Source organism: Diadema setosum, chromosome 11 (assembly GCF_964275005.1).
Source record: "Diadema setosum chromosome 11, eeDiaSeto1, whole genome shotgun sequence".
In the NCBI taxonomy this organism is placed as follows: domain Eukaryota; kingdom Metazoa; phylum Echinodermata; class Echinoidea; order Diadematoida; family Diadematidae; genus Diadema; species Diadema setosum.
The window spans coordinates 30,093,274-30,365,849 of record NC_092695.1 but is presented as its reverse complement, the minus strand read 5'-3'; the positions used below and the strand labels follow the sequence as shown (position 1 = coordinate 30,365,849).

General features: G+C 38.5%; 11 protein-coding genes across 11 annotated transcripts; 6 read left to right on the top strand and 5 right to left on the bottom strand.

Annotated features, from left to right (window-relative positions):
• The first annotated feature begins 14,652 nt into the window (after positions 1–14,652).
• Positions 14,653–22,844, top strand: LOC140235512 (uncharacterized). Its single transcript, XM_072315535.1, has 8 exons — positions 14,653–14,863; positions 15,934–16,082; positions 17,095–17,276; positions 18,438–18,793; positions 19,413–19,541; positions 20,264–20,335; positions 21,101–21,140; positions 22,421–22,844. Exons 1-8 carry the CDS (start codon positions 14,656–14,658, stop codon positions 22,842–22,844), a joined length of 1,560 nt encoding a protein of 519 aa, XP_072171636.1. The 5' UTR covers positions 14,653–14,655.
• A 16,905-nt stretch (positions 22,845–39,749) lies between these two features.
• LOC140234752 (uncharacterized) lies at positions 39,750–41,296 on the bottom strand. Its single transcript, XM_072314791.1, has 2 exons — positions 40,717–41,296; positions 39,750–40,345 (listed from the first exon to the last, which is right to left on the bottom strand). The coding sequence occupies exons 1-2, from the start codon at positions 41,294–41,296 to the stop codon at positions 39,750–39,752; spliced, it is 1,176 nt and encodes a 391-aa protein (XP_072170892.1).
• Positions 41,297–46,565: 5,269 nt separating this feature from the next.
• LOC140235416 (uncharacterized) lies at positions 46,566–52,485 on the top strand. The gene is made up of 4 exons (XM_072315441.1): positions 46,566–46,772; positions 48,677–48,865; positions 49,582–51,267; positions 51,904–52,485. Exons 1-4 carry the CDS (start codon positions 46,566–46,568, stop codon positions 52,483–52,485), a joined length of 2,664 nt encoding a protein of 887 aa, XP_072171542.1.
• Positions 52,486–63,702: 11,217 nt separating this feature from the next.
• LOC140234750 (chromosome-associated kinesin KIF4A-like) lies at positions 63,703–85,855 on the bottom strand. The gene is made up of 27 exons (XM_072314788.1): positions 85,618–85,855; positions 84,262–84,446; positions 81,925–82,011; positions 81,225–81,391; positions 80,752–80,846; positions 79,936–80,055; positions 79,352–79,527; positions 78,521–78,591; positions 77,791–77,845; positions 77,378–77,455; positions 76,422–76,664; positions 75,543–75,767; positions 74,716–74,819; positions 73,959–74,103; positions 73,611–73,721; positions 73,105–73,188; positions 72,598–72,705; positions 71,806–71,949; positions 70,990–71,101; positions 70,186–70,268; positions 69,263–69,433; positions 68,325–68,438; positions 67,674–67,751; positions 67,014–67,112; positions 66,144–66,326; positions 64,991–65,155; positions 63,703–64,265 (listed from the first exon to the last, which is right to left on the bottom strand). The coding sequence occupies exons 1-27, from the start codon at positions 85,853–85,855 to the stop codon at positions 63,918–63,920; spliced, it is 3,789 nt and encodes a 1,262-aa protein (XP_072170889.1). The 3' UTR covers positions 63,703–63,917.
• Positions 85,856–91,028: 5,173 nt separating this feature from the next.
• LOC140235415 (sodium- and chloride-dependent glycine transporter 1-like) lies at positions 91,029–118,043 on the bottom strand. Its single transcript, XM_072315440.1, has 13 exons — positions 117,866–118,043; positions 109,518–109,649; positions 108,766–108,979; positions 108,394–108,526; positions 107,649–107,783; positions 106,727–106,830; positions 105,934–106,058; positions 104,360–104,472; positions 95,875–96,009; positions 94,754–94,853; positions 94,258–94,358; positions 92,334–92,504; positions 91,029–91,286 (listed from the first exon to the last, which is right to left on the bottom strand). The coding sequence occupies exons 1-13, from the start codon at positions 118,041–118,043 to the stop codon at positions 91,029–91,031; spliced, it is 1,899 nt and encodes a 632-aa protein (XP_072171541.1).
• Positions 118,044–129,225: 11,182 nt separating this feature from the next.
• Positions 129,226–149,115, bottom strand: LOC140235413 (sodium- and chloride-dependent glycine transporter 1-like; the record flags this gene model as incomplete). The annotated part of the gene is given in 14 exon segments (XM_072315439.1): positions 129,226–129,384; positions 132,332–132,502; positions 134,162–134,262; positions 134,955–135,054; positions 135,667–135,801; positions 136,555–136,667; positions 139,139–139,263; positions 140,497–140,600; positions 141,767–141,901; positions 142,273–142,405; positions 142,896–143,121; positions 143,533–143,664; positions 148,924–149,110; positions 149,113–149,115. Coding segments are annotated over 14 exon segments (1,824 nt in total), but the record flags the coding sequence as incomplete, so codon positions are not given.
• A 9,516-nt stretch (positions 149,116–158,631) lies between these two features.
• Positions 158,632–171,029, bottom strand: LOC140235412 (arylsulfatase-like). The gene is made up of 6 exons (XM_072315438.1): positions 170,684–171,029; positions 163,375–163,527; positions 163,053–163,165; positions 161,692–161,914; positions 160,697–160,861; positions 158,632–159,764 (listed from the first exon to the last, which is right to left on the bottom strand). The coding sequence occupies exons 1-6, from the start codon at positions 171,027–171,029 to the stop codon at positions 159,073–159,075; spliced, it is 1,692 nt and encodes a 563-aa protein (XP_072171539.1). The 3' UTR covers positions 158,632–159,072.
• Positions 171,030–183,214: 12,185 nt separating this feature from the next.
• On the top strand, positions 183,215–191,094 carry LOC140235411 (arylsulfatase-like). The gene is made up of 6 exons (XM_072315437.1): positions 183,215–183,587; positions 184,058–184,207; positions 185,877–185,989; positions 186,639–186,861; positions 188,563–188,727; positions 190,400–191,094. The coding sequence occupies exons 1-6, from the start codon at positions 183,215–183,217 to the stop codon at positions 191,092–191,094; spliced, it is 1,719 nt and encodes a 572-aa protein (XP_072171538.1).
• An 8,217-nt stretch (positions 191,095–199,311) lies between these two features.
• On the top strand, positions 199,312–206,286 carry LOC140235410 (arylsulfatase-like). Its single transcript, XM_072315436.1, has 7 exons — positions 199,312–199,696; positions 201,005–201,154; positions 201,889–202,001; positions 202,706–202,928; positions 203,385–203,549; positions 203,993–204,664; positions 206,186–206,286. The coding sequence occupies exons 1-7, from the start codon at positions 199,312–199,314 to the stop codon at positions 206,284–206,286; spliced, it is 1,809 nt and encodes a 602-aa protein (XP_072171537.1).
• A 2,634-nt stretch (positions 206,287–208,920) lies between these two features.
• Positions 208,921–215,169, top strand: LOC140235409 (arylsulfatase-like). The gene is made up of 6 exons (XM_072315435.1): positions 208,921–209,281; positions 211,673–211,822; positions 212,536–212,648; positions 213,169–213,391; positions 213,836–214,000; positions 214,475–215,169. The coding sequence occupies exons 1-6, from the start codon at positions 208,921–208,923 to the stop codon at positions 215,167–215,169; spliced, it is 1,707 nt and encodes a 568-aa protein (XP_072171536.1).
• Positions 215,170–223,249: 8,080 nt separating this feature from the next.
• Positions 223,250–230,041, top strand: LOC140235408 (arylsulfatase-like). Its single transcript, XM_072315434.1, has 6 exons — positions 223,250–223,610; positions 226,027–226,176; positions 226,892–227,004; positions 227,526–227,748; positions 228,723–228,887; positions 229,347–230,041. Exons 1-6 carry the CDS (start codon positions 223,250–223,252, stop codon positions 230,039–230,041), a joined length of 1,707 nt encoding a protein of 568 aa, XP_072171535.1.
• The last annotated feature ends 42,535 nt before the right edge of the window (positions 230,042–272,576 follow it).

Below are 272,576 nucleotides of genomic sequence, written 5' to 3'. Positions count from 1 at the left end.
TGCCCTAGATCCCGAAATATTGCCCGAGAGATGAATAGAGCGTGCACTGGGCTCACAAACTCTCTTGTGTTAAACTGGCTCTTGAATGGGGTCAGCGAAAGTCAAGTTCTGGGCCCCATTTCATAAATTGCTGACATGCTAGCAACTCTTGCTGGAATGACAGTTGTCATGGTAGCAACAAAAATCCAGCTTCCTGATTGGCTGTTGTTATTGGAAGTTGCCATTCCAGCAAGAGTTGATATCCTAATATATTTTATGAAATGGGCCCTGGTGAGCTCATCAGCCTGGATGGCTATATAGATGTTCATATGTGACCGTGCATCACAAAACGAACAAAAAGTTGCACGCACTGATTTTGTGTGAGAGCTGAAAAAAAGTGAAATAGGTCAACCTAGCCAATCTTCACTTTTCATATTTTTTGAAAACGCAAGTCTTCTTCTACATTATACAAAAGTTTGGGATCATAAAAAGATAAGGAAATTGGGTTTTAAGCAGTTTTTCTGTAACACTTTTTGGTAGAATAGTGTGATTAGGGTTTCTCAAAGAGTCATGTTTCGATCATTTCTTAAAAAACCCTGTCCATGCTCATCACTTTCAACTCCAATATTTTTAAAAGGGATGATGCTACTGCTTTGATAGTTGGCATTGATCATCAACAGAATGTGTTAATAAAGCATGTATAAATTCAGCTTAATCTGATAATCCCTTCATTGTTATTGCTCGGGTGGTTTATCATCCTGTTATTTGTTCCATTCATCGCACAGCTAGCGCGCTTGGTAAAGATTAAGTGCTTGAATAGACCCTGTTCTTCAGAGCCTCTTTTCTCAGTACACACTTATCAAGAGTGTGTACTCTCTTTCCAATATTTAGATAGGTTAGGAGAGTCCATTTGTATTGAGTTATATATCATTGTAAAACTTAGAGTCTGCACTTTCAGAATCTGACTTTAACTAAAACTCCATGTCTGGCAACTTTTTTGTTCGTTTTGTGGTGTAGGGTCACATATGAGTTTCATAGCAAAACAAGCACAATACTTCATTGGAAAAGGTAAATTAGACAAAAATACACACAGTTTTAGCACAGAAAAAAAGAGTGGATATTGATTGAGGAAACTAATCCTTCGATCTGAGTCATTTTTTGTCAAGCCCACCAGGGGTGAGGGAGACTAAGGGATCACCTGCGGTGTCTTTCTGTCCATCGCCCGTCCGTCAGTCGTCTATGTATATATCTATACTCACAACATAAAAACTTAGATAACTGAGATATATGGATTAACGTTTCTCTCTGGTATCAGAATCCCTTCCTGGACAAGCACCTCATTTTGCCACACCTGTGACACCCTCACTGGCCCAATCCCTTAGGACAGGTGGAGGGGTGATTGATGAGAGGGAGGAGCCGCTATTCGCCTGGAATACTGGTCCTCCTGCGCTGGTGAACGGTGGACCAAGCTCGCCAGGGGCAGAGTCGGCCATCTTGAACTTCATCTTCAATTTTGACGATGAGACTTCATCTCAGAGCACTTGCTCAGAGTTCTTGTCTCTCAGGGAAGATCTGTCTTAAACTAGGCTAGATTTTGGCTTCCACTGTCATTTTTGTTGTCTGGATTCTTCTTTTTGTAAGATTTCTTGAGCATCTGGTAAAGATGATACAGCCAATAGTAAAAGGAATAGTAATGATGATGATAATGATAGTAGTACAGCTGTAATAGAAACAGTAATAGTGATAGTGATGAGAATGATCATCATTATCATCATCATCTCCAGCATCATCATCATCATCATTGTTATCATCAATTAAATTATTAGCATTTGTTGCTATCATCATCATCATCATCATTATTGGCATTATATTGTTTTAATCAATTAGTTTTATTGCTAGTTGTGTTGTAGCAGTGTGTAGTTTTCATCATATCTGACTGGCCAGTGCTAATTCTGTCATTATCATAAGCAGCATAGCAGTAAACATCCTCGCCAACCTCAACAACCAAATATAATCCTATGCATCCTCTCCTGTGGGGTCATAGTAGCATAGTGGTGGAGGCTGTGGATTTGTAAATAGGTGGTCTTGGGCCTGAAACCTGGCATGGCACCTCTATCCTTGGACAAGATGTGTTGTTGAACACAATGACTGTCTTGATCAAGGAATGTGTTGGGTAGCTGCATGGCAATGTTTGAGTTCTGATAATGACTGGACCCACTGGGAGAGCTGTGTAGGATGATTACCTATGCTTATTTTTGGTTGTATTCTTATGATTATTGTTATTGGTATTATTATTATTATTATTGTTGTTGTTGTTGTTGTTATCATTATCATTACATTTATTATTAATTTTACGTTATGTTTAAAATGTTAGGCAGCCAGAAATTACACTCGTTAGGGAAGTCATTTGTATATTTATTTATGTGCAAATGATACAGATGATACCTCATTGCAAGTGAAGAAATATATGCCATTTGATACTCATATATGTATGTAAATATATAAAAGATTTTATGTATATTTTAGGATTTTCTTTATTATGTCTTTCATCTGGATATTTTACCAAATAAGCAGAGGTAGCACAATATTTTTAAATATTCACATAAACACATCATATGTTTCAGAACATATTTATCATATACGTATTTCCCTTTTACGATGGCATGAGATGGTATTTTGGAAAATTCCAGAACTTTTATATGTCAGAACATATAGTGAATGATAACGTAAATGTATGTAGATATAGAGTAGAGATGTTTTTATTGTTGGTGCTATTCCAATTTGGTATACACATATATCATGTATATTGACAGACAAGGGTGGTGGAATATGTTTTTGTATAGGGGAACAAGGAATACAAGGCTCTTACATATCTATGTGAATTTAGTTTGTTGAATTGTATTAATATTTTCATTTAGGATTAACAAATTTGTTTGTCAAATAACACATTTGTTTATCAATACATTTTACTTACCATTTTTTCAGTTGTCTTATTTCATGATAGGTACATACACTGTATGTGTTCTTTAGCAAAGAAATCTTAAACCTTAAATGAACAAAGAAATGAATAGACATGTAAAAAGTGTTGTTTTACTCAGTGAAGGGACAAGCAAAAAAATTATACCCAACTCAGAAAAAAAGAAATTGAGAATTATTTTGTTAGTTGGAAATTATGGGTGGGTGCACAAGTGAGCATTGAAATGCCTTGTCTTGCCACAATAATGTGCCCCCTCTTACAATGTATGCATCACATTGTCCCAATATTGAGCAAAAATGAACATGTGATGAAGGAATTAAATGTCCTAATTCTGATCTGATTGATTAAAAATTGCACCATTCATGAAGGCATCTAAGGGTGAGTTCGAGTGCTCTCCTATTCAGCCAACCATACCATACAATACCCGCACCAGAGCGCTCGAACGCTCCTGAAGTGTACCGTACTGTTACTGTACCGAGCCAAAAGTGGACCACTTCTCAGTGTGCTCCAAAAGCATACCAAAAGTTCGCTGTAAAGAATGCACATATCATGCGCATATGTCGCAATGTATCATTCTCTTTGTTCGGGGCAGTTGTAAGTAGTTCAAGCGCCAGGTGAATGACCCTCTTGCTACAAAAACGTGTGACCTTTTCTAAAGATAACTCATGAGGTACGCTTTCTCAACAGAGCTTTCGAACTCTTCGAATCCGGCACAGTTCGGTGCGGTATGCTTTGGTTCACCTAAGAGCACTCGAACGCACCCTAAGGCTATTCTATGACTGGTAGTGGAGTTTCTCAGGCTCCAGCAGCAACTTCATGAATGGAGGCAAAATCTTTGTGTAGCCATTTGTTTTCCTTCATGTGTCCTTCTGGTAAACTTCTCATAAAGATTCGCATATTTTTGTAGCCTTTGTGTTTAATTCATTTGCCACCGTGTTACCTTCTATAGGCATCATACTTGCTTTACCTGTTGATCGGCTTTTTTACCATCAGCTTGTGACCAACTTTGCATGAAATTGAAAATTCTATATTCGTTTGGCCATCTTGTGTCAATGTCGGGACAGTGTTTTTTCCAGCTGTGATGCGCCCCAACAGGACAAAAGAAAACATAATCAATGTATTAAGTGCAAGAACATCTTCTTTTTTGAGGGGGGGGGGGGGGAGGGTGAGGTCATAAAATAGAGGAGTGTGAATTTACTCCTGTGTGGGCATACACACATTCCTGCCCTTCCCACACAACTATCCTTGTCTATTGGTATTCATGTTGTTGATAGTTATAGTAGTATTCATACTAAATTATTCATAAATTGTTGTTAGATACAGCTACTCGCTGATTAACTGTGTGTGAGTGAGATTATAGTTACTTAGATGCTATAATGCCGCATTCGATGTATGTGAATTGTGTATGTGGGAAGCAAATACTTATTTTCATTTTATTACAGTTATTCTATTCTGTTCCTTGAGGCTGTACATACTTGTGTGTGACTAGGGGAATGATATATTTTGTCAATCATAATGTTTTTATCATTCATTTTCAACTCTTTCATTTGCTGGTGTTATTTTTTAATGCGGTCTTTCAAAAACCGGCTGCCACCCTTTTTTATACATTTGTATTTTTTCCACTGGTACCAGTATGTGTGTATACAATTTGAAAGTATTGTAATCCACTTAATAGTATTGAATGATGCTGTAGACTGTGTAAATAATTCATACATGAAGTATGCTCCTAAAGAGATAATTTTGTCAGCCTTATGCCAAAAGACCCTTAACAGTGTACAAAATCTTTGTGTTGGCCTTTTGGCATAAGGCCGACGATTTATTAATCTGATTTCTTTTAATATACTGCTATATTGGTAATTGGATGCCCTGTACACCATGAATAAGTTCACTTATTCTGACATATGTGATGTTGAATTGAGGCATAAACATGACTTTTCCATGACACCACACATTCATGATGTTCTTTATTCAACATAGGGGTGTACACTGTAGGCTGTATACCTGCTTCTATTTTAGAATGATAACATTTGTCCATGAGAAGGAGAAAAAAAAATTGTCCAAACTTTGCTGTAAAATAAACTGATTTTGTGCTGTAAAGACAAGTGGCTATTTGATATCCCTGCATAGTTCTGGAAGCTAGAGAGCTGATGTGCATGCAGTTTAGTTTGCAGGCGCAAACCCTTGTTGGTCGTAAAAGGAGTCTGCGCCAAGACTAATACATGCACCACCCTAGCACTGCAGCCTCTTCCTTGTTGGGAGAATCTACAACACAGCCACACAGTGGGCCTATGGGACAGTGCCAGGGTGGTACATGTAGTAGTCTTGGCGCAGACTCCTTTTGACCAACAAGGGTTTGTGCCTGCAAACTACATGCAACTTTTACACATTAAAGCTGCAAGTTGTTCCCTCCTTTTCTGGATGAGAAAAGCACATGAAAACAATGTACACACTCACAAATTGTTGATGGTCTGACCAGGCAACCAAAACATATCATGTCTTAGATAATGGTGGCCCATCATCTATTTCTGCTAGTGGCCCTGGATCACTGGTCCACGTACCTGTTATGTCATCTTGCATAATGTGTAGGCCTATAGTAAATGGACCATTTTAATTTCATCTTGAGCAAAGAGATTATATTTTCTGTATAAAGTATATTTCTGTGAGGTTAATACCAAAAAAAAAATGAACTGTGGCAAAAAAGCAAAAAAAAAAACCAAAGAAAAACACAAACAAACAAAACAAAAACAAAACAAAAACAATGTCATTGTCTTATCAGGTATTTGTATTATTATGTTATATCAGGCATGTTGGATTTCCCCTCCCAAGTGTGAGTTTTTTGTTGTTGTTGTTTTTTTCCTGGAGATTTATGTGAGAATGTGAAAATGTGTCTCATGCTTCATGCATTAGACTTGGTAGCACTGAAATGCAATCATACAGCTTTTCTGTCAAAGTAGATTTGCTCAAGAACTTCAGTGTTATTATCATCATCCCTGATGATCAGGATTCATAGATTTATGTAAAATCCTGTTCAGTGTTATCTACAAAAGCACACACAAAAAGCATAAGATGTATTATTATTACTAATGCATAATATTGTGTCTGCTGTGAGGTGAAATGGAGATCTAACAGAGGAAAGCACTCTGTATGTATTGTAATTGCACTGTGTCAAATTTCATGCTTGCTTGTATTAAGGCATAATTTATTAAAACTGATTAAATAATAATGTTTCCAAGCCACGAAGAGTGTGTTGTGATTGCATGTTCATTCAATACTTGTTATATGATTTGGCAGTGACGACCCGTCGAGGATTTGATGATAAGTGTTTGTGTTTAGTATGGGTGTCTACAGAATTGTGTGTTGTTGAAAGTGTACAATCATGTACAATGCACATGACATACTGGAGTATACATGATAGTGATTATAAGAGAGAACTTTGTTTTGAAGTGTTGATGATCGACATACTTCCTTTTGATAATCACTGCAATTATCATGCTGCTGCTTATGATGATGAAGATGATAATGGTAATGGTGATGATAATAATATAATTGTAATAATAATATGATTATCATATTCATATTATTATTATTAGTAGTAGTAGTAGTCGTAGTAGTAATATAAAGGACATTACATTGCGCAGCTACTATAATATAATACTCTACTGTGCATTTCAAAGTAATAATCACAACATACATAATTCATATGTAAAATCAAATATAGGAGTAGTAGTAGTAATAATAATAGTTGTACATTGTAGAGGAATAGAAGTACCGTACTAGAGTAGTAGTAGGTTACATGCTTTTGTATGATAATAGTGAGCTTTTATTCAGATTTGTGACATAGATGTTTGTGGCTGAGGTTGCATTAACTGTTCTTTCTTTCAGCGTCATATTGAAAAGTAGCTTTAGATTTCGCCAAAAGTGCAGCTTGTTGGCATACAAAGTGTAGCACCACTGTATGTCATACCTGTTAATGGCATAAGTAGCTATCAAGATGCTATCAATATGAAAGTGAGAATTCAGATGATGCAAGATCAAGTTTGATATGTGGTCTTGTGTATGCGCTGAACAGGATTTTTTTTCCCTTTTAATCAATGTCTGTGTTGCAGATCTATAGCTTCCTATTATTATGTATTGATACTGATTACAATAAACTCGGAAAGGAACTGACGTTCTTGAGAAATGCATCCATCTGTAGGCCTACATGAATCACAGCAAAAAAACAAAAACAAACAAACAAACAAACAATATGAGCATCAATAGATGTAGTAGATCTCCTAAATGCCATGTCTTTAAATTGTATAGTATCACAATCCCAGAACAATAAAATCTGTTTGTAAAATGGCAGAGATGCCAAGTTCAAAAAACTTTTATGCGTGAGATTTTTATGACTCGGCGTCTCGGCGCTCGCGCACATGCGCACGCAAACGAGGAGGGTGTCCCCCTCCCATGATAAGGAGCTTTTTTAAATTATTAGCTCTTAATGATGCGATCGGGTGCATACTTAAGTGACTATTTTTTACTAATTTTGAAAGGCAAAAGGGAAATATACCTTCAATTGCAACTATCACTCTAATCCTTTGAGCTATGCTCCTTATTTTTGGCCCAAATTGCAGACTTCACCAGATGCGTGAGAAAAATGGGTGCCATGCGTGAGATCGTGAGACAGACCCTAAATGCTTCAGTCTCACGCAGAATGCGTGAGACTTGGTAGCTCTGAAATGGGCTTTAGAATCTGTGCAATATCTGATTGGTCATATCATCATGCATTGATTTTTTACTGTGCAGATCCACACTGGGCCATGCGTCCTATAAGATCCTTTCGCATGGTTCAAGCCTACAAAAGTACATTGTATTGTATTTTTGACCAGATGCATGATGGGGAAAATGGTTGAATTTTATGAATTCACGGGCCCATTTTATAAAACAAATGATGCACAGACCTATTTCCTGGATCAGTGCAAAATGGATGCTCTCGTGTAACTTTGGAAAATAACTTTGAGTTTTAACTTTGGAAATTACGTGTGGGTTTTTTTTTTTTTTTTGGGTGCAATTATTACAAAATACATCCTGCTTGTGTATTGTACATAATTTTCTCTGTTCATTTGATGGAAATGAAAATAAATTTGAACTTTGAACTTTGGAAACAATCTGTTCCCTGTCTGCTTTTGTGGGTTAACAGACCTATCGTGTTGGTTGAGATGAGGATTCAGCTTTTAACCTTTCGGGAGATATTCAAAAACCTCTCTATGAAATGTTCAAGACCATACAATTCTAAGAGGGGTTAAAAGTTTGCTTTTTAATGAAAATCGGTTTTGAAATGACTGAGATATCCAAAAATAATGTAAAACAAAGAGATCCTAATAAAAGTCGTGGCTTGTAGCATTTTATAAGGATCGTTTTTCTGGATATCCCAGCCATGTCAATACCGATTTTCGTCAAATGGACTGTGAATTCCTATAAGAATGACATATTTATATAATATTGACTGGCCCTGAGGGAGGTACCAGCAAATATTGCCCAAACTGAAAGCATATTGCCCGAGTCGAAGACGAGGGCAATATGTTTTCAGTGCGGGCAATATTTATCTGGTACCTCCCGAAAGAAAGGCCAGTCAATATCATAATTATTACCTATCCCCCTAGGTAAATTAAGAAAATATGTAAATACGGCTATACACTACAGTATATATGACACAGATCAAGCCACATTTGACTACCTGTAGACCATCAACATGTTGAATAATTGCAAAATTGTTCATCAGTGTATATCATTCAACTCCTACTTCAAAGATACATGTAGTTGTAACAGGCAAACTTCAAACTTCTGAACGTTCTTACACTTTATTTTTACTTCTCTTTTAAAAGTTTGAGAGTTGTAAAACTGATGGTCACTGTGCAATTACTGATCACAAATGGACTAGTCACATTGCCTAGTGCTGCTGTATGTGGTCGACCTTGTATGAGTTGATTTATCAGCGTTCTTCTGCGGTGCGTGTAACTGACACCCTGGACGTCCTGGAATGTTTTCTTTTCGTGGTCGATCGGAATGTTTACGTTTAGAGCAGGGAGGTGGGGAGAGAGATTCCACTCTTTCTCTTCCCACCTCCCCAAACCGGAAGATTGCGCTGTTTGCACAATATGTTACTGTTCCCAGGCAGGGAGGTGAGATTCCTCTCACCTCCCTGCTGTTCCGCAGCGACGTGGCGAAAAGCATATTGCCCGCTGATCTTTTAACCCTGCAAAATATCAACTGCTGACCTTTAACCCTGCAAAATATCAACCGGAATTGCCTCGCAAAACTCCCTCGTATAGGTAATAATCTTTCATATTTCATAGGAAGCTTCTCATCATTTCACGAACGCTCACACCTAAAAGCTGCAAACCTGCAACCCCATCTACATCCATGACCTCACCGATCCACTCTGTCCTTCGTGCATCCACTGCCACAGGGAGCACTAGAGTTCTGTGAGTGCAAACGTAGATGGCGCTGCAGTTATGACGTTTTTTAGGAGCTCGGGGGAAATCCCTTTCGGAATGACGCAACGCACTTCACACTGCAGTCTAGTAATCTGCCAGAGTACCAGACTATACCAGGGCAGTTAGCCAGTACCCCTGGTTTCTTTCCTTGCATCTCAGAGAATCGTCATTTATGTGTTTTCAAGAGCGATGAGGTATGTATGTATTTCCTTTTATTTCTGGAATCAATTCTCGAGCATGAACTCATCTGTCGGAGTAACATATGAAGCAGTTGTGTCGCGCTTTTTTTTTTTTTAACAGGTGCTAGATGATGCAATGCCAATGGGAATCAATGCAATGTACGTACAGTGTAGAGGGGTGCAACTGGGTGAGCACACGCTCACGTACGTACGTAGATGTCTTTGCGATGGTGAATTGTTGTCCACACCCAACTGTAGGGTACAATAGACCCCGCCTGCTCCATTGTTTGTTATGGCGCAGTTACAAAATCCGTTTTGTATTTATTTTACTTTAACAAATGCTTTGATGTTTATCAGCAACAAACAGTAAAATTTAGCTGGCAACACAGATATCAAGATTTTTAAATTCCCTAGGCCTAGGTCTGGGCCTATCATTGTGCGCACAGTTTTGGAAAACATCCTGTTTTTTTGTTTTTGTTTGTTTTTTTCAAATCAAAGTCATCCAATCCATGGATATGGTATACACATGCATGCAGTTAGCAAAGTTGTGGAGAATTATTCTTAGCTTTGCTGTGAAGTAAGTCTTCACTGCAATAAAGCTATGATTATATTTCCTTGCAGATGTCCAGCAGCTAAAAATACATTATTTTCTAGCTAGCCTGGGGGGTGCATAACCACTCTTGTAGACGTGGATGTGAACTATACCGCAAAAGAAAAATTAGAATTTACTCAGAAAACCTTAATGATGGAACACCATTGTAATGCCATATAGCACGTACAAGCTATTAGTGTGAGGCAGAGAATCAGGAGAGAAATTTTCATTGCCCTATGGATGGTAGTTTGCCGATTTATTGATCAGTTTGGGGGGTTTGTGAATTTGAGCAAAATGTGCGAACTTGGCATGCCGTCAACTGAGTCGGGCGTGCGAATGGAATGTGGCATGTGTGAATGTGAGTTATAAGGACTACAGCTATACTAAGGGAGAAAGAGGGCCAGGTACATGTTAACTATACACAGCCCAGTCGCTGTAGGTAGCGACAGGGCTGTACAGTTGGGACCACCAACCACGAAGAGAGTTCAACGATCGCATTGCGATCGCTTTGAATTTTGATACTTTAGATCATTTTTGTCACCTCAAACTCATCTAATGCAATCTTCAATAATGAGACTCTGTATCTATGCTATCAATATTCAAATTCACATTATGCAACTTACCGAAATTGATGATTATATCCAGCATGTCCGAACGGTACATCGTCTTTCACGCCAGGCCAGTTTGAATACGTGATGTGAACAGTACTGGATGTGAATGCCCTTTCAAAAGGTCGCGCTACCGACTGTGCTGCTACACTCAGCACACGCACGCATAAGATCTCTCTGCAGCAGACGACGTTGGGCACAGTGGTTGGGCAGCTCAGTACACCATATGATATAGGTTCTGTAATACGTTCTCAACGCACATGCCGCGCTCGCTTTGGAGCACTTCCGGTCACGCATGCGCATATAATTCGCAGAGGTCAAGGCGCCATTTTGAATTCTGCAACGATGAATCCCGACGGTAAGGAAGTGCGCCAGAAAATGTCATTTTTTTGTTCCACGGACTTATCGCGAGGGCTCTCCATGGACCCGGTGTGGCGAACAATGCTTCTGTAATACAAGCATGCATTTAATGTGAGTAACGTATACCGGTACTGTTTTTAGAAGAAACATATAAATTTTCATAAGTTTTGTAGTTGTGTTGAGGTTCCCCACTTTGAAGCTGCATGCCTCGACTGTCAGACGCTGTATTCGCACAGCGTACTAACAGTGTCTGGTCGAGCTAGGTACATGTATGTACATTAGTACAGTGGGATTCTCAATGACACAAAATAATTGGTATACAAATTTCAACTATTTAAGATAATTGCATTGCAGTCCATTTGCAAAATCCCACTTAATAGCACGATCAGCATCACAATTCAAACCCCAAGAAATCTTGCCAATATTTTGTAAATAAAGTGATAAGAGTGGAGAAATAGCACCAATAACTTGCACCATTGCATGTGTGTGAACCCTGGAGTGAAAAATCTCAAGATTTTTGTCCCGTCATTCAAACATGCACGATTGAACAGAGCACAAACTAAAGGGCAACTGTCACCATTCGGTAGATTTCGGGTGTGCGCAGTTTGGTCAATTAATTATAGGGCCATTATCGCAATCTAAAATTAGCTGCATATTCCTGTCAGTCTGGCACACACACACACACACAAATATATAAAGATTTAGTTCACGATCGTTATCCTACAATTTTGTCTGTGTGAATGCGAATAGTGTATACAGTTTAACTCAAAAGTATTGCTGAAATTAGTAAAAAAAAAATAAAAAAATATGGAAAGACAATAATGGAAGCCAAACCAGTCAGCTTTGGGAGTGCAAATTAGTTTTTATTGTCAGCTGACTTCATGATCCTCTTACTTTTATCTATACTGTAAAACCAGAAATATTGCGGCATAACATTTTCCCAAATAGGAGCCAATGGTGTTTTTTGTGTCATGAAACTTGAATCGTGAATTGTCTGCTTTCAGTGCAGACAAGTGTAGACAATAACTTTCACATGTGTTTTGGTATTTTTGTGAATCTTGGCTCCTTGTGAAATTCGAAAAAAAAAAATCATGCACACAAAACTTTATGTTTTTACAGTATTCTCTTGTACTAAATAATGACCATACCTTCACCAGTCCTTAGTAATCTCGCTGAGTCTTGTGTTTATTATTTTGTAAGAGAGACGTAGAATTCAAGTAACCATGTAATAATTGATTGACGATCTTTACAGGATGGTGATATGGTGGCCTGCAGTCATCCTAGCATCATGATGCCAATGCCAGCAATGTCATCATTGCTACACTTTGCTATTTTAATCCTGCATGCTATGCATGTGATGGCTACTACCACAGGTACTAACTCAACTACCACCAACTCCCCTGGCCAACCTGATGTGCAGGTAGAGTTTTATTGCAAGAAAGCCATTTATATTCATGATCTTTACTAGTCTGTTCAAACTCTAGCTCTTTGTAACCACTGATGTGCTAAGAAGCTTGCAAACATGCTCTGACACATTTAGTTGCTTTTAGGCTGATAATGTTGGTAGATAAACTGTAAAAGTGGATATTTTCGTGTACTTATTTTTCGCACTCAGCCGGGTAAGAAGAGTTTCGCTTGTTTTTAATTTCGCAGAATCAAGACATCAACTACTGAACCATATATGGCAGGCAAAAAATATTTGCATGCTTTTATTTTCGCACTAGCTTGTCATTGTGCAAAATGCGCAAAAAATTCCACTTTTACAGTACATGAACCTGTTCATGATTAATATGAAACCGACTTTATAGTGAAGGATGTAATTATGAGGTTAGTTGGTCCTGAGGAGACAGAATCCATTCCAATAATTTTGTTTTGTTTTTTCTTCTCTGTTTGATAACTTAAGTTAGTTATAAGTTTTTAAACATGCATGTTGTGCAATACTCTAAGTTTTTGGAAGCTTCATGGGACTTCTTTCTATATTTTGTTTGTGTTTTACTTACTCCCAAAAAAAACAAACAACACCCAGATAGTATTTACAGATTGTTATACATATTTTGTATGCCTCGTAAATTTTGTCAATATTGGGTGCTGGAATAAATCACTTACAAAATTGAAAAACAACAGCAACAACTGGATACTTAATTGTTTTCCCTAACTTTCACTTTGTTATTGATACATTTCTATGTTTACCTCATGGAAACTTCAAGCATTCATATTTTCTTATCTGCTTAATATTTATATCCGTGAATTCGGCCTTCACAAAATTCTTCCTAGTTTGCAGTCAGTCCGCAGCACCCGATAATTCGCTCGTATTTATTCAACTCGTATGCAAGCCCTCTTTAGGCTTGCATACATAATGAGCTGCGTAAGGGGATTTTGTCCTTGGGCTTTCAGCTACAAAAATACACCTTATGTTCACAAATTTGGTATCAAATTCAAGGAAAATATGTAAACTATCGTCACATGTTACGCAAATTATTGTAAATGAAAAATATCATAGCGTAATTTGAGCTTGAAAAATGATGAAAAAAGTAATTTGTGCAGTACACTTTCAAGACGTCAAAAAAATACCAAATTCACCTTGCGTCTCAATGAAAATGCTTTATTTGGTAGTCCATCTCCTAATCTTTGTATCCATGTAAATATCTTACCAATTTGTTGCTTAATCCGGTCAGGAACCAGTAAAATATACATCGATGTCAGTGCTGATCAGCTTGAAACCGTGCAATCTCAAGAGTAAGCTCTCTCATTGGACAGCGCCTGCACTCAGCGCTTGCATTACGTCATTGCGCTGCTACATAACGGTTTCATGCCACTTGCGGTTTCTTGGCACGCGTGTAGTTCAAGCGCTGAACGCACGCACTGTCCAATGAGAGAGCTCTTTCGCACCACTGTACACTTTGTGCGGAGCATACTTCTGGCTTAGGAGTGAATTTTCACAGACATTTCAAAACGGAAAAACTAGTATAAATCATGCTTGCGTCTCCTTGACTCCAATATATGATGAGTATCTAAGTTTCCTCTCTACGAAAAAGCCAAAATCAGAAACAACAGTTTCTTAATCCGGTCAGGAACCAAAAAAGAACTTTAGATGACAAAATCTTCCGTGAAAAGCAGGTAAAATTTACGCAAATTCAACTGATTATATAGTCATGATAAGATCCGATGTTATAGGCAAATTTAGTATCAAAATAAAGATCAAAGTCTGGAAAACAATTTACCGTGACTTGTAGCCATGACGAATGTATGTACAAGTCGCTACACTGTGAAAACCATAGCCCTATCAAAGTCTCGCAAAATCTCGCACGACGAGACACCTTTCGAACGCAAAGATCGTCAACGAGAGTGCTGAATAAATCTTGCCGGATCGGCTCATTAGCATACGTGCTGCGGACTGACTGTTTGATCGTTGTCTCGCAACTGTATTTAGAAAAGCCTGCTTTCAGGCTAGCATTTTCTGTCAAGGTTAGGATGATTTTAATCCATGCCATCCTTAGAATATACTTTACATTTCAAGATATCATGTTCCGGAAAAAGCCTGCTTTATATTTCCTTTTCTCTTCACCGTCAGAATGCTTCAAAGGAAGTAGTCAGCTATGACCCTAGGCCTTCCACCCTTTCTGTGAGCGAAAGCAATCCGCTTTTAAGTTTGACTGAGGGCGTGTCAAGAACGAGAAAACAGAGTTCTGGAGGTTTGTATACCACTCAAATATTCATAATGTGAATGAAAATGAGCAAAGAAAAGTGGGATTCCATCATTCCATTAGGGACAATTAGGGAAATGAAGAATTTACCAGAATATCTATTCTTCCCCCATTACATTCTTGATGTACAAAGTGCTTTGCACTTTCAGTTTCAGTTTCAATTTCAGTTTTATAGTTTCATTTTCAGTTTGTTTTATTTGTCCACACGTACAGATTGAAAAATAATGTCATTTGTCACTGCATCCATTGAAAGGGATTCCTCTGTGATAGTGTGTGTCTCTGTGTGTGTGTTAATTTGCACTTACCCATGGTGGAAAGTGAGGACATACACATAAACTTTACATTTAAACTGAGGACACCCCCAACAAACAGAGGATGTCCTCGGTTAGCAGACCATTCCAGATGGTCTGCTTTTGCATTTAGGGGTACATGTTTGTAGGTCCTTGATTAACATTACTGTAATAAGTCCTCGGTTGTATAGTAATATACAAATGAGTCCTCGGTTGACCAGATTCCTACTTACACACAGGTCCTCGGTTTTGTGGTAAAATTCTTGTGGGTAAAACATGTCCGCGATTTCCACCATAGACACGTATGTGTGTGTGTGTGTGATACACACACTGTGTGTATGTGTGTGTGTGTGATACACACACTGTGTGTATGTGTGTGTGTGTCCTGGGTGTGAGTGTTTGTATTGACATGAGTGAATGAGGAAAGTAAACACTTTGCCTGTCAAAACACAGGATACGGTACTGTATTGGGTGTATATGTGGCTGTGTGAGATTTTACTGATGGTAGCTACACATCAAATACCAGTAACCAATGGTAAAATGGTCACGAGTATAAAGGAAAGCTTGTACCGTAACTCCCCATCCCCCACCCCCATCCCCACCTTTCATCTCCTCCTGAGTAATTAACTTATTTTTACTCATTTTATCTGCAATAATAAGTTATGATAATCACCTGTTCAAAATGTTTCATATGACATGGAGTCCTGTATTCATAAATGCTGTCATAGCAACATCTCTGAAGCAGTTTATCTTCTGATACTCAAACAGGAGGGAAACGTGGTTCAAGGAGAAGGAATGGAGGGAAGAAACGGCTCACCAGACATGACTGCATGCCAAATCAGTTCTTGGATAGACAGATGCGTAGCTGTGTCAACTGCACCACGTGCTATCCGGGCACCTACCATGAATCTCACATTGTGAGTGTGTGTGCTATTGGACTTAGCACCCTTCATCAAATTTATGCATTTTGAATGTCCCCTTAAAATCATACCCTTATTGCAATATATTGTGGTTATGAGGACTATTAAAACATCAGCAGCAACAAGTGTTCAGCATATCAATATTCATCAAAGCTGTTTTTTTTTTTTTCCAAAAGTAGGTATCAGTATATCTTTGTTGTGTAAATGACCGTGATCTTAGATGTTCTATTGCACTCAATTCTGATAAAAGGTCTACTGCTAATCATTGAGGTGTACACTGTATATACGTGTATATATATATATATATATATATATACATAAGGCAAGGCTCGACACTAACGGTGGCCCGGTGGCCCGGGGCCACCAAAAACGCAAGTCGGACCACCAAAATTTCAGAAATAATGTGGTGGATTCATCGGGCCACCAAGAAAGGTCAGATGTTTGCCTTTGGGCCACCAAAAATAAAAGTTAGTGTGGAGCCCTGCATAAGGGATATATAGAATTCTGCATATGCCAAGTATTTTGCAAGGTTTTTATTGTGGGAAATTTTGTGAATCCGGTGCTATTTGCAATCATTTAAAAACACACAAAAATGTTGACTCTAATCCCAATTTGAATGTGATGTGAACGCAAACACCTCTCCACTCAGTACTGTACTCCACGATCACAAATTTAGCCACTCGCGAAATCATCGGGAAGTCCCGACTCACAAAAAATCAGACTCGCTTAATATAGGTGGCATTACAGTACTTGCAGCTAAACTCAGTCCAGAAAGTCTACTTCAGAAATCAATGTCTTCACTGCCATGCAGTGATATGAGGCACTTCTGTGATAAGTTGCACATGGTGTTAAGCATTGCATTACTACATATACTGACTAGCTGCCGCTATAAAACAAAGAGAAAAGTTATGCCATTCACCGGTATCATGTCATCATCCTTAATCAGCCACCCCAAACATGAGTGAGAGTCCATGCTCTACATCCTGGTTTCATTCCCTTCTCATTGCAGCTCTGTGGTTATGGATACGGCAGTGCAGACAGCTGTGCAGACTGTCCACCAGGGAGGTACCAGGATGGAGTCGGTCACAACCAGGTGAACTGCAGGGTGTGCGCGCAGTGTGACCGCAATGTGGTCGAACTGTCACCGTGCAACGCCACGCACGAAACCGTCTGCGGTCCCTGCCCTCCAGGGTAAAGTGCATTTAATATCCCTCTCAAGCATGTAAGCTAGTATTCTCCATGGAGTCATAGTCCAGCCAGACATAGCCTTATTTCCAACTCCCTCATGCTGGTGTTGCATCAGTTGGAGAACATTGTGATTATGATTTGATTAATATTCATGAGTATGGAGAAGGCCAAACCTTCTGTTGAATTGACTTCTGTTGAATTGAAGAGTTATTAGAATGGTCACTTCTATTAATGGTCACATTGCTGGATTCAGCCCTAGTAGCAGCTGACCTCATACGAAAGAAGAAGAAATACTAAATGTATTATTTAGGTACTTCTTCAAATGCAGTTTTGCTGATTGGCTGCATTGCGCTACCAAATGCCAGTAGCAAAGTGAAAGAATTGTGACAGAACTCCAATGGCTTCCTGCTCACTTTTACCTGTAATTACTACAGCAAGTGGGTCTTTGACAACATCTAAGCAGAAGCATGATGGAAGATTGGGCCCCTCAAGTTTGCTGCTTCCTTAAGCATTGAAATAATGATTTTCTACATGTCAAAGGTGGAAGAGGAGGTAAACTTTGGTTGAAATTTTAAACCAGATATTCCATGTGTGTTGCTCAATTTGAATAGACACTCCATTTTGAAGATTTTGAAGGTGCTGTGACATGCACCGATGTGTAAATTCAAGTTTGATGGGTACTCGAAAATGGTTTGATATGATAAGTCAAGCATGAATTTATAAGGGATAGTTCTTTCATAATCCAGTAGACACACAGAGATTGTTCATGATTACAGAACTTTGGTTTGTACTTCTGCAGCTCTGTCTGTTTGTCTGTATCTCTTCTTTGGTAGTAGGGCCGTATAGGTCTTTGACCTGTGCATTTATTTTTTATTGGGATGTGGCTCAAATGGTGAAAAATAAACATTTTATTGATTCTGCCGTTGTTGTTGGTAAAGAACAAATTTGAAATGCTGCACTGTAAAAGCAACATGCTACATACTACTAATGAGCATCATAACTTGTCAAAGTATACAAACATCTTTTCTTCTTTAGATATGCTAGTACATGAATTAGTGTATGTTTCTCTAAATACTTTCCTATTTGTAGAAGAATGATTGTAGCCCACTCTAATGCTTGTTGAGTCAGTCTTAATTTAACTTCTTCTTCACTTCTTCTTTGCAGACAGTACTATGCAATCAAAAACATTTGTTTTGATTGTGAGTCAGAGTATGATTCACCCGAATGTGCGACTTGGTTGAAGCCAGATTCAGTGACTCCATTACCGTCCACATCAACAGCAACGAGTAAACTGCCAGTATCATCACAGCCGCCTACATCATCCACGCATCCATCAACAGTACTTCCATCCCTGCCGACATCAGGATCACCTGGATCAGCAATGACGACTGCAGAGACCGTGTCACCTGTGTCTTCCCAGACCAGTCTCAGTATTAAGGAGGTATCAAGCTCTCCGGCACCAAATATTGGACTGCATCCAGCATCGCTTGGTCTCCCACCGCCTGGAAAGGCCACCAATGGTAAGTTATTTTCAAGAATCAAAGTTTTGATCTTGAAGCATAAAAAATAAGCCATGATGTTCAGCATAATAACTGTACACATTCATATACTCGTGTAGTTTCTGTTATTTCCACCAAGCGAGAGTGAGTCAATTTATTTCAAGTCTCACATCTTCACATCTCTGTGGTATGGTCGATTTGTGTCTCCAGAATGGTAAAAGAGTTATTGACTTATGTCCTTCAGAACATAAGGGGAATAATAATACTCTTAGCATATACATGTATGTCAGTAGCAAGTGGGAATGATACCCCTCTTAGCATGTAATGTCAGTAGCAAGTCAAATGAATGCATGCTTGATTTGATTTATTGTTTATTTATTTACTCCTTTTTTTGCTCATTAAGATATCATTGACTGAAGGCATGGCTTTGATATTACTGTGTATGAACAAATGTGAAAGTTGCAAGGTGATTTAGGGTGATACAATTTTCAAAACTTTCTTATATTTTGCCTGATGTTAATGACACTTGTACTTCTTTGTTTTTACTCTTTTTCTCACAGTCAACCTGAATACTTTGAAGACGTGATATATTTGAAGTATCCTGATGAAACCTTTCTTTCTTGCACATCTTCTTTTTCAGAAGAGAAAACCTTCCACATCAACATTGGCATTGCTGGTCCAGTTGCAGGGCTACTCACTGTGTCTATTATTGGCCTTGGTGCATTTCTGGCGTATTATGTGTATGTGATTCAGCCCCAACGAAGACGAGGTCAGTTTATATTTTCAGACGAATTGTCATAAGAGTTCATCAACTCTGTGCCACGCAGTCAACTCAAAGCTGCATTATACAAAGTCTTTGATGGCTCTCATAACTATAAGTAGCACTGTCGGGGAGCAGCGCAACTTTAATTCTTCATTGCCCAAGTTTTGACCATCATCATTAGTGGCCAGTCAATAATTTTGTTCTTGCCTGCTCCGAAAAGTCAATGGCAAAATGCATGTAAAATTAGAGGCAAAAAAGGAAAGCCGACATTTGGGGGAAGTTAGGTGTAGATAGATGCTGTTCGGTAATTAAAACATGATATTTGTGAACTTAGTAAGAGATGGCTAGCTGTAGCTATGCATGCAGAGATAACAAATTGCCCTAATGTCTATGTTTTTCCCTCTTTGAAATACAACTGAAGATGCGATTACTGGTACGTTAATTGTCAATAATTTATTTTCATGTTTGCTGTCGATGTCTGATTTTGTTATTAATGATAATATGGACTGGCTACTATGGGGAGATACAACATTAATTGCCCTCACAAGAATTCTGTTGTCCGGGTCTAGTCTACGACTTGAGCAATATAATTCTAGTTTAGGCCATAAATATTGTGAGTGTACAAAGTTTGTATCTCTTTCAAGGCCAGTCCATATTATACAGATATGGCTGTGGAGTTCATACATTACTAAACTCCATCCCCCCCCCCCCCCTTCTTCTTCATTCAGATTCAGAAAGGAGTAGAAGTTCAGCACAGGCAAATCTGGGGGTGAATGGTTTACTCTTACCACCAGAAAGCGGTATGTTTTCTAACAAACTTCTATTCACAATAGAGTGTTCCTTAAATTATTGAACTATTTAGCAAAAAAGTCAAAGTGAAAAATTTTGTGAGATAATTAGAAACCACTTATGAAATATTAAAGGGCATACAATTCTAAGATGAATTAAGAGTTTATGTGATGAAACTTGGTTTTGAAACGGCTGAGATATCAAAATACAAAGTTAACAAAGTGGTCCTAATAAAAGGTGGGTCTTACCTTTTAATAGGATCTCTTTGTTTTTGGATATCTGAGCCATTTCAAAACCAGATTTCAGCAAATAAACTTTCAATTCCTCTTATAATAGCAATTGTATGCTCTTTCGTATTTCATAAGAGGTTTCTGATTATCTTACAAAAAAGGTGGAAACCCGAAGTCCCATCTCAACCAATACTATACTATCCCTTTATGGTATATGAATTCTCAATCCATCGATTTTCTACGTTGCATGTTGGAACAAATCGGCTCATAACCATTTAGCTCAGCCAGCCACTGTCAAGGTACTAGTCCTTCAGAGCAAGGTTTATTGAAACACTTCAGAGAAAGAACAGTTGTCAGCTTGAGCACAGGTCGTAGTGACTGTGACTGAAAACATGCTGATATAGCTTTTGATAAGATGAGGGGCTGTTGTATTGTGTTGGAATGAACGTATTGCTATGGGATACATCCCATGTTTGTTTGATATCTAGGGTTTTCATATCCATGGGATTTGTCTGTAATATCATTTTGTATATTTATGAATTTCAGCCAGCTCATCAGCTATCCTTTCACCTGGTACTGCAACAGGGTGAGTTCAAGTCGAGTTTTTGTCCTTGTAAAGAAAAAATGATTATTTCTAGTGTTTCAGTTTAGTTCCTATGTTCTGGAGACCCAACAGTGAGATGGAAGAAGTAGGAGAAGGAAATGTATATCAGGTTTAAATATATGCCATTCCCCTTGTCAGCAGTTGTCTTCTTCTTTATATGGCACAGCGTGTCTAGTTGATGCCATTTACTATCTGTTGCTAGTCACCTGTATGGGGTGGACCACAGAGGATCAGCATCCCCTACTTGTTTGCCTGTGTGTACCTGCTGGTAGTGCGAACCACTTCATCAGGTTTGCACTGCGAGAAGTAATCAGGATTTTTGCATGCATATTTGTGACTACTGAGTGGTATGTTTTGATAAACATTCTGATTAGAAGACTGAAAACCATGCATCCATCTTTTTTGGTGATCACATGCATGCAGCACACCAAGATTACCCTAAAAAACCCACAGAACAAACAAACCATAGTACAGCGTAATACCGTATGCACCAGAGTAATGCTGCGGCATCATAGAAATATCATGACTCTTGTTTGGCACTGCTAATGATTACTTGCTTGGTAGTGGTAGCGTACATATACATCTCGTCTGTAATATTTCTCCTTTTTCTTCTTTTTTACCATACAAGAAATGCATTCCATCCTGTGACAATTCTAAAATGATAGTTTTCTTTTCAGCAATTGTTAGGTCAATCTACTGAAAAATATAGAAATAAACAGTGTGCAGATATATCAATACTCTTGTAGATATTTGCCTTCAATGAGCACTGCATCTGATTTACTAGGTCAATATCATATGTCCCTAAAATGAAGACATAATTGCTTAAACTGTCCTCATATACACTGGTGTATTAATTACATGCTTTTGTGAATAGGAATACCTCCCCCCCCCCCCCCCCCTCAACAGGGAGTGCAATTAATGCACAGTATAAAACAAAATTTGTGAACACTGAAAATAGGCTGCGACTACTAAACAGCATCCTATTTTTGTGTTTCCATAGGAGAAGTGCAAAAAACCGAATTCTGAAATGATGGGTACAGTAGTACATCTTGTGTTATCTTGATATTCTAAAGGCTTCAAAAGGCATGTCCTTTTCCACTTCCTGAGTGTTGACAATTTTTAGTCTTAAACAAACTGGCCAGAACTTCAGGGCGCAGTTAATACACCTGTGAATATGGTATATAGCTAATATTTGAAATTCATTGTGTCAGGAAAACATTTGATTTTAACATGTGTTTTTCCTGTCGTACCAATGCTTGCAGTGTCCAGGGACAGAGCCCATCAGCTGGAAGTGTGAAAGTGTCGTACCATGGCAAACAGAAAGCAGGATGCATTCCACCAAATGTAGGTGCTGCCAACTTCGACTTGAGCGTTCAGGTTGCGGGTGGTGACTCGGTGCTGTCACAGCCACGTCCACTGAGCGTGAATGGCGGCGATGTGCGCAATGAAATGGAGCCCCCCTTCAATGCCGTCGACTCTCAAGCTGCTCTGCTAGACAACAGTGATGATGAGGGTGGGGCCCAGGCTCGCGAGGAGGGAGCATGTCATGTGACCAGGAACCAGGAACCAGGCTCGCCTGAATCCGTTAATGTCTTGTTTTATTTTCCCGAAGGTGATGAGGGTGATATGTCAATTCCGCGCTCACTGAGGGGAGTAAGCTACGAGCACCATGATGTGCAGCAGTAGTGTAACTCTAACAAAAAATTGCCAGCCAAGGCCATTTTTTCAATGTACCTCTAACATCAACAGAAGAGATTTTCAGATATCTATTCTACATACGTAAGAATGATATAAAACTTGTCCATATTGAATGTTCCTAACCCACTAAATAAGATAGCAATAATCTAAGCTCTTGCCAATTGGATTTTTTTTTTTCTTTTAGAGAGATAGGAAAAAAACCAAGAATCTCTAGAAAAGTTACTTTTGAGAAAAAGGACTGTGAAGCTATCTGTCTTTTAACCCATTTGTAACTGAAATGCCTGAAACTGCCCGTCTTATTTCTTCGTAAAACGTCCCAAACTGCCCGTCCATCTTTTTTGTTTTTTGATAGTTTTTGCTGTATGACGTTTTGGTTTTCATATAGAATATATGATTATGAATTTTGAAAGAGGTCAAAGGTGAACAACAATATGTCGGAATTACTTCTGTGACACACCGTTTTCTTGGTAAAGTCTTACATCATTAAGAATGTTGTTGAAATAAGTGCAATTGCTGTACCATCCAGGGAACAATAGGCCATTATATCCAGAATATTCAGTTGCTAAAGGGTCAAAGTGCACCGACTCACTTCTTAGTGTGCATGAAAAAGAAGAAAAAGACATTTTTATACCAATGTAAACCTGCTGTACTGGGATTATCAGCTCCTCCCGAAACTTGGCACATTCATTACAGATGTTCTACATGTGACCGTTTCAAAATGGCAGTGTTTATGTATACAGACTGTTAGGCTATGTTTTGTAGGGTTTTCACACCATTTTTATGCCTCTGCAACAAAGTGGCCGGAGGCATTATGTTTTCGGGTCGTCCGTCCGTCCGTCCCGTTTTGTTTTTGTCGATATCTCAAGAACCGTGTGGTGGTTTTACATCAAACTTGGTATGAGGGTATATCCTTGGGGGATAATACTTTGTGTGGATTTTAGGGTCACAGGGTCAAAGGTCAAAGGTCACAGGTTATTTTGTGAAAAAAAATTGAAATTTCATGTTTTTCTCCATATATCGCAAATGGTTCAAGGTATCTTCATGGAACTTAGTATATATGCTTGTACCGATGGGCAGTGATTATCTAGGGAAGTTGGGGTCATGGGTCAAAGGTCAGGGGGTCAAAGGTCAAGGTCAACTCCTCAAAATATCACTACTTTCCTTATATTTATGCAATGCCTGAAGGTTTTTTTTTTTTTTTTTTTTTTTTTTTTTTTTTTTTACTTGATGCATGCATGTATTACCCAATATATATTCTGTGGGAAGTTTCTTGCCCAAAGGTCAAAGGTCAAGTGAAAGTGCTGAATTGCACTTTTTCCTCCATATCTCAAAAGTAACTCAAGGTATCATCATGAAACTTACATATTTATGCATGTTCAACCTAACAGTGATTCTCTTTGGAACTGTGAGGTCAAAGGTCAAAGGCCAGGTTTAGATAATGCTATTTTCCCTTTTGATACTGAAATTATACTTTTTCTCAATACCTTGAAAATTACTCAATGCATAAACTTATAAAAGGGTCAAAAGTCAAGTAAAAATCATCAGTTCCCCAAATACCTGCACTCTGACATTTTAATCATTCATCCAATTGAACCTAGTTCTAGGAAAGTGAACATTCAGCACATTTGTGTCAAACCTGTCATTTTAATATTTTGCCAATTGTGTGAAACTGTCATCACACATTGTCAAAACATTGTACTATAGACCTATTAGGAGAACCATGCATTATGGCGGAGGCATATCAGTCGCCGTAGCGATATATCTAGTTTTTTTCATGCACTGCATGGATTACATGGATGAAATTAAGCATTAAAAAGTAAAGCCAAAATGAATACAGTTCACATAAAGTTTCAGCTTTACATCTACATTTCTTTTTATCCCAATTGAGCTTCCCGAAATGGAAAGAAGAAAGACATCTCTCTCAGAAAATTGAAGAACAGAAGCCTGCCAGTAAACCTTGTTAATCTAAAACACATCACATTGTGCTCTTAATCCCAGCATAGATGGAATTGAGACTTATACTGAAGCAATGCTATATTTTCTGGAAAGGATAATGACTGTCTTTTCTCTGCCATATCCTTCTCTTGTAAGGGAAGGCCCTTTTGCTTAAAAAGAACAAAAAAAAAAGGCACACAACTAACCTTAATCATTCTCTTTTTCTTTTTTCTTTTTCAAGCAATGAGTGGCGTCTAGTTCTTTCATTTTTTTTTTGTCTTTTTTTTTTTGTCACAATGATGCTGGAGACATGCAAAAACTAGAACAAACCAGATGTAAAAATTGATTGCAGTGTGTTTGACGTCATTCTGGACAGTTGTATTGGGGTATTTCCAGAAATGAAATATCTCATGTAAAAAAAAAATAAATAAATAAAATAGATATAATTATACACAAAACAAAAAGTGGTTTTTAACATTTTTTAGTATTATATTCATATTCTTTAAATATGAACCTGGAAACCCCCTTTTACCAGTTTGAATATCTGTGGTATTGCATGAGAAAGTAGGGGAGATTTCTTTTCTTTTTTTTATTGAGGTGATGAGATAATTGAGAAATTACTGATGTTTAATCAATTGATGCGTACTTGCTGAATAATTGAAATCTTTAATTACACTGTATTTTGAAGTACCAGTATGGTTGAATTATCAGACAACAACTGCACATTCATGGTCACAAATGCCTTGAGTATCCTTCTATGTGATACTAATGTGTAATTATTCATCAGTGTTATGACATTTGGCATAACACTGATATAACACTATATAGAATGAAGAACAGGCGTTCATGTTTCAATATCAATGAGAAACTTTTGAACTTTTCGACATTTCAGCTTTCATACCGTAGTTTCTTTATCAGTGGTAAATTTTGATTACATCCATTTGTATATACATGTTATGTGATGAAATGTACTCTTAAGTTTTAGTATGCAGAATTCCCTATCTGCTGTAATTCTACATTTTAAAGTTCATTCGCCATTCATGAGTAAAGAAATTAGTAAATCAACCAGTCTGCACTACTTCTAACAGACCAGTGAATTTTATTAATTCTGTGCAATAGGAAAGACATTGGAACTTTCACAATATAAAGTTGTGAAAATGTTACTGAAATAAGAGAAAAAACGTATCGTCCATGACTAAAGTGTATGATTAAAAAGGTAAAAGGAATCTTCCTAGGCTACATGTGTTGCACAAACAAATTTAGCATATGTAGTATCCTAGCAACTAATTTAGTTACGAAGTGAAGTTCTGTCTTAGAAATGCTGTATTAGGCTTAGCAACAACAAAATGAGATGGCAAGAAAAATGTGAAACTGTTGTAATGTATTGTAGATACATGTAAATACTGTTACGAGTACTTATGTATTGATAAGAGAATGTTACATTTATCCTAAACCTTTCTTCCATCCTTCAGTGAAAAGATGAAGGTACATCATATATATATATATATATATATATATATATATATATATATATATATATATATATATATATATAAAGTACATGTACATGTACTTGTAGTATTTATGTGTGGGAAGGAGATCTTATCCTGTAATATACCTTCCATCCTTCATTGAGAAGATGGGAGGTAGAGTGATATGCTTGTACTGTATTGTAAATAGTATTTTGTGTCAGAAAGAGATGATTGTACATATATTCCAATATCTACCTTCAGTGAGAAGATGAAGGTACAGTTGTAATTATGCTTGTATTATAAAATAGTGTCAGAAAGAGATGATATCTTTTATACATCCTAAAGTCTGCCTTCCATCCTTCAGTGAGAAGATAAAGGTACAGTCATATGCTTGTATGTCACAGTGACAGAGAAGCGGCTATGCACATATGTTTTTCTACTTGCATTTTTAAAAGTACTTAACTTTGTTTGCCATAAGAAGGGCTTGTCTTTGTTTAAGGTATTGATTGTGAATTTGATTGCATATTTTCCCTTGGGATTTACAGTGAGTATAGTTTCAGAATGATGTATACCGGTATGTATATCTTTAGAATGTTTGCTTTTGATAGAATTTGGTGATTAAGTCATTGCATATGAGACAGTAGCTATCTGATTGCATGCCAACTTAAAAATGTAGTATGAAATTATGCTTTACAGTATACAGTAACTATATATATATATATATATATATATATATATATATATATATATATATATATATATATATATATATATATATATTATATATATATATATATATATATATATATATATATATATATATATATATATATATATATATATATATATATATATATATGTACATGACAGATAAATCAGATGTGATTAAGATTTGCTTTACTTTGTGGTGTGTCATTTTTATATAGATGCTTTTCAATGTGGTTGTAAATGTAATGTTTTTGATAATAATTAAACAGCAGCATCAGCAAGCGATCCCTCATCTAAATGTTCATATTTTGTTAGTTCTCACATGCACTTGAGTATGTATATGAGTGAATGTGTAAATGATTTCATTTTTGTTAGGTATCATCAGCATAAATGCGTTAGCATAGGTATTAACTTATATATATATTTTTTTTTATGCCTCCGCCAACGAAGTGGCCGGAGGCATTATGTTTTTGGGTCGTCCGTCCGTCCGTCCCGTTTTGTTTTCTGTCGATATCTCAAGAACCGTGTGGTGGTTTTGCATCAAACTTGGTATGAGGGTATATCCTGGGGGGATGATACTTTGGTTGGATTTTAGGGTCACGGGGTCAAAGGTCAAAGGTCACAGGTTATTTTGTGAAAAAAAGGTTGAAATTTCATGTTTTTCTCCATATCTCGCAAATGGTTCAAGGTATCTTTATGGAACTTAGTATATATGCATGTACCGATGGGCAGTGATTATCTAGGGAAGTTGGGGGTCATGGGTCAGAGGTCACTGGGTCAAAGGTCAAGGTCAACTCCTCAAAATATCACTACTTTCCTTATATTTATGCAATGCCAGAAGGATTTTTTTTTAACTTGATGTATGCATGTATAACCCAATATATATTCTGTTGGAAGTTTCTTGCCAAAAGGTCAAAGGTCAAAAGGTCAAAGGTCAAGTGAAAGTGCTAAATTGCACTTCTTCCTCCATATCTCAAAAGTAACTCAAGGTATTATCATGAAACTTACATATTTATGCATGTTCTACCTAACAGTGATTCTCTTTGGAACTGTGAGGTCAAAGGTCAAAGGCCAGGTTTAGATAATAGTATTTTACCATTTGATACTGAAATTATACTTTTTCTCAATACCTTGGAAATAATTTACTCAATGCATAAACTTATAAAAGGGTCAAAAGTCAAGTAAAAATCATCAGTTCCCCCAAATACCTGCACTCTGACGTTTTAATCATTCGTCCAATTGAACCTAGTTCTACGAAAGTGAACATTCAGCACATTTGTGGCAAACCTGTCACTTTAATATTTTGCCAATTGTGTGAAACTGTCATCACACATTGTCAAGACATTGTACTATAGACCTATTAGGAGAACCATGCATTATGGTGGAGGCATACACCAGTCGCCGTAGCGACATTTCTAGTTCACCCTGGGCTTATCCAGTAAATCTATTGTGTATGTTTTAATAGTTTGATTTTGGTCAGTTGTAGTATAAAACCACTTGTCACAAAATTCAAGATTGGCAGAGTGATCGTCTGATGTACTCATTAGACCCTGCATTTCAGTTTATGATTGGTTATAGGGCTTATAGGGAACATTGTTTTTTGTGCATTTTTGTACGTGAAATTATATACCACAGTTACTGTGACATGCTCTTTTTCCATATCACATACTTCCACCTGCAAAATACATGTAGAAATACAAAAGGTAAGCCATATACATCAGTGGCGGATCCAGGAGGGGGCACACCGGGTTTGCACCCCCCTTTACTTTTTGCTAAACAGAAGAATGAAAAAGAAATAATAGAGGGGACGTGTGTACCCCTTTAATTTTGTAAAGGCGCCCCCCCCCCCTTACGGAATTCCTGGATCCGCCCCTGTACACTGTACATCATGATTTATGATTTCGTAAAATATGTCACCTTATGACACTTGACTGATTCAATCTGAGATCTGATTCCTCACTGTGCATCAATTATGGAGTTAAATGATAAAGTACATGTAAATGAACTGTATTTCCCGAGGGAAGAGGAAATGGTTGTTTGAGAGAGAAGGGAAAAACAAAGTGGAAAGGAAGAAGGATGTTATATATATATATATATATATATATATATATATATATATATATATATATGTCATCATATTCATACATACTCAATGTCATATCAATCCTATTGTCCATATCATGGATATTTGTTTTGTTCATATGCTTTAAAAATATGCAATGCAATGACATAAACAGCATTCAAATGACAAGATATACTGTATTCTGTCGGGAAATGGAAAATTGACAAGATGAAATTTATAGTTGACTATAATGATAGTACATGTAAATCCGATTTTGTAGTTATTATGGCTGATTAAGATTGTCGGAATTAAACACTTTTCTACAGGGCGTGAGCGGGATTTAAAGGGGATTTTTGCAGACAGCGTTAATTCATGAATATTGCTGTTTTTCCCTAAGAAAACCTGAGAAAAGCTTTAATCGGAGTGTCATCGCGGGAAAACAGCTTGACTTGCGATGACATCATGTGCTCATCCACGGACAAGCAAGTAACTCTCCTTGAGAAAATTACAGAATAAATACATTGGGTACAATACTTTCAGATGATAGTTTTTTTGTTTTGTTTGGGTTTTTTTTGTTTTTTTGTATTGTGATATAGGAAAGATAGAATCGTGTTAATTTCGCCTCATGGAAAACCAAGGTGAAAATAGAGCAATTAATATTCAGAAAGAAAAGAGTGATCGGGTCAGAGTGATCTTCCTCTGGTCGACTCGGAGAGACCATGTGATTTTCATTCACTCTAAGTCCGCTGCCAGAGGAAGGAGGACACATTTTGCGTCGGAGGAAAAGTCAAAGTTTTGGACAATCTCGATTTTAGAGAAAATCGGTTTTAAAAGTTGCACGACGTATTTTGAAAAGCGGGAATTCCCGTAACACAACAGAGATTCCTGTGTTGGATTCAGGTTTGCTTGTTTGTTTGTTTTAGGAATGACATAAGAGAAATGCATTAATTGCCAGTTTGTACAAAGTTAATATTTCAACAAAATTCACAATTTTCGGGGGGGGGGGGGGGGGTGGGGGACTCGTCGGGGATGAAAATTCTATGTTGTCTTTACAGTGACGATTAACAATTCACACAAATCATTATTTCTAATTAAAAAAAAAACAACAACACGAAACAAACAAAAGTATATACCATACTACTACTAGCTGGCACAACTGTAAATGTAGATAAACCCACAGGAGATTAATTACGCCTTTCTGTACCAGGGACGTGGTCGTTGGAGATGGGTTGACCATCGGAGGAGGCTACCTCCCCGACCGGCGCTCTCATTTTTTATTGTAACCTTGTAGCCAACGACACGTCTCGCTCGCTGATTCCCCTATGTCCGGTGATCGGGGATCTCCGGGGTGGCCCTGCCCACAGAACTTTCTGAGTACGAGTTCTGTGGCTCTGCCTCTCGTGCCGGAAGCTCTTCTCTCTTCTGCGCCACGGCGGCCGCCGCGCTAGCCTCTGTAGTCTAGCTTCTGGACTCTTTTTACTCGTAGGGGTGATTCAGTGTACGCGACAAGCCGTATGAGGGCGTGACACCCGAGGATTGCGATACGCCGAGAACTGCGAGACCCGAGAAATTTCGTTGGGCGCACAGTCTCCCTATTATCGCAATCAGAAAATTTGCGCCCTCTCTTGGTTTATCGCACCAAGGAAAAGGGGACGGAGCCCAGACTATAGACCGTTTCAATTTCGATGGCCTATTCACCTACCGCCGCTAGCGGCGCTATAACGGCCGCCATAACTGGGGGCCATATCGGTGGGGCTCCCAGCGAGCTAGCTACCCAGCGAGTTGCACTTGCAGCTAGCAGCCGGCCCAGCGTACCCATCGCGCATAGTTAGCCGGGCGCGGCCGCTGGGTCGGCGACCGCCGCGCTAAAATTGTGATTGTTTTACTCACTGTGGAAAAGTCATTCAGCGGCATTTAATGCCTTTCTTTTGGACAAATTGAGTAATTCAGACATATCGATCTAAAATTAATGAAAGCTTCAAAGGATCAGAAAAAAAAACACATATTGTGCAGTTGTTTAGCTGCACAAAATAAAATAACAGGCGAAAAAAACGGAAATGGAAGCTGCATGTCAGTGTGTGAAATTCAGACACTACTGACGCATGATGAATATAATATATGGCCTATGCCTAATAGATTCTCTATTTGATTAGGCTAAATCACTGCATATTCATATTCGTGAAATAAAGTTGTTCATTTTAGAAGACAGGTTCAGATGAAAGATTTTAAGAATTAATTAAATGTATATATATATATATATATATATATATATATATATTTTTTTTTTTTTTTTTAAATGCTTGGTGCAATACTTACAAAAGTTAGAATACACTTCCTGGCTACTAGTATACTACATTGTATATGACAAACATTTTAAAGCCTACACTACAGCCAAATGTATGTTTCAAGATGTGTAAAAAAAAAAATCTTATATTGTAAATTTTTACTTCTGCACTAAGCGTTCAGCATTAAATTGAACATATTCAATTTGGGCCTGGAACTCTGAATTTGAATTAATTTTTGATAAAGTGATACTTATAGATATTAAACTGCCATGAATGGTGGCAAACATCCGCGTTTCATAAGCATAATTCATATTAAGAAAGTTTGATTTGAAAATCACTTTTGTAGATTATAATTTTAGGCGTTAGCGCGATGTTAAATGCAAGGTTACTTAGACCTTAAACAGTAGAATGTTTGGTTGTTGACATCAGGCGACGTAAATTAACTTCTTAAGTTTGTACGGCTTAGAAACGCCTAGATTTGCCTTCAGTTTGGTTTACTTAGACTTGCCGGAAGTTAGTGACAACCGAAAATGATATAGGATGTAGCTAACGTTAGAGGGTTCTAGGTAGAAGTCAATAGGTCTAGACGGGTCTAGATCTAGTCTGGACTGTTGCCTAGAATTCTAGACAAGATCTAAAAAACGTTAGACAGACTTTACCCCACTGGTCCGAGAAAAGGCAAAAACCTAAAAAGGTTTAAGTTAACTGATCTGATAGCGCCATATCTACTATTTAGCTCAAAACTGATTCATTATTTGTATTTATTATATCAGTTAACTGCTCAACAGTCTAGGCTTACTATCTAGACGTCTGTCTGCGCCTAGCCATAGCTCTCCCCAGGTGTTTTTTATCCTCTTACACAAATGTGAATAGATCTAATGTTAAGCTTACACGCGAGTACCCAAGTCATCGCAAAAGAAATAGAGTCTAACGTGTTACAATTCCACTCACGGATCGTACCGATATTTACCTTGAAGTTCAAGTTTTGGCTACAGCCGTATATGCCATGTACCCATTCGCTCATAGCCGGTATAAGTTGTTTAATTTTATTAATTAGCTAACGAAAAAAAAAAGTAGACGTTAGAGTTGTCACAAATCCAGATGCGTCGATCGCTGCCAGCGCCAGAGATAGCTAGCTGGCCGGCTGGCGCCGGGTGGTAAAAGCACTGGCTGCCGCTGGCACCCTTGCCACGCACGCACGGCGCTTGCCGACCCGGCCTGGTTGGCCCCCAGTAATGGCGTCGCCTTAAGAGGGCGCACTTCCATGAACAGTCACTTGAATCGGTCTATAGCCTCTGCTGAGTGTGGGATACGATGCGACCAGTGCTCCGCCACCGCTCACGCACGGTAATGTACTGCGTGTGTCTATCAACAACAAAGGTTCAACATGCAACAACCACAGGATATCAGAGGCGTTAGTGGGTACGTTGATTTAGCTTACTTTTCTATTCATTTTCATCATATTCTTAGGTTCCGGCGTGATTATATGAAGGATGAGTATGAAACATGTAGCATATCCGGGTCCGAAAGCCGAAGGTAGATCCAGTCGACATGGTATAGAAGATAGCGAGTAGCCGCTCATAGTCCCATTGGTTCGTTTCTGCGTTCTTCATGCAACGATCGATGCATGACGACTCTAGAGCCAGACGTCTACCACCAGGGCACCAGTATAATTTGAATTAGAATCATATACGATATCGTGAGTGTATTTTCATACTCTAGGCCGGTAGCCTGGTGGTTCAGTAGCAGTGTGTATAATCAACTGCTCAAGAATAGTCTTCAAAATAGTACATTCTGGTACTCCATTTTGTAGCTAGAGAAGACTCGCTACCCCAGAGTCCCGCCCACCTAACGTTAGTATTAAATGCTTGGATCTGAGACAGAGTTATGAATAACTGCACAAGCGACCCCAACATGTTCATTACAGCACTTCGGGGTTTAATATCCACGAGATCTAGAGGTTGAAAGGAAAACAAAATTTATGAGAGCCTGGATTGAAAAAAAAAAAAGAAAAGCTGACAAGCACAAACAAATATGAAATAGTCTACTGCCATGGCATTGGGTACCTGTATTAAGTTTTAATTTTTCTTAAAGGCACACATGTTCAATCTTGAATTTTGTATCAGATTCATGCTCTCTTTGATTGCTTTTGAGATGTGTATAGATTTCATGCTGCATTGTGAACATTTTACCAGGGCCCCATTTCGTGAAAAGATGTTAGGATAGCAACTCTTGCTGGAGTGGCAATTTCCCATAGCAACAGCCAATGAGGAAGCTGGATTCTTGTCATTACCATGACGATTGCCACTCCAGCAAGAGTTGTTATCATATCAACTCTTTATGAAATGGGGCCCAGATGATGTTTTCACCTAATAGTAGGCCTACAATACATGTTTTTACCCTTCATTATCATTATTATCAAGTCATAGCCCCTCATTTTGGATGAGTATATTAGGATATTTTCTCTGCAAGTTTAATAAAATGTGAATACATGTATCATGCTTTTTACATACATTTTAGTCACCATTGCTGTACAGTATACAGTATGAATGATGAATCTAATGAGAATTTTATACTTCATTTTTCCCTTCCATTTTAGGGGAAACCCTGCACAACCTTCAGCGTTGAGGCAGCTGCTTCTGTATTCCTTCCTGCTCTTCACAATTCCCATATTTCTCTACTTCTTTATGAAGCACGTAGTACTTGAAGGTAATTTTCTTGATATTCTTTTTGTATTTAGGGTTGATAATTGATGACCTAACCTGAAGCTTGAACTTGTTTTGAATGAATACCCAAGTGCAAAAGGGGGGTAAACATCAGGACATGTATTATCTATTTGAATTTTTAATAATACTTTGCCTTCCTTGCTGTTCTTCATTTGTTGACTCAGTTGCATAAAGTCATGCTGTGCATTTGTATGAAATGCACAGTGGATCAAAATTTCAATACCTTGTTTCCTCTTTAGATTAAATCTCTAGGGCTCAAGATATATTGTAGATTACAATATGGGATGTACATATTCCAAACATATACATCTTAATCAGTATACCATGTTACATGACTTTAAAGATCATAAGCAACCATCCAGATTTTTCCCACCTAGAATCAATGTGATCTTACAGTGTTTTGATTCAATTATTGAAAGTGAGATGTATGTACAGTATTATTATAATGCTCTATGAATAATGCTACATTACAATATTGACCTGTTTATAGATCTACCTGGTATAGGTATTTATAAAGATACATGTACGTAAGACCTACGGGTACATATATGACCTACTTTAATAGATAATTTTTCAAAGCAAGCGTAAAAGAAAGATGTCGGCATGATACTGAATCACAGAGCTTCAAACTTGCAACACTTGATATAAAATGTTTTGTCTGTGCTTTTCTCACATTGATATCTCTGCCACAATTCATGTACATTGTATGTATGGTCACATTATTTGCAAAAGGTAGAATAATGAGGGGGAATATGTACTGAATATTCTCTTGCTTCATATTTATATTCACTTTAACTGCTCTACCCCTCCAGATATCTTCAAAGTGTCTGAACACACAGCAACACTCTGTTCAGCGGTTGTAGCAATAGGAGCAGTTCACGTCATACTTGGATTATTTGTGTACTCAGCATATAAGGAAGAGGCGAGACCAAAACCAAGCCCTGTGAAGACTGATTAAACCTAGTTGAGAACACTTGCCTTTTTTTTTCTTCTTCTTCTTTTAGGGATGGGGGATGGAGAGATTTTCCCCAATTTCTTCTTTTTGGATTTTTGGTGTTATACATTCCAACATTAGTGAAAATGTACACATCTTAGTACAGGAAAACAGAAATGAGTTCATGATGATGTTACAAATCCTGTAGTAGACATACTGTCTGATTAATTGTATGGTCAGACATTACTCCAATCAACTGGACCCATCTACTTTGAGGCCAACGGGAGATGGATCGGAGGAGAGTTCTTCCAAAACAATGGGAAAATTGTTCTAATCAAAAAAAAAAAAAAAAAAAAAAAAGGCGAAAGGAATGCAATCAGCTAAGTGATTATTCTGGCAACTAAGATAAAGTTTGAGACTATTTTCAGTGGAATGTAGTGTGAGACAACAAAGTTACAAGGTAACTTTGCTAGTCATGCGAATCCCATGTTTACTTGCATATTACTCCTAATTTTGTGTAACATGTCCTCATGAAATGTCACCAAATTGTAATGTAGTGCATGAGTATGGACTATGTAGAAAACAAATTAATTCAAGTTAATACTGTATATTATGACAAATATTTCACAGTATTTTATTTTGTGACTTGAGTGACAATTGGTCAACTCACAATATTTTTTTTTTCCAATTAATTTTGCAAGTAAACTGATTTTCATAGAATCAACAGCTTATGAAAATAAAGAAATTGTCTCCCATTAAATGGAAGTGCAGTGAATTTTCTTTTACAAACCAGAATTAACTTTTTCCCTTAAAGTGTAGGAATCATACGTATTATGCATTACATTTCTTCGGTTCGCTATTGTGAATTCAGCCACCCACAAACTTGTCTTACAAGTCCAGATTCACAAATGTTATGCTCGTAGTCACAAAGATAGTGTGTGCAGCCTTATGTAGATTAATGAATGGTAACTTGGGCACATGTCAAGACAGACCCTTTAGTCTTGTCAGTGAATATTGTGTAAACAACACATATATTGTGCAATAGACTCGAATGTTGCAAATATTTTAACTTCACAGATACCTGTAAATCAAAGTTTTCTGTGAAATCCTCTGGTGAAGAAACAGAAGAGCAAGAAAATTATTTTCTTGTGTAATGTTTGTACTTTCAAATTGTAAAATATCATTTTCTGTGTGCCCAGAAAATTGATAAAATGCCAAGTATTGTACTGCATGTAGATACAGTTCCATACCTAATGTTTGTGTTTTTGAGTTATGTATTATGTTTTTGACATTTACTGTATTTTGTGAAGTGAGAGAATTATTGGGCAACCTGTTGCATGCATGAAAGATCCTCATCTAAAGCAGAAATTTTGTGAATGAAAGGTTTGGTGCTGTTGTCACCTGCTACAGTCAAATTGCCATCACTGAAGGACTGGGATCATAACATACATGTAAGAAGAGCTGATCAAGGAAAAAGAAATCCTCGCAGTTCTGTCTACTTGATTTCTGAGAGATAGCACACTTTTTGATTGTATTTGTTATGGGTGGCATTTCAAAGAAAATATTTCTGTCAAACACATTCGATTTGATCTTTGTTACATGCATGAATTACTGTATATGCATGTATTTATCTGAGAAAGTGCTAGTTAGTCACTGTGATCTCAGGTGTTTTAAAGGTATTATTTACCATTTGCAGATGAAACAAAAATCCAGCATTAGTGCTTTGAAATAGTTCTAAAATGTGAGTTACGGATAGAAACAACCACTGTAAAAAATTTATCCCGGTAAAATCGATGTTAAGTATTGTTTAATAAACAAAACGTGAACAATAGCTATAATAAAAGTGTTTCCAGACTAAACCGTCTACAGTTACGGTTTATTGAGAAAAATACATATATCTCCTTATATTTTAGGCTTTATCGCGAAAATGTTATATGGTAGGATGTTTTGTGGTGTACAACAGACCTATTCATATATATATATGCATTAGATATCATATTTTGAAATTTTGTAAATCGCTTTTCCCAAAAGTAAACAGGACGTTTAAATAGTATTTCAAAGAAAAAAAAAATCCGTCAAACACATTCGTTTTGAGCTTTGCTGCTTACATGAATTATATGCATGCATTTATCTGGGAAAATGCTTGTTAGTCACTGTGATCTTCAGTGTTTTAAATGGGTTGTCTTATTTCTAGTGATAAAAAAGAACAGTATTGTGTGTTACGTTCTACCATGACTGTGTCTGCATTTTTTATAATTTTACAAGCTATACATTGAATTATTGGCACTATGGGAAAGCGGATGATGACTTGTAAGTACTCTGTTATATTATCAGTACAGTCCACTCCCGTTGTAATAAACGCAATAATAACAAAATTCTTGTTACAACGGAATCGAAATTCAGTTCCCAAAAACTATCATCTGCATGCATATCTTTATATAATATACTGCTCTGCTAGAATGAAATTTCAATATAACAAAAGAAACCGCCAGTCCCAAGGCATTGTTATAATGGGAGCACTAGTGCACTTTCTTTGTGTACTTCATAATTCTGTGTATGATATTGCTGCCATTCAAAGTATTGTAAAGGTATCCATTCTGTGGTACTGTAACTGTATCTACAACATATTAAATTTTGGACAAAAGCCTTCAATTTCCTTGTGTATGGCTTATTCATGGAAGATGTACATACAAATTAGATACATGTACAATGTTTTCCACCCGCTGTAATATGTTATGCATAAAGAATGTTAAGAAACTCGATTGTGTTTCAAGCAAAATACATTGTACTCTAGTACATGAATACTGTATTCCGAAAAAAAAAGCAAAAAAAAAAAAAACAACAACAACAACAAACATCTACTCAGCTTGTAGAGACCGCCCAAAGGAAACACAAGAAGTGGCCTTTACAAACAGGTTGTCTTGATCCACTTGTAAAACTGCTTGTGAAGCATTTAGGAAACATTTTGTTTATGTTAGTGTCTTAAAAGGGAATAATTTAATCGTCCATACTTTGAACTCGATACAACGTATTCATGTACTTGCTACAGCATGTACAATGAACAGCATCTTGTGTATACATCTGTCAGTATTTGACTTGCACATTTTACAATCCAATCACGTAATACAACCAATGCCTTTGGCAGGTGGTTTTAAGTACATGTATAGTGAACACACTATCCTAGTAGTGCAATTACAAAGTGGTATATGTTAAGACTTTGAAATACACAAAGTGATATTACATTCCTCATATTTCATCATTAAGAAGCATGTATTATTAGACGATCATAGTACATGTGGCTACCTATAAAGGAGTGAGTAAAAAAACATAACAGAAGAGAGTGAGGGAGAGTGTGCACATCATGTAGGTTATAAGATATATATATATATATATATATATATATATATATATATATATATATATATATATAATGTAGCGAGGGGGAGACTGAGAGCAGATTGGTGTGTACTAATGCTATAGTGTGTGTGTGTCTGGTGATTTTGTATGATGGAATAAAAATGCTGCTGTGCAAAGAATATCGTGGGCGTCTAAAACAAGAGTTTTTACGGACACCGATTAACATTTCTTACTGAGAGTTATTTCAATATTCAAAATCTGATATGTTATCATATCCACCAATATTTAGCTTTTATACAAATGACAAATGCACAGCACAACTTGGCAAGGATGTCGAGGCACATAAAGTTTGACTTTCTACAAAGTTCTTGTAAGTCACTCGGTATACATCAAATACAGGTATCACCTCAAATTTTACTACAAATCTTTAAATAGCACGGGCAGTGCGCAAAGTCTTTCTTATCCTCAAAGTTTGTTTATATAAATGATGTCTTTGAATAAAAATTTATATTGCAATAGAATGGAATCTTGTGCATTCTCTATAAAGCGAGAAAGGAGAATACAGTACTATTATACAGATCACGATAAAACGCGCTAAGTTTTCCCACGACAATAGTGACAAAAGACAATGTGCAACGACCATTGTTCATAGTCGGTGAAACTGTATTCCGCAAATGCGGTTATGCATGTTTCGTGATAGGCCTTTTCTGCAATTTTGTTCAAATTTTATACACACTTCTATTGTGTGAAAGTTCTATGATTGTTGTAAAAAAAAAAAAAAGAAAAGAAAAGAAAGAAAGAAAGACAGGCGTGGAATCGGTATTCCACAATGTCTGTCAAGCAGGATAGAAGCGTCCATATAGATATTTGATTTTGACACAACATATTATTTGAAACCTGGCTTGTTTGAATGTCATTTTGTAATGTGTGCATGAATTTGACCGTATATAACCACGCAAGACACTCCAATGTTATCTGCTGTTTTTTTTTTTCACGCAGCAGCACTCATTGATTTCCGTTGTTTGCATTGATTTCATTGCAAGATAATGATAGTGCATGCAACTATAGTTAATATTATCACAATAGAAAACAAAGACATGTTATTTGATTAGGCCGCTTACGAATTATGCAGTTGATATAACTATACTCTGTAAGTAGCCTACATGCAGTAACAGTCATCGTCCAAGCCGGAAGAAGCCATAGGACATAATAATATTACAGGGGCTGATCCAAAAATTCTGTAAAGGGGGGGGGGGGGAGGGGGGGGGGGGTGGGGCGCAACTAATATTTTTGGTGCCACTTCCGGGTTTCATTTCATTTGTTCTTTTTATTTCTTTTGTTTTTAACGATAAATAAGGAGGGGGCGTGCGCCTCTTGCGCCCCCTCTGGATCCGCCACTGTATTATCAACAAAGTCACCAGTTTCCTCCTTTCAGAAACTGTGCAAACTGATCGATGTTGAGAGCCGCCGGCTCTGTGAACCTCCTGGTTCGTCGAGCTTCTTTCGAGACCTTCGCTTTGGTCGCTGCGCCGTTTGGGATCTGGGGCAATCTCATCTTCCCGCTCGGCTCGATGAACTTGCTTTGGTCCACTTCCGATGGCAGCAGCGAAAATCTCCTCGAGGCCAAACCCTCGACGCCTGTTCGCCTGTTCTTCAGCATCATCTCTGCCAAGGGATCTTTGACCTTGCCCAGCAATCCCTGGTCGGTCTGTTCATCTTCGACGTCTGAGTCTTCCTCGGAGGACACATCTGGAGAAAGCGCGACGGGAGCCACTTCGGAAACGAAAATTGCCGAAGCCGTTTTTCGGACCACGCGATTTCCCTTCGAGTTGACTTCGTCGACATTTCTGGCCTTGTCCTCCCTCACGTCAGGATCGTTGCATAGGATGTCCTGGCAGCGGAGACAGAGAGAACACTTGTGACACCAGCCCTCCAGACCTATGAGCGCATCATCCGCCAAACACACCGTGTGGCTGCAACGAGAGCAACTGGTCCTGAACAGAGCAGGGTCTTTGAACAGAGAACATGAGAGGATGAATGAGATTATTTCTTTGGTATACATAGAGTGATAATTCCCAGTCTGTTAGATTAACTGCTAGATGGGCATACACAGGATATTTATGATGTCTCAATGAAATAAAGGAGTAACATAATTTACATGCAAATATAAGTGCATTTTTAATGCAGTTTAAATTTAGGGAAATATTTTACACATTCGCATTCACAATTACAAATCCAGTCAGATTTAAGATGATTATACACATCAATTTTGAAAATATATCTTCGTATATTCCTTGATGGTCAAACGTGCGTCTCTGACAACAACAAAGCTATAAGTAGAAATGTATGAATTATTATATAGGTGGAGTAACTTTTCTTACATTTGTCGCGAGGCTTCTCGTAGGCGAACCACCTTCCGACGTCTTGATAACAGACCCCTTTGCCTGGGACGTTGGTGAAGCAGCAAAGCTGTGTGCCCCGAATGAGTCCGTAGACATTGTGGTGGAGGTACCGCTTGTCCATTGCCATTTCCGTGATCGTCACCTGCTCCAACTGTATCGTGCTCGGCGCCGCGCTCCGCTCCACAAAGTACTTCTTGATGGCGTCGAGAAGGGCTTCTGACATCCCGTAAAACTTGTGCTCGTGGATGAGGAAGCTCTCACTGACGTGCTCGGGGACGACCACGATCTTTCCGTACCGTCCATAGTTGAAAAAGACATGGAGAGCCTGTGGATCGCGATCGATACGGTAGACGCCGTCGACGGGCGCGCGGACGTCGTCGCCGCTGGAATCGAGCAGGAGTGAAAAGAAGGATGAGTGGAGTTTGTCAACGGTGGCCCGCGTTGTCTCTAGCATGACGCCGCCAACGTTGAAGCGAAGCCACTGCTCGCCGTCGACGAGGTACTCGGCGGGAAGCTGGAGTGACTCGGCCGGTAGCTCGCCAATGGGAGAGCGAGACATCGCTCACCTGTTCAAAAATTACGTAATATACTGTTCATTGCAAACATTACATACAAAGTCATGCATAGGCCTACATAGATGCGTATCATGCACGCACACACACACACATACCCCACGACACACCACAACAAACATTGTGATGTATCTTATTAATATATATATATATATATATATATATATATATATATATATATATATACATATATATCTTTTTTTAAATATAATTTTTAATATAATTATTACAGACACAATGTTATGTTTGTTTTTAACCATCAGCGACATAACAACCGCAAACAGAAGCGATGTGACACCATGGCCATCATCTATCGATAATGAAGTGAGCGTGAGGAAATTCCAGCGCCTTACAAGGGAACTATTGAATTGAATTGAATTGAATTGAATTGAATTGAATTGAAGTGCCTTACCCTGAATCTACTCTTTAAAATAAAACAACAACAACAACAACAACAACAACAACAACAACAACAACAGCAACAACAACAACAACAACAACAACAACAACACATAAAAGCAACAAAGAAGTGCAAATACGCAAATGGAACACCAGGCCTCAATGACTATTACGTACCGGATCCGATGACGAGCCACTAACATCCCGGTGAATGTTGTTATTATTCTGACCGCGAAAACTCTCAAAGAATCTTACAATTATTATTCACCCTGATCTTACATCCAATGATCCAAGGAATAGCCTTGACAGCTCTTTGGCAACGCTATTGACGAAATCACAGCATGCTTGCATTCAGAGTATATCATAGCTTGAAAATGTAATGATAATGCAAATTTTCTGGTACAATAATATAAATTGTCGTGTGCTGAACAAATCGGTGTGTACACGGTGTACAGAGCCTAGGATCGAGTGCGTGAGTGTTGGGCTGAACTGAGAAGACGGTGTTTACTGATGTCGATGTGCAGTGAAAAAAAAAAGTTATCTAAAATTAGATAAATCAATAACCTATTGTTAAGTCGAACCCCCAAGCTCTTAATGCCCGTCGGTACCCTGCAGGTCCATTGTAAGGGACAATCGTGGGAAGTGCCCGATTGTACATTGCTGTATGCGCGTGTGTGTGAGTCTGTGTATGCATTTGAGTGTACTTTAGCGCAATCAGCGAAGAGTTAAATTGTATCTTTGCCCAAAAAATTATTTTTGATATGTGAAAGAGACACATTTCAGGAGTCCATTGCACCAACTTTCAGAGAAAAGGGGTCATTGATTAGTGAAATAATGCATCCGAAAGTTTCTATACACAATGGGTCTGGGAGACAAGACTACAGCAAACCCAGTTTGCAGTGGGTTACGGAACCACAGCGGTTCCTGAATCTCCCAGACACAGTGTGTTTGGAAACTTTGGGATGCATTATTTCACTACTGATTATTAATGACCCATTTTCTCTGAAAGATGGTGCAATGGATTACTGAAATGTGTCTCTTTCACATATCCAAAATAATTTTTTTTTTTTTGGCCAAAGATACACTTTAAATAGAGAAGATGAACATCAGCGCTGCCAACATTGGAAACTAGTTGAGAGTGAGACTCCCATAGGCCAATAGGAGTCAAAATGAGTGAGATCAATAGAAATGCATGCAAATGAAGTAAAGTTTTAGAGTGAGAAAGGACCAAAGTGAGTGAGTCTCACTCTCAATGAGTGAGAGTTGGCAGACCTGGAACGTGCAGTGTATTAATGATAAACTTAATTGGATTGACCATGTGAATCGTATCGCTACACCGATATCCCGCAATATTGGTATATTATATAAAGTAAAATGTTTTGTTTCTGACAAAGTACTTTTGATGTTATATAACACTCTTATCTTACCTTATATTTCGTATTGTAATATTCTGTGGGCAACGTCAAAGAGTTTGACAGATAATATCCTTTTGCTGCAAAAGAAAGCTGTTCGCATATGTACAGGGTCTGGTTTCCTAGAACATGCAGACCCATTGTTCTTGAAATTAAAATGTTTAAAAGAAGATGATATACATTTCCTACAGACTGCCCTCTTCATGTTTCGTTCTAAACAAGACCTATTACCTGTCTCTTTTTCGACAATATAAGTTTCAACTTAACAGTGCAGTTCACTCGTATCCCACGAGACAAGCATCAGATATACATTTAGTGAACCCTCCGTACTGCACTAGCATATAAATCAATCAGACATAGCGGTCCTGATGTCTGGAATGCGCTACCTCAGCATGTTCGTAATTTACAAAAAATAGTTACTTTAAAAAGGTCGATCAAACATATTCTATCATCAGCTTCACGCTGAACTCCTGGGTACTATTAACTATTAATCTTGCTGTGATCATATATTTCGCCTGAAATCGACATTTGAATGGGATTTATGAGAAATTTAATCTGTATAATTTGCTTATAATGATTTGACACTTTAAACTTTTTTTTTGTTCTCTCTTGTCAATGTCCGACAGGACAAAATCAAATAGGCACCACACATGCATTTCTTCTTCCCCCCCCCCTCATGTTCCTCTCTTTGTAAATACCCCCCCCCCCCCAACTCATCATTTAAACTATTTGCAAGCATATAGATTGTGTGCACGGGGGTTGCAACGATTTTCAAGCTTTAAGCTTATGTTGCAATTCCTTTGCGTGTTCGTTACCTTGAATAATGTAGCTCTCTTAGAGTTGTATACTATTTCTGTAACTGCTTTTTATCAATGTATACTTATCGTATACTAATTCTGTCTTGGCTATATGAGATGTACTTGCATACATTTTGTATGCACTCCTATTTTGTGAACACGCATGAAATCTTGAATAAATAAATAAATAAATATCAAATAAATGAATAAATAAATTAAAATGTATATTATTTTCTTAATCAAACAAAAGAAGATAAAGGAAGCCATTTTCAATAGACTCATGCGTGGTAAAGTAGGCCTCTAAGGTGTGACAAGACTGAGAATGTTACTGCATGTATTTCTGTACTTGCGCATTTTCTAGCTCACTACACGGTATTTTATCACAATGAAATGCAAATTGTGGTCACACAAGCAATGAGCAAGTGATTTTAGGTGGTAATTTATGAGATATGCACGGTCTACGTATAGAGACACAAGTATTTCTGAATGCGGAATCAGGTGTGTATGCGTCACGGCCATGTTTTTGTAAAAGGGCCTATAAAAGGTCGAAAAAAAGTGTCGATTTTCTGTTTCCATGCGGGGGGGGGGGGGGAAGGCTCAAGGTCGACATTTTCATTTAGTCAATTTCATAATTCGTGCGTCGGATCGTGCAGTGAGCTTCTGTTTCCAAGAATCCAAGGTAATAGCAGGGCCTATCTCCTCCTTAAAAAATGTACTCGTGGCTATGGTCTATGGTAATAGGGCCTATCTCCTCCTTAAAAAATGTACTCGTGGCTATGGTCTATCTAGTCTATCTGGTCTATCGAGAGAGACACCTACATTCACATGTAATTACAGCTATAATCTAAAGATATTACCAAAAGGGCCTATCTATACGAGATACGCCTTTCTACCAAAGATTTTAACATAGATTAGGTCCTACGAATAATATTGTTTAGGCAGAGAAGGTCTTAGGCCCTGTATCTACAAGACATGCCCCTCTGCCATATTAAATCACTGACAATCTGCGAGTGGTTGTTTATTATAGGCAGAAAGGTCGATACTCCTCAGTGCCAAAATTGTCGTTGTTGGTCCAGCTTACCTTTGGGAGCAGCCCCTGTGACTTAAAAATTTTTCAAAATATCACATTTGATGCATAATATTGTGTAGGTCTGTTGTATCACAAAACATCCTACCATATTAAACTTCCCTAATAAAGCCTAAAATATAGGGAGATATCACTATTTTCCTCAATAAACCATAACTGTACACAGTTTAGTCTGGAAACATTTTTATTATAACTATTGTTCACATTTTGTGTATAACAATTACTTAACATCGATTATACGAATTCAAATTTTTTACAGAGGTTGTTTCTATCCCTAACTCACATTTTAGAACTCTAATTTTAAAGCACATGCTAGGTTTTTGTTTCATCTGCAAATGGTAAATTATGCCTTTAAGGTTGAAAGACCTCATACGCCTTAATGCTGCCAAATCATTAGTAATTGATTGACAAATAATGTATTACAAGCTATTGTAAAGGCAGAAAGGCCTTTGTGTCAAATCAATAGGCTATTGTATTGGCAATCTACGAGCAGGGATCGAGGTGAATGTTTCGGCAGAAAGACCTATGTACAGTAACTAGAATACCCCTTTCAGTATAGGCCTAAGTTTACTCCGCGTTGTGTGGCATGCGGCAGTACGGGGATCTGAGGGAATAGAGTCATATGGGTGTGACTTTATGTCGTGTTTGTCGGGTGATGGTTACTAACTGTAAAGGGTTAAGTTGGGGGCTATAGGGACGATCGAGGTTAATTGAGTTTATTTTGTGATCCCTCCTTTTTCCCCATTTATCATTCCATTGTATAACATGGATGTTATGCTAGTAGTATGGAGCGACATGTAGCCCCTAACAGAGCGTATAAAAAAAAACAAAAAAAAAAGTTATTAAAAACGGCGGGGGGATCCGGGGAAACCCTGACCCCAGTTACGAGCCTGGAGGTGGATCCTGGATGATCTTGGAGTGATTCCACCTCCCTCCCAGATTTACGCATCCACAACTCAACGAGTATACGGTGTATGTTTCTCTCTCTCCTCGTCCCCGCTACCCTCGTCACATCCATCAGTTAACGTCAGCTGATTCATGAACACCGCACGAGTGGCGCCTGCTGGACTGTAGCTCTGCTACTTTGGAGCAGATTGCTTGCGAACTAGCTACGATATGTGTCTGCATGCTGTGGCTGCCAAGTTTCGGTGACACTTGTCATCTCGACGTGAAATTGTCAGGAATCTACTCTTCAACTTTGTAGGGTTGTTTGTTTGTTTGTTTGTTTCAGAGTCGAGCCCGCGAGTGATTGACACTACTGTTGGTCCCATATGCTCGTATTCGTGCTGCATCCGTTGTTAGACATTCCACATTCATTCATTATCATACGCTATTTACGTAAGCTGGCGTTATCAATGTAGGAATGAGAATAGGATGCCACATGGTTTTTGTATTCTTTCATCGCAGAGGGGTGCATATTATTATTAAGTGCAGAAGAACTACGTAACGTAGGTAAAATTTTACTATGCTACTGTTACATGTAGTAATCTGGTGAAACGGATTCAGGTGCACGTGGAAGCAGCCCAGCTTCTTGTGAATGGAGAAATCTGAGGCAGGCAAGATGGGGCGTATACGGCGGCATTGCTGCTCCCTTCTATTCCTCTTCAAGGTCTGTGTCCTCCTTTTGGCTGCTTCCAGTGTTATGCTTCTGTTCCAGAGCGTATGGAGCAGCAACCTAGAGCACAGTCATGTAGGCAAGGCAGGCCACTTGGCGGGCAACAGGATCAACAGTGCTGCATTCATTGAGAGAGATCTTCTTCCCAAGTTGGTGAGAACGACCACAATCCATTCCTTCTGGTCCCTTTAATTGCAATGTGTCTTCATGTTCTGTGGGTGATTTTGTAAGATGCTACAAGAATATAATCACATGATGTGCTAATTAAGATTTTCATTCAAGAATTTTTGAGTTATGTTTGCTTGAACTTCTACTTGAAGAGTTCTTGAAGGTTGTATTGCAATCATATTATTGTGTTTAAACAAATTTATTTCAAAAATTGTAACATTGAATAAAAAGTCATTTCAGTCCTCCATGACCAATATTTGTCAGCTTTTTGTGGTCTTTTGCTCTATTGAAAAATGGATTTTCTATTCCTTTGTTCTTTGTTGTCACATTCAATTATGTTTTTCCTTCATTTTCATCTGCTCAAGATCCGTAAATTAACACCTACAGTAGAGGAACCTTCCTTTTCATTAGATTACTGCTGGTGTATGTACAGTATGTTTTTGTTTGGGTTTTTTTATCATAAGATCATATCCAACAATATTCCCTTTCTGTGTATAAAGATTGTGTATTTTGTTTAGTCGATTGTTTCAACATTGTAAGTGTAGCTTCACTACATTGGGTGGGATTCATTCTTGTAAACGCACTGTTGCATCACCGGCACACGACCAGTCGTCAAGAAAATAATGAAACACTGTCCAACTCGTTGTTTGCTTGAATCAATAATCCAGGCCTGTCCTGATTTAATGATCGATTCATCAAAACATTCCTTGAAGAATCACAACTGAACATAAAATACACCAATGTGTATCACGACGTGAACTTAAGATTTGAACGTGGGATGAAGTGATGTGATGAAGTATAGTGTCGTAGAGAAGTGTCCTGAAAGTGTCTTGTGGGTGAAGTGGTTTACTGTAACAAAGGAATATATGTATAATACACTTTAATTACACTGTAAATGCCTACTGCAAATGGTACATAAGCGTCGTTATAGCTCACCTTGTGTATACTTGGCTAGTTACTAATAAGCCTTAATTGATTATAGTACAGTAATTAATGAACATAAACATAACACTTGAACTGAATGATATTTACAATGTAATCCGACAAAGTCTTATAACTTCATCATTCTGAAGGGTTCACTTCATAACCTTCTACAAATCATTATATAAACTACCTGTCTAGGTAATGTCAACAGAGTGTTTATAATCATTGCATAATACAGTCATAACAATGCATGGAATTATGTGTGTGTGTGAATCTCCTTCAAATAACTGAGATTTTGACATACAAATTGCTGTATAGCTTTACTACTACAACTGTACAACTGTACACACCTTTAATCATACCAAATTATAATGACAACAAACATTTCTTTTTATATCACTATTGAATTAGCACAACTATTGATATGTGGCTGAAATAACAAGTATTAAACTTCTATCTCAACTTACCAACTGTTTGAGAACCCCAGTCAATTGTTGCCATACAGTCCCATACCGTATTTTGCAGCCTCCACTGCTTCGTTGATTCCGACTGCCTTCTATCACCGATAGTTGCACAGTGAAGAAGTGTCAGAAGTTTTGCCTGTTTAAAACCAATTCTCCCTTTTCTCTATACAAATTATATCAAAAAGGATTTCTAGAAGTGAAACTACTTGAAACAATGCCGACAGTGGTGCTAAGTGCACTGGGTCGGTCAGATTCCCCTTAGTGATCCGTCATCTTGACACGGTTAGTCCTCTTTTGACCTCTGTCATAACCCTTATGACCCGCGTTTCTCTATGAATATATTTGAACTATATACATATCAGATCTCCTCTACTGACATCTCATTATTCTGAATGAGTGTAGGCATTATAAGTCAAATACAGAGGAAAAATCACACTTCTGCCGCTACAGTAAGCATTGGCTTGCATATATCCTTTTTTATCCAACATACACTGCATATAGAATCAGGACAGCAGTTCTTCAGAGTGCAGCGTTCCCAGATTCAAAATCAACTCAACAGCACCTGCAAATGTTGTATGCAGAAGGATCACACCACGGCCTGGGTCATGCCAACTGGCACATGATCTCTACATTGAGCAGAAGGCAGAAACGTGTAGTCACCAGGAGAAGTACAAGCTGTGTCAAATAAAGGTGAAGAATAACAATATTTACGGTCTTTTTAGGGCGTCTCAGCCTAATCAGTGTCATCTGAGTATGCTGTGTGCTCCTCTTGTGGGGCTTTGCTGATATTACTTCTCTGTCAGTTTGGAAATGATATTGCTGAGAGGGAGGGGATTGAATAAGAAAAAAAAAACACAAAGCAAAACACCCCCCCCCCCCCAAAAAAAAAAAAAAAAAAAAAAAAAAACACCTTTTAGCCAAGGATTAAAGCACCAGTCCAAACTTACACAAACAGTGCAGGATACTCTCCATCATAACAACAGTGCAGATAGCGTGAATAAATGCTGGCATGACTTCATGCTCCCGTGAAATTGCTCCCAGTTTTTGTTACAGTTGACTTGAGAACATCCAGATAGAATGAACCATATGACTACAAAAACAACAATAACAACAAATCAAACAAAATAAAAACAAGAAAAAAAATGCACTGCATTGTCTCTGAATCTGAAAATGAATTATTGAAGTCTGGTCTGTATGAACAGTGAACACTGCATATCATTCCGTTCTGGTAACACATGCTTTGCTACATTAAAACAATGAATAAGATGGTTTACACTTTAAATCTGTCCTTCACAAGTGGCTACTCACTACTGGAATAGAGGAAATAGTTTAAGACTTAGTCAAAATCTGTGATTGTGTACAAATGCATCTCACCACATCTGGGCTTTTGGTCTTGCTGTTTCTAGGGTGAGGGGAAAGACGTACAAGTGGACTGTGACCAGAGGGTGTGTCCTGGTCCTGTCTCCCTTGGGACCATCAACCCTGCCCTTGGTATCCTGCACTGGGAAGAGTTTGCTGACATAAAGGAACTTCAAGTGCACCTGCAACACCTCCTCTTGACAGCCAAGCCAGAGGCAGCCTATGGATTCTGCTTCATCAAGTGTCCTGTGAAGCTCCATCAGGCCGAGGAAGGGGCTGAAGAAGGTGATGAAGCAGTGGTGGAGGAGATTGATGATACTGATGGAGCTATGGATATGGATGCAGAGATGGAAGATGATCTTGGTAACAGCTTCCAGAAGTTTGAGCAAGATTACTTTATGGAAGAAAATGATGAAGAGTGGGCCCAACAGTTACTGCTCTTGCCACTTAGTAGACCAGGTTCTCACCCTCCTGCTCAAAACAGGCACTCAGACTTAAACATCAATGTCATTCTTTTGGATTCAGTTTCCCACAGTCACTTTTACCGGTCTCTCCCAAGGACTGTTCAAACTTTACGCAAGATTAGTGAGCAGGAAAAAAACTGTGTGTTCAACTTCAATCTGATGCAGTCCTTAAAGGGACGCACCTACGAAAATTTACAGATGTTGTTCTCCGGGACCATGTATAATCCTGAGAAACCCTTTGGTGTTCAGGAGATGCCTCCTGATGCCTTGAATACTAGGATCATACTTGAGGGGTTCAAACAGCGAGGGTATGAGACCCTGTGGATGGAAGACCTTTGCTGGACTTGGGAGTGGGGCATTGCAAAAAACTTTGTTGTTCATTCCCCAAAAGAAATGCTCAGCTTCCGTTGGCAGAAGTTGAATGATGCTATGAAAACAGCCGGCATTGACCAGATGGGTTTGGCTCTTGCCAATTGTGAGATCTTGCACCACAATGGACACAATGACCCTTTTCATGGTCCTCCTGCCATCTGCTACAACGGGGAATATCAACATGCATACATGCTAGATTACCTCATAGAACTGCAGCTATCCAAGCAGAGAAGGGGAGTCCCATATTTTCATTACACTGAGCTGAATGTGGCCCACGATGATCATGGAGTAAGAGTCCAGAATCTAGACTCCTACCTAGCGGATTACCTTAAGCTCACCCTGACTCAAGAGAACACAATGACCATCATATTAGCAGATCATGGGAACTCCTATGGGTCGTTCATCCAGAAAACAGAGGAAGGCAGAATCGAGATGTTCCATCCCGCACTCTTCGTCATGCTGTCCCATGATGCAGGGAAGTTTTTGTCCCCCTCCCAGCTGAGTGCCCTGCAAGTAAACCAGGACAGACTTGTGAGTATACTGGACATCCACTATATGCTAAGGTACCTATCCTACCCAGGACTTGATGCGAAGGTTGCCCTTGAGCACAGGCACTACGATGCCCATCCCATGGGCCTCCTGAGAGCCATCTCACCAAACAGGACCTGCGACCACATCCCTCGCATCCAACCAAACGTGTGCATATGCGAGAACTACGACTCGCGGGTGCCAAACGACACCAGCAGGGTCATCTTTGCGGAGTTTGCTCTCGGGGAGCTGAACAACGCTATTCAGAACCAGTTTGTGGAGGCTCAGCCACAGGCCAGGACAGGATTTGGCAGGTGTCAGCCGCTCCAGGCTCTCTGGTTTGCCAATGTCAGAGAAAATTACCATGGGGTGAGTTGCTGTGTATTTAGCTCTATGACACTTGAAGTTGACAACAAGAATGCATGTACATGTTTGTGTAAGTACATACATGTAATGTCATAAATGCCTATTAAAGCAAGCCAGATCAATTTGGCATAGTAATATCTTTGCCAATCTAATTGATACCATTGAAAGCTTTAGGGGTAGGAAGCAGAGTCTATTTCATTATAAAGATTCTCATATTGAATATTGTCACCAAAATGCCTTTGAAGTTTTCCTACCCAGAGTTTTCCATATTGAGCTTTATACAACATCTAGGAAAATGCATGGTAGTCAATGTGCTGTCTGTTTCAAATGTGTGCTTTTCATATCGTTAAATATGTCACTTTTTTCTGAAGAGCTAGAGTCAGAAAGCTCATTTCTATTGTTTTATTGTTCTAGTGAAATCAATGTAGGTCAGCTATGTGATATTTTTACCTTTCAAAACAACTCAGATCTTGCCATATGCCCTCATGTGCTTGTGGCATTTGTATCTTAGCATATAATTGAAGTAACAATGAGCCATGATACATCCCCCTTCTTTATTGTCAGTGTCTACAGTTCTCAAGATGATTGACTATGTAAAGGTTTTGTTTTGTGCATGTGTGTGGGATTGTCTTTCAACAGGAGGATGCTGTAATAAAGTTGGACCTGTACACCAAAGCGGGAAGAAACGCCACACAACAGGAAGAGATTTTCTTTGTGACCATGATGATGTCACTATCCAAGTCTTCCAGCACTAGTGGTCTCCGCCTAATGAGCTACGAGCGCCTGACAGCGTACAGTCAGTACGGCAAGTGTGCGGACAGCGGAGTGGCCACAAAGCTCTGTGTGTGCTCATTGGCTACTTCTCATGTTGCACGAGAAAGTGTCGAGTACGGCGCGACTCCCATATGGCACAACATCTCATCCTTCTACGCGACACGCGAGTCTGTGCTGAAGGCTGTCACGAAATGCCTGCATGTCTACGAACGGCGCACGCAAAATGGCGTTGTCCTGGAGGCCTCCTGTGAATGCAGGGACAAGCTGTATCTTGTAGAGGTCAGTGCAAAGTCTGTCAATGTCATTCCCTCCAGGGATCTGCCAGTTAAGGAAGTGCTAAAGCCGGGGATGAGGACGTTCTTAATTGCATTCATGCAGAAAGTATCCAAGAGTCCATGGTCATTAGAATACAGCTTGGCATATAGCGAACATGATGTAGCTTCATGATACCAACTTCCATCCTTGTATCATTTTGGTTATGACTTTTTTAATCTATTACTATCAATATAAGTATCTGTAGCGATGGGACTACAGGTGTACACTTGGAAAGTTCAACTTATGTATGCAGGCTGAATATTTAGCAGATATATACAGTACTAATCAAAAGACGGAATAATAAGCAAGTGGTTTGTGAAAGCCAGTGAGAGTAATTTCGGGATCGAAAGGAGACTGGATAACCATCAGTCTGTTGGAGCTAGATGGCAAGGTGATGAAGTATATGAACATTTGCCAATGCATTTCACTGTCTCTTTGCCAGGATGTTATGTATATATTGTGTACTGTGTACACTGTGCCAACAGTGGATAGAGCACCATGTGATTGTTTCAGTCCATTGAATATATAGACCCTGACATGAAATGCTGCAGCTGGAATGAAGCCAAACCGGTTTCCGTCGTCATGGCATTCCTTTGCTGTTTTGGGGTGTGTAGGTTCAGTGTACACTGAGGTTTGTGGAAGGAGAACTTTAATGCAGCTGAATATGATGTGAATTGAACGTCTTATCTCAAAGCAGCTCACCCTAAACGTTGCAGTGACTGCACAGGTGATATTTTTGAAATGATACAGTGCAATCACGAGGAGTGACAAGGTAAAATTACTGGTAGAATAATTTTGACCTGTTGGTACACTGTTAAAGTCAGGTGCCATGTTGGGGGCCAAAATGAAATACAGTGTAGTCTCATGTTCAACCTCACAATACTTGTCTCAGTATTAAACACCCAGCTAGAGTAAGACTTGCTCAGTTAAAAGGAACTCTTGAATTATGTAATGAAAGATTTTGTTGTTGGTTATAGATGGATGGCTGCTTGATTGAAATGTTTATTTGCACAACCTTTTCTTCATACAAATGATATTTTTCAGTTGCAGTTTAGATTCACAATCATGAGGAAACAAATTGTACCCTTAGGAGTGCATTAAAGGGACTGTACAGTACTGGTTGTCTAGGGGATTCAAGTTTGGAACATTCCTATTAAAGTGAGATGATGAGAAACCTCTTATGAAATATGAAAGAGCATGTAATTTTAAGAAAGATTCAACGTTTATTTGATGAAAATTTGTTTTCAAATGGCTGAGATATCCAAAAAAAGTGATAATGATAAAAGGCGACAGGCCACGCCTTTTATTAGGATCTCTTTGTTTCACCTTGTTTTTGGATATCTCAGCCATTTCAAAACCGATTTTCATCAAATGAACATTTGATACCCCTTAGAATTGCATGCTCTTTGACATCTATTAAAGTGGTTTCTGAATATCTCGCAAAATGTTAAAAGCTAAATCCTCACCTCAACCAGAACTGTACACACCCTTTAACTTCTTCAAAGAGTGTTCTCATTATACTGTACATGTATGGGATAAAAAATGAGTTTTTACAGGCAAAATTGGTGTCCATTTCTGTATAACTGATGTTTCAGAGATGGAGGCTTTTCTCTTTTTTTTTTTCACCCCCCCCCCCTTTCCCACATTTGCTGGATGTAAGACAAACAGTATCCATTTTTATACCCCCGCCAAACGAAGTTTGAAGGGGGTATATAGGAATCAGCGGGCGGTCGGTCGGGCGGTCGGTCGGGCGGTCGGTCGGTCGGGCGGTCGGTCCGTTGCAAATCTTGCGTCGCGAACTACTTCCTCAGTTTTCAACCGATTCCCATAAAACTTGGCACAGATGTGTGCCTTGGGTTGTAGATGTGCAAGACGTATTTTTTGACAGTACCCAAAAGTACGTTGCCATGGTAACGGCATATTATGGGCAAAAATGGGTACAAATCTTGCGTCGCGAACTCCTCCCACAGTTTTTGATCAATTTTTATGAAATTAGGTACAGATGTTCATCTGAATATGTTAGTGTTCAAGACACATATTTCCGCAGTGGCAAAAAGTGCGTTGCCATGGTAACGGCATGTTATTGGTAAAATATAGGGCAAAATGCTTCATGGCAAAACTGCTTCATCAGTGTTCTTCCAATTCTCATGGAATTCATATTGAATGTTTGTCTTAGGATATAGGTCAGCATGACACATTTCTTGACAGTTACAAAACGTATGTTGCCATGGTATCACGCTCACATATTATGAGCCAAAATGATGGAAAATTTTGTGTTGCAAACTACTTCCTCAGTTTTTGGCCAATTTCCATGAAACTTGGTACAGATGTGTGCCTTTGGTTGTAGATGTGCAAGACGCATTTTTCGACAGTACCCGAAAGTACGTTGCCATGGTAACGGCATATTAATGGCAGAAGATCAAGGAAAGATCTTGCGGATTTAACTACTTCCTCAGTTTTTTGACCAAAGCTTATGAAATGTTGTTTTGACCAAAGCTTATGAAATGTTGTTTGGCGGGGGTATAACCAGTCGCTGTAGCGACATTTCTAGTTTAACTAGTGTAACTAGTTTGACAGTGACAAGTAATGAATGTGGCAATGGAAATCCATGCAATATTTTACAAGCAACTCATCAAAGAAAATTGATCAGATTATTATCATTACTTCTTTTTTTTCCCCTTTTTTTTTTGACTGGGAATAATGATGTTGAAGAGAGCTTTGCCATTGTCTAGAAGATGATGTTCTGTCTAAATGTTTGCAAAGCAAAAATGAAATATGCATTTACTGTTTTTGATGTTTAGGAACAAGTTTTAGAAAGACCAGCTGAAATGCACAACCTGCGTGGAAACCTGCTTAGTAGTTGAGCTAAAAATGGGTATTACAATTATTATGGCTATTGGTCTTCTGTGTGCCACATATGCATCCATGCTAATCTTTGTGTGCTTCTCACTTTGCACATTCATGGTGCAAGAAAAGTTCTCATGCTGAATACATTGTCCCATTGGACACCTAGCAATGAGAAAAGGAGCAAAGCATGAGGAAATGTTATAGAATAGGCCTACAATGTATTTTCAAATGTCCATATCACTGTTTAACTTTCTGTATAATTATGCTGAAATTTTCACGACTATTGCTTCTGTTTCACTGAGTGTACAGAAAACAAATCACCTTGATTGATATTCTTACATTTCAAAGTACAACATATATGGTAGTAGTGCTGGAATTTTTCTTATAATATGTATGGCATATCGCTTACTTGTTTTATGTTCACACATACTGATTTATCTGAAATCTACATAGCTTTTCTCCTATATAGTGCTGCTGTGTGCTTGTTTACATCATAAAGGAAAAGTCTTTAAAGTTTAGAGAACAAAAACTGTGATTATTGCAAGATTACATTTTTATACAGCTATGTGTAATATTTCTGTAATTGCAATTCTTCAAGTACTGTGGAAACTTGGCATTATAAAGAAAAATATTGTATTTGAAAGTAAATGTACAAGCATACCGTATGTATCTTTTGGAAAGAGCTTATAGGTCTGAATTCACAAAGGTGGTTTAAACCTAGACCAGGGAGGTGAGAGGAAACACCTCCCTGCCTAGACCATGGCCTATTAAAAATAAGCATGAAATACACTGTAGGCGTACCTTTGACATACGCGTATCAATGCGCGCTTGTTACTTGGCATCTGTTGGCATGTACGCAGTCTGATCTGTCGATTGTATCTAGGCAGAAGTAATTATATTCTGCCTAAACCATGGTTTAAATTTAAACCACCTTCGTGAATTCAGGCCATAGTGTACAGAAGTCAATGGGATTATACAGCAAATTATCACAAATGTGCAAATAAGATACATGGTATGTACATGTACAGTGTATTACTTGACACAGTCATGTACCAGCATTGCCTGTGGTCCTTACAGAGAAACACAAACCTTTCATTATATATTAAAGTCATAATCAGTTCTGTGTGTGAGATTACCAGGTATCTCACAGTGATTTATCATTATTGCACATACAAAGTATGTACTTTGTGATGTACTTGTATAAGGTATGTAATTCTAGATACATATATGCATCAGCATTATATGGGATTTTCTACTTAAATGAGTGACAGTAATTACATGTACTTACATTTATCAAGCTGTACTCAAATTCTGTCCATTAGAATGCTTACAATGAATTTATAATGATTGTGCAAATACTGTATATGTACATTGAAGTACATGCATGTATTTCTCGATACAGCTGTGTGTGAACTTTATCACTAGTCTTCTGCTGAAAGATATTGTATGACATTGTATAGCATACGGATGAAAAGAATTAAATGTACATGTACTATGTACATTGTACTTTAATTTTGTAAGTCATCATCAAACATAGTGACCAGGATAATTTTGTATTTCTTATGAGAATGGAATGTAGCAGCCCTCTTGATGTACTTAAAACATTTTGATCAATTAACAGTAATGACACTAGTGGTACATCGTAGCATAAAGAAACATTTTGTCTGGCCAATCTGGTAAGAAAAGTGCTTCCAGCAGAGTTCTGCGATACAATTACAGTGTACATGTATTTACAGTCTTCAGGCAACCTCACATACACATTCTTTTTTGTAATAGCTCCATATAATTATGAGCCAAAAAGGCTGAGGTGAGCTGCCGCAATCATTTATCGTCAGACGTTCGATGTGCATATTGCATGAACTATTTCTTTGTTTTCCACATCTTCATGAAAACCCCATGACAGGTGTTCACCAAACTTTGCAGGTATTGTACCATCCTCACTGGGCACGGTGATATAGGACCTGTGAATAATTTCTTCAAAAAGTTTTAACTTGCGGTACAATCTTGCATTCCATGGTGTATTTCTGTTGTAGCTTGTGCAATGGAAACTGTTTTGTCGTTTTTTTTTTTGTTTTTTTTTAAGGAATATTCAAAGGCATTTCTCTTTTCCTTGAACATTCCATTGTTTGCAGATACAGTTGTAATGTCCAGGGGTGGTATTCTAAGGTCTTAATTAACTTTGTAATTACATGTATCTTTGCACTAAATTGGTACTTTTAGGACTTAATCAGCGTGTCATTAAAGGACAAATCCACCTTCATATACTGTACATATGCATTGAGTGATGCAACAATATTAGTAGAACACATCAGTGAACGTTTGGGGAAAATCCGACAATCCGTTCCAAAGTTACGAATTTTTAATGTATCTGGGCAGTCACTGCTGGATGATAAGACTACTACAGTGTATGATGTCACATGCATACAACCATATAAGGAAAATAAAAGGAGAATTTCACAAAACTTTACTTTTTTAATAAAATGCAGATTTCTTCGACTTGTTACTGACGTACAGGTGTATGTTAAGGGTAACATTATTCCCCCTGCCTTCTGAAAGAGAACAAGGAAAAGTAGAAATTACGCGGTGCGTAATATATGTCCCCGCCGGAAGTAGCATTTAGTAGCAAAATGTACAATATAGGTAAAAAGATGAAGGTCAAAGGTCAAAGAAGTCAAAGGTCAAAATTCTATGTAGAAGTTTTGAAGCCCTCACCTAGTGCCATCACATAAAGCAAACGGAATCGAAATTGGGTTAGAAATGGCGAAGGAGTAGCATTTTGTAGCCAATGTACAATATAGGTAAAAAAAATCAAGGTCAAAGGTCAAAGAAGTCAAAGGTCAAAATTCTGTGTAGAAGTTTTGAAGCCCTCACCTAGTGCCATCACTTAAAGCAAACGGAATTGAAATCGGGTTACAAATGGCAAAGGAGTAGCATTTTGTAGCAAAATGTACAATATAGGTCAAAAATCAAGGTCAAAGGTCAAAGAAGTCAAAGGTCAAAATTCTGTGTAGAAGTTTTGAAGCCCTCACCTAGTGCCATCATATAAAGCAAACGGAATCAAAATCGGGTTAGAAATGGCGAAGGAGTAGCATTTTGTAGGCAATGTACAATATAGGTCAAAAATCAAGGTCAAAGGTCAAAGAAGTCAAAGGTCAAAGTTCTGTGTAGAAGTTTTGAAGCCCTCACCTAGTGCCATCACTTAAAGCAAACGGAATTGAAATCGGGTTACAAATGGCGAAGGAGTAGCATTTTGAAGCAAAATGTACAATATAGGTCAAAAATCAAGGTCAAAGGTCAAAGAAGTCACAGGTCGAAATTCTGTGTAGAAATTTTGAAGCCCTCACCTAGTGCCATCATATAAAGCAAACGGAATCAAAATCGGGTAAGAAATGGCGAAGGAGTAGCATTTTGAAGCAAAATGTACAATATAGGTCAAAGGTCAAGGTCAAAGGTCACAATTGAAATTCTGTGTAGAAGTTTCAAAGCTCCCATGTAGTGCTATCATATAAAGCAAACAGAATCAAAATCGGGTTAGAAATGGCGAAGGAGTAGCATTTTGAACATTTTGATCACACACGGACGCACACACGGACGGACGCACGGACGGACGCACGGACGGACGCACGGACGGACGCACGGACGGACACACACACGTACGGAGCCCGTTTCATAGTCCCCTGCTCGAACTCGTTCGGCGGGGACAAAAATTGAGTGTTCTTTTGTTATGCAAGAAAAGTGAAAATACACTTTATGTTAAATTTCCTTTATTCTTTCTTTATATCGTTGTACACATATGACATCACAAGCTATGGTAGTCTTCTCATCCAGCCGTCACTGAGCAGAAACTTCACAAATCCATGACTTTTGAACAGATTGTCCGATTTTCCTCAAACTCTCACTGATGTGTTCTAATATTTGCCGCATTCACTCAACCCACATGTCTATGAAGGTGAACTTGTCCTTCAAGTACCCGAAAATGATGTTCCTCCCATCTAATATTCCATCCAATCAAATGTGTTGTTAAATACATTGTACGCCTAGCTAGATGATGACCAAGCATGCAATATGCCCTCAATACATGGTCCTGTCTATACCCACCTACATACAGCTGTACTGTATATATTTAAATTACAGTCAACGAACTCAGTGTGCATTACAATACAGACAGGTTTTTTATTACAATTCTTCACTATGTGAAATTCTCATCCTAAGCAACTCACATACGTGGTAAATTGATTAGATTCCTCGAAGTTCAACCTTGTATTTTTTTTTTTTTGTCCGATTTCTACAGGTTCCATGACAACAAGATTTTTAAATAGTGTACAGTAACCGCTCCTTAGTTTCTAAGTAAAAATTCAGGCCGCAACATTTTCCACTCTATTTATTTTCAGAGGTACACTTACATACGAATTGATATGCGCAAGGTTTTCCCACCAAAATGCTTGTCGTCATGGTTGTTAGTGAACCTCTTACTTAATTGAGCTCCCAGAATATCAATTTGCTAATTACCAGTAAATGCTGATTTTAATAGCACAAATTATTTAAAGCTCTCAGAGTAACGGCCCCTGCATACACATACATGTATTATGCCCCGTCAACCCATTATTTGCCTAGTGTTTGTAGCTTGCACTGGCTTAAACTCTTGATAAAAAGTGTGATGCCTACACACAGCTTACCAATCATAAGCATTGTTTGTAATGTATTCATGTTTTAGGCCCAAATCAAACTTTAACAATAAAGTTACAATAAGGTTATGAAAACTATGAAAAGTCTATTTTTTTGTCCGCTTTGCCTTGTGCTTGATCCATGGTCTGTGAGGTACTCCTTGCTATGTCACAATTATGAGGTCATCACTCCACAAAAATAATTTGATGCACAGGCTATCAATCTTCATTATCTTCCTATCATTATTTCAACTATTTATTTATTTTCTTAAAAAAGAAATTCATTAGTGAATTATGTGCAGGTCAATGTGAGTAGAGAAGTTATGACGTATTCACCTCCTTTACATACAATGTACTTGGTTTCAACTTAAATAAATACAGGTGTATACATGAGTATATTAAAACTGTTTTGTGTACACATCAGTTTTTAGTTTCATAGGGTGATAGATTTCTTTCTTTTTCTTTTTTTTTTTTTGGGGGGGGGGAGGATGGGAAGGGGGTTTCATTTCTGTGAAAGTCTCACCTTTCTGCATGTTTCATTTTTACTTCACTCACCACAACCAACTTGAACTCCATTCTGATATTACATGTACAGTAGTTACGCAGACCCTGTATGTACAAATGGACAGAAACAAATGTGCTGGGTAGGTCAAGGTTCTTAAAAGGCATTGCTCTTTTTTAATGTCAATACATGTAATTCCCATTTCTTCATTCACACCACAATACAGTATTTATTTACAATATGCTAGAACTTCACTAAGATACTCGCGAAGATGTTTCTATGAACAGAGAGGTTAGGATCTTTTGGATGTTATTTTACATGAAAAAAAAAATCAGAACAAAGGGAATCACTCATACAGACCAACAAGAGATGGGGAAAATCAGAAAGGCACCAAATTCAATTGTTTTATTTTTCAAACCCTTCAGCTTCCCAATTTCATCTAGCTTCACTCTTGATACACCCTATACCAAGACATTGACAATTTTCTTAATACTACATATGTACTGGGTGAAGTCACAGCCATGCAAACTGTTACACTACTGCTTTCCACAAGGGTGTGTCATAAAAGGCAACGTAGTGGTGATATTAAACCAACTCGACAGATTGACCACCCAGAACATAATATTTTGGAGATTGCAATTCATTGTTTAAATCTGCAAGAATCATTGAATCTCATGTGAATGCAATGATTCCTCCACAGAATAGTGATGCATAAATTCTTTGCATGATACATTGTACCTACAAATGCAAAGCAGACAGTCTCAGAATAAAATGTATTTACAATGACACAAAGAATTTGCAGTTCATAAACACATAAATACACTACACCTACAATACATCATTTACCAGACTTGACATTTATAGCAATGCACCAGCCATGTCTGAAATTAGACAATTTTAAAACTTTCACTGTAAAGATCGGGCAAGTAGACGCTTGGTTACCCCCGTGGCGATGTGAAAGTCATTTTTGTCTGAATCACGAGTAACAGGATGTGGTTTGTTAACATTATGCTGTTCCGTGGTGTGAGAAGGCGCCAGTACATGTATTGTCTACATTTGTGTGCAACATAATGGAAACTGTCTTTATATACATGAATACAATCAATAATGCCAAATTCGGAGGCAGACTCGTGATACAGCGTACTACAGTATGTGCATACCTAAGAAGGTGCCTCCAAACCTGCTTTCTCGGGTCAACTAGTATTCACTGTTTGGCAAGTAGGATGAATGAACACTAGCCTGTTAAAAAAAGTGGGGGGGGGGGGGCATGCATTGTCACACATTTGGGCAAATTTGAGGAAAATCCTTGCCAAGTGCAAGGTATGTGCTGTAATTTCCCTTCATTGAAAGTGTTAAATTGTAATAACATGAGGCAGTCAAACTCGTGATCAACTATTAAAACAAAGCATTTCAGCTTGACTGTTTGGCACTAAAGATGGGACAGTGATTACTGGTGAGATTATCACTTTGAACATTCTGCACGTAGAAAGCGAAAAAAGTGTGCCAAATGAAACCATTCACACTGCAAGTAAATAATGAAAAGATAATCTATATAATGCTACCCATGAAACAATGACCTTTTGATCAATATTTATATTCAGCGTGACCATATACAGTGCACTCCCGTTATAACGAAATGCTCGGGACCGGCAGTTTTCTTTCGTTATAACGAAATTTCGTTATAACCGAACAATACAATATGTAACGAAAACAAGGAAACCATGCATATATATCATATTCTGTTTGCTGAATCCTTAGCATACACTGGAAAGCTATGTAAAATGTTCCTTGGGATTATTGTATTACTATATTAAAGGCATAGTTTACCATTTGCAGATGAAACAAAAACCCAGCATTTGTGCTTTAAACTAGTTCTAAAATGCGAGTTAGGGATAGAAACAACCACTGTAAAAAACTGAATCCATATAATCGATGTTAAGTATTGTTAAATACACAAAATGTGAACAATAGTTATAATAAGAATATTTCCAGATTAAACCGTCTACAGTTACGGCTTATTGAGAAAAATACTGATATCTCCTTATATTTTAGGCTTTATTGCAAAAATTCTATATGGTAGGTCGTTTTGTGATACAACAGACCTACACATATTCATCAAATGTGATATCTTGAACATTTTTGAAATCACTGCTCCCAAAGGTAAACTGGACCTTTAAACGCTCCCTTCAGAAACTGTGCGTGACACAAGGAGCGAACACGTAGTGATGTGAAGCATTCGCCCATGCAGAGACGCTGTAAATGCTTGTTCCGCTACGTATTTTCGAAAGCAATTCGCATTTCGTTATAACGGAGCACATTTCTCTTGTTTTTCTTTGTCTGTGGCGCTCGGCAAAGACTTCGTTATAACGGAAATTTCGCTATAACCGTGTTCGTTATAAGCGAATTTTGTACCATAGACTTTAATGGTGATAATTTTGGGACCAGAAGTTTTACTTCGTTATAACGAAATTTCGTTATAACCGTGTTCGTTGTAACGGGAGTGCACTGTACATGTACACGTACTCTGATTTTGCTCAATGAGAAATTCAGTTAAATATTTTTTTATTTATTTTTTTTGCTATTCACACATCATTACATTTATTGCAGAAGATGTTTCTTTTCTATTCAGAGCAGTTTTACCTGTGCAGGAATGTATTTTAGCATTTTTATTTTCATTATGTTAAAGTCTATAAAAGAGTACAGAAAGTCTGTTTTTTTTTTTTTGTGCAGATTTCTGCATACACCTACACCTTGATTAACTCCACATAGATACATATTTAGTCATGATCGATTTTATCACTTATATGTACTGTATTTTGGTTTAATAGTCCCACACACATAAAAGTAGAAAGGAGTACTGAACAGTGATACTCTGATGTGCATTTCGTACTTAACTATTCCTGATGAGGGTCATAACGTCTACTGGCGTTTGAAAAAGAAGGTTGTGACAGTGCTTTTACCACTGGCATATTACAAGTACAGTGCACTCGAGTTATAACGAACACAATTATAACAAAATTCTGGTGAAAATGAGGTATAAATTCAGGCCGCAACATCATTCACTCTATGTGTTTTATTGTTTATTTGTTTGGTTATAGTAATGAAATTTTGAGATAAAGAAAGACATGCTGCCGGTCCCAAAGACTTCGTTATAAGGGGAGTCCACTGTATGATCTTCAGTACACTGTAGTAACTCTTTACAACAGAGTTCAAATACATGTACCGCAAGTAACATGCTACATGTACCATGTTTTTGTCAGTGTATTTGTTTGTGTGTGTGTGTGTGTGTGTGTGTGTAAACTCTCACAGGGACAGCAGAAAATGGAAATCTCCAAATATGCAATATACTGTATATAGATAGCAGAACAGTAGCAAAATTTACCCTAGTCTGTGCAGCCTAGGAATTTAGAAACATTCACACGTCATTCAAGTCATGTACATGTACAGTAGCCAATACAATATATACAGTACTAGAGTAAGCATTCGAATGCTGAAGTTAAAAAAAAATGCAGCTCACAACTGCATGACTTTCAAGAGAAGTCGACTAGGTTTCATGCAAGAGGTTTGAAGAAGCTTCCATTGGTGGGATGAAGCTTCCTCTTCCGCTTCATTCCCAGCTCCACCTCTGCCATCAGCCCTCCGATTCCTTCGGCCTCGGACCTCAGGGAGTCCGATGGTCGCTTGCGGGAGGACGCCAGGGCATTCTCTCTCTTCAGTTTGGCTGGGAGAGGATGGGCGCTTTTGGTTGGACCATTGATGGGGGCGAGGATCTTCCGCGACTTGGGCGGGGGAGCAACAAAGTCCCTCGAGTCGGGAGACTCGGTGTCGGTCCTGCTGCTGTCCAGGACAATGGTGGTGTTCATCATGTCACTGTTATTGATGGTAGTGCTGCTAGAATTCTGCAAGAAGAGCAAAAAGAATATCCTTGTCATGATGTGCATCTAATGTGTTAGGAAACTCAACAAAACACATTATTTTACACATGTGGAGATGACAAAAGGAGTCTTTTAGGTGTAGCTGTCAAGAGAAAGTGAGTCATACAAATGATATTCCAGGACCAATGATTTTGTTTGTCCAGTTGGTATAAATATAACACCCTTGCATCAAACATTTGTAGTATAAACACTTATGCAGAATACAATGAGCCCAGCTTTCTGCATAGAAACAATGAATTAAAGAAATATACTGTAGACACAAGAAACTCCTTTACGTGTGATGCATGACATACATGTGATACTTGTTTATACCTCACACCTGACAGAGCACCTCATAATACGGTCATTTGGGTCATTACTGTGCATCAATGAAATAAAAAGCTCATTATATAGAGTGAATTGTGCATTAAAATTGCCTGCTAAATAATCCATACCCCCAGAAATATTGAAATAATACAAATCTCACTGCTCCAATATTTGTAAAAAGTGTACAAAGACGTAAATTCTCATAATTATGTCTTGCTGGATTTGAAATTCTGTGGTAATAGCACTATGCTTGTAAAAACAGAAAATGACTGAAATGCCTGTGTATTAAAGGAAAAACCCAGTTCCCCACTACCAAAGTAACCCATGGGCTGTATTCCAATGTAATTTACACACCAGACATTAGTTCATGCAACATCACTTACCGCTTCAGTGGGCTGAGAATTTTCATCTGGCCCTCCATCTTTCCTGTTCTCGCACTTGGAGGCGTCGCAGCGGCAGTCCTCGCCGCAACCCCGGCCGTTCTTGACGCAGCCGCAGACCCGGGAGCGACAGCTGCTCTTGCAGCCGCAGGACTGATTGCTGCTGTTCTGCTGGGATAATATACATTTTGAAGGTCAATTATTGCTTCCACAAAATCACAGACTGATCGCAGAGAACAACGGCACCAGTGAGTGATGGCTGCCCACATTCATTCATCCAAGTCAGGCAGATTGTAAAAAACAAATCAGGACAATACTTGTGTGTTACAGTATATGCAACTCAATGGGCAAAAATAATACCCAAATTGGGCAGACTTTTGTATTTTCTTATCCAGACAAGAAGAAAATAATACTGCAAGTAGCATTGGCTAGCCTGATATGAATGGTACCGTACATGGTGGCCTAATATGGTTTATGGCACCAAGTTTTACATTCATTGGTTCAGTCAATAATCTTATGAGTTTTTTTGCCTTCATGCTAGGTGGCTGAAATATTCCACCCATTAGGTATCATTAATTATATGTTAAAAATAATAAATTACTTGGACGATCATTTCCTATTGTCTGTTTAATTAGCACATCACTTTCTAGTTCAGGCCACTTCAATCATAACAAAGTTCTTGGGACTGGCTTTTTTTTTTTTGTTATAGCCAACATTATAGTACATAAAGATGTATACAGTGGACTCTGGTTATCATGAAGTCCTCGGGACCGGCAATTTTCTTTCGTTATATCGAAATTTCGCTATAACCAAACAAATAAACAACACAAAAACATAGAGCAGATAATATTGCAGCTTGAATTTTTATTTCGTTGTTACCAGAATTTCGTTATAACTGTGTTCGTTATATCGGGAGTGCACTGTAGATAATAATTTTAGGACCTGAATTTTTATTTTGTCGTGATGAGGATTTTGTCATAATCATGTAATAACAGAAGTGCATTGTATTATGCACAGTGGAGATCGAGGAATAGTTTGAGAAATAACGAGGACTGAATGGGTGTTAAAAAGGATGAAATGTCATCTTCAAACTGCAAAGTGCACAAAAACTCCTGACACAAACTGAGTTGAGATTCAAACCAGTACGTTCTCTCACCTTTGAAGACCTCCTTGCCTGAGCAACAACTCTCCGCGTCCGCTTGACGTGGGGCGTCTCGTGCCAGTCACTGTCCGAGTCATTGGGCTCGTACTCGGTCTCGCTGTCTGTCAGTTCGTTTTCACTGAACCATTCCTCTATTGTGTAACGCTGCTGATTGCCTTTCTTGGCTGCGGTGGATTTCTGTGTGTTGCGACACAAAATGAAAACCATTTCATCCAAATCACAGTAGGCAGTCTTCAAATGACTAGGAAATGATAAATCAATGTCATTTATTTTTCTACACAAAGATTTATGATGTAGGATCTCTGCAGCATGTAATGAAGCAAAAGAAACATCTCTTCGATTGGGTTGAATCTGTTTGCTCGATTAATGATGATAAAAAGACAGGGTAGACGATTTGTGTCCTTCCTTTCTCAGGAAGTGTAGAGATAACTCTGACTATAATACAGATTTAATTATTTAGACACCAATGGTTTCTTGGCAGATCTTTGTACAGTGATGGCAATCACCTGCCTCTTTACTACACAGAATTTAGAATTACTCTGTGAAAAGTTGATTATTACTATAAAAAACAATCAAGCGTTAAAGAAATCAAATAATACAAAACCGTGGGCAGAAAAACAAAAACAAAAAACGATTGCGAAGTTACACAGGAGAGAACCTAGCTGTCATCAACTGTAACTTGCAAGTACTGTAATGATTTTGTATGTTGCTTGAAAGTCTTAAAGAATCAAATGTGGCAGTATTCTTCCAGTAGGTTGATCATCTTAGGCTGGTGGCACTATTGATGCCACGGGTAGTTTGACTACTGATATATCAACCGATGGGAGTGAGAAATGACATCTTGGGAGCCGGGTGTTTGCATACCTTTTTAGGTTTCGGTGGAGGGAGAGGAGAGGCCTCGGGTGAAGTTAGTACTGGCATCAAGGCAGACTTCTTGCCCTGGTACGAAGCCACTGTCAGTTGCTGTGGGAAGAGGGAAGAGAAATATGTCCATAAAAAGCAGGTCAATTCAAAACTACCATTGTGGGAAATTTAGAGAGGAATACATTTGCAACTACTCTAGAGAAATGTGGAGAACTGAAAAGATTTGCTTGTTTGCTTTTTTGTTGTTGTTGGTGGTGGTGTTGCTTTTTTGTGTACCTGCATTTACATCACACTTACATTAGAAAATAAAAATTCACAAGATTCTATTAAGGGGCATCCAATTATAAATAATTATTAAAACCATATGTCCTCTTCAGCTAAAGCTGCTATCGAAAGTTCCTCCAAATTTCAGTCAGTTGATTACATGCAAAATAAAATGAACAAGAGAAAAATTAATTGTGCAATAGATTGTGATTCAAAATGTATCTTTAAAATATGGAAGGGATGGGGGATGTGGTGGAGAATCAACACCCTTCTCTATGATAAGGATAAGGGAGAAAGATCAAAATTTATCCCTGGAAATCTACAACACATACCATGTACAAAGTAACATAATATGGTTCACACCTGCCTAGTCTTTACCACAAGCTGTTCACTCACCTTCTTCAATTCACTGTTTTCTAGCAAGGTGTCCTGGAGCTGATCATGAATAGTCTTCAGTTCCTCGATCTGCTCCTCCTGTGGAAGAAATGGGATGCAGATGAGAGAAGTGTATAATTTGCATCAGGTTTGATCTTTACAAATTTCATGACCATCCTTGTAAGACAGAAATTGATCAACATTCACAAGTGAAAGTGCTGATGCACTGACTGTTCATAACACCGTATTCTTTGGTATCTGTTGCCCGCTCGGCAGAAGGGCCTTATGTTTGTGTGTTAAAAAAAAAAACACACACAAAAAAAAAACACAAAAAATGATGATTACATCAAATGATAAAGAGCTTTTAAAACATTATCGAAATATGTCAAAAACAAAATTCTACTCTGGCTCAAATTTCATACTAGGGCCCTTCTACCAGGAAGACGATGTTACATCCATAAACATTTAAAAAGGGGAAAAAATTGAGCAGTTTGTGATGGAAGGATGTGCTGCAAATCTGGTTGACTGCCCTCTGAACTTTCGATAGAAAGGTTCAAATTCAAAATGATGCCGTTCACATCTGCTGACTAACAGCATTATCTTGGGTCCATTTCACAGCATGCCATTAGTGAAAGCCTTGGGGTAAGACTAATCATGTGACACACCACTTACTTGGAAGTGTAGGCGCTGTTGAAGAGCACTTTCATCGTCCTTTTCCTGCCTGTGAGTGCTGGAGTCCTTAGCCTTCTCTGAGGCTGCAGACAGCTGAGTCAGCAAGTACAGGATCTATGTGGCCAAAGTAAAAGATTGTGGAGGAGATATTTCATAAGGGGATACGTAGATGAGTTACTGTTCATGGCTGACACAGAGTATAGACTCGGTGGAAAAGGAAGAGTGAGCTGAACATGTCAAGGAAAAAGGCATACAAAGTTATGTTTTGCAAAGCAGTTTTTCTTGTCATAATGTACGGCATTCTGTGGCATATCTTAAATTTTGCAGGCTGTATTGAAAGCATGTCAACTTTTACAATGAATCAAAGTATTGCACTATTTGTGTTTGTGTGTGTGTGTTTATAACAATCAAGCATTGATTTCCTTGTCTATCAAATGAGCTCAAGGCTAAAAATACTGAAATGAGTGTATATGAGACAATGATTTCAAGGGAGGTTCCGAAAAGTTGTCAGGGAGATACTTGTATGTCACATTCGGTTCCAAGACATTTGCTCCTGCAACTATTGCTCCCATGAAATATCTGCACACTAAGCCAAACATAAATTCTACCTAAAAACATAACCCTAACCCTAATCCTAATCTTCACACCAAACTAAATCTAAAACCCTACTACAACCTTGACCCTAACCCTAAGTCCTTGGAGAAAATAAGACCACACCATTTGCCGCAGGAGAAAAATATTGTGTCACCAGCACATTCATCCCTGTGAGCCAACATGCTTCCCAAAATCAGGGAGGCTATTTGTATTCCATGGTCATGAGATGGAAAGGTATCGGGTACTTTTCAAGAAGTTTTCAGGTTTTTTGCTCCAGAGATTGAGACTTTAAAGCTCTTCTGTGAGTGATGGATGCTCATGCTCCACCGGTAGACCGGTCTCACCTTGTCCTCATGAGCCCGCTGTATCTGTGTCCTCTCCTGCTCGTGGGCCATCTTCAGCTCACTCATCTCCTGCTCCATCTCCTCCTTCTCGCCCCTCGCGTCGTCGATGGACGACTGGAGTTCGGTCACTTTGCTCTGCAGCTGGCCGACCTCAACGCGAGCCATCACAGCCTGGAGTGGGGGGAGGGGATCAGGAGGGGGAAGGGATCATGGCGGGGTGAGGAAGAGGGATATATGAGAGGGTTAGAGGGTGTGGTATGATGAGGGACCTCAAGCAACACTCACTATGACCCAAGCACACCAGGTAAATAGAGCATTTATTGCTGGGAATAACAGATACACTCCATAAAGTAGAATGGACAATAGAACTCTCTTTTTCTTTCTTTCTTTTTTTTTTCGTTATTTTAACCTGTTGAGGATGAGTCCCGAGTATACTTGGGCTAGTGTCTATGGGAATTGCACGTTGTAGCCAAATCCGCCCGTCGTCAATGTGTTCATGAAGATGGAATGAAGTAGTCATAATTTGAAATGCATTGTGGAAACAAAAGTTGGAGCATATTTGTAGAATAGCTTGAAATGATCACTTCTCATGACATTAATCTGTTGAGTACCAGCAGGAGCTTATAGAGCCACAGACTGTGCATACAAGCATAAGCTTTCTGGTTTTTACCATGGAGCAGCTCCATGTTTTTACCAACATACCTATTCGATTCTCTTTTGAGGATCTATGACTACTGATTTTAGAGTAAGAAATGAATGGAGTTAAACAAAATAAAAGCAATAACAAAGTCCAAAAGAAATGAAATTCGCGTACAATGGCAAAATCACACATCATGGGGATTTTGTTTCATTGGCTTTGCAACATTTGCATTTGCAAAGGAGAGGTAAAACAAAGACTGATCTGAATCAAACGAGGGACTTACGGACTCCATGAGCCACTTGATCCCACACTTAGCCTCCAGCATACTGGTGATGTGCTGCCACTTGTTTGCCTGAGACTTCTCATCTGGCACAGATAGAGAGAAGAAAAAAAAAAGACATGGATCATGAGAGAGGTACTATCATCTATTGTAGGAAAAAAGTAGGAGGAATAAGCACATGCTGTATATTACAAAATGTGACTATACTTTGGCTCTGAGCTGATACCAGATAGAATGAGAAGTGAAGGAAGTACAGAAGCATTCACAATATGTCACCATCCATAATATCTTCTCTAAAAGGATTTGTGTTGTCTCTCGAGAAAGTTTCAGGTCTTGGGATCCATTTCCCAAAGAGGTTTATATTTCTAGTACGTTACAATAATGGCTGGTAGCATGGCAAAAAACTACAACATCTGAGGTTACATAACTGCAATGTGGTAACTCAATTGTTAAGTTACCAGTGGTGAATACTGTTTCATAAGTTGGGGTCCCAGATAACACTGGACAGCTCAATTTGAGCAATAATGCTCAGAATGTCTTTCAACTTTGGAAGATGATAGATAACACATTTGAACTGTAACTGATGCCATCATACGGCACAAACGTTATTATCATCACTCAAGGTATTTTGTTTCGACATATTGTACCACTCCATTACCACAATGAGAAACGTTTACCTGCTTGGTGTACCTTCTGACGTCTTAAACCAAGTGAGCCTATTGGTTAAAGTATTCACTCATCACTCACGCATAAAAAAAAAAGAATAACCATAATCAGCCTAAATCCACTAAGGATACAGGGCCTTACCATGATCGGCGTCCATTATCTTCTGCTGCAGGTCTGAGATCTGGGCGTTGCGAAGCTCGATCTCCGAGTTGAGCTCAGTCAGTCTCACAGTCACTGACTTTCCATTAAGTTTCTATCGCAAAAAAAAAAAAAAAAAAAGGGGGGGGGGGTAAATTACTTTGAGTGGGTCCCCGAGCTCCTATCACAGTGAACCATATACACATTCCATGAACTTATTAGGTTATCATTCATATATGATAACTGACATTCTTAATATTTCTGATAAAGTAGAAAAATTTCCAATCTACCTCTGAAAATGCTGAAATGTTTATTACACATGATTATTTAAGTGAGAAGTGGTGAAACCATTCATGGGAGATTTACAAGTAAATTATTATTTTTTCTCCTGTGACAAATAAAAATGTCAACAATACATTGATATTGTAGATTTGAAAACTGAAAGGAAGGGAGCTTGAATTGCAATCAACCAAAATCAAACCCAAATCCCCCAACCCCCCTCAAAAAAAAAAAAAAGAAAAAAAAAAGAAAGTGTCATTAATTGGAGCAAACTAAAATCAACACAATTTGGGCAGAAATATTACTGGTTGAAATGAAATTATGATTTTATATTGACCAATCATAATATTTGGCAGAATTTCTATATCATATAGATGAGCAAATTAGCCTTTGAATGAGTACCATGTGACAATGCAGTAATTTCAGCAATTGCCACTGAATAAGATTGACTAAAGGTGGAGTCAAAAAGTGACAGAATTAAATCTATAGCCACAATTACAAAAATACAAATAAATAAAACTGTGAAAAAAAAAAGAATACCTTGCAGGCTGGCTGAGTCATATCACCACTCTCCAGCTCTCGGATGTCCTTGGACAGCAGCTTGCGGTCATTCAGGAGTGACCCAAGATGTCTCTTGGCTTCATTCACGCTGACCATTACTTCCAACTCGTGATCGATCCACGACTGAGGGGCAGAAGTTCAAAATTCAGAGTTCAGTACCACTGATTCACAATGGAGGGGTGATGGGGAAAAATGTTGAAAAACTATTATCCTGGGGCCCGTTTCATGAAACTTGTCATCAGTGACAAGTTGTCATAGATGTGACAAGCTACTGAAATCCTTGCATCTGACTGGCTGAGAGCAAGTTTGTCATAGAAATGTGGCAGTTGTCACTGATGACAAGTTTTATGAAACGGGCTCCAGAAGTCTGTTAAATGATGAAAGATGTTGTATCACAGAACACAATGTACCCTGTGTAACTTTTCTGCCAATACTGTGAACTTGAGCCGAATATCACTGCCTCGGAAAAACTTAATCACAGATACCCCAGTCATTTAGAGCACATGTCAATGAATTCTGATGTGTAAAATTAGGTTCTACCCAGTCATTTAGAGCACATATCAATGAATTCTGATGTGTAAAATCAGGTTCTACTTTAGATGAGTGATCTGTGAATTTACTCTCCAACTGGTTTTGAATGATGTTAGCAATCCAGAGGTACGTGTACAGGTACACGACAGTCTCAGAAAACCTGCCAAAGTACAAAAACATATTGGTGAGCATCTCACTGGTGATGTCACATCCTGTGTGGTAGGAATATTACCAGCTTACCTTGACTCTCTTCCCCATGCCTTCCAGTTGGTTTCCTCCATCCTTCTGGTTCCTGGCAGTCTTCTTCTTCTCCAGAGCTTCCCTCAGCCGTTTGTTGGCTGCCGACGCCTGTCATTGACAGCAAATCAGCAAGTTTGAATAGACACTTAATTCCTGTTTGAAGATTTACCTTCCATCTCATTTTTTTGAAGCATGATCTTGCATGATAAAACATAACTGTTTAAGATTTAAAATAAGAATTCTATATGCATATTCTGTGAGTTTGTTTCAGCAAAGAAAGAAAATACACATATCATAACATGAAATATACAATCTAGAACACTGCGGTAAATTTATACCTGTTAATATGAAGATGCAGAATCAATTATTATGCAAAGTGGGTTAATAACTCCCCACAGGAATGTTACATCATCATTCATAATATCAAATTGACTGTACCTTGCTGGAGATTTTGTTGTTAGACAGTAAGGCAATGCAGAGAGAGTACAAGTATTGACATTTTCTCACCTCTTCCATCTTACGTCTGAGGACATTCTGCGTCTTCTCGTGCTGCCGTTCCATCCTCACAAACTCAAACTGACGCTTGCGATCCTTCGATAGGAGAAACCAAACAGTTTGGAGCATATGAATTGCACATTCTTCTATGTAGCTTCTTTGATGAGTTGATACCCATGTGAACTCTAGCTAGACAATAATCTGGCATTCATGTCATAAATACTTTGGTTAACATTTATCAGTCATAACCACACACATGGTGAAATGTCTAATAGCAAATGAGGTGAGCACAACGATGCAGACTGAAAATAATCACACTGGTTTAATATATCAACTGTATGCAAGCATATGGTTTGCAATTAAAACATATAAACATATCAAAAGAGAAAATTAATTTTCTGAAAAATGCCTACTTTTATACCAGCACTCAAGGAGAGTAATTTGATAAGGGAACACTGGTACAATGCAGCTATCATTTTTGCTTGTATATGAAAGTTTTGTGCAGTGCAGTCACTCACTTTTGCCTTCAGTTGTAAGACCTCCTTGTCCTTGGCCTGTTTCCACTGCTGGAACTTGGACGTCTCCTCCTTCATCTGTTTCATCAACCTCACCCTGGCCTGCTTCATGGACTGAGGGAAGCAAAGGTAGACAGTTTGAGTTATAATGACAGATAGTGTTCACATGATAGGTACTTGTCATTATTGAATGACATGTAACCTCATACACAAAGTCATGAGCATCTCTTAACATGGTAAAAGTAGACACTTATTGGCACAATCATATACAATACAGAAAGAAAAGTCAAGAATATTTGCTTCCATGTTTTATGTTTATGAAGGAAGGCAGATTTTGCTGCCATTGCTCACTGTTATATCCGAGTTCAGCTTGTTGATTGTAAGGTCACTCCTCTCTTTCAACTTGATGAGTTTGGACTGCGCTGTAATCTTCTTTTTCAGCTCGCCGATCTGAGCCTCTAGCTCCTGGAGTCTCTTTCGGCGCTGTTCACTCAGTCTTTGGGGTGTGAAAGAGAAAATGATGATAATCAATGCTTTATACAGTGGAACCTCATTATAACAGGGACCCAAGAAACCAGGACAATTACCTTATTATATCACTAGATCAAGGTACAAAAAGAGAAATATAAAGAGTTGGTACCTGCACAATCGCATAGTTATATAAAAGACGGTTTTGTTATATCTAACCTCTTTTTAACAATGTTCCACTGTACTCCATTGAAAAAATTATCCTGACTACTGTATATGTGTTGGTGATTTTATTTTTCATATCTGATATCAAATCCTACTGATACAAAAGTCACCATTTCTCTACTTTTGTATTACCTGTTATTTACATCAAAGGCAGGATATTGAAACTGTATGTCACATTTGATGATTACTTGAAGATCTGATCATTTATACATGACATGCTAGTAAAGCACAAGAAAAGATGAGTTGGTAAAATGATGCACAAATCATGCATCAGCAAAATTGAGCTCAGTGTACAAAAAACTCAACAGGCTTTAACGTTGTGATGCCTTTGCTGTGTTGGTATGAAGTACTGAAGACTATACATTGTGGTTTTGACAATGTTGAGCAATTAATTTGGAGTGTTGAGAGTATTTACTTGTTGCTTGCTGAGTTGGCCTTGGTGGCTGTCAGTTCATGACTCAGAGTATCTCTCTCCCTGAGCAATGTGTTGATTTGGTCCTCCAGTTGTTTCATTGTGGTCTGTAAGTAAAATAAGTATGCTGGTAACTAATTACTTCACAGGCATTTACAAAATTCATGTACCCCAAGTTCACTGTAATTGATCACTTTCTCAGATAATGGGCAGCAAAATTATAGCAAAAACAAAGAAGCCAACACTACAACAACACACTGAATATGAAAGAGCATTAACTTTATTCAATTTTTTCATCGCCAACAATGCTATGAATTTCTTTTAAAAGACTTTTTTCTTTATATTTAAAGTTCTCATTCAATATGGCTCACTGTCATTAATCAATAGCAAAACAGAGCTCAACTGTGTAAAATGTGGTGCAGAGCAATAGCACAGTGGAATTCATGCATAGACAAAAATACTGTCAAGTAAAACCTATTTCTAGTGAAAAGTAATATGAGCACACAGCACTGCCTGCACCCCCTCAGTCAAATCAATGCATGCGATGTATCAGATATAGTTTGGCTCTACTGACTGATGGACTGATACGAAATACAGCATCCATCTCAGGTATTACTGAATGATAACTCAGAAGTTATGATTCATTCCTTTTTTTCTTCAATTCAGTGCCATAATGTCTAAATCTTCTTCAATGGAAAGCCTGGTTCAAGTGAACCACAAGATGTCAGTGCCTTGAAATAATTGCACAATGCTTCTTCTACCTGGAGACTATATAGATTTTTTTTCTCCATCTCCCTCTCTCCATGTTGTTGTGTTTTTCTTTTCCTTACCTCATACTGAATTCTCATGACCGCCATCTTTTCGTCGCTCTGGCCCATCTTCTGGGCCAGTTCCTGCTTCATGGCCAGGGCCTGGTTCAGCTCGTGGAGCTCCCTACTCAAGGCCGCCTGGCGCAGGGTGTGGGTCTTGGTCACGTCCGGCGTGGTCGTCCCCTCGCCCTCGGTCTTGGGCTGGGTCTCCGGGGAAGAGTCACCGTTTGTTGGTGAGGTGGCAGTCTGATGGGAAGATGGGGGTAAGGGATGAAAGCAAACCATTAACGAAATACAAGAACATCACTTCTCTGTGTAGCGTCCATGGATGTTCAAAGCAAGGACATACTCTCTTTCAATCTTGATTTAACAACATGAAACATATTTGTGTGCATAGTTGCCACCAACATCAGCATTTTCTTGCCTTTGTCATTTTTGACAGCACCCAGAAAACTGTGCTGGTACAAATGTTCTGATGAAGTGACAAGTTCAGATTTTCCAACTTAAGCTGCAAATGCACTTTTGGAAAATTTATGATTCCACCCCACTCGAAGCACTTATGAATTTGACTTTAGACGGTGGGTTCACTGTACTTCTGTTCTAATAATGCTGTTTATTCACAGACTGGACATGCTGATGCAGAGAAAGGAAATCTTACTCTGCCACAAAATATTAATATAAACGATAAGCATAGAGTCATTTTGATGATTTTTTCATGAAATATAAATGTAAGGGAAGCATATTGAAATAGGGAAATTTGATTATTTTGGCAACATTCAATAATATTTAAAGTCAAATGGAAAAGCAGTAAATTCTCAATCTTCAATCATTTGCTTGCGAAAATGTGCATAATTGGGTTGATAAAGTACAGCAACAGAAGAGATCTAGACCCCCACTCACCGCTGGTCTAGAGCCTGGGTCTCCATACAATGTCTCTGCATTGTCGTCCTCCTGTTGGTTCTCTGCCTGGAGTTCCTGGATCTTCTTCTGGAGGTCCTTCATGAATCCCAGCTGCTGCTGGACCTTGGCTGCGTCCGGCTGGCCCTCCTCGGTCACCGTCATGTCCAGAGCTCCGATGCTCATGTCCGCCCTGGCCCGTAACTCCTCCAGCTTCTGCCGCAGTTTGTCTTTGGACATCTCAGCCTTTGTAAAGACAGAATCATCATACCAGGTGATCAATCATTATCATTTATCTGTCATTCTCACAGGTTAAAAAAGAAAAGGGAATTGACAATAAGCATGTAGAAAATTACACAAATGCTTAACATTATCTTTTTGTGTTATCAAGATCAACAACAGAAAAAGAGAAGGGAACTACCCTTAGCAAACATATGACCATCTTGAACCATTATAAATGCATCAAAACACAGATAATTCCATTATCTCAAACTAGCAGTCAAAAGAATGCAAGGTGAAGGCGTTCAACATAAAAAGATGAAAAGGGCCCTAGTTTGTTAAAAGATGCACCACCTCCCCAAGGCCTAGATGGACTTCGCTAGCATTACTTTTCTGGCAGGCACATCTAGCACATCTGTAGGCGAATATAACCCATCACACACAATGCATCCACACACAATCTTTTTTTCTTTCTTTTTTTTTTGCCACGCTCATAAATCTAAAGTCTGTCCCACACTTAGAATGAAAGTCAAATACAAACTTGGGCCACAATACAAATCAACATACAAAACCCAAAATCAAATAACTATATGACACTCCCTCTAAGACTAAAAAAAAAAAGAAAAGAAAAAGAGGTCAGAATAAATGGCATGAAAACTTTGCAAAACTAGAAATTGTCATTAATCTCCAGAGAGATTGAAAGTTGACAAGAAGGGGTCTGTCCTCATTGCAGACCTTACCAATATTAATTTTTCACAGAGCTGGGTAGTCTGGTCCACAGATGCCTGAAGTTCCTGTGACAGTTTGCCATTCTCCTCCTGTGGAAAACAAATGAAACAATAAATTGCTCATCAAACAGCAGCTGATATGGCACCTGATATTATCTTTCATTCAGTCAAATTAATCTTTATAGCATCAATTAGTGCAGTCATGAAAATGAACAGTATGAAATTGTAGTGGGAGCTCCTCACTTTGTTGCATTACTGGCAGTGTAACAATGATATACACTTGTTAGTCAGCAAGCTGCTTTCCAACACTGAAGTATATATGAAAGGATGAAATGTGTGAATAAAATATGATGTGGATTAATCTTGAGCTTGAGTTCTTCATGCAAAACCGTGCACTCAAATAGCACATGGAATGTTCTATTTACCTCCAACTTCTTGTTTCTGTCCAACAATGTTCTCAGGTCAGCACTGCCTTCCAGGCTGGACAGATAAAAGAAAAAAATGATAAAGTCAAAGGAGATGAGGAGATAAATGATGCTAGTGAAAATTATCTTCTTCAACACATTCCTCATCAGCCCCTACACTATTATTTAAAGATGAATGAGCATTGGTGACTCATAGATTGGAATTCACAAACTGTAATTTGAATATAGTTTACAGATTATGTAAATTTAGACCGTATTTAAAGTGCATGTTACCTACTGCGAACACTAACAGACATCCTCTACTGAGTGCATGCCAACGTTGGCAAGTATGTTTCTCTTTCAGTTCAATAAGTAAGCTTACACCACGGACTAGAGCCAAACTACCATTTTGGATTTGGATCATGGAACACAATTAGGAGCAAAGTAGGAAATAGGCTTGTGTAAATTTATGCAATTGTAAAATTTAGTACACTGTTAAACAATGAAAGTGGTTGCGCACTCAATAAGTGTTGACTAGCAAAGACTCTGGAATTCATTGGTTGAGATTTGACATCCTAGTACAATGAGCAACAAACACTTTCATCCGTATGAAATTCAAAGGATACATATCATATAAATAAATGTTGGGTGCTGCAATACAATTTTTTGCTCATTCATAAACATTGTCACGTCTCTCAACCTGAGTAGTACAGGTATTCAATTCTGCAAATGGACAAAGACATGTATTTACCTCAAACCTCCTGGTACGCCCTCTCCATTTAGAATCTTGCCTTGAAGAAGTTGGATTTGGAGTTGTTGGACCTGCACAGAAATAATTCCAAATGAGTACCTCTCAGTAATCTTTCTGAGCTGAGACTGAAATCAGCTGACAATACGAAAAGAGCACAGAATTTTTGTTTGTTTTTGTTATGTTTTTTTAATTGAATAACATATCTACAAAGAAATTGGTTGTAAACCAAATAAAAACAAAACAATGTGTGATCGCTCTAACAAATATTATACATGTAGTACTATGGGCTGACCTGCTGGGCATTGGGTATCCCAGTAACTATTGAGGTTTCCACCGGGGTGGCTCCCACAACCTGACTACCCAAATACAACAAACTGTCAGCCATTGGATGCCCAGAGACTTAGAATAATACAAGCGAATGACCCCCGGGAGGTGTCAGTGGAGATCCCACTGGTAGATTCATGATTAAATGCTCACTTGTATAACACTGTACAATGCACTTGCTATACAGCAAAAAAAACAACAAAATTCTTGAATAAGGATACTCGGGTTCTAGCTTTACTGGGAAACATACAGATTCTTGAGCACTGAAAAATCTTATGTATGGAAAAGCAAGAACTCTACATGAATTCATGCCCAAGGGGACTATGCCCTCCATTTAATATTCAAATGGTTTACTCAGTATGCCCTCCATTTAAGAGCAAAAGAAATATAATTCATTCATTTCTTCAATGTGTTCAGTATAATCCACTTTAGGCCCATCAGTGGCTCAATCGCTATTTCTCTCCGGGGTCTGACATAACAACAAGGTGTGAAGTCATTCATCCTAACCTGTTGTTTAAGCCTGGCTAGCTCTGCTGTCTGTGGATCTCTGTTAACGATGGGTTTGTTCTTGATGCGCCTGGCCCTGTCGGCATAGCGGAGTGTGTTCAGAGTCTCCTCCAGGTTAGAGTCGGCTGGACTGACACATGCAATCATCACCGTCTGGCTGTTACCGCCAAGAGAGTCTGGACATAGATATAACAAACAATTATTTTCAACTGAAGCGGACTAACTTAATTAAACAAAGCAAAACATATATGTAACAGTGTCATGTGATTAATGTCATTTCCGCAAGATTGGAAGGAAATAGATGGTTTACACCAGAATAGAAAGGATTTCAATGAAACAATAAAATACAGCATAATTATGAAGTGTGTCAGCTGGTAAAGCAGTCTCTTGATTCCTTTTTGAAATGTTGTGTTATAATTGAACAAAGCTTGTTTTAAAATCAGCAAAATTTGGCTTCTACTAGCAGGCAGTGACAGCTAACATATCTTGGTTTCACAGGATTTCAGCTAACAGGTGAAAGGCTGATGGTTATCACTTGTGCATACATGACAACACAACACAGCCCTACAGCATGGTGTTCTTACCTTGTAAGAGTCTTGTCAGCTTTGAGTCCCTGTACGGGACATGGGCTTTGCGGCCATTTTCATCTCCTAGGGCACTAATGACGTTACCGAGGGCAAGCAACCCCCGATTGATGTTAATACCTGATGACAGAGGGGCAAAATGAACAACAGAAGTCAGTTTACAAAATGACAAAATGTTCTATGCTGTTTCAGTCAAAATGTGTGCTCTATGATTTACAATATAAGTATATAAATAAATATAATGCCTTACAAATAAATGTAATCAAGAAACAATCAAATAAATACGTTCCATGCGGAAGTCAGAACTGGACACTCTTTCTTTCTGTTGGCCTGTTTGGCCACTAGAATCTTTCAATTTGAAATTTTGGTGGCCAGAAAAAGAAATATGTTGGCCCAAAAAACCAAGAAACATTTTGTATTTTAGTTGTCTGATTGGGCAACCAAGAGTTAACTGTAACCTTTTTGGAAATTTGGTGGCCCGACATCAATTCTTAAGGCCCCAGGCCGCCACTAATGCTGAGCCCTGTAATAGATTGAACAGGCTCTAGAAAAAGATGGATAAAGTGAGTATAGAACTGCAAGGAGAAATGCATTCTCAAATTTAAAATATTCTAACATGATGACAGAAAACATGTCCAAAACTCAGAAGAAAAAGAAAACAAAAAAATCAAGTCCCAATCAGCTTTGTAGAAGATTGAAATGTACCTCTTCCAGTACCTCATACTCTTCTGCCCCTTAACAGCACACTGTGGCACCATGGAAACATCATTTCCATATGGAAGTAATATTGAGTTGACTACCCCGTATGTGATTTACCTTCCTTTAGCCGTTCTCCTTGGGCCTGGGTGCGTTTAGCTCGCTCTGACCCAGCGAGATCTACCAGATGGAACTTGGCATGGCAGCAGGACTCGCTGCAGGGTAAGTTTTATGATAGATATGGACAGAAACAATGTTGTCATTAACCAGTGATGTACCTTCTCAGAAGAAATACATTTCTTGATGAATTCAGAGAGAACAAGAGTTACTTTCCCATCATCATAAAAAGTACATTAATTATTGACAAACTGTGCTCACTATTCCCTGTCAAATGCTGAGATCTGAGTAGATAATTCAAATATTGATCTTTGCAACATCCAAAAAAAAAAAAAAAATCTATGGCACATCTGAAAACTGCTGCAGGGTTTGTGGCTGCAGGTGACGAGTTGAAAAAAGAAGAAGAATGAGGTCAAAATTAGTACTGCATGGAAAAGATGGGTAAGTGGATACCCCTTAGGTACTATGATATTCACCTTGAGTCTTTCTGCTGGAGATCAACATAGATGGTGAAGATGGCGTGGGAGCGACTGGACTGTAGGTTCATGGCGGTAGAACCTGTTGTTCTGCCCACAGAGCCCTTCTCCAAGCAACGGAACATGTCAGCTGCACTTTCTACAACCACCTCAGACAGGCCTGCCACCTATTATTCATCAACCAGAAATTGAGGCAAAATACTTTAGAAACTGCGATCATAGAGCTGCAAACAGCTGACCATGGGGACATTGAACAGTTGTACATGGTCTTGTTGAAAATCAACATATGGGGCTACTTGAGACAGTGCATCATGTAAAGTTGGTTTATTATGAGACATTTACCTTCAAAGCAAAACAAACAAGATGAACGTCAATTCAAACCCATCAATCACCAGATGGTACTTTTAAAATATTATAAAGCTTGAAACAATGGCGATAGGGCGCAGTTGCCAAAAATTATTTCCCATACTGACCAAAAGGGGCATTATGAGAAGGGCTACTACATACCTTAACAGGCAAAACTGGTCTAGGTTTGTGTGACCTAAAAATCCAGTTCACCATAAATGAATAAATGACTGATGGAGTTTTAATGGGTTTGTTTTTATAAATTACCTCAAAGCCAGTCATCAGTAATTTTTAGATGGGAAAGCCTGATCATGTTTTCACTGTCCCATTAACCACTTGGCACAATCTGACATACCCTGATTCCTCCAGCAATGTCTTCTCGGATGGCCAGTGACTCTTTCTTCTGGGGCACGAGCAGATCGTTGATGTCTTCCTTATAAATCTGAGAAAAGTAAATTCATCATCAGAAAAAGGGGGAGGAAACAAAAAGAAAATTAGGGCAGTTGTTTCACTGACAGAAAGCAATTTTGACCTCCCAATACCACACATACTTATGGAAAATACGATCAGAACTCAAAAGCATTGCTTGTTTGATATTGTAATCTCCAAAATGTTTCATATTCCAGTCTAAGTGAGTCTGTAAATTGCAAAGGCCCTGTCATACTACAATATGATGTATAGAACTATGTAACAATGGTCAATGTGTTTGAAAGTTTAGGCTTACATGTTGGCAGATATTATCATTTGTTTGTGACGTGATGGACATGACCTAAATTGTATTCATTTGCAGTTTGTTGAGGTACCCTCCCCCCCCCCAAAAAAAAAAAACTAGAAATGTCGCTTTGGCGACTGGTATGCCTCCGCCATAATGCATGATTTTCCCAATAGGTCTAGATAGTACATGTGGACACTGTGTGATTACATTTTCACAAAATTGGCAAAATATTGGAATGACAAGTTTGTCACAAATGTGTTGAATGTTCACCTTCCTTGACGTAGGTTTAATTGAATGAATAGGAGAGCATGTATCTAGGGATTTAAGGACTTTAACTTGACTTTGACCCATTCATACATTTAGGCATTGAGTAATTTTCAAGGTACAGGTGTGGAGAAAAAGTGCAATTTCTGAATTGAATAGTAAATTGTTGCCATTTTCATCTGGCCCTTGACCCTAAAATTTATAAGATAATTACTTTCAGGTAGAACATGCATAATATGTACTAAGTTTCAAGGTAACTTGAGCCACTTCTGAGATATGGAGGAAAAAGTTAGTTCAGCACTTTCACTTGATCTTTGACCTTTTGACCTTTGAGGCAAAAAGAGAAAAAAAAACTTTCCAGAGAATTTCTATTAAGTTACACACGCATACACCAAGTGTAAAAAAATAACCCTGCTGGCATTGCATAAATATGAGGGTAATAGTAAAATTTTGAAGTCTTGCACTTGACCTTTGACCCCTGACCTTTGACCCCATGAACCCTACATTCTCTAGATAATCACTTCCAGTCAGTACATGTATATACTATGTTCCATGAAGATACCTTGAACAATTTTCCAAGGTACGGAGAAAAAAAAAGAAGTTTTAATATTTTTACTTGACCTTTTACCCTTTGACCTTTGACCTCATGACCCAAACTTTCACCAGAGAATCTTGATTGGGTAATACATGTATACACCAAGTTTCAAGAAAATCTCTTCAGGCATTCAATAGATATGGTGGAAATAGTGAAATTTTATGTATTTGACCCTGACCTTTTGACCTTTGACCTTTGACCTAATGACCCAAACTTTCACCAGAGAATCTTAATTGGGTAAAACATGTATACACTAAGTTTCAAGAAAATATCTTCAGGCATTCAATAGATATGGTGGAAATAGTGAAATTTTATGTATTTTACCTTGACCTTTTGACCTTTGACCTCGAGCATGTGCACCCAAAAGTTGATAGGCACAACTTCACCCCCTAATACACATACATGCCAAGTTTCATTAGGATACCTCAACAGGTTTCGATAGTTACCTTGTCCACAAAATTCATTATGGACGGACGGAAGGACGGACGGACGGACGGAAGGACGGACGGACGGAAGGACGGACGGACGGACGGACGGACGGACGGACAACCCGAAAACATAATGCCTCCGGCACCACTTCGTGGCGGAGGCATAAAAATTGTTTGAACTTGTCATTTAAAGGCATATTGCAAAAGAAAGGACACGTGGATGGATTGGCTCTGAATGTTGTACCATGAATTGCATATGCATCGGCAACATTTTATCAGTGACACAACAAATCATAGCCTTGACACAGATTAGATACACATTCACTGTACCTAATGTAAAAAACCTTGAGTGCATAACAGCAGCACTAGACTAATTAATGTGCTATGAAAAACAGATTTTGGTCTAGAATTTGAGTGAATTTGAGCCTACTTGAGGAAGCATACATGCTTTGACAAATTTTGATTAACTGTTTGTCAGGCATTAGTTTGCTCTATACACTGCAGTATAACAGGATCTTGAAACAAATGCGCTTTGCACCAACAAAAATAGTATCTGATGAACATTAGTTATGTCTGCAAACAAGAGACATATTGATCATGTTACCAGTGGAATATTATTCTGAAATTCAAGAGAAGAATAGTCAGCCTGATATAACAATAACTCCTTCCGTGGCCTTCATGACTGCTCACCTCAAGGTAAGACACCTTCAGGATAATTTCCATGTCCTTCTTCTCTTCAATGTCACGGAATATCCTTCTGATGACCCTCGGGATGACCCCCATGTTGACCTCGTCCGTCATGTTGTAGGCATTGCCCATAGCGTAGGTCTTTCCGGAGCCTGTCTGGCCATAGGCTAAGACAGTGGCGTTGTAGCCTACAATGGATATAAGATAGATTCAATGCACAATAATCTGCATCACTGTTCACTTACAGTATGACAGATAATCCATCCAGGATATTTTGCAGAGAGTACATGTATGAGGTTCTGGTAGCAAGAGCACAATGGGGGGACAGTTAGACATGCCTTTTGCATTCAATGCATCTCTTTCATCAATAATAATGACAATAAAAAACTTTTAACATCAGATTCCCAAACCAATGTCATCCAAACCTCTATCTAAAAACTGAAATAGAAAGTTTCAAAAACTTCAAAATATAGTAAAGGCTTACTTCACCAACCTTATATAAATCTAACATCTCATGGATAAATCATTTAATTTAGTTCAAAAAAATCTACAGAACTCATGAAACTTCAATTTGAAACCAAAAACTTGTAACATATAGATGAAGCTAAAATGCAACTGGATTAGCAAGGAATTTATGATAGGCTTTAATCATACACAATTTGTAAATACAGTGCACTCCTGTTACAACGAACACGGTTATAACGAAATTTCGTTATAACGAAGTAAAACTTCTGGTCCCAAAATTATCACCATTGAAGTCTATGGCACAAAATTCGCTTATAACGAACACGGTTAGAGCGAAATTTCCGTTATTACGAAGTCTTTTCCGAGCGCCACAGACAAAGAAAAACAAGAGAAATGTGCTCCGTTATAACGAAATGCGAATTGCTTTTGAAAATACGTAGCGGAACAAGCATTTACAGCGTCTCTGCATGGGCGAATGCTTCACATCACTACGTACGTGTTCGCTCCTTGTGTCACGCACAGTTTCTGAAGGGAGCGTTTAATATAGTAACACAATAATCCCAAGGCACATTTTACATAGCTTTCCAGTGTATGCTAAGGATTCAGCAAACAGAATATGATATATATGCATGGTTTCCTTGTTTTCGTTATATATTGTATTGTTCGGTTATAACGAAATTTCGTTATAACGAAAGAAAACTGCCGGTCCCGAGCATTTCGTTATAACGGGAGTGCACTGTAGTAAACTTTATTTTCCATCCTCAAATATTATCTTACTGCCAGTCAACACCTAAGCTCAAATCAAACCAGTTCTAACCTGGCTTCTAACTTAAATCTAAGTTAAAGGTGCTCATCAAATTGTTTCCCAACTTTGCTCCTGAAATTCACACGGACCTTTGAAGAGGCCATCAACAAGATTGTCCACCACCCTCTTGTACACCATCTCCTGCGGGTCTTCTGGCCTGAAGACGTAGTCATACGTGAAGGCCTTGTCCTTGCCCAGGACCACCTGCGGCTCTCCCGGTGTGAATGACAGACATGGCTGGCATCCCTCTGACACCTCCTTGGGGATGAGGGGCCGGGAGCGAAGAGCGACTCGTACACTGATGTCCTTCCCTTGCTCCTCTGGCATGTTTTTTTTTTGCCGACTCCTGTGGAAATGATGATAAAAATGATACAAAAAAAAAAAGATAAATAAAAACTATTCAGCAGTGCAGTGTCAGCTTTTGTGAATGAGGCCTTGAGGATGTGAGTAAAAATCCATCATCAGTCTAACGGTTACAGTCTAAACTTCATGCAATGCCAACACAACAGTTTTCACAGTCAACACTAACAACAGTTGCACTGCCACTGCCCTGGTTAGCATGGTTAGCCTCGATCGCTCGCCTGTAGGCTGTAGGCTGTAGGCTGTAGTGAGTATGGTTGAGGGGTCTAGATATCGCGCACGAAAATTTGAAATGCTCTTATAATAGAAGTTATTCCATAATCGTACCTGAATTTCTCAATGAATATCACGAAAATGCAGAAAAATCACCTCCCAGAATCTCCTGATGATACGATGATGGAGTACAGTGCGCTGTCGCCGTTTGTATGTCGGACTTAATTTTATGCGTTCAATTTCTCGGGGTATGTAAAGGTCGCGCAGCTGCCCTATGTAGTTTCATGCGTGAAAGTGTCTGCCCCTCTCTGCAGCTGTAACGTGCTTCGGCTTTCGTAGAATAGTATAAACGATCGATCGAACAAATTACGAATTCTATCGGCTACGATCATACGAGCGAGACAAGCGAGACGACACGTCTAGGCTACAACATCCTGAAAAAAAGATTTTAAGCTAAGGTAGGTAAATTATTAGGTAAAAAATTGGAAATTTAGTGAAAATTTTGTTCCAAAAAATTGGAAATTTAGTGAAAAATTTGTTTGAAATCAAAATTTCTTAGCTGCTTCCTTCTCACGTTTAGCGGTTGTCAGGTATGTTTATTCCATGGGCGTATCGGCAAATTTTGCGCTTAGTCCTACGCGTAATATTGCTTGCTATACGCAGTTACGCTATGCGCGATCATTAGGTCCCTGCGCGAGACCTAGTGCCCTTACTATACTGAGTGGTAAGCTTGCAAGCTTGTCAACGGAGCTGAGCTGAGGGCCTAAGCAGAAGCCAAGCTTCCAATCGAATGTCATGGCAATTCGAATTGCACTGATCGATGGGGCAGATTTAGCCCGACCAGACGCCACGCCGTGCGTGCTTCAACACGACAACAGGGCTGTGTAGAACTCTGCAGAGAAGTTAGGGCAGATTAAAGTGATTTTCGTTAACATGGATGTAATAAACCATCAGGCATCATTGACATTGTTCGAGCTCGGGCTCGAAAACTAACGTTAACAGTGTCTTAAATCAGAAGTCACTATTCACATTAACCAACCCCAGCGGCAGCGCGCTCCTACACACAGTAATATACGAATATTTTCTAGACTATAGAAGTCTATAGAACTCTAGAGCATAGAACTAAGTCAATAGGCCTATGTATAACACTAACAGTCTACACTTCGCGTTCGTCAACAGTCAATGCCATGGTCAATGTGTTCGTTCGGGCTGGTCGCAGTTTATAAAATTGACTAAAACAACGTAAGTGGCCGGATTATCATTTAATCAATCTGTGACTTGAATTATACTGAACACACGACAAATGCTAACTTACCTGTCTTTGACAGAATCCAATGAAATTCGTATGACAAGCAAGAAAGATATCACCCGTACACGTACATGTACAGTGTTATGTACACTGCTGTGCGATTATCGCATTGTAAACACAAGGTGCCGGTTTAAAACCTGTGCACATGTCGTATTGGCAGAAATCAGCCAATGAGATTTTAGCTTCTCAAGAGTATGAAAGCGCCCTCTACAACGCTTGGTGGCAAAGGGCGTCTGCAGGAGACCCACTGAACTCGTAGACCGGCCCCAAGGCTTGGCGTCGGGATCTTGGCGGTACGTGATACACGTGCATATTCTCATCATTTTTTTTTTTCTTTATAAGTATTCAGATTCATCCTGGTTTTTTTTCACAATTTATTTAGTGCTTCCATACATTGCCGAACAATACATAACAATAAGATTAACAAAACTAACACAAATTAGTCAGATTAGTAGCCATCAACATGAAATCAAACTCTTCTTTCATCAACCCATGGAGCTACTAAGTAGCTCCATGATCAACCACTACTCACCATAAAAAAAGAATAAAAGGTGCCCGAGTCTGACACATCATAAAATAAAAGACTATTGTAAACCGCACAAACAAGTGGAATCTGTAGAATCAAGAAAAGCAACCATAATTTTAGTAAATTACTTTACTGGGGAAAACAGGAAATTCAACAGTTCCACAACTGATCTTCTATTGGAACTTAGATTGTTCATTCTCCATTGCGATTCAGATAAGCTTCCCTAAAGTTAAGGAATTTAACGCACTATTCGACCACACAGTGAGCACAAATACACCTAGAAACACGACACCCACTCACAGACATTGAAAACGTGACAAAACTCCGTTTAGAAAAGGCATGTTTTTGTACAATACATGTTCATTTAATGTAACCACACTTCAAATATTTCAAATGAAAACTACAGAAAATGATATTTACAATTTTTATGCATATTTTGATTTCTAGCGAAGTTACCTTGTGCGTGGTATAATGATGTTGATAAAATTACACGCCACACGTTGATTATTAAGCGCAGACTGTCCTTCAAACAAAGGAAAAATCAAATCACAGTAAAATGGAATTTCATTAACTAGTAACGGTGTATTATGAATTCTAAAGATTATAGAACTAATGTTATCTTCCATTGACTGTCTTGAAAATTCCAGTCATTTGAATTCAAAATAAAGTTTAATGATATCATCTAATGAGGGCGCTATTTCATGTGTGACCAACGACTATAATAGAGTTTCCGGCGAATGAATACTACTAGTATGCAAATCGTATTTAATGCACCTTACATGTCCTAGAGACTGACCCGAACCAGTGATATCGTGAACGAGTAGGCCTACGTGATCCATAATGCATATCTCATCACAAATTTGCATTACTTGTATAATGAGTTGTCCACAGTATACAAGCACTGCCTTCTAATGGACCCCTCAGTATTTTTCTCAGACAAACATAATTTTACATAATAAAAAATGCAACAATTTTTGTTTTAAATTATGTTTACATCCGTCCATGCTTTCAATTCCGTAATCATTTTTAACCTTCACTTTGCAGTCAGCCCATGTGCACTCATGATCATTTGTAATTCTCTGTTTCGTAGAAGAAAAAAAAAACAACGATATAAGTCTGAACTGAATGGGTAGACCCCTATATTCCTATACAAAAATCGTACCGTACGTGTGTTTGCGAAGTTACGTGTATGTTTATGCGTGCTGTATGGGAAGGATGTTGGGGATTGGATTTATGTTTGCATTGGACACGTTGGATCGATTCTGTCATGCGCTATAACAGATCTGACCAAATTGAGAAACGTTGATGCATACTTTTAGAGTAGAGCATTGCGAAAATGTGCACAAATCAGAGTACTTGATACATTATCAAAAGATTTTCGGACCTTTGTTGACGGAAACAGACCATCTTGTGACTAAACAAGGAGATATCGAAATACTCCAGTGGTGTGACGTCAATGTTATTTAATGAAGATTTATTTTGTTGTTGGTATGTTTCATTAGTAACAGTTCAAATGAACAAACAATTAATTGCGAAATAAGTTCCAAGGATGGCTGATGAATCTAGATAAAGAGTTCTCTAGACACGTCGAATAGTTGTATTTACCTGTGACAGTTTCGACGACGGACTGCCATTTACAATGACGCTATCACGCGGATGTCACAGGTACCTAGGTGATTGCTAAGGCAAAGAGAATCTGAAGAAAGTGCCTACAGATTCCTATTTCTATCAAAACTATACACTGTAGGTTACAGAGTACTGACTGCTGGTGTGTGTGCGTGTGTGTTTCTCTCCCCCCCCCCCCCCCTCTCTCTCTCTCTGTCATAATACTAGTACTGACTGGTAGGATGTACTGCTACGAAATTACTTTGGCAATTCAACCATTAGGAAATATTACCGACATTTTCATATCAACTGTACTTTTCCTACAATAGGTTTTCCCTCCCAATTTCATCAGATTTGCATTCAAATTAATGACAAGGCGTTCAAATTCAAGGGATCTTCGTCACTGCTCTCTCTCACGGTTCATTTTCATTCTTTGAGTATTCAATTTCATTTCATGTCATTTCTTTTAGATTTTATTTCATTCAATTTAAAGAGAAATTCATTCAATTTAACGGCTCGAAGTTGGCATTCAATTTCGCACCAGCTGGATAGACGGTGAAATTCGCACCGAATACCACTTTCAATTTCATTTATAGGCACACAATTTCGACCTTCGAACGTTCAAATTCAGTTAGCATAACCAAGTCCTATAATTTTATGCAATTCTTATGTTGATGAATGCCAAATTCATCAACGTTCAGTGTTATCATTTCAATTTCAACATCTCTTTTTCACGTTTTCTTTTTCAATTCGGTTAGTTTCACTTTATTTCTAAATCAAAATGGATTATCACATTATTTTACAGAATGGTTAAACTCCGACTTTGCTAACATAATGAGAGATCACATGAGAACATCGATATGTCAAGTATGATTATAGTCGTATTACAGATTTTGTTTTCAGTCATGTTTGAGGTTTGAAATATGTGTGAGATGCATTGCATTGGGATATTCTTTCTGTTACATAATTATTCATAATTTCGATGTTCAGTCTCTCAGTCTCATTCAAACAGATGGAGAATATACAAAGAACATGAGCAGCAACGAAAAACACTGCCCAGATGCTGTAAATGTTTGCCTATTCGTTAATTTGAATTCCTTAATGTTCATCGCAGAAGTGCTGGTGCGAATTTGAATGCGTTTCACGTGCATTTTTTTAATATTTGAACGCGCTGTTTACACGTTTATGTGACAAAATCAGGAATTCGAATGCTGATGAAATTGAATTGAATAAACTATTTAGCTTTTTGAATGTTCATCTCGGTGATCATTCAAAATTCACTCGAAAATGAATGCTCGCATCATTATATCGAATGCAAATCTGATGAAATTGGGCGGGCAAACCTATAATATTTTTATTTTGGAAATAATATTTTCTGTCACCATCATTTTCCTGCATATAATCATTATATACAGTGGTATAAACATAATAAATGTACATATCCGCAGACAAAACTGTAAATAGTTTCTGGATATACAGTGTTGTTTTTAATACGGCGACACTTTGGGCTTTTCCGCCTTGCCGACTTCGATGTCGTCATCCAACCGGTATTTGAACACGCCGTCGATAGAGACGCCTTTAGTGGGGGCGTAGCTCACCACACCCTCAGAGGCGTAGGGCCCCTCGTAGCCGACTGGTACAGGACCGCCACGTCCCGGCGGGAGAGGTAGATAGCCGCAATCTACTCGATCGACATTCAGAGCGGGACCCCATGTCCAGTGAGGTCTAAGCAAGACCTTGAATCTCTGCAAGTACGAGGGCAACAATTACGACAGCTTCGAGCAAAATAGGTGGGCAGGAATATACGGAGAGTTTGAATGCAGAGGCAGAGAAACGCCATTTTCATTTCTTTTTTAACTAAGATTTTTATCCAATCGACAAAAAATAAACATTTTCAAAATCTAATATATTGCACTCAATATGTAACAAGATTTTCTTTTTGAAAATATTATTACGATTATCAAAATCATTTTCTTTATTTTCAGCAGCTTCAATCTCAAAAATTTCAATTTGATAGAAATGGATCTATATATTTCTTTAAGCTTACGTGATCAGAAAAAGAAAAGATATTTATCACAATTGAATTGAATTGAATTGAATTGAATTGAATTGAATTGAACAGTTTAGTCATTAATTCTAAAAGCTCTCTGAGACCGCACAGTGAAAGAGGAAGCTGGATGAGACTTTAGACTTTAGATGGAATATTAATTGACAAGTCTATTGAAAATAAAAGTTGATCAACAGAATAAGCCCTAAAACAAAAACAAAACTAAACACCCCACCCATGATATCCCCTCCAACGCCTGAGCCCCTCCCCATCCCCCTGATGTGTGTGTGTGTGTGTGTGCGTAGAGGTACCAGGGCCAGGAGACCTGAGGCAGATCTGCATAGAGCTGGGATTGGTGGGGGGGGGGGGTAAGGATTGGGCTTGTGTATTCTGAATGAAATATGTTTCCATTGTGTTTTGCTGGACAAATAGATTTTCATTTCAACTGTTATATAAGGAACTGGGATGCTCAGCGTTTTTATCATGAAATTTTGATTTTATTTCTACTGCATAATGTTACATACATTACTAACAAAATATTTTTGTTTACTTGCTTCAAAATCATAGGTATACCTTGCTATTTTGTACAGAAAGAACAGATTAGAGCACTGTTCTCAAATTATATGAACGGAAATTGAATAAATACAATTAAAGAAGTGCGTGTGTTTTGTTGTAGTTATTGGTGTTGTTGTTGTTGTTGTTATTGTTGTTTTAAAGAGAGAGAGGGACGGGTGTCTGTTTCTACCTGAATGAGACTGCCCTCTGCGTTGAAAGTCAAAGCGTAGACAATGTAGGTCGGAATGACTGCCACAGGGACTAGAGCCAAGAGGAGGCCGACGGCTTGGGCCCATTCGGGGAACATGTACTCGTCCAGGCTTGCCGGGGTGTAGAATACAACGCTGAGGATCAATATCATCTGTAAAAAATAATTAAAAAATAATGAAAAAATGGCCATACAGAATACAATGATGAATGTGAGTTCTAATGGCCTGACAAATTACTTGTTTGATGGCTATGGCTATGGATCTGTTATGGGCACTATACAGAGTAACTGTGTTTTGATATAAACATAATCATAAGCTGGATTCATCGGGTCATCGGGTCATCTTGCACAATTCGGACGTCAGAATTCGAACTCTGGACCTCCGACCTCTGGGAGTCGGGAATCTTATCCACTATGCCACAGTGCCCTAACAAAATCGAAAATATTGAACAATAATGAGATATATGTATGTATATGTATATATATATATATATATATATATATATACACACACACATATATATATATATATATATATATTGTACACTGTAAAAAATCGGTGTTAGATTTAACACCATGGGTGTTAAATCTAACACCGATCAAACTTCAATAGAGGACCACACCCACAGGTGTAGAAAATCACATTGAGACGGTGTTAAAAAGTGTTCGCCTGGCACTTCGTGGTGTTAATTTGACACTGTGGCTGGCGATATTTTTGACACTGCGCTAGAGTTAATTCAATAATGACACCGCATGGTGTTGATTTGATATTGGTGGTGTTAATTTCAATGGTATAACACCCGCCCAGCTTCAATAGGGGACCACACCAACTGGTGTACTGTGGTGTAAATGTATTTACAGTTTTTTTTTTTCAAAAATCCATACACTTTATCGGAAAATTCTTTATCGTCTTGTTGAAGTTCAAAATTAACAAGAAGTGCAGTAACTAAGAAACTATTCAAAAAACAATTTTAAATTTTGAAATGACACCCGGAGGTGTTAATCTAACACCATGAATGAGCACCGGAAATTTAACACCAGCTCGGTGTTTCATATCTAACACCGGACTTTTTGCAGTGTATGTCTGTCCGTCTGTCTTGCTCCCATTCTCTCTCTCTTTTCCACTCTCTCTTATATTCATGGTATATATATGTATATAAGTATAAAATTTATGTATGTATTAGTGATTAGAGTATAAAGCTTTAAGTGGACAATGTACATTGAACACCGATTACCTAAAACGTTAGAGAAAAAAAACAATTGTGAGAAATGATCAGCTTTGAAATATCGTTAAAGAAGGAATAGCAGCTTGATTCTTTAAGGGTACAGTCTCTTCTATTTACGAGTATAGTTGAGCCGAAGTTAACAAAGGGGGTGGGGGCTGTTCAATTCACATTAAGATTGAGCATATAGCATATACTGTCAGCCTTGCCTAAGGCGAATCCATGTGGACTGGAGAAATAGCTTCGCCTTAGAGAAAATTCTACTTACGAGTAATAAAAATCCGTAGAATATACCAGGTAAAGAGAAGAGGACTTGAAAAGACCCTTTGACTTAGGTGACTATTCGACTTACGCGAGGACGAGTCCCGAGTATACTCGGGCAGTAATGGGAAATGCGTGTTGTAGCAAAATCAAACCGCCCTCAACGGGTTAATAAGCAAGGTTGATTGAATTCATACTACGACGCCAAAACAATTCAGCTCGGCTATCACTTATGTGTGATTGTGACAGAGTGCAAAATTGTGAGAAAACATGAGCAACTCTCAAAATGTCATAATAATCGTGTTTTCTAATGAAATTACAATATTCTCTTCTTAACCTTGACGTTTAGAGTTTAAGAATTCAACTTGAAGAAGGGAATTAGAGTACGTCTAAATCTTCACGGCTGATACACTGTAGCTTACGAGCATGGCGAGTGGAGACAAGACGGCCCAGAAGAACTGGAAGTAAACCCACACTGTGCTCCCCGTCATGGCCGCAATATCCCTTACGAACCGTTTCCGACCTGTGTATATTATTAAGATGTTGGAGGAAACAACAAAACCCGTGTCTGTCTTGAGCGATGATTCCAAAGGGTATGATTTGCCTTGACATATATATATATATATATATATGAAGCAAAATGATGAATAAATATATCAATTGATGAGCATATTATGAATGCCAAAACTAGTATATTGATATATTAGACATAATGGATGATTACAGAACGTGACTTGCGAACTAATAAGAGTACCGCAGGTGGTGGTTTGATGTTTTACGATTTCGCAATGATTCTATGTGATAGCATATTCAAATAGCAGACCTTGTGAAGGTGTAACATTACTTGCTTCTGAAACTGAAAAAAACCCATAAAAGCTTTTATCTACCACAAAATGATAAGAAATAAGCAACTTTTACCGTAGACGTAGCTGATCATAAGCGCTGTGCATGAAGCAATGATGAAATTGGCATAGGAGGCCGCGAACCAGTCCATTAATGTCAATACATACAGTCCTCCCTTTCAAATAGAAAACGATATAACATAATGCAGAAAAGGGGTTATTAACCTGCACGATTCAACATCAATTTATACGAGACACTTTTGAAGGATTTTTTGCGAATTTCTGCGTTTTCTGAAACACTGCCAAAGTTTGTAAAAATGAATCACCTTATTTCACATTTTAGAAAATTATGACATCTTGATCATCCCACTGAGTACGTAGACTAATACTAAACTATGAATCGGTCACTGTAATAAAAATGATTAATTATTTAATTACATGTTATTGGACAGCGCTAACAGTCATAGATGCGTGCGGATATCCTGCACTAAGCAGGGGCGTCACCAGCTTTTTTCAATGGGGTTGCGTTTATATTTATGGTTCCACTTCCGGGTTTCATCAGCTAACAAGCAAAAAACAAAAACAAAAGCAAAAGCAAAAGCAAAAAGGCCTTCAGCGCAATTTTCTGTTTTCACTTCCGGGTTTCATAAGCTGAAAAAAAAAAAGAAGAAAAAAAAAAGAGGGCCCCTTACCCGCGCGCATGCGAAGGAGTGAAATGACGGCGAGCCCGTATGAGCGAGCGGGGGAGGGTCTGGATGGGGGGTGTTCCACGTCCGAGACCATGGAGATTTAAATTGTGCGTGCATACATGATAAGTAAAATTTTGTTTAAAAGGATCTGAAAGGGGGTGCTTTCGCACCAACGCACCACCCCCCCCCCCCCCCCGTGACGCCCATGCTATAGGGTCGTATCTCCCTTTTGCAAACGTCACGACATTTTCCCTGGTTGAAGGATAATGTATGTATTGACATAACTAATATAGTTTATGAAATCTTACGGTATAATACACCTCAAAGATTTTCATTTTGTAATCATTTTTAAGAAATGAAAACTAACCATATGTCACTTGAGAATACGCTTCCCCTTTTATATCGAGAATAACGGTTAGGATTTGTTCGGGGTCCGAATAAATTCACTGGATATATATGGTATTTCCCCTCTCCATTGTAAACAAGTTTCATTGCCTGGTTGACGTACCTGCATGCATATTGGAATACCACAAACAAAGAGGGCGACACAAACTCCCATGGTAATGAATTTCTTGTACTTCTTTCTTGCGGCCGGCGACAATTCATCTGCTATAACGGTTCCAACAGCTTCAATACCACAGAACTGGGGTGCAAAGAAAATGCAAAATACCATCGTGGATATTAGCAGTAGACATTATGAATAATCAGAGAGTTTGCTCGCAAAAAACAACAACGACAATAATGATAATAATAACAATGATAACAATGACAATAACAATAATGATGATAATGATAATAATACTAAGAAGATGAAGTAGAAGAATGAAAAAAAATCAGTTTCACTTTAAAAAAAAAAGTACTTTCATTATCAAATAGAGAACTGGAAAACCACTCGGAAAGCACAGATCTCCGCCAAGCAGCTCATTTCCACCCTATTAGTATCTCATAGTCATACACCACCGGCGCCACGTTTTCAAAATGGGGGGGGGGGGCATTTCCGGGTTTCATGAGCTAAAGAAAAAAAAAAGGTCTTCAGCGCAACTAACTTCTGGTGCCACTTCCTGGTTTCTTCAGCTGACAAGCAAAAAAATAATAATAATAATAATAATTAAAAAAAAAATGGGGGGTGGGGGGTCTTCAGCTCATCTTTCTCATTCTACTTCTGGGTTTCTTCACCTGACAAGCAAGAAAAAAAAAAAAAAAGAAAAAAAAAAAAGGTCTTCACCGCAAAAACAAAGCCTTACCGCGCTCACACTTCAGGGCTCACACGGGTAAATAATTCCCCATAGAGACGTGTGTTAAAATTCAAATTTCAAAAAATTCTGTAAAATAGCTGGGAGAAATGAGGTGTTTCATCTTCACTAACCTGAATAAGTGAGATATTACCTTTCATCCATCAGATTTCCAGGGTGGGTTGTTCTGCTCTAATTCTGTCCAGGGGTCCGCAAAGCCAGACTACGAGTTCTTGTCACTCAAAAAAATCACCTATTTTCCGTACACGTACCCAATGAAATATAGTCCCCTCAAATTCCATCAGAAAAGCTTTCATCTTCCAACCAAAATGCAGTTTGTAGAGGAATTCATACTCAATATCTACAGCTATTCAGTTTTTTGCCAAACTACATCATTGATTTTTAATTAATTTTTTTTCTTCATTTATTTTGGTATCTTTGGTACGAATTTGTGAAGGGGTCTGGGACAGTCCATTTTATTTACAGGTGTGAGCCCTTCAAGGTTTCCATTCTAGTGCCGCTTACGCACTTCCCGGTAAAAAAAAAAAAAGTGGGGGGGGGGGCCCAAAATAGTGACACCTTATGTATTACTTTGTATGGTGCAAAAAAAGTGGGGGGGGGGGATGAGGCCCGAGCCCCCCCCCCCCCCCCCCCGTTCATGTCATACATTCATCCACTGGATCTGCGATATGAGAAATCTTGACCATCGAAAAATACCCCTCCTGCCGATCAGCCTCTGTTGTACTTTCTGGCCAACAGCTCGATGACTCCGAGGCATGGGCGTAAATCCCGGGGGGGATGGGGGGGATATATCCCCCCCTGAAATGGAGGAGGGGGGGATGGCCTGTACAATCATCCCCCCTGAATTTTGGAAAAAAAATGGAGGAAGCAGAAATGTGATTGTATCAATTTTGGCATATTGCATGACGTTTGTACGCCGGCCTTCAAACAGGTAACAGAGCTGAACAGTATTCTATCTTGTAAGAAAATGTATACATAATTTTCTCAAGCGCTCGCTCGCTTCGCTCGCTCGCGAAGAAAGTAACATCGACATACACTGTAAGGTATGGCTCAGACGTTGACAACGTCAAATAGTATAGGCCTATAATGTAAACATGCTATGACGCGAGTAACTGGAGACCATCTGCAAGATATGTAGGAAAACAAACAAACAAACAAACAATAACAAAAACTATATCGCCATAATTGAACCCCCTCCATTTCCTGAATCATTCCTGAGAAACGACAGTGACTGGTGACTCAGTCAGGATACATCCATGAGCATACCCAGGGAAGATCAGGGGCGTCGAATCGAATCTATCTCGGGGGGGGGGGGGGGAGGGGCATTTGCCCCCCCCCCCTACGGAAGTGTTTAGGCAGACAAATCATTTATCCCCCAAGCAATTCCCGAGATGAGGACAAATCTCGAACTTTCTTAATGGAAAATTGTCCAAATATCGCCAGAACTATGCACCAGATTGTTGTATTGCAATCATAAACATGCAAAAGCTCCGCTATACAGGATCCCTTTCGATAGACTTTGTACACTTTTGAGATTGACGTATATTTCCCTAGTATATCAAAGAGCGTGCAGCAGATCTTTCACTTAACAAAAGCACCCTCATATGCAGAGGCGTCGATGGGGGGGGGGGGGATGGTTCCCCCGTAAAAGTGGGACAAACAAAAGCGAAAAATATAGCTTTACAAACGGCAGTGTTTGGAGTGTAAAATGTCAAAATTTTAAAGCTCGCTCGCTCCGCTCGCTTGCATTTAATCGCTATACCATTCTCCTGATGCTGCTGCCTGTGAATGGCAGCAGTTGCGCCCGGTGCGCCCCGGCCCCTTAATTTCCAAAGCGAAAAATATAGCTACAAACTACAAACGGCAGTTTTTGGACCGTAAAATGTCAAAATTTTGAAGCTCACTCGCTTCACTCGCTCGCTTTTAATCATTATGCCATTCTCCTGATGTTGCAGCTAGTAATTGCCAGCAGTTTTTGCCCGATGCGCCCCCCTTAATTTCCAAAGCGAAAAATATAGCTACAAACGGCAGTTTGGGAACTGTAAAAATGTTAATGTCAAAATTTTCAAGCTCGCTCCCTTCGCTCGCTCGCATTTAATCATTATGCCATTCTCCTGATGTTGCTGCTAGTAATTGCCAGTAGTTTTCGCCCGGTGCGCCTCCTTAATTTCCAAAGCGAAAAAATACCAGCCACAAACGACAGCTTGGGGGACTATAAAATGTCAAAATTTTCAAGCTCGCTCACTTCGCTCGCTCGCATTTAATCATTATGCCATTCTCCTGATGTTGCTGCTAGTAATTGCCAGTAGTTTTCGCCCGGTGCGCCCCCCTTAATTTCCAAAGCGAAAAAATACAGCCACAAAGGACAGTTTTTGGGACTGTAAAATATCAAAAAAGTGGGACAAACAAAAGTGAAAAATAAAGCTACAAACGGCAGTGTTTGGAGTTTAATGTCAAAATTTTAAAGCTCGCTCGCTCCGCTCGCTCGCATTTAATCGCTATGCCATTCTCCTGATGCTGCTGCCTGTGAATGGCAGCAGTTGCGCCCGGTGCGCCCCGGCCCCTTAATTTCCAAAGCGAAAAATATAGCTACAAACTACAAACGGCAGTTTTTGGACCGTAAAATGTCAAAATTTTGAAGCTCGCTCGCTTCGCTCGCTCGCTTTTAATCATTATGCCATTCTCCTGATGTTGCAGCTAGTAATTGCCAGCAGTTTTTGCCCGATGCGCCCCCCTTAATTTCCAAAGCGAAAAATATAGCTACAAACGGCAGTTTGGGAACTGTAAAATGTCAAAATTTTCAAGCTCGCTCCCTTCGCTCGCTCGCATTTAATCATTATGCCATTCTCCTGATGTTGCTGCTAGTAATTGCCAGTAGTTTTCGCCCGGTGCGCCTCCTTAATTTCCAAAGCGAAAAAATACCAGCCACAAACGACAGTTTGGGGGACTGTAAAATGTCAAAATTTTCAAGCTCGCTCGCTTCGCTCGCTCGCATTTAATCATTATGCCATTCTCCTGATGTTGCTGCTAGTAATTGCCAGTAGTTTTCGCCCGGTGCGCCCCCCTTAATTTCCAAAGCGAAAAAATACAGCCACAAAGGACAGTTTTTGGGACTGTAAAATCAAAAAAGTGGGACAAACAAAAGCGAAAAATAAAGCTACAAACGGCAGTGTTTGGAGTATAAAATGTCAACATTTTAAAGCTCGCTCGCTCCGCTCGCTCGCATTTAATCGCTATGCCATTCTCCTGATGCTGCTGCCTGTGAATGGCAGCAGTTGCGCCCGGTGCGCCCCGGCCCCTTAATTTCCAAAGCGAAAAATATAGCTACAAACTACAAACGGCAGTTTTTGGACCGTAAAATGTCAAAATTTTGAAGCTCGCTCGCTTCGCTCGCTCGCTTTTAATCATTATGCCATTCTCCTGATGTTGCAGCTAGTAATTGCCAGCAGTTTTTGCCCGATGCGCCCCCCTTAATTTCCAAAGCGAAAAATATAGCTACAAACGGCAGTTTGGGAACTGTAAAATGTCAAAATTTTCAAGCTCGCTCCCTTCGCTCGCTCGCATTTAATCATTATGCCATTCTCCTGATGTTGCTGCTTGTAATTGCCAGTAGTTTTCGCCCGGTGCGCCTCCTTAATTTCCAAAGCGAAAAAATACCACCCACAAACGACAGTTTGGGGGACTGCAAAATGTCAAAATTTTCAAGCTCGCTTGCTTAGCTCGCTCGCATTTAATCATTATGCATTCTCCTGATGTTGCTGCTAACGGTAATTGCCAGTAGTTTTCGCCCGGTGCGCCCCCTTAATTTCCAAAGCGAAAAAAATACAGCCACAAAGGACAGTTTTTGGGACTGTAAAATATCAAAATTTTCAAGCTCACACGCTTCGCTCGCTCGCATTTAATCGTTATGCCATTCTCCTGATGTTACTGCCAGTAATTGCCAGCAGTTGCGCCGGTGTGTCCCCCCCCCCCTTGATTTCCAAAGCGAAAAAATACAGCCACAAAAGACAGTTTGGGGACTGTAAAATGTCAAAATTTTCAAACTCGCTCGTTTTCATTTAATCGTTATGCCATTCTCCTGATGTTGCATGCTGCCAGTAATTGCCAGCAGTTGTGCCCGGTGCGCCCCCCCCCCCCCCCTGTAATTTCCAAAGCGAAAAATATAGCTACAAACGACAGTATTGGGACTGTAAAAAGTCAACATTTTCAAGCTCATTCCCCTGATGTTGCTGCCAGTAACTGCCAGTAGTTGCACCCGGTGCACCCCCTTAATTTCCAAAGCGAAAAAATACAGCCAAAAGCGGCAGTTTTGGGACTGTAAAATGTCAAAATTTTCAAGCTCGCTCGCTTCACTCGCTCGCTTCACTCGCTCGCTTCACTCGCTCGCATTTAATTGTTATGCCATTCTCCTGATGTTGCTGCCAGTAATTGCCAGCAGTTGCACCCGGTGCGCCCCCCTTAATTTCCAAAGCAAAAAAAAATACAGCCTCAAACGGCAGTTTTTGGACTGTAAAATGCCAAAATTTTCAAGCTCGCTCGCTTCGCTCGCTCGCATTTAATCGCTATACCATTCTCCTGATGTTGCTGCCAGTGATTGACAACAGTTGCGCCCGGTGCGGCCCCCCTTGATTTCCAAAGCGAAGAAGTATAGCTACAAACGGCAGTTTTTAGCATGTAAAAGCATTATGTCAAAATTTTCAAGCTCGCTCGCTCCACTCGCTCGCATTTAATCGCTATGCCATTCTCCTGATGCTGCTGCCAGTGATTGACAGCAGTTGCGCACGGTGTGCCCCCCCCCTAATTTCCAAAGCGAAGAATATAGCTACAAACGTACAAACGGCAGTTTTTGGACTGTAAAATGTCAAAATTTTCAATGTAAAAAGATTTCACCGTGGGAGGGAGAAACCCCCCTACCATACCCTCCTCCCCCCTCGCTTGCTTCGCTCCCTCACGATCTCATAACCGCTCCCCCAAGATCAAATCCTGCCTACGCCGGCGATAGGCCCCACTATTTAGTAGGCCTTCGCAGTGATGTCGCACAGGCGGAGCAAGAGCTGAAATACCACGATTTAGTCATTCAATAATATATTGTGAATATTTCATTTTCTATTGGTTTTTTAAAGAAAAAACAAACAAAAATTTCACCAAAAGTGTGCACCAGATCGCTGAATTGCAGGTCTGAAGATGCAAAATCTTCCTCGTGTGGGAGAGGGACACCCCCCCATACACACCCTCCCCCCGTTAACCCGGTCGCTCCGCTCTCTCTCACAGATATTTCAAAACAAAAAATGTCTTCATACTTTTAAGGTCTGATTTTCCGCCGCAAGTCATCTGACAAGCAAAAACAAGCAACAACAAGAACAAAAAGTCTTCATATTTTTGCTGCCACTTTCCTCCCACTTTATATTTCATGCAAAAGAGTGGGACATCCGATCCCTGTAAAGTGTGCGTGTGGGGGGGGGGGGGAGAGAAGCTTCTCCCCCCCCCCCCCAAAGGCTGCGCCGGTCCGGTTATGGGCTTGTAAGCGTGGTGATGGTGACCATCCCCCCCACTTCTCAGTACGGATTTACGCCGTTGCTCCGAGGGTCATAAAAGCAAGCGCGCCATCTAGCTTCCATAAATGGACAATGACAAAGAATCCTTCTTAAAAAAAAAAACAAAAAAAAAACAATAATGATAATATCAATAATAATAATAATCATAATGATGATGATAATATTAATAATAAAATGATGATGATTATAATAATAATAATGATAATGATAACAACAAAACAATAATGATAATAAATGAATGAATGTTTAAAAAAAAACCCTTGATCCAGAAGACGGTGATCCGGCTTACTACCAACATTTAATCATCTGTTCCTTGTGCCGTCAATTTTTCTTGTAAATTTCATTATTTTGCAAACAGACAAACAAACAGAAGACAGATCGATGCCGGCAAAGACATAACCTCCTTGGTCGAGGTAAACATAAAATATTTTCAATGACACTCATTATCTATGAAGACACTTTTAAAGATATCAGTCAAAGTTATTATGTTGACTATTATCAACATTTATTTCATTTTAATGTCATTACTCTGGTTGTTTTAACGTATTATATCTCAAATATTTCAAATTGATAAATATGGATCTATCTGTTTTTGCGTTGGTAATATATTCGCGATGTGATAAGTCACCCAAATTGTGTAGACAGGACTGGACTTCTCATTAAACTCCTGTGATGTTTCATCTTGCTAAGGTACTATGTTTGTGCTTGTTACGTGAGTCTGTTATGGTATTATGCCTATTCACGTAATTAATTTTTGTTGTCCATCATCATTCGATGTTTAGTTGATTGCATTATATAGGGTGACTATCTACTATTCTTAAAGAAGCCAGGTCACAATGCCGCTTTATCAGGTTGGATGTGTTATGGTGTGTGCGTGTACACACGTTATGAGTGCATGTTATGTAGTACATGACGATGTTATCGAACCTGATACGAATCGCACGCTGTTAAGTTGTACACTGTAACTTCAATCAGTACATTATAAAAGCACACGTGAGTAAACGCAGCACGTCCTTTGATCATGCGATGCAGGAAACCATAATTATGGGCAATGGGGAAAATTATTGTCTATAGCTTCATGCAGATTAAAAACTTGCTATTCTGGTTTGCCGGTGCAGTCAATGACTTGTATTTTAATATATTCTTGTCATTAGTCCAAAGCATCACGAAAGTATTCAATTTTCACACCGTCAAAATGATAAGTCGGAGCTGTTATACACCTGCCAATTGGGTTTGATGGTGCATCTTAAATTGATAAGGAGCAAACACACGAGTCGTAAATAAGCCGACTTTGATGCTGAACCGCGGCAAGTCTTGTCAATGGGTCTCTGACACTTTTACCCAGTTCATTCCTGGTTTCAAAATGCGAAACGTTGTGCTTGGATTGTTCGTTGTTATAGAATTTCCAGACGTCAGATACCAGAGGTCAGATTTACATAGGTATAGAAATGCAATTGGTAGAACGGTCAGATCAGGGAGGTGGAAAGAGATGTAAACTTAGGTGAAAATAACAGACGTATTAAGAAGTAGAGGTCGGCCTACAAGGTGATATAGAGGGTGGGCCTACCAGATGAAACTGCTCTACCGTGATGACGTAATTAAGACTAGAGGGGGACGACAGTGTAGTACCATGGAGCTACTATCTTTTTGGTAGCTCCATGGTAGTACGGTGTCATCTACTTAGAATATTTGGATTGACCAACTGAAATTTTGACATTTGGCGTTCCTCTCTGCAATGTTTTTATACCACCTGTGACAATATTATACGTTTGGTGTTCCACCTCTAGGTGAACATGTTTATCTGTTGTTATTACATTCATTCATTCATTCATTCATTCATTCATGCATTCATTCATTCATTCATTCATTCATTCATTCATTCATTCATTCATTCATTCATTCATTCATTCATGTTTTATTTTCATTTCCAAACAATAGCTACATGGGTAATGCAAATGTCAAAATGATGATATATTCTTGTAACATATAATGTCACATAATCAGTAGAAATACATTTTGTTTCATTAAGGACTTGATGGAAATAACAATTGAAGAAAAAATTACATGATTCTGTAACCCGTGAATAGGAATTGTGGTTAAAACTCTCAGGTCATTAGCTTTCATTGCTATAAAGTTTAAACTAACCTGAAGTGAAAATGATCGTCTATTTTTAATTTGGACCCACCTGACTATCAAGTCCAAGAGTGACTATCATAAAGAAGAACAGGAACGACCAGAACTGGGGAAGGGGTAGTCGAGACAGGGCTTCCGGGTATACCACGAAGATGAGTCCTGGTCCTGTTGTTTTGTTCCGCCATCGCAGTAGCCCGAGTCAGTACAGGAAAAAAAAAAAAAAAAAAAAAAAAAAAACATGTTGCGAACAACGCATGAAAAGTGGTTACTATATAAGACTATATCAACCCCGCTTGAAACTTTCAGGGGATGTTCCCCAAAAGCCCAAAACAGCAAAATGTGGAACCGGTGAAGCTAAAATGTTATATTTATATAAAACACTTAGTAAGTGCCGAAGAAACTTGGCCAATCTGCTCGAAAGTTACAAGTTTGAGAATTTGCCATCGTGGTTGTGATTCACTATGATACAAGGAATTCATCCCCCCCCCCAAAAAAAAAAAGATAATGATTTAGAGGTAAACTTGTAGTCAACTTTGAGTGAAATGATAATAATCATCATTACTTGGCACCTGCAAATTGTAGTGTCAAATACTGTCAACAGTTACCCGAGTGACGATACACTGATCGCCGAGTTTCGCGAAATTAAAATGCACGCGAAAGTTCTTGTCTACACTATATGCATTGAATGCCAGTGGCAGTTTGCGAAAATTTCATGCCGCAAAAAAAGACCGTCGGCTCCAATTCGCGAAACATTCATGCCGCGAATATCATGTTTTAAAGTACTCCGTTAACGTCCTTATACAAAGTTAACACAAGGTGATTGTTTTCATGTTCTTTGTTTATTTCTCCTCCTCCTACATCTAAACAACTAGACACGACTGATCACTTACCTCAGTGTTTTCTCTCCCATCCTTTTCAAAATTCAGTCTTGTGCATAGTTTTGTGACAGACAATTAAGAATAGTAGAAACGAGTCTATAAATCTATGAACAGAAACGGAGTAGAATTGATTTTTTTTTTTGCGATCTCTTATTTGGTTCTCTAATTATCATGGAAAAGGGTTTTCTTTGCATTGACAAAAAACAGCTATTGAAATGGAATCTAAAATCAGGAAAACAGCAACAAATTTCCAAATACAAGATGTACATTTGACTGGCAGTGAACAATTGCAATGATTTCTGATCTGTGCTGTCTGGTTATCTTTTTTTTTTTTTCTTCTTCTTCTTCTTTCCTCCTCCTACTTCTGTGCTTCCCTTTGCTGAGTTACATTTTATGGGTCATTATTCAGGTTTAAGTTTTTGTATCATTTTTTTTTCGACAGAACACATCAAGAAAACATGAAATGATAGTGATAATCTCTTTACCCAGGGTAGCCTCTTCAGTTTTGAAACTGTTCTACCAGAGAGCCCTGTCATTATTTTTACCATACTGTTGCCAGATACCAATTTATACACATGGGTCGAAAAGGGCATACAGGTGGGTAAAAACATCTTGTACTAGGACGTCAGCACTGGGCTGGATTCGAACTCGGGACCTCCGATTGGGAGTCGGGAGTCTTATCCACTATGCCACAGTGCCCCCACAAAATCGAAAATATTGAACAATTGATTCAGTTTTGTTCTCCCACCGTCATCAACAACATCCGGGACTTTTTGTCCGCTGTCGTGAGCCATGAAACCAAGCACGGAGAAAACGACGAAGCCAGCGAACAGGCTGGTGGCGCTATTGATGAGACAGACAGTAATGGCGTCCCTGCGGCAAGGAAGGAAAAAGTGTCAATAGATATTTGATGAAGGGCCATTCCGATATTGATATAAACATTGCATGTATACAATTGACTTCAGCTGTTTCAATGCATCATGGAAAATAGCAATTTAGTGTCTGATAACCGAAGCAAATAGTAACACAGATATTTCTTTGCTGCATATGAACCGGTCAGTTTCTTTCGAATCAGTATTCTATGTATACATAAGCACGTAGATAAATAAATGAATAAATAAATAAATATACATATATATATATATATATATATATATATATATATATATATATATATATATATATATATATATATATATATGTATATATATATATATATATATATATATATATATATATATATATATATATATATATACATATATACATACATCAGGGTGATATTATTACGTACACTAATATATGCTTTCTCTGTGTCAGTTTAGACATTGAGCTATACAAACATTGGAACTAACATTGCTTACAATCGTTTCCAATAGAACACTGTGGTTGAAAGTTACGGGTCTTTAGCAATCTGGACTTGCTTTTTAATCCAGTCCAGTTTTGTGAATTGGTTTTAAAAAATGAAATGAAAGCAAATCTAATGGCAAATAAGAGCAAGAGTTAATGCAGGGGGAAAATTGTGCATACAACAGACATACCTGTAACAATTGTTCTTAAACTTATTGTAGCTGGTCAAAGTGATGCTAGTCCCAAATCCTATGCCAGTGGAATAAAAGACCTGGACAGCCGCATCCTTCCATGTCTATAGAGCGAGCGCGAAAGAACAATATCAAAGAACACCAAACAGTATTAGACTACAGACCAACAAAGCGTTTTTCATCGGTAAACGATTGGGGGTGATACAGATGTGTGGAACTCTCTAACACTGTCACACACACACACACACACACACACACACACACACACACACATATATATATATACTATATATATATATATATATATATTATATATATATATGTATATATATATATATACATATATACATATATATATATATATATATATATATATATATATATATATATATATACATATATATATATACATTCACAGAAAGTTGTGGTCTCAAAGGGCCTGGTTTGCTTTTTTTTTTCAATGAAATAGACCTGCCTGAAGTGCACTCTGAATTTTTATGGGTATAAGGTTGACAATTTTTCAGTTTTGCTGAGATAGCAAGATATAATATAGAGCCTACTAAATTTAGATTTGATAGATTTGATATAATTTGTATTTTAACCATTTATTTCACAACTACACGTACCTTCTGCCATGGATATACTCTGAATGTATCACATTAATACTTTTAATTAGTCTAAGATATTAAGTTTTCAAGGCCTGCGGTACACCCTAATCACATGTCCTGCAGTCTGGAGGTTCAACACGTGCACTGAAGGAACTAATATGAACAGTGCAGGTTGAACGTTTGGCGTTTCAAATAACGCATAACATTGATGTTGCTGCATGGTTCTTGAGATTAGCTTCTTTATGTAATATCATTGTTAAACAACTGACAGATGCACATCCTGAAAAGATGAATGGTCAAAGTCAGACACTCACATCGACATCAAGGAGTTTCTCGAAGCGTGGAGTTATATAGTAGGACACGCCGGTTCCTGCACCTGGCAGAGTAACGCCTCGAAAGAAAAGGATGAATAACACCACATACGGGAAAACCGCCGTAAAGTAGACCACCTGTCATTGAAACACCAATTTATGATAGCATTTACATATGGAATGGATTGTTACCAAAGTCATTGTTTCTTGAAAATATGGAGAATTTGAAACTTTCTTTCAAGCAACTTTCCCATTGCACGTTTGAATCTGCTGCCGTTTTTGATACTGCTTACTATTGGGAGCAGTGCTTAAAAGAGATGTTCGAGTTATCACATTTAATGCATAAGGGTATAGGTATGTTGTATTGCGGAACATCCTGCCATATAAAAAAATCGCAATAAAGCCTAAAATATAAAGGGATATCACTATTTTCTTGATAAATGATTTTATTGCAGCTGTTGTTCACATTTTGTAAATCTAATCATACTTAACATTGACTATACTGATTAACAATTTAATATCGGTTGTTTCTGTCTCAAACTCACATCTTAAAACTATTTTGAAACAGTAAAGCTGGGTTTTTGTTTCACCTGCAAATGGTAAATAATGCCTTTAAATGCTAGTGGGTTGTGAGAATGCGAATGGGCATCTATAACCTTAACCAAATTAATGTCTATTATGGCAGGCAGTGTCCGAAGCGAACACTAATGTAATTTACGACGGTTTTGTTTGAAATAGTGTCATTTACCTTTCCTGTGGACTTGACACCCTTGATGACGCAGAGATAGATGACCACAGATATTGCCAAGAAGGCACCAAACATTTCCCAGTTCATTGACCCCATCTCACCAATGGCGTCCGAAAGATTATGAACGCGATTTCTGAAATGTTAAAACCGACATGTTATCAATGTAAAAATTGTACCTTTTCCTCAACCCTGGTAGACATTGAGATAAAACAAGTCAACAATGAAGTTCAGCATTATTTCGGCAAACATGGAATGATAAGAGAGCATCATTTCTCATCCCTCCTTCGGCATGAAGTTCCGGATCTATGGAATGATTATTAGCCTATAGGAAGGACGGAATTGGATATTGAAAGAAATCGTTGGAATTCTCACTTCCAGTATTCTTCACTCGGGCGGGTGGACGTGTTGAAGGTCCTGTTCACGAGGCTGGAATCAAAGCAGTCGGCCGAGTTCCAAGGGTTGTCGCACGTCGACCACGGGAGCGTCTCCAGACAAGACGCCCCCATGTAGTAGAGCGCCCACGCCACAATGACGGCGTAATAAATTGATGTCGTGAAGTTTACCAGTATCATGCTCATTCCGAGACCTACACCCCAAAACCCCGGAATTTAGATAATGATATATATCAACTATCTTTAAAAAGAATAATATCAAATGAAGGAAGAAAAAACACACACAAATGAGATTCCGAATTTGGTGAAGCATACACATCGAAAGCAAGGCCACTATGAAAATATTGTATATATCTGCATCTTGAATTCAAGTGATTTTATTTCCATATAAAGTAATGTGAAGCAATATGCATAACGTTTACATGAGTACATAATATTTTCAGGAACTTTGAATCATATAAGTTTCAACAAACCGTGGATACAGTTATAATAACATCAGTTTTTTTTTTTTAGATAAATAAACAAGTAAGCCCGCAATACAATTTTTTTTTGTCTTATGAGACATCGTCTCCTGGTTTCGACTTTTTCTTTATTACTTTCAACACACAAAGGCATTGCACGCGCTCATTATTTCAACATTATATATCTACAAAACATACTGAGATGATAATTGAGAGTGCATGTTTGATAAGCAGGTGGTTATCACATCGATGACTTTATCGTATTCTTTACCTCGAAAAATCGGGGAAATGTTGTAGCATCGGACGCAACCAAGGCTGGGAAACTGACCGAGGGAGTACTCCATGATTAGAAGAGGAATCCCCGCGATGAAGAGGAAGATCAAATAGGGAATCAGGAATGCTCCTGCATTTGAATTGAAGTTCAAAGGTCAGTCAGTCCCTGGTCTCTTTTATTTCATTCACTTCAGTTTTCAACTCTAGTATAGACCTCTCTGATAAACATTATTTCAGTATAAGCTGTGATGATGTCTATGACGGGACCACAAGTTAACAATAAGCCAGTTCGGAGCTCATGGGCACATTGGTACGAATGACCGTTCTTTTTTCTTAGTTGGTATGGGGCACTTCACCTGTTTTCAAAGCGACATAATGCACAAGCTGTACGTAAAAACTTATGGAATTCATCAATCCTGTTCAAACAAGATAATGTATAAGCTGTACGTAACAACTTATGGGATTCATCAATCCTGTTCAAACAAAGAAAGAACTTGCGTAGACCAGATGACCAGAATGATCAGTCAATTAACACTTGGGAAAGCAGCCATTCATTATTGCAATGAAAGTATTAACAATCTCTTTCTATTGTTATTGCCAAATACCACTTTTGCTGTCAGGTGGATATGCTGGCAAGCAGCATTTATAAGGATTACAACGTATGAGTAATCATTACATCACAGATGCTTATCCCAGTGAATTTAAAAACCATCATGCCTGTTGGTACGAATGACCTTTTCTTCTGCTCATGCGGATAGTGGAACTGCGAACTGGCTTATTAGAAGGAGCGCTATTGTTATAGTGGATAGCAACGGCGTAAATCCGTACTGAGAAGTGGGGGGGATGGTCACCATCACCACGCTTACAAGCCCATAACCGGACCGGCGCAGCCTTTGGGGGGGGGGGGGGGGGGAGAAGCTTCTCTCCCCCCCCCCCCCCCACACGCACACTTTACAGGGATCGGATGTCCCACTCTTTTGCATGAAATATAAAGTGGGAGGAAAGTGGCAGCAAAAATATGAAGACTTTTTGTTCTTGTTGTTGCTTGTTTTTGCTTGTCAGATGACTTGCGGCGGAAAATCAGACCTTAAAAGTATGAAGACATTTTTTGTTTTGAAATATCTGTGAGAGAGAGCGGAGCGACCGGGTTAACGGGGGGAGGGTGTGTATGGGGGGGTGTCCCTCTCCCACACGAGGAAGATTTTGCATCTTCAGACCTGCAATTCAGCGATCTGGTGCACACTTTTGGTGAAATTTTTGTTTGTTTTTTCTTTAAAAAACCAATAGAAAATGAAATATTCACAATATATTATTGAATGACTAAATCGTGGTATTTCAGCTCTTGCTCCGCCTGTGCGACATCACTGCGAAGGCCTACTAAATAGTGGGGCCTATCGCCGGCGTAGGCAGGATTTGATCTTGGGGGAGCGGTTATGAGATCGTGAGGGAGCGAAGCAAGCGAGGGGGGAGGAGGGTATGGTAGGGGGGTTTCTCCCTCCCACGGTGAAATCTTTTTACATTGAAAATTTTGACATTTTACAGTCCAAAAACTGCCGTTTGTACGTTTGTAGCTATATTCTTCGCTTTGGAAATTAAGGGGGGGGGGGCACACCGTGCGCAACTGCTGTCAATCACTGGCAGCAGCATCAGGAGAATGGCATAGCGATTAAATGCGAGCGAGTGGAGCGAGCGAGCTTGAAAATTTTGACATAATGCTTTTACATGCTAAAAACTGCCGTTTGTAGCTATACTTCTTCGCTTTGGAAATCAAGGGGGGCCGCACCGGGCGCAACTGTTGTCAATCACTGGCAGCAACATCAGGAGAATGGTATAGCGATTAAATGCGAGCGAGCGAAGCGAGCGAGCTTGAAAATTTTGGCATTTTACAGTCCAAAAACTGCCGTTTGAGGCTGTATTTTTTTTTGCTTTGGAAATTAAGGGGGGCGCACCGGGTGCAACTGCTGGCAATTACTGGCAGCAACATCAGGAGAATGGCATAACAATTAAATGCGAGCGAGTGAAGCGAGCGAGCTTGAAAATTTTGACATTTTACAGTCCCAAAACTGCCGCTTTTGGCTGTATTTTTTCGCTTTGGAAATTAAGGGGGTGCACCGGGTGCAACTACTGGCAGTTACTGGCAGCAACATCAGGGGAATGAGCTTGAAAATGTTGACTTTTTACAGTCCCAATACTGTCGTTTGTAGCTATATTTTTCGCTTTGGAAATTACAGGGGGGGGGGGCGCACCGGGCACAACTGCTGGCAATTACTGGCAGCATGCAACATCAGGAGAATGGCATAACGATTAAATGAAAACGAGCGAGTTTGAAAATTTTGACATTTTACAGTCCCCAAACTGTCTTTTGTGGCTGTATTTTTTCGCTTTGGAAATCAAGGGGGGGGGGGGGGGACACACCGGCGCAACTGCTGGCAATTACTGGCAGTAACATCAGGAGAATGGCATAACGATTAAATGCGAGCGAGCGAAGCGTGTGAGCTTGAAAATTTTGATATTTTACAGTCCCAAAAACTGTCCTTTGTGGCTGTATTTTTTTCGCTTTGGAAATTAAGGGGGCGCACCGGGCGAAAACTACTGGCAATTACCGTTAGCAGCAACATCAGGAGAATGCATAATGATTAAATGCGAGCGAGCTAAGCAAGCGAGCTTGAAAATTTTGACATTTTGCAGTCCCCCAAACTGTCGTTTGTGGCTGGTATTTTTTCGCTTTGGAAATTAAGGAGGCGCACCGGGCGAAAACTACTGGCAATTACAAGCAGCAACATCAGGAGAATGGCATAATGATTAAATGCGAGCGAGCGAAGGGAGCGAGCTTGAAAATTTTGACATTTTACAGTTCCCAAACTGCCGTTTGTAGCTATATTTTTCGCTTTGGAAATTAAGGGGGGCGCATCGGGCAAAAACTGCTGGCAATTACTAGCTGCAACATCAGGAGAATGGCATAATGATTAAAAGCGAGCGAGCGAAGCGAGCGAGCTTCAAAATTTTGACATTTTACGGTCCAAAAACTGCCGTTTGTAGTTTGTAGCTATATTTTTCGCTTTGGAAATTAAGGGGCCGGGGCGCACCGGGCGCAACTGCTGCCATTCACAGGCAGCAGCATCAGGAGAATGGCATAGCGATTAAATGCGAGCGAGCGGAGCGAGCGAGCTTTAAAATGTTGACATTTTATACTCCAAACACTGCCGTTTGTAGCTTTATTTTTCGCTTTTGTTTGTCCCACTTTTTTGATTTTACAGTCCCAAAAACTGTCCTTTGTGGCTGTATTTTTTCGCTTTGGAAATTAAGGGGGGCGCACCGGGCGAAAACTACTGGCAATTACTAGCAGCAACATCAGGAGAATGGCATAATGATTAAATGCGAGCGAGCGAAGCGAGCGAGCTTGAAAATTTTGACATTTTACAGTCCCCCAAACTGTCGTTTGTGGCTGGTATTTTTTCGCTTTGGAAATTAAGGAGGCGCACCGGGCGAAAACTACTGGCAATTACTAGCAGCAACATCAGGAGAATGGCATAATGATTAAATGCGAGCGAGCGAAGGGAGCGAGCTTGAAAATTTTGACATTTTACAGTTCCCAAACTGCCGTTTGTAGCTATATTTTTCGCTTTGGAAATTAAGGGGGGCGCATCGGGCAAAAACTGCTGGCAATTACTAGCTGCAACATCAGGAGAATGGCATAATGATTAAAAGCGAGCGAGCGAAGCGAGCGAGCTTCAAAATTTTGACATTTTACGGTCCAAAAACTGCCGTTTGTAGTTTGTAGCTATATTTTTCGCTTTGGAAATTAAGGGGCCGGGGCGCACCGGGCGCAACTGCTGCCATTCACAGGCAGCAGCATCAGGAGAATGGCATAGCGATTAAATGCGAGCGAGCGGAGCGAGCGAGCTTTAAAATTTTGACATTAAACTCCAAACACTGCCGTTTGTAGCTTTATTTTTCACTTTTGTTTGTCCCACTTTTTTGATATTTTACAGTCCCAAAAACTGTCCTTTGTGGCTGTATTTTTTCGCTTTGGAAATTAAGGGGGGCGCACCGGGCGAAAACTACTGGCAATTACTAGCAGCAACATCAGGAGAATGGCATAATGATTAAATGCGAGCGAGCGAAGTGAGCGAGCTTGAAAATTTTGACATTTTATAGTCCCCCAAGCTGTCGTTTGTGGCTGGTATTTTTTCGCTTTGGAAATTAAGGAGGCGCACCGGGCGAAAACTACTGGCAATTACTAGCAGCAACATCAGGAGAATGGCATAATGATTAAATGCGAGCGAGCGAAGGGAGCGAGCTTGAAAATTTTGACATTAACATTTTTACAGTTCCCAAACTGCCGTTTGTAGCTATATTTTTCGCTTTGGAAATTAAGGGGGGCGCATCGGGCAAAAACTGCTGGCAATTACTAGCTGCAACATCAGGAGAATGGCATAATGATTAAAAGCGAGCGAGTGAAGCGAGTGAGCTTCAAAATTTTGACATTTTACGGTCCAAAAACTGCCGTTTGTAGTTTGTAGCTATATTTTTCGCTTTGGAAATTAAGGGGCCGGGCGCACCGGGCGCAACTGCTGCCATTCACAGGCAGCAGCATCAGGAGAATGGTATAGCGATTAAATGCAAGCGAGCGGAGCGAGCGAGCTTTAAAATTTTGACATTTTACACTCCAAACACTGCCGTTTGTAAAGCTATATTTTTCGCTTTTGTTTGTCCCACTTTTACGGGGGAACCATCCCCCCCCCCCCCCCATCGACGCCTCTGCATATGAGGGTGCTTTTGTTAAGTGAAAGATCTGCTGCACGCTCTTTGATATACTAGGGAAATATACGTCAATCTCAAAAGTGTACAAAGTCTATCGAAAGGGATCCTGTATAGCGGAGCTTTTGCATGTTTATGATTGCAATACAACAATCTGGTGCATAGTTCTGGCGATATTTGGACAATTTTCCATTAAGAAAGTTCGAGATTTGTCCTCATCTCGGGAATTGCTTGGGGGATAAATGATTTGTCTGCCTAAACACTTCCGTAGGGGGGGGGGGGGGGGCAAATGCCCCTCCCCCCCCCCCCGAGATAGATTCGATTCGACGCCCCTGATCTTCCCTGGGTATGCTCATGGATGTATCCTGACTGAGTCACCAGTCACTGTCGTTTCTCAGGAATGATTCAGGAAATGGAGGGGGTTCAATTATGGCGATATAGTTTTTGTTATTGTTTGTTTGTTTGTTTGTTTTCCTACATATCTTGCAGATGGTCTCCAGTTACTCGCGTCATAGCATGTTTACATTATAGGCCTATACTATTTGACGTTGTCAACGTCTGAGCCATACCTTACAGTGTATGTCGATGTTACTTTCTTCGCGAGCGAGCGAAGCGAGCGAGCGCTTGAGAAAATTATGTATACATTTTCTTACAAGATAGAATACTGTTCAGCTCTGTTACCTGTTTGAAGGCCGGCGTACAAACGTCATGCAATATGCCAAAATTGATACAATCACATTTCTGCTTCCTCCATTTTTTTTCCAAAATTCAGGGGGGGATGATTGTACAGGCCATCCCCCCCTCCTCCATTTCAGGGGGGGATATATCCCCCCCATCCCCCCCGGGATTTACGCCCATGGTGGATAGGGAACCGACTTTGGAAAGGGAATATCTGGGGTTATAATCTTGCTCGGTTCTTCCATTCTCGGACAGGATATCGACCCGCCCCACCCCCATCCCATTGTCCCGCTTGGCTCCTGGTGTAAATGTACATACCAATGTAAGGGTAGTAATGGACCTGAAGAGACTACCCTTGGAAGATAAGACTATAATGATAAATCAATTGTTAAAGATGTTCACAGAAATACAAGGGTGAAAAATTGAAACTCTTTCATATCAATGATTTGAAACTCATCAGGAAAAGATTAGCAACAATTGAATAGCAAGATAAATATTTATTTTTGTTGACAGATAATAATTATGTTTATTCATGAGTGTTTTAAATGATTATTTATTGTAACGTATAGGCAATAAACTGCACTTATGTAATGCACAAAAATTTATTTATCCACAGACCTATTGAGACCAGTAGCAAATACAGGAGGTGTCGTACCCAGCGCGCCCCTTGATTTTTTTTTTTTTTTTGCTTTTTGTTAAAACAAAGGAAAAAGAAAAGTGGAAGGGGAGCGTGTGCAGCTCCTTTAATTTGGTAAAGGCTCCCCTCCCCCTTCTTTACGGAATTCCTGGATCCGTCCCGAAGACCTATGTGAAAACAATGCCGAAATGATTCGCATACTGTGTATATAAAACTGATGATTATCTACACCATATGAAATGCCTTCCCCTTTGATCGCTTTTTGTTATTTCAACAGTTTATTCCCGTGACACGTTTTGTTTGTTCTACAAATAACGTATTTGTTTTGAACATCTGCCAAATCTTAGGCTGTAGTACCATAAAATTTATATTGGAAAACGATATTGCTATAAAGAGTTCAACTCGGTTTGAATTTCACCACTCCACAAAGAAATAATCACCGGGACACCTCTTACTTTGCAATAAATACACGTAGATATTGTATTATATCAGGCACTTGTTTAAGATATCAAGGTTATGACAGCGTCCTAACTTTGACCCTTTGCATGTCATATCGACTTCTTGTCTGTGGGTTTATGTGTGGAATATGTGCGCATTATTTTGACTCACTGACAAGGATTAGCGGCGTTCTTCTCGAAAATCAAAGACAATCCAATGAAAATGGCAAACATTGGTTTATGGTTTAGATTTATGAACGGGGAAGGGTATATTTGGATAACACGATAATACCATATACCTATTGATCTCTGAATAAAATTGTGCAGTCCTGTAGATGTAGATACCGGGGTTATTACGTACATGTGATGTGACAGTGAAGTTCACCTTGCCATGGATATTGGTTTATTCATTAGGCCTACATGCAGATAATCTCAATAGACTCTTATTTTTGAACAATCCTTACTGAGATACACGACAAGTATATACTATATGGAAGCCAGTATCTGTACGTACTCCAAATACCCACCTAAAATGAAAAATGTATGGGGATAGAGCTTTCTCTTCTGTTGCGTCACGTCTGTGGAACTCTCTACCACTCCCGCTTCGGAATTGCAACAGCCTCAATACCTTCAAGTCTGAACTGAAGACTTATCTTTTCCAGCAACTTTGTGAATGATAATGTGACACATTGTAGGAGCCGGGCGCCTTTGAATGTTTCTACAGATAAATGGCGCTATATAAATGCTGTTTCATCACCATTATCATCATCATTATACGCCTAACTTTTGTTTGTGTGTAAATAATTTTTGTAGTGATCCTACTGCTTTGTACTGCCACATTTCATATTAAAATATAGGGCATATATTCATTCTTATTATTCTCTTGCAATTATCATTCGAATTGAAACCACGTAAACATATGGACAATATTGACAGTAAAGAAGATTGGCAGAGGAGAGGAAGAGCAAGCGAAAATTTTGTAAAGGAATTATTGAGGAAAACTGAAAAAAATTATTATTATCATCAGCTCTATCCATAATGCTTATACAGGTCTGTATCTTTACATGGCTGAAATTAACCAGAAGGAAAGCATACAAAATTCGAAATTACACAACATGTTAAAGAAGATTCTGATTAACACAAAAATTAAACGTTAAAGTATTGTAAGATAAAACTAGTGGTGGAAGTTTCATTAAAAAACTCAAACTTAAATTCAAACAGTTCAATTGTAAATTGGAATAGTAATATTCCGTACATGGTTTCAAATAACATGTTTCAGTGATACTGTTTGAATGAACACATGCATATTGACTTGCAGATCTCCCTATGCAATATAGATATAACTAAAGTAATGTTTGTATGTTTTTTTTTTTTTGTTGTTGTTGTTGATAATATCGACCAAATGGGAAGGGAAAGTGTAGTTGCTAACATATCTATTATCATTATGTTATATATGCGGCTATAGTGCAACACACAAACACGCACAGAAGAATTTATTTCATAAAAAATGAATGAGTATAATATGTATATAAAGTATGATATATCAAATTATTATGAATCACAATTCCATGAGTTCATAATCCCATGAACCCTAAACTACCATAACTCTCTTACTTGAAGATCTTTGCATTTGAAGGGGATTATAAGAAAAAGGCTTGTTTCTCTGGTAGTCTTATTGTGCTCTATTAATTTTGTCACAGACAATTTGGACATGGTGCTGATAATTGCACTTAATGGGATTTGATTCATGCGCAAATAATTCCTATACACCCGACACACTTTCATCTTATTGGACGCATAGTGAAATTGGTACATATATGTGATTATACTGACCTCCTCCGTTCTTGTAGCATAGATATGGGAATCGCCACACGTTTCCCAAGCCCACACAATATCCCACAGCGGTGAGGAGGAATTCCAGCTTGTGACTCCATTGGTCTCGCTTCTCCTCGCTCTTCCCCTCGTTCGTCTCGACTTGGTCCTTCTGAAGGTTTGACTTGTTCTCTTCCATAGCTTAATCCTCGAAGTGTATCTCTATGCTGATCGCAAGGAGAAAGTTAACATAGAATATTAAAAAAAAAAAAAAGATTTGTTTTATTTCTCTTATTTACCAAGATCGCAGAAACATGCAATAAACATGCGGTAAAGGACTTCATTTTAATCTTAATATAGGTTTTCCCGCCCAATTTAATCAGACTTGCATTCGATTTAACAATGCGGTCATTCAAGTTCAAGTGAATTTGAATGATCATCGAGATCAACATTGAAAAAGGTAATTACTTCATTCAATTTTATATCCTCAGCATACGATTTCATGAGTTTCTCTAATAAAGGTGTAAAAGGGGCGTCCAAATTAAAAATGCGCGTGCAACGCATTCAAATTCATACTAACACCGCCTTGAAGAGCGTTAAGGAATTCAAATTCACGATAAGACAAACATTTACAACATAATGGGCAGGTGATTTTCGTTGTTGCTTTCTATATTCTTTGTAGTTACTCATCTTCTTGAATATGCAAACTTAATGTAACTTAAAATGGCACTCTTGCCTCATATTATAGCTAATATCTCGTATTTAACTTCACTTTCAAACACACACGTCTTTAGTTGCTGCTATAGAGTACAGGGTATGTATGGATATCTCGAATACGGACAAAATTAGTGGGTGAAGCATTTGACAACCATCAAGTTCACCGGCGATGTAACCCTTTGATGAAACTCGTCTATCTACGGCTTAGCCAATTGTGGCAATTTATGATATGGACACGGGGAAGTAATGAATGGAATAAAAATGTACATATAATACGGATTCGGACGTAACGATATTCTGGGATATGGCCATTCCTTAAATGTTACAACCATGCTGTTAGGGATAAATTGAAAGTGGAAAAAAGATCAGCAGGAAAGAAATACATACGTTACAATTAAGATTAACTGATTAAATGGAAATTTGAAATGAAAAAGTAATGAAATTGTTTCATCCAATACATCACAGTGAAAAAAGACACATAGAATCATTACGTTGAAAGTCGTTTATGTCGATTGAATTCGAACGTGTAAAATGCGAAGTTGTGTTCCTATTGAACGTCTATCCAGCTGGTGCGAAATTGAATGCCAAATTTGAGTCGTTGAAGTGAATGAATTTCTTCTAAATTGAATGAAAAACAATCTAAAAGGAGTGGCATGAAATGAAATTGAATGCTCATAGAATTAAAATGAACCGTGAGAGTAGAGCGGTGACCAAAATCGCTTGAATTTGAACGCCTTTTCATTAGTTCGAATGCAAATCTGATGAAATTGGACGGGAAAACCTATATATACTTGCTGTAAACTTAATCGACATTGCAAAAGAATGGAATTCTGTGAGTAAGAACACATTTTACATGTTAACTTAAATCTTTTTAAGAATAAAATTGCAACTAAGGCTGATGCTCGTAATAGATTTATTTTGACACTTCATTTTTCACTTCTCCTCCACAAGAAGGAGCAACCATTTGTCAATATCACACGTTTCTTGCTTTTACAACGTGTAATATTCTTTTTTACCATTAATGTCACGCCATTATTGCTCTTAAGATACTTATTGCTACGTTAACTTTGGTGAAAAATGAAATGAGTCTTTTATAAGCGTTTCTGATCAACTATTATAGGTTTATAGGGCATCATAATCGTTTTCATGTTGACGTTCTGTTCATATAGTAACAATTACCATGACATGAAACGAATGAAATTAGTGAGCCCAAAATGATCTTTCCGTCATAAAAGGAATATCTCAACTAGAAAAATTATTTCGAAATAAGTTTTTCAAGTACCGAAAAATTGTCATTGTCATTTTTTTTTTTACTTTTTCTCCGAATCTTTACTGTTCGGTCGGTTAAACAAAGAAGAAATTAGGAGAAAAAAAAATTTAGTGCATGAATATATTCAAAACATCGTGACTCCATGATTAAAGCCCAATATCATTGCTTTACAGATTGTAGATGTCATTCAGATATGTAATTTTTTTCTTTCTACAGCAAACAGACGAAAACTGACCAAAAATTAATATGATTTATTGTTGGAAGAATGAGCAAAGAAAATGGGATTCCATCGGAATCACATTTTCTTTGCTCATTTTTCCAATAATAAATTTTATTCTTTCTAGTCAGGATTCCAGAGCCATTCTGATGTTATAAGGAGAATCTTGGGATACTTTATTGTGATAAAGGACATTATTCGTTGAACTATAACACTTCGTGAGCAAAATTATGTTCGGTTTTAGTTTCTTCAATATCCCTAGATGAGCCTTGAAAAAAAAGTGCCACACACTGTCTTCTTGAAACATACTATACCTGATGCCAAATTAGTTTTATATAGCTGATTACAGCCTGGGACTTGAAGATCGTGGTATATGCAATCCAATGAGAAACTTGTATTTTTCGACAAAAAAAAAAGAATGCTATGAAACACATCTTCGCTACAAGTGGCATACTGCTTGTTAGAGTATTATGCTAGTGATTTTTGTCTGAATCCTTCTACATTAGAAGTTCAAAATGTCCTCTTTTTATAGAAACTTTTATTACAATGCAGATGGTATAAAATGATAGCACTCAGAATAGCTGGTTAACATATTCGTCTTTATTTTGTTTAATATACACAACCATTGTTTTCTTTTGATTTAATTTCATTTTTAAAACCTTTCCTTGAGACAGTTTATTTAGAACAGAGAAACAAATTTTAAATATAAGAACATCGAAAAAAGTTACTTGACACAGTACAGTGCAGATGATAGGAGATGATAGATATCAGTCGGTGAGTATAAGCTCCTGAAATATATTCACTTTTATATTTTTTTTTTCAATAAACACAAGCATTATAGAAATCTGACTTTACTTCTAAACTTCTCCGTGAAAAAAGTTAGACATTAGAACATTTAAAAAAGGTCGGTTGATATACAAATCACAATGCATACGCGCGCGCACACACACACACACACAAATATAATAATAATGATAATAATAATGATGATAATAATAATAATAATAATAATAATAATAATAATAATGATAATAATAATAATAATAATAATAATAATAATAATAATAATAATAATAATAGTAATAAATCAGACTCACAATTCCACCCTGTCCCGATAAAAGGATCACTCTCTGATTTGGTAACTATGTTACTTCTGATCATCCGATTCTTACTATGGGAGATCACGAAATTCTGTACCACATTATATAGCCATATTCAAATCACTATCAGTTTTATGATTGCTACTCGTCATACAGCACGCACTGCACCGTCAGGGAATGTGGAAATTTACAGACGACACGCCCCATATATTTCTTTCAAGTTTTTTTTTTTTTTTTGTATCATAAGATGTGCACTGAATATTCCTCTCCCATCAAGTCACGGAATTATATTGACTGTGTCTGCAACACAATGATACGTGCTGGCACTAACATGCAGAGTAGATATTTTCTTCGTATCCAGGCAATTACCCCCAGAGGGCAATTACCCCCCGGCTAAATACTGGCTAGTGGTAAGGTTAGAGTAAAGATTAGGGTTAGGGTTAGGTTTAGGGTTAGGAGTTTGGGTCATGGTTAGGATTAGGTTCAGGATTTACTAGTGCCAGGGAAAGGGTGCGGGGTAATTGCCCAGGGGGTAATTGCCCTAGACCCATTTTCTTTTATAGCAGTCAATTACCATGAAATGTTTGACCCAGATTTGAGTGAACCCGCTCTTATGAAAACACCTTCTTAATGGTCCACTTAGATTGATAAACAAAGGCGAAAAAAATAATAACATGTTCTTTCCAATAGAACATGAGATAAGAAAGTTATGTAATTTTTAAGTTTATCATATTTGGAAACTATGAAAGACGATGAGGTTATGGCCTTATAATCTTTTGATTGGTTTGCACTTAGAAATATCACAGGATTTTTTTTTTTTTTAAATTCAAGAATTCAGCATGTACGCCCTGCTATGAAATTTCCCATCCTATTTCATAACAATTTCACAATCATTGAATTGACATGATGTAATGTGTTCTTTTTTGTTTTTGTGGGGTGGATGTTAAAGTGTTTCAAATGGCACTATAAAAATTTGCGACCTTACTGCATGATGCAGTGTTTTTGTTCGTGCCCACCTCTTCTCTCTGTTTGGCACAATACTTAAATACTGTAATAATGATAAATATAATAATGATAATAATGATAATAATAATAATAATAATAATAATAATAATAATAATAATAATAATAATAATAATAATAATAATAATAATAATAATAATAATAATGATGATGACGATGATGATAATAATAATAATGATAATCATAATAATAATAATAATAATAACAATAATAATAATAAGGTCTTATTTATCCCGGGTAGCCTCTTCAGTGTTGCCACTGCTCTACCAGAGGGCCCTGCCATTATTATTACCCCAGCGTTGCCAGGTACCCATACACCTGGGTCGAGAGGGACATAGTGGGTAAAAACATCTTGTCCAAGGATGTAAGCACTGATGGGCGGGTTCTAACTCGGGTCGTCCGATTGGGAGTCGGGAGTCTTATCCACCAGTGCCGTATACGGAACTGTTATCCACTATGCCACAGCGCCCCCACACAATAATGCTTATTACAGGCTATGATCTTAAATGTTCAATTTTTGCATTGTTCTACGACCACGCTTGTATTCTCAGTATTTGGAATGATTTAAGTTTGCTTTTTTTTTCTTCTTTTTTTACGTATCAGAAGAAGACCTTGGGAAATGCACCGTGAAAATACTGCAGAGGTTTATATCACTGTCATGAGCAAACACATATGTGCACACACATCCATACAAACAGAATGAAATGTTTTTGTTTTGCTTTGGTTCGTTTTCGTTTGGGTTTCTTTTTTAGAAAAAAAAATCCGAACAGACAAAATGACAAAGTAAAATTCATTGAGGCACATACTAGTCAATCACGCTATCAACATTAAACTTTCGGCACGCACTCCACCAGCGTTGACATACACATAGAGTACGCACCCACACACAACGCACACATACACAACGGAAGACAAGGACACACATACACACACACACACACACACACACACACACACACACACACACACACATTCTACACACATATTCACACATATTCTACTTTGATACTACCTTACTTAAATTATGGGATACTCGCATGGGGAAACACTTTTTCTACTTATACAGAAAGAATATTATTATTACAGAAAAAAGCTCTTCGTATCATTTGTCACGAATCGTGGAGAAGTCATACTAATAATTTATTCCACGAAAATAATATTTTGAAAATTCATGATCTTTTTCGTTTGCAATTAGGACAATTCATGTATAAACTCACCAACCATTCTCTCCCCCTTGTGTTTGATTCCATGTTTTTAAAGAATGAAACTGTTCATGCATATCCAACCCGTCAATCCCATGAATATCATTTGCCTTTGACTAGAACGGTTTTTGCAAAATCTTTATTCTCCTTTTCTGGACCAAAATTCTGGAATTCTCTGGATAATAACATAAAAGAAGCTTTAAGTTTTCATACATTTTCTTTAAAGTTAAAGAATTATCTAAAAACTTCGTACGCAGCATAATTCATTTTTCTTTTTTTTACTTTTGATTTTCAAAGTTGTTGTTGCTTCGTTATTCTCACTACTCTTTCTTCGCCAGCGAGCCCGTGCTTCTGTGCCTCCAGTGCCCTGGATATGACCCACCATTTTCCTCTCCTCTCCCCTCCTCCCCCCCCCCCCCTTGTCCACCTCCGACTTACTACCTTCTTCACTACTATATCCTCCTCAATTTTTTCCTTACAAGAGAGCCGCCATGTGTTTGTTAATGTGCGTCCGTTAGTGTGCTTGTATCTGTGTATTACTCTTGTCTGGTTTTTTTTTTTTTGTTTTTGTTTTGTTTTGTTTTGTTTTTTGCTACCGCTTAGGGAAATTTGTTGTTGTTGTTGTTTTTTTGCATTTTTTTTTCTTGATGAGGGGACTGCATTCTACAAGCTCTGCTTTTTAGCAGTCCCCTCCATTTCCAGCAATATCGTTTATGCATTTACCACAGTGACGTAACAGATATTTGTATCTCTGTTGATAATTTACCTATATTTTTCTTACAATGTTATTCTGTTCATCGCATTGTGGTACTGATTTCATGACGTCTGTGTATAAGAGTGTTTTTTTTGTATTTCTTATTTGTTTGTTGGAAGTGAAATAAAATCAACTTGAATCAACTTGAACACACACACGTTCTAGGCGGTGTCAGTGTCTTGTAGTGGTGTTATTCGTTCACTCATCTGTTCGTTCATTCATTCACTCATGTATCTGAATTATATAAGATGTGTGTGTGTGTATGTTTGTGTGCGTATGTTTGTGTTTGTGTGTGTCCTTGTCTTCCGTTCTTTGCTGAGAAGTATTTGGTAGAAAGTTGTCCTCTACTTTGGTTTCACTTTCATTTCCCTCCCCCGCCCCCTCCCCCTCTTACTGTAACCGATGGAAATGAAAGAAAAATGATAAATGTAAATATGATAAGAGAAATCAGGCAAAATAGAAATCAACACTATATCTGAAATTAATGATATGCACCAATGCCTGAAATTGCTACACTGTAAAAACATGGGTGTTAGATTTAACACCACTGGTGTTAAATCTAACACCGATCAAACTTCAATAAAGGACCACACCCACAGGTGTTAAAAATGCACTGTGATGGTGTTGAAAAGTGTTCACTTGACACTTCGTGGTGTTAATTTGACACTGTACCTGGTGTTATTTTGACACTGTACTGGTGTTAATTCAAAAATGACACCACGTGGTGTTGATTTGATATTTGTTGGTGTTAATATCAATGGTTTAACACCCGTCCAGCTTCAATAAAGGACCACACCAGCTGGTGTTACTTTGGTGTAAATTTATTTTCACATTTTTTCAAAAATCTAGTATTTTGATGTAAAATTCTTGATGGTCTTGTTTAAATTAAAAATCAACAAGAAGTGCAGTTACTAAGAAACTCTTCAAAAAAACAGTTTAAAATTTGGAGATGACACCCGGAGGTGTTAATTTAACACCATAAATGAGCACCGAAAATTTAACACCAGCTCGGTGTTCACTATTTAACACCGGACTTTTTGCAGTGTACCTGTTCAATGTAAGGTGTCTTTATGATGGGTACGTTTGATAGCAGCTGATAGGGAAGTAGGGAGATGAACATTTCAAACATGAACACGTGCTACACGCACACACACACACACACACCCCTTCACACGCACACGCACACGCACACACATACACCCTCACACGCGCGCGCACACATACACGACACACACGATCACATACACATCACTGAAGACAAGATTGCCAACAGTCATGCCGGTTTAACATCCACATCAATTTTATCAATACATATAATACAATCATGTTCATATTCAAATAACGCACGCACTGGCACTCAAACAAGCATTATTGGTTACAATTCGTTGTTTCGAAGGTTCGTTATTCTGAAGGTATGTATAAGTTTATCTGAAAATTAAACAAGGATCGCTTTTCTCAAGGTTCTTAATCCGAAAATGAAAAGGGTTCGTTCTTCTGGAGGTTCGTAATTGGAAAACGAACTAAGATTCGTAATTTCGAAGATGCGTTTATAGTAGGGCCTATATTACAAACCTTCTTTTCTCTTTCGGGTTAACTAAGCTTAAATCATTTTCAAATATGCAAACCTTCGGCATGACGATCATTATTTCATTTTGGGATAAACGCACTAATCTTTAAGAAAATGAAAAGGGTTCGTTCTTCTGGAGGTACGTAATTGGAAAACGAACTAAGATTCGTAATTTCGAAGATGCGTTTATAGTAGGGCCTATATTACAAACCTTCTTTTCTCTTTCGGATTAACTAAGCTTAAATCATTTTCAAATATGCAAACCTTCGGCATAACGATCATTATTTCATTTTGGGATAAACGCACTAGTCTTTAAGAATAACGAACCTAATGTCATTTTCGGATTAACGAACCTTCGGAATAACAAACTTTATTTTACTTTTCTATAAACTAACTTTGGAATAACAGATATCACCCGCTAACACACAAATCTAATACACAACAAATCAGTCGCATGTACGAAAAACGTTAGTTCTAAAAGACGTACATTTTTGATAAATGAAACAAGCATCTTTCTTGTATTATGACTCCATAATACTCTTCAGCATATCGACGTAACAAAGATTTTTTTCCAGTTGTAGAACTTGTAGCAATTAAAGATTTTAACAAATACCTGAAATGACTGATGAAGAGTGTATTTGAGAGAGATCAAAAAGAAAGTGAAATCTTTTGAATACTTTTTTCCAGTTCATAATTTTCATAGATGATTTTGATTTGATTTGATACCATATTGAAGGTAATTTCATTGGCTATAAACCTGGTGGGTCAGTACAAAGGGAAACTTTGCCCTTGAGTGAACACATTCGTGTTTGTCCTCCAAGGCACAAAAGTAAAAATTGCAAATAAAAAAAAATGACATGTTGTCATTCATGTGCAAATGGCCTTCATGATAACAATGAAACAATCTTTCAGTGCAACAAAATTAGAAACAAGAAAGAAATAGCAAAAAAATACGTTTTCGTTGTATTTTCTTTCTATAGCCTCAAACAAAAACAAAGTGGGAAACTATAGGAGGAATATAAGAATTTTCTGTAAACTCCAACTTCAAATAACATAGGATGTTATACAGGGACAAATAAGGTGATTAAATGGACAGAATTTATAGACTTCATTCTTTTAAATTAGGAATTTAAGAATTAATCAGTCAAAAATTAAGAACCAAATATTGTTTCCATTTTCCTAATTTTTTCCCAAATCTTTACCATTTTTGTGAATATTGCTTCTTCTTTAATGTCATTCAAATTTGGATTCGACAAAAAAAAATATTAATTTTCCTCCATTATCGTTAGCCTTTCTTTATCTTCGGGGATACAAAGACATAGAAATTATATGCTTATTCTTGCAAATTAATTAATGTTACTTGTTACGTTTAATTTGTCTTTTGTTCTCATTGTTAAACGGAAGAGCACTAAATGGCAATCATGGAATGACAGTTTGATTATTTTTGCGATGTTTACTTTTGTGCCTTAAAAGTGAAAAGAATTTGTTCACTTATGTGTAAAATTCCCCTTATTAGTGACCTACCAGTTTGATAGTCAGTTTATAGATTACTTTTAATATGGTATAAAGCATGTTCATTCTTTTCCAAATATTCTATGAGAATTATAAACTTGAAAAAGTGTTCACTTCTCTATTATTCCTGAGTGTACTTATTTCGATATATTATATATATTGTAGTTAATCTGATACCTTTTCTCCTCTTTGCTATTATTACTGTCTCTTTACTTCAGCCCTCTAATTCAGTTGAATATAAGCACCATTGTAATCATCAGTCGAATACTTGTCAAAAATGCTTACGTAATTGGTATTGGAAACAGTACTGACGTCTAGAACAGAAAACATGAAGAGGACAGAAAAAGAAGTATATCTACACAACAATTATGTAAATTATGGTACTTTGCAGCTGTATGTAACGTCTTTACAAGAAAGCAGTATGTTTGTTTTTGTGCATAAAATGAAGTTACAAGGTATGCGTCTGCGTACTATGTCGCAACTAAATCTTAGTTTACATTTAAACTAGTCTAACTATGATTATTACATCATTTAAAGTTAAACAACCCAAATATCTTATCAAGATCTTTTAATCACTTTTCAGCATGACTTGTTGTTATCCAAATTTCTCTTAGTGCTTACACGAAGGATTCTTTGCATTTTTAATGTAAAATAGATTGACTATTATTTCGTTATAAAAGCACTCACATGACTTTGCCCCCTACAACGGGGTATATCTCACATGTATATCAAGTCAATAAGCACATGCAAGCATAATGTTTGGTAGAGGAAACATACAATGCATCAAACATATATTACACTGTACAAAGAGGTCATTAAGATACATGGACAAGTTGTTGATGAAATATATAATAATAATAATGATAATAATAATAATAATAATAATAATAATAATAATAATGTACAATGAATCTAATTTATAGTTTTTACACATAATCAAACATAAAAAAAAAACGCGCAGCACTGATAATGCAAACCATTCAGATTGTGCCCTAGTGTATGTGACTGCCTTACTTTATCTTAGGGATTACTATTTAACTGATATTAAGTATATTCCGTTGCATATGAAACACTCAAATGTCTTCATCGTCGAATCTACTGAATACCAACAATACATATTTATTACATGTTTGCCTGTGTTCGGTACAACCTCGACTAAATATCTTGTTAAAATTTCCATTTTTCCCCTTGTTAGACAGACCTATTTTTTCACTTTAAAGGGACTGTACAGTACTGATTGAGGTGGGGATTCATGTTTTGAACATTCCTAAGTGAGATGATGAGAAACCTCTTATGAAATATGAAAGAGCATGTAATTTTAAGAAGGATTCAACGTTTATTTGATGAAAATTGGTTTTCAAATGGCTGAGATATCCAAAAAAGGTGCTAATAATAAAAGGCGACATGCCACAACTTTATTACGATCTCTTCGTTTCACCTTGTTTTTGGATATCTCAGCCATTTCAAAAACCGATTTTCATCGAATAAACTTTTGATACCCCTTAGAACTGCATGCTCTTTGACATCTCATAGAGTGGTTTCTGAATGTCTCGCAAAACGTTAAAAGCTAAATCCTCACCTCGACCAGAACTGTACACACCCTTTAATTAGACAGCTAGATCTCCCCATGACCTCAACAACAGAAATATTTCAGACATTGACATGTTTTGGCTGAGTGAAAAAGAAAAAGAAAAAGAAAAGAGGAAGCAAGGATATGAAAGGCGAAGATGCCAGAAGCTGTATACGTAACTGATACATATCAATTTGAAGCCACATGAGTAGCTTCCGTCTTTGGTACAGCGCTAATTTTCAAAATTTTTCCGCATGGACCTTTTGGTAAGCCGAAAGACAAAATGAAACTGCTTTTCTGTTTTACTCTTTGAAAATCCTAACTGAGTATTGTCTGAGTATTGCGCCAAGTGAAGCTAACATAAATACGCTATTAACATTCTTCCATTGCTCTCCAGTTTGTTTGTTTTTTTGACAAGAGGGAATAAAACTTGAACAAGTGTACAATAATCAGTAATGCTTGACGGTGTACTTTTCTGTCGATGACGTGTGCTGGGATGCAGGGTGAGACAACTCGAGTCCACTTTTGGGTTCGTATCCAGCCTCCATGCGGTACTTGTCTAAGCTTGGTCCCCAGTCAGCTGTTGGCCTCATGAGAACTTTTAATCGCTGAAACAGTGAAAAAAACAACAACATAAAACTGAATGCAAACTATAGTAAGCTTAGCGGTATGTGAGTATGTGTGTGTGTGTGTGTGTGTGTGTGCGTGCTGGTGTGTGTCGATGTCTTGAAGCAACTGCTGTTTTGTTCCAGTGTTCCACGTCTTACAAGCTTGGCTTTTTAGTGGAACACTGTTTTCCATCGTTATGATTATTTACTATTTCTGTTGCCATGGCAAAGTGCATTGTTTTTTTTTATGAAATCATTCGTGCATATACTTTATATTGTATTTGAAAAAAAAAATGCCTTTATCAGACGAATATAAGACAAACTGAAAAATTGTACCACTTTGGATCATGTTCCCCTTTTCATTTCTTTTTTGATGATGGAAATAAATAAACTATTGAATTGAATTGAATTGAATTGAATTGAATTGAATTGAATTGAAGCAATTTATCTGAGCACTTGAACTGTAATACATAAAAGTGCCATGACCAGTCTAACCTGTAACCATGGTAATGTAGAGACTATAGGCCTACCCAACATAAAGTCCCATCATAATTTGATTATAGTTACTATTCTTAAGCTATAATTACAAGTATCATTGCTATCATGACTAGAATCGTACATAATAGTGATATGAAGCTTTTATTCACCCAATAATGTAAGGTTCTGATTGCAGGTTGCTGAATACCATTATTTCAGATAAAATGGATCAAAGTAAACCTCACTTTATTAGAAATGAAATTACCATGAATCCTTTGTTCGGATTAATGTATTTCAGTTTGTCGTATTTTATTTCTCATAATTTATACCGATATACTGTTAATGCTAACATGGATTATCTTTTTTTCTGCCAAAAAATTTACTCGCTTATTTCTTATGAAATGTTTCTTGTTTTAGCAATGGTTGTCACACGGTACTGCACCCTGTATAAAGCATTGGGCGCGGTCAGACTGGCAAAAGATCGAGAAGTTTAAGATCAAGAAGTTTGGGCCATTGGTACGCGCCGTCCGATGGCTAGTGATTGTGACGTAACAATGCATATCTGTATATGACAATGGCCTCACGCTTCGGAGGCACCACCCGCAAACAGATCGAGAAGTTTCGCGGGAAGTTTGCGGTCACACTGGCAAAACTTCGATATCTTGAAGATCGCGATCTTACACTTCTTGATATTTTGCCAGTCTGACCGCGCTTATTGTCACAACATTGTACTGCCCCCAGCAGCGACAGCCGTACAGCTAATTGCGATCCCCTGAACACTAATTCTTTATAAAATGGGTTCAAGAATGTAGCCAATTGGAAGCGCTGAAATGAGTCACGTGTGCTTGTATTAATTTCTGACTAACATCCACGGCCGACGTCACAATGTTTGCACTAGCAGTGCGCACTCAATCAGTTGTTACAAGTGCGTCGCGCGCTACTATACGCGCTGTCAATCCTGTAAACAACTTCTAGTTCGGGCCGCCAGGCCGGTCTTTCTTGTGTGCATAACATGTGTGGCGTACGTATACTCTTATACGTACAGTACTTATATGTGGGGGATTTCCGAGTGCGACGTGCGTAAATGTTTGGGACGAACATCTTCGGACATCTTGATCCGCAAAGGTACGTGAAAAATGCTGTTAGTTTTCGACCCATTTTATAAAACAAATGATGCACAGGTTTATTTCGTGGCGTTAGTGGAGATGCAGCTCACTCTCGGGTATTTACAATGTAGTGCATGTTTCACAATTGTAAATACCCTCGAGTGCGCTACGCCTCCACTAACGCACTCTATCCTGTGCATCATTTGTATATTATAAAATGGGTTCAAGAATGTAGCCAATTGGAAGCGCTGAAATGAGTCACGTGTGCGTGCGTTAATTTCTCGCTAACATGCACGGCCTGACGTCACAATGTTTACACTAGCAGTGCGCACTCAATCAGTTGTTACAAGTGCGTCGCGCGCTACTATACGCGCTGTCAATCCTGTAAACAACTTCTAGTTCGGGCTGCCGGCCGGCCTTTCTTGTGCATAACGTGTGGCGGGCGTACGTATACTCTTATACGTACAGTACTTATATGTGCGGGATTTCCGAGTGCGACGTGCGTAAATGTTTGAGACGAACATCTTCGGACATCTTGACTCTTGAGCGAGTGCTACATGTAGCTGACTGGTATTGACCCACAAAGGTACGTGAAAAATGCTGTTAGTTTTCGACCCATTTTATAAAACAAATGATGCACAGGATTATTTCGTGACGTTAGTGGAGATGCAGCTCACTCTCGGGTATTTACAATGTAGTGCAACATGCACTCGGCTTCGCCTCGTGCATGTTTCACCATTGTAAATACCCTGAGTGCGCTACATCTCCACTAACGCACTCTCACGTGTGCATCATTTGTATATTATAAAATGGGTTCAAGAATGTAGCCAATTGGAAGCGCTGAAATGAGTCACGTGTGCTTGTATTAATTTCTCACTAACATCCACGGCCGACGTCACAATGTTTGCACTAGCAGTGCGCACTCAATCAGTTGTTACAAGTGCGTCGCGCGCTACTATACGCGCTGTCAATCCTGTAAACAACTTCTAGTTCGGGCTGCCGGCCGGCCTTTCTTGTGTGCATAACATGTGTGGCCCGGCGTACGCATACTCTTATACGTACAGTACTTTCCGAGTGCGACGTGTTTGGGACGAACATCTTCGGACATCTTGATCCACAAAGGTACGTGAAAAATGTTGTTAGTTTTCGACCCATTTTATAAAATAAATGATGCACAGGATTATTTCGTGGCGTTAGTGGAGACGCAGCTCACTCTCGGGTATTTACAATGTAGTGCATGTTATTGTAAATACCCTCGAGTGCGCTACGCCTCCACTAACGCACTCTATCCTGTGCATCATTTGTATACTATCTACCTTTACATGAGAGACCAGTGCCCAGGAGATGCTTAACCGAGTTATTACCTCGATAATTGTTCCATCGGCCAGAAAGACGAGCGCGTAGATGGCGTAGACGGGTACTGCTGCGAAGGGTATGCTGGCAATAACCCAGCCCAACGCTTGGGCCCAATCAGGGAACGTGTGTTCTCCGTAGTAGGCAGGGGTGTAAAACACAAACGCCATGATCAATACCGTCTGGTGTCATTAAAAAGAAGATAAGGAAAAGAAAAAAGAAAGATACCTTCAATAACGTTTCACCATAGATAAGCTTTATGCTAATGACGTTTATTTCAAGACCCAAATCAATAAAAAGGCAAAGGAAACGTAACAAAATTAACCATACAACAATCAACAAGGTACGAATGACAGTGATGTGTACGGATAACTTCGACAATTTTTTTCAAATATTTTCAAATTCTTATCAAAATGTACTTTATTATTAATTGTTGTTGCCATTGTGATCGATTGTATGTTTTTATACAGTTTAGCTCTTACTAATTTGATCATTTGTGTTGCCATCTGCATTGATAGAAGCTTAATGCTTTATTTTGTTCTAAGACTTCCCTTTCTAATCTTTGAAAACAGGAAAAGTACAAATAAGCGTTCTTCAACAATGTAAGTGATTACAGTGAAGCATTTCTTCAATTCAAAAGTGTAAACAAGGGTGTGCAAGTTAATTGACCGTGATAGCCTGGGAAACACATACATGTATACGATATTTGTACCTCATACTTACTAAAAAAAAAATATTATTACTACATAAAAAAGCTCTTCGTGTTATTTGTAATGAATTATGGAGATGCTTTGCTGAGGTTTTGTGTCAAGAAAAGACCATTCTAAATATCAATGATTGTATCGTTTGCGCTAAGGACAATTTATGTACAAACATAACAATGATTCTTTTCCTCCTGTATTTGACTACATGTTCATCATAAATTGAGCTGTCCATTCATATTGTACCCCGCAATCAAATAAATTTCACTTGCCTTTAACCAGGACTATTTTTGCTAAATCTGTATTCTCTTAGAATTCTATTGATAGTAATATAAAGAAGTTTTAAAATTGAATACCTTTACCTTTAAATTAAAGACTTATTAAAGAAAAATGTACATCTCAGAATAAGTTATACCGTTGTAAGACTTAATTACAAGTCCCCCTTTTAACACAATTGTTTACCGTCTACTACAACTCCTCTTCATACTCTTGCATTTTGGTGAGATTATATCTCATACCTCACGTGACCTGGTTTTAACCCATCATCTCCTCTCCCTTCTCCCTTTTCTCTATCCACTATTAGTTTCTTCTTGTCATACATTCCACACTTACTTACTTTTTCCTCTTTCTTCTTTTTACCAGAGAGCTGCCTCGTGTTTGTCTATATTTCTGTATGGGTGTACTTCTTCTCTGTCTTACTTTACTTTTTTGTAATTAGATATTTCTCTACAAGCAGAGCTTGTAGTTTGCAGTCTTCTCTATTTCCAACAACTTTCTTTCGGTATTTGTCATGAATGTACAGAATTGCATCATAGTTTACAGTTTGTTTATCATTGTAGTGCTACTATAGCTATGCAAATATTGTAATTATATGTGCTGGAAATGAAATAAAACGAAACGAAATGAAATGAAATGAAATAGGACGCTCATGGTTTGTATATTCTGCGGCTTGGGTTAATTTGTAATGTGGCTGCTTCAAACCTGATAGCTACCGTAACGTTCTACATAATCCTTTCAACTATAACTGGACATCTTGCAGTATGATGAGATAGTGTCAACTATCTCAACACGGAAAATAACTGAAATTGGTGATTTCTGACTGCCCCCCCCGTAAATCTTTCTGTTAAAATTGCTACCTACCAACATTCCGAGGGGTGAGATGACTGCCCAGCAGGCCTGGAAATAGACGAACACGTTACAGCCTATCATGGTACGTACTTCCTTCACAAATCGTTTCAGTCCTGGATGAGGGGGAAAACACACGGATGGTATAGCATCAAGCATAAGCCATTGTGTGACTTCTTCAGATGGCTTTTGGCATGATAAAGTGCAGTTGTGCATGGCTCAAAGATTGTGACATCAAAATACAATGCATAATTGGTAAGATTGAAGAAACTATTTTTCATTCATTTCTTTACTTTCTCTTATATTTTCTTTTAGCTCTTTCCCTTTCTTCATCCCTTTCTCTATTTGCTCATTTCTCTCTTAAATTTTCTTTTTCTCTTCTGTTCCCTTTAACATAGCCTAACCCTAACCGAAGAGCAAGGTACTTTAGTCTGTAGATTCTGGACCTCAGTAAACGCAAAGACAAACGAACACCAACAATCTTATCAGATTACTGCAATTCTTTCGGAGCTATGGAGACTGTAAAAAAATAACGTGTGAAAAGTAAGTCTACACAGGAAGAAGAAGACAACTTACACTTAAATGAATAGGCCCTTTATAGTGAGTTTAGACGCTAATGTTTACTACGCGGTTACTATGTAAGTTTTTAGGCACAAAATTAATGATGATCTGCACATGCGCCAGCAGCTGTTCGCATTGTCCAATCAGGGAGGAGGCGCGTCTTAAACATTAGCGTCGGAGATTTAAAGCTCGCTAATGCCAATAAGAGAAATAACGAATGGTACGTTCATTGCTCGAAAATGCTTACCATAGGCATAAGAGATAACCAAGGTGTAACACAACGAAAAGGTGAAGAGGGCGTACTGGGCCGCGTACCAGTCAAGCAACGTGAAAACATAGATGCCTCCCTGGAAAAAAAAAAATGAAACAACGAATCATTGGTCCGAGACTCTTGCGACAAGTCCATAAAGATACGACAGAAAGAAATGTACAAGCCCAACAGAGTTTATTTGTTCCAATCTTCTTTATTTCCGTAGCTGTAGTGTGTTCTTATCTAGGTGCATAGTTAAGCTTAAGACCAATATGTGTGAAAAAGGATTTGAACCCTCGGGCATTTCTTTACATCGAGACAATTTGAACATCGAACATATCATGAAGTGGAACATATAAGCGATGATTTACGATATATTTTTAATGATATTCTTTATTTGCATTTCATTCAATATATGCAGGTTCTTTTTCACAATAATACTCATTCGAACAAGAATAAGCAGCTGTTCTTCTCACTTGTCCTGCTGAATGACATCTTGTTTTAAACTATTAACAATACAATATTTGGTTTTTTAATACGCTGACACACACACACACATGTACATAATTATATAGATAACAATATATTCATGCAAGCATGCATTTGTTAATTTATTTATGCTTATGAGATACAAACACACTCTTTTTAAGAAATAAATATTAGTAAGTAATAATATTTCCCAAGATTTATATGCGTCCTTGGAACCTACCTGCATACACATAGGCAAGCCGAGGAGGAAGAATGCGAAACAGACGCCAAAGGTCACGAGCCACTTCCACTTCTTTCTCGTCGACGGCGAGAGCTCGTCCGAGATGGCTGTAATCGCCGTCTCGCACATGGCAAACTTTATTACCAATTAGAAATATATTATTATAGAGAGAGTGAGAGAATAGTGACAGAACTACCAAATTGTCTTCTGCATTGAAACATTTACTGAGTACATTACAGTAAGTAATATCATATATATATATATATATATATATATATATATACATATATACAATATCCATTCAGTACCTATACAAAAATACATTTCTCAGAACATGTACCAAGTGAACATGATTTTATGTATATATTAATCACATAACGTATAACCGGGTTTTAGCTTTGGAATAACAACACAGTCAATACTATACTTGTTATGTATATATATATATATATATATATATATATATATGTGTGTGTGTGTGTGTGTGTGTATTCATACATATATGATAGAGAGAGAGAGCAGAGAGAGAGGGAGAGAGAGCAGAGAGAGGGAGAGAGAGCAGAGAGGCGAGAGCGAGAGAAGGTGTAAATCGACTTCGTAGATTACATAATAAGTTTGACTGAGATATAATATCAGTACATTTATCTCCTTCAATAAGTTGGCTAGGAAATCAATAATTTTCACAACATACAAACATTCTAAATAAAAATCGCAAACAGGGCTGAGTAAAGACATTTAAGATCAACATATCGATCTTCCAAACAAGCCGACAAGAAGAATTATCGTTGCTTCTTCTGTAGGATTCTCTTTGCTAAACTGTCAAGAGGGCTTTGTAGTGGCAGATATAATTACAAGAGGAACAAATCAACTTTTATGAGTCATAACTACCTGACTGTCGAGTCCTAGTGTCAGCAGCATGAAGAAGAACAGGAACGACCAGAGCTGGGGCAGGGGAAGTCGAGATAGGGCCTCGGGGTACACTTTGAAAGCCAGCCCAGGTCCTGGTAGAGAAACGTGATTAAATACAAATAGGAGATTTGCAGATATAGGTACATCGAGCTAGTATGAGATAGGTACACTGAGCATCTCTGTTTGGTACATTTTTAAGACCATCATTTAGCAAAAGATTAAACAACCAACAAACAAAACTGAAAGTTTTAGGTTCAGGGCACAAGAATCTTCATGATAACAGAGATGTTATAAAAATGAAACTAGTTCTGTTGATATGAAGAAAAGGAATGCACTCTTTCTTATAGAGTCATTCTGAAGATATGCTACTAAAGTAGGACATCAGTTCGAACTTGAAAGCTACACACCATAACCTATTCAGCAATAATATGTGCATTTAGTTGTATTAATTCTATCTGTCCATTAATTGATTAATTAATTAATTTATGTATGTATCTATTCATTTATTTATTTATTCACTAGTCCTATTTTCAGAGGGTGGCTCCATCGCTGAGTTAAACACTAACTGTTCGTGGAGGCTTGTATATTATTCATAAACATCAAAACTAAACAGCATAATATGAACAGAAAAAATTCAAATACATGTAACATATATGTAATTCTACATAATACTTACATTATAAAACAGTAGATATAATTATATTCAATCTGTGAGTGCAAAACACGTATATGAAAATACAGTATATCTGATATAATCACGCCACCCCCCCCCCCCCCACCACCACCACCCTCTAGAGGACTGACCCCCTCTACAGAAAAAAAAAAGTGGTTCATGCTTGTTATTCCTGGGCAAAATTGAGTGCTCTCCAGAATTATGCTGAAAAGAAATGTTTGGATAAACCATGTCCGATATTCTTCGGTAAGCTGTTCCATTCCACGAGCTCCAATGTGTTAAAATGTTTGTTTTCCACCACCTGTTTTAGGTACTAAGAGCCCCTCAGAAACTGCAGATCTACTCTCATAAGCGTTGGTATCACTGCCTTTATGGAAGAATTATGAGAGTGTTGGGTATTCGGGAACTTCCTCATTTTACTCTGCAGATAAGTTTGCAGCATTTAAGTTTCCACCTCTCCTCAATGAGGGTCTAGTTAAGCAGACTCAGAATTTTTCGTACATTTTTTTTTTTATTGGTTAACTCAGGTAACATTTGATACATCACGAAAGTTCTGTTTCTTACTCGATAAAAATATAAGCGTGTACTTGAATATGTCTTCAGATGTTACATGATCAGACTTAACAAACCGCGATCTTCAACGCTGAAAATATTTTCAACAACAGTGAGAAATTATATTAGTTTTAATCGATGAAAATCCGGAAACCAAAGTAATGTTGATTACAAAATCGAACACTTTTCTACGAAAAGAGACTAACTGCAACGAGGACACATACATGTATTATCAGCTCATGCGAGAAATCATATTGCCTTGAATTCGCGAAGGCAGTTTAAATCAAATGCAGAATTCAAAGTTAATCAGGAGACTAAAATATGAAAAGCACGATATGAGCCCATCTAGATTCCACATTGTAATTGTAATTGTAATTGTAATTGTAATTTTTTCTGTATGTTTAAAATGATTCTAAAGGCCAAGAATCTACTGTCACCAGCCCCCCCCCCCCCCATCCCCCACCGGCATCTCCATATGCACGTCTTGTGTTAGGCATGTTGGGTGAGTAAATACAGATTATAGATTCCTTTCAGGGCTGTCACTCTTTCAAACTCTTCTCTTTGTGTCAACCCCTGCAACCCCATCAAACTTTCCGAACTGAAGAGAAAATGCAGTCTACATTGCTCACTGATTTTTGATAAGCCTGTTTATGTTATATCACCCCTGCTGGAAAGAACACAGTGTCCCACAGTGTGAAAAAGAATGTGAAACACAGTGTGAACACATTGTGTACACAGTGTGAAATCTCTTCACATTGTTTAATTCGATCGATTTAACAGTGTGAACACATTGTAAATCACCAATTCACAGTGTAAATCATAAATTCAGTGTGAAACAGAACATTACTATATGAATACCCTGAGAAAAACCACACCAGAGTGTGAAATAATCTTCAAATTGTTATATTCGAGGGTTTTCACATAGTCGACAACGTGAACACAGTGTGAACACACTGTTTTCTTTCCAGGTGGAACGATGTCAAAATGCACCCTTTGTTTTATTGTACTGGTGCATATGTGTTTGCTTTGTAAAATTTCTTCATGAAGTCATGAAACCAAATTGTAAAATGACATAAAATGACACGACATGAAATGAAATCAAATGAAATGAAATGAAATTAAATTGAATTACATTGAATTAAACTAAATTAAATTAAATTAAGTTGAATTAAATTGAATTACAATTATTATTTGTCTGTTGGCATGGTTGGCACACACGTTGTGTCAACATATTAATGTCAGAATGCACTTCAAATTTTCATAATCCATGAAATATATTCAAACTACCTTTCCAAATTCCGATCACTATATACATGGGGCTTTGTATTTTAAAGTTACCTTCATCCACAACCTCCTCGATTTTCTGCTGACTGTCGTGCGCCATGAAGCCAAGAACGGAGAAAATCACGAAGCCGGCAAAGATGCTGGTTCCACAATTGATAACAGTAACTAGCAGTGCATCCCTACAAACAGTGAAAAAGTAAATCATCTCGTGTAAATAGGGGCAAATGTTGGATGATTACAAGGCGTCCTTTTCAGAAGGCTTCAAGGTTTTAAGCCCTCAGTGTATTCCCGATGTTCCCGTTCTTCCAGAGAATCATTGTGCAAATACGGCTGTTGTTTAGACTAAGAAAACAAAATATGAGTCATTTCCATGACATCATACAGACCTACTCTCTCTATACGTATTTCCTTATACTCCGTACTCTTGCAAGACACGAAGAATCAGTCAGTTCGGTTTGGTCTATTTGTCTAGAGATTAGGAAATATTATGCGAGAACTGAATAAGTTGTCATTGTTGACTACAACAAGCGAACATCTACTGGAGTTCCATGGGCATGATGGGATATTTGCTTCCATGTACAAACCGCCGTATTAACAATAGATCCACTTGGTTAGCACGTTTTGTAAATTTGCCACCACGACTGCTCAAACTTTGCATTTTCCTGTGTAAATGTTGTCTTTTTTTACCCCTGTAGGGACATGAGGGATGGCAAAATATTATCTCATGGACTCGACAGATCTCAAAGTTTAATGGAAAATCTACTAAAGCGTCAAAAAATTAATCCTAATGTAGAACACTGCTGCCAACAACGAAACCAGACAGACAATGAAACAGCTGAAATGAACACTAAGTTCAGTGAATCAAGGTGATTCTGGATGATGACAATATTCATCGCATATTTACAACGTACATGAATCATCATGTATCCTGCATAAAAGAGATTTGTTTGCTTTTTAGAAGCCTTGTATCTACCTGTCCGAGAAACGAATTATGTTTAAACATGAACACACATAATGTTTGATGTCGACTACAGCAAGTTAAGGAAATATCGAGAACAATCAAAGAGATATGATCAAAATAGATGTGATCTATAATTGACCACAGTTATGACGAATATTGAAACCTTGATGCCTTTTGTTAAAAACCAGTTTTAGATAGAGCTATGACAGTCAAAACATTTCCAGAATTGTGTCACTTTCTTTTTTTTTATATCTCGGTGAATAGTCCAGTGGTTAAGTCATCTAAAAAGCGAAACAACTTAACATGTATGGTAGCTTTTAACATTGGGTTCTCATATCAGGCTTTGTGTACAACCCAAACGATTCCATTTTCTCTTCCCGCTATAATCGTCTTGGGGAGTGATATAGCGATACAAACGGAAAGACATCTGCAAAATATAATGATAGCTAACCTGTAACAGTTGTTCTTGTATTTGTTGTAGCTTGCAAACGTGATCAGGCCGCCAAACGACAATCCCAGAGAGTAGAATATTTGGTTGGCAGCATCCTTCCACACCTATAGAACACACCATGAACAGTTTGGAGTATGGAGTGAATGATTTATTATCACCTAGAAACCTGCAAACAAGTTTCTTTTAACCTGTTTACTTTACACTAGAATGTATCAGATAGTCTACGAATCGCAATCTGCTCGTATTATGACAGCTTCAATTCTTTTTAATCATAAAGAAAATACTAAACAGGGAAAGAAAAAGAGAGAGAGAGGAGATAAAGAAATTTTATACATGCATGATGAGATATAAAAAGTATCATATATTCAGCATGTTGATAAATTATGGACATTACAGTTTCGTTGAATCTGATTCTGCGGGCACATGGACGAGGTCGTGTCATTTTGATGGTATCGTTGTTTGTAATGTTCCTAATTACGTCAATATCATGCCAGTAATCCCATATTTTCTTGAAAAAAAAATATTGATAGAGGTAATTTTGACCATATACATACTTAACTGCGAGTGGAAACTCCATCCATCCCGTCGTACTTTACTTTTAGCATCCATCAATAGTCAATCTAACTCCTAATTGGGGGAGGGGTGTACTTATATTACCCTCCCTGCATTCACCCTCCCCCCCCCACCCAACCACCACACACAAGACAACTCCTTAGCTTGAAATTCAGTTTCTTGCACAAGGTATCGTCATGTCATTCTCTTCTTATTCTCTCCAGTGAGTCTGTACTGAAGCCTTACACCAACACATACTAGTATACAATGCTACAATGTACTTCAGAACATTATATTCTTAAACCTTTTCGTGCCAATGAGTCAAATGTACACAATTTCCACACACAAACCTATGGACAGAAAATTAATGTCTCTAACACCTATTTTCTGAGGTCCCATCATAAAATCAAACGTACCTCTGAAATAATATGTGAACACAGAACCCTTCAAAACGTTAACTTGTGTATATCATAACCCTTAGAGAAATTCAAATAAATGATTCTTTATCAACACAACCCTTCCAGGAGTTCAATACACATGCATGGACTCATGTGAGAAGAGAAACAAAGCTCTGTTCCTTTGGTATGTTTGGATTACAATCCAATAACAATTCGGGGCTCACGTCAGGGAAACATCTATTGAATGCTAACATAATTCTAAGAATGCGAGAGGAGTATTACTCTTCGTATATCAACAATCGCAGTGAAAAGTTTCTTACTTCTGGATTCGCCAACTTCTCAAACTTTGGTGTGACGTAGAACGCGATGCCCTCCCCAGCTCCAGGGAGTGTGGCGCCGCGAATTAGGAGGATGAATAGAACCACATACGGGAAGGTAGCTGTGAAGTACACAACCTGTCGTAGATAAATGGCAGAAAAAAAAAAGAAAAACAGAAAAATCAGTGTCCTAAACGTGAAAAAAAGAGGGAGGGGGGGGGGGGGGAGAAAGACACACACACACACACACACACACACACAAGGGGCGGAGGTTTAATGTTATCTCTGTATCATTAGGGAGCTTTATGTAAATATGAATATATAATATAAATGTATATATAGACGAATAATCTTCATTCAAGTTCAAACTAGATATATCAGCCTATCCAAAAAGACGGGGGAAAATCCCCAAACAATTATACGCAATTAAAAGGAAAGGGGCGGAGGAGTAGTAGGAAAAAAAAAAATTGATCATCATTATTTGGTTGATAGTATGGAAATATACCCACCTTTCCTGCAGACTTAACTCCTTTAATGATGCACAGAAAGACGATGATCCAAGCGGCAACGAAGGCCCCGAACACATCCCAGTTCATCTCTCCCATGTCTCCGATGCTATCTGTAACTCCATGAACACGATATCTGGAAAGACGGGTAATATTGAGACTTTTAAATATAGACTCAAATATACTCTTCTCTGATATTTGCTCGATTAACAATCACTGCTCTGAAAATCGTTGGTATATCTCTATCTATAATGGCAAACCGACCAGTAATTCCTGGCTCTCTGTATAATACATTCCCACAAAATACGTGTCATATTTCACATAAATCTTTGTACATTTTTTGAAAAAAAAAATGGAAATAAAGTTTGAATCTTAATTTGAATTTGCCTCTGAATTTTTTATGACCAAAAAGTTAACATTTTTATTTTTTTCTGTGAACTTTAGTTGTCCTTTTGAGCAAAAAATAAAGGAGGTTGTTGTGCAGTTTATTCTGCAATCTATTGTAAGGATTCTTTTGTACATGTTGCACGTTGGATATACAACCAAATGAAAGGAACCATGGAATATTATGTTTTTACTTCGTGGCGGAAAGATATATACGAGGGCTGGGTATTTGTGAAACTTACAGCCAGTATTCTTCGCTAGGGCGTCTGGAGTCATTCACATTGAAGGTCAAATTCAACTCAGAATGCGAAGAATCGAAACAATTTTCGGTGTTCCACGTATTGTTGCAGGTCGACCAAGGCAGTGTGCTCTGACAGGACGCCCCCATGTAGTAAATGGACCAGCCAACTATGACGTTATAATAGATGGAAACCACTACTGAGGTCAGAACCATTCCAATTCCGACTCCTGGAAAATAAAACAAAACACAATTCAGCTACCAACTACTGAATCTTCCTCGGGTTTTTGCAAATCAGGTAAGTTACGTAGGCAATACTGTGTAAGAGGTGGTCCTCTTCCAACAGATGATTTCCAAGAGTGGTTATACGTATAATTTCTTCTGTTTTATCATTGTAAACATCAAGCAATAAGTGTGTAGTGGAGCGATAATTTACAGGCCTGCATTGTTCTTTATTAAACTCTGATTACAAGAAATGAACAGCCAAATACGAAATCTTTTTGATCTCTACAAAATATACATTAAACCGCATCATTAGCTACGCTTCTTCACATGATTTTTTTCTTCTTTGTTGGCTTTATGATGGAGTTGTTATTGATGTTCTGAAAAAAAAAACCCACATTACAGGTTTTCCCTCTCACCTCGAAATAGAGGCGCGACGTTCCATATGCCAATACACCCAAGGCTCGAGAACTGACCCAGGGAGAATTCCATAATGAAAAAGGGCGCCCCCGCGATGCAGAGGAAGATAATGTAAGGGATGAGAAAGGCTCCTGTAAAGGGAAAGATACAAGATAGTGAGAGTTGAGTGTGGACAATTATGATCAAGTTTGGTATGGTTTCCAGACCCTTTGCCAACTGGACTCCGCGGCGACGAAGTCGCCACCTTTGCCGAAGTCACAGGACAAATCCACCTAAAGCTGCTCCAGTTTTTGACGTTGAGGGCGTTAATATCCTGTATAGCAAAATCTTACGAGCAGAGGGTCTGGAAGCAAGACTAGGTCAAGTTTGAAATCATCGTCTGCCAAAAAAAAAAAAAAATGAAATAAAACAACAAAAAAAGTGTGGCAGCCTTAGGAAAACAGGTTATTGCAACTTGCTAAGTGAGATCATGGAGTTGCAACGGAGGTCTAGTTTGCAGGCACAAACCCTTGTTGGTCGTATAGGAGTCTGCATGCGCCAAGACTAATACACGCACCACTACACTGCAGCCTCTCCCAACAAGGTCCTTGTTGGGAGAAGCTTCAACACAGGGCCTATGGGACAGTGCCAAAGTGGTGCATTTAGTAGTCTTGGCGCAGACTCCTTTACGACCAACAAGGGTTTGTGCCTGCAAACTAACGGAGGTCCGTTGTACTTTCATGATGAGATATATCGTAGCAATTATGTCCTGTTGTAGAGTATAATAGTAAAAGCCAACTTTCGATTCGCACGACCATTGTGTTCTGATATGTTACATTCCTAGTTAGATTTTCTGCGCATGCATCATGTTCAGAGTCACGTTGGTGTTCAAATCCGTCGTCGGTAGTGGCAGGAATTCCGCATGGAAAGTCAAACGGTTGTCGATGGGAAAGGGAATTTGGGTGCAGATACTCAAAGATCAGTAAATGTTCCGTCTCTAACGGTCAGGAGATCCATGCAAATCTACAGCCTAAAAATTCGCAAGCAAAAGTAGACTATTTCGTTTTGGGGGAGGAGGAAATAGACATCGTCTTGAAAATATGGAGTCGCCACGTCCACCTGTCTATTTACTCTCCTTCTTTGCGTATAACGCGTGGTGCATTAATTTGTCGCAAAGCACTTCTCCAATCTTCATGGCTCCAATTGTACTTATATGAATAAACACAACCGTCTAGTAACTAATGACAACAGCTTTAAAGTTACTTCTTTCTCCTTTTCAAATGCAAATGTTATAGTGCCACTGTGGACGGTAACTATTTACGAGGATTTTTGTCGTAAAAGCATGGCCTATTCAGTGTTAGTACGGCCTATCCAGTGTCAGTACAGCCCATAAGACCGCCACATGAATTAAGTCAAATGTATAATGCAGTAATACAGTTTGTAGTATTGTCATTATTTGGTAAAAAATATCATCATTGTCAATTTTATTATCACTTCTAAACGAAAATGTTGCCTGTATGATTTTTCATCACCATTTGGTAAGTTAGTACCAGTAGTCATGATAACATTCCCTTAAAGAGAATGGAATCGTTGATTTCCAGCATTGCGCCACCATGAACGATTGCTGGTCAATTGGAATCGACTGTCGGACTGTCATAGTCTCGTGATCAGATGTTAGAGTGTTTATTAGACCTATATCACTGCAAGTCCATAAAGCCATAAAGTGAGGTCACCGTGGTTATCATCTGATGTACGTGTGTTTCGCTCATTAGTAGATGTTCTTAATTCTAAGTTTGATATCTTCAACTCATTAATCTTCAGGATATGATTTTTGGTATTATACTGTATGTGTGAATACAGTATCAACCGAACAGCTTGTTTAAAATTTGCAAGCAGGGTCACCACAAATATCCTTCTATTTCACGATGGTAACAAAATGATCTTAAAACTTTTTTGTGCTCGAGCCTTCATACATGGTACAGACTGGTGTATCTCAAGACAAGGCACTACAGTTCCAAGCATCCCTTTTATTTCACGTTTGGAAATGATCTTTAACGTTCCTGGAGAGATTTATCAATTCTATATAGACAGATGTTCCGGCAATCTTATCTCCAACATGAGAGATAAAAACTAATAAAAAGGCAAAACTATTCGTGGAGGTACTAATCAGGCGTACTGGTTAATCTAATCTCTCTGCATTTTCGCAGCGAGTCAGTTAGGACAACAATTAGCATAAGTTTCTCCTAATGCAGTCTTGGGTTTCACTAACCAGTATCTATATACAATGGACTAGTGGGGATAGGATTATATAGGAGAAATACAAATGGAACATCTTTTAAAGTAGGAAAACCATATCTCTACTACTACGTCCCATAACCACAGCGTCAGTACTTTTGAAAGGTTTCATACCAAATTGCTAAATCTGATTTCATTTTTCCCCGGCCAGACGGAATTGACAGCAGTAGAATCATGTCAAACATGAATAACCAAGTTCCTCTCAAGATAATCCTATTTAAAGGCACAAGTATTTCTTCTTTGCTTAATCGCTCAATCATCGTTTGTGGGCGCCATGCCCTAACGATTGTAAAGTCTATCTCGCACCGCAGGACTACTCTGATAGCGGACATTGTATAAAATTCGCTCGTAAAGGCAAGGTTCCGACACAAGTTGGGAAAAGACTATATGTTTCTTGCCCTCGTGCTTTTACATCAAGGATTATCACTTTGTCAGACAAACATTTCCTCAACTCAAAACGTTTTCATCTATATTCTTTTCCTTGTACTTGCGCAAAAAAATGTAGCTCAGATATCCCTTCATTTTCAGCTAGTGTTTGTGGCCCAATTCAAGATACACAGACTGCATTCCCTGTTTTTGCTTTGTCCCTTGTCGGTGCTTCTGCTGTGTAAATTTACAGCAATTTCATTCATCAAACATTGACATTCAGCTCCGCGTATTGCCTGGACGGTTTTTGTCTGGATACAATGCAATATAAAAGTGAAAATCATTTACACTTTTTCCATGTGCGACAGACTTATACAGACATGCGTCGTTTCTTTGCCAATTCGGCGTCGTTTGTTTCTGCAGCAAAGGCAGAGTATCTGGGCCGAAACCTCCGAAGCTGGAATCCATAAGAAGTCGATTTCAGGGTCAATTCAAAAATGCAATTTAAAGAGAAAATATGCACCAAGAAATCTCGCTATTTCTGAGTGAAACGGAAAGGCGCTGACCTTCATTTATCCGAGATTCAGAAAGTGTTGAAATCTGCATTATGTCAAATCGAACACCGAACATGTCAACAGAAGGATAACCATCGTATGTCGGCATGTCTTTATGAAAATACATGTTGTAAATATTTTGCGTGTTCAACTTTCGATGTCAGATAGTTAGATTCCACGAAAATGATGACACTGAATACAAGACGGAGACAACTTAAGACCGGTAAATACGTCTATTCTTAAAGCCGAATCACATACGAGTAAACAGTGATTATAGAACCTTAATCCGTTCCGTGCGAGTCTATAAAATTTGAGACAAGTTAATAGTCCAATGCACGGGTTTATAGCGTGTGTTCTGTTAGTAATCTACTCACTCCTTAACGATATTGCGAGATATGTAAGTACCTTGCTGCATAAAATTGTGAACACGTATAGAATTATGACGAAAGATTTATTTCCACCTGTAATTCTTTATGAGGCTATGTAGAGAAATATCTATTTAAAGAGTGGGGGTCATTGATCTTACATAATACCATTACTATTGATTGGATTTTTTTTTTTTTTTTGGCATGGGTTAGTATGGCTATTAAAGTTATACAATGTTGGCAAGTACTATATAAAGATATATACATCTCTTCCTTTTTATGAAGCATGCCACGTCGTTTGATAAAATCATCATCGCTTTGTTTGATTTAAAGAGCTCTCTCCTTCGGTTGATCTAATATAGAATAATGTGGAGGCAATCTATGGTTTGAAAAGTGCATTGGGACAATGGATCCAACACTAGTTTTGCTTTTCCTCTCGGTAATGATAAAAGCGCACACTTCATTACATGGAATAACCGGATGTCATATCCTTTTTTAAAAACCAATATAGCATCTCATTACTCTTCCGCGTTGGTAGTGAAAGGTGCATGTGGACTGAAAGGTTTCGAACACTTTTTAGGGAGAAAAAAAGTTCACATTTACTCAAGTGTTTCTGTTTTTGGTTTTCATCGTCTTGGCATGTGCTTGGTGCTCAATTAGTTTCAAAACCACAGCATTTGCGGCATGTAAGCGAGACAGTATGTGAGATTTGTGTTGTTCAGTGATATTGAATCCGTCGTTATTTCTACGTGCGTACATGATTGTGTGTGCATAGGGCGTATGTGTTTATCTATTTGTGTTCTTCAGTTCTTTCCATCCCCTTTTCCATATCTAATCTATATTTTTCCCAAATCTTTTTATCAAATTCGATGCTGACATGTTATTCAATCTTAAGTTTTATGGTCATCAACATTCGATACCAACATAAACGGGGTGTCATAAAGAAGTATGGCGAAAGATTACAAAGGTCATGTTGTTGCCGATAAAAACAATCGTAACTTTTCAGGGTAGTATAAAAGGGACTAATGCTCTACGTGATAAACCTGAATTCTGAAGAATTTGTGAGATCAAACTGAAATCCGTTTACTTTGTTACTCTTTCGGCATTTTAGTTGTTGCATTTTCAAAAATTATTGTCACTGATATGTCTCATAAAATGCAACACATTTGAACTTTGTTTGCCCTTCTTATTCAATATTGATAACGTTGCTTTTTTTTTTTTTTTTTTGGGGGGGGGGGGTTGTTGTTTTAGACCAGAAGTGAACTAACCTGTATTTCTTATCATCGTTCTAATTGTGACGATTAGTTTTTAGTGTTAGTTTGCTGTAATCAAATTTGCCGCATTAAGAACATTAATGTTAGCTTTTGCAAACACCATGAACTCTTGCTATAAAGTTGATTGACGAACATGATCTTTAAACAGTATTTTCCACTTAGTAGTTTAGTGATGCTTCACAAGTTCGCACTATATATCATGTTAAATATTCGGACATGCTTTTTACGCAGATGCGCCAAATATCGTCCCCCGATTCAATTTTTGGACTCTCCCATTTGGATTGGATGCATTTCATCCTCATGTACTCATGACATTCTTGAATACTTCCGGATTACGCTTGTCCACACCACCGCGATTATTTGAAGACATGTATTAATATATATATATATATATATATATATATATATATATATATATATATATATATTGTTTACATATTTTATCTATGTATATCATACAAATGTTGTATACATAACATTTATGTGATATATGATAAAATATTCACAATATATATATATCATAAACAAATAAAAAAAAAATGAAAGAGTAGACGAACCTCCACCATTTTTGAAGCAGAGGTAGGGGAAGCGCCACACGTTCCCAAGCCCGACTGCGTAGCCCACGGATGTTAGGATGAAGTCGATGTGACTGCCCCACTGGTCCCGATCTTCGTCCTCCTTCACCTCCACCACTACCTGTTGCTTAGCGCTGCCATTTGCTTCAACTGTGCTGATGTCGACCTTAAACGGATAACGTCAAATAGGTTGAGAGTCAGTACAAGTTAATGCTCCCACCGAAATGATTTCCCCTTCAGACAAACATCCAAGTCATGCAATATAAGTGAGATGTAATGTGACACGATGACGTAGACTCAGATGATCTATTTCGTCAACATAAGAAAATTAACGTCAAAATGCTTCTAGTATAATGACATCAAAGGAAAGTCATCATCTAATGTGCACATGATAGTTACTTCTCATATCGTGATGTGACAGCCCTGCTGGAAAGAGCACAGTGTCCAACAGTGTGAACACATTATGAACACAGTGTGAAATCTCTTCACATGGTTAAATTCGAGCATCTTAACATTGTGAACACATTGTGAATCATTACATCAATTTACAGTGTGAATCATCAATTTACAGTGTGAAACAGAACATCACTGCGTGAACTCTCTGTGAAAAACCAAACCACAGTGTGAAATCATCTTCACACTGTTAAATTCGTGCATTTTCACATTGTCGACTGTGTGAACACACTGTGAACACACTCTGGGACACTGTGTTCTTTCCAGCAGGGAGGTGTGATCGTATTTGTTCCAAACAGGGTGATCATAGTGTGTTACAAACAGTGAATTACGCACCAATGGTGAAATATGAATATATGGTAAACATTGATGAAAGAAGGGCAGTAACGAAGGATGCCATACGGTGACCACATCTACGCAAGAAAGAATGCATAGCGAGGGTGGTACCATTTCCGATGAGAAACAACAAGGTCACACTACACATAGTATTCCCTCATACACGAATAACGGAAATACCGGTTTGCGGCTTGTCATCACGAATTCAACACTCATGAGCATGATTATGAATCAAACTGCCCGTGTAACCGACAGGAACAAAAGCAGCAGAAATTAATTCATTTTCAATGATTACCCAGACCAAAGCAGGAAGTCAAGTTTCCTATTGGGGCTTTGCTCACAAGGTTTTGGTCCTGGCGATTTTGCTCCAAATCCGTGATGACAGGCCGATACATTGAGGTCTTTCTCAAAATCCTGCTTAACCAATAAATGTCTCTATAGCTTATAAAAATGGTGTATGTCGTGACCAATGCTATAACCACAGTTACTATAACTAAGCAACTAACACTTCAATACACAGACACTATCCACACTGCAATGGAGTTTAAAGACATTACTTGTCGATTTTGCTCTTTGCCCGAAATATATAGAGAGAATGGAAATGAAATATGAATTGAAAGTCTGATGAGAAATGCGTTTTTTCTCACTTTACGAGCAATTTATCAATTTAATCATCGTTTACTTAGGACGCAATCGGTTTTGTCATTCTTTAAACCAAGTAAACTACAAAATATTCTTAAGAACTATAAGAATCCGGAGAAATGTCTTTAATCTGCCAGGCAATGTGGAAGGACACGTTAGTTCCATGTATTCTACCAGTGGCTCACGTCACTGGTATTGATTTTGACACTGATGTTGCATTCGACGGTGAGTTTGACAATGAAACTGACTATGACACAGACATCGAAATATTACGTAACGTATAACATGAACCTCCTGAAGTAGACTTACTGCCCCGAAGACTCGGTATTGGCCACAGAGAGGTTAATATGGATTCCTGAAAAGATGGATCAAAAGAATGTGATGCATGCACAATAGTAATAAGTATAATTATAGACCTGTGAACCAGCCAATCGTGTCCTTAACCCTTTGACTACGTGGGAATCTGATAAATTTTGCACACAGTCTACGTAACAGAGATCACAATGTCATTAGGAAAATTGTAAGGTATGCATGAGGTGTCCTTAAATATCAAGTGCACGGGATTACGCTATACATCAGCGGTCACGGAGGGTTTGCTAATGGTTTTGTTAAATTTTGAATTTGTATTTAGACCCTACGTTATATTAAATTTCATATTTACATACTAATATATTTTGTATCAAGCCATGTTGGTCTATATTATATATTTTCTTTCCATCCAGGAGTGTTTGTAAATATTGCCAGTTCCGCCAGCCCGTGCACTTGACAAGCTTAAAATCTTATATATCTATATACAATGTATTTGTAAACATGTTAACGTAATACTCAAACCCACAGTTGCATATTCTCAAACAATTATTGGTCAGGTGGTATAGGTAATTTCAACCGATAAAAAAAAAACTAAAAACTAAAAACAAAAAACTCAAAGAAACAAAGTAACCGACAAACATTTTTACCAGTATATACTTTCAAGAATAAAGAATACATTATAAGCAATTGCTACTTATAGTAAAAAAAAAAAAAAAAAAAGTGACATAAATTGTTTAAACCTTACGGTGACCACATTATTTCACATCACAAGAGTAACTATATGAACTTACATAACGTGTTATTTACACACTTATTTTATACTTTGCGTATAAACACATTTTCTCTTATCATGGAGTAAAAACTCTAATTCAACACTACACTAACATTTGCACTGATAGTGAGAGTAGACTAAAGATTTGAATGGACAATGTACATTGAACTCCAACTTATCAACTGATATTTTGGTATCTTTAAACTGCAGTAACGCACCTATTACTTGCAAGTTTCAAAGCCTTTAAACGTATTGTATGGCTGATACAACGAGCGACGAACAGAAAAAGAAAAGAAAAACAAAACAAAACAAAAGTGAAGATTGCATTTCCCAATGTGAACCTTGATATCTGACACCTTCTTATCCATATTCTCGTATTAGACCGTGCAGTATTCAGCAATGTTAACCTCGATTGTAACTTTACATTCGGGGAAAATATATCCTCCTAATGTTTAGTCTCTGCTGTTACATAAACTCACATATCATCATATTTGTCACAAATTTCTGTTCAGTTTCATGCTGTTATTTCATCCACTTTCATGTAACTTTCAAACAGCGTTGGACGTCGTCAGTTGTTTGTAATCGTTCAACACTCGACTTGTTCCTGAAATGATCATTTTTACCTTCATTGCCAAGCCACGTAAATTTTAGATTCAAACTAGAGCAGAATTTCGAGGACACTTTTCTAAGGGTCGCATGCATGATCGTTGTTTGTTTCAAATGTGACATGCACCTTTTGATTGTTTTCTTTCTCTAAAGTGTCACAGGATTTTATTTTTTTTTTTTAAATGTGAATTAATTTGACACTCGAGCAGACTTCAGATTCCCTTTTACAAAAACACAATTATATTCATTTCAGCCATCGACTCCTTATGACAAGCAATCAAATTTGTCCGGACGCAGTACACAGATGATGTATATGTCATAAATTACACTCTTAATGCTATCTCCTCATGTACACATCTTTTAAATCCACCTCTTTTTCACCTTGTAAGGAGATCTTTCTCCCTTGACAGTCCCCATATGAATGAAAAAATCAGAAACCTTCTTCAAACAGATTGATTCTTCTTTTCTTTATACATGTATTTCTTTTTTTTTTACAACCCTAGAACACACACCTGAACATGAACAATTCTTTCTTTCTATAAATGCTTTCAAGGGGCGGCTTTTGGTTATTAACCATCACCAGCAAAAAAAAAAAAAAAAAAAAAGTTTCAAAAAGAAGGAGTTTCAAAAAGAAGTCTATGTTCAGTTCTCTAGAGCTGCTTCCCAGAAAGAAATGCTCCCATTTCCGGGCTTATTCAAAAATATCATTCATGCTAAATTGCTATCATTGGTTTCATACTACAAAATAACTTCAACGTAATGTTTTCTTCTGTCTGTTCATTACTGTCATACAAGATGCAAGTTTTAGGTAACATCTAAATTTCTTTCTGTAATCACGAGAATTATGCATTTAGTTGGAGTTTCTTCAGAACACAGTGGACTTGTTTCGAAAGGCAAGTCGTCATTTAATCACTTTCTAGCAGAGTAATGATTTCAGTGGGGATTTTTGGAACACGTAGACAGAAGTTACTGGTGTAAATGTCAAAAAAGGTTCATGAAAACACATCTATTCTCAGTGAACAGCCATGTAGATATCTCACAGAATCACCATGACATTAATGTTATAAACACTTTTGTGTGTTCTTTAAAAAATAAGAAGAATGGAAATACTGATACTTTTTCCTGAAAACTGAGCAATAACCGCTAATGACCAAGAAGTTTAAAGGTATAATTTACCATTTGCAAACGAAACAAAAACCCAGATTTAGTGCTTCAAAATAGTTCTAAAATGTGAGTAAGCGATAGAAACAACCAGTGAAAAGGAGTTTATCATTATAATTGATGTTAAGTATTGTTAAATTTAAAAAAATAATGTGAAAATAGTTATAACAAAATTGTGTCTGGACTAAACCGTCTACAGTTGTGGTTAAGGGAGAAAAATCGTGATATCTCCTTATATTTTAGGCTTTAGTGCAAAATTTTTATTTGGTAGGATGATTTGTGATACAACTGACCTACACATATGCATCAAATGTGATAACTCGAAACATTTTTGAAATCACTGTTCCCAATGGTAAAAATGAAACTGAATACATTTTGACTGTCGAAGCTGCCCAGGTAAGCATAATTACTTTATACTCACTGTTTTCTTATCTGCTGCCATGGCGAATACTTCTTTCAATACGATTTAGCTGGAATTATACAAGTTTCTCTTCTTCCGTACCGAACTCCGTCAGTTCTTAAATAAAAGTGAGCTTCGGACTTTACATGGGAGGACGACTGGCCGAGAATGACGTCTTTTATAGGAATCGCGCATGCGCAGTGTAAAAACACGTGCGATGGAAAAACACACAACTGTCGGTTGGTCCTCTTTCCGTTGTGCTAACAACGATTTGTATTAGTTTTGCTCTCTGATGAAAATGGCATCAGCTCGTGCACGTGACTTATTGGAACTTAAGAATGAATGAATAAATATTTCTTAAGCAACAAATAACCAACATATATATCTAATAATTCGCTTATCCGTTGCATGCTTTTCTTGCAGCGCTATATTGTTTTTTACTGTTTTTTTGGTAAAGGCATATGAACTTTGTTCAATGTCACCACGAAAAGGATTCAAATTCATGGACCTGTATGTAACAGCGCTTGTTACCGCAGTATGGCCTCAAGTGAACTAATTCATGGAATGGTAAAAAAAAAGATGTGAAAATCACAACCATAAACGGATTTTTTTTTTTATCTGTCAATAATTTCATAATTCATCAAAATTAATCATCATCTACTAAAAGAGATGACAAATTGCAAGAGTCGAAGTCATTATTCTAACCTTGTATTCTTTCTGTAGTGTACATTCGTCCTTGTGTCACCATTGTTGTTTCTTTTGCGCGCGTGCGTGTGTGTTTGTGTGTGTGTGTGTGAGTGTGTGCGTGTGTGTGTGTGTGTGTGAAACTGCTATGTCGCCCAACGTTGCTCTGTGTATTTTTCCCTTGACACAGATTTATAGAAGTGATCAAATAGCTACGCCTCAAATCACGTCACTGCCACAATTGCTCATAGTACGCAGACGCCCATGCATTCGAACCGTGCTTCAATCTTTGCCTCGACCCCCCCCCCCCCTCCCATCCTCCCGGATTTATCTTGGCCTGAAGAGTATCAAATAGCAAACAAATTAGTATCTGGTAATTCTACTGGAATCTATACAAAAGGAAAGTATGTTTCTCAGAATATGATATTCAAACGAAATCGAAACAAAGGGAAGTTCGCGTTCGTGAATTCAAACGACGGTAATAACATTGTATGGATCTACACTGGCTAAGTTAAAACCTACCTTCACATGCATCATAGTTTCTCCTCTTTCAATGAGGAAGTAACATGATACGATATCAACTCACAATTACAGCGACAAAATTGGCAAGTGCTTTACTCTTATTTACATTGGTCTATATTTGCCTGCAGCAGACCAGCAAAATATCCGTCTCAACGTATAGCAAAGTATGTTGTTGTTTTATTTTTATATCAAAGGAAGTATGCACAATTATGTGCGTGATGTTTGTATGTATATACCATTTCTCATTTGTCCCGCAAACTTTGTAGTTGTAAGCTCTTCTTTGCCTCTTTTCCCTTCCTTCTGAGGTACCCAAATAGTGCGAGCATAACCCTTTTGAGGGGATACCTGTTTTTTCGCAGAGTGTGTATATATATCAGTACAATTGTATTCATCATAGACATTGCATCCTGCGTATATCTGAAAAAAGATTGAAATAAAGCTTGAATTTGTGTGTTTGCACAGATAAATGAGAGTGCATGTGTAAAATAGAATTTAAAAGCAGAGTAACAAAGCATTAAACAGTTATATTCCTCTATTCAAACTCTATTTCTTCCATATTTTCTTCCTGTTAAGAATGCAAATCGTTGTAATCATCAATGTCAATCGAGGTATGTATAACAACAAATAACGGGACGTTGACGCCGACGAAATGTTGCCCATGGAACTAAGTGAATGTGAAAAGGAGGACAAAAATATAATGAAAAAATAGGACCGAAACAGACACACAAAGAAAGAAAGAAACAAACAGGGAATTACTTGACATAACGACCTTGTCCACCTCGAAAGGCTTAACAAGCACGGAAAGCAAACATTTACGAAAGACTTTACAGAGTAGAATAAAGACAGAGAGAGAGGGAGGGGGGGGGGGGGAGGTGAGCAATTTCCCCGATAAGAAAGGCAATGTAATGACGGTCTTAGTACAGAAAGATAATTCAGCATAATCACCATTCCCAACGAGGCAACGAGGAAATAATGTCATAATTATTGTCAAACCTCTTCCGTATATCTTCCACCACTGCCAGCGATATACTGTTAATACGAGAAGGGCAGTATCAGCGAGAAAACGTTCTTGTTCTTCTCGCTTCTCTCCCCCCCCCCCCCCGCCACGCGTCTATCTACAATGCCAGACACACAAGTATGTGTGTGTGTGTGTGTGTGTGTGTGTACGACATGGGCTATGATTTTGATGTAAAAATACTAAGGATTTTGTTTGTTGATCAATTCGAGTATGCTTTATGGGATTTCAGTTTACAGCAGGCTCTCACGTCATGACAAACGGAAGTCCAATAAAATATCATTAAAAAATGTGCACGTGCGTATGTGTGTTGTGTGTAAATGGCATTGAAAATACTCGGAACTTCACGTTATTTATTTCTGCATGTGTGTACGCGTTATGTTCCTTCTTTTAAAAAAATAAGACAGAACTGTAACAAACCATAATGTCCATGTGCAGAGGCCGTTATCCAAGTCAAGCGAATTGCTTATTGATAACGGTCTCTTCCACAATCATGTATACCATGAAATATTTATACATAACTATTCACATACTCATTATATCCTATGAGTATTACTCTTTTTTCATATTTCCTATGGGTAAACTCTGTTTATATTTTCGTGTGATTTTTTTTTTATTATTTCTTTATACTGATTTCTTTCGTACGAGTAGAGAAATAAAACAAACTGAAACTGAAAGTGAGGGGAGGGGAATGTACAAGTGAGTGTGATCTCCATCGACCAAACATTACTCAAGATTTCTATTCTGTCTTCACTCGGCTAGAATGCAAAATCATCTATGTGTACAATATATTGCCAATGGTATTATTTACCATTAGCAGATGAAACAAAAACCCAGCATTAGTGCTTCACAATAGTATATACACAATGTGAACAATAGTTGAAATAAAATTGTTTCTAGAAATAACCGTCTACAGTTATGGTTTATTGAGAAAAATAGTGATATCGCCTTATATATTTTAGGCTTTATTGGGAAATTTTATGTGGTAGGATGTTTTGTGATACAATTGACCTACACATATGCATCAAATGATTTTTTTTTTTAAGTCACTGCTCCCAATGGTGAACAATACCTTTAATGGCAATCAGTGTAACAAATTTAGGAGTCTCCATGGTTATATTATTGGGTCATGGTAGGTGCGTATACCACTGTGTTTCATGCAGTCGTAAAACCTTAGTTATATCAGATTTGACATGAGTGGTGCTACTTCCTTGCACTACCCCAAAACATTCAACAGATAATAAGATTATTTATAGATATTGTTTCCGTGACATGGCGAAGGGGGCGTTCCGTCCATGAACAGTTGATCAGTGATTCCTGTCGCGTGTCTTCCAGATACACCCTTTCAGACATTAAAAAAAGTTTGATATTGTTTCGTACTGACAGAAAATGGTTGAAGCAGTGACACACCTAATCTATCCTACCGTTATTCAATAGTCTCAAATTATTGCATTCTAACAGAGGGACATATACCTTTTATTAGCAACAGTTAAAGTTGTTTTTTTTTCCGTTGTAGCTCCATTCTGTCATATCAACCTCGTTTGTTTGGTAGCCTTCCTTTAACCTTTGATACCACACAAATGAAGGAAAAAGTATCAATTTGAAGTGTGATCTCAGTGTAAATTTACTCAGTGTTCTTATAAACATACACCTTGCCCTTTTCCAGTTCCACCCTCTTCCCATCCTCTTAAAAAAATAAATCTTAAGAATTATGGCAAAAGTTCAGTTTTATGGCACGTCAAAATAATGATTTTTCTTTCGATTAACTATTGATATCAACTTTTTCATAGATGATAGATATGGAAGGGAGAGAAGATTTATTCATTCCTTCATTTATTCTTCGAAAATGTATGTTTCTTATACGAACTTTTATCATTAATTACAGGAAACTTATACTTTCACTGCTTTCAAATATATTCTAATGCATTATCTGTATAATTATCTCTATATCTGTATGTCCATCCATTTACCTTCACACACACGCATACACAGACACACACACCCACACACGCACGCACACACACACACAAACTCATATTACAGATAGATATGTGTGTGTAGATTTCGTTATGATTAATGAGTCGATCTGTAAGATTTGACATACAATAATTATCTTTATACAATGTATGTGTATAATGCTGTTTGTCTTTGCATAATGCTTTGTCTCTGTTTCTTGTGAATGTTAATGCTGTGGCATTGAACGAAATTCGAATAAGTGATAGCAATAATTTTTTTTTTTTTTTTTTAAGGGTGTGCGTATATTTATTCATGTCTAAGTAGGCATACACGATCCTTTCTCATTCCCGCTCTTAAACATGCCCTCGTTTGGTACGTGCCCTCGTTTGGTACGTGCAAATAAAGTAGTTTTATCGCTTTACGGTGTTCATGCAAAATGCATTAGATGATCTTTGGCAACATCTTAATGTGAGAGAGTCAGTGCTCTTTAGGTTCTGTTTGTAAATATTTTGTCTGAATTTAAAGAAGACGACTTCAATCTGGACAGGCGTATCGCAAATCCAACTTGAAATAAATGATGGTACATATTATTATCTCCTCTATATCTGCTCTCTCCTCCTTTCAATCTCCCTCTCCTTAATATATGGTAATTGAGATGCAACGTTTTGTCAATACTGCAAGCAAACAAGGTGACATGTAATTGAGTCTTCGCCTGCGCCAGTCTTTATTTCGACTAGATGGATAACTAGAATTCTTCCATGAATTCAGATCAAATCAAATGCAACTGCATAGATTTACAATGACATATTCAGGTAATTAGCAAACGTTGTGCTGCTTAAACCTTTATCGAGATTTTAGTGGTCATGGAAATCTGAACAAGAGAAACCTAAATAAAACAAAATAGGCATTTTATATGTTGCTATGGACCTATAAGTCAGCAATGGAACCATTTGTTTCATTTATTGAATTCTGAATTGACAAGGCTTCCTCAAAGATAGACATTCTTGTACATATCTACAATTTCATTCCTTTATCAAAAGTCACACTCTATATCTTATACAAACTTGATGAAATGAATCTGATTATTCCAAACAAGTAGGAGTATAAAAACTCAAGAAATTATGCCAAATTTAAGGTGAAAAAGTCATGCCCAATTTATCTAATAAAAGACTTGCAAAGCGAACATTCATGTATAAAGAAATAGAAAATATTTGACCATCAAAGCAAAGGGCCGAATAAACTTTCACAGCAGACTGATCACGACTTGGTGCTTATCTAGTCAAGGTTGAAGGTAGTGTGCCTGGCCGATGCCTTCATGATGTCCTCGTAACAGTCAGGCACGCCTGGCTGGAAATCAAAGTTGCAGATGCAGTTGGTTGCGCGGTCGCAGCAGGGCACGATGGAGCGGGTAGGGTCGAAGTCGTCCAGGAGAGGGGTGCCCTTGACGAGTGCAGCATTGTGGCGGTCCACCGCGGCTCTCACGGCGGTCAAGACGTCCTCGTGCCCGTACACGTTGAGCGGGTAGTTTTCTCCCGGGTCCTTGTCCAGGTCGTACAGGATGGGCGTTTCGTGCACGGTCACACAATCACCGTCGCACTCATTGCACTCGAAGTAGTCGTCGAAAGGAAAACCCTCATCGCACCTTTCGCCGTATTCCTCCTGCGTGCTGCGCTTCTGGGTTCGGAAGTGAGCCTTGTACTTGCCGACGCGGACGGCCATCATCTTGTCTTTACAGTAGTAGAAGAATTCGGAGTGGGGAGACGATCCGTCGTTGAGGAGGACATCGACGATGCTCTTGCCGTCGTACTCGCGATCGTCGGGTAGAGAGGAGCCTGCCAGCTCGGCTGCCGTGGCGATGATGTCCATGGAGGTGACCAGCTCGTGAGAGACTCCAGGGGTGATGGTTCCCGGCCAGTGGACCAGGTAAGGGACACGGTGACCGCCTTCCCACGACAAAGATTTTCCTCCTATAGAGGGAGATCAGAGAGAAGATTGCCCTTGTGACGTCGCATTTGAATGCAAAGTGTGATAATAAATAAATAAATGAATATATATATATATATATATATGTGACGTCATTCACCACATTTATGCTCAAAGGCTGCAATTAGATCTTTCACAAGAGAGTATGATAGAATCATTGCAATAAACGTTTCGCATGTCTGACAAAAAGCTTGACATATTTGTGTCCAGGAAATGTTTTAGGATGGCAAAGGTACCCTCATATGCCTTATGCTTTGCAATTCCACATTTTCTTTGTTTAAAGTAGATCTTACTAATTCGTGCTAATCTCTCATAAGACTTTGTATAATATTTTGCACATAGATAAATGAGGATACGGTCTTCCATTTCAGCACAGAGTATATTGTTTCTAATTACCGCACTCTGAAGGCACATTATTCCATGAACAGTACACAATTCCACGGAAGAATGTCCAAAACAAAATTTGTGAGAAGATTGAGCCTTACTGCCTGAAACCACGGCTTTCCTTGATGGGTGATTAACGTCATTAACGTTCCTGGATTTGCCTTTGCTTTTTTTTTTCTCGAAAAAAAAACAAAGAGAAAAAAGGCAGGGTATATTTCTGTTTGATTGTTTTAGTGCCTGAAATGTAGTTTGTGCAAAAGACAGCGTTCGCTATCAATTATAATCATTCTCGTCGTCCGCAGTCAGAGCATTTATTAATTTATGATTACTCCAGCATAAGGTTCTGATATTGTTAAGTGTACTGCAAATGCTTGACGGAGGGTTGGGAACACCACCCATTGATAAGTGTATCTGCCATATTCTTTCTCAACACCCGCAGAATTGCAACAGTGGATTGGGAGCATATCACCGTGACAGGGATTGTAAACGCCCTCTCCGACGAACAGTGCAAACGTGAAGTTCGTAAAGTTACCTTGGAAGATGTGGGCGTCACCACCTTCGTTGCAGTACTCGCGATGTGGGCCGTGGTCGGAGATGAAGAAGACGACGGTGTTGTCGGCGATGCCTTTCTCTTCGATGCTCTCCATGATGGCCTGCACAGAGCTGTGTAACTCATTCAGGTTGTCACCATAGCGACCTGCCCAACAAGGAGGAAACAAAAAAATCCAAATGATTTGGAATAGGCCTATTATACTCAGCGAGATTGGGATGGGTTTGTGTTATATAGCTGACTCTCAATGTACAGATATTTTCTTGTTGACAATAAGTGACGAAACAATGAGGATGATAACATAAATGACTGCTGTTGCTGCTAAGATTGTGTAGCTTCAAGAGCTGTCCAGACTGCGTATCAAAATGTGCCACATTATAATGTCCGGATACTACAATTACGCATATCGTATTTTTGTATGTAAAGCGTTTCTTAGCACTGGCTCTCTTTGTAAGGGCCCTCTTGTAATAACACTGTCAATATTGCGTCTCTCTACTCCCTATATTTTTCTGCAGGGACAAATGCATTCCTTGGTCAAATTACCGTTATCTGACAATAGGACTTAATCGAGAAATCATCTAAATCTGATTTTCAATGCTTTTTGATTGAACTTTGCACACTCTCATGAGTAGAGACACTCGTACTATACTGAGAGTTATCTGATTAAAGACACCAGAACTTTGCACTGACGTAAATGTATAATGACAGATGCATTTTGCTCATTCATAAGAAAGAGTTCAACTTGTCGCATGCTTCCTTTGACCACAGCAGGGCGGCAACGCTAGCAACCACAGGATGTACGTGTATCCACACAGTGTGCAGAGCTAGAGTACAGACAAGGGCACACTCCCTCGAGATCGAAGTTGATGGCGAGGTAAACAGGAGTCTGCTTCCAATTCATCTACATACGTGACAATATGTTGGCTTGGATAACATTTTCTCATTCGTGCTATAGACTAGATCTCGATATAACTTACCACGACGGGATGTACAAGTGAACTCGTCAGAGGAGAAGAGACTGGTGTGCATGTGGGCAAAGGCGACGTAGAGGAAGAACGGGTTGGCTTGGTTCTCTTCGATGAACTGGAGGGCGTCATCACGGAAGAGCTGGGAAATACCGCGGTGTTCGAACGGCTGGGCCATCAGGGTTGCGTTGTAATACAGGAAGCAGACGCTGGGGTTAGGGTAGTCCAGTTGGAGCTGCAGTGTTGATAGATCACATCAGATATTGTTATCATTGACTGACGTTAGGCTTCTCAGAGTGTAAACTTCTTGGTAAGATTGTATCATCTTATGCACCCACGCCACTCATTTTATCTCTTAAAAAAAAAAAAAAAACCCGAGGACCAGTTTAGCTCTACAAGGGTGTTGTTTTTAAGGCCCAGTTAAATGTATATATCAAATATGTTTTGATTATTATTTCTACTTGGGGGACACATGGCGGCACACCCGCGAGACCTTTGCGGACCAGTTGATGAGAAGCACTGCTAAACTCTTCTCTTTGGCAAGATATTATCATTTACAGCTCCCTCTACAGTTGAGAGTTACTTATTAATTCTTTTTTTCATATGACATTTAGCTTGGGGTACATACATCTTTTATCAAAGATACCAAAATTAGGTATCTTGATCTCTGAATATATAAATTAAAGGGATTGTAAGGTATTGGTGAATTTGAGGATTAGGCTTTTGCAAGAAACATGTACCAAGAAACCACTCATGAAATAGTACAGAGCATACCATTATACCACGACGAGGAATTCAAAGTTTATTTGATGAAAAATCGGTTTTAAAATGGCTGAGACATCAAAAAAAAAAAGTAAAACAAAGGGATCATGATAAAAGGTGGGTCCCATCTTTTATTATGGTGGCTCTGTTTTGGATATCTCAGCCATTTCAAAACCAATTTTCATCAAATAAACGTTGAATTCCTCTTGAAAATATATGCTCTTTCATATTTCATAATGGGTTTCTCATCATCTCATCCAAAAATGCTACGAACCTGAAGTCAGATCTCAACCAAAACTATAACATGGAATGCCAAAACCTAAATAGGGTGACACTACAAGGCGGACGAAGGAGATAAACAGTTATAATTCCCGCTTCTCCTTCGTACCCAAATAGGTACTGATTTCCGAATGTTACTCGACAGGTACAAATATATGTCGTATCGAACAAACTTTTAAAGCAACTTGGGGTCTTTTTAAGAGAAAAATAAATAGATAAAATGACAGCTAGAAAAAAAAAATGAATAGACTAATGAATCACTGAAGCCACTATATTATGATACGCTCATCAGACTTTTTTTTAAACGATTTAAAGTCGAAAATAATCCTTACCCCTGTGTCATCACAGTTCCAGCTGTTGCCGAAGGGAAGGTTGTGGCCGACAAAGTCGAAGCCGTGGTTGTATGGGAGATGGGCTCCGTCGTTGGAAGTGTTGGCGTTGATACCTGCAAGTAAAAAAAAAAAGTGTTCAATTCCTGAAAGTGTATACATAACTATCTACGTATGAAAATCCATTCATCTGCTTACTTGTTCAACATTTGTGCAAGGTGCGCAATTTAAAACAATTTCATCAGTCTATAGTTATAAATTGGTCGTTGGTGTGAAGAGGATTAAAAAAAAAATAATGATTTAAAGAAAATAAGTGGGGTCTTACCAAGATGCCACTTTCCGACCATGCCGGTGGCATAGCCAGCCTCCTTGAGCACCTCTGCGATTGTGACCTCATACTCCGGCAGTCCAGACCTGGTCCACGGCAGGAACACACGGGTCTCTTCTCCGTACACCCCGATTCGGACCGGAAGTCTCCCTGAAGTCATTTTGAAAAAAAAAAAAATGGCAACCCGGTGAAGAAAGTGAACATGAAAACATTTCATTTCAGCAAAATTCATATTATATATTTGGTAATCTGTCACATATTTTGTTTCATATCATCATTTTCATGAGGGGGGGGGGGGGGCTGCGGTATAGTGGATAAGATTCTTGACTTTGTTTCGGAAGTGCCGAGTTCGAACCCTATCAAATCCCTACGTCTTCGGACAACCATGATGCCCGGCCCTCCTGGCAAAGGTGTGTAAATGGGTACCTGAGAGTGCTATAGGGTAAATGATGATGACGACAGGGCCCTCTGGTAGAGCAGTGCCAACACTGAAGAGGCTACGTCGAGATATGTTTCATATCCTTTGTTTACATATTCTATATCATTATTGGGATTACTTATGTTTCCATATAAGCATCAAATGTCAGTATAGACTGTATTGAGAACAACACACCTGAATGATATGCAGCCGCCATCAATCAGGCAATACACACTAATATGTATTTCAAATTTCTTCTTCCCATTTCTTACACATAGTCTTATAGTCTCAACAAGTAGCATTCTATAACTCATCTTGTTGTTTTGTGAGGCTACCACTCTCAGTCCCATAAGCCAGTTCGTAATTAGCTCATGTACACCTTTGTACAAATGACCTTTATTTTTTCTCAGTTGATTAGGCACTTCACTCGTTTTCAAAGCGGTATAATGCATAAGCTGCCCAACATAACAATCTATGGAATTCGTGTTCAAACAAAGTATGAACTTGTGTTTAGACCAGGTGACCAGAATAGTCCGTCAGTTGACACTTTAGCAGGCATCTAATTCATTGTTTCGTATTGAATGCAATAACAACCCTTTTCTTTTGATATTGCCAAATACAAGGCTAGCTCTCAGGTGGATGTGCTGGCGAGCACTAATTAGATAAGGATCACATGAATAATCATCACATTACAGATGCTTATCTCAGAGAATAAATAAACCAAAATGTATGTTGGTACAAATGACCTTTTTCTGCTCATGCGCAAAGTGGAATTACGAACTGGTCTATTGAAGTCAGTTTGGGTGAGAACGACAGACAAATTCAGGAATGGCTTCCAAATGAGGACTATAATTTTCGAATACGAGTAACAATTGCTGGTCTTCTGCAGTCTTGTGAAAACAAACAACAGAGAAACTGAACCAGACACATTGTCTGTAACAGATTTTGGAATCTGTTCATTAGCATTCCCAATTGGCTGAAATGAAAGGAGTGACAAAACGACGCCAGTGAGCCAAATGCAGACGTGCAGACTTTTAAATCGAGAGGAAAACGAGCAATACACAAGCAATTACTAGAAGAATTGCCAACGGTATAAGGGAGGTGTAAATCCCGAACTTCAGAAAATAAAAACGCCCATGGGTTTTTCCAAATAACAATGTTGGATAGTGAAAAACAGCGCCATCAATCGCCGATTAGAATAAGTAAACCAACAAACAAAAAGCTCAGAATCTATACTGCCTCACCCCAGCAAACCCTATGAAAGGAATCCATAGGTTCGATAGAGTGGGATATTACGTAAAGCAGACTCAATAAAACAATCATCGTTAAGTGCGCAGAGGCTTTTGGCGCCTGTGATCCACATTACATTAAACTGCGCCATCTAGGCTCTTGAATTTTGATTTTGCAGTCATGTCGCCCCCAGTGCAAAAGAAGGAGTGGAGGACAAGAAGATTAAGAAGAAGACGAAGAAAAAAGAAAGAAAAAGCAGAAGAATGGGTGCTAGTCGCCCTTTGAATGAGCCAATCGACACATGATCCCACTGAAATAAGCCATCACAGGAGATTATATTAGTCAAGCGTTAAATCTCACAAGGACGCGCTCTAAGACCCCAGGTAAGCCATCTTTGATATCGAACCATAAAAGATTGAGCGCAATGAATCGTATCCGAACCCACCGGGATCATCTTGGAGGGTTGGACAGGCAATGCGGAGCAAGGTTTCACAATGGAGTAATTGGAGGTATCAGATCAATAGAAACCGAAGACTTCGTTAGCGGCTTTTGGCGAGAATGGCCAGGCACCACAAGCCCATTACCTCACTTTTTTTGTTTGTAGAGTATTAATCTTCTTTTTAATAGGTTACTTTATGGCTCTAAGCGTTTAGCGTTACCCTTCCAATCCCGTCTAGGAGAAGCCTATAGAGGTTTACATTAGAGACAGGGTGCGAATGGTCCAAGAGCAGAATATTTTAGATATTGAGTACCACATATGGAGCTGCTGGTGATATTTCAGCCATGATTAATGATTGGAAGTCGAGGAAGAAAATGACGTGAGTTTGCGTGAGACATGAGAAACATATCATCATGACTGCTTCAGATGTGAAGGCAGGGGTATAATACACGTACATTATATACTCATAAATGTGCCTCTGGCTTGCACGTGAAGAAAAAAATAACAAGCATCAAAAGCACTGGTGTCAAAAAAGTAACACACAGCACACACACACACACACACACACATAGTTAATTTCCTCTGAAAATAAACCATATCATCAGTCATGGTGACATACTTAAGGCCTATGAGAATGATAATGATGAATGCTCGCATAATGGAAAAGCGAAATGAATACGGTCCTGGCACAGTTGAAAGAGTAGGCAAGCAATGCACAGTTGTGACCTTCTGTTTGAATAATATTGCTCTGAGGCAGAGTTTTTTGACCATGGAGCTTGTAGCTCCATGGTTTGACTGATGGTATGCCCCTCCATATGAGCCTTGCAAGGTCTATAATAATCCTATTCTAATGACTGTCTGTGCGTAGGAGGAGGGAATAATACTGTCACCGGGCAATGCCGCGTGACACGATATCATTGACTTGGCCTCTAGTCTCCCTTGCTATTGTTTAAAGCCCCACCTAACTCGAAACTTCTCTCTCCCTCGCACCTAACTCGCACCCCTTCAGGGCCTATCACATTGTAGCCAGGTACGCCCGAAACCCCTCATGCACTGTCATGTGTGCGTGTAAATGCAGAGTGGTATATCTGGCTCTAAAACCGGGCTAAATATCAGACTATACAATTCGGAGCAACTTCAGTCTTCTAAATTCGAGTCTAGATGGTTATATTATCAGATAAAGAGAGACATGAAGTAGAGAACTCGCCCACCAATTTTGCAGCCCCCAGCCCCTTGGAACACTCTCTTTCGCCATCATTCCCAGCCCCCACCCCCCCCCCCCCCAAAAAAAAAAAAAATGGAAAAATAACCCCCAAATATCACAAACCTACTAACACCAATTATTTTCTTCCTCAGCTTCTTTCCCAATTTATACTATTTATTACATCAGTAGAAGACCTTCGCGATTAGAGGGAGAACGCCAGTCGATTGTGTCATTCTTTTGTGTCCTTTATGTCACGAAAGCTGGAAAAGGGATTACCTGTAATGGCAAAATGTGCATTAAAAGTCCGTCACTGCTACATGAAATGCCTTGAAGCGGAAACATGTCGACCAGAGGACAGGGGACTAGTTAAAAAGGAAACAGCTGAAAGCTATTAAAAAAGTGACCTTAGGTACGTGCCACAATTTCTTTAACGTTTCATTCGTCTGTCCTCACCGATCTCAAAAAGTTCAGAAAGAACTCATTTCTTATTGCACTCGTTATATAGTTCTAGACATTGATCAGAGTACCTTGATAGATGAAGCCAACAGATACTCGAAGTAACAATAAGGAAATTGAAAGAGTTACTGCGAGGAAGTCAAACCATTGTTTCACTTGATTTTTATCAGATTCAACCAGTCATGCCAGTATTCAACTCTCAAACTGTCTCAGAGAGGTTGATGCCTCCGTATTCTTAGCAGTGGGCAGGGTCCACAGAGCAAGCACATGTTCCAGATAGAAAGATAGGCTGATATTCATTCATGGAATATTGCTCGAGTTTGTTTAAATTCTGCCAGTGGATCAAAGACAAAAAAAGAGGAATGAAATAAAAAAGGAGAAAAGGGGTAAGAAAAAAGTGAAAAGAGAGGAAAAAGGTGTAGGTCTATGAGAGATGGAAATATATAAAAGGTGTCCGTGAAAGAGAAAGAAGGAAGGGAAAGAGGAGAGAAAGAAAAATGGATTGACGAAACAGAGGGAGAACTATTCAAGTAACAATATAGCTAACGCCTTCTAATCTCGCCGCACAGGCATGCAAAGTAAAACTATAGTGTTCGTTTTAAATTAAAATCAAAACAAAACTGCTGGGGTTGCATGACATAGCAGAACCAAAATCGACAGTCTCAAATATAGGGCAGCCTCTTCCTTATAAAGCTGGATACATAAACTAGGTTCATAGATGAAAAGTAATGATACATTGATGAGGATAAGAACGTTCTTAAAAGTAGGATAAAGATTTACCAAGAACACCTCCCCCCCCCCAAAAAAAAAAAAAAAAAAAATCCTACACGGGAACTTAATACTTAAAAGCACTTCATGTAACTCACTGAAGCACAGGTTTTATTGCACTGGTAGGGTTTATAAGATTCAAGAACTCGGCGTAGTGATAAGTAAAACGAGAAAAATCTGTCTATGAAGAAAGGCCTCGCTCAGGTTAAAAAACAACAACTTCAAAGTCACCACCTGGACGAGCATGTTCGAGTCGTAAACTGATATTGCTTGACTAACTGACTTACATTGCACTAATCATTGTATTATATTTTGAGCATTACAATTCTCATGAGTCTAAAATGATTTTCAGCATAGATAGATAGAAACAATGCACGAGAATGTGCAGAAATGTGTGATATACCACCAGAAAATTCAAGCTAGCCAGGTTTACTCGGAGAAAGCTTTCGTTATCAAAGCTGCAGTCGGGTTATTGTGTGTTTGTGTATTTGGATTCTTTTAACGTGCCAGTAAGGAAGCGATTATTTTAAGATGCTGATAGTTATGGGCGAGCTACCGAAGGCTTTTGGGCCCTCTCCAGAGGACCAGGCAACGAAGACATATAAAGTGTCATTCGTAAGACTCGATTGCTGTTGCAAACTGATTCAAGACAGAACCTGAAAACAGATCTCCAGTCAACCCACTGTTCGCGTTCCTATCAAGTCTTGAATGGCCAAACTCTTGTATGGCTTTGGGAGCATGCGCAACGCCATCAGCCAGTCTTCAGAGAAAGCTCTTATCTGGTATGATGGCCACTGCAAAGCGCATGCGCGCAAGCTCGTTAACGATTGGTGCGTTCTCCTAATAGAACCGCATCCAAAGGACTTGGAGCGGAACAGAGGCTCGGTCTGATAAGCCGATAACTTTAAATGCTTTAAATGACAAGGGAAGAACCCTGACAAGAGAAGGATTACAGAGGCGAGCACGGTTTCACTGGCGTCTTTCGGCAAACTATAAAAAGTAATCAATGCCATATTCGCCATTATAATCTTACCCAGATATCAAAACGACTTTCATAATTTGCGTAATGACACAGACCCATGATGGATAGCCGGGGGGGGGGGCAGTATGAAGAGAACCAGGACCGAAGTTACCTGTAATACTTTACGAACTATTGATCGTCAGATTTTACGGGAAAAAAACACATTATCGTAACTTGGTTGCTTACTGCTTGTCAGACATCTTTAACTTTATTTACAAACGTTCAAACTTTATTCAGGAGCTTACCATAAGTGTGTTCACTTCCAAAATGGTAGCTAAATAGAGCAATGCTGGGTTGATGATTTTTTTTACAAACATTTTGACCTATTTCAGCTAAAAGAAAATCAAGAGCAACCTGATAGTATGCGCACATAAACGAATTTGGCGGGTAGTGTTCAGACGACAAGAGAAATCAGCTAAGGTAGTCGATTACCTTGGGGCAGTTGGCATGAAGTGTCCCAAGTTAAGGGCAATAATGGGAGGTAGGGAAAGCGGTGAGATATGATTAACAAATATAATGACACAGATAACTTGGTGAAGAGAAAGAGATTTAAAGTTTCTGAGAGAAGGAGAGAAATGTAAATTTATAGACAAGAAAAGTAGGCACACAAGGAGAAATAGAAACTTTGCTATATACCTCGGAGAGAGAGAGAGAGAAATCTTTCATAAGTAGATAAATGGATTAAAGATTAGAAAGAGAGAAAGAAAGTAAGAGAAAATCAACTAAAGAGAGAGAGATAGAAAGCCCAAAGAGGGAGAGGAGGGACGGTTGAGAGAGCGCCATGGACACTCTTTGTAGCTCGTTACGCTTCACTGACAGTGACGAGTTTAGTCGTTTTTAGTTCCGCATTCGGCACTTTCTTGCGTAAAATGTTAAAACACCCAGCACTTTTGCCGCCCAACATTAAAAACATTGCGCCCGATGTCACCTTATACACATGATTCATTTTCTAACTTAATATCCATTGATTGCAGAAAGATGCTACAATGATGACATGTTTCTTTATCTCATATCAGATTAAAATGTCTGCATTTTTGAAGGAAAAAAATCAGACGAAGTTACACAACTATTATTGGGCGGGTTTCTTTCCCTTCTGTCATCATTCTCATCGTGATACTTGGGAGGTTTTCGTAACCAAATTTTACGCATACCTTTTAAACAAAATCCTAGTACGAGGCTTGTCCGACAAAGCAACGAGTAATATATGAAAACTGGATCCCAGCAACTAAATTTCATTGAAGAAGAGCAGGTTAATGGAATAGCCTTGCTCGTCACTATGTTCCCTGGAATGAAGCACATTATGTTTGTCCCATTTACCTGTCCGATAAACTTGAATACATTACGAAAACGGTTTATTCATTAGCTTTCTGATGTCTTAGTGTATTTTAGTGTATCTATTGTAAAACCATCCTATCTATCTAATATCTACTGATATTTTCATCTGCCTTTCAATCTTCTTCTTCTTCTTCCATTAAAGTACATCCCTCTTAGTAGAGTATAGTCGTACTGAGTGCAGTGAGGTGCACGGTCACGAGAACACGTGTAGTGCAGAATACAGTGTGAACACACACAAATCAAAAGAGGAGGGCAAAATATAAGCGCAAGTGAAAACCAAATATCTTGCTGTTTTAACGGAGGGTGACTTTATCTATTTACCCTCTGTCTATAAGTTTGTCTTCTTATCTCTCTACCATTCTTTATCCACCAACTATTCTTTGATTTTTTTCTGTATTCTCCTGATGTTGAAATAAAGGAATGTTTTCTTCCTACCTGTCATGAAAGCAGATCGGCTTGGTGTGCAGACGGAGTCCCCGACATATGCGTTGGTAAACCTCATGCTCTCCCCTGCAAACTGGTCGATGTAGCCGGGCTCCTGAGTTGGATGACCGTAAACCGACAGGTCACCGACGCCCATGTCGTCGGCGACGAGCAGAACGATGTTGGGCTTTTCGCGAGTGTCACGGTAGCGGCCATTTTGAAGCAGGAGCGCCAGGAGCTCAGGGTTGTCCTGATGGTTGGCGAGCGCCTCAACGATGCTAGGCGGCAGGTCGCCCGAGTTGTCCTGGGCCAAGACCAGGGACGAGAGAAAGAGGACACTGGCTAGGAGGGCGTACATTCTGTTTGAGTGCGGAGGAGCGCTCAAGGACAATACGAGGACCGAGAGGGGGTTGCTTGTATTTATACCACCACACCCATGGTGGCTCTTTACTTATTCGTCGATTTTTGTAAACAGCAGCCCTTTTCATTCTGCAGCTCAGGAGGGTGAAACCCCTGAGACAAGAATCACAGAACATTCTCCTTTGTGTGCCCGAGATAGTTTAATCAATGGTAAATTCCCCTCGTTAAGAAGATTCGTTAAGAGCTATAGGTCATTGAATTTGACTGTCATAAAAGTTTCTTGCAAGGAGGTGAAGATTACAGCGATTAGGACGCTTCTGAATTGCAGTATTCTATACTGTTCACAAGGGAACCGAATCAAGATGCCAAATCTCCCATTAGCCCTAGAGATTACAGTGAAGTATTAACTTTTCCGTGCACCACCCAAAGCAAAATTAAAAGGGGAGAAAGTAATCATAGTAGTCTCGGTGCCAATGAATGAACCTTGGTTTCCGTTCGCCCAATGTTTTTGTTTTAGTTTTGCTTTGTTTTGTTTTGTTTTGATGGGCAACCCTCTGTCGAGGGTGCTGTATCTGAATCTGGATTATCCTTTTTCTTTTTTACTTTTTCAGACATTGAACATGGCCGAAGAAATCGGAAATTCCCATACATTTTCTTATATACGGTTGAAAATTGGGGGGAAAATATATAGTTTTAACCTATTTAGAAGGTGCTCACCCCGAGTTTGTATGAGACAACTCTTTCATCCTTGAGAGTAAATTTAAAATAAATAGATTGAAAATTAATTAATGATTCTTACATTTCGAGGTTGTTGAATTGGAACCTGAGTGATGCTACTCTTGCATCTATTTTATATTTTTTAATTAATCTATTCCGATTTATTTTCACAGAGTAGCCCTTTCAGTTAAAAACCTGACTTACAAAGTGACACTACAGTAACTTAAACAAAGATACATACGGCTTGCAAACTGAATAGAGAATCAAGATAAGAAAAAAAAAATAGATTACATCCTGTAAAGGGTCTTAGAATTGATATTCAAGATCTCGGCCAAAATGTACACCAAAAATCTTGAAAATCTCAAGACTCTCAAGGACGTAAATTTTGCATCAACCATGCACATTTGGATTCAGCCCACTCGAAATACGGTAAGACCTCCAAAGAAACTATAAGAAGTTTCCTAAAGGAAATGGTATGGTCGTCGTGTTTTAACACCATACCCTTGCCACCTTCAAATTAATATATATATATATATATATATATATATATATATATATATATATATATATAATCTCTCTCTCTGTATATATATATATATATATATATATTCATATGCACTCAGGAAAAAAAGAAAGTAAACACATTTTCAAGTTTAAAAAAAAGATGGTGAAAATCAATGCATTATGTACCATATTAAAGATAATTTTGGCTATTAAGCAAGGAGATTAATACAAAAAGAAACTTTACGCATGAGTTCGAGTTCCAGTTCATATTTACCATAGAAGATTTTGATGAAAGTCAATGTATTATGTACCGTATTAAAGGTCCGGCTTACTTTTGGGAGCAGTGATTTAAAAAAAAAATCAAAATATCACATTAGATGCATATGTGTAAGTCAGTTGTATCACAAAGCATTCTACCATATACAATTTTTGCAATAAAGCCCCAAATAGAAGGAGATATCACTATCTTTTCTTAATGAAAAATAGAGCATATAAGTAATTGCAAGCTGGCAACGCCAAAAATGAAAAATCTCCCTCCCACCCCCCCCCCCCCCCCCCCCCATCGCTCGCTTCGCTTGCTCTGGCTCGGTCGCTATACGCTCCCTCGCAATACCCAGTTCAGCCCCTAAAAAAACCCTCATTTACAGTTGGTCTCCATATGTCAGGGCCAAACGGCAATGAAAGTGTACTCGCTAATGTACTGATCAGTGGGAAAGAAAAGCATACTAAAAATGACTTCTGATGTTCGTCAGGCATAAACAGTATGGAGGGATATCAACCTTGAAACAGAAATGGCAGTATTTAGAGGGCTGAAAAGGAATATATAATGGGGAAAACTGCATTTTACCTTTTCCTGTGATATGTGTAGTAGGCTATGTGTAATGTAATATGGGAACAAATGGACATGTTGCCTATCATTTGCAAGTGCCCTTTAATTCAATTCAATTCAATTCAATTCAAACTTTATTTCATTTTTCGAAAAGAACATAAACATTTCACTTTCATTGGTAACAGAGAATAAGGTTACATAATCAAAACAAAGTAAAAATTGAAAAGAGAACATAATTGTGGAACCTTGGGGTAGCAAATAATGTTGTAATGAAAATTGACTGAAGTGATATAGACGATATAACATTACAGAAAATATCGAAAAGTGGAGGGACCCACTAAAAAGGCAATGCTTGTAGAATGTGGGCCCCTCAGGTACAGAATGTCAATAGAAAATGAACTGATGCAAAAAGGGGAAAAAAGATCGGGAATAAAGTCAGATTTAAAAAAAAAAAGGTCTGGAAGCCCAATAAGAAGACAGAGTAACGGACAGACACACATACACAGGCGAATGAACATTAAACGAGACTGAGACGACAAAACTTATGAAAGGGGACTTCAATACAAGACAGAACGAGACAAGGTTGACATAATAGGAAGACAATACAGCGGACAGAAAGGAAAAACAGATCCAGCGATCCTCGACAGAACTATGTCGAGGATCTTATGTTGTTAAGATAACAATGACAACAAAAGACCAGTTTAAAACAATGAAAGACATGAATAAAGTAGCAAAATAAATTTTTCGTTCTCTTTATCTCTTTTTAACCTCAATGGGAAACTAAAAGCGGAAAATTAGATTTTTCTATCAACTCAAACTTCAAATGACATAGGGCATGTTGGGAACAATGGCCCAAAGATGATTGAATCAACAGAATCTCTTTATTTTATTCTTTAAATTTAGTAATTTTAGAATTCATTAGACAAATTCAAGAACCAAATATCATTTACAATATTCGTAATTTGGAAAAAAGAAAGGTGAAATCTTGAAATGTCGGGAATTTGTTTTTGTTTTCTAAAAAAAATTTTGTTGTTGCTTTGCCGAAGTTTTTATCTATATTTTGCATTGTTTTGTTGTTGTTTTTCCATGAGGGGCCCACATTCTATACAAGCATTGTCTTTTCAGTGCGTCCCTCCGTTTTTCGCACAATGCATATTGATATTTCACTTTATTTCATAGTACTTTAATCTCATTACAATGTGTCGTTGCTGTAAGTATACAATCATTGTTATTTACTCTGTTCAGTCCATATTGTTTTGTTTCCATGATTTCTGTCACTAAAGAAAGTGAGATCTACAAATATTATGTTATTGTAGAAAAGCGGAAATAAATGATTGATAAGTGTTTGTATCAGTTTGTCTGACTTCATTTAATAATCAACTATGCACTTGTTCTTGCGTTATTGTTCCTATAATTTTCTCCCTAGTTTGAACCTCCCCTCCTGCTGCATAAAGTATAGTCTTTGACACAGGCCGAGTTCTTAAGGTTGTCAGAATGGGTCTTGGCTCAAGTTTTCAACGGTCTTTTAGCCAAGTTTTGAGAATGACCAAAACTGTTTTCCTGTGAGTCGCGGGGATTGCCCGCTGAGTCCACGCAGAACAATCAGTAAAGTCAGTAACTGACCCTCAGCATGCACGCATTTTGCTCGTATAGCTAGTTCTTCGCCCGCAGAACTGACCAGCTACACGGATATTGGCAGTTTCGTCACCGTTTCTTGCCAGTAAAACACCCGTATTATGCTCGTAGAATGCCCGCAGGTGACATGCGCTTCCGGCGCGTAGACATAGATCCACGGACAATTTACGTTCTTCAAGTGGGTCAACTGCCTGTGACTTGCGGCAGCTACGGGCCTCCTACTGATGTTCTGCGTGGACCTCTGCAGGCAATTACTCACACGAAAAAAAAAAAAAAAGTTTTGGTCATGCTCAAAACTTGGCTGCTGGTAAATCCGACTTGCGTACGCACTCCCGGACAACTACTGGCGAGATACGTGCTAGGTATTGTCAGGTGCGGGCCAACTGCGGGTAATTCTGGGATTAACCTCCATCCACCCACCAAGTTTCATCCCAATAAACAGACAGCCGGACAGACAAACAAACGTTGGTCAAATTATAGTCTGGTTCGCTATTTGTCATTATTATTATGCAAGCAATGAGTTTTGACATTTGTGGTTGACGCGTTATGACATTTGCAGTAAAAATAGAAATTTTGACATTTGTGGTTGACGCGTTATGACATTTGCAGTAAAAATTGAAATTTTGACATTTGTGGTTGACGTGTTATGACATTTATGGTAATTTTGACATTTGTGGTTGACGTGTTATGACATTTGTGGTAATTTTATGTATCTTGTTACCGCGTTATGACATGTGGTCATTTTGACATTAATAGTGGGCGATTTTGACATTTGTGGGCTCTACACGGGTTTGTCAAACTCGAAAATGCGATGGCCCTTGCATCCTAAAATCTTATATATGCCTTTTCAGTAATGCTTTCTAAGCTGGGTGCTGGAAAATTGCGTTCTGTGCCACCTTTTCTTTCGAAAAATATCACAATTAGCGTAATTCGAAGTAATCTAACCTCTTCTTCAGTATAGCAATGAATACACTAAGGATTTGTGTTTTAGCTGTGACTCGTCGTCTGCTGCTGTGAGATTGGACCACGTTGTGACGTATGCAAAACCTTCGCCGAAATTTTCCATAATTCATTTGAAATGCTTGCATTACCGCAGACATCGTATGAATTTTCTCTTTGCTCTTGTTGCATTCCCCCGTTGTGGAATGAGCAAAAGTCTTACATTTTGCCCCTTTCAAGATTCTAGCATTAACACAGTATATAAATTTGTGTTAAATGGTAATTTTCTTTGAATGGTCACTTTAAGGGGGTTGCAATGTGTGTATTATTAAACCTATATAAACGTATATAGAACTTTAATCATTGTAACAATAAACAACCATGTGACATTGACTTTGTATAATGCGTGGACTAAATGTCTTTACAAGTGTCTCATTTTCTTTTAGTCTCCTATTTCTCTATGTTCACATGAATAATAATGATTGACCCATGTTACTTTGTATATAATTGTTTTATGAAGTGAGCAGACTGAACTGTACTGAACTTCAAGGACAAGTCCACCTTCATACACAGTCATGTGGATTGAGTGAATGCAACAATATTAATAGAACACATCAGTGAAAGTTTGGGGAAATCCGACAATCCATTCCAAAGTAATGAAATTTTATTAAGTATTGGCGCAGTCACTGCTGGATGAAAAGACTACTTCAGTTTATGATGTCACATGCGTACAACGATATAAGGAAAATAAAAGGGGAATTTCACGAAACTTTACTTTTTTAATAAAGTGCACATTTCTTCTACTTGTTATTCAAGTATGTTAAGGGTAATATTATTTCCCCTGCCTTCTGAAAGAGAGATGTCGAATGTCCTTTTGATATGCGAGAAAAGTGAAAATATGTTGAATTTTCTTTATTCTTTCTTTGTATCGTTGTACACAATGTGACATCACAAGGTATAGCAGTCTTCTCATCCAGTCGTGATTGAGCAGAAACTTCAAAAATTAATAACTTTTAGACGGATTGCCCGATTTTCCTCAAACTCTCACTGATGTGTTCTACTAATATTGCTGCATTCACTCAACCCACATGTCTATGAAGGTGGATTTGTCCTTTAACTGTCAGAGAGATGGCGCCAGTAGAGACCAATGCGAGCAAGCGACAGGCGTCATGTGTTATCTTCGAAATGTGATCTTGTCTTCATAGTACGTGATGGTGCTTGGTGGGGATTTCAGGAGCTGTTAATGCTATTAACGCTTCTTCTTTTCATTTTCTTTAACCTACCGCCCCTCACATAAACGTGATAATTTGCATCACCTCACGCCTCGTGAGTTAGTTGCAATGCTAACTCATAATGCGTGGTGTGTGTATGGAGATGAAAAGCTCAGTATCACAATGGTGTCACGTGACCGACACCTGGTAGAGACAGAGAGCTAAATCCTACAGGTCGTAGGTTTTTTGCTCCGAGTACTTCATTCATCGTGTTGTGTGTTTACCAGGGCAGAATGATTATGTTCTTTAAAATGAAAGCGCACTTTCTTGAAGCCAGTCTCAACGCACTAATCCCGTCGTCTGAGACCTATGGAAAGATTCTAAGCCTCTCCACTCTACAGACAATAAAAGAAGCAAAGTATTAAAGCGTTCAGTTGCGACCACTGGGATGGACATGCCCAATCACGTCAGAACGCCAGCGGTCTGTTAGACTTCTTTGTACTCATTCTCCGAAATCTCGCCCCCAGAACATTTACTGTATAAAGTGGACAATCAATAATCTATGCGCTCTAGTGAGATGTCATGCTTTTCAAAATGTCGAGAGAATCTCGTGCGAAGCCGCCTACTTGTACCTCTCCCTAGTAAATACCTCTTTCTTCCCTAGCTACATGCATCTGTTTTTTATGTGGCGTTTAGGAGCCTAATGCAGGATATGATAAATTGTTAATGCTGTAAGTGTAGGTCTGAATCCATAACAACACCTAACGATTGTAGTAAATCCCCCATGGTACTTTTGTGAAATCCGTATTAGTTGTCTATCGCAGCAAGCAGTTCCCCTTTTGGTGGAATAAATACAACACGAAACTTGAACGTCCACACAAGCTGAAAAGTCCAACTGAATTGACATGATAATTAGAACATTAAAATGAGCGTAAATGTATCGTCCAAACTTATTCACGAAAATATCTGGTTTAAAGCAGGAGGAAGTGAGGAGAAACATCCACCAGTTTCCGAGTAGGGCCTACTATGTATTTTACGCTCCTAAGGCCCGCCCAGAAAAAAAAAAAAAAAACCTGCATTGTGGGCGTGACTTAAGACGTATGGCAATGTCACATAGAAAGAACATTCAGTTTTGAGCAATACAGCATTGTGGGACATCACTAGTCAAAAAAAAAAAAAAAAGATAGGATGATACGTCACGACTCTGAGAACTCAAACTGACAGACAACATTTAGTAGGACTTTCAAATGGTTTAGAGGATCTCCTTTAAGTAGTAGTTTTGTCAGGTTTTGCGCGCGAATCTGATCAATCTGAGCGAATTCTTATGATGCACGCGATGACTTCCATGGCATATACTGAAAAAACTCAAAACGCCTAACTGAAAGTCGGTTTCATCTCCATGCAGTTGACAGATTTGTACTCGCTGTGTGTGCTTCATTCCTTCATTCTTGTTCCCCATTTTCAACAACAACAAAAAAAAAATGATATGCAATCTTAAAAACAATGATTGCATAGTTACAGAACATTTCAAACTTAGCTTTGTTTGTTCGTTCTTTGATCAGTTTAGCAGACTGGACGTTTTTATCTATCTCTGCAAAATACCGGCGCGCTGTGATGTTGCAGGCTAAAGCAAAACTAACTAAGACCTTGTATCTACATTTTCATGGTACTTCCCTTTAGACGAACGCATGTGAACGGCTTGTATGGACACCCAGAGACAAGCTCGTTTGTGCTGTCTGAAGCAGTCCGGGGCTCGTCTGAAGGCGCCCAAAGCCGTGGTTCATACCGGCTCTGTACTGCTCTCATCTGACCACAAAGAAATAAAGGTTGCATTGTGGATTTACGCGGAATTCAGATAAAAAGGGCTTGTCAGATGTTCTTTCCTTAATCATTATTGGATATCTTCTTTCTCTTGACTAAGCAAAATTTTTCGTCAAATCTATTCGGGTTTATACTGATAGCGCTTTAAGTTTACATCATTATAAGACCGAATTGTTGGCAATACTACTCGAAACAAACTCAAGGTCCGCTTGACCACGTTTCAAACGCCAACATAAACAAAATACATCAAATTGAGACATTTCAAGAATTAGTTTTCTTTTCTTTTTTGTCTACGATAAACGAAATGCAAAGTGTTCTTTCCCCGATCTCTGTTGGCAATTAATCCTTCTTTTCGAGTCATATAGTGACAGAACAAGCATCTTTTTCGTCTTAGGCAGCTGCAGCAGCTTTTGGCTCAAAATTGTATGATGTCCCATTCTCTTGCTGGTGATTCCTTCTCTGTCTGACCTTCTGACAGTTCTCCATTGTCAGAATCCGTGTAAAAGTCACCTCTTCCATCGTTACTGTTGCTAGATAGACAACTGCCCATGCTATCGCAAAAAACCCCCGAAAACCATGAATTTTCGAGTCAGTCGACAAGCAAGCGAACAGCTATGTCCAGTGCAAGCAATGGAAGCGTGATACTCCTTCCCGAGATAACGTCACGGGATACTTAATGGTTCGCCGATTTTTAAAGAAATTCCAGAGTTGTTGCCACTGTCCTAATTCTCTTTCCTATCATCTCGATTCTCGTTCAGAATCTTTCCCATGAACTTTATATCCTTAAGACCTTACTGTTTGTTTCTGTTTCATATAGTTACAAAAAAGTACAGCAGTTTGGAATGATAATAATACATTTATGATGAAGGCAAGTAAGAGCTTATGAATACAACATTCATTAGGTTATATAATAAGAGCAGTAAGAAAGAAATGTTTCTGTTGATTTTGGCAGCAAAATGTCTGGACTGTGCGTGCTGAATATGAGTACACATGTAGTAACGACACTGATTGACTTCGGTTTCTAAAATGCGCGCTCAGTCCTTTTTTTTTTTTTTTCGCGTATGCACGCGGGAGTCTGTGCAATGAGTGTGTGCTCGTGGCGGTCTATATAGCAGGCGACAGATACACAGCTGGGTATGGCGAGTGTATTCTGATAAAAAGCTACATGTTTTCTTCAATCTCTGGTCATTTTCCGTTCCTTTCGTTAAGTCTGATTGTGTTTGTGTTCATGATCACGAATGGTAATTCCTTACCGCACTTATTATGCCTTAAGATAACTAAAATTTCAAATTTCAATTTTAATTTGTTTTCCTATTTCGTAATGATAAATGCATAACATATGAAAAAAAAATGAAAGTACATGATATCCAGCTTGGATTTACTGTAAGATATCACTTACATATAGAACAAGGTGGATGGTAAATTTAGCACAGTTTGAATCTAAGTAAAATGCCTGAGAAATACTATGGAACCTACTAAAAAGCATGCTTGTTGAGCGACAAAAATACAGTGCCACAGTTGGTTCCCATTCCTTTTTATCATCAGATTATAATGCATTGGATAATTCTGAATTGGATAAGAAACATAGAGATTAGATTGTCAACCAGTTGATAACTTGCATTTTTCAACTTTAGATGATCTACCATCCACAACGTAGCTCTGTGATTACTATGCTTCGTAAGAAACTTGTGAACGCAAGCAAAAGATAAGGCCTAATGCGTTTTTGAATGATTTTATTTGTTGTTAACACACAAAATACATGGCTACGAGGTCTATATCTAAATATCTGTATATCTTCATGTTATTCCTTCCTATCTTATAATCACGAAAACCCCCCAAAACAGGTGTATGGGGGAAAGGAGGTTATTTATGCAAGGTAAATACACGCTATTTCGCGAAATCTTTGCCGCTGGTATAAAACAGATTATTAATTTTGTCCAATGCGTGACGAGCTTGAAGCAGGCAGCGATGCAGCTAGGAGTCGATCTTCCCATTAAACGCCCCATGTGATGGCGTGGGCGTTGCATTAACTATCAATGGCCAGTGTTGTAGAAGAATGGGTAAGTTCTTTCCTTGTGACGTCTCGTTAATTGAACATACAGCAGCCACCTTGTGGACCTGAATGAACCCTTCGGTCGGTCGATACACAGCGAACCATGTTATAACCGCCTTAAACATTAAACTCCGAAACATATCCGGTAATAAAGCGCACCACAGGCCGTCAAAGTCGTGCAGCCAAAACTGGCGTCTTGATCACGAGATTCGTGTATAATGCAGAATTAGGTACTTAGCAGAATCAATACGAGAGAAAAGACAGTCCTAGATCCTTGAATCTGCCATATTTTCAATAGATTTGAGGAAAAAAAAAAGATACAGGGAGTCTAGTTTTATAGGGGATATTTCAAGGCCTCCTGACAGTAGATCAAAGGAGCAATTAGAACGTGTATATTTGACTGGTATTTTCTCAATGTTACTGACAAGCCAGAAGTTTGTATGTCAATGCTTAGAAATTCTTGCATTTTGCATCATATGTAAGAAAATATAATCGTTTAATGAGTATCAAACACAATAATATGAACTCAGTTGTATCCTAGAATGTTTAGAGGCTGTTGGTTTCGAAGATAAAGTTGACATCATGCATTTCATTCCTGAACAAGACATTTGAGTCTTTCGTCCATAGGCTACAAGGATCTTGTCAAATTTCAATATGGCTTGGTCAGAGTAGTTTCCCATCGTCTGGATACAGGAGAGTCAGTAAAATTTTTGAAACATCGAAACAAGTTTGTATATATGTATTTGTAAATACAAGACATTTATTTTGTCAGATATATTAGATATGTAGTATTTGCATATACATATTATATTGATCATGTATACCTGAAAGTTTGCAGGATGGCGTCACAACGTTTTCCTATCAATTATCACTTCTTTTATAAAGAACAATATTTTTCTCCTTCCGGGTAGTGCTTTTATCATGATTTCAAAAACTTTCCCCTGACAAAAATACTCTTCCAACGCTATGGTTAAAATTCTCACGCAACTAAACGATTTTTTTTTCCAACGTTTGTTTGTTTATTCATTTCTCCAGGTCAACGCCATTTTCATCATTTAACCACGAAGCATTGATGTGCTCAAAATTTTGAAAGGTTTTTATGTAAGATAACACGAGAATGTCAATGATTAGTAGCAGATCGTGGTATAGTTCAAACCGCCAGATGCGATGCAGGGACGTAATTTGTTCCATTATCATCCATCTGAGTACATATTTACAAGAAATGAATACATTTTGCTTTTGAATCGCTTCCGCAGTTATCCAAGGCCGCTTACAATTGCTTGCCTCCTTTAAATAGGCAAATGCATTCAATCACGCCTATTCTATTTTTCTCGAATTAAAGCTATCGTATAGTTTTGGTTGAGACCTAACTTTAGGCTTTTAACATTTTCTGGTGAGATAGTGTGAAACCTCTTTGAAATATGAAAGGTCATGTAATTCCAAGAAGGATTCAACATGCATTTGATGAAAATTGGATTGGAAATGGCTGAGATAAAAAACAAACAAACAAACAAACAAACAACAACAAGCAGAGCAATCCCAATAAGATGTCAGACTCACCTTTTAATAGGATCACTTTGTTTTAATTTGTTGTTGGATGTCTCAGTGATTCAAAAAACGATTTTCATTTAATAAAGTTTGAATTCCTCATAGAATTATATGCACTGCATTATTTCACAAGTGATTTGTTCAAGTTCAAGTTCAAGTTCAAGATCAAGTTCATATTTATTCGTTTTTTTTATTCGTTTTTTTTTCAATATACAAACATAAATCTCACTTTCTTAAGTGACAAAAACAATGCATACAATTGTACAGAGAAGGCAACAATAATAGGGAAAAAAACTAACAGTAGCGATACATTGCAATAGGTGCTAAGATAACGAAAGTGAAATGGTTTTCAATATATGCATTGTGTGAAAAAAACGGAGGGACCCACTAAAAAGTTGGTATCTCGCAAAATGTTAAAAGCCCAATCCTCATCTCCACCTATACTATATCACACCTTTAAGCTCTTCCAGTTGGTACCACCTCTCAACGCCCCTCCTTTAAGCATATGATGCAAGTAACACGTGATGGACTAGATACTTAAGCTGTTTCTCCCAAAACGACCGGATAGAGCTGTAAAAACATAAAAAAGAAACGCTTCATGTTTTTGTTTGTGCGTGAGATCTCTCCTGAGATTTAATGACGACGATCTGTTTTCCAGTGAACAAAGGGACTTTTCACACGGCTCATTTGCTTCTTACGCCTCAGTGCCAACTTGTAGTAATATTGAAGAGATCACATGATTATATTCAAGAGGTACGAATAAAACGAATAACCTTTGGTATTCTTGGGTTTCTGGGATAAAATTTGAATAAAAATAGAACAAGTATTGTTTTACGGGAAACGCCGTTGAAAGGAATCCTATATAATCTGTAGGAAATATTTGGGCAGGGCATCTTTCATCTTGCTCCTGGTGAAAGGAACTAAGGATGAAATCTCTCGTCTGCTTTGGTTTGACGCTGCTCTTCGGGCTTATCAATGCCCAGGGCTCCCCGACTGCCCAGAGCCTCCCTCAGAGCGTCATCGACGCTGTCCATGAGCAGATCGGCGATGACTATCCGAACTGGCTGCAAATTCTCATGGGGACTGGCGGGACGTCGGGCGCAGATCGGGATCCTTTGGACAAACCCAACATCGTCCTCCTGATTGCTGACGACATGGGCTACGGAGACCTGACGTCGTACGGTCATCCCACCCAGGAGCCCGGCTTCATCGACGAGCTGGCCGTAGCTGGCTTGAGGTTCACCAACGGATACGTCGGCGACTCCGTCTGCACCCCCAGTAGGTCAGCCATCATGACAGGTAAGTAAACGATACCGACTTAGTTTTCTTGCTCATGAAGGTTGGATGACACTCTTTTTTTTTTCCAGATGTAACCACTACAATGATAGCATCTCGACTGTTCAGGTCTGTTTAGAACTGTTCATATTCTGATCAATAATAGAGAAATATGTCGATGTGTCTGTACATCAATCTTTCTATCAATAAATCAATCTATCTTTTTATACATCTATATCTTCAAATATTTCTATGTTTGCTCTATTATAATGTATCATTTCTCGTTTGAATTTGATAAAAGGTGTACAAAATCAAATCTCTGCCTATTACTGCAGTGGACGCCATGAAAGCCAATGATTTAAAGTTCAAAAAGTTCAAAGTTCAAATTTATTTTCATTTCCATCATTCCATTCCACATGTTAAGATGGTGCGGTATATCAATTATATCAAGCCTAATCAACCACTCTGTCTCTCCTCCTGAATTCTTACAACAGGCCGTCTTCCCATTAGGACTGGTGTGTACGGTAACACCCGTGTCTTCCTACCATGGACCAAGACTGGTTTGCCAAAGAGCGAAGTCACCATCGCCGAGGCCGTCAAGGCAAGCGGCTACACCACCGGCATGATCGGCAAATGGCATCTCGGTGAGTTCACCGAAGCAGCATGATGTGGTCAAGTCCAGTCACCGAGTTTTGCAAACACTTTGTCTCTTGTAGATTTTAAGCATCAATGGTTGTAAAATCGCCATTGTCATTCGAGATTTTGATTCCAATGATTCCAATGAAGTGCTTGCAACGATTAGTGGAAGGATGTTTTCTATTTCAATCATATTGCAGGTCTACCTGCATGTATGCAATACAAAATAATCAAGCTTCTTGTCAAACCTGACAGGTCTCTATTCATCATTATTTTGCTAATAGAATAATTAGCAAACAAATACATGGCACCATTTTAAAACCACCTAAACTTTTTCCACTCTCTGACCTGCATGTTATTGTCATATGTAAATCAAGGCGCGCCATTAACGGTGGTCCGGTGGCCCGGGACCAGTAAAAATCAATGTCGGGCTAACAAATTCCCCCCAAAAGGCTATCTTCTTCTGGCTAGATCGACCACTCGAAATTCAGAATTGAATGTCATGTTTCCGTTTATTTCCGTGAGATATCGGGCCTCCGAAATTTCATTTCTGAAATTTCATTTGGCCAAAGGACCAGCAGTGAAAATAGTTGGTGTCGCGCTCTGGGTAAATGAACACACATACACCTTATACGTTGTGTCCGTCGTTCGTTGTCAAGCTTCAAAGAGCTTTCAATGAAATCGGAAATGATATTATAGACGGTGACCGTTCACATTAAGTACACATTTGGCTAAAACTCCTTTCAATCAGTTTGAAATTGATAACTTTGGCCTAAATCTTCGCAGTGTGTTTTCACTGTTGATACCAAAGGAAAGTCGATTCAGACAAGATTGACCTATTTAAATTTACTCGAAAGCAAAATACATGCGAAGAATGGGAAATAATCAAAGGAAACAAATAAACCGAACAAAACATGTAATTTCTAGAACTTGCAATGACAATCCATGAACAGCAGCGGTTGTCTTTGAGGGCATGTCTTGCTCACAGATAGACTTAAAGGGGGTAGGGCAATTACCCCCTGGGCAATTACCCCGCACCCTTCCCCTGGCCCTAATCCTAATCCTAATCCTGAACCTAACCCTAACCCTAACCCAAACTCCTAACCCTAAACCTAACCCTAACCCTAATCTTTACTCTTACCTTACCACTAACCAGTATTTGGCCGGGGGGTAATTGCCCTCCGGGGGTAATTGCCCGGATACGCTTAAAGGGGATGGCTAGTAACTGATCAGTGAGAATTAGTGGGAATGCTGGGGGATGATTGTTATAATTCTTGTGGGGTTCATTTAAGAGTACATCATGTATCTATTGTTGTGTGAAAATTATCTGCTTCAGAACGGTCTCATATTCAAGTAATGTGGAGTTTAATGCCCCGTCACTGTACAGGCATGCTAACCTGGAAACGTTAAACTGCACATTGCTTGAATATGAGACCATTCTGAAGCAAATAATTTTCACACAACAATAGATATAAATGAATCCCACAAGGATTGGAACAATCATCCCCGAGCATTCCCACTGATTCCCACTGATCAGTTACTAGCCGTCCCATTTAAGATTTTTATCAGAATAATATGACCACTCTGCTGTATTATGTACACAAAGAACACGCAAAAAATCTAAAATAAACGAATCTCTCTCGTTTTCTCTCTAAATATCTCTTCCATCTTGGCCAGGAATCAACGAAAACACTTCAAGTGACGGAGCTCATCTCCCCTACAACCACGGCTTTGACTTCGTCGGCCACAACCTTCCCTTCGGCAATAGCTGGGCATGTGACGACACTGGGGTAAATACGCCTTTTCTGATATGCATCACATGCGAGTCTTTAAGAACTTCCATTCTGGTAGCCAGAAAATCAAAACCAACAGAATAACCAGCAAAACATTTTCGCCAATTTATTTTCTGCTGTTTGACTTGGGACTGTTTGTTTGACTTCCGGTTCCATCAAATTCTGGAATAATTTTCTGCAGAAATTTATATTTCCTCCATTAGACTGGTATCCCTGTATCTTTGTGTGGGTCCTTTATCAAAATTTAAGATTAGATTGAAGCTGTTATGCTGATATAATTTGCACAGAATCAGGAAAAAGAATTAAAAAGTGTTCCAACTTCAGGGGTAAACACACACTTCAATCTTTGATAATGTGTTTCCTATTTAAGAACAACCTAGGCCTATAATTTTTTTTCCAACTAAAATGCTCTCGGAAAATGCAGCAACTTAAAAAATTCTAATTATAATGAAAATGGATTGGAGCAAAATCATTTTTGAGAAACTCCGACAAGGAAATAAAAAGAATATGAAAAGGCAAATGACAGTAACCACAAGTCAGACCCAACAATAAAAGCCTAAAGCTATAAACTTTTATACAAAGTTACTGGGCAGTTTGGGCTGACACTGAGCGAGGCTGACCAGATACTATCTACCTTCCGATTTAGCTCCATATGGACTTCCCCCGTACCGACGTCTGTTACCTCTACTACAACGCAACCCTCGTGTCCCAGCCCTTCGAGCACCGTGGACTCACCCAGCTATTCACCCAGGATGCTGTCGGCTTTATCGAGGACAATGTCGAGAACCCTTTCTTCCTCTACATGGCCTTCGCTCACATGCACACCAGTCTCTTCTCATCGGACGACTTCTCCTGCTCATCTCGACGCGGTAAGACATAAAAATATAGGTTTTCCCGGCCAACTCGCACTTTCAATTTAGTGAAAATCCTCGTCACTGCACATTCTGTCATTCAAAATTGCAACTTGTTCGTTCAATTTAGCATTTCGGTCAATGAAATTCGCACATGTGCCTTTCGAATTCGTAAAACGGGCATTCAAATTGGCACGTGCTCTTCAGTCATTCAAATTCGCCAGCACTGGCGGAAAATGGTATTTCAGTCATTTAATTTCGCGTATGGGCAGTCAAATTCCAAACACGTTCATTCAAATTGGCGTAATGTTATCTCTGTTTTGAAAAGGTGAGAACCGTGATTTATGCGTATTTAAATGTGAATTTTTGTTTCATCCACACACTGTTAAGTATATATAAAGGTATCTTTGACCCTAAATAACTCAAGTTTGTTGTTTTGTAACACCCCTCTTCTTCCATACATGTTATCAGAACTATACATGCCATGCGTGCACCAGTACCATAGATTCACTTCACTTTCTTATGTCCAGTCAAGGCAGCACGAGTTAGATACAGGCGTATCTCTCAAGAAAACAGGGAAAGAATCATAGAAGCATTTGAGGGTAATAACCTTGACTTATTGATGGCTAGAGCTGATCCAAGAACTTTTATTTATTCCTAATGATAATTAACGCAATCTAGCACCCACCAAATGAAAGTAATGAAACATGCAGATGAAAGAAATAATCATGTAAATTGAAACCTCCTTCTCCCAATTATTGACAAAACAAACTTAAGACCAATGTATCTGTGAATGAAATAATGCTATCGAACATTATAAACACATACACTTATTTTGAAAGTACTGTTGCAAAGGTGATATCAGAATAAAAGCATAAACGTGTCTGCTAAATTGACTGCAGTAAATGCGAAATTGGATGCCCAAGAATGAATTCGAATGAACGAGCGCAGCGTTTACGTGATCACGTGACTATATCGTGCTAAATTGAATGAACGATTTGCCAAATGGTGCTTGTCTTACGAATTTGAACTGAAAAAGTGCTGATTCGAATGATGTAAAAGGTAACTTGAATGCTCCAAAATGAATTTGAATGTAGAGATTATAAAATTGAAATACCGAACATGCCGTCTAGGCTAAATTGTGCTAAATTGAATGCAGCAATTAGGAATTGGACTGAAAAAAGTGCGAAATTGTGCCGGGAAAACCTATAGTACTCATGACTAATGATATCGACTCCAGCAACGTGATAAGAAGGATATCAAATAATAGTGACCCCCCCCCCCCCAAAAAAAAGGATATACATATATACATATATATATATATATATATATATATATATATATACACAAACATATTATGGGACTTATGTTTTGTTTTGTTTTGTTTTTATGCAACTGTACACACACGTATCACTTACACTGCTTGAAATCATCCAACATTCAATATGACATTGAATACAAACAAAAAGATATGGCGAAATTTGTACCGGACCTCAAACATAACTCCGCAGATATGGCGTTGAACTCTCTAGTGCACTTATACTAAACCAATGCTCAGCTTAAGTAATAATAATAAGATAGGGTATTTGTGATGTCCTTTGCCAGTCTGTTTGAGTGCTCAAAGGGCACCAAAAGTGGAAGAAAAGTCAGGAACTTAAATTCTCATATCGCAACATCAGGTTTATGTTATTTCTACTGTTTCTCTCTTCTTATTCTCAGGTCGCTATGGAGACAACCTGAACGAGTTGCACAATGGTGTCGAGACCATCGTGCAGACCCTGATAGACAACGAACTCGAGGACAACACTATTGTCTTCTTCATCTCTGATCACGGTCCTCATCGTGAGTACTGTGAGGAGGGCGGCAGCGCCAACGTTTTCCAAGGTATGTGCAAAAGAGTTAAAAGTAAATTGAATTCGGTTTGAAGAATTTATGTTCTTTTCTGAAAAGGAACTTCTCTATACCTGCCTTTGCGAGGGCTACGTCTTATTTCAGTTATTCAAAGTTAAATCCACCTGTTCATTTTTGTCTCGCCCACCGGAGGTGAAGGCGAGACTAAGGGATCCAAATGTCGTCCGTCCGTCGTCCGTCCGTCGTCCGTCACAAATGTTAAAGTTTACCTGCAAGACTCTCTTATGATGCATAACTTGGCAACTGTTACAGCAATGGCAGCCAAACTTGGGTGATAGAAGCACTGGGGGTATCTCAAAGAGATTTCGGAGGAGAAAAATCTCTTTGGGGTATCTTCATGTTATGGTGTTGTCGGAGGTCATGTGATGATGTCAAAGGTCATTTGAGGTCATATATTTAAGAGTTTGTGCAAGACTCTCTTTTCTATGTTAAAGTTTACCTGCAAGACTCTCTTTTGACAAATAACTTCACATAAGTTGCTTGGATTACAACCTAACTTGGGTCATAGATGCACTGGGGGTACCTTCATGTTATGGTGCCGTTGGAGGTCACAGGGTAAGGTCAAAGGTCATTTGAGGTCATACGTTAAAATTTACTTGCAAGACTCTCTTATCACACGTAACTCGACACATGTTGCTACAATGGCAATCAAACTTGGGTGATGGATGCACTGGGGGTACCTTCATGTTATGGTGCCGTAAGAGGTCACATGATAAGATCAAAGGTCATTTGAGGTCATACGTTAAAGTTTACTTGCAAGACTCTCTTATCACACGTAACTCAGCACATGCTGCTACAATGGCAATCAAACTTGGGTGATGGTAGATGTCTCTTGGGAAGTTGAAGGTAACCACAAGGTCAAAGGTCACAGACGGGTCAACGAACTTTTAGGGCCCAATGTTAAGTTTTTAGGGTGCATTTCGTTTATGGCTCATAACGTTTGATCCCTTTGTCCGTATGTGACCAAACTTGGATGGAAGATGTCCCTTGGGGAGGTGAAGGTTGTCACAAGGTCAAAGGTCACAGACAGGGGTCAACAAACTTTTAGGGTCCAATGCTATGTTTTTAGGGCACGTTTTGATTGTGGCTCATAACTTTTGATCCCTATGTCCGTTTGTGACCAAACTTGGATGGTAGATGTCCCTTGGGGAGTTAAAGGTCATCACAAGGTCAAAGGTCACAGAAAGGGGTCAACAAATTTTTAGGGCCCAATGTTATGTTTTTATGGCACGTTTCGATTATGGCTCATTACTTTTGATCCCTTTGTCCGTTTGTGACCAAACTTTGATGGTAAATGCCCCTTGGGGTGTTGAAGGTCACAAGGTCAAAGGTCATAAGCAGGTCAATTAACTTCTGGGAGTTATAAAAATTATTAATTCCTTGTACGTGAATGGGCGAGACACAATTTGGCAATTGCCTTGTTTTAAACCAATATTGCATCATGACAACTGCAGAATGCAGAGATCATTTCAATGCTTGACTAGGTTATGAATGTGTCTCTGCCTCATGAGTTAAAACATGAACTTCTTATCACATATGCGAGTTGATGTAAAATTTCCAAACCTTACATCGACTAAGATAATCTATAAAGAAAAGAAAAAGCAGGTGAAGAAGTGGACATTATTTGTTTTGTCAACCGTAACAGGTGGGAAGTCACTCTCGTGGGAAGGTGGTCATCGTATTCCTTACATCGTCTACTGGCCCGGTATGGTCACACCCGGTGTCTCCCACGAGCTGGTCACCTCCATGGACATCATCGTCACGGCAGCCGATTTGGCAGGCTCCTCTCTCCCTACTGACCGTATCTACGATGGCAAGAACATCAAGGACGTCATCCTGAACGGCGCCACATCCCCCCACGACAACTTTTTCTACTATTGCAAGGACAACCTGATGGCCGTTCGCGTCGGAAAATACAAGGCCCACTTCCGCACCCAGGCCGTCCTTTCACAGACCGAGTATGGGAAGAGATGCGATGGCGGCTTCCCCATTGACGACTACTTCCTTTGCAACGAGTGCGAAGGTGACTGCGTGACCGTTCACGACCCACCCCTTCTGTTCGACATCGAGAAAGACCCCGACGAAGCCTACCCACTCGGCACATGCGGCTACGAAGACGTGCTTGAACAGGTCAAAGCTGCTATCGAAGCTCACGAGGCTGTCCTGGTCAAGGGTACTTCTATCTTGGACATCCAAGATCCGACCAAGTCCATCGTGCCCTGCTGTGACAAGTCAACCAACTGTGTCTGCAACTTCGATTACAAGCCAGGCGTTCCAGAGTGTTACGACTATCTCCTTGATGTCGTCACCAGGCACAGCCTCGGCGTGAAGCTGCCTTAAATGAGACGAAACACCTATGATGCGTCGGTTGAATATCTTCCTGAATGACAAGAATCCTCCTTTTGAAATGACAACTGATTTTTAGAAACGGGTCTATTCTTAGTTCTTTTGTAGAGTATGTATTCTTTGTAACACAAAAATAAAGGTTGAATAATGCATGGAAATGGTTCCGGGCCGTATTCTTTACGGTGCAAAATTGGTATATCAATAACCTCGCATCGAAAGTGAACGAGCTGAGCATGCATGACTAAATTTTATCATGGACTCAGCAATAATGAAATGTTTATGAAAAACAAATCAAAAATAAATTTATCTGGTATGTTCACAATCAATACTATATATCTTGTCACACCGTCTTCTTGCCCGTGAAAAGAGGTGATATGAATGAACGAAACATTACAAAACTGACTAATGAGAAGACGAGGAAAGACACTGAGAGAAATGGGAAGAGAAAACAAAATGTTTGTACGTTTTCTTTCTGTGTGTCCACGAAAGTTTTGAGGTATTTGTCTGTCAAATAGGAGGTTGTGTTATGCAGTCAACATCGGAAGTTTGTGGAGGTGCGCATGCTACACAATTATGACTGTGTGTGACAATTATGACTGTAAATGAAATACATGGAAACATACATGGAAACATGTGTCACAGTACTCACTAAATTCGCAGTCTTAAAGACAGTTTCTTCAACGATTCGTTCATTCATTCATTTTCCATTTCATAGAGAAACATGTTAATACTTTACAGAAATGTAATACATAAATTACATCAAGATACATAGTAAAAGATACATTTACAGAATATTTCAAGTATCCGGAAATGCTGGAAATGGGGAGGAATGTTAAAAAGCAGTGCTCGCAGGGTGCATTCCCTACTATGTAATATAACAAATTATGTGATTGATATACTGTTCTACATTAAAATCGAAATTACAAGAGAAACTTAGATATGGAAACCTAACTAACCCAAAACAAATATCCTGGACAAATCCCTACACTAAGTCGCGATATGCAGAAGGAGAGGGGAGAGAGAGAGAGAGAGAGAGAGAAGGGGGAGAGAAATTGATCACGTGGTGTGAAGATAAAAGAAGACTGCAACAAGACGAGTATTAATGTGTGGTTCGAGCCGCTCAGCAGTGATTGCTTGATTTTAACATGAAATAAAGTTGGATTTCCAGTTCCTTGCAACCATTTAAGGATGAGCACAATTCTACAGCTTCATGATGTTAATAATTATTATATCAAAAATATGAATTTTTGAGATGAAACTCTGATAAATTCTTGAAAATAATCACAAAATTTTTCTTCATATTATTCTTAAAAGAACTTAAACTTCAATTTTTACTGAGTTTGTACATAAATTGGCCAAGATGATAAGACCTAAGATTAGTTAACTTTAAAATTTTGTTTTCGGAAAACAACACATCGGTGTGAGATCACCAAGATAAAGATACTGGTATTGAAATTAAAAATGCACTGACGACTTTTTCTAGTTGAAATAAAAAAATGTTAGACAGCTGTTGACACTTTATGGAGCTTAGTGTAGACTTTAATTCCTCAAATTACCATTGGGTCATGCTAAAGGAAAAATACAAACCAACCAACCAACCAACCAACAAGTAAAAAAAAAAAAAAAACGTTCAGTTTGGCCACAAAATCACCAGAGAGTGTTTGACTCCATTCACGGATCATCCACATATCTTATACAGAAAGCTTTAGGCAGAGACACCGACGAGTCCTACAGTCCACGAGCCATACAGCCCATGAGTCATGTAGCCCATGAGCAAACACGGCCAACGAGACGGACAAATTGAACCTCGGGTTGTAATGTCGAATTCGTTGGCTGTTTTTACCTTACAGTGTCGACTTCATGGGCCTGTTTGCCTATCGAACTCGTGGGCTGTATGACTCGTGAACCATTTCGAATGCCAGACTTGTGGGCTGTATGGCTCGTGGATGTTGGTATCGTGCGATGATCCCAAAAATTTGCCCTTTTACTACACTCCGATATGCTCTTACTGTGAGCACCAAATTTTAGAATACATCACCTCTATAGAAGAGTACATGACTGATGTACTGATGATTTTCGTGAAAGCAAGGGGAGAATAGGAAACAGATAGAAAGAGATAAGCCTGTAAAAAGCGATGGTGTGTGTGGATATGAGTTTGGTGAATATATGTGTCCGTGGGTGTTAAATGGCTCTTCATTGTGGATTTCTTAAAAAAAGATATCATACAGTAAGTCAAGAATATTGGTTAATTTGAGTTTATATCAAGTGAATTGCATATAGTTGGAACATTAGTGAAATTTGAGGGAAATCAGATAATCCATTCAAAAGATGTGAATTATTTCGGTGCCAACCTCTCTGGATGAAATCATAAAATCATATATATATATATATACACACACATATATATATATATAAAATATAATATAATATATAATATATATACAATATATATATGTGTATATATATACACACAATTGACCTCTTTATGGTCCATTTGCTGTATGTTTCTTCAGGCCAATTCCATTTGAATTTTCATCATTTAACCCTGTGGTGCCTTGATCTCCTGAAAATGATTGAAAGGCTTCTAAGTAAAATTACAATAGAATGCCAGTGGTTAGAGGCCAATCTCGCTGGGAGTTGATCCTTATCCATGGTTGGGGGGGGGGGGGGGGAGTGGGGAGGGAGGAAAAAGAATGAACGTGTGAAAAAACGGGGCCCAACGGGGAAGGTGTGGAAATTTTTCATTTTCAGATCTAAACTACAGTGATCTGATGCGTACTTTTGGAGAAGCTTTTCGTGGCTCATCACTGTGTAGTTACTAAGCGTATGTAAGTGTATTAGAAGTAAAGGGGATGGGAGGGGCGTGCCGCCCCTCCCACCGGCGGGGGTTTAACATGCGTTTAGATTTTAAATAAGATGATCCAATGCACATTCTTTTTGGAATAATTGGAATTGTCAAGCGGAAGGATGGGATGAGTATCCCCTCCCATTTGGGGGCTTTTGCATTTTTAGAATTGATATTTAACGATCTGCCGCACACTATATGTTGTAATTTGTCAATAAGAAGTCTGTGAAGGGAGACGGGGAAGAAGGAGTAACCCCATCCCTCCCCCGACCTCTATGAGAGGCGAAGATGCAGGGGGTTGAATGGAAGGGGACATCCCCTCAAATATCATCTGAGAGAACTTAGTCAACTTTTAATTGAAATGACAAATCTAGCGCACACTTACGATGAAATATGCCGGAATTTGTCTGTCTTACAAGTATTCGTTGAGATGCAGAAAGGGATGGAGTGGGGGAGGGTGTGGGAGGGGGTGTCTCCCTCCCCCATGGGGAAGAAATCGCTTTTTTCAGAATTGAAATTCATCTGCTGCACAACGTGGGTAAAATATTTTGGCAATTATTTGGACAATTATCATTATGCACAATGTTTCTATGCCTACAGTTTCAATTCATTCCCATTACCTTCATCGTCGCAACCATCACTTTCATGTTCATTATCACATACGTTTTTCTCATCATCACCCTGTTGTCATCATAAGTATAATTCATTTTATTGCTATTACTATCTAAGCACGAGAATATAAAACATGATGCATTTATAGTTATGTTCAGTAGTATTTCCCCATTCTGCTAGATAAAACATGTATATTATGAAGGTAGGTCTCCTGGACTGCCACGTGTTAATTTGCTTATAGTGGCAGTCCTTCTTCCGTGTAATTTCTCAGGTAATCATTTGGAAATTCGGTAATACGATACATATTTTGTAAAAGGGGCATTCCAGACGATTTTCGTAATTTTACATCATGTAGTACATAAATCAACAGCTCCGGGTATAGATTTGAGGAATTTATTGTGGTCATGGGCGTAAATCCCGGGGGATGGGGGGGATATATTCCCCCCCCCCCCCCGAAATGGAGGAGGGGGGATGGCCTGTACAATCACCCCCCTGAATTTTTAGGAAAAAAATGGAGGAAGCAGAAATGTGATATGTATCAATTTTGGCATATTGCATGACGTTTGTACGCCGGCCTTCAGACAGGTAACAGAGCTGAACAATATATGCTATCTTGTGTGTTGTAGGAAAATGTATACACAATTTTCTCAGGCGCTCGCTCGCTTCTCTCGCTCGCGAAGAAAGTAACATCGACATACACTGCGAGGTATGGCTCAGACGTTGACAACGTCAAATAGTATAGGCCTACATGTAAACATCCTATGACGCGAGTAACCGGGGACCATCTGCAAAATATGTACGAAAACAAACAAACAAACAATAACAACAAATATATCGCCATAATTGAACCCCCTCCATTTCCTGAATCATTATTGAGAAACGACAGTGACTGATGACTCAGTCAGGATACATCTATGGGCATACCCAGGGAAGATCAGGGGCGTCGAATCTATTGGGGGGGGGGGGCAAAGGGGCATTTGCCCCGCCCCTATACGGATGTGTTTAGGCACACAAATCATTTATCCCCCAAGCAATTCCCGAGATGAGGACAAATCTCGAACTTTCTTAATGGAAAATATTGTCCAAATATCGCCAGAATTATGCACCAGATCGTTGTATTGCAATCATAAACATGCAAATACTCTGCTATACAGGATCCCTTTCGATAAACTTTGTACACTTTTGATATTGACGTATATTTCCCTAATTTATCAAAGAGTGTGGAGCAGATCTTTCACTTAAAGGACAAGTTCACCTTCATAAACATAAGGATTGAGAGAATGTAGCAATATTAGCAGAACACATCATTGAAAGTTTGAGGAAAATCGGACAATCCGTTCAAAAGTTATGAATTTTTGAAGTTTTAATGCAGTAACCACTGGATGAGAAGACTACTGCATTGTATGAATAACTTAGATGTCACATGCGTACAACAATATAAGGAAAATACAAAGAGAATTTCACAAAATTTCATCTTTTGAAGAAAGTAAACATTCCCTTGACTCGTTACCGACATATGTTAGGGGTAATATAATTCCCCCTGCCTTTAGAAAGAGGCAAGTCAAGTGCTCTTTCATTATGCGAAAAAAGTGAAAATATGTTGAATTTTCTTTACATTTTCTTTATACTGTTGTACGCATATGACTCACAAGCTGTAGTAGTTTCCTCATCCAGCGGTTCCAACACAAACATTTTAAAAATTCATAACTTTTGCATCGATTGTCCAATTTTCCTCAAATTTTCACTGATGTGTTCTACTAATATTGCTGCATTCTCTCAATCCTTGTGTTTATGAAGGTGAACTTGTCCTTTAACAAAAGCACCCTCATATTATGAAGAGGCGTCGATGGGGGGGGGGTGGTTCCCCCATAAAAGTGGGACACACAAAAGCGAAAAATATAGCTACAAACGGCAGTTTTTGGAGTGTAAAATGTCAAAATTTTGATACTCTCTCGCTTCGGTCGCTCGCATTACTAATCATTATTCCATTCTCCTTGTGTTGCTGCCAGTAATTGCCAGCAGTTTTCGCCCGTTGCGCCCCCCCCCCCTTAATTTCCAAAGCGAAAAATATAACTACAAGCGGCTGTTTTGGGACTGCAAAATGTCAAAATTTTGAAGCTCGATCGCTTCGCTCGCTCGCATTTAACCATTATGCCATCCTCCTGATGCTGCTGCCAGTAATTGCCAGTAGTTTTCGCCCGGTGCGCCCCCTTAATTTCCAAAGCGAAAAAATAAAGCCACAAACGACAGTATTTTAGACTGTAAAATGTCAAAATTTTCAAGCTCACTCGCTTCGCTCCCTCACATATAATCATTATGCCATTCTCATGATGTTGCTGCCAGTAATTGCCAGCAGTTTACCCCCGGTGCGCCCCCCTTAATTTCCAAAGCAAAAAAAAATACAGCCACAAAGGACAGTTCTTTAGACTGTAAAATATCAAAATTTTCAAGCTCACTCGCTTCGCTCGCTCGCATTTAATCGTTATGCCATTTTCCTGATGTTGCTGCCAGTAATTGCCAGGAGTTGCGCCCGGTGTGCCCCCCCCCCCCCTTAATTTCCAAAGCGAAAAAATACAGCTACAAACGGCAGTCTTTGGACTGTAAAATCAGTGTAAAATGTCAAAAATTTTCAAGCTCGCTCGCTCCGCTCGCTCGCATTTAACCACTATGTCATTCTCCTGATGTTGCTGCCAGTGATTGACAGCAGTTGCGCCCGGTGCGGCCCCCCTTAATTTCCAAAGCGAAAAATATAGCTACAAACGGCAGTTTTTAGACTGCAAAATGTCAAAAATTTCAAGCTCGCTCGCTCCGCTCACTCGCATTTAATTGCTATGCCATTCTCCTGATGTTGCTGCCAGTGATTGACAGCAGTTGCGCCCGGTGCGGCCCTCCGTAGTTTCCAAAGCGAAAATATAGCTACAAACGGCAGTTTTGGGACTGTAAAATGTATAAATTATTAATGCAAAAAGATTTCATCGTGGGAGGGGGAAACCTCCCTACCATACCCTGCCCCCTCGCTTGCTTCGCTCCCTCCGTGGCACATAACCGCTCCTCCTAAGATCAAATCCTGTCTACGCCGGTGATAGGCCCCATTATTTAGTAGGCCTTCACAGTGATGTCGCACAGGCGGAGCAAGAGCTGAAATACCACGATTTAGTCATTCAATAATACATTGTGAATATTTCATTTTCTTATTGTTTTTTAAATAAAAGAAAACAAAATTTCACCAAAAGTGTGCACCAGATCGCTGAATTTCAGGTCTGAAAATGCAAAATCTTCCTCGTGTGGGAGAGGGATACACCCCCCCCCCCGTTCGGTCGTTCCGCTCCCTCTCACAGATATTTCAAAAACAAAAAGAGAAATGTTTTCATACTTTTAAGTTCTCATTTTCCGCCGAAAGTCATCTGACAAGCAAAAAAACAAAAAAGCAACAAGAACAAAACGTCTTCATATTTTTGCTGCCACTTTCCTCCCACTATAACTTATTCCATGCAAAAGAGTGGGACATCCGATCCCTGTAAAGTGTGTGTGTGTGTGTGTGGGGGGGGGGGTTCACCAAGCTTCCCTCCCTCCCCCCCCCCCCCCCCCCCAAGGCTGCGCCGGTCCGGTTATGGACTTGTAATCGTGGTGATGGTGACCACCCCCCCCCCCCCACTCCTCAGTACGGATTTACGCCGTTGATTGTGGTCCTTGAGCAGAAAAACAATACTCTGAAAAATCTGAAACAAATTACACTGAACAGTCTTGATGGAATAGGAGCCTCACATATTGCAGAAATCTTTAATGGAATTAATTAACAAATTTATTTCCTTTCTTCGAATCATGTATCTTGTAATCTGCATACTGATATCTTATGTGATGTTACTGAAAAAGAATTTTGATTTATGTATGAAACGATGTTGGAAGAAAAATAAATCAAACAAACAATTTTCGATTAAAAAAAAAGTTAAAAAGATGATTCCACACCTCCGAAATTGTTGGGGACTAAATGATTTTGTCCCCCAACATTTCAGAGATGGGGGGGGGGGTGGGAGTGAGTTGGTTGGTCTCCTAGCCCCTCCCCCGTTCCCGAACTGCAATTTCAGTATGGCCAAACCGCCCACGTTTGGCTCACGTTAAGGTCAATGGGTGTAATTTTGTACCGTTATCATACATCCGAGTATCTGTTTATAAGAAAAATAAAACTGCATTTGATCTGCACCTGCTGTTGCACTGCGTGTTCGGAGTTAATCAGTGCTGCTTTTGATTGCTTGCCCCGATGATACAGGCTGATTTTTCTGATTTACCTCTTCCAGTTGGATCCGAACTACATCATAACGCCCCCTTTTTAAAGCATAGGATGCGCACAACACGTGATGGAGTAGATACTTAAGCTGTTGCACCCAAACCAATCGGATAGAGCAGTAAAAACATAAAAAAAGACACGCTTCATGCTTTCGTAGATGCATGTTATCTGTTTTCGGATTTAAAGACGGCAATCTGTTTTTCCGGTGAACAAAGGGAGTATTTTACATGGCTCATTCGTTTGTCAAGCCTCAGTACCAGCTTGTGGTCATATTGAAGAGATTACATGATTATATTTAAGACGGAAAAAACGAAAACCTGTGATACCTCTAGGTCTCTGACATTACATTAAAATAACAACAGAACAAGCAATGGATAAGGGAAAAATCATGCCAAGGAATCCTATATAAGCTGCTGAAAATATTTGGGTAGATCATCTTTCGTCTTGCTCCTGGTAAAAGGAACTCATGATGAAGTTTTTTGTGCTCGGTCTGACGCTGCTCGTCGGGCTTGTCAATGGCCAACAGAGCCTGAACGTGACCGGCATCGCCGATCTCCCACAGACCATCATCGACGCTATCCATAACGAGATCGGCGATGACTATCCGGACTGGCTGCAAATTCTCACAGGCCTGCTGGGAGGTGGGCCGTCAGGCGCTGATCGGGACCCCATGGACAAGCCTAACATCGTCCTCCTGATTGCCGACGACATGGGCTACGGAGACCTGACGTCGTACGGTCATCCCACACAGGAGCCCGGCTTCATCGACGAGCTGGCCGTAGCTGGTCTGAGGTTCACCAACGGGTACGTTGGCGACTCCGTCTGCACCCCCAGTAGATCTGCCATCATGACGGGTAAGCATTATAGACAATAATGATTTATTTTTCTCGTTGATGAAGGCTGGGTTAAACGCCGCTGAGACATGCATCAGCTCGTAATAATCATAAAATTTGGACTATTTGGTCCCACTTTCTGTGATTTGGAATCACTGTAGTCAATCTTAGAATAATTCTATAACAAGGGCTCCTGTTTTTTCAGTAAAATTCAAACAGTTGAGTGAGAAATCTTTCATCCGCTTGAAGTTACATTTGGCATGTGAGGACATTAATTCATTGATAGATTGTATTCAACTTTCCTGATTAGTAATAGAACATACTTACTCGTGGCAATGTATTCTTTTTCTTTTCTTTCTTCTTTTTTTAATAAAAGGCTTAACTAATAACCGAAGAAAATTTACATTTCTTTATGTTCTTCGTATTTTTTTTTTGTGCGAATAGAAAAGCGGCTCCACTCATTTCATTCGTAAACAACAAAACTGCCGTTGTGCGCCAGTTGGAGACCCGCTATTTCTTCTTTGATTTTTTTTTTTCACAACCACAACGCAGAAGGTGTGTTCCATAGAAACTTCAGCATTTCTTGTTAAAGATTTATTTTTGTTAAACTTCTTGGTAAGAAAGGGCGAGTTTTTAATCGTTTCCAGTTTGGTGACTTTGAAGCATTGGAAAAAAAAATGCTCCTGGAACAGGAAATCCCGTATTTGAATTAAACCGGTGGCGAGCGTTGTCATCACACAAGATATTTTGCGAAAGAAATCCCTTTTGATTTCCATGAAAGAAGGAATTGAATGGTTTCCTGGACAGTGCTGGATTAGCTCGGATATAGCTATGTGGTCCCTCTTCCTGATCAATGAACGAATACTTGTATTGAAGATGCCCCATCGAGTAAAGAGAACACTGGGACAACCTTTAAACTAATGCAAAGAATATATAATGTCTATTAATACAGCGGACGTCCATGCAAATGATTATTGTATTGCACATAATAAGATATTACATAGATTAATAATGGCGGTGATAAAATGTAGATACGTATCCAGGGTATTCTCTTCAGTATTAGCAATGTTATGTACAGCCGAGGACCCTGACATTATCATAGGCATAAACACCGTTTATACATGTTCGTCGTGTGGAACATTGTGGGTAAAAACGTTTTATCCACAGACGTAAACACGGAACAGGACTTGAACTTGGGTCCATCCTGCAAGTGAGAGTCGAGAATCTTATTATGTAACTATAGCACAGTGCCTCAACATGTAGACTTACACTGATCTTATGGAGATCTACACTGATCAAAATTCTGTTTCTCCCCCCTTCTTACAACAGGCCGTCTCCCGATCAGGACTGGTGTATACGGTAACACCCGTGTCTTCCTTCCATGGACCAAGACTGGTTTGCCAAAGAGCGAAGTCACCATCGCCGAGGCCCTCAAGCCAAGCGGCTACACCACCGGCATGATCGGCAAATGGCATCTCGGTGAGTTTACCGAAGCAGCACGATGAGATCAAGTCCAGTCACGGAGTTTTTGCAAACAATTTGCCTCATGATGTAAAGTTTAAGCATCGATGGTTGGAAAATCGAAAGCTAACACTGTCATTTGAGGTGTGCTTCCAGAAGTGAGGTCGATAAACGGGTTGTTGGCATGATATTACACGATTATGTCCACTTTCTTCAAAGGACTTCAGTATGCCACAACGTAAGATAGTATTTCGTAAATTCTGATTTCGGTTTACTGGGATAAATTAGGGGATATTTTCTATTTCAACCACATTACAGATCTATGTGCATGCATGTTATAAAAAACGATAAAGTTTCTTGACAAACTGATATGTCCCTATCTATCAATCGCCATTCATGCCACTAGCAAACAAAAGCAAGTAGCTGAACAATTTCAGACTCAACTCAGACAAAATCAAGTTAATTTTCTCCGAAAAATACAAAGAAGAGAAAAGAAAAGGAGGAAAATTCTTAGTCAACGATATTAAACAGAATGAAAAGAAGTGAATTATAGAAATTCCTAGAACTTTCAATGACAAGTTATGACTAGCTCGTGGTTGTCTTTTAGTTCATGAGTTGCTCTCAAATAGACTTTACATGCTTATCAGGATATATGATCGCCTTGCAGTATTATGTACACAAAGAAGTCAGACACGAAAACCTAAAACAAACGAATCTCTCACCCTGTCTGTCGCTTTCTTAAATCTTGCCAGGTATCAACGAAAACACTTCAACAGACGGAGCTCATCTCCCCTACAACCACGGCTTCGATTTCGTCGGCCACAATCTTCCCTTCGGCAACAGCTGGGCATGTGACGACACTGGGGTAAACACGCCTTTTTTCATGTTTATGTCGGTCAGATGCGAATCTTTAAGAACTGCTATTCTTCCATTTCATTCTAAAAAAAAAAAAAAATAGAACCCCTAGAAAAGTTAGTAAAACTTTTCCACAGCCTATTTCCTCCTGCTTGGCTTGTGTCTCTAAGTCCTTAACGCTTAAGGTGATTTTTTCCCTTGCTGATTTTTCCCCTTATTGGATGGATAAGTTTGAAATCTTTCTGTGGGTCCGTATCAAAATTAAGGATTAAACTGAATCTCTTTTTACTCAGTAATCTGCACAAACGTGTGTCAGGAAGATTTTTTTTTTTCAAAAAGTACGGCAACTTCAGAAATAATTTGAACTTGAATCTTCAATAAGCCAATTTAAGAACTAATTATGAATTTCTTTGGCAACTAAGAGGTTTTTGCAAATCGCAGCAATTGAATAACCAATGGTAATTATGGTAAGAATTGATTGGCGGAAAAATGTTAGAGAACCTTTGAATATTCTTTTTGAAACTCGAAATAAAAAATATCGATACACTTGGAATAAGATACATGGCAAAAACTACAGATTGAAACCCACAATGAATGTTGCTATAAACTAACAGTTTACATTGAAAGAAACGAGGAGCAGCAAAATCTAGTTACTGTGCACTTTGGGCGGAAACTGAGCGAGGCTGACCAAATACTATCTACCTTCCGATTTAGCTCCATATGGACTTCCCCCGTACCGATGTCTGTTACCTCTACTACAACGCAACCCTCGTGTCCCAACCCTTCGAGCACCGCGGACTCACCCAGCTATTCACCCAGGATGCTGTCGGCTTTATTGAGAACAACGTCGACAACCCGTTCTTCCTCTACATGGCCTTCGCTCACATGCACACCAGTCTCTTCTCATCGGACGACTTCTCCTGCTCATCTCGTCGCGGTAAGACGCAAAGATTGTACTCATGACTATTAATGATGACGATTCTTTCAATACGATAGGAAGGATATCAAATAACAATGATCCCCTTAAAAAATAAACAAACAAATAGAAAATCAAGAGTATTTCTGGTAACTATTCAATCACTTGACACAATCTCGTTGCATCGAATATCAACGCAAGAATATAGCGAATATTCGTATTGGACCTTACACTTTTTATATAAATAGGATGCCGGCACACCGCAGCAAGGGTGCAGCGCCTCAGACCCACAGATACTTTGCCAAAGCTAATTCGAGGTACTAATACTTACCTAGGGAATTCGTTATGGTGTTTGCCACTCTGTTTAAGTGCTCAAAAAGCATGTAAAAACGGTAAAAAGTAACAAAATTATATAAGTTCTCATATTACAACATCCAGTTTACATTTATCTCTCTGCGTCTTTCTCCTTTCTTTCAGGTCGCTATGGAGACAACCTGAACGAGTTGCACAATGGTGTCGAGACCATCGTGCAGACCCTTAGAGACAACGAACTCGAGGACAACACCATTGTCTTCTTCATCTCCGATCACGGTCCACATCGAGAGTACTGTGAGGAGGGTGGCAGCGCCAACGTTTTCCAAGGTTTGTGCAAAAGGGTTAAAAATAAATTGAATTTGGTTTGAAGAAACCTGTTCTTCTATAAATAAGCAAGTGATAAGTTCTTTTCTGCCTTTCTCTTCAAGGGTTGCGTCTTATTCAAGGTAAAAAGCAGATATTCAATTTTCGTAAGCAATGTTTAGTACTTGCTTGTAATCATTAAATTCACATAAAAACTATGACATGCTATTAGTTGATAATAACAGGAAACAAAGAAAACAGAGGTAATGAGTGTGTGGCTCTGCCCCAAGAGTTACAATATCATTTTTTTTATTGTAACGCGATTCGACGTATAATCCATAAATCTAGCACGAACTGAAATAATCTGTAAAGATAAAGAATGTTGCCTGGCACTAAAACAGAACAAATACACCGAGGACGATAACAGATGAAGAATGTGCTTTTATTTGTTTTGTCAACCCTAATAGGTGGGAAGTCACTCTCGTGGGAGGGTGGTCATCGTATTCCTTACATCGTCTACTGGCCCGGTATGGTCACACCCGGTGTCTCCCACGAGCTGGTCACCTCCATGGACATCATCGTCACGGCAGCAGATTTGGCAGGTTCCTCTCTCCCTACTGACCGTGTCTACGATGGCAAGAACATTAAGGACGTTATCCTGAACGGCGCCACATCTCCCCACGACAACTTCTTCTACTATTGCAAAGACAAGCTGATGGCCGTTCGCGTCGGAAAATACAAGGCCCACTTCCGCACCCAGGCCGTCCTTTCACAGACCGAGTACGGGAAGAAATGCGATGGCGGCTTCCCCATCGACGACTACTTCCTCTGCAACGAGTGCGAAGGTGAATGCGTAACCTTGCACGACCCACCCCTTCTGTTCGACATCGAGAAAGACCCCGACGAAGCATACCCTCTCGGCACATGCGGCTACGAAGACGTACTTGAACAGGTCAAAGCTGCTATCGAAGCTCACGAGGCTGTCCTGGTCAAGGGTACTTCTATCTTGGACATCCAGGATAAGACCAAGTCCATCGTGCCCTGCTGTGACAAGTCAACCAACTGTGTCTGCAACTTCGATTACAAACCAGGCATTCCCGAGTGTTACGACTATCTTCTTGATGTCGTCACCAGGCACAGCCTCGGCGTGAAGCTGCCTTAAATGAGTCGAAACACCAAATGATGTGCCGTTTCATTTTTTTCCTGAATGACCAAAATCCTTCCAACTCAATTGAAAGGAATTTTTTTTTCTTAGAAATTGGTGTATTTTAATTTATGTTACAGATTACGTGTTCTTGTGAATACAAAAACAAGGTTGAATGATAAATGAAAATGGTTTAGGGCTGTATTCTTTACTGATAGAGCTCAACATGCAGAACAAGTTTTTTACGAACTCAGAAAAATGTGAAATGTTTAGGAAAGGCAAAGGAAAATGAACCCACTAGGCTATGCTCACAATCAATACCATATAGTTTGTCACATTGTCTTCTTGCTCGTGATACGATATGCTATGAGTAAAATAATGTCAAAGAAGCATTGCAAAAACTGACGACTGGAGAGATGATGTAAGAAAGAGAAAACATGGGGTGGGGAGAGAGATGGAAAAATTTTGTGCATTCTATCTGCGCCCACGAACGTTTTTAGATATGTTTTTGTATCACATAAAAGGTTGCTTTATGCTGCGAATAAGCGAAATTTGTAGATGTGCATGTTGCAGACGATGTGTGTTTCTTTGTGTCGGAGCATTGCCTAAAATGTTTAGCTTTTCTATCTTTATTCAGTTTCAGTTTCAGTTTATTCAATACTTCTCACGTAATGTTGCATCAATTCTATCAAGCGGAAGAAATTATATAGAATGCACGCAGTGACTTTAATGATAACTGGTTGAAAAAGCAAAATTACAATTCGGGTTGTACAAAAGGATGTGTGACTGAACCTTCATAAAAGCAAACTTATTTGTCTGTAAGTCCCGAATAATCAGTGTTTTCTGAATAACAAAGGTACAGGAGATGAGAAGTTTAGACCAGATTATTGATAATACTTAGTAAAGAAAATGAATAATGCGTATATGATAGGAAAAAAAAAACTCACTAAAGTGTGAACCCTAATTGTGACAGAATTTCGTTTGTTTCAGAATTAAACATGAGTTGTATATGATATACTTTGGTATGCTCAAGATTATTGTTGAATCGGAGCTGAAACAAGTATTCTGCGAAAGTGACAATTAATGACGGTTTCTTCAACGAGAAGAAAATGAAAATTAGAAGTGCCAAAAGGGCTTCTTTTTGGAAAAACAAACACACGTCAGTCAATGACTAACCCTTTCCTGAACATAGACTTTAATTCATCATATTGGATCATGCTAAAGGAAATATAAAAACAAACAAACGAGTAAACACCATGCATCTATGTCAGAAAATCATCACAGAGTAATCATCCGAGAAAAAGATATACCTTCACGCTTAAACACTGATTTCTTTAAAATTTGAGCATCTTCTTTAGTAGATACCCCCTCGAAGAGGTCATGACTGTTGTATATATATATATATATATACATATATATTACAAATCAACACAAATCAAAATATGTCGAAGCCACTATTTACGTGAGCAGAACTTAAATGACGTTCCCTACTACTTTAAATCATATGGCTTAAAATAAAATCCCATCTCCCCTTCAGTATATTCGAAGAAAGAAAGAGAGCCATTGAGAGAAAGGGGGACAGAGGGCAGACAGAAAGAGAGTGTGTGTGGGTGTTGATATGGGTTTGGTGAATGTGTGTCCGTGAGTCACGTGTGTTAAATTGGTCTTCATTGTAGGATTTCTAAGATATATATATATATATATATATATATATATATATATATATATTATGATATATTTTAATATATTATATATAATTATATATATATATATATATATATATATATATATATATATATATAATTATATATATACATATATATAAAATCAAGCTCGACGAAAGAAAATAATGACGTAAAACGAAACCAAAAAGCATGGAGTCCTTAACAAATGGTTACACCTAAAAAGGAGATAGCAAGGAGATTGTGACATGTGATAATTATACAAAATTACACGTTCTGTTGATTTACCATCATTTTGTTCTGTCTAACTCACACCACGGGATGATTGGAAAACAGACCCAAGTAAAAATGTGAATTTTTAAAGATTCCTACTTTGTGAGAAATTTGAATGCCGTGGGTTTCAAATTCATGTGACTTTAATAGCGTTTATTGTGTGCATTGTATGTGTGTAAAGTGTATTGCTTTCAGTGGAGAGTCATGTAAGTATTGTACATTATCATCACACTCCACACTTTTTTTTTTTTTTTTAGTATGGACTCACCAATTTCAGTAAAAAAAAAAGAAGAAAAAAATGAGTTAAGACAATCTGTTACTTCCGACAATCCGACTTTTGGATGGCATGAGATATTCCAACGATTTCCAAATTACACCGAATTACTAATATTTGACTTATCAGTATTACACTATCACTGTATAATGATTTTAGACAATATTCATTTCTTAAAGATGTCCGTCAATTAGATGATGAAAGCAAGATATTTTTTGTAAAGGGAAAATTACGAAAGAAAAATATTAGGGTTCATTAAGAAAAGGCATGAAATTAGATAAGTCACTGCAACTGATTGACAAATTGCCCTACATCGACGTAAATGAGCACTGAATTGATCAGTGTTTTAGTAGTAGCCATGATAAAAAATCATGGGCGTACATACTCGAGTAGGATTCGAACCTACGACCTCCTGATCACCGGACAGGCGTCATCTCCACTAGACCACCGAGCTTTCGCCCGACAGCAAGTGTTGGTTCTAATCCTTATAGCATGCAGCGGGTACTGTATGTATAACGCTAAAGATATATAATAGACCTACTTAAAAGCGAGCTTGTTAAGAGTAGGTCCCAAATTCTGAACAGAGTGTAGGATACAGATGAGGAGAACGGATGCAACGTAGGACCAAACTAAAGAAAAACAAACATGAAAGGCAAAAATACCCGGGGCAATAACAGAATCTTCTCAATACAAATAGTGATAAACAGACATTTCATGTTACATCATGATGGTTTAGTACAATGATGGTTAGAATGAAATAAAGATCAAGGGAAGCAAAAACATAAAGTGTGCATGGGGAGAATGGAAAGGTTTAAAGGGGAATAAAGCCCATGTTGATATTCATTTGGGCTTACATCATGTGGACTAAATAAGTGCAGAATATTCGTAGAATAGTGATGTATGGGAAATCAGATAATCGGGTCAAAAGATATGAACTGTTAAAGTTTTGGTGCCACTATCTCTGGATGAGAAGACTACAATAGTTCGACAATTTGACAGTATTTTATATATATATATATATATATATATATATATATATATATATATATATATATATATATATATAGTATATATAACTGTCGAATTGTCGAACTATTGTATATATATCCCTGCCCTCTCTGTTGTCCTTGGACTGTTTGTTTCTTTAGGTCAATATCAGCTTCTATTTTCAGCATTTAACCACTGGGGCTTTGATCTGCGGAAAATGATTAAAATGTTTCTGAGCAAAATTTCGAGAGATTGTCAGTGGACAATGGTCAACCTCGTTGTAGTTCAAACCGCCAGATTTTACTCTGTTGGCTCACCTTTGGTGAGCGTGTCATCTTGTTCCATTATCATACATTTGAGTAACTGTTTGCACGAAAAAAAAAAGACACAAGTTGCCTTTAAATTGCACTGCCTCGAGGCCTGGCTGTATGTGAGGAGAAGAAGAGTTCTTTCTCAGTATACCCAAGGCCGCTTACAATTGCTTGCCTCCGTGAAGCAGGCAAATACTTCGCGCCTTTTTTTTTTTATTCTTACTTTCTCCAATTCAGCTCTTCAAGCTCCTAGGGCCAAAAGACCTCATAATTCCCCCTCCTGATTTAGCCAAAGTATAAGATACACAAAACCCTCGATGTTTGTAAAGATGATGCACCCAAAAGGATCGGAGAGAGCCGAAAAAAGGTAACACATTCAGTATAACACGTTTCATGCCTTTGTAGAGGCTTTGCATCATCTCTTTACGGATTTAATGAGGGTGATCTGTTTTGAACCAAATAAAGGGGGTATTTCACACAGTTCATTTGTTTGTTACGCCTCAGTGCTACCTTCCAATAATATTGAAGAGGTTGCATGATTATATTTTGGAGAAAAGAAAAACCGAATAACCCTTGATATCCTTGAGTGTCTGGAATAACATTTAAATAACAATAGAACAAGCACTGGTTTACGGAAAACGTCATTGAAAGGAACACTATATTATCTGCAGAAAATATTTGGGTAGGGCATCTTTCGTCTTGCTCCTGGTGAAAGAAACTCAGGATGAAGTCTTTCGTCTGCTTTGGTTTGACGCTGCTCGTTGGGCTTGTCAATGCCCAGCGCTTCGGCGGCCTTCCGCAGAGCGTTCTCGATGCTATTCAGGGTGAGATCGGCAGTCAGTATCCAGACTGGCTGGAAATTCTCACGGGGTCTTCGTCGTCGGGCGCAAATCGGGACCCCATGGACAAGCCCAACATCGTCCTCCTGATTGCTGACGACATGGGCGTCGGAGACCTGTCGTCGTATGGTCATCCCACACAGGAGCCCGGCTTCATCGATGTGCTGGCCGGAACGGGTCTGAGGTTCACCAACGGATACGTTGGCGACTCCGTCTGCACCCCGAGTAGGTCGGCTATCATGACAGGTAAGTAGACGATACCAATTTAGATATGTTGCTAAGGGAGATTGGATTAAATATATTTGCGATGTATTCGTAATTGTAATAGCTTTTGGACTACTCAACCCTTCTTCATTAGATTTCGAATCGCGGTAGAAAGTCTGGTCTGTATTATAATTTCACCTTTCTAAAAAATCTTTTTTATCCTTCAATATGAACCGATATACATATTTAATATTTTTCTGTTGAATGTAATAAAAGGTGGGAAAAATAGCTATCGTCATGCGAATTTTATGATTATCATTCTTATCGTTACTAATATCTTGTTATCAAGCAAAAGCATGTTTGATATTCTACCTTTCAAGATTTGATAGATTATGACGGGAAAACTAAACGTACCCGATTTTTTTTAATGGGTAAATTTTTTACTACATAGGGTAAACATACCAACATTTTGCAGAGTGTATACAATATTTTCACTGAAGTTTCAAAATTAGGGCCACTTTTTCAGTGGAACTCAAACAGGGAATGAATAGAATACGAAATCTTGCATCCATCCGCATGAAGTTTGATGTGGCACATACATACATGCATTCAAACTAAAGTTTCTTTTTTATTATCACAATTATTCTTCCACATCTTACCGTATGCTGTTCACAATGTAGTGGAAAAAATATCCATCTCCGGGTATGTTCAGATAGCAGTTCACTAGAATTTCAGGATTTTTTTTTATAGGATGATTTATGGAAACAATAACACAAAGGACTTTTCCCCTCCATCCGCAGATTCAAAACTTGTGTTTCTAAATGCTTTCTTCTCCCTCTCTCTCTCGTTTTATTACGATCCTAATCATGTTCCTCTTTGGGGTTTATCAATTTTCTCTCCTTACAGTTCTCTGTCACAATGATGATTGTTATTCTTGCAACACCAGTAGTTTTCCTTTTAGCTATTTCTAGCTCTTTCTTTCTTCCTTCATTTCTCCTCCTCCACTCTTGCCCAAGTTTTCGGTATTGCTCTATAGCTTTCAGCATATATGTTTCTCTCTAACCTACAGACCAATTGCTTTACCCGTTTATAATTATCGTTTGTGTAATGTATGTTTTCCGCACTCCATCGCCTCAATCTCATTTCCAATAATGATTATACAATGTAGAGATGAAAACTGAATAGAGAGATAAGGTCTTTAAAAATTTTCTGTAAATTGATTTCAAACAAACATCCACTCTCCGAAACTCTAAACAAAGGAAGAGGAATTGTTACAAATCGCTAACGTGTATCATCACCAAACAATAGATTTCTTTGACATTTATAGAAAAGGCCGAGTTATTTTCATTTGTTGACATGTTTGGCGAACACCAGCATGAAATTTCTTTGGACATTATAGAGGTAAACAACATTTGCAAATCTGATTTACAGACCTAGTGAAAGTCCAACGTTTCTGACGAGTAATCGAAAATCCTCACCAATGAAAATGCATTCTTTTTGTCTTGTCTTTTTTGTGTCGAAAATCGCCGTCCTGTTGAAATCACCTGACTAAATTTACATTTGTTTTGTTATTTTTGGTACTGAAAAAATAGCAATTCGCGATGTGTTCAGTTGCGTGTGTGCGTATGTGTGTGTGTGTGTGTGTGCAATTTCATTGTTGTATTGTTCAAGTTTCGCAGTTCGGTGAAAGCAAAATCGATAGTTTTCGGGTAGGTCTACATTTTTAAGTTTCGGTAGTATCTCATGCGTCGTGTGTCCTGTCTATTACACTGTTACACAACAAACCATTGGCTTGCTAGTCTGTGCTGTGGTTTTAGCCCCTCTATTTCTTCTTGAGTATTTTTCTCAATCATACGCTGAATGTTTGATTCCTGGAGACCTACTCATTTCACATTAAAGATATGATATTGTCAAACAATTTGGACTCAGTACTGATGTCTTTCCTTCCTAAAGTTCATCTTAGGGTTTGTATTTTTCTTATCTTTGCCTTTCGTCCCCTATATCACATAGGAAGAGAGTGCATATATTTTATTTGTTTCAATTTTGGTGGATTTAAAACAGTGGAAAATGCATTTAACCCTGAATCAGGAAATTCCGTGTTTGAATTTTACCCGATGTGAGCGTTTTCATCAAACTAAATATTTCACCAAAAAGTCTTTATTTCTAGAAAATAAGAATAGCTTTCTGGCTCAGCTCAGTTATTGGTAATGGTACTGTTTATGCATGATCAGTGAGCGAATACTTGTATTGAAGATCCTCGTACGTCGGTTGAACAAAAACCAGGGTAAAACCTAAACCGATGCCGTAAAAAGTGTTCGTCAATGCAGCTAATGTCAATGTCAAAGAATATTGCATTCAGCACGATAAGATGGTGAGGTTCAATAATCATATCTAGACTGATGAAAACTCTGTGTCTCTCCCTTCTTACAACAGGCCGTCTCCCGATCAGGACTGGTGTGTACGGTAACACCCGTGTCTTCCTTCCATGGACCAAGACTGGTTTGCCAAAGAGCGAAGTCACCATCGCCGAGGCCGTCAAGGCAGGCGGCTACACCACCGGAATGATCGGCAAATGGCATCTCGGTGAGTTCACCGAAGAAGCATGATGAGATCAAGTCCAGTCACCGAGTTTTGAAAACAGTTTGCCATATATATATATTTTTTTTTAATGTAATTGCTAATTTGGAAAATCGAAAGCTAATACTGTTACTTGAGGTGTGATTCCAATGGGTCGGCAAACGGGTTGTGGGTATATGAAAATTGTGTCCATATCAATGTTTCGCAGAAACATAGTTCTTTTTTAACTTCTGATCTCAGTGATTGATCAGATTCAATCACATTGCAGATCTGTCTTCATCCATTTTATACAAAACGATTGCTTGTCTTGACAAATTGGCAGCTCCTTCTGTAAGAATCACCATTCATCCGATTATCAAACCAGAGCATAGCATCGTTTTAACGTAGCTAAACATTATTTCCGACTTGACTTAGACAAAATCGAGCTGAATTGCTTCGCAAAAATACACGCAAAGACAAGAAACTATCTAGTCAAAGGAATCCAACAGAAAATAAAGTGAATGAAACAACGAATTTCCCTCAACTTGCAAGAACACTTCATGAACAGCCCGTGTTTGTCTTTATTAAAATGCATGACTTCCTCTCGACATGCTCGAATAGATTCAAATGCTTATCAAAATATTACGACCTCTTTGCAGTATTATGTACACAAAGAAGACACGAAAACCTAAAACAAACGAATCTCTCACCCTGTCTGTCTCTTTCTTACATCTTGCCAGGTATCAACGAAAACACTTCAACAGACGGAGCTCATCTCCCTTACCACCATGGCTTCGATTTCGTCGGCCACAATCTCCCCTTCGGCAACAGCTGGGCATGTGACGACACTGGGGTAATTAGGCCTTTTCTGATGTGCATGTCGCTGACATGCCAGTCTTTAAGGACTTATACGTTCTTATCGCAAGAAGGAAAAAAAAACACTCTAGAAAAGGAAAGTAAAGCTTTTTCCACAAATCCTTTGATGCTTTTTAGCATGTGTTTCTAACTCCTGTAAGTTGTGGAATAATTTTCTGCATGAATTCACATTTTTTCAACATAATACGTACATTGGTAAGTCTGAATAATTCTGTTATACTATTATAATGATTGTACTTATACTTATATCTATACTAATACACAATTCCATTATGAATGAAAGATTTGCTAGAAATTGTTATATCATTATAATATGTACAAAAGCAGGAAGAAATCTCCAAAAGTTTGCCAACTGTAGACATCAAAAGATTTAAGATAAAAATCATTTTTGTTCACATTTTCATTGAAAGAAACCAGTAGCATTAACATTGAGTTACCGTGCAGTTTGGGCAGATACTGAGCGAGGCTGACCAAATACTATCTACCTTCCGATTTAGCTCCATATGGACTTCCCCCGTACCGACGTCTGTTACCTCTACTACAACGCAACTATAGTAGCCCAGCCCTTCGAGCACCGTGGACTCACCCAGCTATTCACCCAGGATGCTGTCGGTTTTATCGAGGACAACGTCCACAACCCGTTCTTCCTCTACATGGCCTTCGCTCACATGCACACCAGTCTCTTCTCATCGGACAATTTCACCTGTTCATCTCGCCGCGGTAAGACGCAAAGGCGGTACTCATGACTATTAATGACTAGTCCGAAGGATATCAGATTGCATTGACAACAAAAGAATATCATGGGTATTCCTATTTCTCCGGCAACTATTCGCTCATATCACGTGCTGGCTGAAACAATCTTACAATCAAAATTGCATTAAAAACAACTACAACACAATTGTACACCGAAATTTGCATTGGACTTTACAAACTCACACAGGATGCACGAATTCCGCAGGGAGACCGTCCTCGGGTTCACAGAGACTGAGCCAAAGATATAACCCAAAGTGCTAATACTAATATGGATATTTCTAATGCCCTTTACCACTCTGTGTGAATTCTAAAATGTCACAAGAAAGATAGGAAAAGAAATGGACTTAAAGTCTCATATCACACCATGCAATAACATTTTTCAATTTATGGTTTCTTGATACTTCCTCTCAGGTCGCTATGGAGACAACCTGAACGAGTTGCACAATGGTGTCGAGACCATCGTTCAGACCCTGATAGACAACAAAATCGAAGACAACACCATTGTCTTCTTCATCTCCGATCACGGTCCTCATCGTGAGTACTGCGAGGAGGGCGGCAGCGCCAGCATTTTCCAAGGTATGTGCAAAGCAGTTTAAAAGTAAATTGAAATGAGGTTAAAGAAGCCTGTTAGGTTCCTGAGTACCATCTTCTCTTCCTGTCTTCGCAAGCATTGCATTTTTGTCAATCATTCAAACAAGAAACCAGTTATCTTATCTGATGAATATTCTGTAGCAATATTGAAATTCTACTTTGTTGAAATCACCACATTAATGCTATATTTGGTAATAAGAGCAAACAAGGAACTTTAAAGATTTGGTCATCGAAATTGGGGCTATGTGAGTTTGTTTCTGCCTTATTATTATCTAGAAGGATAACATGATAGTAATAAAGTAATTAGCCTACCAAAGATATAAAAATATTTCATATTGTAATAGTAAGTTAAGAATGGACGACGATACTTATACAGATGTGAGGGTTATCTCTTTGCATTGATTTTTATTTTTTATTTACATGTATTTTCAAACACATTATTTTCATTATCCATCACAGGTGGGAAGTCGCTCTCGTGGGAGGGTGGTCATCGTATTCCTTACATCGTCTACTGGCCCGGTATCGTCACACCCGGTGTCTCCCACGAGCTGGTCACCTCCATGGATATCATCGTCACGGCAGCCGATTTGGCAGGTTCCTCTCTCCCTACTGACCGTGTCTACGATGGCAAGAACATCAAGGACGTCATCCTGAACGGCTCAAAATCCCCCCATGACAACTTCTTCTACTACTGCAAAGACAACCTGATGGCCGTTCGCGTCGGAAAATACAAGGCCCACTTCCGCACCCAGGCCGTCTTGCCACAGCCAGAGTATGGAAAGAGATGCGATGGCGGCTTCCCCATTGACGACTACTTCCTCTGCAACGAGTGCGAAGGTGAATGCGTAACCTTGCACGACCCACCCCTTCTGTTCGACATCGAGAAAGACCCCGACGAAGCATACCCACTCGGCACATGCGGCTACGAAGACGTGCTTGAGCAGGTCAAAGCTGCTATCGAAGCTCATGAGGCTGTCCTGGTCAAGGGTACTTCTCTCTTGGACATCCAGGATAAGACCAAGTCCATCGTACCCTGCTGTAACAAGGAAACCAACTGCATCTGCAACTTCGATTACAAGCCAGGTGTTCCGGAGTGTTACGACTATCTTCTTGATGTCGTCACCAGGCACAGCCTCCACGTGAAGATGCCATAAATGAGACGAAAGAACAAATGACGTTTCGGTTGAATGTCTTCCTAAATGACCCAAATCCTTCCAAATCAATTGAAATGAAATTTGATTTCAGCCATTGGCCTATCTTTTAATTCCTTTTCTATGCTCTGTATTTTTTTTTTTTTTTGGTAATAAAAAGTAAGAAAAAAGAAGAAAATGGTTTAGGCCTGTATTCGTTGAAAACGAAGAGCATTTTTATTCTTATCGTGAACTCTGGAAAATGCGAAATGTTTACGAAACACAAAGGAGAAATAAACTTACATGCAATACCCACAAACAATGCTTTCTTAGGTAACATGAGGAGTTGTGAGTGAATATGTCAAGGAAACATGGCAAAACTGACGAATGGAGAAACTAATAGGAGGGGAGAAAGAGAAATTAGAAGAGAGAAGAAAGTGATCGTGCGATTTCTCTCTGTCCGGCCACGAACGTTTTGAGATATGTTTGTCTGTGACATGAGTGGTTGTGTCATGCAGTCAATATGAGAGAAGTCTGAGAGGGTGTATGTTTCTGCATGTCAGGGTAATCCTTAGTTTTCAACGACCAGGAAATGAAAATTAAAAAAAAAAAAAAAATATTAAAGCATTCTTCCTGTGAAGAAAAATATCCATGTCAGTCAGCTGTTGATCCTATCCTGAGCGTAGACTCTAATTCGTGATATTTGGTCACGACAAAGGAAATATGAAAACATCAAAGACATAAGCAAACAATTAGATACACAAATATTCATTTATGGCAGAAAATCACCACAGAGTAAATGACTTCTTTTGACATATTTTAGCATGCACTTTAAAACTGTCATCGCAAAAATTTTTACCTTAAAACCCGGAAAGCACTAGATGACAGGTTCAATTCCCGCTGGTTAATTCCTTGTCCCGACATGTTTGTCAATAATGCAGATCAGCAGTTGCGATGTGTAAAATTTTATTTGTAGAGGGGGAGACAAATTGAAGAAAACTCATATCCCACAACATATACTTTCCTGTCTATAGTTGGGGGCCTAAGGGCTCAAAATGGGTTGTTTGGTTAAGATTCTTCCAAAAGCACCAAATTTGGCTCATAGGTTCCTTGTACCATACTCTTTCGATTTTTGATGGGCGCCATGACTAAAAACCATTGGGGCCGCAATATTGGTGAAATCCAATATGGCCGCCATCCGGGTTAAAGGTTACATTTTTTTTTTTAAGTTGATTAAAGTAATGAATCTCATGTGGAAGGGTTTACGGGGTTAGAGAATGTGATTCTAAATATCATTTCTGCAATTCAAGGTCACTATCACCTCTCAAGGTCACTTTCAAGGTGAAATAATGGTCAAATCAGGCATTTCAGGCATTTTTCGAAATGGCGTCTGTGAGCATTCAACTGCAATTCACTAGTAACTCTATATTGTCCCATTCGTCATCTCTTCCATACTTCTTCAATGGTCAATAAGGGCAAAGAGCGGTTCCATCCCCCTACATATCAATAATGATTATGACAAATACATGACAAATTATATATAATTCATATATGTATATATATATATATATATATATATATATATATATATATATATATATATATATTGAAACCTTTGAGTACAGAAAATGGGTCTCCATCGGTTTAGTTTTCTTTTCTCATTTTCTTAACTCAAAGTTTTCACTATCTATCATTTGTTTCTGGTCAGTTTTCCCTTTCTTTGTTTATATATATATAAAGAAATTGGACTTAGGCGGACGTTGCTCTCGATCTTGAGTCCACCTTTTATTCAGTCGAGCTTTCGGCCTGTAATAATTAGGCCTGGGACGTGTATACTATGACGTGATGTCCTGCATCACAGCACAGTGTGCTCATCTTCTGTGTTGGGCTATGCGTCCTGTCTAATCATGGCTGAGTGTTCTGCTACAGGTGTTGTGCTACTATGAGTGTGAAGTTAAAGACTGTCAAAGTTTCATAGTAGGACAACAATTTGTGGTGGACTACTTTATCGGGTTATGCACCTTGAGAGTGGCGATAACGGAATGCCGATTCGGGATCTTTTCATGTGTCTGGGTTGTGATTCTTTCACACACGGGACTTCCTCTTTTTATATCCCAGTGCTAAGGTACAAAGTGTTGTGCCTCTACTAGAGGGGACGGTATATGACAACTCTACTATTGCTCAGCTAGACTTGAGATAAGTGGGATTCGAACCCGCGCCGGAACACAAGTCTTTAGACTGCAAGTCATACGCTACCGACTGCGCCACATCGTCACCTTTCATGGTCAATTATACTACTTTCCAGCTGGCAAGCTATATTATTCTCCTCCTGTTCAAATTGGTAATTGGCTTCTCTCCCTTACCAGAGAGCGTCTGCATCTTCAGTGAATGAAGCAATGGTCGAAGCTTAGATTCCAGGGAATCGAGATCCTCAATCGAGGTCAGACCAGCATTCTAGGGGCAGTTAACTACTTGCGATAATTAGAGTCCTTTAATGGCAGTATCTTATCAAAGTAGGTGAAGACAATCTAGCTGAAGGTTTTTTTTTTTTGTATCTTGTTTATTCTTATTTTTTTTATCAAACGAAACCGTTTCTTTACTGAAGGCGCAAATGACTAGGGAAACTGAAAACCCATTGATGTTGTATGGAATACTGATCCTAAAAAAATAATCTTAACATTTCTGCGCAGCAACAATGTGCAGTCCTCTAACAAGAGATGGTGATGGCATCACTTAAACCTGAAAAATAAGATTGACAAATAAAGAACTGCCCTCATTTATCAGCGCACAGATCTCCAAGAATAAATGGGACGGAAAACTCATCCTGAGCACCCGGTTCGAGACTGCAATATCCAACAGGAATTCTGATCTCACAACCCTTCAGCTTTCCAACAACTTAGATGCGATCTACGCATAGATATCCTTACGTAGGATGACATAATGTTGCAGAACATTTTCTGAAAACAGTATACAATCGCACGGATAAGCATAACATCATATTTTCGGTAGTCTGCTTTTTTTTTAATCCCTTTGATCTGAGGGAGTTACGGGTGGGTCCTTTTCAGCTCTTTCCTGTACATCATACCTCTCTTCCAGAGCCCAACAGGCACTGACAGGGTGCGTCATTACTTCAGACTTGCTTTGGTGTGGCATGAAAAATGCTTAAGTAGTATGGGTCAGCAAACCAGAGCTCACTGACACATTAGCTACACAAATTTCATCCTGGGCCTGAACTCGACGGTATCGAGCCCGTTCAAATGCAACGGATAGAACATTTTAATAATCGTGCACATGTGCAGCAAGGGCTGATAAGCAACAAGGTTTGTCGAGAAGCCAGCGCCAACGAGGGTAGGCATCATCCCGTCATAACGCGGGAGCAGATTATCAGAAAGTACCCTATCTGCTCAAGCGGCGCTGTATCGACATTTCGAAGATGAGTGCTGCTATAAGCGAGTTTCTACCTGAATCATGACAGCATGGGTCATGATGTATGCTGTCATGATGTGATCCCTGACTTCAGGGAGTGGAGTTGGAGTAAAGATGGCACAAGTACATGGCAATTACTATCAGCCACTCTCCGCAATGCTTCAGTACCAAATTTTATTCTTCTGCACTACAGCTGTTTCAAGGCAGGCATTGGGAGTTTGAAAAATGGAAATGGGAAAAAATGAATGAAATGAATGAATGAATGAAATGAATGAATGAATGAATGAATGAATGAATGAAGATGAAAATGCACAATGTAGAGCAGGTGTCAGACGAGCCATGATCAGTAGTTTGGTATTGCTGCAAACTTAGAGTGGGGGGGGGGGGGATTGAGGGCCTATCTGACGGGAGGAGACATTTTCGCTGTCACAACTAATGCGATTTCCAGGACGACGTCCGAGACGTCTTCAAACAAAGGAAAAACTTATTTGCTTGGAAGTTACGGGGATGTCGGCACGGCTTTTGCAATCGCAGGGACTTATCAAGAGACGTCTTTTCTCAGAGACTTCTCCATCTCGTCGCCATTAGGTTATTACGGGTCTCCGCAAGTTGCGGGGACATCTCGAAGACGTTGCAGACAAATTTTAGTCCCACGACATGGCTACAGTGATGGAGACTTCGCGGAGACGTCTCCGAGACAAGCTGGAAGCCGGAAATAGTCTGTGCAAAAATAAAAAATGTTCGATTGTCCTGCGACTCCTGGAGATTGGGCTCGTCTCCAGGAGACGTGCGTCGTAGAGATGTTACGGAGACTAGATTTGCAACCTATAGTCTATAGGACCTTTCCTCTTAGCGCCTGTAAAAAAAAAAAAAAAAAAAAATGGAATGATTGTGACATGAACTATAATATTTCATAGCTCTGGACAGAACCTCACTTAAAAGCTTGTGTAGCCATGTAATAACAGGCCATTATTGAAATGATGCACAATAAATTACCGTAAGTAATCATTAAAGTGAAATTGAAGGGTGACCAAGTCTTCAAATTAAATTGTGAAATAAGGATCTGAGTAAGATCCCAAGAACCTTATTACTCTCAGAAAGGGGTTCTTATTGTAATTCATGAGTGTATACCTAGTGTTTGAAATGTTTATCACGAAAGCAGATATATTGATGTTACTCGTGAGAAAGCCCACCCCTCCCTCTCTCACAACAAGGCTGGCATTCCTGTTATATTGACTATAGGCTAGCCATTTTTAAATTACCTATTGTGAATATAAAGGTTTGACCCCAAATGATCTTTAGGGTGACCTTATAAGGAAAAGTTGACATCAGACCATAAAAACAACTTTAGAATCGAATTCCTAACCCCCCCCCCCAAAAAAAAAAAACAACCCTCTAAAGCTGACTTTTCAAATTTTGTAACACTTTTAAGGTTTTTAATTATTATACTTGCCGTTACACGTAGATGGCGGCCATATTGGATTTTGCAAATATACCGCCCCGGAGGGCGCCCTTCACAAGAAATATGCCCTTTTTCAGCCATCGACAACTTTTACCTTTTTACCAAGGGTTGCATTCCTGGAGTATGGAAAATGGGCAAGCCATTTTTAAATTACCTGTTATGAATGCAATGGCCTGACCCCTAAATGACCTTTAGGTTACTTTATAATGAAATGTTGACTTCAGACCATAAAACAACTTCAGATTCGAATTCCTAGACCAAGAAAACCTCTAAACCTGACTTTTGAAATGATTGTAACCCTTTTATGTTTTCATGTATTGCAAGTGACCTTTAAACCTACATGGCGGCCATATTGGATTTTGCCAATATGGCCGCCCCAGAGGGCGCCCTTCTTGGCGCCCATCAAAAATCGAAATAGTATGGTTTGGGCTGCACTTGTGCCAAATTTGGTGCTTTTGGAAAAATTTGAACCAAAAAGTCCCTCGCGCCCCCCACTACTACCCTCTGGTTTCTTTTTTCACTTTTTGATAGAAAAATGTGTATATCAAATTTAGAATACATGGATACATGCACCCCTCAAAGAATACATGTCTGATGCACTAATGATTTAAAGTGGGAATGAAATCAAACAGAGACATGTCATATATAGAAAAAAAATATGTATAAAATATAAAAAAAATCGAAAATATTTCAAATTATTCCGGTGAGAAGAACTCTGGTGTACCAAGATCGTTTTAATATCACTATTTAAATCATAAAATCACATATCCTCATCAGTACATTCAAAGATTGGAAAAGAGCAAGTGAAAGAAAGGAGAGAGAGAGTATGTGTGCGTGGATGTGGGACATATATATATTGTCACGAAATTCGGTGGAACCGATTCGATTTAACCGTTTCGATTATAATTTGTTATGATCGATTGTGCCTATAGCATAGAAAGGGGGCACTATTGGAACGTTGGGCAAACGCTGTAGTGTGGTAGTGCATTATTATGAGTTTTAACATTTATTATTAGATATGTGGTTACTTGTTTGTCATGGGCAAGTTTGGATTAGTTTAATACCAACTCCGGTTTAGACCGACGATACATGCCGAATTAAAGTAACCATGTACAAGAGATACTGCTAAAATATATAATCGTTGTACGAAATTAATAACCACGCCAACATTGTAAATAATTTGAACGACTACTGCGAGTATTTTCCGCGTTGCTCACGGCTGTGCGGGATTGCCCCCTCACTCCGCGATAGGAGGAGAGGCATATAAAGTGGCCGTTGTGTGACATAGTCCACAACAAGCAGCCCGTGAATGATACGTTTCCAAGGTGTTGTTAATATTTACTTCTATGTGTAATAAACTGTACATGTGTTCCTGAATATCTGCTTTCACTGTGTCTTCTTGAGGGTTCTACCACAATATATCAGTGAGGAGAGTGATGGTACATGTTCCTGAGAAAACCAACTAGCAAGTCATTGGATTTCGGGCATAATGGTAATGTGACTAGTCGCATAGTCCGTGCCCAATCCAAGTTCCAGTCGTCGCCGTTGGATTTCGGGTATAATGGTAATGTGACTTGTCGCATAGTCCGTGCCCAATCCAAGTTCCAGTCGTCGCCTGAAGAAGTTGGTAACGGTGCGATACAGCACTTTACCCCGTGCCATCAACGACACCTGTGCCACCATATGGTTGTGAAAGGTGTTCCACGTTAGCGTGACTGAGTTGGTAGCAAAAGTTGGTAACAAAAGTTGGTAACAAAACTTGGTAGCAGAACTTGGTAGCAAGAGTTGTTAGCAAAAGTTGGTAACAAAACTTGGTAGCAGAACTTGGTAGCAAGAGTTGGTAGCAAAAGTTGGTAACAAAATAAGTATACCAATTTAACATCCTCTACAAGTGACGCTTGGGAGTGACATACTCTAAGTGATGCTGAACTTGGTATGTGTGCCGCTTGTGTTGGTGAGCTGCTTCTGACACAACATAATACATGGTAGCGTACAGACTTGTAGTTTTAGTAATTTACAGGGATCGTTGTAAACTGCAACAAAACGAACCCCGCCTACTCGGCCATCCTGACACGGCTCGCGGAGACATTTGTACAGACAGTCAAATACACTCACATACTTCACGACGAGAAGGCGAGCTCGTCACAATATATATATATATATATATATATATATATATATATATATATATATATACATATATATATATATATATACATAGGGCAATAAAAAACTGTCGAATTCTTGTATATATATATATATATATATATATATATATATATATATATATATATATATGTAAACCTATATACTTGACCTCTCTGTGGTCCTTGGACTGTTTCTTTATAGATCAATATCAGTCTCTATTTTCATCATTTAACCACTGGGGCTTTGATCTGCTGAAAATGATTAAAAGGTTTCTGATTAAAATTTCGAGGGATTGTCAGTGGACAGTGGTCAATCTCGTTGTAGTTCAAACCGCCGGATTTCACTCTGTTGGCTCAACTTTGGTGGGCGTGTCATCTTGTTCCATTATCATACATCTGAATAACTGCTTGCAAGAAAAAAATAGACACAATTTGCCTTTAGATTGCACTGCCTCGAGGCCTGACTGTATGCGAGGAGAAGAAAAGTGCTTTCGCAGTATACCCAAGGCTGCTTACAATTATTGCTTGCCTCCGTGAAGCAGGCAAATACTTGGCGCGTTTTTTATTCTTACTTTCTCCAATTTAGCTCTTCAAGCTCCTAGAACCAAATGACCTCATAATTCCCCCTCCTGATTTAGCCAAAGTATAAGATACACAAAACCCTCGATGTTTAAGCTGATGCACCCAAAAGGATCGGAGAGAGCATAAAAAAGGTAACACATTCAGTATAAAACGTTTCATGCCTTTGTAGAGGTTTTGCGTCATCTCTTTAAGGATTTAATGATGGTGATCTGTTTTGAACCAAATAAAGGGGGTATTACACACAGTTCATTTGTTTGTTACGCCTCAGTGCTACCTTCCAATAATATTGAAGAGGTTGCATGATTATATTTTGGAGAAAAGAAAACCCGAATAACCCTTGATATCCTTGAGTGCCTGGAATAACATTTAAATAACAATAGAACAAGCATTGGTTTTAGGAAAACGTCATTCAAAGGAACCCTATATTATCTGCAGAAATATTTGGGTAGAGCATTTTTCGTCTTGCTCCTGGTGAAAGGAACTCAGGATGAAGTCTTTCGTCTGCTTTGGTTTGACGCTGCTCGTTGGGCTTGTCAATGCCCAGGGCTTCGGCGGCCTTCCGCAGAGCGTTCTCGACGCTATTCATGGTGAGATCGGCGGTCAGTATCCAGACTGGCTGGAAATTCTCACGGGGTCTTCGTCGTCGGGCGCAAATCGGGACCCCATGGACAAGCCCAACATCGTCCTCCTGATTGCTGACGACATGGGCGTCGGAGACCTGTCGTCGTATGGTCATCCCACACAGGAGCCCGGCTTCATCGATGTGCTGGCCGGAACGGGTCTGAGGTTCACCAACGGATACGTTGGCGACTCCGTCTGCACCCCCAGTAGGTCGGCTATCATGACAGGTAAATAGACGATACCAATTTAGATATGTTGCTAAGGAGATTGTATTAAATACCTTTGCCATGTATTCGTAATTGTAATAGCTTTTGGACTACTCAACCCTTCTTCATTAGATTTCGAATCGCGGTAGAAAGTCTGGTCTGTGTTATAATTTCACTTTTCTAAAAAATCTTTTTTATCCTTCAATATGAACCGATATACAGATTTACTATTTTTCTTTTGAATGTAATAAAAGGTGGGAAAAATAGCTATCGTCATCCGAATTTTATGATTATCATTCTTATCGTTATTAATATCTTGTTATTAAGCAAAAGCATGTTTGATATTCTACCTTTCAAGATTTGATAGATCATGAAGGAAAAACTAAACGTACCCGATTTTTTTTAATGGGTAAACTTACCACAATGTTTACTACATAGGGTAAACATACCAATGTTTTGCAGAGTGTATACAATATTTTCACTGAAGTCTAAAAATTAGGGCCACTTTTTTTTCAGTGGAACTCAAACAGAAAATGAATACAATACGAAATCTTGCATCCGCATGAAGTTTGATGTGGCATATACATACATGCATTCAAACTAAAGTTTCTTTTTTATTATCACAATTATTCTTCCACATCTTACCGTATGCTGTTCACAATGTAGTGGAAAAAAATATCCATCTCCGGGTATGTTCAGATAGCAATTTACTAGAATTTCAGGATATTTTTTTTTTTATAGGATGATTTACGGAAACAATAACACAAAGGACTTTTCCCCTCCATCCGCAGATTCAAAACTTGTGTTTCTAAATGCTTTCTTCTCCCTCTCTCTCTCGTTTTATTACGATCCTAATCATGTTCCTCTTTGGGGTTTATCAATTTTCTTTCCTTACAGTTCTCTGTCACAATGATAATTATTATTCTTGCAACACCAGAAGTTTTCCTTTTAGCTATTTCTAGCTGTTTCTTTCTTCCTTCATTTCTCCTCGTTCACTCTTGCTCAAGTTTTCGGTATTACTCTAGCTTTCAGCATATATGTTTCTCTCTAACCTACAGACCAATTGCTTAACCCGTTTATAATTATCGTTTGTGTAATGTATGTTTTCCGCACTCCATCGCCTCAATCTCATTTCCAATAATGATTATACAATGTAGAGATGAAAACTGATAGAGAGATAAGGTCTTTAAAAATTTTCTGTAAATTGATTTCAAACAAACCTCCACTCTCCGAAACTCTAAACAAAGAAAGAGGAATCGTTACAAATCGCTAACGTGTAACATCACCAAACAATAGATTTCTTTGACATTTATAGAAAAGGCCAAGTTATTTTCATTTGTTGACATGTTTGGCGTACACCAGCATGAAATTTCTTTGGACATTAGTAGAGGTAAACAACATTTGCAAATCTGATTTACAGACCTAGTGAAAGTCCAACGTTTCTGACGAGTAATCGAAAATCCTCACCAATGAAAATGCATTCTTTCTGTCTTGTCTTTTTTGTGTCGAAAATCGCCGTCCTGTTGAAATCACCTGACTAAATTTACATTTGTTTTGTTTTTTTATTCTTGGTACTGAAAAAAATAGCAATTCGCGATGTGTTCAGTTGCGTGTGTGCGTATGTGCGTGTGTCTGTGTGTGTGTGTGTGTGCAATTTCATTGTTGTATTGTTCAAGTTTCGCAGTTCGGTGAAAGCAAAATCGATAGTTTTCGGGTAGGTCTACATTTTTAAGTTTCGGTAGTATCTCATGTGTCTTGTGTCCTGTCTATTACACTGTTACACAACAAACCATTGGCTTGCTAGTCTGTGCTGTGGTTTTAGCCCCTCTATTTCTTCTTTGAGTATTTTTCTCAATCATACGCTGAATGTGTGATTCCTGGAGACCTACTCATTTCACATTAAAGATATGATTTTGTCAAACAATTTGGACTCAGTACTGATGTGTTTCCTTCCTAAAGTTTATCTCAGGTTTTTGTTTTCTTATCTTTGCCTTTCGTCCTCTATATCACATTGGAAGAGAGTGCATATATTGTATTTGTTTCAATTTTGGTGGATTTAAAACAGTGGAAAATGCATTTAACCCTGAATCAGGAAATTCCGTGCTTGAATTTTACCCGATGTGAGCGTTTTCATCAAACTAAATATTTCACAAAAAAAGTCTTTATTTCTAGAAAATAAGAATAGCTTTCTGGCTTAGCTCAGTTATTGGTAATGGTACTGTTTATGCATGATCAGTGAGCGAATACTTGTATTGAAGATACTCGTACGTCGGTTGAACAAAACCAGGGTAAAACCTAAACCGATGCCGTAAAAAGTGTTCGTCAATGCACTTAATGTCAATGTCAAAGAATATTGCATTCAGCACGATAAGATGGTGAGGTTCAATAATCATATCTAGACTGATGAAAACTCTGTGTCTCTCCCTTCTTACAACAGGCCGTCTCCCGATCAGGACTGGTGTGTACGGTAACACCCGTGTCTTCCTTCCATGGACCAAGACTGGTTTGCCAAAGAGCGAAGTCACCATCGCCGAGGCCGTCAAGGCAGGCGGCTACACCACCGGAATGATCGGCAAATGGCATCTCGGTGAGTTCACCGAAGCAGCATGATAAGATCAAGTCCAGTCACCGAGTTTTGAAAACAGTTTGCCATATATAATTTTTTTTTTAATGTAATTGCTAATTTGGAAAATCGAAAGCTAATACTGTTACTTGAGGTATGATTCCAATGGGTCGGCAAACGGGTTGTGGGTACATGAAAATTGTGTCCATATCAATGTTTCGCAGTAACATATATAGCTCTTTTTTAACTTCTGATCTCAGTGATCGATCAGATTCAATCACATTGCAGATCTGTCTTCATCCATTTTATACAAAACGATTACGTGTCTTGACAAATTGGCAGCTCCTTCTGTAACAATCACCATTCATCCGATTATCAAACCAGAGCATAGCATCGTTTTAACGTAGCTAAACATTATTTCCGACTTGACTTAGACAAAATCGAGCTGAATTGCTTCGCAAAAATACACGCAAAGACAAGAAACTATCTAGTCAAAGGAATCCAACAGAAAATAAAGTGAATGAAACAACAAATTTCCCTCAACTTGCAAGAACACTTCATGAACAGCCCGTGGTTGTCTTTATTAAAATGCATGACTTCCTCTCGACATGCTCGAATAGATTCAAATGCTTATCAAAATATTACGACCGCCTTGCAGTATTATGTACACAAAGAAGACACGAAAACCTAAAACAAACGAATCTCTCACCCTGTCTGTCTCTTTCTTACATCTTGCCAGGTATCAACGAAAACACTTCAACAGACGGAGCTCATCTCCCTTACCACCATGGCTTCGATTTCGTCGGCCACAATCTCCCCTTCGGCAACAGCTGGGCATGTGACGACACTGGGGTAATTAGGCCTTTTCTGATGTGCATGTCGCTGACATGCCAGTCTTTAAGGACTTATACGTTCTTATCGCCAGAAGGAAAAATAAAAAACACAATAGGAAAAAAAAAAGCAAAGCTTTTTCCACAAATCATTTGATGCTGTTTAGCATGTGTTTCTAATTCCTGTAAGTTCTGGAATAATTTTCTGCATGAATTCACATTTTTTTCAACATAATACGTACATTGGTAAGTCTGAATAATTCTGTTATACTATTGATTCTACTTATACTTATATCTATACTAATACACAAATCCATTATCAATGAAAGATTTGCTAGAAATTGTTATATCATTATAATATGTACAAAAGCAGGAAGAAATCTCCAAAAGTTTGCCAACTGTAGATATCAAAAGATTTAAGATAAAAATGATTTTTGTTCACATTTTCATTGAAAGAGCCCAGTAGCATTAACATTGAGTTACCGTGCAGTTTGGGCAGACACTGAGCGAGGCTGACCAAATACTATCTACCTTCCGATTTAGCTCCATATGGACTTCCCCCGTACCGACGTCTGTTACCTCTACTACAACGCAACTATAGTAGCCCAGCCCTTCGAGCACCGTGGACTCACCCAGCTATTCACCCAGGATGCTGTCGGTTTTATCGAGGACAACGTCCACAACCCGTTCTTCCTCTACATGGCCTTCGCTCACATGCACACCAGTCTCTTCTCATCGGACAATTTCACCTGTTCATCTCGCCGCGGTAAGTCGCAAAGGCTGTACTCATGACTATTAATGACTAGTCTGAAGGATATCAGATTGCATTGACAACAAAATAAAAGAATATCATGGGTATTCCTATTTCTCTGGCAACTATTCGCTCATATCATGTGCTGCCTGAAACAATCTTACAATAACACACTTGTACACCGAAATTTGTATTGGACTTTACAAACCCACACAGGATGCACGAACTCCGCAGGCAGACCGTCCTCGGGTTCACAGAGACTGAGCCAAAGATATAACCCAAAGTACTAATACTAATAAAGGATATTTCTAATGTCCTTTACCACTCTATCTGAATTCTAAAATGTCAAAAAAGAGAGAAAAAGTAATGGACTTAAAGGTAGGGGATACCTTTTACAGACCTCCCAAAATGCTGCAAAACATTAAATATAAACCTCAGGGGACTTGCTTAGGCCACTGCTTAGAAATTTGGAAGTCAACAGTTATCTAAAATTTGAATAATGCACAAAACTCAACTACTCAGTAGTTCTGTGTGTCAGCCACACTTAAGCCTTTTTGTTGCATTCTTCTGTATTTGTGATCTATAAACACAAATCTTAAAGTACAAGAGCTGATGTAATAACATAGAGTGTGTGGCAAGAATGTATACAGAAATGTTTGTAAGTGTTGATGAACTTTCTTCACAAAATATACATGATGGACACACATGCAGTACATGGGTCTGCAAAGGTAGCCTAGTAATGTACTGGAATTTACGGTGAGCCCCGAAAACAATTCAATTCAAAATCTAACGGTCAAAAAAATGTACTAAATGTTACCTTCCACTTTCAATACTTTATGGGAGTTTCTAAAATGATACTCTCTTCAACATACCACTGTATTTATACAACTCTTCATTTAAGGCGTGCAAATGGGATTCCCTACCTTTAAGGTCTTATATCACACCATGCAATATTTTTCAATTAATGGTTTCTTGATCCTTCCTCTCAGGTCGCTATGGAGACAATCTGAACGAGTTGCACAATGGTGTCGAGACCATCGTGCAGACCCTGATAGACAACAAAATCGAAGACAACACCATTGTCTTCTTCATCTCCGATCACGGTCCTCATCGTGAGTACTGTGAGGAGGGCGGCAGCGCCAGCATTTTCCAAGGTATGTGTAAAACAGTTTAAAAGTAAATTGAAATCAGGCTATATAGAAGCCTGTCGGTTTTGGAGTAGCATCTTCTCCTCCTGTCTTCGCAGGCATTGCATTTATATCAATCATTCAAAGAAGAAACAAGTAACCTTATTAAATAAATATTCTATAGCAATATTGAAATACATCACCACATTAAATGCTATAGTTGGTAATAAGAGTAAACAAGTAACTTAAAGATTTTGTCATGCAAATTGGGCTATATGAGTTTGTTTCTGCTTTATAACTAGAAAAATAAAATGATAGTATTAAAGTAATTAGCCTCCTAAAGATATAAAAATATTTCACACTCTGATAGTAAGTTAAAAACGGATGACAATCACCTTATAAAGATGTGAGGGTTATCTATTTGGATTTATCTTTATTCATTTATTTATTTTCAATCACATTTTTTTTTTTCATTATTAATCACAGGTGGGAAGTCGCTCTCGTGGGAGGGTGGTCATCGTATTCCTTACATCGTCTACTGGCCTGGTATCGTCACACCCGGTGTCTCCCACGAGCTGGTCACCTCCATGGATATCATCGTCACGGCAGCCGATTTGGCAGGCTCCTCTCTCCCTACTGACCGTGTCTACGATGGCAAGAACATCAAGGACGTCATCTTGAACGGCGCAACATCGCCCCATGACAACTTCTTCTACTACTGCAAGGACAACCTGATGGCCGTTCGCGTCGGAAAATACAAGGCCCACTTCCGCACCCAGGCCGTCTTGCCACAGCCAGAGTATGGAAAGAGATGCGATGGCGGCTTCCCCATTGACGACTACTTCCTCTGCAACGAGTGCGATGGTGACTGCGTGACCGTTCACGACCCACCCCTTCTGTTCGACATCGAGAAAGACCCCGACGAAGCCTACCCACTCGGCACATGCGGCTACGAAGACGTGCTTGAACAGGTCAAAGCTGCTATCGAAGCTCACGAGGCTGTCCTGGTCAAGGGTACTTCTCTCTTGGACATCCAGGATAAGACCAAGTCCATCGTACCCTGCTGTAACAAGGAAACCAACTGCATCTGCAACTTCGATTACAAGCCAGGCGTTCCCGAGTGTTACGACTATCTCCTTGATGTCGTGACCAGGCACAGCCTCCATGTGAAGATGCCATAAATGAAACGAAACACCAAATGATGTGTCGGTTGAATGTCTTCCTGAATGACCAAAATTCCCTCCAAATCAATTGAATTGATATCTGATTCTTGGTTATAGGTCTCTTTTGAATTCTTTTGTACGCTATCTATTATTCGAAATATAAAGCAATGTTAAATAATGGAAGAAAATGTTTTACGGCTGTATTCTTTGCAAACGCAAAGTATTTTTTCTTATCATGAACTCTGGAAAATGTGAAATGTTTACGGAACACAAAGGAGAAATAAACTTACATGCAATACTCACAATCAATGCTTTACGTAATATGAGGAGTTATGAGTGAAGATGTCAAGGAAACATGGCAAAACTGACGAATGGAGATACTGATAGGAGGAGAGAGAGAGAAATTGGAAGAGAGAAGAAACTGATCGTACGATTTCTGTCTGTGAACGTTTTGAGATATGTTTGTCTGTGACATGAGTGGTTGTGTAATGCAGTCAATATGAGCGAATTTGAGATGATGTGTATCTATATATGTCAGGGTAATCCATTGGTTTCAATTACCAGGAAATGAAAAAAAAAAAACAACATTAAGGAATTCTTCCTGTGAAAAAAAACCCCAAAACAAAACATGTCAGTCAGCTATTGATCCTGTCCTGAGCGTAGACTCTTATTCATAATATTTGATCATGGCAAAGGAAATATAAAAAACATCAAAGACATAAGCAAACAATTAGATAAACAGACATTCATTTATGGCAGAAAATCACCAGAGAGTAATTGACTTCTTTTTTTTCATAATTTATCATACTCTTTAAAACTGTCACAGAGAAAGATTAAGCTTAAAATCCCGCTAACACTAGGTGACAGGTGCGATTCCCGCTGGTTCCTGGTCCCGACATAATATGCCAATAACGTAGATCAGCAGTTGCGATATGTAAAATTGTATTTGTAGAGGGGGAGACAAATTGAAGAAAACTCGTACCCCACAAATATACTTTCCTGTCTATCCTCTGGTTTCTTTTTAATAAAAAAACGTGTATATCAAATTTAGAATACACGAATACACCCCTCAAAGAATACATGTCTTATGTATACTAATTATTGAAAGTGGGAATGAAATCAAACAGAGACATGTCATATATAGAAAAATATGTATAGAATACAAAATCGAAAATATTTCAAATTATTCCGGTGAGAAAAACTTAGGTTATACCAAGATCGTTTTTACATCACTATTTAAATCATATTTCTTAAACGTAAAATCACATATTCTCATCAGTACATTTGAAGAGTGGAAAAGCGCAAGTGAGAGAAAGGGGAGAGAGGAGAGGGAGAAAGAGAGAATGTGTGCGTGGATGTGGGACATGAGTTTGGATGGATGTGTGTGTCTGTATGTGTTTAATTGATCTTCATTTTTGGATCCCCTAGAAAAAATAAAAATCAAACAGTGAGTCGAAAATATTCTCACAAGATAGAAGTAACTAAAAGTAAAGACCATTGCAGAAAAAAAACAAACAAACATGGCTATACAATTTCTCGAGATGGTTTTGATAAGATAAAAGGTGAAAGAGGCTCAGGAGTAACTACTTTGATAGTTGAAAATACACCTGTATCTCAAGAAAACAAAAGAAGCTCAGTTGTACCACTTTGAAAAGTGAAAGAAGGAATCTAAATGATCGAGTGGGTTCGATGCTTGTTTATCAAACAAGGGCTAGCAATTTGGGAGATCGTTGCTTCGAGATTACGTAATAACAAACAAACCAAATTATTTATTTGAATATAACAATGAGATTATGTAAGATATTACGTGAAATAGTTGTTTGGTTTACCGTCTTTTTGTCCTTCCACACCTTCCGAAGAGCGCAACAACGACCCAAGGAGAAATCTGAATGTCTTAAACATGTGAAATAGTAGAGGCTACTATGTAATCCCGTGAGATTTTCGTGCCAAAATTGATTTTTTTCGCTAACTTTGTCAATTTGGGGGTGCTGAATCCAAAAAACTTTGGTTCCATTTTTTCTGACCACGTCTTCAGCCGCCATTTTGAATTTCAAAATGGCCGCCCTAGCAGACTGTATTTTGACCCATTTTTCATAAATTGAGCATTGTAGAAGCTTAAAATTTGGTGTAAAATGCATGGGTGTGATGTCAGACACTCTGATAAATCTTTGTCTGATATTGTGGATTGTTTTGATACAATTTTTAGGCTGCCACTTTGAATTTCAAAATGGCTGCCATAGCAAGCTGTATTTTTACCCATATCTCATAAAGTGAGCATTGTAGAAACCTCAAACTTGGTGCAAAATACATCGTTATAATGTCAGACACTCTGATATATCATTTTCTGATATTGTGGCTTGCTTTGTAGAGTTTGTAGGCCGCCATCTTGAAATTCAAAATGGCCGCCATAGCGTTTTTACCCTTATCTCAGTTTGCAATTATTGTAGAATCATCAAATTTTCAAGAATGCACATGCTTGTGGTGTCCAACGGTCCAGTACAGCTGTTTCCTAATTGTGGATCATTAGATAGGCCACCATGTTGAAATTCAAGATGGCCGCCATAGAAAACAAAATTATAATACTGTGGTAAGCGCCTTAGATGAATGTGCCAAAATTGTCCTAGTTAGACTGAATTTATTTCCAGATCACGCAGAATGACAGCCATCTCTCAATTCAAAATGTAAGGATGAGGTTCTGATTACGTCATCAAGAGATGCTGAGGGGCAAAACTGCGTAAGGGGGAGGGGGCATACCACTGCCCGATGTGGGCAAGTGTGTAAGCGTTACATCCCGTATAGCCAAAAAAAAAAAAAAAAAAACCCGCTAAAACGGTTCGTTTTTGCCTCTCGGGCAACACGCTATTTTGCATTGTGTAACCTCGTTAATGATTATATTTAATCCCAATCAATGAATATTTGTACAAAAGCAAGCATTGATGCAATTGAAAGTGATCTTCAAAAACTTGATACTGTCTCAAGAGAATGAAGACAAACAAGGAAAAGTCTCGCAATGGCAAGAAATGCTATGGTCACCCTACCAGGCATCCAATTCACAAGCTTGTTTGTTGGCCATAAACTGAAACACTTAAGGTTTGCTTGATATAATATTCTGGAATAACACAGAATGAAAAAGGAATAAGTAGGCTTTTTTCCAGATTGCCCTTGAGTGGGTCATCTTCAATTATCAAGACTTCCAAGATGCTTACTGCTGTACAGCCAATGATTCAAAAACTACAAAGGAGTAATGATAGCTCAGTTCTGTGGTGCTTGCATCCATCAGAATTCCTCCACAACTTAGAAGATCATCACACGAGGGTAATGTAAGAAATTGTTACTGCCTTGAAGCTGATGAATGTGGTGTTTGGCAGTCAGGTATCAGAAACATTCAAGGGAGATACTCTATAAAGTGATGAAAAGGGCAGTTTTAATGTTCTGTACTAAGAATTTGTATCTGAGAGAATTAGAATATATTAATCTCTGGATTATTGTGAGAAAGGCCAGACATTCAGTTCGTGCAAAAAAAAAAAAAAAAAAACACCATGTAAGATTGGATCCAAAGTCATTAAGCTTAAGGTATCACCAATTCTTCATAACATTTCTACTGGTTCTACAGCCTGATAGACTTGTCATTATCCAGTCATTTCTGAACGATACAATTATTGAAAGGTATAAGTTCTAAGCAATTCCACAATAACTCTTCATCTCATTGTTTCATGGACTTCTCGTCATTCCTACCCATGCCCTAGAAACTCACAAAACTAAGCCAAATAATCAGCCTGAAAGTTGAAATACTGAGCAGTCAATTCCATCTGACACAGAGACCACATCATGGAAAGAAAATAAAAGAGTTTATCAAAGATGCCATGGGAGTTACTGTCACCCGTCACTCACAACAGATAGCCTCATACCATTGTATGTATTAGAGCAACGGGAAAATCAGAAATATTGATGTTTAATACGTAGACTCTAACATTTCAATTATCCTGATGGATCTTGGTGGTTTGCTTCACTATACTGCATTGCATGTTGTCTGCTCCATCACTGGAAAATTAAATGATAAAGGTACAATTGACAATTTTGAGAGATTATGCTCTGCAGTTTGTTGCGATAAAACAGGAACAACTAAAGGTCTGCTTTTTCATGCCTTTCATGGTGCTGTCTGAAGTTGAAAATCTGAGGATGTCTCCAAGAGCAGATGGACCAAGAAGTATCTAAACCTTGAATCATGCAGAATGTGCTATGACACAGTCTGTGCCTCTTGAAGTTTGGCGTGGATGACTTCAATCAGGACAATTTCCTGCTTTACCCTCGTAGAGACTTGATACAATATATCCAGAGAACGAACCTCGTAAACTCTCACAACCTAATTTGTGCCTCTAATACCTATAAATATGATATATTAGATTGTAGATATTTCCAAATTTATGCATAAATCGTTCAATTATTATAAAATTCATCATCATGCTCAAAAGCAAGAAATGCAAAAGTCATTATTCTGGAAGAATTTAGAACTAATTCTCCCCTGTGTACAGCTTCAGAGTGCTGTTTCTTTAAAATCACGTGCAGGGAATGAGCCTATAGAAAACATTTAATTATCTAAGTGACTATCCCATGAATTATTAGAGTATATAGGGCTAATACTGTAAGTTCTTACAACCAAATCGTCTAAATGGGGCATTATTTAGTCACTCAGACACATTTTTTTTTTTGAAAGTCATTTGTTTTTAACATCAAAATCACATGATTTCCCATTCACAAATTTTACCCAAACGCTATGCTTTTAAAGGAATGTTTCACATGGCAGCCTTTTTGCATTTCAACACAACAGTGTACCTACAGGACAGGAAACACTTCCGCTCAAGCAATATTTAATGAAGTGATTGACTTATACATGATCGTTTCATGCTTGGGTCATTACAGATCTTACAGCACCAAATAAGGTCAAAATACTTCTTGAATTTCAAGAGTGGCGACCAATACAAATAATCCAATATTAAAGAATGTATAGGCCCTATGTGTGTGTGTGTGTGTTAAAAAAAATGTACACTGTACGCCACCAGAAACACTGATATGTCTAAAAGTTGCTTGTAACCGGAGATATTAGCTGAAAAGCAGCCATTTTGAATTTTAAGAAGGCAGTCTTGAAAGTGATCTGCAATTTTAGGGAGGGGAAAAGTGCATCTGAATGTTCAACATCATGAGCGCGGTTTATGCCCGAAATGTGAACTGTCTGTATTGCCTACAACATGAGATATGGGTCAAAATATACATTCAGTTATGGCGGCCATTTTGAATTTCAAGATGGCCACCTTTGATATCAAAATGAACCATCGTTTCAGAAAAAGATGTTTCAGAATGTCTGACAACATATGCATGCTCTCTGCCCCAAATTAGAACCTTACACAATGCATACGATGTGAGATACCGGTCCAATTACATTTGTTATGGTAGCCATTTTGAAATTCAAGGTGGCCGCTAAGGAAAATGATCCATCATTAAATAAAAGAATGTATATATTAGCATGACTGACATCATATGCATGCTTTTTGCCCCAAATTTATATTCTACATAATGCTTACAACCTGAGATATGGGTAAACATATATTTAGCTATGGCGGCCATTTTGAATTTCAAGATGGCTGCCTAAAAATTGTATCAAAGCTATCTACAATATTAGAAAATGGTGTATCAGAATGTCTGACATCACAAACATGCTTTTTGCATCAAATCTGAACCTTCTATGATGCTCACATTATGAGAATTGGGTCAAAATACAGTTTGCTATGGCGGCCATTTTGAAATTCAAAATGGCGACTGAAGACGTGGTCGGAAAAAATGGAACCAAAGTTTTTTGGATTCAGCACCCCCAAATTGACCAAGTTAGCTAAAAAAAATCAATTTTGGCACGAAAATCTCACGGGACCCAATATTTCGACATAGTAGACTGTACTAAAAGATTCCTTTTGTACGGGTAAGGATTGAATCCGTCAGGAGACTATTAGTATGATGGAAAGACTAACAAAAAATAGACAGTTCGAATAGGGGTTAAGTGGGCTCAAAAAGGGAGAATAAGAAGAAGAAATACCATAATCTACTTTAAAAATTTTCAGGAGATTGTTTACTTGTTTGTTTAGGTTTTAAGCGTTTTAAAGCATTGAAAAGCTTGAAGTCTGCAGGAAGATAAGCGATAGGATTTGATCTAATCTAATCTAACAAGACAAAAAATGCTGTGTAGATATGGGCTGCAACAAAAAAAAAAGAGAATCAAAGACATACAAAAAGAAAAAGTTGAAAAAGAATAGGTGAAGATGGAATGGATGAAAGGATATTTTGGGTTACAGTACATCTAAGAAGATCATGATAAAAGAGATTAACCCAAATAAGGCGATAAAAGGTGATTCGTTTTCACCTGTACAACCCGTTCCATGAACACGTTATTAGAATGCATCGCATGGTATCATGCACATTTTATCTTTATCTCTCGGTTTTATAACTGAATATTTATTCTAAATAGATTTTATTATCTTACTTTGTTGCTATAGACTACTGTGGAACTGCAGGTTAGTTGTTTGTGTAAGTGCTGGAACACAACACTTTTAAAAACCTGTTGTGTTTTTTTCTAATATACAGTGCTAAAGGAAAAAGAAAGTGCTGCTGGAAAATCCGATTGGACTTGTTTTTGTAAACATAGATGCAAACATTGCCAGTTTATTCCTACCTTGTGCACCAATATACACGACCACTACATATTCCTGGCTAAAATAATGATGTTTGGAGAGAACACGTGAGTAACCGTTAAAGTCCAGTACGGAAGCCTTTTAAATCCACATTTGTGTATGTTTTCTGATAGATTATGCATTTATTGTTCTCAAAAACTTTATTTCTTCATCATCCAACAAAAATCGATTTTTATTCACTTTACGAACTGCACCTGAACTCTAGCCGAACACCGCGTGGTCATAGTGACGTCATTCTAAGGAGAGTTCATAGTACTTCTGCATTTTTGGGGTTCACAAACTACTGCTCAAAACCTAAGAAACTTCAGTAAAATGGCCGAACCTGACCTTGTAATGGAGTTTGAAGTCGAAGAGGATCATTCTGAGGATGGAGACAGCTCTTCTTCCCGACAACTCGGAATTTTCTGATGAGGATCAAGGGGAATAAGGATAGGGATATGATGAAAACCAAGAGAAAGAAACTGAAAACGAAGAGCTGTAGCAGCCGCTGGCTTATCAACATGAACCACTACCGCGAGACCGGGAGGGCGAGGGCGGAGATGACGTTGGAGACCCGCTAGCAGCTGCGGGGTTGGGAGTAGAATTAGACATCGCTCGGATAGGTCCGGCAAATACGAAAAAAACAACAAAAAAACCAACAACAACAACAACAACCCACAAAAAAAAATATCGGTACGGTTTTTTTGTTTTGTTTTTTTTTTTTTTTGTGGAAATTTCACATCACTACTGTACTAAAAATGGCACAATGGAGTATCACGAGTTGAGGGACTGTGATCAACCATGGAAAACTTAAATGCTTAAAAGTCTCAACTTATTTCATTTTTATTTATTTTTATTGTTATTGTTATTACTAATATTATTATCATCATTTTTTTTTTTTTTTTGCTGATCTATCTCCACAGTCTAGAGCAGAGGTAGCACTGGGACAGCACGCAGAAGAACGAATTGTGGCAATAGAATAACATGAATTGAGAAAAAGATTGATTTTTTTTTCATCAATTCTGATGAGATATCTGAGTGACTGACTGAAAATCGATAGAAATTATGATGTCCCAATAAATACAGTAAAAGAACTAGATTTTGACCACTAAAGTCTGAAAATTCTTTTGACATTGTGTAATACGAGTCCACCTTACTCTAAATTATATCAATGCAATCTGGGCTGCTGATTTTGTTCATACATTACTAGTATATCACATAACTTTACATTAAAAGATTTTATTCAAACTTGTTCAGACATCATAACTCGAAAAGCAAACATTACCCCGTTTTTGCTTGTTCTTAGTTAACATGACCTTACCCATTTTCAACCAGGGTAGGTTTCATAATTGACGAGACGTTAGCGATAACTGTGTAACACCCCTGCTGCGGTACTACGCTATAGCTAGTGTACATCACTGGCATGAGTCTGGTGGGCAGGGTGAGGTGTGAGCTGACGTACGTGTAATGCACGCGAAGTAATAATGGGCTGCCTGGATCAGACAAATCAAACTTGAATAAATAGGTAGGAAACTAGATTCAACCTCTAGTCTATGCAATTTGAATCAAGTTAGCCAGGAAGGTGGTAAGTGATAGTATGAGTTCTCACTCTCGCCTTTACAAGTCTGGCTTGGCTCGTTTTCCTCTGTAATCTAAAGGAGTATAGGCCCTACCCATAGATGGCTAATCTAGCAAACGTTAGGAAACTACAAACTATCTTCTACAAACGTGATACACACTCCGACATGCTTGTAGTATATGACTTCAATATAGCGCAGTCTAGTTAATCTAGGCCAGATGTGAAGGTCGCTCAATTCAATATGTAGTGTGGTTATCCGTGGTAGATCATTTTGTTTTTTATTCCGACGAATCCTGACTGCCAAGACTCGAATGACGTTTTTAAAAAGCGATTCTCAAAGACATTACATCAAATTGCGGAAGAAATTGAACTTCAGATTGATGAAACTGATAATACAAACAATATCTAAGTTAAAATTGATACTTTCCCTCCGAAATAAGAACAAAATTTGACTGACATTTGGTGAGAAAATAATCGTCGACAAATCACATGCCGGTACACAATATCGCGTTGCACTGCTCGCAACGCACCTAGCTATACCAACTCTCTAAAAAAAAACCGAGTGAAAATTTTCACTCTAAAAAGAGTGAATACAAAAAAGAGTGAATTTCGAGTGAAATTGGAGTGAATTTTGAGTGAAAATGCTCATTTTCACTCATTTTGGAGTGACGTCAGGGATCACTCGAAGATTTTGGAGTGATCCCTGACGTCACTCCAAAATGAGTGAAAATGAGCATTTTCACTCTAAATTCACTCCAATTTCACTCGAAATTCACTCTTTTTTTTTATTCACTCTTTTTAGAGTGAAAATTTTCACTCGATTTTTTTTTAGAGAGTATACAACAACCTCCAACAGCTTTGGAGTGTCACGTGACATTTCCCCTTAGAATGACGTCACTAGTTAATATGGAGTTTCTCAGTTGATGTTTGTTTGATAGATACTTCATTTTCTGCAAATCAATATACATAAGTTACATAATCATGAACATGTGTGAAATATACAAAGTAAATTCAAAACAGAGTGGTTTGACTTGCGTAAACAACGATATAATAGGAAATTAATGATATAATATACAGTATGCATGCCTATGCAGCAGGGATTATCATTATTATTATTATTATTATTATTATTATTACAATAACAATTGTAGTTAAGAAGCGATTATGCAGAGGGCCGCCATTGTAAGCATTGCTTGAAAAGCAATACAAATGGTGGTGAATGTGCGTGCAAGTGCTTGAAAGTGCACAAGGGCAGATAGGCTGGAATTTAGAATAATAGAATTGGTTTACTGGAAGAGAGAGCGATATGCGATGTTGCTATCGGGAGACCAACATTAGTCATATAAATTATTTGTTTTTAGTTCGTATTTGAATGTACTGTAATAACATGTGCTTCTTTAAGTTTGCTTTGAATGAAAACAAGGAGGCACATTGTTTCAACTCCTCAAGAAGGGTGTTCCATGTATCCCGATTGTGATGTCTGATCGATTTCTGAGCAAGTAAAAGCTTTGAATTACTTAAATGAAAATCATGGGAACGACGGGTAGGGTATGAGTGAATATGCTCATGGGTTACCAGGGCATTATGAAAAAATGGTAATAAATTTCGAGTGTGTTTACACATAAATATGGCAGTTAGGTATAAATGTATATCATGGACCTTTAGACTTTTTAGGCGATAAAATATGGGATCAGTGTGAGCCAAGAAATTTGAATGTGTGGATATCGAAGAGCCTTTTTCTGGAGAAGAAAAATTGTGTTCAATTTAATTTTGCTACTGTTGCCCCTTACAATATTGCAGTACATTACATATGGTAAAAATAAAGTGTTATATAACATTATTAAAGTTTGATCATTAATTAAGTATTTTATTCTCCTTAAAACACCAGTTGCTTTAGATATTGCTGTTGTAATATTCTGGACATGAGTATTCTAAGTTAGATTGCCATCTAGGGTCACTCCTAGGAACTTGGTTGAATGTTTCCCAGCAATGTTTGTATCATCAATAGAAATACCTTGAGGAAGGGTGGGTTGGGATTGAAGCGTATGAAAGTGTATAAAACATGTCTTATCAATATTCAATGAAAGCTTGTTACTTCTAAACCATTTCGAGATGTTGCTTAATTCCATATTTAGTGTATCAACCAGTGTTATGATGTCCTTGTGGGAATAAAAAACGTTGGTGTCGTCTGCAAATAAGATGAAGTTTAAATGAGGAGAGGAATTGATAATATCATTAATGTAAATCAAAAAAAGTAGGGACCCGAGGTTAGATCCCTGAGGGACACCACATGACACGTTAGAATATGATGAGTGGCTGGATTTAAGTACAACATATTGTTTTCGATGACTTAGATAACTTCTGAACCACGACAAAGTAATCTCTCTCACGCCATAATTATGTATTTTTTCAAGTAAAACGTCATGATCGATAGTGTGAAATGCTTTACTAAGATCCATAAAGACTCCGAAGTTCCGAAGAATCTGAGAAATTTCCGAAATCGGACCAATTTTCAAACTTATTTTCACTTCAGTATGGTTGGCTTTGGCGTAAAGACACTATCACGATTGTGTTCACAATGAAATCACCTGTCTATAGCGGCCACTGAGAAATCCCCCGGAGAGAAAAGCCCTGTTAGACACCCTGTGTATAGCGACCACCTGTCTAACGCGGCCAGCAGCCACAAATTTTGTTTCCAGATTTTATCCTGTCTATGGCGGCCACAGACCCACATGGAGCCGTAGGCGAGCCGATAATTTAGCGTGTTTTTCTGCTTTGTTGCCGTGCCAGTCATTCATGGGCAACATTCAATGATCATCACCGCTGCATTCATCACTGATTTAGTCATAATAATGCACTAGTGTAACGCTTTCTTCACGAATATACACATGCTATACTGTGCACCAACTTGATAAACACCGGCATTGTCCAATGCATGAAACACACATGTGCATGTATACACATACTTGTAACATGTAAGTACTTATAGAAGATAAGATGTATACAACGATACGTACGATACAACGATACGATACAGATACGTACATGTAGGCAGTGCACACAAAAGTCGGATAACCTGTCTATAGCGGCCACCTGTGTATAACGGCCACTCTTTTCGTCTCCCTTGGGTGGCCGCTATAGACAGGTTTGACTGTAGAATAGAAACAATATTCAACATATTTTCGCTGTTCTTGCATAATGTAAGAACACTTGACTTCCCTTTTTCAGAAAGGAGGGTAAACAACATTATCCTTAATATGGTATGTCAGTATCAATGGAATGTATACTTTTAGATAAATAATGAAAATCTGTGCAAGTTTTCTTATGCTTTCTTCATATTGTTGTAAAAAAGAGGACGTCATGACTATGCAGTTTATTCCCATCCAGCGATGATGGCACCAAAACTATAAGAATTCATAACTTTTGAATCGATTGTCTGATTTTCTTCAAACTTCAACAGGCTTATGCGTTTTCCTATTATTGATGCTTTCGCTCATTCAACATCTATATTGGGGCTGTGGTTTCCTTTAATTTTGACAGTTCAAAACTGCAATGTTGTGGAAAATACAAACACACAAACAAACGAACAAAAAAAAATGTTTATCTTCTGGTGATCGTTGTACAAAAACAAATTGATAACGAACATTTACACACGAAGTAACAGCGGAAAATACTATTTTTTTTCCCCAAATTGCAGTGACCACTCGGTACCCTGACGAATTTTGCCCAAAGTCTATAATTTATCTCAATACACCTAAGGTATAGCTTACATCGACTACCAAGAAAATCTAAACAACGATTTCATCGCTTTTCAATCATAATGATCACAATGACGCGATCTTTGAAGGACATTATGTGTCCTTCACCCTTTCAGGTGGAGGTATAATAATGCCTAAACGAGAAAAACAAATCTGTGTACAGCGCCAAACCATCCCGTTCTATAGGTCGAGACAAGAATCTTTTCATCTGCTTTTCCCTTTTTCTTTCTCATTTTCTTTCTGCAATCACACCCACAGACGCTGAGCAGATTACGTCCCTGGGAACACATGAAAAGAGATTACTAGAATAAGAAGTGTTTTCGTCCATGAGTTCTTTTCTCGTCAAGGGTCACTTAATTGTCCGGTGTTCCCCCTCGATGGCTTCACTGAATAGGTGATAGAACAAAATGCTGCTGACCACCGATCCGAATAGAGGCATATCGTGGAATGAATGATCTTTTATCCATTTCTTGAGTCCCCCAGCGAGTAAAGAGGAGTAAACAGGATATATTTTGAGCCATTCTTAGAACAGTTTTCTTATTCAGATGCTAGTTTAAAAGCTTCTATTATAGCACATAGTTTAAAAAAAATCTGCCTGATAACGTGGACTTATCATTCACTGAATAAGCTTTTTGCACCTTTTTTTCTGTACAGACTGTTATGTAATATCGACATTTTGAGCTGTGCTTTACTAAACGTTTCTGAAGAATTACACGATTATATTAACCATTTGGATTTTGTAGGGTGTACGAGGAATAAAATCAAAGGAGCAAAATTAACTGACTAAGTGACAACATAAACTTGCTACTTTCGCCATAAATCCTTCAAGTACTTTAAAGGTAGAGGCTCTTAATTGGTTATAAGGTGCCACCAAGGTACTTAGGTTTGAATTCATATCGATGTCTCGTTGAATAGATAGCTATTTCTATGAAATATCAAAGAAAGAAAACAAACGCTAAGACCTACATGAGGCTTTTGTGCGGTTTTGTTTTCCTTTTTTTTTAAGGAATAGAGCTAGACAGCATCTACCATCGAAATGCGATTTTTTTTCTAAAGTACTGTTCTGCTGGGGGAATAAAATTTGAGCGACCACATTCGCATAGATATCGGACAAACGTTTAGGCTTCGCCATGCACTAACGGAGTGTTCGCCACTGATAGCTGCCGTCATTGATGGCTATTAAAACGCTTTAAATCCCCAAAATGCATCTGTCATTTTCTTAAATCGGATCTAACTAATGAGCTGGGGCTTTTTTAAGTGATCTAAAAGATGGAGATAAAACACTTTCCGGAAGTAAATGTATCCTTTGGATAAATCCATTTAAAATCTATAATAGTTGTTGACATTAAAAAAAAAAGACAATGTTAAGTAATCTTTACCATATCAAAGCAAATCTGCAACAAAACATAATGATAAGTGCCTTTAAGAAAAACGAAATCAATGAAGCAAGCATTCTGAAAGAAAGATTTAACTTTATTTGATTTTTTATTGCTTTTGATTAGAATTATTTTGTTAACTACAGCCATGAAAGATAGGAATGAAAAAAAGTGAAGGAATGTAATTTGAAAAATACCACATCTATTCTACACCCCCCCCCCCCCAAAAAAAGGAACTGCTATAAAAGAACTACTATAAGAACTGCAAACACTGCCACGAGTTTAATATTTCGCTTGCAAAACAAAACCACTGAATATGCTTGGTATATTACTCGACGAAGGTTTTTGTTGCTTTTGTCGTTGTTGTCGTTGTTGTTTTGGCTTTTTTTAATAGCTGTGCATGCGTATGCTTACGTAATGTCTATATTGTTATAAACTTTGTCTGGTGTCTTTAGAAGTAAATATAATTCCTCTCCTGGGACAGATGAGGAATAATGCACAACAGCAACCGTCGCGGAGTAATCGATAGGGAATGGTAAATGTCCAAAAAGAAAGTCATTATGCCCACTCCGTCGCTATTATGTATATATATATATATATATATATATATATATATATATATATATATATATACATTGCGAGGGAAGAAGAGGCCAGCAGACGTAGCGTATAAAGTTCACTTAGGATGCCTTTAATGCCAAACTTTCGACCTTTTGAGGAGTCTTCTTCAGCAGCAGGCCCGTCAAAAGGTCCGAGACTCTTCAAAATGTCGAAAGCTTTGGCACTTAATAGACATTCAAAGTGAACTAACTCTATAGGTTCGCTGAAATGGTGCAGCGACGTGACTGAGGTAACTTCACGAAATAGGCCTTTAGACATTGTCCATTATGGGACAAAAGGGTTACAGCAAAGAGCACCGAGACACGATGTGATGATTCCCGTTGTAAGACCGCGGCTCAAATCCATTCTATCATCAACGATCTGCGAGAGAGACTGTTTGAAGAGCCTATTCACGCTGTCTCAATCCGTACGTATCAATCAAAGCAGACTATACAAGAGAAGAGAACGCCTACATTCCATGAAATGACTGCAATGTGAAAAACACTTTATTTCTTCCTCGAATAGCTCCTTCTCTTTTGCCATTTCTCTCCCCTGTCTCCTTCCCTCCCCCTCCCCCCCCCCCCTCTTTCTCTCAAGCACACAGACTCTTTTTGTTTAAATCTTAAGAAAGTTTTAATCCATGCGAGGTTTCCCCTCAAGGACCTCACTTCTTTCGATTCTTCTTCAGACGCACCGAAGCCTAGCAAGGAATTAGAGCTAGTGGAGCGTGCTGCTCACGGAAAAATCAGGGATGGAAATTTTTACTATTGGCCCAACTCACAAGTAGCAGTAGGGCCTGGTACTGGAAGTTGAAGTAGCAGCAGCAGAAGAAGAAGAAAAAAGAATAAGTAGTAGTAGCAGCAGCAGTAGTAGTAGTAGTAGTAGTAGTAGTAGTAGTAGTAGTAGTAGTAGTAGTAGTAGTAGTAGTAGTAGTAGTAGTAGTATAGTAGTAGTAATAGTAGTAGTAGTAGTAGTAGTAGTAGTAGTAGTAGTAGTAGTAGTAGTAGTAGTAGTTGTACTAGTACTCGATAGTAGTGGTAGCAGCAGTCTTATTATACTATTCTATGTGTGTAGTAGTGGTAGAAGTATAATAAGTGAGAAGTAATAATAGTAGTAGAAGTAGCAGTAGTAAGTAGTAGTAGTAGTCGTAGTAGTAGTCGTAGTAGTAGTAGTAGTAGTAGTAGAAGTAGTAGTAGCAGTAGAGTAGTAGTAGTTGTAGTAAGAAGTAGTAGTAGAAATAGTAGTAGTAGTAGTAGTAGTAGTAGTAGTAGTAGTAGTAGTAGTAGCAGTAGAGTAGCAGTAGTAGGAATAATTAGTTGTAGTAGTGGTAGTAGTAGTTGTAGTAGTAGATGTAGTAGTAGAAGTAGTAGTAGTAGTAGTAGTAGTAGTAGTAGTAGTAGTAGTAGTAGTAGTAGTAGTAGTAAGCAGTAATAGTAATAGTAACAGTCGTAGAGAGTAGTAATATAGTAGTACGGGTAGTGACACTGTGACATTTCATCGGAAAAGGAGGGAGGGGAATGACATTGAAATAATTAAAGTAGCAGAGAGAACCGGAACATGGACACATGGTATGGTGAACTAAGTGGTCAGAGTCATGTTGGCACATACGGTATTTTTTTTTTTACAGAGGAATCTACCTCAGATATACTGTTAATGTGTTTATACCATGCATGCAAAGATAGCAGTACACATTAATGATGTTTTGTGGCAAATCGGGGAAAAACTGAAGAGTTATGAATATATAAAGTTCGTATGCCGTCATCTATCGATGGATAAGAAGACTACAGCGTGGTAGTAACTGTCTACAATGTCAAGGTGGAGTATTAGTAGTTGTGGTCATTTTGGCACTCTGCCACATTGAACGCATGTACGTATTTTCAAACTTCCACGTCTGCAGCGTGTTTAACGTTTATAAGTAAAAGTGGAAATAAATATGATGTTCACTCCATGTTCATTCCAAATTCAAATTCATGTCATCTTGTATCTTGTGTCGAAAGCTTCATATCGACTATACGCACGATTTTCGCATTCTTTTACATTATCTTTTTTCGATGGATGCTACTTTTTAAATTCGTCAGCTGTTTTTTTGTGACGCAAATATGAGCAAGCACGAAACACAAGACGGCGGGGTGATTGGCTGTTTGGTGACGATGCACGAACTTTGGCTGGCACTGCACTCACAATGCCTAAAATCACATAATGCCAGTTACGTCACTCGGCGTCACTCCGCGGTATATGTACTATTAAAGCTATAATCCCTTAAGATTCTTCGAAAACATTCGAATTTTATGCGCTCGTGATCGAACAGACCACTGAAGGAAAACAATCGTAGTATAGGGAGTCAACTTTGAAGACAAGTGAGCCCTCTCTCTACCTTAAGGACTTGCAAAGATCACCCACGTCACGCGGCATTATCACGTTCTGAGTACTTTCTAGAAACAAGCTTCCTAATCAATAAGGTGTACAGTCAAAACTTCTTCTGCCGAAACTCGAGCGTTTGTGAGCATGCGACGCAATTTACATTGTCTTTCAACCACTTCTTACAAATTAAATGTATGTAAATTATATATATAAATACATGTATATATATATATATACATATATATATATATATATATATATATATATATATATATATATATATATATTGTATATACACACTTGGTGATTATATCCCACAAATAATACCATTGTTCAATGGTATCATTTCTGGGAAGTAATAATTGCCTGATGATTGCACCTCATGGAGGTTGCATGAAACTCAGAGTTGCAATAAATACGGATGAACCTGCAGTCAACAGCGTGAACTTGTTTCATTACTTCTGTTCTATATTGCATATGATAATGCAAGTGCATGTGCCTGTTCTGAGACTAGTCTCGCCATGACATAATGAATATAAAAGAGACTGTGATAAATAAACTAGACCGCCATATGCCATATAAACATAAAAAGGTACTTAATATAAGAGTTGGCATGAAATTTGGTCCTTATAGATAGATATCTTTTTTTTTAAACAATTAATTTGTAAATATTTGGCATCATACAGTTATTTACTTAACCATTATACACTGTACTTTCTTATGCCCTCAAATGTATTTGCATAATCTTTTTCTTTCTTAAACGATGTCACTTCTGTCATAACCAAGTTATATAATTATGTTTATGATCATGGTCAGTATGTACTTTTGGTTAACTTTACTTTACCACCCCCTCCCATCCTAAAAAGAAATTATAATTGAGGGACAATTAAAGGCACTTAAGACATTACTTCAGAATGATAAACGCAACTAATAACAACAGTAGAAGACCTGTTAGTACTACTACCTGCAATACTTCTAAAGTTATAATGATAATCATAATTGATCGATTTAATTGATCTTGTTTCTGCATTTCTGTTCATATAAATGTAACCAAGTCAATTGAATTAATTGATCGAGTACAATGTTATTAAGAATCTAGCGGTTGAAACAGATATGCGATTAATTCAACTATACGACATTATCCTATGGCAATGCGAAATGAAGACGTCAGATATAAGCTGATGATACAATACAATACAATCAGATCATTTATATAGCGCCCTTACACAGTCAATGACTGGTTTCACAACACTTTACAACATTCAGTTACAGATGATGAGAGCATGCTTGCAAATATCATACAAATTCATCACTATAATCAAGCACTATGACAATCTTCTTATAATCCCTCTCTCATGTAACACTGACCTGCTAATGAATAAAGAAAAAAAAACCACTTTCAAATCAATTTGAAATCATATTTGTGGATATTAAAGAATGCTTAGTGTTGTAGTCTGCCTTGTTTTGTTCTGTTTTTATTCTACTATTAGGCATTTCTTTGATGTTAGTTTGTTCTTGTAATTAGACATTGCACTTAATATAAAGCACTGTTCTTTGAGCTTCCGGTTAAGGCGGGTACAGTACCGATTCCTTTTACTATTAATTACTCTTATCATTATTGTCATTAATTTATTATTGTTACTGTTATCATTATCATTAATACAGTGTCATTCAAACATCTTCGTTTTCATTTTCCTCCTTATATTGTTTTAGCCCTGTGAACACTGATCGCTATGGAAATGACTATTACATGGAGATAAGTGAGTGTGAAAGATCAGTGAGTGTGAAGCCAGGCCCATTACCTGAACCATACTCGCCGGAGAGGGCTTCCTTCTCTAAATGAGATAGGAAGTGATTTCAACAGGAAGACAACAACAAAACAGATTTGATCTACCGATCCATACGACAGTGTAAAAGCATAAGTGCCCCCTCTCTCGGTGGAACCGTGACAAATCCATCAGACTTTTCCATTGGTTGCTGCTAGCGCGGTTGCCAACAGTGACAGTGTGATCGTGGTATGTTAATTAAAAATTTCGATGTGTGTGTGAGGGGATGCTGTCGTTTGGGTTTCCTCAGAAGAAAATGATGATTATAAAGAATAGTACAACATTTTCATTCGTTGTTCACCTCGAGAGCAGAAAATAGCAATGCGGAGTACGCCATATTTCTATACACCTTCAAAAAAGTATTCCAATCCAACACGCGCCTTCTACTTTGCATGGTATGCACCTTATCATTGAGATAAGAACAATCAAATGATGGCATGAAATTGAATAAATTGAAAAGACATACAAGTAATATGCGAGTGTACGTTGCCACGCCGTAATAGAAAAGGTGTGTTTTCATTTTCGTCAAAGAATACACGGAATTATACACGATAACTTGGACACATTCAGAGTATTATAGCAAATGATAAAATAAAAATGAAATCTATACAAATATGAAGACAACACATAACAGTACATTAATTAATTCATTCATTTACTATATTTCCACACGGGCACTAACTTTACACAGGCAAGTAGCTGTAGAAAACGCGACAGGGTTTTTACGGCGACTGGGCTGTGAACAGTTACACGGGCACTTGCTTCAGCCAAAGACTGTTCTTCTACAAGTCCGTGCATCTTAAAAAGCACTTACATAACATTATGGTATAGGAACATACAGAAAAAATAATAATTATATATATATATATATATATATATATATATATATATATATATATATATATATATATATATATATATATATATATTTATACATCATGCCCCCCCCCAAAAAAAACCCACCTTGACGTGCTTGAAATATATAATAGAAAACACAAAACAACATTATTAAAGACATCAACATTTGAGTTTACAGGCTACAAATCACAATCCCTATCCACCCATCTCCCCCAACACTCACACCAACCCTACGCAAGATCAAAATACATTCAGAATAACATAACAAAGACAGAAAAAAAATATTGTTTCAAATAATATAGACAAACAAGGCGACTGGATAACCCATATTCAGTTGCACTATAGCAGTGTGTTGTGTGCCATATAGGGAGCAGTTGGATAGGAGGGAAAATGAGACGGGGGGGGGGGGGTCTAATATCTTACATAAAGGAGGATTTAACATAATTGTACTATTGAAGGGCCAAGTGTGCCCCATATTAATTGCCTGTTCATAGGTTTGTGTCTATAATCTGTGCCCATTTAAGTCATTGGCACGTTAAAAAGTTAATTTAATATGAAAGAGAAATTCTGTACTGAGGGACATGGGCGACATGATGTAATTGAAATACGATAATGAAGAAATTGGTCAATACTTATTTGAGATTGATCTTTCCCTTCTTGTTTTAAACGACCAATTAAAGGAATTCTCCATTTGGGGGAACTATGATAGCCAGGGGTATGAATTTGTTAATAGGTGTCTTAGCGTTATCTTATCTCCACACGAGGCATTGTACTCCCGTTTTTCGGAGACTTGCAATTAAGATTGGCCAATTGAAATGCAGCCCTGTAAGTTCATAGGGATTCCACTAAATGGGTATCCTCTTATGAATAACATGGATATAGGCTGTATCTAAAATGGCCAATTTGCTGCAACAGTGGTCATAGTTTGACAATCATATTCTTAGAAATTGTTCAAATTTTGACTAATATTCCATCTCGACTGACTGACTTCTCATTTTCAGTTGTAATTCTTTTACGATATCGTTTTCACTTAAAGCGCTTTAAACTTAAGCTTTAAATGCTATTTTACATGGAGTTGTTTTCAATTCCTTGTCTTATTTTTTCACTACGGTTAAGAAAAAGAAACGCTGTTAGGCAAGGGGATTTTTTCAGTAAGCCCGCATATCACTTTACAGCACATAAAACAACACAATATGATATATTACAAAAAATGACATTCACAACAAAAGAAAGAACATACTGGTAAAAAGGAAAAATCTGTTTGCACTAAAATTTTCATTCTCATTCTACTCAAAAAAAAAAGAAAAAAAGAAAAACCGTTGCAGCATCGACAAAATGGTGATTGATCTAGTATGCCATGCTCTGGCACTAACTCGTTAGACTCTGTACACATTTTTGGTAGAGTATAATTTATCTTCTTCTTTTTTTGTAACAGTAAAGACAGTGTTTTACATGACTTATAAAGATTCTGTTCTCAAGCTAGGTGTTTAGTGATAAAGCCTTTTCTCGATTTTTTTTCAATCAAAGCGGAACAATTATTCTTTAGTACACGGTAATCGTTCCAGGAGATTTTGGTTTGGGACCTCGAGACTCTTGATGGCTTTGTTCTTGGTTTTGTTCGTGTGGGTGTTACCTACCATTATGACCAAAATGGAAAAGAAAGCCTTCAAGAACATGCATACTGTAAAGGAGATGCCGTCAGGAAAACTCTCTAATTCGCATAATATTCTGCCTACCTATTACTGGTTACCGGGTAGTCTTCTCCATACCTACAATCTGGATTTATAATTTTTTAGGAAAATGGTGCTGTTAAAAGTCAGTTCATATATGATTTATATAAAATATGGTACGTGCGGAGTAACTATACACAAGTTATATCTAAGGAAAATATAAGTAGCCTTCACTATAATAGACCCCCATGTACTACACAGCAATAAAATACTACAAAGATTGCTATAATGACTAATTTTAATTCAGTATAGGAAAAGGTGACAGTGTTTACTGTCAATTTACAGCCTTTTTCTTCGATACAACAATGTACAAATTTTATGTCACTCTGTGTGTGTAAATGTTTTGCGTTACTGGAAACGAAATAAAAGAAAAAATGAAATGACTCGCTGAAGAAATACATCAAAATTTCACCAACGCAACGTCGCCTGATACAACTAGCACACACACATACTCACACACACACACACACACACACACACACACACACACACACACACACACACAAATGCTCGGCTAGGGCTAATTATACTTGACAATCCCTGCAGTGGCTCTTGTTACACGTAGCAGTAATCGGTAATATCAATTTGTTTGTTGTTTGTGCATTCCTGCATTTGTCTGCGAATTGTTACCACTGACAAAATGAACATTGTAATACCGCAGTGAAGGTAAATTACTACTGTTTATTTCATATCTACTATCAATTACTACTACTTAAAAAAAGTATTGTGAAATTGCAGAAACTTAATAAATATCATTTGCCGATTTATTAATCACAAAAAAATCTCACTGCTGATTCGCTGATAAAATGTGTACATCAATAACCTCGGAAATCCTGATTACGTCACAATAATTACAATACACTTGATTTCTAAATTCATGTTATAAAAATTACGACTTTATTTCAGACGGAATAAAAGGCACGTTTTGCAATGAAACTGAAATAAACAAGAGTAAACATGAAGAACTAAAATAATCGATGACAAAGCAAGGGTGGGAAGAAACGAATAGATTCTCGTTATTTACCAGCTACAGTGGGATAAACCTCCCTGGATGAACTACGATGTGACGATATGCGCCCTTTATGGGAATTATAATGTATGATATTTACCAAGAAAGATTACTTATCTACATCAAAGTCCTTTCGCAATTAATCATAAAAACGCAATGAATTAGAAAAAAAAATCAAGTACCGTATCAACCTTGTTCATCCAGTTCTTGAGGTTAGCGAGTCAATATACAAGTACATTTTATGAATTCTAAACAACGTTTGATCACCCGTATAACATTCATGACAATGTAAACTGAAAATTGCAACAACATACATTTATTTTCTAAAAAAATGTAAATTACCTATTCTTTCGACTTACTTGTGACAGGCATTATGCAACGGGTAATGTTATTCCCCATGTCGCCTGAAAGAGATATCAAAAGCTCTCTAGTTAAGCTATGAAGTGAATGAAGTGTAATAATGTTTGTTTGTTTTTTTTCACTTTTCTGTATATTACACCTACTAATGACATCGCAAATTGTACTAGTCCTCTTATCAAGCGATGACGAGACATGTATGGCTTGATAACAAGATAAGAATTTATTTGAAAATCATGATTTTCAGATGTATTTTCCAATTCATCTCAAACTTCACTGATGAGCATTAATTATATTTTTACATTCACTGAATTTACATGCAGCCCACCTGTCAGAAGTCGACAAGTAAAATTGAGAATTGGATATTAAAGTGAAGAAAAAAAAATATTGGGATGGAAATAAACCTGTGTTGATTCTATTGTGTAAATCAACATTCAAGTGATTTTCAAGTTCTTTTAATTCCCTTTAGATTCGACTTGGGCAAAGCTGACTTATTCCGAAAGTTCAAATGTTTGTTATTCAAAAGTTCGTTATTCCGAAAGCTCGATATTCCGAAAGTTCGTTTTTTCGAAATTAAAAAAAAAAAAATCTGAAAATGAAAAGGGGCTCGCTATTCCAAAGGTTGGTTCTTGAGAAAATGAAAAAAGGTTCTTTTTTTTCCGAAGGTTTCTTCTTCCGAAAATGAAATAAGGTTCATTACTCCGAAAATGAAAAAAAAAAAAAGTTTCTTATTCCGCAGGTTCGTTATTGCGAAAATGAATTATCAAGTCTGAAAATGAAATAAGGTTCGTTAAGGTCCCGTGTATGAGAGAGTGACAACTCATGCACGTAAAAGATCCCGCTTCATTCACTCATTCATCGCAAAGAGCAGGGTGTTGAGCCCGGTGAAGTGGTCCCACCTCACATCCAACTGGACCCCATGGAAGACCAGCTTGTAGCTGAGTATGGGCTATCCAGCCATCTTTTCAGATGGAAATGAACAAACAAACAATAGTCCAAAAATAAATAAAATTAAAAAAAAATCTCTCATTCCGCAGGTTCGTTATTCCGAAAATGAAATAAGGTTCATTAGTTCGAAAATGACATAAGGTTCGTAAGTCCGAAAAAAAAAATCCCGGAGGGAATGTTATTCCGAACGTTCCTTAATTCGAAGATAAGGCTCGTCAAAGTAGGACAGCAGCGTCGTCCAAGTTCACTCGTAACCTTGTGCCTGCAGCGCCTCGACTCGCTCCGTTCTGATGGAAACGTCAATGATGGATTTCATTTTATCTTCAAAATTCCTGTCGTAAAGATAGGCTCCGACTAGTGGTTTGAGAATGGAGGGAGGCTGCGCATTCTCAGTGTATGGTACGGGAATTAACATGCCGTCCCTGTACGCATTATGGTCAAAGGCGTATTCGAAAGCCATATTCAGGTCGTGGTGGTTTTTCTCAGTCATCTCGTCTCCAATCAGGAACACAATGTACGAGCTCTGCTCTATTGCGTCGCTCACCGCATCGAGTTTTGGCTGACCGAGTTTAAATAATTCTCCGTGAACGCATAACCAGTTGTTTCGTTGGCATATTTTCAGGAAATCCTCTTTGGCACCCTTTTTCTCGGCCCCTTCGTCACAGGATATGAAAATGTCATAGAACTGTAGACTGCGACGACTACGACTCCTGCGGGGAACCCTAGCGCTCGTGTTGGCCAGTACGCGTGTTAGAACTTCCTCTTTGTTTCTCGGTAGCCTTTGAGGACCTTCTGATTCACATTTCTGGGCTCCAGAGTAAGCTTTTTGTTCTGTTATGACAAGAAGAGGATGAATTATATTTTTCACTGTAAGTCCATGGTTTCTTTTAAACACTGAAACCTCAATCGAAAACGCAACAGTTTTTCTGAATATTACAGAGTACAAGATCACGACTTATTTTTCATAGATCTATCGATTTTATTCCAAACATGCAACAAAAAAGACCATAAAACTGATAAAGTTTTATCAATGAGTCAGAAGACCTTTTTCCCCACATTTTGCTTGTCTGCTGAGTACTGATACCTATCGGAAGAAAAAAAAAACAGTTTTTACTGTTGGAACTACTTTCATCTTAACTTTCCATCGCTAACATGGTTGATGTTTTAAATGTCAATAAGATAATGTCTTCTAATGGTCTGAAGGTTAAACGGATATTTAATGTTGATCATGTATAGGCCTAATGTAAGAAATATAATTTCTTTATGTAACATATAATAATCATCCAATACATGCAATGATAACCCTATTTAACAGCTTGGCTCTGTGCAAAATTTCTAGGGACAGCATATTTACCTTTTAGAATGTCGGCAGCGTCATGGCGCTCCATTTTCTCGCTCTCCAAGAAGGTGATGAGATCATCGCGCGTCAGTCCATACTCCTTCCACACATCCAAGACTATGCGTGCCGCTTCTTCCGTGTCCCTGATGTGAGCTATATCGTCAGGTGAAAGATCCAACTTATCAGCAATCATCCTCCAGTCCCTGCCCAGGGCGTCCTCTCGACCAAGTAGTCGCTCTAGTTTTGTCATTTCCGGGAACGTCAGGAAGCTTCCTCTTTTCCTGCAGCCATGGGACAGCTAACCAAGCCAAGGAATAACATGATTATACAACATTATCATCTTGAAATTTTTAATGCCCTCCAAGATAGCAATGATAACAAAAGACCAATTTAACGCAATGAGAGACATGAATGAAATAGCAGAAATAAGTCTCCGTTCCCTCGTTTTTCTTTATATTCTAAAACAAATACAAAGTGGGGAAACTGAAGGTGGAACATAAGAATTTTCTATCAATTCAAACGTTCAAAATAACATCGGAAGTAAGCAGCAAAGGTGATAAAATCGACAGAATTTCTTCATTTCACCTTTTAATTAAGGAATTTAAGAATGCATGAGACAAATTCAAGAACCAAATATTATTTCTTAATTTGCATTAACGTTTCAAATTTAACCTTCTTTGTTACCATTACTTTTTCTCGGGTCTAGGAACACTACCCCCTGGAAAACCACCCTCCGGATAACTACCACCCGGATAATCCCCCCCCCCCGACAATTCCCCCCTAGGGCAACTACCCCCCGGACAACTACCCTCCAAGGCGATTACCCTCCAGGGTAATTACCCCCTGGGACAACTACCCCCCGGACAACTATCCTCCTAGGGCAATCACCCCCCAGGGCAATTCCCCCTTAGGAAAATAACCCCCTGGATAACTACCCCTCGGATAACTACCCCTGGATAACTACCCCTCCGGATAACTACCCCCTGGATAATTACCACCCGGAAAACTACCCCCTGGGTTACTACCCCCCGGAGAACTACCCCCTGGATAACTACCCCCCGGAGAACTACCGCCTGGGTAACTACCCCCCGGAGAACTACCCCCTGGGTAACTACCCCCAGGATAACTACCCCCGGATAACTACCCCCCGGATAACTACCTCCCGGATAATTACCCCCCGGATAATTACCCCCGGATAATTACCCCCCGGATAATTACCCTCCGGATAACTACCTTCCCCCCGATAATTACTACCAGGATAATTATTCCCAGGTTAATTCCCCTTCCTCCGAAAACTAGACCCCAGATAACTTCCACCCGATAACTACCCCCTCAGATACCTTCCCATGGATGATTACCCCGGATAAGTAGGCCTACAACTCCCCCTCTCCTATAACTATCAAGAGGAAAATTACCCCCAGGACAGTGCACCACGTCAATTACCCCCTGGGTAACTACCTCCCGGATCATTGCCCCCCCCCCCCCCCACACACACACACACACACTTACTTTTAATAAAAAGAACATCATTACTATAGGAAACGAAGTTCTTTGTATTATTTGCCGGGAATCACGGAGATGCCATACTGACACATCATCTTATGAAAACAACATCTTAAGGATTGACAAATTGCCCTACATCGACGTAAATAAGCACTGAATTGATCAGTGTTTTAGTAGTAGCCATGATAAAAAATCATGGGCGTATATACTCGAGCAGGATTCGAACCCACGACCTCCTGATCACCGGACAGGCGTCATCTCCACTAGACCACCGAGCTTTCGCCCGACAGCAAGTGTTGGTTCTAATCCTTATAGCATGCAGCGGGTACTGCGTCGATGTAGGGCAATTTGTCAATCAGTTGCAATGAAAACATCTCGACGGAAGAACTTCATAAATTTGAACATCTTAAGGATTTACGATTTGTATTGTTTGCATTTAGGACGATTTATGTACAAGCTTAATTTCTCTCTCTGTATTTTGACTCTATGTTCATAAAAAACGAAGCTGTCCCTTCATATCCTACCCGGTAATCCAGTAAATGTCAATGCCTTTAGCCAAAACTATTTTCGCTAAATCTGTATTTTCTTTTGCTGTTCAGAAATTTCGGATTTCTCTTGATAGTATAGTATAAAAGAAGTTTTAAGTTTGAATTCCTTAACCATTGAATAAAAGACATTTTGAAGAAATGTTACACTTCAGAATGAGTTATACTTTTTGCAACATTTTTTTAAACCACAATCGTCTATCGTTTACCACAACTCCATGTAACACTTCTTTATTTTGAGGAGCTTATATTTCATGCCTCACGTGCCCTGGTTTTGACCCATCATCTTCCTCTTCCCTCTCGCTTTTCTCTGTCCACCGTGAAGGTAGTCTATTCCTGTCATTCATTACTCACCGTTCCTCTTTCTCTCATTACAAGGGATTTATCTCGTGTGTGTCCATGTGCAGTGCACTCCCGTTAAAACGAAATGCTCAGGACCGGTATTTTTTTTTTTTGGTTTTAACGAAATTTCGTTATAACCGAATAAAATTAATATAATATGCAATGTATAACGAAAAGAAGGAAACCACGCATAAAAAAATTATGTTTGTTGAATCCTCATACGCTGGAAAGCTATGTGAAATGGGAGAATACCTTTTTAATTTCGTTTAAATATCACATTTTAAAAAGAGCATAAAGTTGTTTGTGTTGTCACACATGTGTAGAAAATGACGGTGTAGGATTTGGTTACAGTTCGCTATTCCAAAGGTTCTTTTCTTACTAAATTACCTTACTCCGAAGGCTCCTTATTCCGAAGTTTCGCCATTCCCGGGATTCCGATGGTTTGTTTATCTGAAGGTTCGCATTTCCGAAGAATCATTATTCCGAAAGTTCATAATCTAGATCAAAGCAATTATATTGTTCATTTTCCGAAGGTTCGTTGATCTGAAAATGAAATGAGGTTCGTCATTCTGAAGGTTTATAAATCAAAAAATGAGAAAGGTTCACCATTCAGAAAGTCCGTTGTTCCGAAGGCTTTTTCATCCGAAAATGAAATAAGGTTCGTTATTCCGAAGAAATTTTGTTAATGAAAAAAAAAAAAAGAATGAGAAAGGTTAGTTATTTCGAATATTTATTTATCTTAAGACGATTATAAGGATTGCAATTCTTAAGTTTTGTTAGTGTACTCTCCTTTTTCCACCATGGATTAACGATACTTTTTGTAATGTTCCGATTAACGAACGTTTTGAATTCATATCATTTTCGGACTAACGAACCGTATAAGAATAAGAATAAGGACCATATTTTATTATCGGATTAACGAACCTTTGGAATAACGCCAAAATGTGCTTAATAACAAACCCTATTTCATTTCCGAACTAACGGACATTTAGTTGTATCAGAATCTGTGTGTTTTGTATTAAAGGACTTCGGAACAATGAAACAAACCTTATCTGAATTCAGATTATTATATTACAATAACGCAAGTTCCCCTCGGAAACTGTGCGTGATACACGGAGTGAACATTCAATGATGCGTTCGCTCATGCAGAGACGCTTAAAAATGCTTGTTCCGCTACGCATTTTCGAATGCGATCCGCATTTCGTTATAACGGAGCACATTTCTTTTGTTTTTCTTTGTCAGTGGAGGTCAGAAAAGACTTCGTAATAACGAAATTTTTGTTATAACCGTCTTCGTTATAAGCGAATTTTGCACCATAGACTTTAATGGCGATAATTTTGGGACCAGAAGTTTTGCTTCGTTATAACGAAATTTCGTTATAACCGTCAGTGTTCGTTGTAACGGGAGTGCACTGTATCTTTATGTGTGTACTTCGATCTCTGTCTTAATTTTGCTTTCTTTGCATTGTTTCATCAATTTTGTAACTATTTTACTGCTATACAGTTAACGCTCATTTCAGAATTGCCCTACTGCATCATTGGGCATTAACAACTAGTATATCAAAGATGTGGGAAGAGATTGTCACCTCCTTGGTATGATCACCGCAGAGCATTACCTCCCTTGACAATTACTCCTTATCAAAATTAGGCTCCAAACAATCACCCCTCTTACAGTACCTCTCCCCCAGAAAATGACGTCTCTCATTGTTATTTTCGAACAACGTTTGCTATTTGAATTGAAAAAAAAAACCAACATTTTTTCATATCGTCTGGTTTTGGTCGAGACCTAACTTCAGGTTTTAAACATCTTTTGGGTGAGATAATTAGAAACCCCTTACGAAATATCAAAGAGCATGTTATTCCAAGAAGGATTCAAGTTTTTGTGAAAAAAAAAATACTCTTGAAATGGCCGGGATAAAAAAGAGCAGCCCTATAATGTAAAAAGGATTCTGTCAACTACAACTCTCTATAGATCTATTCAAACAGAGGGTGCATGACAAAAGACTTCGTTAACAACTAGGGGTGTTTTGTAAAAAAAAAAAAAAGAATACCGTTAAACTCGTAATATTTTACTCTTTCTAATCAGACTAACTTATATTTGAACTTGATTTCCCCTTAAAGTGTCGAGAACATTTAATTTGAAAACTAGCACAATTCTACTTGTATGTAAAACAAGCTGTAATTTTACTCTTATGACAGATTAGGGCACCGTTTGATAAAAGCTGCCAGTTATGACATCTTGTTAGTCTCTAATAATTTCAATAAAACCTTTGGTTCTGCTTGATTGATAAGCTCGAGTCACTGACTTGTTACCATGGACCTGCTTTGATCGACATGAACGATTGGTAATTGTGTGGAACTGACAGCTTGTCAGGACTGATAACTTTCATAAAACCGTGCCCGGACCAAGAAATTGTGGCTTTATATCGAAGGGTCCCTCGCTAATGTTAAGGGAATATGAATTGCAGTGAAATCAACTCTCTTTTTCTTATGTTTATCGTCTATTGTGTTATAACGGTAGAAAATGACAAGAGAAAGGTAAGAGAAAGGTGCATCTTCTGATATGGTGTTATGAACTTATGGAAAAATTACAACGGGTGGTAACTTTCGGGGGGGGGGGTTCGGGGTATGGTTACGGGGGGGGGGGTAGTAATCCGGGTGGTAGTTATCCTGGGGGTAGTTATCCGGGGGGTAGTTATCCGGGTGGCAGTTATCCAGGGGGTAGTTATCCGGGGGGTAGTTACCCAGGGGGTAGTTCTCCGGGGGGGGGGGGGGGGTAGTTATCCAGGGGGTAGCTATCCGGGTGGTAGTTATCTAGGGGGTAGTCATCCGGGGGGTAGTCATCCAGGGGGTAGTTACCTAGGGGGTAGTTATCCGGAGGGTAGATGTCCTAGGGGTAATTGCCCTTGGGGTAGTTGCCCTAGGAGGGTAGATGACCAGGTGGTAGTTGTCCTATAATGGCCTGGAGGGCGATTGCCCTAGGAGGGTAGTTGTCCGGGGGGGGGGGGGGGGGTAGTTGCCCTAAGGGGGAATAGACCTTGGGGGTAATTATCCGGGTGGTAGTTATCCGGAGGGTAGTTGCCCAGGGGGTAAGTGCCCGGATACGCTTTTTCTCTTATGTCTTTTGACTATGGATTTGACTGAAGATTCTTCTATTTCCTACATTACTTTTTGCCTTTCTTTATCTTTGGAGGGTTACAGAGACATTATAGAGATCATAGGTTGATTTTTGAGAATCAATTTGGAATTTTATTGTATTGAATTTGTCTTATGTTGTCATTGTTATAAGGAAGAGCATACACGCTTGAATAACAGCTTGTCCATTTTTGCAATTTTTATTTTTGTGCCTTGTAAGAGAAAAACAAATGTTTTCAATCATGCGTAAAGTTTCCCTTTTAATTGACCTGCTAGGTTGATAGCCAATTAAATTACCTTTAACATGGTATATAAAACACTGTTATTAGCCAAATAGTCTATGAGAAAGATGAACTTGAAAAAGTGTTTACTTTCTTTTTTTGCTGAGTGTACAAAGTCCCCTCTATAGGTAAATGAAAGTTAGGCAACAGATCAGAAGCCCTGGAACAAATGTAGTGAAGTGACAGACTTGAAAATGCTTACGATTTTAAAACACGGCATCCACTGACTTCTTGAAAAGGAGCAACTGACGTCGCTTGCCTTAAATACTGTCCCCCTTAGTTTGCTTTACTTTGTTAATTTACAGAAACTCTGGAGTCGATTTTGCCGCATTTTGATGAACAACAGTTTACTCTCCTTCCGTTTCTGGAAGTGAAAAGACACTCTGTTCCTGATACATTATCTTGAGCAAAGCACGTTGGAAAGGCTCGTTCTGAAGTTGCAATAAGTATTACTAAAGAAACAAAAACCAACTATAGTACTCCTGAGATCAAGAATTTTCCCGATCCCCGGAGGAGATCATCTCTCAGGATTTACTGCCACACATGTGGTCACAATATAATTCTTGATGTATGTTAAGTTTCGTTAAACGTCGAATTATTTTTCACTTTGACGTGGTTTTACCCCATTTTATTAAGATGATGGAATTTCGTTAGGACATGTTTCTCGAAAGTCGTTTCTACAAGGGTATCAAACGAAATTAACAAGAAGAAAGAATCTGGACAGCAATGCTAAATATCCCCAGTTCAACTGATTACAAAATTGCAACTTACAGTGCCATGTTGGGGAGTTTCAGCTACTTCTCCTGTCGGCGTTGGGCGTTCGGAGCTTGGGATTGGAGCGTTGCATGAACCAGAGGACTCATCCTTCCCACATAGACCAAGAAGATTGGTTGTAGTAGCGACCCCAGCTTCATTCGCGACCCCACCAGTTGGAGTGATCTCGGCTATTTTCTCGAACCCACCCGTTGCGGTGAGTTCATCTATTTCCTCGACCCTGCCAATCGCTTGGGGCCCTACCTCAATGCCGAGGATTTTTACTTCCTCCATTGGCAGCAGCGTCTGGCTTTCGGAGTTACCTATTATCAATGTCGTTAACTCCCCTTCGATCGAAGCAACCGCGTTGGTACGTGAATCTGGCATCAAGGAAGTTACATTAGAGAGGCCCACTGAAACGCGATTTTGAGGATCTGACATATTACTGCTCCAGCTGGCGTTTGAGCAGTTTGCCGGTGTCGTAACTTCTTGTCCTGCATCTTTGCTTGTCGTGGATGATAGTGCATGAGCTGAGTCGGGAGTTGTCTCATAGGGCTTGGCAGTTGTAGGAGTGGTGGAATCGGCAGCGCTGGTGGTTGTTTCTTGAGTAGTTTCTTGACGCGATTTCGCCTCGCAAGGAGCTTTGACATTTTTTGAAGAAAAAAAATGCAGACACTTTGTTTGCAGATTGGCTTATTGAATTTTTTTAATTTGTACATTTTCAAACACGAGAAAAATTATACGAAACATAATATTTAGATAACATTACACGCGTTGCTTACATAACTGACTAAAAGGCACGATATTTATAATTTAACGAAACGAGAATTATGATACTTATAGGGCCTTATCAGAGATATCAATAACTATACGTAATCATGTCATTAATCGCTTAGAAAATAATGATAGTTTGAAAAAATACAGGAGAGTGATATAATACGCATTTACTTAAAGGCATAATTTACCATTTGCAGATGAAACAGAATTCCAGCATTAGTGCTTTAAAATAGTTCTAAAATGTGAGTTAGGGATAGAAACAACCACCGTAAAAATTTGAATCTGTGTAATCGATGTTAAGCATTGTCAAATACACAAAATGTGAACAATAGTTATAATAGGAATGCTTCTAGACTAAACCGTCTACAGTTATGGTTTATTGAGAAAAATGCTAATATCTCCTCATATTTTAGTCTTTATTGCGAAAATGTTATATGGTAGGCTGTTTTGTGATACAACAGATCTACACATATGTATCAAAGATGATATCTTGAAAATTTTTGAAATCACTGCTCCCAAAGGTAAACTGGACCTTTAATCTTAATGGCGGCCTCAGGAAAGCAAATAATTATGGACTTTTAGTAAATAAAGGAAAATATACCAAAATATGAGGAAAGCAAGTGAAAGGAAAAGAATGAAGAATATAGAGTACGAGAGGCTGGAGTGCATTTTGATATGTTATAAATTTATGAAAACCAGTGAATTATGTGTCTGTCTGCTGGTGATTGTGTAGGGCTATATAATGTCAGCATGTGTTTTGTGTAAATTTGCGTTGTCATGTGTTCGTTTGTATATAGTGCATGTGCGTGTACGTGTGAATGTGTTTTATGTGTGTGTTTGCGAGCGTAGGCCATAATATTTGTTGATCAGAGAAATCGTACTTGAAATAAGAATGGATGTATGTGTAAAGTTATCATGAATCATTAATAAATTGTATGTACACATTGTCAACTATATTTGGCATTTTGTAAAGTAATCAAACAACTATACATCTTAAAATGTCAAAATCTATTTTAAAAAATGGGAGAGTTCGTTTTATTTCGTTTATATCACTTCCACCAAATATGTTGGTAATCATGTCTTATAGATATTACTCCATGCGATTCATAATGTAGAGGTTAAGTTCCGTCTTGTAGTAAATTTAAAGGAACGCAATCTATCATTGACTGAATTATTTCTTGGAAGGTGACGTGTCATTCCTGTAACCTATTGCAATAACAATAATATCACACACATATTTAATTCTGCTTCAAATTTAGCTGTTGTTTAATTTGGCGCCTTAGGCGGTTCACATTTTAAAAGCTTGGGTCATGAATAACAATAAACTGTCATGGAAGACCAAGTTATTACACTTGTATGTGCAAATGAATGTGGTTGGTTCTGCGGTACTAACAATAGGTCTCAATGAGTTTTGTAACCATCAATATCTCAACAATTTAGTTAAATTAACATGGTTTCTGCGAAGGCCTTAGATTTATCTGTTTTGGCGTTTGTAGTCTGTTGAGCAAATCGACTACTGAATATTTCGTGACGGAATTCCCTTACAATTAAAGTTGGTGAAAATATGATAATGTTTATTGACTGGTTCTTCAAAAATGTCAAGGCTAAATGAGCGCGTCAGGTGAAGTTAATTTTCATACTGACTGTTAAAGGAAAACAAAACCCAAAGAGAAATGTGGATTGAGTGAAAGCAGCAACATTAATAGTAGAACACATCAGTGAAAGTTTGAGGAAAATTAAACAATTAAGGCAAAAGTTTTGAATCTGTAAAGTTTTCGTGATGGAACCGCTGGATGAGGAGACTACTTGAGCTTATGATATCATGTGTGGACAACTTTATAAAGAAAATATAAAGATAATTCAACATGCTTTCACTTTTGCAGCATAATGAAAGAGCACTTGACTAACCGCTTTCAGAAAGCAGGGGGATGATTACTATCCTTAATATATGTCAGTATCAAGTTGATGGACTGCGTAATTGTAAAAGTGAATTTTTGTTGTCATGAATATGCATTTGTACGAAGTAGGTGTGGCCTGTTCGGCCCATGTAAAAAGAAAGGGTTGATGGCTCGATTCGAGCGAGGCTGGGACCATGCTGTCCGCGGAAGCAAGAGGGAGGAATAAAGTTGTTATAATTTTAAGTTTTCGTGTGATGGTGATTGATTCCGTGTCACGATTTCCCCTCATTTCTGTAATAATTAGGGGCTTGTCCAAAGGAACTGGACATTCAAGTCATGTTGTGTTTGGATGTTGAAGTTCGTCGACGGTATCGTCGTTGGGGAGACGTTGGCTTAGTCCCAGCTACGCATTGTGATACGGTGAGTAGATGGTAGTCACGTTTTGTGGTCACTGGATGATGCATGACAATCGTTTGGTGGGGCGTTTGGCGTAATTTGCCTCCATTTCTAGGGTAAGGTGACCTGGAGTTGATTGTATGCCTCTTTCTTGCAGATGACGTTTTGTGACTAAGTTTACTATTATTTGTTTGATCTCCCGGACCCATTCGTGGTCGTCTGAATTTACCTTTTTGTTTGCTGGCGCTGGGACATGTGTTTGGTGGTGTGTATTTTGGTACGGTCGTATTAATTACGTAGCCATAGCATACGCAGCTAGTTCTCATGGCCGATTTTGATGTGGAAGAATTCGTTGGTCAAGATTTGACCGTGACCAGGTTGAAAAGGCTGGTCAAGGCTAATTTGAAGATTGTAGCTGGTAGGCTAGGTGTAGATATGACCGGTTGCACACGTAAAGCAGAGATTCTTGATGCTGTAGTTAAGCATGCAAAGTTAAGCACTGTGCCTACTGTCGAATTGTCAGACAGTGAAGGGGAAGGTAGGCCTACATCACAGAGTCAGAGAGATGAATTGAGTGAAAAGGAAAAGTTAGAGATGGAAGAACGGAGAGGTAGGATCAGAGCAGCAGAGCATGAGCGTGAAATGGAAAGAAAGAGAATGGAGTTGAAAATGATGCGGTTTGAAGCAATTAATTTGCTTCAAACCGCATCTACGCGGAACAGAGGTCAGAGGACTCTATGCAGAACAGAGGTCAGAGGTCGATTGGATCTGATTTGGCAAGTAGAGCAAAGTTGATGCCTAAATTTGATGAGAAGGATTTAGATTCATTCTTCTTCACATTTGAGAGAATAGCAATGAGATTAGAGTGGCCGAAGGATGAATGGGCATTGTTGGTTCAGCAAGTGCTGACAGGTAAGGCCCTGGCGGTTTTCTCCTCTCTGAGTTGTGAACATGCATTCGATTACGAGGAAATGAAAGATGCAATTTTGCAGTCCTACGAGCAGGTGCCAGAGGCATATCGATTACAGTTGAATCGGTATAGAGTGGGTGCAGTCGCCAGCCTATGTAAGATCGATGTAAAGTGTTGATCGATCCACGAAATTAATCGATTTCATAAACGATCGATTCTATGTGTTTAAAACAATGTGTTTAAAACAAAAAATTTAAAACAAAAAATTAATCGGTCGTTTGTAGCTAGTACAGCTTAGTAGTTTAGCTAACTATTTTATTCGTTTGATAATCCAATTGGAAAGTACCAGTATACACATGGATACGTTGTACGTTGTGAGTAAGTAAATCAGATACAGTCGCGCATATTCATTTCTATTTTTGTTAGAAAGTGTTGACCATTAAAGACAGGCAAAAATTTCTCCTGTGGGGGAGATATGTCATGAATATGCATTTGTACGAAGTAGGTGTGGCCTGTTCGGCCCATGTAAAAAGAAAGGGTTGATGGCTCGATTCGAGCGAGGCTGGGACCATGCTGTCCGCGGAAGCAAGAGGGAGGAATAAAGTTGATATAACTTTAAGTTTTCGTGTGATGGTGATTTGATTCCGTGTCACGAATTTCCCTCATTCCGTAATATTGTAGAATTCCCTTAAGTTGTCCACACATGACGTCTTAACCAGAACTTTAAACATTCATAACTTTTGCATCGATTGTCCGATTTTCCTCAAACTTTCACTGATGTGTTCTACTAATGTTGCTGCTTTCTCTCAATCCACATTTCTCTTTGGGTGTTGGTTTCCTTCAGAATAGGAGCAATTTATGGGAGCGACTGCATCCTCAGAGTTAGAGAAGTCATTGATCCTCAAATGGTTCAATATATTATACAGTTCCTAAAATTACATGTGAGTGAAACATTGTAAAGTCCCAAGAATTATGAGACACGAGAAGACCAATTAAGGTACAGAAAAGGTGAATTGCCCACTGTTTTTGTGATGAACTTTGGCTTTGTTTTTCATCAGACAGAAAGGATAGTTATATGAACAACAAAGAATAAACATTTCCTGGAGAGCACGAGACCACCAGGAAACTTTTATTGATTGACAAAATGATGATAAGACTGACAACAATAAGCGTCTATCCTGTCCTTGTGAATAGAGTAATGTAGGCTACTGTAGTTGTCTTCATTGTCCGATATGTAAGATTGGCTATATTGTTCACAATGAGAGAGAGAGAGAGAGAGAGACAAAAAAAAAGAGCAAAGTTGTCGTGATCATAATCATTTAGATCAACCAAGGAGATAGTACTAGGCAAACTCACCAATATACCTCATTGGATCACCCAGCCCAGCACGCACAGACAACATAATGGCCCGAATTCACGAAAGTGGTACAGTTGAAACCATGGTTTAAACCATGGACAATTTGTATAGAGCGCCAAGTGTCGCATGGCCTATTTCGTTACGAAATCAGTCATTATGTCGACGAAATGGCTGATTTTGTATAATAGCTTGACCATGCGACACTTGGCGCTCCATACAATTTGTCCATGGTTTCAATTGTACCACCTTCGAAAATTCGGGCCAGTGAGCTCAGAAAGAACACCGCTATTTGTATAATTGGGTTTGCATGGAAGCGATGGGAAACCGGCCCTTATACCCATGTATGTTCTGTGGCATCTTGGTGAGTCGGGACCAAATTCATTGCTCACAAATAGACAACATGTCAATGTCTGAACTCAAGTTCATTCCATACAATTCTAATACCAAGTGATATTCTCTGTTCAATGTATGATTGATGAAGACGGCTACCATAATCGAACGCACGAGGAGTTCGAATGTAGGATGTGAGAAAATGATAAAGATCAAAATATTGTAACAGTTGAAACACGTGTAACCATGTCTGGTTACGAAAGGCATTTTATATCAAACCTACCTTCATCGCGGACAGAAGTCCTGTTAGACAGTATACTGTGTTTTGCCCTTATCTCGTCTGTAAATTTCTCTATGCGTCTCTTGCTGTCTTCCGTTATCTTTTTGCAAATCTTTTCGTTCTCTTCCCTCACCCTTGCCATATGTTCCTCGACCGAAAATGTAAATTTTCCCGCCATCGCTGATAGAATCTGTGAGAATGCAAGATTCAAAGAAACAATACAGTGCTAAGAACCGCATGGTATGTGACTGTGGTGTAAGTACAGTGCATAAAATCATTCATAAATTTTGAAGGTTTGGTAAGAAGGCCGTTTCGTCTGTGATGATTTATATTTCATAGGCCTATAACAAAATTAGAAGGTCAGATCAGGCTGACTTTCAGAGATCAAACCGGTGTCCAGAGAGTCCTCTGTACAAACATAACTCTCAATATTCAACAACACAGCATTTCTATAGCTGTACAATATAGAATCAAATTCCATTCACGATGAAAACATAGGAATTAAAAACAGATAATAATGAATTTTCATTTCATTGCAAAAGGGCTGGAAACTGGAGAGATTAATTATCAAAAGAATTGTACTCTTTATTAAGAAAAAAAAATCCAATGTAAATCCTTGAGGGTAAATGATTTTAATGTTTAGAAAGGTTTATGTATTGTGTAATTTGCTAAATGTGCTCAACACGAATCTGAACGGCTAAGAGCTTTTAAACTGATCCTCTCAAATAACAAAAACAAAATTAGGTTTACTACAAAAACAACTTAAAAATCTTACGTTAAGACCATTTGCAAGCTTATGATTTTGTTGCCATCTTATTTTTATTTTTAAGTTGCTGTCATACCATTCGACAGTCAGCCGGTGAGTCATGGCATGTTTAACAGGGCGGATTCTGGAATTCCGTAATGGGGAGGGGCCTGTAGGAAGTTAAAGGGGGGGGGGGGCACAACCACCTCCATTTTTTTTCTTTTTTTTTAATTAAAAGATAAAGAGGAGGTGCGCGCCCGATGCGCCCCCTCTGGATCCACCACTGTTTAAAGATTTTAATTTGAGGAAATGTGAATTTTAGATTCCCTCAGACAGATATTAACCAAATAATGAGTAATTAGAAACAGATAAATGTATGAATATCTGCATACGTAAATAGAGAGAAAGAAAAAAAAGGAATAAATATGAAGATTGTTTAATGAATAAGTATTAACCCTTCAGAGAAACTGGAAATGGAATACATTGTAATGACTAACAGCAAGATGCACGTGTGCATGGGTTGGGAAAGGCTGCTTGGCAGAGGTCTGCGTTCTCCTACGGCTTTTCTAGTGAAAATCATTTTATGTATTTTGCAATCACAGATTTTGTTTGTATTATAATCGTTTCTGTTAATATTACTCTGTTTCAATGTTCGTGGATGTTCAATTTTTGTGAATGTTTGTTCACTGTTCAAACAGGGCGATCTACGAGCGAGAGTATTCGACTCACTAATGGAGTCGCTCTGTGAAAATAAGAAGGTAAATATCACCACGGGAATGGAATGCATTAAATAGCTTATATTAAAGGCCTAATCGGGCCCGTTATATTTAGATTTCCCTGATAAATAAAATATTAGACCAGCGAGAAAGAAAGAGATTAAAATTATTTTGCTCTCCATCAGATATTTTATCAAAACAGGTATTACGACCCCCAGCCTTTGATATCATTCACGACACTATACGCTATACACATTGTGTACGGAAACTAGAATAGATACGAGCATATACATGTACAATATGTGCATAAATTCAAAGATGTCGCCACACACGCACATACCCAAAACTGTTCCCTTACCTAGAACCACGAGGCGTGATGATAATGAAGTTGACCAGAAGTCCCAAAATCCAACGTCTGTAATACTTTCCCTGTTCCGTTCCGGTCAAGGAGTTGTTGTTGTTACGATGATTCAGATTGCTGTGGTTTAGATTAAGACAGGTGCTGCGCAGTGTTGAACTTCTTGTGGTAGTCGTTTCAAATACCAGTACAACTAGGTACACACAGTATCGTAATGACAACCTAAGATTAACTAGTGCACTTTCATTGTAAACAGGCAACTCTACAATACCGCGAATCGTAATACCAGTACATGTACGCAGAGCAGAGAAACTGGGGATTCCCCATCCGAACCCCCTCAAAATTTGCTCTGGTATTCCCCGCGTGAGCACCTGCCCACGCCCCTCTCAATTGTACACCCAATTCTAAAATTCTGTCGACATTGGTTGGGATATAAGTTGCCCACGGGACTAAAAAAGTATAAAAAGTATAAAAAAAAAAACATAACCTGTACATTCAATGGAGCATTCCGAACCCTACATTCGACACTCCCAGGCTATACTCAATAATCGGAGAAAATTCTATGAAGAAATAAAGAATGCCAGCTGGATAGTAACCTCCGCTAGGAGGTGAAATCAACGTTCGGTGGACGTTATGTTTCGATTCAGTCTGTTTGTCTGTTTGTTTGTGCACAAAATAACTTGAGAATCGATTAACAAATTTTCTTCAAACTTTCATGGCGTCTTAATAATTAAGTAGGAAACGATTAAATTTCGGGAGTGTGAGGTCAAAGGTCAAAGGTCATAGGAGTTTTAAAGGACACAATAAGCTTATTTTCCCAATCCGCCAAACTTGTAGGGTGTGTTTATAATGATGTAAGAGAGCAACAGTTTAAATTAAGGGGCTTGAGGTTAAAGGTCAAAGGTCAATGGGGTTATAAATGGCACAAAATAAGCTCAACCTTCCAATAACTAAAGAACGGATGATGGTATTTTCAACAAACTTGCAGGATGTGTAAATGATAACGTAAGAAAGGAACAATTAAATTGGGCGTTATGAGGTCAAAGGTCAAAGGTCATAGGATGATAGAGGACATAAAATAACCTTAAAGTTCCCAATAACTCAACAAAGGATGATCAGATTTTTACAACATGTATTGGGTGGATGCCCCTATACCTGTGTTGAAGATACAGTCTGTATGCCTGTGTACAATGGCGATATTTTAATCACGGCTACATGGCGGAGGTCTTTTCTCTCGGAGTGGTCTTGCTGTGTTTGTAAATGGTTAAGTCCTCTACAAAATATGCCCCTTTATTGGGGTCTGGGTATATTCTCTCCTTAGAATCTGCATAGATGAATAGCACTTATGTAATCTGGGAGCAGTCTCACTATAATTCATAGGGATTTCTCAAACAAAAACAAAACCAATGATAACATAGACTATCTCCCTTGCCGAAGTAATATGATTGTAGATGGTTTACTGGGACATCAAGCAATAAAGAGATTGAATCTTCCGTTAATTTTACCCAGTTGTCATATTTTTGTCATATATAGGCCTATTTTTATTTTTAGCACGTGTCTCAGACACTCAGTCAATTATAATTAATACACTATATATACACTATGATATAATATACTATCAAATCTGAAACAATCCACAATATCTTGACAGAAGCAGCTACTGCGTCGACGATTCTACTTATGAAATTCAGCATTGCCCGTCTTCAGGACTGTTTAGATTCTCATAGTAGTCTGTAGGAAACACACCCACATACCCACTACACACACACACACACACACACACACACACACACACACACACACACACACACACACACACATACACACACACTCAAGTGATAGATCAGCATAAATAGCCATATTGTGTAGTCACTGACTCATGACTCACTGAACCCTTGCTCACAACGGCTAACGTTTCCGAAATTTTCATAAACCATCTTACATTCGAGATCTCCAGAGACGCCCAAATGAAAAGTTGTCTTTCAGTAATATGTTTTGACTAAAGATGTAAACTGTATTGTCTTTGGAATAAATCTCAAACAGAAGAGATAAGACTAGAAACATAGAAACATCATTCCCCCGCGATACCGCCTTGGTGACACGAAAACATCAACAAACACATAAATTTTGCCGCTATTTTCCAGCAGTTTTGTTTTACATGTGACTTGAGCGCTTAAAGTGATATAGCATGCGCCTTGAAAGAAGACTAAATGGAATGAACCTTAAAGGACAAGTCCACCTTCATATACATGTGGATTGAGTGAAGGCAACAATTTTAGTAGAACACATCAGTGAAAGTTTGGGGAAAATCGGGCAATCCGTTCAAAAGTTATGAATTTTTAAAGTATCTGCGCAGTCACTGCTGGATGAGGAAGACTACCACAGTGTATGATGTCACATGCTACAACGATATAAGGAAAATAAAAAGAGAATTTCACAAAACTTTACTTTTTGAAAAGGTGCACATTTCTTCGACTTGTTACTGACGTATGTTAAGGGTAATATTATTCCCCCTGCTTTCTGAAAGAGAGAAGTGAAGTGTTCTTTTGTTATACGAGAAAAGTTAAATTGTTTTAAATTTTCTTTATTCTTTCTTTATATCGTTGTACACATGTGACATCACAAGCTTTAGTAGTCTTCTCATCCAGCCGTGACTGAACAGAAACTTCAAAAATTCATAACTTATGAACGGATTGTCCGATTTTCCTCAAACTTTCACTGATGTGTTTTACTAATATTGCTGCATTCACAAAACCCACACGTCTAAGGTGAACTTGTCCCTTAATAGCCCTAGAGTATAATACTGTACTCTACTCTTGGCTTTTGACTCCAACTGCAGAGACAAGCTGTTTCCGCTAATATTGCATTCCTTCTGTGATTCTGTGTCAGTCATGCGCAGACGTATTGATGTGTTTTGGATGAATGGCTCTCCACCTGATGTCGTTTATGTTTTTGTTTGTTTTTTCATTAAAAAAGCGTATGTTATTGTGTACGCCTAGAGTATTGATGTACAACACATTGCTGTGTGAGTCCAAAAGTTAAACTGTGGGTGTATGATTACAATTACCGTGTAAGTCCTGGGCCTCATTTCATAAACGCTGTTAGGATAACAACTCTAGCTGGAATGGCAACTTCCCATAGAATCAGAAAATCTTAAAGCTGGCTTCTTGTCGTTGCCATGACAATTGCCATTACAGCAAGACTTGCTATCATATCAACTTTTTTTTTTTTAAATGAAATGGGGCCCTGTGATTAGCCTTTGGGTGTGTAGCAAGCTCTTCATGTCCTTGTGTATTTGATGCGCGCATTTGTTTAATATATTAGAGAACCAAACTTTTTTTTTTTTTACTTTTACATGGTAGGCGTTTGCATGTAATTGTCATTCGGTATAAGAGCGGAACACTGTTCCTTGGACAGCAGAGTATGGTCTTCGTCGCTGGTTTGCGTGTTTTGCGAGCGTTGCTGGGAGGCCGCCATTCTACTCAATGAATTAAACAAAAAATCTTAAGTCATTAAAGGGAGCGTATAGTTTGGTTGAGACCGAACTGCAGGTTTCTGATATTTTGGTGAGATAATGAGAAACCTCTCATGAACTACAGTGTATGAAAGAGCATGTAATTCCAAGAGGGACTCAACATTTATTTGATGAAAATTGGTTTTAAAATGGCTGAAATATCCAAAAAAAAGAGCATTCCTAATAAGAAGCGGGACCCACCTCTTATTAGGATCACTTTGTTTCACTTTGTTTTTGGATGTCTCAGCGACTCCAAA

What these genes read in the sequence shown, in the direction of transcription:
- LOC140235411 (XM_072315437.1), top strand. Translation starts at nt 183,215, where the DNA reads ATGAAATCTCTCGTCTGCTTTGGTTTGACGCTGCTCTTCGGGCTTATC. An exon ending in GGGCATGTGACGACACTGGG is followed by an intron (nt 185,990 to 186,638) that starts GTAAATACGCCT and finishes CTTCCGATTTAG; the next exon opens with CTCCATATGGACTTCCCCCG. An exon ending in CAGCGCCAACGTTTTCCAAG is followed by an intron (nt 188,728 to 190,399) that starts GTATGTGCAAAA and finishes CAACCGTAACAG; the next exon opens with GTGGGAAGTCACTCTCGTGG.
- LOC140235410 (XM_072315436.1), top strand. Translation starts at nt 199,312, where the DNA reads ATGAAGTTTTTTGTGCTCGGTCTGACGCTGCTCGTCGGGCTTGTCAAT. An exon ending in TAGATCTGCCATCATGACGG is followed by an intron (nt 199,697 to 201,004) that starts GTAAGCATTATA and finishes TTCTTACAACAG; the next exon opens with GCCGTCTCCCGATCAGGACT. An exon ending in GGGCATGTGACGACACTGGG is followed by an intron (nt 202,002 to 202,705) that starts GTAAACACGCCT and finishes CTTCCGATTTAG; the next exon opens with CTCCATATGGACTTCCCCCG.
- LOC140235412 (XM_072315438.1), bottom strand. Translation starts at nt 171,029, where the DNA reads ATGTACGCCCTCCTAGCCAGTGTCCTCTTTCTCTCGTCCCTGGTCTTG. An exon ending in GGAACTGTGATGACACAGGG is followed by an intron (nt 161,915 to 163,052) that starts GTAAGGATTATT and finishes TCAACACTGCAG; the next exon opens with CTCCAACTGGACTACCCTAA. An exon ending in CACTTGTACATCCCGTCGTG is followed by an intron (nt 160,862 to 161,691) that starts GTAAGTTATATC and finishes CTTGTTGGGCAG; the next exon opens with GTCGCTATGGTGACAACCTG.
- LOC140235512 (XM_072315535.1), top strand. Translation starts at nt 14,656, where the DNA reads ATGCCATCCTTAGAATATACTTTACATTTCAAGATATCATGTTCCGGA. An exon ending in GAGAAAACAGAGTTCTGGAG is followed by an intron (nt 14,864 to 15,933) that starts GTTTGTATACCA and finishes ATACTCAAACAG; the next exon opens with GAGGGAAACGTGGTTCAAGG. An exon ending in TGCGGTCCCTGCCCTCCAGG is followed by an intron (nt 17,277 to 18,437) that starts GTAAAGTGCATT and finishes TCTTCTTTGCAG; the next exon opens with ACAGTACTATGCAATCAAAA.
- LOC140234750 (XM_072314788.1), bottom strand. Translation starts at nt 85,855, where the DNA reads ATGCCAGAGGAGCAAGGGAAGGACATCAGTGTACGAGTCGCTCTTCGC. An exon ending in AGCGGGCTCATGAGGACAAG is followed by an intron (nt 68,439 to 69,262) that starts GTGAGACCGGTC and finishes TTGGCCACATAG; the next exon opens with ATCCTGTACTTGCTGACTCA. An exon ending in AAAACAGTGAATTGAAGAAG is followed by an intron (nt 67,113 to 67,673) that starts GTGAGTGAACAG and finishes CTCTTCCCACAG; the next exon opens with CAACTGACAGTGGCTTCGTA.
- LOC140235408 (XM_072315434.1), top strand. Translation starts at nt 223,250, where the DNA reads ATGAAGTCTTTCGTCTGCTTTGGTTTGACGCTGCTCGTTGGGCTTGTC. An exon ending in CACCTGTTCATCTCGCCGCG is followed by an intron (nt 227,749 to 228,722) that starts GTAAGTCGCAAA and finishes CCTTCCTCTCAG; the next exon opens with GTCGCTATGGAGACAATCTG. An exon ending in CAGCGCCAGCATTTTCCAAG is followed by an intron (nt 228,888 to 229,346) that starts GTATGTGTAAAA and finishes TATTAATCACAG; the next exon opens with GTGGGAAGTCGCTCTCGTGG.
- LOC140235409 (XM_072315435.1), top strand. Translation starts at nt 208,921, where the DNA reads ATGAAGTCTTTCGTCTGCTTTGGTTTGACGCTGCTCGTTGGGCTTGTC. An exon ending in TAGGTCGGCTATCATGACAG is followed by an intron (nt 209,282 to 211,672) that starts GTAAGTAGACGA and finishes TTCTTACAACAG; the next exon opens with GCCGTCTCCCGATCAGGACT. An exon ending in GGGCATGTGACGACACTGGG is followed by an intron (nt 212,649 to 213,168) that starts GTAATTAGGCCT and finishes CTTCCGATTTAG; the next exon opens with CTCCATATGGACTTCCCCCG.
- LOC140235415 (XM_072315440.1), bottom strand. Translation starts at nt 118,043, where the DNA reads ATGGAAGAGAACAAGTCAAACCTTCAGAAGGACCAAGTCGAGACGAAC. An exon ending in GTGTCAAGTCCACAGGAAAG is followed by an intron (nt 107,784 to 108,393) that starts GTAAATGACACT and finishes TTTCAATGACAG; the next exon opens with GTGGTCTACTTTACGGCGGT. An exon ending in AGAAACTCCTTGATGTCGAT is followed by an intron (nt 106,831 to 107,648) that starts GTGAGTGTCTGA and finishes CTCGCTCTATAG; the next exon opens with ACATGGAAGGATGCGGCTGT.
- LOC140235416 (XM_072315441.1), top strand. Translation starts at nt 46,566, where the DNA reads ATGGGGCGTATACGGCGGCATTGCTGCTCCCTTCTATTCCTCTTCAAG. An exon ending in GAGATCTTCTTCCCAAGTTG is followed by an intron (nt 46,773 to 48,676) that starts GTGAGAACGACC and finishes CACTGCATATAG; the next exon opens with AATCAGGACAGCAGTTCTTC. An exon ending in TCAGAGAAAATTACCATGGG is followed by an intron (nt 51,268 to 51,903) that starts GTGAGTTGCTGT and finishes GTCTTTCAACAG; the next exon opens with GAGGATGCTGTAATAAAGTT.
- LOC140234752 (XM_072314791.1), bottom strand. Translation starts at nt 41,296, where the DNA reads ATGTCTCGCTCTCCCATTGGCGAGCTACCGGCCGAGTCACTCCAGCTT. An exon ending in CGAGAAGCCTCGCGACAAAT is followed by an intron (nt 40,346 to 40,716) that starts GTAAGAAAAGTT and finishes CTCTGTTCAAAG; the next exon opens with ACCCTGCTCTGTTCAGGACC.